The sequence below is a fragment of the Melanostigma gelatinosum genome, assembly GCF_949748355.1.
Source record: "Melanostigma gelatinosum genome assembly, chromosome: 23".
Lineage (NCBI taxonomy): Eukaryota > Metazoa > Chordata > Actinopteri > Perciformes > Zoarcidae > Melanostigma > Melanostigma gelatinosum.
The window spans coordinates 15,121,784-15,390,345 of record NC_136656.1 but is presented as its reverse complement, the minus strand read 5'-3'; the positions used below and the strand labels follow the sequence as shown (position 1 = coordinate 15,390,345).

The window sequence follows — 268,562 nt, the reverse complement described above, 5'->3', positions numbered from 1 at the left end:
GCGCTGTAACCACAGATGCACCATAAGCAGATGATGCAACGAGCCTTATAAACCCTATGAATCCTCCGGGGCAGGACGCTGGGTTTAGATGAACAGGGCGGCTCTAATCTGTTCCTGAGATATGGACGGTGATTTGTGCACGCACGACTTGGAACTTACAGCAGAGCTCCAGTGACTATTTGACTGCATCTATACAACAATAGCTAATATGACATTATTGAAGTAATAGGATGTAATCATGGTATTTGTAGTGTATCTTGTAGTATTTACAACGTACAAATAACAAACAGTGCAGACATACATAAATAGTACATATGAATAAACATAAATAATATCCATTACAATGTATGGCTCATATCAGTGTCACTAACTTACAGTATGTCTTCAAAGTCCACATCCCAATTTTTTTTACATTACTTTCATTTAAAATGAACAGATTCAAATCCCTGATGACATCACTATGACATCACCAGGGTTAGTTCCTTAGACTGGACGAAGCAGAAGACATTATGCAACCATTTTATCAGCGCTCCTCATGATCCATAAACTGATTCTTATTTATAAACTCGGAGCGCCCCATAATGCCCATAATGTGATCATCACCAGTGAGAACAAGCTGCAGCTCAGTAGGCGTCACATGGTCCCAAATGATCCTTTCACTAGCACGTTCTGTGATGTGTATAATAATGTACTTATAGCACTATATAAATATAGTTATAAGCACTCATAAATACCCGTAACGCTTTATTATAATGATTATGACACATAATGCATTACATAATAACATAGGTCATAAAGCAGAAGTGTTTATAATTGTTTGTCACTCCCTGACACTTTTTGTGCAAGGATCGTAGTGTATTATAATACCCATTGCTGTAATACATGATGATCTTTTCACAATAAATTATAATCACGTTATAATGAATTGTAATGTGATTATAAATTACAATAATTGGTCATTGCTTATGAAGTAAAGTGAAAGAAAATCGGTGTAAGAACAACACCCAAGTGAGAATGCAGCAGGTGGTGTTTACACATTACCTGTGTGTGTGTGTGCGTGTGTGTGTGTGCACTCTGGCTCGTCCGCCCTCCATTGTGTCTTTATTGCACCAGTCTGATTCTAGGTCAGTCGAAGAGACTCCTCTATTTCTGTCCACATAATCCCCTCTAAGAATGCACACGCTCCTCATTGTGCACACAACCATGTGTGTGTCTGTGTGTCGGCCGCAGTGTGTTAATACCTCCTGCACGTTACACACTAATCCACTCACAGTTGGAAAGGCCGTCCTGCACCCCCACCCACACACATCTTGCTCACACACACACACATTACGCACAGTACGCACGCTGCCATCTTGGCTCGAACGCACCGAGTCATACACACATTGGATATATTTCACCCCGGGGTGTTGCGGCCTCTTTGGGAGCACCCATGAGCACAGGCATGGTGATTGGAGCAACAGGCCAGGTAAGGTTGGACTGGTGGGTCTCAGCCTCACTATGAACAACTTCATGGATCTGTTCTGAGCTCCGTGTGCTCCGTTATGCTGTTGTCTTGTCATGGAGCTGTACATCAAGTCAACTCTTCAGAAGCAATCGTTATGTGACTTCAATGGTGCTTGATGCAGTTTTGGTGTAAAAGAGCACACATTCCTTGTACATTTTTGTACAAAGAATCGGTGAGTGAAAACCAAATGGCTTGGTTGGTGGAAATGATGCTTGTTTTTGCTTAATATGTTCAGCAGACCTTTTCACTGTCTCACAGCTGTTCATCTGTCCAGGCTTCAGGTATTTTCACTGAAGTTAACTGTCTTTTGTTTGCAGCTTTGAAGCTCAACGTTCCTCTCCATCTTCTAATGAAACCTGTCAGTTAGGAGTGTGATGACTACTTGTCGTGCCCCCCCCCTCATAGAGAAACCGCTCAGTTCAATTGGAAACCAAACTGATTCATCTAGAACACTTTACTGAGAATCATATTTTTTCATCATATGATTTATAGTTTGCTAAAAATGCTTCTTTAATGCTATCGAAAACATATAACAAACATTAGTTATATGTCTAATATGGATTTCTGTATGACTGTAAACAGTGTAGAGTTTTAAAATGACTGATTATTGAGCCCCCATCCTGCTGCCAGACATCCTGTGTGAACACTACATTCACCAAGCAGGGAGGACCAACAGGTTAGCGATTGGTGGCATCATAGGAAGTTTCCAACTAGTCAGGATGTCTTGGCCTCTGCTGCTTTAAATGTGGTCATTGTTTTGTAAATCTGTCTCTGGCAAGACCCCTAACATGATGAAAGTGCAGAACCTTGCATTGTTTCTGATTGTATTGCTTTCACTTGCTTTCTGTTGACACATGACTTCTTTGTGTCAGTTCTTTCAGTTTTGTTCGACATGATTTACTTGTAGTACATACGGATTGGTAGGCTTTAATAGGAACCAGACTTTCCCAAAGTCGCAGGAGATTATATCAGAAGAATTTCTTGCATTGTCTTCTATCTTTTTAAGATGTTTATCTGCAGTTCACCTTTGAGCCACATGAGGGAGCCTGCATGTTTATTTTCTTCTGGTAATAGTCCTTCATTGTTGTGTGTATACGGTATTTGATGTGCTCATGCAGGAGGGTTGACCAAGCCTCTGGTTTTCATGACACTCCACCTCTGAGCAGATTTGACTAGCTGCGTGTTTAGTGCTCTCCATTCAAGCTTTATTATTTGCACACAGCCCTCTAATGCCAAATCAGAGCAGAACGTGTGACATGCTAAAGATTTGTGTGTGTGTGATGAATAATGCCAGAGGCAGCGAGGGGAGCAGCGATGGATGATGTCATCAAGGCCTCTGGGGAATTCTGGGATGGCTCATTTGGTTTGGTGGGGCGGGGCTCTGATGGATCGACTCGCCCCCCATCACCACACCCGCTCTACCCCCTCTCCCTGTGTCTGTTATGCTCCCTCACCCTTTTGTGTCCACTATCAGTAGAGATGGGAACACTTGATTGTTCAATTCAATTCATTCTCCATCACACACACACACACACACACACACACACACACACACACACACACACACACACACACACACACACACACACACACACACACACACACACACACAAGTACAACCTCTCATTTCTTAGTGTGTGTGTTAGTGTTTTCTAGATTTGTACTAATGAAACCCAAGGGACCGGGTTATCCACCACTCTCTCTCTCTCTCTCTCTCTCTCTCTCTCTCTCTCTCTCTCTCTCTCTCTCTCTCTCTCTCTCTCTCTCTCTCTCTCTCTCTCTCTCTCTCACACACACACTCTCACCAGAGAGCCTTTTCTCTATATCTGCCTCTGCTTCACTGTTGCCGGTGACTACGCCCCACACCCTTGTTGCTATGGCAATGGGCAATGGAGGGCCGCTGTGTTCTGAGTGTTACTACGAGAAAGAGGCCGTGCTTTGTGTTGAACCCATTAGGATGCCAATTGTTATCAAGCTTTTCATGCTAATGCTCGTCCAACAAAGTAATTCATAATTAAATTGTTGTATTATTTATGTATTTTTCCATGATGCACTTTGTGATACTATTGTCTGTGAAAAGCGCTATGTTAATAAAATTCATTCATTCATTCATGATAGAGGCCTGATACGTAATATCAAGGATGATAATGTCTTTTTATCATTACTGGAAAGAACATTCTGTAGTTAATTGAGAAGGTTGACTTGACTGGATCTTCCTCTCAGCATCAAACATAGACGATATAGAAAGTGGACGTAGTCACTGTGACTTCTCATTGATTTGTGCACGACTGTTTTGAGCTTCGATCCTCTCCATCTTGGTTTTTGGCTGCCGCCATCTTGGTTTTTTGTAAGCAGAAGTGATACAAATTTTTAGGCAACCATCATCTTACAATTAACTTTCATGTACTGAAAGCAGAATGTGAAAGGGTTAAAGTTGTAAGACGAAAACACTAACATCTCTCAAACCAAACAACGCTGTGGAAGCAAACTGTCAATCAGCGTGTAGCCCCGCCCTAAAGCATCCCCTGCTTTATGGTCTGTGTGACTCTAAATGGACCATAATGTACTAAATGAACATCATGCTGTATTGAAGAAGACTTGAAACTAGAGATTGAGACATAAACTCATGTTTACAATGTTTACTGAGGTAATAAATCAAGAGAGAAGTAGAGTCATTTTCTATAGACTTCTATACAACCAGAGGAGTCGCCCCCTGGTGGACACTAGAGAGAATGCAAGTGTAAGGCACTTCAGAGTTAGCTAATCCTGACACCTGATTGGTTACTTATCCTTTGTGATTGTCTGAGTCGGCTCCGACGATAGAATTACAATCGTAACAAACACATTGACACAACTTTACTGTTTTGCTTCATCAGCCTCCTTCCCAGCAGCAGGCAGCTGCTTTAATTGGAAGAAAGATACTTTACATTATCTGTCCACAAAACAGCAGACAGATGCACAGAACGCTATCTGTGTCTGCTGGGCAACTTCAACCATTAGCCATACAAAAGTAAATAAAAAAATGATAGATTGTAAACATATGAAGAATAAGTTGTCAATAGAATAGATGACTATGTTTTAATTAGTAAATTAAACTACAACACAAATCTGATTTGTAGAGTATCAGTTCCACTGTCCCCATTACACCAGCTACAATACTCCCATTATGATCATCTGTGTCGTCAACAGCAACAACATACGAGGATCATTTTGTGATGTAATCACTGACACAATAAGTGACATGTCAGTCAGAGCCGAAACGTGATGCCTGGTCAGCCTGAGCTCCATTCGTCCCTTGGGTCCCATCAGACAATTGGGAGAAACTGGAACATAAAAAGATAAATTGCTCCATTGTTATGTGTTGGCGCCTACAGTTCACTGACACACATCACAGCTCAATCTGAGCAGCAGGCTGATTGTGACAGTAGTGATACATTAAAGAGGGCCTCTGAACAAGACACCCATATATGCATAAACAAATGACCACACACACACACACACACACACACACACACACACACACACACACACACACACACACACACACACACACACACTATCCCCAACCCCCAACGGTGTGAGGTCTGTCAGAGGTGAGGGATTGTGTTTCAATGAGGAGCGATACATTACACAGACTGACTCACTGGAAACAGATAACACTCCACGTGTGACAGATGTTTGTGATCACTTTAAAATGCAGATTGCGACGGAGACAGAAGCTGAGGTCTGTAATGATGAATGTGTTGATGATGATGTGTGCCGGTGCTGGAGGGGCTAAGGCGTGGCCCGGTTAGCAGGGCCTCTTTGTCTGCTCTGCAACCGAAGGACGTCCCCCAAAAGGACACAAATGTCTTGGAAAGCAAGGCCCTCTGGGAGGTTGGAGCGATGCTTGAGCTGCGTGTGGCGTCTCTCTGTCTGGTGTGTGAGTTCATCGGAGATGTAAAGAGGAGTAAACATGTTCTGTTATATCGGGCACTGGATTTACACTCTTACACACTAATGCAGAAATATAGCTGAAAAATAAATCACTGGGTTAAGAATATCTTAGTTGCAGATATTAAAAGTCTATTTCAATTCAAATTTAAGTTGAACTGCAGTTTATTGACACATAATTCATTTGGGCCGATGGTTTTGTTGGTTATGAGAACATTGAACTCCATAATATAACTGCACAGATCTGAAAGAAAAATCAGTGCAGCGTTTTGGTCACAGCCGGCTGATGGTGTCTGGTGCTCAGTGAGGAGAGGATCTCAGAGGGTCCACATGGTTGTGCTTCCTGAAAGTCGATGATTTAGTGTTTGGGCAAAATTGTGTTTTTGTGTTTCCCCACTATTAATACTGTGGAAACACATTGTTTTGATTGTCAGAGGCCAATTTTCAAGAAACGTTTGCGCTTCATTTTCAGGAACATTTTTCTGCTGCAGTTGTTAAACAGCTGTCTACTCTCTGGGTCGTACATTATTTTATAACTGAGGCTTTGGATTGAACCAAAATGTTATCATAATCAGCAATATGTACTGTACTGCAATCTTCTAATCGCAGGAAGGGAAATTTGTCCGAATAGCGTTTTAGAGCTGTGGTGCTGTAGAGATGTCCTGGCCTACACTTCATATTCTGCAGACTGAAGACAACATCTCTGTTTGGTACAGATCTTTGCAAAAATCTCACCATGATCTTTTTCTTATATTTTTCAATGAAAATTAAAATAATAAACTCAAAAATAAAGAAAGATCACTTCCGCTAATATCGCAAGGCATAACACAACTGCAGTCAAAATAGTTGCAGTTCTATATTTCTTTCAAAATCTTTCAGCTTGTGTAACATGATTGGACTGTACTTGTTCAGCACTTTATAGTGTTTCCGACCACTCAACGCACTTTCACACTACATGTCATCATTCACCCGTTCACACACTGATGGCAGGGGCTGAGTGACACCTGCCATCAGATTCTATCTCATTCATACACCGTAGGCACAGCTACTGGAGCCATTTTGGGGTTAAGTGTCTTGCTCAAGGACACATCGACATGGGACTAGCGGAGCCGGGGATCAAACCGCCGATTGAAGGATGCCCCTGCTCTCCACTTAGCCACAGTCACCCCTGTTATTGTTTGTCTTCTCTTCTAGGTAAGTCAAAATGGCGCTGAGGCCAGGGCTTTGTGTTAGGTGCTGGGGAGCTGCTCCGTCAGCATCTCTGCTGCAGGACGCAGGACGCAGGATGCACCTGCTCTGCTTGTATTGATCTTAACACTTGGATAAGTACATCTTCAGCCGAGCAGTAAATCCTGTGTTCATGTATGTGTGTGCTGCACACTTCTAGTTGAGACGACCACGTGCCCCCAAGGCTAATCCGTTACTGATGTCATCATAAACACACTCACACCTGTCACCTTCTTTATTCTCATGAGAAGTGGTCGCCAGTATGTACCAAATCTGACCCACACTCTCTAAAGAAATCCACCGATAACAAACACAAGCTCAGCACAGAACAAAAGATTGGACCGTATCTTTTTGCGCTTTGGGTCTAGATTTATCTCATGGAAGTAACATGGGTTCCTGATTGGCTATCTCTGGTTCCAGTCTTCTCTCAACCAATTACCTGAGCTAACTACCCCTGAGCCCACAAGGCCCAGAGACCACGGCTCTGTGGGTCACCCTCCACCAGACCTGGGGAGTGTTTGCAGGTTGTAAGCTCCAGTATTGATGATTTCTACAGCCAGGTGGAAGCAGCTTGAGGTCTTTTAATCTCTGAGACCCTCGGCAGATTACTGGTACAACACACAGCCTCTCTGTTAGTGAAGGTCTGGACCAGATTAGGAACCAGGCGGACTGCTTTTCTACTTCTATCACAGGTTAACCCAGGACTTGCATTAAAAACCAAAGAGGTTCAAATATACTCTGGAAGGCTTTTAACAGAAGCGTTGCTCTCTAACGACCTAGTTAAGAGAAGGGCACTAATGGTTCAATGTGGGATTCCAAGCTGCATCTCATTGTATGGACATCAAAGTAAATCAGCTGGTTTTATTTATTTAAAAAAATCCCTTGATTCCTAACTGGGTTGTTCTCGACATGAACCTGTGAACTGCTCAGGAACCATTGGTCTGTTGTTGATACACCTCATTCACATTCATGCAGCATGTTGGTCTCACTGCTTCAGCAGCGCCTGTTGTAAATCAGTGGTTTATTGCCGCTGCTTGCACATAGTGACTCTCAATGGGTGGGAAGAGAAATGGTTGTAATGTAAAACACGGTGTGCAAAGCCAGGCAAACTGCACAACGGCTTCATTGTAAACACTCTCATATTCAAACAACTGACCTTAATCCCTTTGTGCCAACAACTGCACACTAAGTGAGAGAGACTCAGGGCACGTAAACCGTCCATATGTACATGCTCTTACATAATAAACTCAGGAGGAACAACAGTGGTATTGATGGCAAGCTCACAATAAATAGACTGACCAAGTTCAAGTTCACTTCAGGGTCTTCCATCTGTGCAAAAGCAGATTATATAATATATTTTATTATTATTATATATCATCAGAAAAGTAACAAAGGATACATTTTACAAAACAACACCTTTCATAACAAAATGAGTTAGTGTGTCCTATCAAACCTATAATGTCCTAAAATGTCCTCCAGCGATACAGGATCTATGCAATACACATGTTCACCTTTTTATAATTGTGGGAAAATATGTTGAATGTTGTGATCGTGATATATTGTGATTGTACACAAGATGTTTGTCAATGTTCCTTACGCCATTGATTCCCAATTTCGGGGTCAGGAACACCCAAAAGGGTCCAAAGTATAATCTGAGGGGTCACCAAATAAGTCAAAAGTAAGAAAAAAAAACTTTCGGTGTTCTGTTAACTATTCCCTCTTCAGGAAAAGCACACCTTTAAATGAAACAGTCTGAGCGGAAAAAGTCAATCATTCATTTAACTGCTTTCATACTCACAGCCTGTAATGAGAGGCAGCGAGGCTTTACATTTTATTTTCTTGTTTGTGGACTACTGCTCCTGATACTTTGTCTGGAACTTGTACCCAGCTAGTGTTGGATCATCTCACTATCCACCTTCTTCTGAATTGTAATGTTGGGTCAGGCCATGAGGTGGCGCCATGCTATTAAAAAGCAAAAAGGGTGAGGTCTTGGAAAAGATCAGCATTTCAGTCGATGTCTTCGTAGTATTCAGCGAGGACTTTATTTGGAGCTGGATACCAATGGAAGCATGTAGTGTGGGTATTGATGTGTGATGGTTCATGGTGGGTGGCTGAGCTTTGTATTAAAGGCTGTCTGAACAGAGACATTGCAGCTAATAATGCCAGTGAATGCATTTCCACTGCATTCCTCTGCTGTGCTTCTGGACCAAGAATGTCAGTAGCTCTAGAAATACTGGTAGTAACACTGATGAGCTTCCTTTACTGTCTTCCGTGGTGCTTAATACACAGACAGCAGTGTAATTTCAGCACCACGGAGAGGGATTGTGTGGGATGATGCACTAGTTAGTTAGTGTTTGTAAATCAGCTCTGCGGATGTGAGCCGTCAGTCATTGCATTGTCCCTGCCTTGTGGTACAGGACATACTGTATTAAGTGTTGGAGATCGCGGTACATTTGATTTTGGGTCATGCTGCGGGTTGTATGCCGTCTAGACACAATATAGCTGATGTACATGCAGATATGGCTTTCCAGTTTCATGCAGTTTTACCATTTTCACGACTTTTGTGTTTTTCTGTGTGTATTTCTGTGTGTGTGCTTGCTCCCAATCACTGACGCAGACCGTACCAATTCAGACCGGCTGATAGGGAAGGCTGAAGGCACTGATTGGTGTGTGTCTCCCCCCTTTGACTCCAGTAAAAGTGGTACCTGCCTTGCTGTTTTTTCAAAGGACAGACACTGACGCTTCCGTGCCCCGTATCCCCTCCCACATACGGTTTTCTCTAACTCCTCCCTCACTATAATCCACACACACCCCTCCCCCTGTCTCCCCCTCTGGTACATTGTGAGTGGGGAAGTCATGCATTTGGAGAGTCCAAATCAGAGGCTTCCCAGGTTCCATAGCATCTGCTGCTACCTCTGCAGCCTGAGCGGTAAAGGGAGGGGCTCCCTCCTTTCCTCTCTGTCTCTTTCTTGCTTCTCTGCCTTCCTATTGGTCTCCTATAATACCTCTTGGTGGTACCGGCCCACCCCTCCTCTCTCTCTATTCCTGTCTCAGATGCAGTTACCCAGGCAGCAGGGAGGGAGGCTTTACAGACACGCTCTGCATGGGTGAGGAGAGCTGGTGGCTTAGAGGACAAGAGGATATCAGCTCTACCTCGATCCTCCTACTTTCATCTGATTGTGGTGATTTGTCCTTTGGCATAAAAAGAAAGTCTGCTGGTGGGGTGGGGGCTTGTTACCGTGGACTGGCATCTTTGCCAATGAGACAAGCGTTTTTGGAGGAATTCCGAAAGTGATTTAAAAAGCTAGTTTTCTTCGTGCGGGAGCGGTGAGAGGGCAGCCATGGCTCACGCCGCGGCTCACATTAAGAAGGCCAGGTCCGAGATGGATCAACCTCCGGACCTGAAGGCTCTGGAGAAAGCCAGAGAGAGAAGAAGGCGTTCCCGGGAACGGGCTGAACGCAAGCGCAAGGTACGCAAGGCAGACTCACTGGAATCACCCACCTATTCATCCCCTCCCGCGTCATGTGACCAATCAGTCTTTAATGGTTACTTCATCTCACTTCCAGTCATCCCTCCATCAAAGTCTCACTTCATCTTTACCAAATGAAGAGGACTTTATCAGAGTCCATTATCAAAGACAGTGGAAGAGTTTGTGGAGCAAAGACTACCCATGTCTTAATCTTTACTATTTCCACCTCGACCTGCATTATCATCTCGTGGTATTCAGTAGCATCATCACGGGACAAACAGTGAGAGGGCAAGGGACTCATTTATGAAAACTCTGTTACACAAGACTGAAGATCTAAAGCATTGAACTGTGTTCTGTGATCATCAGTCCATTGTCACCCGCAGAACCAGAAGAATCACCAATCACAGTGAGCTGTGATTCCAGCAGGACATGGTCATAATGATTGCACTTGATCCTTGCTGCTGTCAGCGCTTGTCCTCATGTCATCTTGTACACTGCTGAAGGATCCTCCTTCATTCCACTCCGAATTCTGTCATCAGCAAATGACCTCTGCACAAGTCATCAATCCCTCAACAAGTGTTGCTGCCTCCCAGCACCAACCTTCCCAGGGTGGGCACCATTCCAACACACTCCCACACTCAAACTCCTACAAATACCTCCGCTGGTCTCCCTGTAGATGCACCTACGCAGATCAGTCTCTGGTGCACTGCTGGGCTGCACAGTGTATGTTCATTCTGTTTGCTCGTGGATAGACACGTCCACTCACGCAAACAGAATCCTACTGCTGTGCTTTTATTTGTACGGTGTGCTGTATCTTTATGGTGCCATATCAGCAAAGGAGTTTATTTGTTCACACGATTCCTTTCTTTTTTTTTGGCAGCACAGCACATTCAAGCATACAGGCACTGGAAACACTCAGAGATTTAGAACAGTTAGGAAAGTTATGTGGGTTGCAAAATTTGTTTCGATGCAAGTAAAATTGGTATGGAGGGAATCAGCATCCCTGTCATATTCTAACTTGTTATGTTTAAAAGAAAAAAAGTACTGCCGCATTCATTTAGAACTGGAATCAAATATGTACTGTATGCCATCATGTAAAAGTTCCTCCTCACCTTTCAACCAATGAAAGTGTGGAATGTCCATTCGCCTTGGTAAATAATATACAGGTAAATAAAGGTTTGGAACCAGAAGTGACACAAGAGGGCAGAGCTAAGAACAACCGAATGCTGAAGACGACATTTTTAGGGAACCAAAAGTGTTACAATTAGCTTTCTGTAAACTGAGAACACATTGAAAGGGTTAAAGTTGTAAGAAGAAAACACGAGCAACTCCCAGACCGGACAACGCTGTGGTAGAGACCTGTCAATCACAAGGTAGCCCCGCCCTAAAGCACACCCTGATTTATAGTATATTTGAAACTGGAGATGGAGACCATGAACTCATGTTTACAATGTTTATTGAGGTAATAGATCAAGTGAGTCATTTTCTCATAGACTTCTATACAACCAGAGGAGTCGCCCCCTGGTGGACATTAGAGGGGATGCAATTTGAAGGCACTTCCATTGGCTTCCCTTTCACCAGACCCACAGGTTGTCCATCTGAAAGAGCTGACCTTGTTCTCCTAGTGATGGGTAATGGTCCTGATGTAGACCATCACCTGGCATCCAAATAGCATCTCTTAAAACTGAAGACCAGTCATGACCTTTGTTCATGTTGGATAAAGAGCTGTTGTGTTGTTTTGGTGTTTTCTCCGTCTCTTTCCCCTTCACTGCACTGCATGAGAGATTATAACATGGGATTATTGGTGTGCCCTCTCTCTCTGTCTGTCTCTCACTCCGTCTCAACACACACACACACACACACGCACGCACACCTACACGCACACACACACACCTACACACACACACACACGCATGCACACCTACACGCACACACACACACACACACACACACACACACACACACACACACACAGACACACACACACACACACCTACACACACACACACACACACCTACACACACCTACACACACACCTACACACACACACACACACACACCTACACACACACACACACCTAAAAGTGATTAACAGTTTCAATCTGGTGGGTGCCAGAGGGCAGACATCACGCACACTGTTGGCACTTTTATCAGCAGTGGTGCGGTCCTGCTGGGGTCGATTAACCCCACGTAAATCCCATGTAAATGCTACTTAGTGGGTATCAGAGGGCTTGGCATGGACAATGCACGGCTAAAGCATGTTGTTATGAAATGCTGAAACACATTGTGAGCTTAATACTGGATTCCTCTCTAATACGTCATCATAGATGCACAGTTGTGCTCGCATCACCAGTTATATAACAAAGCAGAGAAAATGCACCCGTAACAAGGTTTGTTAGTGTTTGAATGCAGCAAACATTCGTGCATGCTGAGCGATCATCTGTCACCCATGGGCCCAGTATTTAAGCGCTTCATCTGCAATACGAGCAGTTAGGACTTTATTTCTTATTTCATGTATATTCCATCATATTTACGTGAGAAGCCCCCCTGTGCTGTCTCCTCCTGTTCACTGTTCATGATGTTTGCTGTTGATCAAAACTCAACACTTCCTCTTTGTATACAGTACCTGTCGTCCTGATGTAACAGAAATACTGCTTTCATTCACTTATGATTTACAGTCACCTCTTTGAACGTTGTATTTATCGCTCTTGAAGTACCCTCAATAACACGTCCTGAACAGATCATCATTGTCATTAAAAGCCTTTCAGCAGCTCAAAGAGCAAAGCCCTGCTCCTGATGCTCATTTACTTTGAAACACTTGCTGGAGTGTTCATGCATTCCATTTAATAACACTAAAAAAAACACAAATGAACAAAGATGAAGCAAAGTAGAAATATTTCTGTTTAAAAAGAGGAACTCAATTATGAATGATCCGCCGTCATCATTGTTTCTTACCCAGCCTCTATCAGCGACTGGCCTTTATTGGTTTCTTCTGCCATGTAGATGCTATTTGAGACTTGGCCAAATATTTATTTGCACTGTTACAAAATTGGATGAATGCACTGAATACCTCTGTTTAACAAAGCCTGCAGTTTATTTTGAAATGCAGTAAATGTCGGTTGTGTTCAAGATGCCCAAAGTAAAATCCAAACAAATTGCAACGAATGTTCTGTTGCGTTTCAAAGCCATGGCAGTCCAAAATATGGACTCATCTGACCTGAACCCAACCTGAAGATGTGGCGTTGTGATATGGGATAACAACAGTACAACGTGGAATAACATCTCCAGGATTCATTGTGTTCCAGAAGAGGTGGTGTTCTGAAGTTACTCACATAATATCTCTTCCATATAATCCAACATTCTACGAGGCAGAAGTTTACACTGAGTGAAGAAACACCATGGGATCACACTCTAGAAAAACATTTCCGAAATACAAGTACATCAATCAATAAAAAACCTCATGTTAGATGTTAGATAGAGGAGTCACAACAACGTTGGACAGAATATGAACGGGGAAATGAGCAACATGTTCTCCTGCAGTTCACTACACCGTTCCATTCAATTCAGTTCCATTCAATATGCCTTATTGGGCATGAACAGAGAAAATATTGCCAATAGCCTCATTTAATGTGCATTTGACCACTTTACCTGTCACTACACTCTCACTCAATAAGGGACATGAGTAGGTATGTAGTAATGCCAGTGGCGGCTGGTCAATAGAGGGTCATGGGGCATGGCCCCACCATGAGCCACACAAAAAAGGGAAAAATTAAAAATAATAATAATCATAAATCATACAAATTGCCAATATTTGTGTTTTTGAACTATGGAATGTACCCAGTAATGTGTGTAAAATATGATATCTGCTCAAAATATATGCTTTTCCTGCTCGTCCTCTCTGCCTGTGTGCTCTCTGCTCGTGCTCTCTGTCTGTGTGCACTCTGCTCGTGCTCTCAGCCTGTGTGCTCTCTGCTCGTGCTCTCTGTCTGTGTGCTCTCTGCTCGTGCTCTCAGCCTGTGTGCTCTCTGCTCGTGCTCTCTGTCTGTGTGCTCTCTGCTCGTGCTCTCAGCCTGTGTGCTCTCTGCTCGTGCTCTCTGTCTGTGTGCTCTCTGCTCGTCCTCTCTGCCTGTGTGCTCTCTGCTCGTGCTCTCAGCCTGTGTGCACTCTGCTCGTGCTCTCTGTCTGTGTGCTCTCTGCTCGTGCTCTCTGCTCGTGCTCTCTGCCTGTGTGCTCTCTGCTCGTGCTCTCTGCCCGTGTGCTCTCTGCTCGTGCTCTCAGCCTGTGTGCTCTCTGCTCGTGCTCTCTGTCTGTGTGCTCTCTGCTCGTGCTCTCAGCCTGTGTGCTCTCTGCTCGTGCTCTCTGCCTGTGTGCTCGTCTGCTCGTGCTCTCTGTCTGTGTGCACGACACTCTGAGAACGCGCAGCTTGGGGAGCCTAATCGTTTTGGCCCAAAAGAGGCGGGTCTATGAAGCAGTTTAGCCAATTGCTGATTCAAGATATAAATGAGTGACATACAATTTAGCCAATCAGCGCCCTCAAATAGATTCAGCTTGGGGCCAGAACGATCAGGCCCCCCTCGCTGCGCGTTCTCGTCAGGAGAAGTCTCTACAGGCGAGCACTCCTCCTCCAAGACCCGTTTGAGAGGAGAACTTTGGCGGAGATTCTGCAGCCAAAGAGCTGATATCAGATCAGCCTGACCTCACAATCAGACAGCAGACTCGCGGGAAAGAGAAGCAGTACATGCAAAGCTTCTGTACTAGCTGTACACCAGACCGGTTTGGCTAGCTGCATGACGTCATGCTAATCATTTATTTAGCTTTTTAAAACAACGGGGACGGATCCAGCACGGACAGTTCGGGAGTGAGGGATGAGGAGGTAAGGAAACATGAAAACACCAGGGTAGGGAGTGAGGGATGAGGAGGTAAGGAAACATGAGAACACCAGGGTAGGGAGTGAGGGATGAGGAGGTAAGGAAACATGAGAACACCAGGACTCATGGAGAACTCTGTCAAGCTACATATTCGGCAAAGTGAACATCTTTTCTTCTACATAGCTGTCCTCAGTCTCATCTGCTTAACTTGGTCATGGAGGCATCAACATGTAATAGAGATGTTAAATTAACAGTGAAAACTCATCATAGCTTAATTTAACATCAGTATTCATAATTACACTTCATGTTTACTTCTCCTGATCTTTAGGTAAGGCAAGGCAAGTTTATTTGTATAGCACATTTCAACAACAAGGTAATTCAAAGTGCTTCACATAAAACCATTAAAAGCATCAAAACATAAGGCAAAAGAAAAGGAGATTTAAAAACAATTAAGAAAAAAAGCAGTGTAAGAAATAAAATGCAGTAGTAAAATGCAGAAATGCAGGAAATTGATGAATATATGAATTGAATGTGGTTCAATTAAAGGCAGCAGCAAACAGAAAAGTCTTCAATCTTGATTTAAAGGAGCTGAGGGTCTCAGCAGACCTGCAGCTTTCTGGGACTTTGTTCCAGATATGTGGAGCAGAAAAACTGAACGCTGCTTCTCCATGTTTAGTTCTGACTCTGGGAACAGAAAGTAGACCGGTCCCAGACGACCTGAGGGGTCGGGATGGTTCATAAGGTAGCAGCAGATCAGAGATGTATTTTATAACAAGGTCCATAGGGGCATCTCAATAAATAAACATGTTATATTATATTATATAAGTGTTATTTACTGATTGTTTTCATGTTGGAATACATGTTAAATATTTAACTGCCAAGTAATAATGCGTGTTTGATACTTACATTTTTTTTGCATTAAATCATACTGGGATGTTTGCTGAAATTGATAGGATGGCTCTACCTAGAACATGTTCCACCAGCCGCCACTGAGTAATGCCATTAAAGACTGTAGATTTAAGTCTGTTAGCTTCTGAAATAACAGTTCTGTGGAATCCATCTTTCTCTCGATGTAGAATCATGTCCTGAGGGACAGCGTGTATCTGGCACACACTGTCTCTCGTAGTTTAACGTGCAGCGCTGGCAGTCATCACCACGTAGCGGCTGTCGAGATGCTTTCATTCGTCTCCAGCACATTAAAGAGTCATTCAGCACTGGCCACAATACAGAACCGTGTGACTGCGATACTTTTAATGCTGTGTAATGTTTCAGCACGTTGGCCACGCCCTCATTTGTGATGTCACAGCAGGTGTAATCAATTGATGGTCCGTGAAGTGTTGGCATAGCCCATAAAGAGCCTGGAGAATGCAATGTGTGTAAATGTGTAATGTAGTCATCTTCTCAACTTTACCTCCAGGCTTTTAATGAAATTGCTGCTGTATGACAAAATATTTGATCTTTTTAGTATAAACTACGATGTAAATATCACATATCGCGATAAGATATTATATCGATTATTGGGACAGCGATACAATATTTGCTGATATCCGAAAGTCTGCCACAAAACTATTGTGATTCGATGCAATCAAGATGAAGACGTAACTGGTGGCACGTCATGCCACCAGTGTTGTGTTCTCTCTCTCTACTGCATCTCTTTGGATCAACTATATTTGATTCTGATCATCATTTGGTGTATTTGTTATCTTGTCAATTTGGTTATTTCAGCTCTAACTAACTAGTGGAATAACGTAGCTGCTGGTTTGTTAACTAGCTAGCATTTGTGTGGGTCAAATAATACCAATCATCTAACTTCTCAAGCTCCAGCTAAGTGTGTTTTGTTATGAGGAGCTAAGCTATGTCATATGTATTTCTATCTAGAAGGACTTGACATGAACAGACATTAGTTTAAATATAATTAACAGTGTTAATCGATTGACCTCTCATGCAGCAAATCCACAACCAGTGTTTATATATTTTAGTATCGTGGCTGTTTCATTAGCTAACAATGTGATGTCAGTGTATCCTCACACACTTACTGTACAGCCTTCAGTATAATATTACACGATGGAAGCATTCCTAGTGACTCATCTTCTTCCTGTGAAATATTTGTAAAGATTCCTGTCGTCATTTCTCTTCTGGCAGCATGACTCGACATTGATGACGTAATCGATGGAGAGAATGATTGGCTGAACAGCTCGCCTCTATCTATAGTATGTGTTTATGTTCGGAAGGGGCAGATCATACCACAGCATGACAGCTTGGAACAAGTCCATACTCAGTAGACTTCCAAAATGATGTCCATGCTGACATGAAGGTACAGTTAACAGGCCTGTTCAGCCTCGAGTGTATCCCTCACATGATCGAAGCATTCCACATTGAGATGACATACCCATTTTATTACATCTGTTGTCTCTCCTGTGATTATTATTCACCTCACACTTCTTCATGGTATCTAACAAATCTAATGTAAGACTCTTTGTTCATTTCAATTCCATCTTAACTCACTGTTTATTCAGTGTGTCTCTCTCACACACTGCTTTGTCTCTCATTGCACTTGCTCCAGCACTGCAGTGCATCTCCTCTGCAGGCATACTACACCCAGAAGAGCTGCAAGGAGGCAACCCCTCACCTTCACCCTGTTGTGTCTCGCATATGCACATTCATGTTTGATCCATCTTTAAGTCGACCAAAGCTAATGTATCCCAGTGTCTCTGACCCTTTCACAATGTGCATGCAAGGCAGACATACATGTAGCAGATAATGACCAGTCTTCTTTCATCGACCTAACATTGTGTCTTCATCTACAAACCTGCAAAACTGCAATGATTCCTTTTGTTTTGGTGACCAGTAGCTTATGGTGGCTAATGTTAGCTAATGTTAGGTATTGTTGTACGATGGTCTTTTCTGAGTGAGTTTGCTAGTTTAAACATGTGGTGATGTTAACAGTCCAACAGCTTCATTGTAAAAGTAAAACCAGAAGTCAGGACGCCTTCATGATGATGTCTCTAACGTAACTGACTCAGAGGAATTTTTAAATACATAACCACGATCACCATCCTTCCTATACATCCACTATGTGTTTGTTAGCTATTCTCAACGAAATGGTGACATTGACAACATGTATGTTGTGTATGCCTAAGACTGATACGATTGTTATCAGTCCTGTATCAGACAGTATCTTCAGTGCAAAATTCTGCTGATTACGTTTGTGTTTGATGAGAAATCATTTCTACGTCAGTGTGACTGCAGGGACCTCTCGGAGGCTGTTGCCTTGACTACAGTACCAGCTGTTCAACTGAAAACTTATCTTACAAACTTGTTTGGCTCTCACATTTCATACTTAATTACTTGATCGACTCACCCAGAGGAGTTGTACAGAAGCTCCTTCCAGAGCCGAATGGAAATGAATTGAACAATTACATAATTCCCCTTTAATCTGTTCTCTGGCTCTTTCCCTTCGTTTCTGTCTCTCAAATATAACAGGAGATTGATGGTGTAATACAAATCCGCAGTGGTAATCCATTCATCATGGTTGTTTATGTGGCCATTTGTGTTTGAGAGAGTGCATTTCAGCCTCAACCTCTTCAAAGTATTAGTGGTTAGGTTTTGAGTAAATGGACTTTAGCTTATTTGTTATAGGCTCGATGTACTGTTTGCAGACTTGATGCAAATCGTGAAACTGAAGAAAGATACTTAATGGATTTTACACAATATTTAGTTCAGATAGACTTCAAAGCTGTAGGAAAAACATGAAGAGAAACAGAAATGGACACATAATGTTGTTGAAAGGCTTGCCACGTGCTGCATCATGTGACTCATTAGAACGCATGTGATTAACCAAGTGGGCACTTTGTCTCTACACGCCTTTCTAGTGCTTTCTAGTATGTGGGCAACGCATGAAACGTTGACTAACTGGAGCGTTTCACTCAAAAATGGTCACTGTAGTTGATCACTTCCCATAGCCTGGATTGTGGCGACTGTGGCTAAGTGGAGAGCAGGGCCGTTCTTCAATCAGAGGATCGGCGGTTCGATACCCGGCTCTGGCTCTGCTAGTCGCATGTCCTCGAGCAAGACACTTAACATGTAGAAATGTGATATAAACTGTATTGTAAGTTGCTCTGGATAAACATGACTAATGTAAATATGTACTCACATATATCGGGATGAACAAATCGTCCAACAGTGGAAGCAATTTACAAAAAGCAGATATCAAGACCTTTCTGTTAAGGTAGCCAATCCACATCCAACTTAGATTGTATGGGTCGGTGACTGCGGGAAAAATAACTTTTCAGCATTATTTTCTGAAGTGGTAGAGTATGACGTGAGGTATGGACGTCATTTGGTTTCAAAGCTCAGATTAGTTGGACTTTGGCCACAAAGCCTTGCAGAAAATCAGGGTATGGCGCGCTGCTGAAGCTCGCATAACTCTCCATTGGATAATGGACTCGCTTGGAATCCGATTAAAAAAAGTCACCAGAGTGGGTTTTGGTTAACGGCTTCCCATGGACTCCAGTTATAGTGCGTATGGGGGCGACTGTGGCTCAGGAGGTAGTCAGGAGCTGGTCACTCATAAATAAGTAGATTGACCGCTTTGATCCCTGGCTCCTCCAGTCTCGTGTCATTGGGCAAGATACTGGATCCTCATTTGCTCCTGAAAGCTGAACTATCGGTGAGTGAGTATGTGTGAATGATTCAATTAGAATATGATGAGCAGTTTCGGAAGTATTCAAATTTTCTTTATAAATGCGAGCAATAAATATGCTTTCTTCTTCTATCATGGTTGATTTGGACACTCCTGTCAGTTTTTACATCTAATCTCAGGCCACAGCTGGGTGATCAACTGATGCAATTTAGGGGGAAATGTTAGTGGCGGAGATGTTAATCACTGGCTCACAACCCCCCACTCACCTCCTTTCCATCTATCTATGGATCTATCTACTGATCTGCTGGAGCTTTAGACAGAATGATTGAGCACTCTAAGTCTATGTTCAGTGTGTTTCTGATGTTCAATCATTCTACCACAGTAATCCTTTCTGATAAAGGTTTTACTTGCTTCAGCAGCATTTCCCTTCAAATGTTTTATGGGAAACTTCCATTGAGTTAAACCAGAAACCTAAAATCGTTTGGTTGTCCCAAAAACATCTATGTGACCAAATAAAGAAAGGTTTACTATCTGCTTGGTGCTGCAAAGAACAGATCAGGTAACATTTAGTTCTGGATTATAAAACGAATGTCACTATGGGAACAATAAAGTATATTGTCTTGATTTAGAAATGTTTTTGCAAAATTCCAAACGCACAACTGCTCGTATTCGGAAGCAGGAAATGTCCTCTTTGCTCATCATGGTTCATGATGCCCCCCACCACAAAACCCAGCCCCACGCAAACCCCCACTGATGGAACATACATGTTGAGCATGCACCATGTTTGATGCTGAACTGGGATTGGCAAAATCCTGGATTAGAGCATTTATAATCAGGTTGCTGTTGCACTATGTGAGTCTGCAGCTCAGGAGAGTTACCAATACTGTCGCCATGGCAACCAAAAGAGGGAGAATCCACTACGGAGAGTCAGCAGGGTCTACCCTGGGAGTGCAGAGACACACTGTTTAATAGCACTGTATCAGGGCAGTGGCAGGATCTGGATTTAGGGCTTTCTACAGTAAATTGGAAGCAATCCTCACTTATTCTTGGATGCCTTTAAGTTAATCAATGGTTATCAGTGGTTGCTGGACTTCCAGGTCTCCATGAGATCTTGACATATGTGGAAGCTTGAGTCTGCTCCACAGAGAGGAAGGCCGGAGCACATGGCCAGCTGCTGTGTACAGTGGACACGCTGCGATAATAACTCTACCGAAACTGGTTTACAATTAAAAGGAATTTAATCCCACTGATGCAAGTACGATTACAGTGAAGTAGATACTCCCATGAAATATTACACGATTTAACCCACATTTGCAAAAAACTCTCCTCGCTCCTCAGGAAACACATCCGTTGCCTGGGCACGTAACTAACCGAGAGAAAAAGGCTTTCTAGATCCCGCCCTCATATCCGTTCGAAACTCCTCCCCTTCCGTCTATCCCAATTCCTATTGGCTAACTCCCAGGAGTGTATTCACCTGTCTGTCTCTCTGTCCCTGGATTCTTAACACATTCAATGACTGTCAGTTATTGCTTAATCCCTTCTATGATAAACATTCCATGTAATAGATAAGACTTTGCAACTTTTGGCAAAAGCTACATGTCTCAAATTCTACTTCCAGCTACTAATCCTAAAACAATTTATGCTAATCTTAATTATGCATTTCCAAAACACTTATGATTATGACTAATTATGAATTCTCAAATATGAATCATTAAACACTTTTATTATAACTACTAAACACACAGTTCTACACTCAAATTTCTTACAATTCCCCCCTAACCCACAGTTCACTGTGGGTTAGCTACCCCAATGTCCCCGGAAACCCCTCCCCTACTCAATCCAGGGAGCGGTTCCCTATCTATCTAAACAGTGGCAAACAATTCATGCATACAGATATCATTTCAAGTATTCCTATCCGGTCTGTTTCACCCTACGCTTGCCTCGCTAACCCAAAACCAGTCGAATCCGTTGAAGTCCACTGCCTTCCATGTCTTGGGGCTGGTGGGGTCGGGAGACAGTCTGTAGGCTAGAGAAAACATACTGAGAAGCCTTGACTGTTCTTTTACACTTGACAAAATTACATTTCTTAATCCTTACACCCTAAAATCCCATTATAACCCAATTAAACAAAAAAATCTCAAAATACTCATCCAAAACAATCCGTCTATTTCCCAAATTTCCAATATCTCACGGATGTGTTTTAGAAGTCCATCTGGGCCTTTATCAGGTCCTTCAGGATCTCCGAGAGGATGGTCAGGAACTGCTTGTGAAGTTCCGCTATGGCACCGCTGGTGGCCTCATCTAGACTGTGGCCATCAGAAGCTCCAACTCTTCCTCATCCTCGACACATAACTGGCTGCCCTGGACTTGTGTCTTGCTAATCGTTGAAGCAATAAACCCCTGTAGAAGTCCACGGATGCAAGGGAACCCCCATCCACAAACGACTAGGAGGCCTACGACGACAGCACACAGAGTAATTACGATTGACAAAAATGTATGTTTCCATTTGCCAAACATACTTCCCAACCAGTCGGTGAATGGATTAGTGACACCAGAGTTCTCCGCTAGCTCTTGGCTGAGTGCTGTCAGTCCAGAGCCCTGGTCACCGATCCATCAGGAGCTGTGTTATTTGGAATGAAAGTACAGCAAGCCCTTGTATATTCTATTGGTCGGCACCGCCCCATGGTCCTGGTGACAGCATGGGCATCTGTTGATGTTGGGGTTTCATGAGAGGAAAACAATGAATGAATACTTGTCTCGTTTCTGTTAGTCACAGTTCTCCAGCAAAGCTGGAGTTGGTGAGAGCATGCTGGTCCCCTTGTTTTAACAAATACTGTCCTAACTCCTCCTCAGTCATTTAAAAAAAATCTAAAAACAGTATTATAAAATGTCAAAAGCACAACTTCTTTACATTCTAATACAATGTAACTTCTTTACATTCCATTAGAATGTAACTTCTTTGAATGTAACTTCTTTACATTCTAATAGAATGTAAAGAAGTTACATTGTATTCGAATGTAACTTCTTGTAAATAAGTTACATTCTAATACAATGTAACTTCTTTACATTCTAATAGAATTGTCTTTTGAAGATGAACAGGACATGTTTCAGTTTCAAGTAATGACTGGGTTGTTCCTTTCGGTGCTGCTTTAGTATTGATCATGTTTTGATATTTGAGTCATGCTGTGGATGATCAGATGGAGTTATGATGGTAGCAGTCGCCCAATTGCAGATTCAGCTTGAGCAAAACCTTTGTCTGTTGTGTTCAAATCAGGCCCATAGGAGTTTACAAGGCAGGTGTCCTTTCTCTAAACACTGACCTGATGCATCAAGTGAATATGTTTTGCTGAACATAATATTATGCATTTGCCCTCTACATCCTCAAGTCTAATGAGCAGACTTATAAACGCACTGTTACAACTCCTTCATAGTGTCATATTGCTTTTCTGAGAACTATGATGATAAGTTCATAGTAGATGCAAACGTATACTTATGTACAGTATATTATGTTGAACATTGTTGCTCCTGGATGAATCACAGCCAACCCAATTATGTTCAACACAGCTCCATGTCCTTGGTCATGGTGCCACAGCACTTAAAGAATAAACTTCATCATTCTCAAAATTCATTATTCTGACCCTTTGCTGTTTTATTAACAGCATTTACTTGTACTTTTACTTTCAATACTTTAGTACATTTAATATCAGAAAACTACTTTTGATACTTAAGTACAATAAATATCAGATACTTTAAGACTTTTACTCAAGTAGTATTCTAATAGGTGACTTTTTACTGGAGTAGTTTTCCAGTAAGGTATCTTTACTTTTACTCAAGTATGGCTTTTGGGTACTTTATACACCACTGTCTATACAACAGTATGTGCCTATATACACCTTTATGCATGCTGTGTGTACAGGTGGTGTTGGTCCTTTCAGTGTTTGAGTCGAGCAGCTGGTTGTTCGTCAGCAGCGAGTCTCCGCCACTCATTTGTGATTACACAAACAGACTTTACAGAGGCAGCAGGACTACAACCTACAACTTATTACATCTGGCCCATTGTACCATCTAGTACCAGGCTAGTGTAGCTAATGTCGCACCAGTCTAGTGTGCTTTAATCTCTACACCAAAACCCCAGACATGCAGCCGTACACAAAACCTACAGAGACAAACTGCTGTCAGACTGTTGGTTTCTCCTCACCAGTGAATGGACGAATATGTTGTTCAGTGTTAAAGTGGGGAAGTATGTTTTCTACTTTGTAAAGACTTATGAAGTATTTCACTCTAACACTTAACTCAACACAAACTCTTTTGGAGGTTTCTGTAACATGAGAGGTGAAGTTATGTCCATCAGTTAGCATTCAAAGTCCTTCTGGTCAGCATTGACTTGTGGAGTCAGTATCCCACATCCCTCTCCTTGACCTGGGACGTCTGCTGACAAGTCAGTCAGTTATCAGGTACCAGGTGGTGGGTCGGTAAACTGGGTTGTAAGAAGCTTTCTTACCAGCTCTGTTGCCTAAACCTCTGTGTTCAACTCAACCCGTCAGTCCTATCTATTGGACAGTAGAGACGTCCTCTCTGCTGTCACTGTCCTGTTTATAACAGACAGATATGTCTCAATACAGTTTGACACAGAATAAGACAGCAGGTCCTCTATGTTTTATCAAAAGAACAATCCATGAATATATCTTTTCAGAATCATCTGTGTTTCCATAGCAACCTGGCGTCCAACTTCTATAATTCATGTTTTCTTTTCTTTTTTCACAGCACAGCGTGTTAAACAGTAACCCGTTCCTTCTGGATAAGCTGCTAAGTGTACTCATGTGTTTAGTACTCATTAATACGTACAGTATATCGACATGTGGCAGTACCATGCATTATACTGTATGTTTAATCCCAGATAAGTGTTTGCCTGCATAACTGACTGCACTTCATCACAAGTCTGTTACAAGGCTGAGCTTCTGTCCCCTGACTGATCTGTGCTTTAGCTTTAAAGAAGGCCCATTCTCTTCAGAGAGCTATGTAGCCTACTACCTTTAACTATAGTAGGTCTACATTCACACTGAACTTTAAAGAATACAGGATAAAGAAGTTATATCTTTTGTGATTTGTAACTCATATTAAGAAAAAACTGAACACAATTGAAAACAGGAAGTGTGTTTAAGCCTTTTGCTGCTCCAGTACAACCCCCTGAATTGTCATACTAAAACCTCTCTCCTCCCTTTCCCCTGCCAGTAAACACACACACACACACACTCATCATCATCACATTTCCCCCCACAGCGGGAACATACAGCAATACAAGTGGCTTTACGCAGCGCTCCTCCCCCCCCCCCCCCCCCCCGCAGCCAGTGAGCCATATGGTCCATCACAGATTATAAGGGTTTGTTGTCTACGCCTGCCCCGCCCAGTGGATTACCGACCCACAGAGGGAATGTAGGAGTGTGTGTGTGTGTGGGGGGGCAGTCATTTTCCTGCTAAAAAAACAAATGACAGGTTTGTGTGTCATTATACCAATCAGACGGTATCTGGTTCTTTATGATGCAAATAAATAAGGATTGTAGCATTCGTTTTTTCTTCTATTGACTATTGCAATACTGGCTGACCAGTTCAAATGTTCTGAGGACGTACAGTATATCTGCTCAGTCAAAGGATGTTTGTGTTCCACCATTTTCCCATCTTGTTCTTATTTTGTGAAGTAAAAACTAATAACCATGTTACCCTGTTAATAAACAATAAGAGGGGGCCATTTAGTAAATGACAGAAAATGTTCAGTTAATGCAACACGACTGCATTCCCAACATTAAGGATAATTATAGTTAGATCAGTTTCCATAGCAATTCTCCAGCTCAGGAAGTTCAGCCTGTAAGATCTGCCATCACACAAGATTTACTCTGCATGATATTCTTTGTAAATGCTGTGATATTGTAAATGTTGGTTCAGAAGACTTTGCACCACCTAAACTAGTGAGTCCTGCTTTTTGTGATTTAAGCGATGCAGTTTGCCATGTTTTAAGATGATCCAAAAATGCTGTTTTGAGCTGACATCCATTATCGATCTAACAGGAAGACGGTTCTTCAGTATTCGTGAGCATGTTAAGGGGTTCTACACTTTTTCCAAGACACATACTTACGCTGAGGTTACCGTCATTATACCAATCAGACGGTATCTGGTTCTTTATGATGCAAATAAATAAGGATTGTAGCATTAGTTTTTTCTTCTATTGACTATTGCAATACTCCAAATGCATATATGATTTTTTATTTTAATTGGATATATTTAAATGGTTTTCTGTTCTCCTCGTGCCGACCCTGTAGTCATTCATTCATAGAAATGTCCAAAGCTGCCTTCTTGTGTGGTTTCTGTGCTTCTCAACAATGAGTAGTCTTTCTCCCGAGGTCAACATATTCAGTGAATGAGAATTGTTTGGGTGATATTTTCAACAGTATGAGTATTGTGCTCATCATGACCTCGAAGAGTGCAATGAGAATGGGGACATTTACCTCCCTGATGTCATCAGACGAGGACACACACAAACACACACACACACACACACGGGGTGAATACAGACATGCATCTGACCATGGACGAGACATTCACTGACATGTAGAGACAGCAGGGACTTGAAGCTCCTATTAAACAGCATACCATTAATGATGGGAACCAATCAATTGCCATGAAAAGGTCTGTGTGAATGTAATTGCATTCAGTCCAAGTGAATCAATACAGCCCTGCTCTGGGCCAGTCTGACACACAGCTGCATTAGCAGATCACCATGCCATGTCATCTCCCCTCCTCTTCCTCTTCCAACCCCCCCCACACACACACTCTAACATTCCCTATGTGGGTCGGTAATCCACTGGGCGGGGCAGGCGTAGACAACAAACCCTTATAATCTGTGATTGACCATACCATGCTTCCATTAAACAGGCCAGGACATGAAGTGAAGTGAACATAATGCTTAAGGGAAATATGGACCAGTGCGGAAAGCATGTATGCTGCAAGTGTTGTTCACCAGTCACCAGTCAACTCTTGTGATGAATGACCCCCAGTTGGTCAACTCATACTTGTATTTATGGATTTAATCAGTCTGTTGCCATCTGTTCCCTCCAAGACTTTAATGCCAGATAGTGACAAGTATTCAATGTTTCCTTCAGTCATTTTCCTGCTAAAAAACAAATCTGTTCCTATTATTTTTCCTTACAGTTCCTCTTGGAGATAAAGCTGCACTTTAGCAGCATTTAGGAAAAGGTTGCATGGAGGCAGGTTACACAGGTCGTATATGTAAAGGAGCCTCACACTTACATGCCAATCAGCAGCAGCAATAAAGTGCTTGGTTTTGACTGCATATCGTCACAAATCATTTTCACATATAGGCCACATGTCAGTCCATGCTCAATGTGTCTGCGATGCCCCCTCCTGTGTTGGCATGCCGACCACCCTCTCTCTGCTCTCTTTCTCTCTACTTGCATAGCTCGGCTGGTGGGTGTAAGAATAGCCGGGTTAGGGGGGTGTTGGTCAGTGGTCAGAGAGTAAGAATTAGCAATGAGTAAGCACTCTGCTGGAGGCAGCGGTGCGACAGGGACAGGAGCGCCGCTGAGGCCGAAGGGAAGTGAGATTGGGCAGGGACTGAGGGGGTCGCCCCCCCCCCCCCTGGATGGTAGCCTGTAGGTTTTTAGGGGGAGGGGAGCACGGAGTGGATTATCAGACTGATTAAATGCACTCACTTGGATTCCTTTACCTTCGCATGGGATAGACTTGTAAAGCTTGCAGCATGGGCAACGCGGCCATGTGCAAGGTGTGTGGCTCGGACAACGGCCTGAGGACTGCCGGGAGCCAGTCTTACCTGGACCAGAATGCTTTGCCACACTACTACTGTGTCGAGCACTTTCCTGAGCAGCCTCCACTGACACTGGTAAGAACCCACACTGGCAGGTGCAGCAGGCAACTAGGGCGCCCCTGAAGTGCTCTTTTTAGGAGACTTTACAGACAAGAACGTTTTGATTTACTTTTTTAAAGCAGAAACCTAGAAGTTAGTGTCAGCTATTGCTTTTAAAGCCGCAGGTATTTTTTATTTTGGGCATAATCTTGATGACAGGACTGTTTTTTGCATCTGTCACTGACAAGATGCTCAACTTGCATGCAGCATTTCTCTGTTTTCATTGAAAGCATGTGTAAACTGCTCTAGGACTTATTGTTCTGACTTATTGTTCTGAGGAAAGCTGAGCGCAGGTGGCGAAAAACTAATCTCCAGGTTCACTGTGACATCTATAAAGAGAGACTTCGCAATTATAATTTGGAACTTAGAAATGCAAGGCAGTCATTATTCTCTGACATCATAACCAAAAACAAGAACAATACACGTGCCTTATTTGCTACTGTCGACAGGCTAACAAACCCTCCAGTGTCGGTAGCTGCTGAGCTCCAATCTACCTGGGCATGCAATCAATTTGCCTCCTTTTTTACTGACAAAATTCAGAAAATTAGACAAGCAGTCAGTGCCTCCACACCAACCACCCGATCTCTGAATAACATCCATTCAAATATCATGACACAATTTCATTCAATCGACTGTAGAAGCCTAGAAGACATTAAACAACATCTGAAGTCATCCTCCTGCTGCTTGGATATTCTACCAACACACTTTTTCAAAAATATTTCAAACTGCATGACCACTGATCTCTTACATATTGTAAACACATCCCTTCTCTCAGGTGTCTTCCCACAAGCCCTAAAAACTGCAGTTATTAAATCACTCCTAAAGAAAGCTAGTTTAGACTCCGCAACGATGAAAAATTATAGGCCAATATCAAACCTCCCATTTTTAAGTAAAATAATTGAAAAAGCGGTTTTCCAACAGCTGACCAACTTCTTGGCCGTAAATAACTGCTTTGATGTTTTCCAGTCAGGCTTTCGACAGCACCACAGCACTGAAACTGCTCTTGTTAAGGTTTTCAACGACATCCACTTAAACATAGACAATGGCAGAAGTTCAGTCTTAGTGTTACTGGCTCTCAGTGCTGCATTCGACACGGTCGACCATGCCATACTCCTAGAAAGACTAAAAATCTGGGTGGGACTCTCTGGCACAGCACTTACCTGGTTTGAATCCTACTTGAAGGACCGAGAATACTTTGTGTCTGTAGCTGATTACACATCAGAGCTGACTAAAATGACATGTGGTGTTCCCCAAGGTTCAATACTGGGGCCTCTTCTGTTCAACATCTACATGCTTCCACTAGCTCAGATTATGGAAAACAACAAAGTGTGTTGTCATAATTATGCAGACGACACACAAATCTACATAACTATGTCACCAGGGGACTATAATCCCATACAAGGGCTGGGTAACTGCATTGAACAAATCAACAACTGGATGTGCCAGAAGTTTCTTCAATTAAACAAAGATAAAACAGAAGTAATTGTTTTTGGTACCATGGACGAACAATTGAAAATCACCGCTCAGCTTCAGTCACTGATGTTAAAACCCACAAACCAAGCCAGAAATCTAGGTGTAGTTATGGATTCAGACCTCAACCTGAACAGCCATATCAAGACAATTACAAAATCAGCCTACTATCACCTGAAGAATATATCAAGGATTAGAGGACTTATGTCTCAACAGGATTTGGAAAAACTTGTCCACGCATTTATCTTCAGCAGACTGGACTACTGTAACGGTGTGTTTACAGGTCTCTGTAAAAAGTCCGTCAGAACGCTGCAGCTCGAGTCCTCACTAAGACCAGGAGGGTGGATCACATCACTCCAGTTCTGAGGTCTTTGCACTGGCTTCCTGTCCAACAAAGAATTGACTTTAAAATCCTGCTGTTGGTTTACAAAGCACTGAATGGTTTAGGGCCAAAATACATCTCCGATCTGCTGCTACCTTATGAACCATCCCGACCCCTCAGGTCGTCTGGGACCGGTCTACTTTCTGTTCCCAGAGTCAGAACTAAACATGGAGAAGCAGCGTTCAGTTTTTCTGCTCCACATATCTGGAACAAAGTCCCAGAAAGCTGCAGGTCTGCTGAGACCCTCAGCTCATTTAAATCAAGATTGAAGACTTTTCTGTTTGCTGCTGCCTTTAATTGAACCACATTCAATTAATATATTAATCAATTTCCTGCATTTCTGCATTTTACTACTGTATTTTATTTCTTACACTGTTTAAAAAAAAAATGTTTTAATGCAATGAATGTTCTGAATTGTTTTTAAATCTCCTTTTCTTTTGCCTTATGTTTTGATGCTTTTAATGGTTTTATGTGAAGCACTTTGAATTACCTTGTTGTTGAAATGTGCTATACAAATAAACTTGCCATGCCTTCAAAATCAGTACAGACTGGTGTCTTGCAAAAGGTGTTAGCAGGAGATACACAAAGGTGTTTGAGGAGCTTGTGTGTACGTGGGGTGGGATGAGTTAGCATTGCTCTCCTCACCCTTTAACCTGTGGCCAGTGTGACATTTGTGCTCCTAACGTTATCCTGAACAGCAGCGTGTGGACTCTCGTGGCTAATTTGAAAAGCTATGTAATGACTTTAGCAGCATGCCGTGGCTGCTGCTGGGAATACAACATAGAAAGTACAGCTGATGTATTCTGTAAGAATATATATCAGTGGGGCGACAACATTTTGTTTGTTTCCTCTTAATGTCTAGGGTCCCCTTAATAGGAGACCCTAGACTGTGTCATTTTTGGACCATTGAACACATTAATTATGAAAATGAATAGAATGATGTCGCATACCACGTGAAACGTCAGAACCTGGGATAAAATAATATAAAAGCCATTTGAACATACTCCAAACACAACTCAGTCCTCTAACCTTAGCATAACTACAATACCATATTCATATTTCGCCAGGAGTGTACACACTTGGGACATTTCCGGACTTAGCAATCGTAGCTTGATGCTAACAAACAAAGCGAGATAGCAGAAAGCACGCCACGAACACAACGGTTACGGGCATAACTGTAACATTTCTCTCCGTCATACTATCGCTGAGATATGAGCCAACAGACACCAGCAACACAAATCACATTATCGTTTTATGATCATAAATATGACTCACTTTTGACGATTTCAAGAAGAAAAATTGAATATCCCCGGAAAAGGTTCAACGGACTTCCTGTCTAGCAACAGAGACACACCTTTCCTTTGGGAGGGGTGATTTCACCCCACAGGGGAAGGAGGAACCTGCTCTCTACCCCGGAACCTGCAGTTCACTATTTTCGGAGACTTGATGATTTTGACTGGCTAACAGTGCTGTCACTCATTTTCAAGTGATTCACTCAATTATATTGGCTCTAACGAATACAGAGAGGTATGTACCATGGAGGTCGGCCAATGGGAATGAAAGTTATTGTAAGTATAAAACCGAGGAGCACGCTGCCAGCGGCATTACGCACAGCAGATTACGCTCAGCGTCAGCTTGGTTTCGGCTGCTTTTTTTTTGTGTCGTTTGAGTTACTTTTCACCGTTCGTTCATTTTTAGGATTAAGTGATTTTTTTGTGGCAGTTTTCCTCTGACTTTAAGATGCTGGAACTTTTTTTCCGATATCCCTGAGTTGCAAAGTTGTATCTCAAAGTATTTGGCAGTAGTCTCATTTAATCACAGATAGGGGCGGTTCTTGTTGAACACAAAGCCTGGTCAGCTCATGTATGAGTTCAAAGTGTAGGTTCCAGACACATTTCAGTGCATTGTTAAAGGGCACCAGTAGTTTGGATATATTGCCAGGATGACCGTGACAAATACCTGGCTTCATAAGTATTCACATGTCATACCGGTGGCTTTACATGTTAAAGTCATCCAACTTTTGTCTCAGGCAAAAACAACTTTTGATACTGTTTTATATAACCATACATTTTATATGAACAGGAAATGATACACTACGTGTGACGTCGGCTGTGATTCAAACTGCAACTTTGAACGCTACTGAAAATTTAACTAAACGCAAATGTTTTTCTTAAGATTTAATACTTATTTGTTGGTTTTACCACCACTAGCACCTACACATTGTTTTCCCCATGTGAGCTGCTCTTTCATATCCTTTGTGCATTGCATCGTACTGTATTTAGTCTGCAATATTTTTGGTTTCTGGACTTCTCAATGTTCCTGTGTGAACACACTACACACTGAGATCTGCTTAATATCAGTGCGTAGGAGGGATTTTATGCAGCTCTTGAGTTTATTTCAACGCATTTAGCAGCTGCAGGGACAGATATTTTTCACCAAACCAGAACTAACAAGAGAGTGAAAAAAGTGTGTTAAATGACCTGTTTCTCGCCAAATTCCTCCTGGAAGATAATAAATCAATGTAAACACTTGGTATGCATTCTAAAATGATCAGCAGCAATGACGATTCTTATGATTCGTAGCCAACCAGCTAAAACATGCAAACCTACCTGTTAGTCCTTTCAAGAGATTTTAAATCTCAGTGGGAATATCCTGGTTAATATGGGTAAAATACAAATATGATGTACAATATACATACAATATACATAAGGGCAATTGTAAACTAAAGGTCTTAGGTCTTGTGCTCATATGGTCAAAACATCAGACTTCTTTTGCTTACCCTTAACATTTACTGTCAAAATGTTCTCATATCTCATGTACCAACTTGTAGTAGGCCAGCATTCGTCACGGCCCTCGCCATCTGATACCGAGGAACCCCAAAGGAACCCTAAAGGAACCCTAAAGGAACCCTTTGGCATCTGTATGAGATGCACCAGGCTTTCAAGTAACTACAATGTAAACCTCATCCGCGTCATTAGTTCATGCTCAGAGAAAATGCTCAGGGAGTGTGATAATAATAATCATACATTTTATTTATTGAGCGCTTTTCATAATTCTCAAAGACACTACATTAAAATCATCATATAAAAGAAAGCTATACACTAAAATTGTAAAACACATAATATCGGTCACACATTAAAAGCAGTTTTGAACAGGTGAGTTTTGATTTGTGATTTGAATGTGGAAAGGTCAGTGCAGTCTGGGATGTGTTTGGGGAGAGAGTTCCAGAGGGAGGGGACAGATATGGAGAAGGCTCTGTCGCCCCATGTCCGGTGCTTGGTCCTGAGCGGAAGGGACAGGAGGTTGGCATCAGAGGAGCGGAGCCGGCGGGATGGAGTGTGGTGGTAAAGCAGGTCGGTGAGGTAGGAGGGGGCCTGATTGTGGAGGGCTTTGTGAGTGAGGAGAAGGATTTTGAATTGGATCCATTGTTGAATTGAATTGAATTGAATTGAATTGAATTCATTGTTGAATTGGATCCATTGTTGAACATTGTTGAACATTGTTGAACATTGTTGAACATTGTTGCCAGTGGAGGTTCTGGAGAACAGGGGTGATGTGATCACGGGAGCGGGTGCAGGCGAGCAGCAGAGTTCTGGATGTACTGGAGTTTATTTAGGATTTTGGATGATGTGCCATAAAGAACACAGTCGTCATCGATTCTGGAGGTGATGTAGTATGATGAGTGACTAAACCCTCACAGGGCAGGTGGGTTGTGACTGGGATGGTTCAAATAAACCAGGGAACCAGTGTCGTGACCAATGTTATTTTGAAGTCACGTTAGTGATGTTTGTGCCATGTTTTCCATCCTCATGTTACGTTGTTTACATGTGACTTTGTTTCAGCACTTATTTCAAGCCCAATTATGATGTTTTTTCCTGAATCTAACAAAGTGGTTTTGTTGCCTAAAACAGTTTTAGTTTCTTCGTTAACCACATGTTTATTGGGACGTAGTGGATAGTTATAGTTTGATGCTCTGGGCTAACCAGGAGGAGATGCCAAGGGTCCTGACCAAGCTCCAGTATGTGACCAGTTGGAAAGAGAACGGGTCGAGAAAACAACCCAAAACGTTGTAGTGTCTATTTTGCCTGATGAAGCCCAGCAACTGGCACAGGAGGGTCCAGACGGCTGTAATTGGCCCGTGTGTAGCAGGAGACATTGACCTGACAGCCTGCAGCGACCTGGCTGCAGGTTCCAGCTGAGCTTCTATTATCTCAAAGGATAAAAGAGAGACGATAAGAGAAAGAGAAAAGTCAGTGAAACAGTGTGGCAACAGTGAGGCGGTCTCTCTAAGTGGATGTTTGTATTGGTTGTTGGACATGGTCTATTCTGAGCTCTACGGTTTGACCCATGATCCTTGACCATCCACACGGACAAACTAGTCGTGTGCATCTTTAAAGTCATGTCCTCCTATGTATGAGCTGTAGCAAATATGCAAATGTTTCGTGGGAAATGAATAAAGATAATGCTGCAGGACTAATATAAAGAAGTTTTATTTTAGTCAAACATTACAAAGGTAATCCTCAAGCATGTATTGGAAAAGGGAATTCATCTATTCATCCAATAGCATACATCATTTCAACTAAACATTCCTTGATAGCAAACACTCAGTTTAGATGATTCTGCTAAACAGCAGATGCCATATGACATAGTATGAAGTCATAATTGCCATTTTCACCCCAATCACGTAATACTTCCCTATTGAATATCCTTCATACTAAATGAATATTAGTATTCATTCATTCATTATTTTGGTGCAGTTGAATACTAAAAAACAGAACATGGATGCTCCCTCAGCCTTATGCATTTACATCTAAACAAACAGCCCCCGGGTCCTGCACTGATGCACTGTTTCTTCTGATTGTCTGGGCCATTTCCAAGATGTCTTCCAAAGCTCTGTGCTGCTGTTGATCATAATGGTAATGAAGGGAATGGAAACGGGGAAGATGGATGTGGTGTATCAGGACCTACTGTAGCTCCAGTTACATCAGCTTGAGGATAATTAATTAGAGCAAGTTATTTATACTCTGCATGAATGGTCTGTACTATTTGATTATATCGTTGGTTTCGCTTTGGGGTGAAAACCTCACACCTCCAAGTATATTATTTTGCTAAATGTGGGGTTTTGTGGATATACTGATTATTATTAGTTGCACTGACTGACGTGCTGTTGTCATCTCATAAACGCTGGGTGTGTTCATGGACTAATGTGTGTGTAGCAGGTTCTCTGCTACCCGGTGGGTCTGGGGAGCACAATGACGCCAGCACACGGTGGAATGACGGTTTCAATGGTTCTTTATTGTTTTAAACCCTAACGGGCCTGGCCGGGTGCTCTCCTACCTCGCCTCCGAGCACACGCCGCAGGAGCTTTCCGTCCTGTCCGTCCCTCGCCTCCGTCTCTACTGTGGGATTAAATGCAGTTGTGAGTGAGACAATCAGGATCCGTTCCAGCTGCGCCTAATTAAGTCCCTTACCGGCACCGTTCCCCGAACCACTCCCACACTCCGCCCCCTCCACAGCTGAGCCACCCACGCCCACCACCACATACCCCCACCGCCCGACTTAGGCCGGGGAGCCATCCGGCCTGACCTACTCCCCCCCCCCCCCTTGAGGGCGAGAGAGGAAGTCTGCCACGACCATCTGCGCCCCCGGCCTATGGACCACCTTGAAGTTAAACGGCTGCAAAGCCAGATACCACCGAGTGATCCGGGCGTTAGTATCCTTCATGCGGTGGAGCCACTGGAGCGGGGCGTGGTCCGAACAGAGGGTGAAAGAGCATCCCAGGAGGTAGTAGCGCAGGGAGTCGACCGCCCACCGGATGGCCAGGCACTCCTTTTCCACCGTGCTGTACCTGGTCTCCCTCTCGGATAGCTTCCGGCTGATGTAGAGCACCGGGCGGTCAACCCCCTCTACCCACTGGGACAAAACGGCCCCCAGCCCTCTGTTCGATGCGTCAGTCTGCAGAGTAAAGGGCAAAGAGAAGTTAGGTGTAAGAAGGAGTGGTTCCCCACAGAGGGCGTGTTTTACCTGCTCAAACGCCAACTGGCACTGCTCCGACCACTGGACCGGATCTGAGGCACCTTTCCGGGTCAGGTCGGTCAAGGGGCTGGTCAGATCCGCGAAGTTGGGGATGAACCGCCTGTAATAACCCGCCAGCCCCAAAAACCCCCTAACCTCTTTTTTTGGTCTTGGGCAGCAGGCTGGCTGCGATAGCCGCAGTCTTGTCCACCTGAGGGCGCACCTGCCCGCCACCCAAGTGGTACTCCAGATACCGTACCTCCCTCCGTCCAACCGCACACTTCCCCGGGTTGGCGGTGAGCCCCGCCTGCCTCAGGGACTCCAGCACCGCCCCCACACACTGCACATGCTCCGCCCAGGTGGTGCTGTGTATGATCACATCATCCAAGTAGGCGGCAGCATACGCAGCACGTGGACGCAGCACCCGGTCCATGAGGCGTTGAAAAGTGGCTGGGGCACCGAACAACCCAAAGGGAAGTGTGGTGAATTGGTATAACCCAAACGGAGTGGAGAAGGCCGTTTTTTCCCTGGACTCTGGCGACAAAGGAATCTGCCAGTAGCCCTTGGTTAAATCCAGTGTCGTAAAAACCCGTGCAGTGCCTAGTCGGTCCAGGAGGTCGTCGACCCGGGGCATTGGGTAAGCATCAAATCGTGACACATCATTCACCCTGCGATAGTCCACACAGAACCGTATAGACCCATCCTTCTTGACAACCAGAACAATGGGGCTACACCAGGCACTGTTGGACTCTTCTATTGCCCCCATCTCCAGCATAGCCGCTAATTCCCTCTGAACCACTTTTCTTTTGTGTTCAGGTAACCTGTAGGGTAGTAACCACACCGTCACGCCCGGAGGAGTCTCAATGTGGTGCATTATGAGGTTTGTGCGCCCTGGCAGGAGGGAGAACACATCGACAAACTGTTCCTGCAACTGTGCAATGTCTGTTCTCTGGGTCCCGGAGAGGTGGGCTTCACAAATGAGCGAGGTTGGATCGGAGGATTTTGGAACCTCTGGCCCCAGCTCCTCCCTCTCAGGAACCGCAGACACCAGAGACACAGACTCCGCCTCTCTCCATGCTTTTAGGAGGTTGAGGTGGTAGATCTAAGTAGCTCCGCCCCTGTCAGAACGCACCACCTCATAGTCGACATCCCCCACCCGGCGTGTGACCACAAAGGGTCCTTGCCACTTGGCGAGAAGTTTAGAGCTGGAAGAAGGAAGCAATACAAGTACCTTTTCTCCCGGTGCGAATTGTCTCAGCTTGGCCCCTCTGTTGTACAGCCGCTGTTGACGGTCCTGGGCCTGGAGAAAATGCTCACGTGACAGTCGACCCAGTGTGTGGAGTTTTGCTCGCAGGTCCAGGACGTATTGGATCTCACTTTTCCCGGTGCTCGGACCCTCCTCCCAGTTTTCTTTAATCAGATCGAGCACCCCCCGTGGTGTCCTGCCAAACAGTAGTTCAAAGGGAGAAAATCCCGTGGAGGCCTGGGGAACCTCCCGCACTGCAAACAACAGAGGATCAAGCCATTTATCCCAATTACGGACATCGTCGTGAATAAATTTACGGATCATGGATTTTAAAGTCTTATTCAGACGCTCCACCAGACCGTCGGTCTGGGGGTGGTACACACTGGTCCGAATAGATTTAATGCCCAGTAATCCGTAAAGTTCTCTCAGTGTGCGTGACATGAACGAGGTGCCCTGGTCAGTCAGAATCTCTTTCGGGATTCCGACTCGGGAGATGACCTGAAACAGAGCCTGCGCGACACTCCTTGCAGAAATGTTGCGCAACGGCAGTGCCTCGGGATATCGTGTTGCGTAATCCACTAGGACTAACACAAAGCGATATCCGCGTGCACTCCGGTGAAATGGCCCGATGAGGTCCATGACGATACGCTCAAATGGGACCTCCATTAACGGCAGAGGACGCAAAGGTGCCCTCGGAATGGCCGGCTGGTTTACCAACTGACACTCTGGGCAGGTTGCACACCAACGGCGCAGATCACCCCGAATGCCTGGCCAATAAAATCGGGCCATTATCCGGTCCAGTGTTTTCTCATATCCCATGTGGCCAGCCATCGGGTTATAGTGAGCCGCCTGGAAAATAATTTCCTGGCGGCTTCTCTGCACCAACAACTGGGTATTTTCCTGACCTGACTGAGTGTCACGACTCACTCTATACAGTCTGTCCCTAATCAATGAAAAGTGCGGGTATGACTGTGCTGCGTCAGGGCGCACCAACTGACCATCAATTCGTATCACCTGGTCAAAGGCTGAGCGTAGAGTATCATCCCGAGACTGCTCAAGTGGAAAATTTTCCATGGAGTGTAGTTCGGGACCCAGCGGAGTCTCCACGGGAGGCTCTGCTGGTTCCCCCTCCCCATCTGCAGCGTCGGACAACCTCGCGTCACCGCTGAGCACAGCACACATACCGCATGACCCTGTCTGTCGTGAACGCACCCCCGCACCCCGCCCCATTAATTTACCAAACCCTGGCCAATCCGTTCCCAAGATCAGGGGGTGCGTAAGGTGGGAGCTAACCGCAACCTTCAGACTATGTTTTCTCCCCATGTGTCTCATTTCTACTGGCACCACGGGATATTCGTGAATATCCCCATGCACACACTTAATTTTTACCCACAATGCCTCCACCAATGCCCCGGGCCGAACCAGGCTCTGGTGAATCATCGACTGCGTACAGCCAGTATCCACCATTGCCTGATGTATACCCCCCTGAATCCTTACCGGAATGCGGTACGTCGACCCTGGACCGGGGGAGGGCGTTGGAGGGCCGGCAACCCGAACCACCTGGCCCACCTCCATCAGTGGACATTCCCTCCGGAAGTGACCGGGCTGCCCGCACCTCCAACACTCCAGCCCTGGCCCTTGAGGGCCCCCATGTGGGTTGGGAAGAGTGCCGGCAGACGCGGAGGTCGGTGCCTCGGGAGAGGGGAGGAAGGGGCCCGACCGCGGAGCCAAGGGGGGCAGGAGTGTTTTAGCTTATGTGCTGGTATTGTATTCTCATGGTAATTGATGCAATCTTGAAATTCTATATGACTAATAGAGATATACAGTTAAGGTGCATCTGTTGTAAATGCAGTTGTAGTCCATGTTGTATGCTACATAAGAAAAGCAAAACAAAACGTTTTTATGATGGAGTAGGGAGGATGAGTCTCACAGCCTGAGGGAAGAAGCTTCTCAGTAATCTAGTGCACAACAGCTGAAACTTCTGTATCTTTATGGGTTTTGTCTTTTAATATCCTTTGGATACTTTTTTGTCACCAATATCCCTGATGCTCGGTAGATGGGTACCAGTGATGTACTTCTTTTTTGTGCTGGAGAGCGAGTTTCTCATATCATTTCATCAGAAAGGGGGTGAGTGCCAGGGGGCGGTAGTCATTTAGGCCGGACACGGCAAGCTATTTAGGTACAGGGATGACAGTGTCTTTCTTGAAGCAAGTGGAACATCTCTGCTATGACAGTGATATCTTAGGCATGCCAGTGATGACATCAACTATTTGTGTCAACAGTCATAGGCCTCCACAAGTGAGACACTTGAAGTGTTAGTATGGGAGCTACTCACTAAACATAATGAATGCGTTAACATCAGAGTAGTGTGTGTGTGTGTGTGTGTTTTCCTTTGTATTTGTTTTCTTGGATCACTCAAACATGAAGATCCAGTATCTCACATGTGAATGATGCCCTATCGTACGGCTGTGTTCATAGACAGTTCTAAAGGAAGCAATGTCCTTCATCTGTGCTTGTTTTGCTAGCTCTGCTGACAGACAGTGTCTTGCTGTCATGGTTACCTCCAGAGAGGGCAGTGCTGGTCACCGTGGAAACTGGGAGGGGCAATGATGCCCCCAGCCCGGGCACTGGTCTCTCACGTCATGTGTGCAGGGGTGGGGGAGGTTATTTTTTATTGTTGATAAAGCTCCTCGCGCTCCTCAGATGAAGACGGTGACTTCTTTAAATGAATGTTTGGTGTAATGTGAATGTGGGCTTTGTCATGCTTGGGAGGTTTGATGAAGTCATGAAGTAAAGGTCTATGAGCGGGAACATGTTATAGAAAGGACACATAATACTAAAAGATACACATTATTCACTTTGGTTATATTTGGTTATATATATTTGTGTATGTGTACGTAACATAATTCTAAAATGTACTAACTGTGGTGAAAGAAGCAGGAAAGCACTGACCTTCATGCCTGACTAAGGTTCCTATTCATTGCAGACTCACCCCAAACATGACCTTCATGTAACTGTAGGCCTCTTACAGTGTTTCTTTCTTCTTCTGATATGTACAGCACATTCAAAACATTTACCCATCAAGGACAGTGACTAAGCTCCTTATAACCAGGAGTTATGAAACTATTTCTGCAGGAAGCTGACTGCCACAATTCTCCCTTTCTCTGCAATGTTAAGTATCATCCATGCAAAAGCCCCACTTGTCTGAGAGTCCTGTTGGTCTCAGTGTCACTATAGCAACCCGCCAGTTGGAGAACGATGATGAGGGCAAGGTCTTACATCATGTGACTCTGCAGCTCTGGAGGGAATGTGAGGATATTATCAGACAGGCTTGATTGTGAAAATGGCTGCTTTTTGCATTGCTGCTAGGAAATAATAGTAACCCTGTAAGAGCATGTATGAGGCTGTATAAACAAGTCTTTCCAGGCTAACAGAAGTGCACTCTTGGATGCCTATGCTGAAGCTCTCTAGGGTGTCCTTCCAGTGGAGAAACTGTGATGCTAGGGGGGCTTTCCAGTGGAGAAAATGTGATGAATAAGTGATACATAGACTTGCAATGCCCCCCCACACACACACATACACTCACTCACACACTCAAACATTTGTATAAAACCGCACCATCTATCACTTGCTTCAAGTCTCTGCAAGTTGACTTTAGACGTTTTCATTGAAGCTGTCTGTAATGTTGTTGGTATTATGTGTAGATTGTGGACTGAAACATGGAGAAGCATTAGGATGGTCCTTAAGGTGATAGCGGCGCTGTTGCAGAAAGCTCCAGCAGTCGTGTGTCTGAGTGATGCAATGCAGTTCTCTGCAGCAGCCAGACAACAGCTGACTGCAGGTCAGTCGGAACCATACGACCAGGATTATTTGTGATCATTTGAAGAAGACATCAGTGCTGCGGTGTCGCTGCTCATTTTATGCATCCTCAGGGCTGCATTGTTTCCTCTGATCTTTGCATTCTACGTGTGAAACTGTGTGCAGGGTGCTGCTGTAAGGGACTGAGTGACAGACTGTGATGAAGGGAAGGACAAATGAAACTGTGAAAGAGCCTGCTAATGAAAATTAGATGCAAACGGTGACCTTTACAGCCAATGAAACACCATTCCTTAGCAAAAGAAACAAACAGGACATCCCCTGAACTGTCCATAAGCAGGACAGTGAGTACCCATACTTCCAGTGTGGTGCTACAGTATTTCTGAAACTGACCTCTGACCTCCTCCTGGAAGGAATAGCGCAGTTTGAATGCAGCAAAAATAAGCACCACACAGTGTTTTTTCACAGGAGGAACAGAGAGCTGGGAGCTTTGAGCAAGCTGTATGTGAGCCAGAATTTAGCTTTAGTGGGAAGGTACCAAGAAGAAAATGCTGAATCATTCTGCCTCCTTACAGTCCTGGTCTGTTTCCAGCTGCAGCTCACTCAGCCTCCAAAAACAAACAGACCTTCCCAGACCTTGACCATAAATATCATTGTCCACTATGGAAACCGTATATATGTCTAATTATGGATGCACAATAATTGTTGCTGACGATTTATTGTGGGATTCTGCTCAATGCCAATTTAGACTTTAGTTCTTTAAAGAAAATTAAAGCATGTTAATTGCATAAGCGTGCATACATATATAATTATGTTCAAGTTTATATTTAGAGCACAATGTCATACAAAACCAACTAAAACCACTTTATGGAGTGATGAGTACCAAACAGTCTTCAGGTTAGATAGAACTTAACTGTCAATGTTCAATTCAATGTCACACAGTAACTACCAGTACAACAAAATGCAGTTAAAGGGGCGCTGTGGTGTTCACTCACCAAAACCCATTGTGCATATCAGTCAGCGCTAACAGATGTGTTGAATGCATTTCCTTCCAGATTTTTTAAGTATCTGAAATCTAGCATTGTTTACTTCTGTGGTTACCATCTTGCTATCTTCTTCACTGCTTTTGTTGACACATTGCTGCATTTCTACATGATACTGCCACCTGTGGATCAGTGGGACAATGTGACAGGACTGTAATGCCACGTGTCACCTGCACAACCGCATCTAGCTAGTACACTAGCATGAGTTTGTGTCGTTATATACTTAAAAAATAATAACTGATACTATGTTTGCAGATGATGGTGTCAAGTGGGAGCAAAAAGATTACGCTTTTGAAAACAGACAAAGTAAGACATCAATATTACAATCAGGAAAAAAATATTAGTTTTCAATAAAGATCATGACATGAGGATTAACAAACAATCAAGCGGTACAAACATTTTCCAACTGACCGATGCTTGCAAACAAAATGTTGTCTCAAACTCTGACACTGAATTTAGTGCACTCTCTCTGATACTCAGTTGTTCCACGTCCCGTCTGCACTAACGTAACTGAAACAGAGTTTTGACCAAACCCTCTCCTGGAGGCTCCAGCTAACCATGTCCCAGTGCTAAACAGATGAAGAGTTTGTGGAGTTAGATTGTGAGTTGGGTTTTTTAGTCCATTATTTGAGAAAGAATGTGACTCATTAAGAATTATGTGATAACTATTCGTCATCGACAGCCAAAGAGGAAATTGATATGTGCTTTGGAAATGATGTAGATGATTTTATGAAAATGTATTTCTCCTGTGTCTCTTACAGTCGGACAGCAACACCAGTTTCCTGCGAGCGGCAAGAGCAGGGAACATCGACAAGGTTTTGGAATATCTGAAAGGGGGAGTGGACATCAGCACCTGCAATCAGGTAGGAGACAGATCACATAACATGACCTACAGCAGGACAAGCACAGGGGTAATATTAGTATTCATTGTGATTTCATTTAGGAGTTCTCACATGAATGCTTCTTCATAGGGATTATTTACTCAGCTACCTAAATGGATTGTTATTGACTGTTGGACTAATGTGGATGAACCACAGCTTTGTTATACTGTTCAGACACCAAGCACAGGTCAAACAGCTTCAGCTGCCAACTTCAATTACTGAAATTGAAACTTTTTCCAGCACAGTTTGGTTGAGGCGGATGTTATTTCCTTACAGTGGTAGTAAGTGATTGTAGGCCACTTATCACCTTTGATAACTGTTGCCTGTACACATTCAGCAGACACGGAGCAACATTGTAACTCATTTGGAGTTGTGTTTATGTCTACCCAAGGAAAACAGACTTTTTAGCTGCTAAATGTTCCACAATGTTCACCAGCTACTCTTTAAACATGTATTTGCTGTTTTGTGCTCATCAGATGGTGAACAGTGGGTTTATCAGAGCTTTATAACTGAAAACAGCTGCTGGAAACCAGGCCGATAAGAGTGTTTGCAGGCTGATATGCCAAAAAAGTGAGCTATAAATGCTAAAAGGCTCTGAGCAAGAGCTGAGGGGAACTGCAGAGTTGATAGTAATTTCTGGGTTTGTCAATACAAGTGATACCTTCAACATTACATCGTCATTTGATACATTTTATCCTGTTAAGTGAGTCCAATGGTGCTTATCATATAATCCACAGAATGTATTATTCAAAGAGCTAATGTGCTCATGCTGTCCACCACTAATCTTTGCATTATTATAATACAAAAATGGTTCTACATTTCAGAAGCGGAGAGGACTGTGTTTGATCTGGGAGAGTTTCTTTATTTAGGCCTAGTTATCTAGTTTCCTCGAAGCCCATTAGCATTCCAGCCATAGACGAGGGGGCAATGAAACCTGATGCAGCCATGATGACCAGCCCGGTCAACAAAAGTCACATGAAGTGGAAATTTAAAATTAGCTGGTGGCTCTGTGGTATGTGAAGACATTTCTTGATATCAACTGATGTTGGCACCGTCAAGATATCTTTGAGCTCCTTGTTTGCATCGGTTTCTTTCAGCTTCTCTCCCGCTGGAAGTGCAAAAATAGGTTCAAAAATGAATCACAGTAATTGTCACTTATCAAAGTATGTCAACAGGAAATAGACACCATCTAGTTAGTAATTGAGATAGTTGTTTTTGAATGCCTTTTTATATATAGCATGGGATTCATTCATTTCCTTTCCATATACAGTATAATAATGGTACTCATACTTCTTGTGTCACAATGTGCTTTTGCCACCAATATCTATACATTTATAAACCTTCTAGAAGCAGATGAGTCTCAAAAGATTGAAAGTTACAACTTTTCGTAGCTCAAAATTTCTACCATATGTCACGAGTTATGTTTTGAATTAGTTATTTATTCTGTTTTATTGAGATGTTCTGTGTCTTGTGCTTTATTTCCTGCCTTTGTCTGTCTCACCCCTGTGAGAGTCAGCCCTTCCCCTAATTAGGCACTGCTGCGTTCAATCACCTGCACCTCCTCAGTCTGCTTCACTTCCCTTTCTGCCCTGTCTGTTCCTCTCGTGATTGTCTAATCACCTGCACCTTCCCTGTGTATTTAAACCCTGTGTGTCCCTTGGCTCGGTGTTTGTTTGTCTTTGGTGTAACCTGCTCCATCTTTTGTCTGCCTGCCATTTCCTCCTGGTACGTTTAGTGTCTGCTCCACGTTGCCGTGTTCCCTGTTTCTTTGGATGTTTTATTTTCGTGGACTTGTGATTCATACGTTTTGTGTTGAATACTTTTTTGTTACAATTAAACCCACAATTATTCAACCCTCCGTTTCCAGAGTCTCCCTGCATTTGGGTCGAGCCCTTTCTTTTCTGCAAAAACCTTACACCATATACCAGATTTCAGAATGGACTTAAGTGATTAATGAGCATAACTGGTGTTATTGTGGGTACACAATAACAGTAAACCCATCAAGATACAAATGTAGCTGAACTTCAGACTATATCAGTATATGACAGTATATATTGTCATCATGTGACAGAAGTTCCACACAACTGCCAAAAAGTGGCAAATGGACTTCGATATAAGCCTTTTTTGTTTTATTACCACAATCAAGAAGGAACTTTCACACCAAAATATAATTCCTGAAAACAATCATTTTATTAGTTGTAACTGCAGTTTCCCACAGCTCTGCAGTGTTTAGTCTCTGCTAGCTCATCGTTTTGGTTTTCTGGCAAATTATGGTTTTGACAACTGCACCCAATGTACCCTGCTCAGCACCAAACACCAAGCAAAGTTAGCAACTAGTGAACCTAGTGGAGCATTTAGCAGCTGAAGAAACGGATTCATTTCTCAGGGGTTGGTGGAGACCAAACCAGAGCTAAAAGGAGATGATTATACTTACATATATCAGGTGGACATAAACACAACTCTTCTGCTGGTTGTGCAAGTAGGCAACTGTTTACTGTAGCTACCATGTTACCTATCACGGTTTTATTTAGGCAGATAATACATCAGATGTTGTGTTGGTTCAATGGCTTAGCCAGCTAGCCATAAGGAATACTATTACTGCATTTCCCATGGTTGAAATGAGAATGCAGTAATATTATTCCTCCTATCAGTTATGGAAGACATAGTAAAGACCACCTACCATTGCAAAAAAGCTGAGAATTATCTTTGATATGTTGTTTAAAAACAATAGAGTAGTTTTGAGCAGATTGTTGATAATCTTTTCCATTTCCCTGAAAACATCCCCTAAGTGGCTGATGGGCATCAGTGTTTTAGTGTTCTCTGAAGCTGATTATAGCTCAATAACATACTGCACTGATGAGGTGGTATTTACTGATTATAAGCACCTCCCTCCCCTGAGACAACTCCAGCACTGCTAAATTAGATTTTCACCACATCACATTTGCATTGCTTTAAAAATGCTTGTGTAATAGATCAAACAGATAATTGGGAAACATCTCCTAAGTGATTGTGTTCATGTGGGCTGACAGAATGAGGTAACAGATTGTATGGATGGAAGAGTGGGCTTACAGGGCATAGAGAATGATCAAGGGGTTAGTGGCTTCCTGGAGGGGAATGGAGGGCATGGGGGAGGGGCTGTACAGCAATGAATACGGCCCCAGAGAGTTATGGCAGAATTGGAGGTTGTTTGTTTATAATGGCTATGTTCCATATTAAAGAAAGGAAAAACAGAAAACACATCATGACTTTGCATACAGATCCATTATCCATCCATTAATTAGACATTTAGTGATAGACATGAAGTACATTAGACATGGCTTATACTTATAGATAGATATTCAATACACGGGTGATTAAATGTCCTTCCCTGACCAAATGGGAAAACTTTTTTCATTCAAATCCCTCTGACTGTTGTTGTCCTTTGGGACAAAAGACACAGGAACTTCATCTCTGCTGTAGTCACAGCTGAAAAATAGCTGTCTGGTCTTTGATGGTAGAACAGTGACAGGTGCTGCTTCCAACAGACTGTTGAATGATTGTTCTGGAATGAAGAACTGAACAGAAACCCTGGGGTGGGGGTTGGAAGCTATGGTCTCGCCTGGTGTCCCACAGGTGTCCCAAATTTTCTTTACATGCTTTTGTTATTTAGTTACTTTGATGCTTTATCTTTTGGATCCACTATTTTTCATTAATGTACCTATCCGAGGATGACGTCCCCATTTAGAGTCAACGCTGATTGGACAACCGGACATGGTTATCAAGTTCCAAGGCCAAGCAAGAAGACTGAAACATATGATGTCAGGCCCACTGTTTGCCCATCCATCACCTGCATCTTCACACCCTACTAAATACTTTTTCTGCTGTTACTGAGCAGATGCCTACAGCCAGCTGTGGGTTACATCTGGCAAAAAGAAAACTGAAGCATAGTGAGATGATTCTAGGGTGAGCCAAAACTCTCTTGGTACCCCACAGGAAGCCTCTGTTGGGACCCCAGGAGTCCGGTGGGACCATCGGCCTCAGGGGCCTGTGTGATGAGGGTTAGTTTGGCAGTCACAGATGAAATGACTTATCAACTGTTTTTATGTAGCACCCTAATGCTGAAAGGTTTATTTAATCAGTGCTGGATCTTAGAAGAGGAGAAGGGCGAACTATAGGGAACAACCCTGCATTCAGTGCCATTCTTTTGCTTAAAGACCTGAACGACAACGGGAGGCTGTTGTCTTCATTTTCATTCTACTAATAAAGCTGCACTAATCAATCAATTAACAATGGATCAAATGACTATGGAATCCTCAGAGTAAAAACCTTCCAGAAAATGAATACACACCTGCAAAGTTCCTCCCAGAGCCATTCAGCCTGGTTTAGCTCATTGTTTTGGTTCTCAATTACCTTGTTTTTAGCAGACACGGGAAGCTTGTTTAATGCAAAATTGATGTGCAATATCTGACCAGAAGCAAACGCCAGACAGACAAAGCAGTGTTAGATCCTGGGGTACTTCTGGCCCGATACGGGGCTACTTACTGACTCAGCTCTCTATTAAAAGATTGTCGAGCTGGTGTTCTTGCGAGGGAACTCGCCTGGCTCTTCTAACTGCCGTTACTCCCGACGTCTACCCTGCTTCCTCCGGTCTGAGTGCACTCGGTCGAGGGGCCACCCTGACCCCGGGTACTCCTACCAGTCGCGTCGGTTATGGCAGCTTCCCTCTTCTGGATCCGTGCTCTTGGTAAATGCCAGGTTAGGTTTTAACGGCTAGGATCACTTCTAAAACCGTAAGGGATTGTTAAGTGGATTCGGTCTCTAGGATAACCTTACAGAACTCAGTTGTGAGACATACAATGGATTTAACTTTTTACTGCCACGAGGATCTTTTACTACTTGAGCAAATGAATGCACTTGAGAAATTTACTTTAAATGCAGATTAGATATTTATTGCAGGTTATATTTAGTTAGTTAGCAAGGGTTAAGCTACAGCTCACATTAAATGTTACTACACTTGATTCGTTACTTTAATTTTCTTCTTCGATTATACTCATTAGTTTTTAGATGCCGAGACGGCTCGGGTGGAGCTGGATCTTCAATGGTTCGGTGAAAAAGTTCTTTTGGAGTTGTTAGGAGCGAGGGTCCGGCCGGACCCTCGGTCCTCCTGCTCTGCAGCGGAGTCCATTCAACAGTCCTCAAAACTCAGTACAAAGTCTTTCTAGGGCTGCTGCATCTTCTCCGTTGTTCAGTTGTTAAAGGCGAGCAGTGGGGAGAGGAAAATCTCCGTCTTTCAATTCTTTGTCCACGAACTGCGGTCTTCTTTCCGTGAACAGAGACGAAGTCCTCGAATACTTCAGTTACGATCGTCCGTATCTTCTTCTCAGAGCACTTGGACGGCTCTCGTGTAGAAATCCCAGTTTGCAAGTTACTTCTTTTATAACACTTTTGGGCTGCCTCTCGCGTCTCTCCCCCCTCTTCCTCAACACGGGGTCCCTCAGCCCGTGATTAACATGACATCATTGATCTGGTGCAGGTGCTTCGAAAAGTACCCAACTTTTGTGTGTGTGCATGAGGAAATCACCCCAACTTCCCTGTCTGGGCGCTTACTCAATCAAGCTCTGCGCGTGTCTGGGTGTTCAACATCTGTTGCACTTCCCCTTTTCCTACACTCACACATTTCTAACACAGATTAGTTATCATAATCACAGTTACAGTTGTTATAATCAGTTTACTTAGTACACATTTGCTTATAAAATGATTATTGATCTCATCCTTCATCATTATTGTGCTTTGTGTCTTTTCTTCTCAACCATCATTATTTCCCCATCCCTTGAAGCCAACACCCTGCTTACTTCCTCTTTCTCCGTACTTTCTACACTCAGACTGCACTATACTCAGATACACTTATTATTATTATTATCAGGTTTACATTTGTTAAATCACTCTATGTATTAAACATTTGTTATGTAACGATCATACACTTTATCTTTCGATTACACTTTAACTATTGATTTCTGAGTATATGCTTTATGCTTTTTATATCCTGACCTTCCCCTGATAGTGTATTCATGTTTTCGAGGCAGCTCTCGTGAGGTCAACTCTTCTCGACAACAGTTAGCTGGAAAACAGGCGGAGCATTAAACAGAGAGACAGATATTTATCTCCGTGAGTTGGTGGGGAGCAAACAAGAGCTAAAAGGACAGTGAATATTTAGCTTATATCATCAGGTGCACAGAAATGCTACTCCTAATAAAACAGTAATGTGGCTCCAGGTCTTCTGGATGTGTACATAAAACAAACCGTATTATAGCAAAAAGGATAAGCCTTATTAGCCCCTTGTAATCTGGTCTTCAGTCGGTTTATTACAAAACCATTTGAGCTCAAACATTCGGGTGGCAGTCTCTTAGTTATCAAGTTCATTTTTTTCACCTTGTCCTTTCTAGCCTAGCAAGCCCATCCCACCTCTTCCCTGCCAACCAAGCAGCACATGACACCGAAGAGCGCTATACAGATATCAATAACGTATGTGTCAAGTTAAGACACATTCATTTGTCAGTATTATCTGTAATTTGAAATATATCAGATATTCTATAAGATGTTTTGAAATGTGTTTCTAGCTAGTCTGGTTTTTAAGAACCAACCCCCATATTCATTTATTTGCTCTACCAATTGCCAATCAACACCAAAGATATTGATATTTGAGTAGAAGGGATCAACAAGGTATCATGGAAAATAAGAGGATGTTTGGTTGACCACCAAACAAACACACACACACAGACACACTCACACACACCTATTTATAGCTTCATTCCATGGACTGGCTCTGCTCCACGCAAGCATATTATGGAACAACATCTGACCCAACTTTGATTGCCAAAGCTTTGATATTTCAGTCTGTCTCTCCACATGTAAGCGTGAGGGACAGCCACACATTCAAAATTAAGAAACCGAGAAAAAGAGGCAGTCTCAGTTAGTCATGGACCTGTTGGGGGAGGTAATCCCTTCTCTTTCCATTTGGACCTGTCTTCAGTCTTTGTTGGTGTTAGGTTGTTCATATTTGGGCCTGACCTTTCCTCCCTCGTCTCTTTCCAGAATGGTCTCAATGCACTGCACCTTGCAGCCAAGGAGGGCCATGTTGATCTGGTCCAGGAGCTGTTGGAGCGAGGTGCCGCAGTGGATTCGGCCACAAAGGTAGGTCATCTCAGCTTCAAACTGAGCGGACTTCAGTTCCTCAAAAGCAGGATTTATCCACGTCTCCTCGCAAAATAGCTGCTTCTAGAACCTTGGTGATGTAGTAGAGTTGTAGAGAGCAGAATCTATGCTACGGGGTCCTGAAGCTGCTCTGGAGGCTTGTGGTGAGACAACACCTTACTACGGTACTACTGTTGTTTTTTTATATTCTTACTTTGTCACCTATCTGTGTTATTTTCATACTCAACTTTTAGCTGCACTGCATACATTGAATTCTTTAATGCTGAACATCATAACACGTGAGACTAGTGTATTGTCTCTGCAGGCGTACGGTTTTCGGTCGTGTGTGAGTGTGGATCTGTTTGTCCAAGGCTAATCTCTTGTACTACTGGTCCTATCAGCCTGATATATTGTGTGCTCATTCATGAGTGTATGCAAAAGGACCTCTCGTGATTTTTGCAACATTTTTTATGAACTGTTTTATACCATCATTGGCTGTTCTTAACCGGCCAGTAGGGGCCACAAGTGACCAACAACTGCTTCAGTAGCAAAAGGCTTTTCAGGTAATTGGATAGTCTAAAAACAAGCCTTACCCAATCTGTTGCAGGCCACACTTTGTCTAAAACAAGGACTTCCATAGAAACGTTTGGTCTCATTTTGAACCTGAGCATCTGCGGCATAATCCCATACCCAATATGTTAAACTCCACTAAAAAGATCACACTTTTGTTCTTTGTTTTTCGCTGCCATCTTGACTGTAACGAAGCGGGGAGTAACACTTTAGTGAAATCCACCTTTTTGGAAGGGGAGGAGGAGACACACCTGGCGGATATCTGCACACTACTGAGTGCAAGGAAATGCTTCTTCTCATTGTCCTTTTATATTTTCTATGAATCCAGAAAGGAAACACAGCACTTCACATATCCTCCCTAGCTGGTCAGGCTGAAGTAGTAAAGATCCTGGTCAAACGAGGAGCTGACATCAATTCACAGTCTCAGGTGAGCTTCTGTACTCTGCTGCTGAAGTCGTTTAATTCTGCTACCCTCTTGAGAGGCAATGGCAATATCATCTCCTGTATTACTCATTAATATCATGCTAGAGAGCAGTGGTTTTATTTTTGGCTGGTTGAGTAAATACTGTGTATGTTCATGTCGTTTATTGGTAACCTCTTGTATTTGCTTATGTGCTGTAGAATGGATTCACTCCTCTGTACATGGCTGCCCAGGAGAATCACATGGACGTGGTGCGATACCTGCTTGAGAATGGAGGCAACCAGAGCACTGCGACGGAGGTGAGAGGAGTGTGTGTATTTAAAATGACAACATCAGACTATGAATTCACACATAGTCTGGCGACTGTGGCTAAGTGGAGAGCAGGGTTGTCCTTCAATCAGAGGATCGGCAGTTAGATTAAAATGTTGTGGCATCCATCCTGGAGATGTTGAGACATTCCACCCTGAAAAATGTCAGCATGGAAACATTGTGGGACCACCAAGTCATTAGCACACTTCCTCTGGGAATCATGATGACGAATGACAAAATGTCGTGGCTCATGAGTGATCGGTCGAATCACCACCACCATCAGGAGATCACCAAAGTCATTAGGATTCATCCTCTGGGGATTACAAATGTCCGTACAAAATGTCATGGCAATCCATTTAGTATTGGTCAAGACATTTAAGTCCTGACCAAAGTGGTTGACTCACTGACTGCCGACCATTGACATGTGAGTCTTCCTGCACAGAGGTTTCATATTGAGAATGAAGCATGGTTCAACCAGTACAGTCCCTTCTTGTCCTAGGCTTCCAGTTTGCAGTATATGGAGCAAGTGTTGAGTTGTATTGATGGAAGCTTAGCAGTGATAAGCTTCAGCGTAAAAGTAAATGGTAATAATTAGAGAATTAAAACAGAATTTTCAGTTAAAAAGATGAAGTGAGAACAACGCAGAATGGCCATCACATGGCTGTGATTTCCTGATGGAATCAATGCTGGGGAAACGGACATTATTGTGAATTAAACACCTGTAATTACAACCTCTCTTTATTGTTTGTTACCCGGCCTTGATTCGTTTTAGAGTCCTTACTAAATGCGATGAAGCTAAACTTAACTTGTGTTCTTTCACCCAGGATGGCTTCACCCCTCTGGCCATCGCCCTCCAACAGGGCCACAACCAGGTGGTTTCTGTTCTACTGGAGAATGATACTAAAGGCAAGGTCCGCCTGCCTGCCTTGCACATTGCTGCACGCAAGGACGACACCAAGTCAGCCGCCCTGCTCCTCCAGAACGACCACAATGCTGATGTCCAGTCGAAGGTAAGCCCATAGCACCATTTGAGTTGGGGTAGGTTGGCATGTGTGGAAGTCAAGCTAATGTGGTACTATTTGTTTGTGCCGATGTGTCCATGTCATGAGGACTTTTATAAAATACATGAAATATGAGGCGATGGTGGATTTTGATAGATGAGTAGGTGGAAGGCTGACAACATACAATTACATAGAAGGTGATTACATTCCAGTACTGTGGACGTCTCATGTGTGGGCTGAGCTGTAGTTGTAGTAATGACATTACTGCTGCTGATGATGTTAGAAGCCTCAATGATGAGGTTTGTACCCACAGGGATGATCAGTTAGCTCATATCGATGACACTACCTACCCGGGGTCTTGGCATTTCAATACACAGTGATGTGTCTTTCTACGTTTATGATAGTTTTAAGTACAGGGGGATGTTTCTATATGAGGCAAAGCTGTTAACACAGGGGCTTTTTTGTGTTTGTGTCCAATTATGATAAGGCCATGAAAAGGATTTACATCTGAAATGTTAAGATATCCTCTTGGGTTATAATATTTTTGTCTCCATAGATGACTATAATTCTACCCACAGTACATTTGCTCTGTTTCACCCAGTTGGCGCTACATCTAAATGGGAATCCTATGGGTCCGATGTGTCATCATCAGGAATGAGAGTTAACAGGAAAACCAAAACTTAGAAGTCACAGGATGTATGCCAGTCTTGATAGGCCACCATCATGGTATCATTTTCCATGTCATTGTGGATAAGTTAGTTCAGTACAGCATTACTCAACATTAGGTGCCTCCTAAGTCTCTTATTTGAGATTTTCCCTGCTCCTTGGTCGCCATCTCAAAGCTCTTATTTCTGTTCTGAGGAACAAGGAGGGATCTCTGAGGAGCCATGAGGAAGGATACACGAGAGCAGAGAGGGTGACCTCTTGTGATTGATAATGACCATAAAGAGCAAAGGCAGATGTAGCATCATAAAAGCTATCGGGAGGAGTCTGAGGTGGAGGTCAACAAAGGCATGAGACTTGACTGTCGACTAAGAGTCAAGAGGTGTTCAGTACATACGAACACGTCTTTAACACAGAAACCTCACGCCGATCTGACTAAACTGAATCATGTTACTGACCGAAACAGTAGCTTTTAGCGGTGCAACAATCAGATAACAGTCACAGCAGGTGTAACTCCTATAATTTTATGAATATGATTTAGTGTATGATAGCAGACCACTAACTTTTCGTGATGTACCTTTGCCATTCCTGTGTATAGAGTGTTCCCATCTGTGTGTCTGTGCATCTCTCTTCCTCTCTCGTTCAGTGTCTCTGTGCCTGCCACTAACTGGGTCTCTCCCTCTTTTTCCTTTCTCTCTTTAAATGCCACCTCTCACACACTTCCCCCATCACCCCCCTCCTACCTCGCTGCACCGGTGTCTAAGTGTAGCACTGTCCACTGCATGGAGTGTGCCACTGTCTGCAGGTGTTAATCAAGGCTGCATGCAACCAATGCAGTACTGGTGGGAAGTCACAATTACCTGTTGATGTAGGAACAAAGTGTTCCTCCGATAGTGGCTTTAAGTGACGTGGCTCGAGTGGAGATGATTTACTGCACACCTCAGTCGTTTAGGCGTCTTCCTGAATGTTGGCATTGCTTCTACAGTTGCTACCGTATATTTCAACAAGGCAACAATTATGTTGTTATGTAACAAAACACTGTGGAGGCAACTCAGGGAACATGCATGCGTTTAGTATAATGCCATATGTGGTTCAGCTGTTGTGATGCCTCCCTGCTCAATAAGACTCATTAGGAAAAGCCCAGAGGAGAACAGCTATAAACAGCAGCATGTACAGTCACACACGCAGTATGTAAACATGGAACACACGGCACAGTTCTCTTCAAAACAGTACAGTGACCGCCATCTGAACTGTCTGCTTACATGTCAGTTCAATAAACTAATAATCATATTTAAAAATAAACCTTTCCTGTCAAAATATCCCGTTTCAATCAATTAAGGGCAATTTCACAAGCTATAGTCCAGTTGGCTGGTGCGGATCAGAGTAAGATCGATACGCTGGGGGGCATTTACGAATGAGTCTTACTTTATTTACTGTGCGCATGAATCCTTCCTCCTCCAGTTCATCAGATATGACTTTAAACAAGTCACTATTTCTGTGGACTTTATTCAGAATTGTCATAACCCAGCCCTTAGGCCATGACAAATACGGCACACACAACAGATGATAGTAATGTAAAATGTTTATTTACCCAAATCAAGAAATAGTTAACGGTATGAAGTGTGTCAGTCAATAACATCAGTAGTGTCAACGTGGATGCGTGTGGGATGAAGTGTGAGTGTTGTCAGCGAAACCAAAGGAAACCAAAACTGAAATAACCGGCCGCAACTGGCTGGGAACCCTCCACGTACACCGCAGAGTAGACCCGCCCCGAGCAACGCTAGATCAGGGTTTTATGCCCTCCCTGTTCCTGGACCAGGTGCTCCGCATCAGGCAATCCGCTCTCTAGGGACAGAGGGACAAAAGCATACTTGCAATGATTAGAGACCGGGGCCGTCACACCCCCCCCCCCTTTAAAGTCGGTGTCCTCAAGGGATCACCGGCCTACTGCCAATCAATGCAACGGTGCACATGACAACGCATCCGCCATAACATTGTCTTTCCCTTTAATATGTTTGATGTTGAGGTTCTAAACCTGAAGGAACAACGACCATCGTGTTAGCCTCTGGTTTGGGCATCTGATTGAATGCAAGAACGTCAACGGATTGTGATCCGTGTACACCAAAATCCACTCTCCCGTTCCTACATACACATTAAAATGTTGCAGTGCCCAAATGAGCGACAACGCCTCCTTCTCAATCACAGAGTAATTTCCCTGGTACTTGTTAAACTTTTTCGAGAAAAAACTGACTGGCCTCACCAATCCCAGGTCGTCCTCCTGAAGCAAGACGGCACCTGCTCCCACCTGGCTGGCATCTACCTGGAGCCTAAACGCTCTATCAAAACAAGGAGCAGCTAGCACGGGAGAAGAGCACAACAGAGATTTGACATTATCAAAAGCCTCCTGACATTCAGACGACCAAGCAAACTTCACCTTGGCCTTGAGTAGTTCAGTGAGAGGAAACACAATAGTCGAAAAGTTTTTGCAAAAACTCCTGTAGTACCCCACTAACCCCAAAAACCTTTGCAACTCCTTCTTAGTCATGGGTTGCGGATATCCGGCCATCGCCATGACCTTGGCCTGAACTGGGGCTACACGGCCCTGTCCTACCACACGACCGAAGTATGTCACTGTAGCCTTGCCAAAGTCACATTTGGCCAAATTAATGGTGAGCCGCGCTTCTGCCAAACGATCAAACAGTGCGCGAATGCGCTGAAGATGCGAATGCCACGTATCGCTGTAAATGACCAAATCATCCAGATAAACCGCACAACCTTTTAATCCGGAAACTACACGATTCATCAACCGCTGAAATGTTGCGGGGGCATTCTTCAACCCAAAAGGCATCACTTTATAGGAATAAAGACCCGACGGTGTGATAAATGCAGCAATCTCCTGTGCACGCTTTGACAAAGGAACTTGCCAATACCCTTTAAGCAAATCAAATTTGCTAACAAACTTTGCCGACCCCACCTGATCTATACAATCATCCATACGTGGCAAAGGAAAATAATCAGATTTTGTCACAGAATTCACTTTCCTCATGTCAGTACAGAATCTAGGTGGTCCATCCTGCTTGGGCACCAAAATACATGGAGACGCCCAACTAGATAACGTAGGTACAGCGATGTTATTTTGGCGCATGTACTCCACCTCAGCGTCCAAATACTCCCGTTTCACTGGCGGCATACGGTAGAAGTGCTGCTTAATTGGCTGAGCATCCCCCACATCAATATCATGCTCCGCCCACTCAGTTTGTGAAGGAATATCACCAAACAAACACGGATATTTGTGTACCAACTCCGACATTTCTTCCCGTTTTGCCTCCGGCAGATGAGTCAGCAATTTGTCTAATTTACCAAGTGATTCAGAATTTTTCAAACGCCCATACAGGAGACTATCATCAGGCTCTGGCACCCCATCTCCCTCATGCACCAATAGCTCTGAACCTACCGCAAGAGCCGGATGAACCCCACCTTTCACCTCCTGCCCCAAGTCAGTGTCCACTACACGCCTGAAGTACGGTTTCAGGAGATTTATGTGGCAGAGACGCTTGACCTTCCTACGTTCTGGTGTTGCAATGACATAATTCAACTCAGACGTTTTTTCTATGACTGTGTATGGTCCTGTGTATTTAGCCTGAAATGGCGAACCAACAATAGACATAAGTGCTAGAACCTGGTCTCCTGGACCGAACTCATGTCGCTCTGTACGTCGTCATACAACTTCTTCATTTTCCTTTGCGATACAGACAACCTTTTCCTGGGCCATACTGCCAGCTACAAATAAACGATGCCTAAAACCATTCACATAGTCCACTAGTCTCACTGGCAACTTAGTATCCACACAGCCATCTTTCAGTACTGCCAAGGGACCACGCACAGAATGCCCAAAGACCAACTCATTTGGGCTAAACCCTGTACTCTCCTGTACAGCCTCCCTCGCCACCAACATCAACCATGGAAGCCCCTCTTCCCAGTCTCTATCCAACTCTGTACAAAATCCCTGTAGAAGAGACTTAAGGGTCTGGTGGAACCTTTCCAAGGCTCCCTGGCTTTGTGCATGATACGCAGATGATTGGCTCTGTTTAATGCGCAACAACCTCAACACCTGCCCAAACATATGTGATGAGAAGTTAGACCCTTGGTCACTCTGGACCACCTTAGGAATGCCAAATATAGAAATGAATTGTGACAATGCCTTAACCACAGCCTTAGTTGTGATTGACCTCAACGGATAAGCCGCCGGGTACCTGGTAGTCTGGCACATCACTGTGAGCAAATATTTACAACCAGACTTGGAACATGGCAACGGACCCACACAGTCCACAATGAGGTGTGTAAACGGTTCACTCAGAGTCGGGATAGGCTGCAGTGGCGCCGGCTTGATCTTCTGATTTGGTTTTCCTGTTAGCTGGCATACATGACATGTTTTAATGTATGCGGCCACATCCCTTTTGACACACGGCCAAAAGAAATGTTTCAGAATGTTAAGGTATGTTTTCCGAACTCCAAAGTGTCCACTCTTGTCATGTGCTACTTCCAAGACAAGAGGACGAAACTTAGTTGGCACCACCATTTGGAAAACATCATTTCTCACACAATCCTCCCCCATGGGAACCCATTTTCTGAACAACACCCCATTCTGCAAGAAGTAGCCATTGGCTGCACTATTTATCTCAGAAACGGGCCACACTCGCTCAAATATTTCCTTCAAAGACCAATCCCCACGTTGCTCCTCTACTACCTCACTGTGCGACAATGACACAGGAAGCTCCGACAGAGATGGGACCTCCAAAACTACCTCGACCGCGTCGTCCAATAACATGTCAGGATCTGATTTGCTCATAGCTCGTGTAAAAACGCAGGATGAAAAGACCTCGGGCAACCCCCTGGAGCTCTTGTCAGACATAGAATCAATTGGACAACATGTGACCACCGGCGCGGGAAGAGTGTCCGTCCAAACTCTGCTACCAGCCAAGCCGTTGCCCAAAATAAAATGTATACCTTCAATAGGCAATGCCGGACGCACACCAACAGCTGTCTCCCCGTTAACCAGCTCACAGTCCAGCACCATCCTGTGCAACGGAACAGGGAGAATCTTCAATCCCATCCCACGACTGAGAACACAGTCACCAGTGTCAGTCTCCTCAGAAAAAGGCAAAACAGAGTCAACGATATAGGAATCATAGGCCCCTGTATCCCTCAAGATTTTTATCGGGACCTTTATCTCACTTCCCAAAAGTGACACAAATCCGTCTCGAATGAAAGGAGCATAAGCTGCCAAAACCCCCAGGTCACAAGAGTGTGATGTACGCCCCCCAGAGTCTCCTCTCTCCTGAAACCACGGACATGCTCCCAAGCAAGCTTCAACCACGTTCGCCACAGCACTACAGAAAACCAGCTCAACAAACCCAAAGGGCAACGTCGCTACAGTCTACCAGGGAAAACCCCGCACCACTTTGATGGAATTACGCACTGAGCAACTTTCCGGAGTCATCTCGCTGCAGCACAATCATCACCACGCACACCCCCTCACCAAGTCCGGATAAGGAAGACCGGAAAAAATAAATGTACGTAACTTACCCAGTAGCTATATCCCAACCCCGTTGCCTTGAATCAGTACTCACATGAGCAGCTACGTTTACCGGCGGCACAAGTAAACCAAGGAGGAAGCAAACAATCAATCCAAATCACAGCATAAACGGGAACAAAGCTGGACGAGCCCCCAATTTGTCATAACCCAGCCCTTAGGCCATGACAAATACGGCACACACAACAGATGATAGTAATGTAAAATGTTTATTTACCCAAATCAAGAAATAGTTAACGGTATGAAGTGTGTCAGTCAATAACATCAGTAGTGTCAACGTGGATGCGTGTGGGATGAAGTGTGAGTGTTGTCAGCGAAACCAAAGGAAACCAAAACTGAAATAACCGGCCGCAACTGGCTGGGAACCCTCCACGTACACCGCAGAGTAGACCCGCCCGAGCAACGCTAGATCAGGGTTTTATGCCCTCCCTGTTCCTGGACCAGGTGCTCCGCATCAGGCAATCCGCTCTCTAGGGACAGAGGGACAAAAGCATACTTGCAATGATTAGAGACCGGGCCGTCACAGAATATTCTGTCTGTTCTCTTCAGTCAAAGAAACATTGGACATCTGTCCATGTCAGGCCCATCCACTCATGGTAACCAATTGTAGTCATTTAATCACCTGCATTTTGGTTCACTTACCTCAATTGGATCAGTTTAGGTTTTCACTGCAGTTGAACCGCACTAGGATTCGCTTGGGAACGGTTGTCACGGGGCATGATGGTGGACTCAAACACAGACCAGACCAGAAGTAGAGTGAAGCGGGAATTTAATGAACACTTAAATCAGAACATGAAACTTACAGGAACACAGTGAATCCACGGACGAGACAAGAGACGAGGGGAAGGCAGGGAAACCGGGAACAGGACAAGACAAACAAAAGGGTAGACATGACAATGATCTGGCAGTGAGCGATGAGAGGCAGGGGTTCATATAGTGGCTGATCGGCAGGTGAGGGGAGTTGTGCTGATGATGAGGGAGGCAGACAGGTGCACTGAATGAGCTGATAGGTGAGTGAGAAATAAGAAGACAGGAGAGAAGGGGCGGCGCTGTGACAAAGGTGGTCGTTTTGGTCCACTCCAGAGTATGATCACCGAGTTCACAACTTCCCAAACGAACCGCACTGGAGTTTGAATCAAACAGGCTAAATATTGGTTTGTGAACGTTCCCAAAAACACTGTTCAATAAATTCTACTTATTACAACTATATTGCAAATAAGCATCTTGCATTATTCTTAAAAAATGTTGGACCAAACAATCATGACCAAATAATTGAAAATGGAAACAGTCCTTAGCTGCATCTCCACAAGACCTTAAGCTTTGACATATCACCTCCGTGTCAACAAGACATGGAGCACACTGAAGGGAAGAGAGCCACACCAGCCACGTCGCTTGCCAGCTTCATTTCAGCACAGCTGTGTTACAGATGAGTAATGTGTTCAACCATCCTAACTCAACTGATCTTTCCCTCCCTCGTTCCTGCTGCTTCAGATGATGGTCAATAGGACTACTGAGGTATACACATGCTCCTTTGATCTCCACAGCTTCACTTTACCGTTCCATTTTCTTAGTTCACTTTTCTTTCCCTTCACCATTTATTTTATTTCACTTCACTGCATGGTGTCTATAAAGAGCATTTGGTTTATTTTACAGTTTCTGTTGGTTTGGTATAGTAAGAGGTTAACATGCACGGCCGACACGAATGGCCAAGCTACTGCCGTGTGTGCTGCGCTCGCACTGTCAGCAAATCTTTCATTTTCAGCTTTAGATCGTTTATTCTCTGTGAGCGTTTTCATTGTTTTATCCCCAGTTTAAACTTTCTTTGTCACCAGTCAGGATGACCCTTTTGTTTCATATCTGACACCCACAATACATTAACGAACACCTCTAACAACATCAGATGTAAGGTTTATTGATTTGTTTTTATTGATCACATTTCTATCCTGCAAGGTTTTGATTTGATGAATACTGTGCTGATGCATCTTTGTGAACAGCTATAAATGTATGTTGTCCGCAAGTCTGTCTTGTAATTTTGTCAGTTCATGTTGTGTTGCATGATTTTAGCAATGACCTGCTTAGTTTAAAACAGTATTGGTTGAACTATAGCATACAATATACTACCTTAAGTATGGAAGTCCAGTGCTGAGAAAATAAAAATGTAATCATTTTAAAAAAGTAAAATAGAATTTCCCATTTGTGTGCCCTTAAAAATGCTAAAACTCTGATTTGTATTTTCATGTTCAAAATGTATAAATAGGCCACTGACAGAGCAAAAACTTTATTGATCAATCATTTTTAGTGTACTACAAAGCATAACATTGCCAAGATAATATTACAATTCAAAGTAAAATGTATCTCTGTTTTCATTGTCCATTGAGCTGACATTGTGCAGTCTGTATAAATCCTGAAAATGCAAACATTTTCTTAAAATCTATAATTGAAATGTCCATTTCCTCACATTGACGTAAGTATTATACAGAGAAGATATTTCCATAATAACAATATTAGCTAAAAACTGGACATAAAATTGTTAGATTGCATATTGTCTGCAATTTTAAAAATTGAAAATGATGCAGTTCACGCAGTCAATATGGCAGTTTGGCTTTTAATTTTCATGCTAATATCCATTGTGGCAGTCAATTTGCATTTTCAAACATGTTAAGTAATATGCAAATGTTATTTTTTCTAAAATCCTTAATGCACACAAATAGAAACATTTAAATTGATTACGGTAAATCATTTTATTTTAATAATATCAATCCTGGTCCTCTAAACATGAAACTTCCTGTTCAAGTCTTTTTAATGTATGCTTGTATGTAGATTTCCAAATTACTGGCATATGACTTTCTCTCTTTACCACTCCAACAATACTAATGAGTTATGACATGGGAAACTTCTTAGCCAAAGACTTGGCATTGCGTAGCATGTTGCACCCGTGCTACCTTCATTTGCACCATTCTAAGCTTCTGACTGTGTAAAGTTTTGAAACCATCACGTTAGTCACTGTATTCTTCACACTCTTGTAAACAACTTTTTCACATGAAATCGGACCACACTTACAGAATGGCAAGGTAAGGCAAGAATCTCACAACTACTCCAACCTGCTCTGCAATCTCTAACTTCTCTCATATATTTCTCATCGCTAACTCTATTACTTCTATGACGTACAGTTGACATAGTGCACTTTGGTGTTGATCAGAAATGTTGCCTCTTTATGATTTTACGATCATTTGGTGTTGTTTGGGGAGCTAATATTGTTTGTCCATCTCGATGACTGTATACTCTACATTTATTTGATCTGCTTCACTTTTTGTTGTTTTCATTTCCGATCATATTTTGAAGCCTTGAAAGGCCTTCTTTTACTTTCCTTTCTGTGTTTGATAACCTGCATGAAGTGACATTTCCGAGTGTGTTTTGGGGTTGTGTGTACGGGTGCTTCAGATTCTGACTTGAACATTTTAAGAACTGATTTTTACTTTTTCCTGTGACTTTATATTTGATTTTCTTTGCTCTCAGTTTAGTTTTTGTTCACCTGTGATGCTTGATGCGACTGCTGCATGCTGGGAAGACTAAAGATCAAGAGTCATGACTCAAAGTTCAAGGACATGAAGTAAAGGCTAATGTGGGACCTCTGCCCCCCTCCCTGTGTGTTTTACTCTTTCCTGTCTGTCTTCCAGAGCGGATTCACCCCCCTTCATATCGCTGCCCACTATGGCAACGTCAATGTGGCCACACTTCTGCTGAACCGAGGGGCAGCAGTTGACTTCACGGCGAGGGTAGGGTTCCTCACTAATAAGCCCCGTTTGTAAATAGGGCATGGAAATACAGTATATATCATTCCACTGGAACACTTCTGCACAGTATTGTTGGCTACTGAACTTCAGGGCTGTTTGCTGTTCGGTTTCATTTCTAGCAAATCTGTGATTTTGGAAGCATTTGCCTCTTTGTAGTTTGCGGGTTCCTCTCTTGGATTTAATTTCTAGCCTTTCACTGTTTTTTTTCTCCCTTTAATATCATCCAGAAAACAAATTCAGATGTGCTATTTTCAGCCATGCGAGCAGTATGGCTAAAAATAGCTTGTTTTTCTCTCACCTTGCACTCTACTAAGCCTCGTGGGATATCTTGTGTGGCTAACATGGAGGCTGCAGAGATTTTGAATCGTATGTGGTTAAACGGTTTGAGAGAATGCACTCGTCCTCTGTCTGTATGAGGCATACCAGCTTCCAGTTTGAGACACTTTCAGACTGGACTGGCTCAGGTATTGCTGAGAAAAGGTATTTTACAGTGTCAGTGTAGAGTGACAGTATTTCAACAAGCAAACAGTGAATAGCAAGATAACATTTGAATGCAAATGCATTTTATTTTAAAATAAAATATAGTTAAGAGACTCAGTTGATTAGTCAGTTAATTAATTGATGCAAGAAGTAAAAATCACATTACCTTTAAATTGGAGGCGAAATATAAATCCAGGTTCGTCAATTATTAAATTACGTTTGAACTTATTTGATTTTAATGGTGATTGTTTTATATATGATTTTATTCTCAAATATAACTACACTAATATTCAACCTCATATACAAATATATGAGCGTAGATGCAATTTCCATATTAGTAACCCTTTAACAAATATTTTGAATGTGCCTCTCTGTAGAACGGGATTACTCCTCTACATGTGGCATCCAAGCGTGGCAACACTAACATGGTTGGCCTGTTACTGGACCGTGGCTCTCAGATTGATGCTAAAACAAGGGTGAGTATCGTGCGAAGCCGAACTATAGTTTTGTCATATTAGTTATGAAGGGTTAGCCCAAGGTAAGCCATTGACCTCAACAGACCAAAACAACTTGGTAAAAAAAGGAAAACTTATATTTGTAAAGTTAAATGAGGGTTGTTCTTCAGCCTCTAGCCAAGTCAATGTCAGTATGTATTGGATGACTATTGATACGTTTGTGTGTTTGTGTGTTCTGTAGGATGGATTGACTCCCCTACACTGTGCGGCCCGGAGTGGACATGATACAGCTGTGGAGCTGCTGCTGGAAAGAGGAGCACCCTTGCTGGCCAGGACCAAGGTGTGTCACCTGTGTATTCACCTTTTATACACTTCAAGCATGTTTCTCACTTACCTTTTCAAACTGTGTCATATTTGTTGGTTAACAGATCACTAAGTAGTGAGTGTATATAGTCATCAGCTTGACATTTTGGGAGATGTAATTTACCCTTGTCAGATGAGAAGGACTCTTATTTATTAAACAGAAAAAGAGGTGTAACTATAAGACACTGTGCTTTGAAAGTAGTTTACTTTGGACCCACAACAGCATCCTGTTCATATACAGAAGTAAGGTTACTGTTGGAACTCCACTGTGAACTCCTGCATGTATTGATTATTGTTAGCATTGTGCTCGCTAGCAGGATACAACATATAAATAGGATAACTTTGGAGTTTTTGACTTATTCTTGCACCTTTGACATAGCGAACAGCTCAGTTCCTTTTTGTATCCCTGCCATCAGTCTATTGATTTAGGCTAAAAATACCCATAGTAGCTGTACTTTTATCAATGTTCTGATTCTGGGTACGACTGCATTTTAAGTGTGTAATGCTTAATTTCAGCAGTATTAGAATAAATACAAAACATCTCAAATATGAATTAATTCAATGTAAATATCACAGACACATTTGACATATTATGGCCTTATATAGATGAATCGCTAACATTTGCTTACTTACACAGCCAGCAGACACAGAGCAACATTGACTTTCATTTGAAGTTGTGATTGTGTCTAATATTGACTTTTCTATCTGCTCTGTTTTAATTTCGATCCGTCTCCTTCAAAGTAAATGAGCTCTCTTTCACATTTCAGAACGGGCTGTCTCCTCTTCACATGGCGGCACAAGGCGACCATGTTGAATGCGTCAAACACCTTCTGCAGCACAAGGCTCCCGTTGACGACGTCACGCTGGACTACCTGACAGCGTTACATGTGGCGGCTCACTGCGGTCACTACAGAGTCACCAAACTGCTGCTGGACAAGAGGGCCAACCCCAACGCAAGGGCTCTGGTATGAAAGAAAGATATGATGGAACTGTAACAATCCTCCTATGGAAAGATCAAGCTCAGGACTGAACAGGCTCTGATGACTATCATTCAGCTCTGTTGAATATTGTCTGGGTTCATCCTTTACTGTGTGTGTGTGTGTGTGTGTGTGTGTGTGTGTGTGTGTGTGTGTGTGTGTGTGTGTGTGTGTGTGTGTGTGTGTGTGTGTGTGTGTGTGTGTGTGTGTGTGTGTGTGTGTGTGTGTGTGACAGAACGGCTTCACTCCGCTGCACATAGCCTGTAAGAAGAACCGGGTGAAAGTGATGGAGCTGCTGGTCCAATATGGAGCCTCTATCCAGGCCATTACAGAGGTACGTCACTCACCTGAGTGAAAGTCAATGTTTCTTTGGACCTACTGGCACTCCCTGATGGGCCAGGGTCTGTTTGGTATCATACGTCTGGCTTTACCTCACATCATACCAAAGAGCAGTTCTAGATTGTAGGTTAACAAAAGTTTGGGTTTAATCCTGAAGTTCCCAACTTTTTATTTTGATATTAAGAATCAACTTAAACATAGAATAAATATTAATATATATAATATGGACTCACACTGTACCCTTTGAAAGGAAATTCCATATTAACCTTTTTGACAAGAAGATTTGAAGTCGTACTGCTAAACTTGCCTGAAGCTAACATTAGAAGACACACTTATTCAGTAAACTATGTACGTCTCACTGAACAGCAGCCACTGTGAGATATATTTATGGGGTAATGTTAATTGCTGAAACAAAGAGTAGCACAAATAGTCATCAAGTTGACTCAGTACCATCCTTTACGCAGCAAGATAACATCAGCTAACATTAGCCACCATAAGCTTCCGCCATACCAGAACAAAAAAGGCTGAGGCAGCAAAACCACTGAGTGTACTGACTCTAGTAAAGGTTCGTTTTACCACTAATGAGTTCAACTTTTAGCTTGTAAGAGGAAAATGTGTCACTTCTTCTTTCAAATGAGTCACAACTACCACAACTGCATTTCCTTCTGTTCTATTTCTATACAGATGAGATGGCATATTAAAGCAGATATAAAATCATGTAATTATAGTATTTTATGTATTGGACTGTTTAACTGATGGACTATATTACTAAATATATATTGTTTTTAGTAAATAATGTGGATTTAGTGAATAATATTATATCTTATTTCAATAATTTAATTTTTTAGTTTTCTCTCTTTTTTTTGGGTATATTTAGGCATACTTAGAACCTTTAATTTAAAACTTTTTGTATGTATTATTGAAGTTCTGCTTTGTTTGATGGAAACATATAACACAGTACAACACAGTACAGTATGGTTGGCAATGTGACATTGCAGAAATGAAAGAAAACATTTGTGCACCCCTGAATAAAAATCCACACCTAAAAACGGACTGGTCACCTAAAAATTGTGTTCCCATACAACAAGAGTGTAATGTCAATTACGTTTCGAGGGAAACATATTTTCTCCCAGATTTTGTTTTTGACATACCACAAATATGTTTGTAATCATAGTTTGCGGACATCCATGTACAAACAAACGCAGGACTTTCACCCAGGAGACCTCTGTTGGTGTCCAAACAAACAAACAGCCTTTTTTAAATCCAAACAATGATGTTTTACTGAAGCGAACCAGGTAGTTTTGTTGTGTTTTTGTTTTACCTTATTTCAATTTACTACGTTAACCACATCTTTAAAACGCTGATTATACGTTTCCCTCGGAATGTTATTGAGAAAGTAGTTCAGTTGTCGGGAACTGGATTTTGTAGGAGCAGAATTGCAAATGTCAGTCAGTTCCTTTATTTTGTACGTTAGTAGTGGAACACTGTTTCCTACTAAGTTTTGCCAACGCTAGCTGGTCAGAAATCACCAAACATTGCCAGATGACATCATGATGAAATCATGTACTTAGTTTGATGAGCTCTTCTTGAGTACAGATGTATGTTCAACATGACTGACTTGTCCTGTTGTTCCTCTTTTGCTTCCCTTCCTGTGTCCAGTCTGGTTTGACTCCCATCCACGTAGCAGCCTTCATGGGTCACCTGAACATCGTCCTGCTGCTGCTGCAGAATGGAGCCTCGCCCGACGTCAGCAATATTGTGAGTGAAAGTCATTTGAGATTTAGTTATTTTGAAGTGAGGATAGTGACTAGAAATATTACAGTGACCGGTCAGCTGGTTTTATTATGTTTAAATATGTGTGGATTGACCCTGCTGACCTGTATGTTGTGTGTACAGCGTGGGGAAACAGCGCTACACATGGCAGCCAGGGCAGGTCAGGTGGAGGTGGTCAGATGTCTGCTGAGGAACGGAGCAATGGTGGACGCCAGGGCACGGGTGAGACTGCTGTTATCTATAGCAGCACACCAGCAGCACACCAGCTGTACTTTAGGGTTTTGCCACCATGCAGAATCAGAATCAAGTGTTCATTTTCATGTCACTGTGCCATCTGCAGGAGGACCAGACTCCCCTCCACATTGCGTCCCGTCTGGGAAAAACAGAGATTGTGCAGCTGTTGCTGCAACACATGGCCCATCCGGACGCTGCCACAACCAACGGCTACACCCCCCTCCACATCTCTGCTAGGGAGGGCCAGGTGGAGACCGCCTCTGTCCTGCTAGAGGCCGGAGCTTCACACTCACTGGCCACCAAGGTGGGTTGAGGAGACATGTTTTGTCTTTAAATGTGGCTACTTTTCCCTCCAGCTAAGTCCGAGAAGCACTCCAAGAGTAGTCAGCAGGGCTCAATACTGACTTTTAAAAGTGGTTGACACATCAGCTTTTGGTTTGCCGGAACTAAAAATATGATGCCATTTTTTGTCACCTGATATTTTGGGTAATTAAGATACTGTACAGTTACAAACAACTTCATTTGCTTTGCCATTGTCTTTAAAACAGATGCTTTGTGCACGTGAGTAAACAAATCAGCTCACATGTATCAACGTCTGGTTCTGTTTCTGAGTGTAACAGCAATGTTTAAGTCACTGATACAACAAATATTAAATATGAATGTATTTAGGGGGGCAGGGTTTGCTTTTTGCTTTTCCTATTTCCACATGTTAGCAGTGGTTTGCACCGATGGCAACCAAAGGACAAGGATTAGTTGCCAATTTTTTAAATAGTTGCCAATAGGAACCTGGCAACCCTTACTGTCTATCCCTGATTGAGGATTTCATTATTTCATGGAATGACGTCAAAGACCAAATGCCTCCCAGCCATGTGGGGAATACACTTTTGATGAGAAAATGAATATCAATCTCGCTGTAGTCAGGACACTGTTAGCCTGGCTCCGATAGTAAAGCAGGTACAGTATTACTGTATGTGCAGGTCTGACACACTTGAATATTGACGAGGCTGAACGCAGATTTATCATCATCACTGTGGAGGTGTTCACCAGAAGAAGCTGCTGAGGCACTTTGCATCCAGACAGATTAGTCCTTTAATGTATTCATACGCCATGAAGGGTGAGACAAAGCTCTCTGTGATGCAGTGTGTTCGTTAGGGTTCAGTGGTTATCCTCTCTCCCTCCCTTGATGTCTCTCTCCTTGGTTTCCCTCTGGGGAAGAAGGGTGTGGCTGTTGCTACGGAAACAAAATCAGGAAAAGTTGTTTTCATGCAAGGATAACGCTCTCCATCCATCCAAGCATGTTCATAATCGTCCTTATCCTTGATTTGCATCGGGTTTTTTCTAAGGAAGCCCTTTCCTCTCTCTCCCATCCATCTCCTCTCCATTCTATTTGTTCTGTTTTGTCCAATCACCTATTGCATCAGATATAATCTGGGGTTTGACAAACAAAGGATTGTTGCATCCATGGGCAGGGCTTGGTCATAAAAACACTGATCATGTGGTTTCTGTCAGCTCCAGACTAGTCTTTCTATTTAGTTAAAGGGCCCCCTCTGCTGGATTCATTGTGAAAGGATTATAGTTCATATTTCTGGTTAAGGTTACCGAGAGTTGCATCAGCATGTCAGTCGGCTGGGTGTTCTTTCTATTGTTTTATGTCACTAATAAAACAGACACCCATTGTCCCTCAAGGAATCATATCTGATGAGAATTGACTTTTATTTTGTGTCTAAAAATATTTTGTCAATATGTAAACCATTCTAGTCTGGTGGACTATTTCCCATGCTGTGAACACCTTAGGGCCATGCCATATACAATGATTCAACTTATGGATATATGTAGATATAAATCTAAAAAATATAAAAGGGAGGGGAAATAGTTATATTATAATAACAAATTCAAATGAAATAAATAATTAGCTTGTGTCTTACGGTATTGAAATAATGTGAATATTGTAGAGAGAGATCATATAATAACACGAATAACAGACATGTATGTCTGGCCTGAGATGATATCCTGTATTTACTGTCTTTAAACTTTGATCTCCTTTCTCTGGCTCTTCCCTCCACAGAAAGGTTTTACTCCGCTGCATGTGGCCTCCAAGTACGGAAGCCTAGATGTAGCCAAACTTCTGCTGCAGCGTCAAGCTCCACCTGATTTTGCTGGAAAAGTAAGCATTCAAAATATAAACCATCTTAATCTTTATAGTTTTTGGAGTACAATCTATGAGATGTTGCTTATGATGTCAAATATAATAAAAAATATGCCCACTCTCTAAATGTTTAGGTGAATCCTTTTTGTGCATGTCAATTTAAAACGTTTTTTAATCTAAAACGGGTTTTGCCATTTTTCTGTATTGAGGTCAAGTTGACTACAAGAGCAATGGTAAGCCTAGTTTCAATAAAGCCATTCCCTCATTTGGATTAACTGTGCTAAATTCCAGGAAACATACAACAGATAACAGAAACCTGTTTACTTCAAAATCCCTTTGATCCTTTCAGCTTCTGCTGTCCGATATATCTTTAATTCATCTCAGCCTGCAGCTTTAACAAGTCCTCTTAACTGTGTGTGTGTGTGTGTGTGTTAATGTCTTGGTGCTGCACTAACTGCTGTCTAAACCTCGTGCGCTCACCATCCATCCCTCATAGAACGGCCTCACCCCGCTTCATGTCGCAGCACATTACGATAACCAGAAGGTGGCGCTCCTGCTTTTGGACAAAGGAGCGTCCCCCCACACCATGGCCAAGGTGAGAGTCCACAGGAAAGAGCTGACTCTCATACAAATAATTGTCAAGTGTAAGATGTGTGAAGCAGTGGACAGTTTAGCATGAAGGTACAAATGGGATGGTCCAATCGGACCATGCGTAACATCATAAACATCATAAGCATACTGTTGGAAGCAGTAGAAATCTTTCCGGCGGCAGCAGTCGAACAGATGGAATCCACGAGGAAAAGGTCTCTAAGCTTCAGGCCACTGCTGAAAACAAAAGCTTGACTGATGTTTTATCTCCTGATATTGAAGCTTGGTGTTGAAAGTAGTAGACATGACGATGTCAAGCTGTACTTAAAATAAATGCAAAACAGCCATTTTATATTTTGAGTCAACAATTGTCTCTTTTTGTTTTTAAGACGCCTCAAACCAATGGTAATGAGGCAACATGGAGTTCTTGACTGTTATCTTCTTTTAGCTCCCAGTGAAATTGACTGTTTCGAAGTCATTATTATGTTTATTTAAATTTTTTGCTTTACAAATATACCGTAGTTTAATTTTTGATGAGGCTTATTTCCTGAAACAGCTCACTGTAGTCTTTAACAAACGTTCCTCAACCAGGAGGAAATGGTGTATTTGTTGGGGACTATTTTGAGCTGACACACATTTGGTGCTGTAGTGAGTATTTTGGAGCAGCAGGTGGGTGTTTGTGGGATTGAGTCCAAATAAGCTACAGCGTGTGTGTTCATGATGATGAAGCAACATGTCACCCAGTCCAACAGTGTGGCTCACTGGTTTGTTTTAATAACCATGGAGCTCTACGGCACACAGGAAGAAGAGATATCAGGCTTTGATACACACAATGCTTGGTGGTTTGCCTGTACACATGAGATTTGTTGACAGTGAATATATTGCCAGCCTTGTCCTCTAATACTCGTCAAATCACCTGGTAAGATGTGTATGTCAGTAGTGTGCTACTACCATTCTGAAAACATATTCGTTATATTTGGCATAAAACATTTGAGATTATTTTACAACATTAAAGGATAACCTGAAGTGACACCAAGGCTGTCAAGGTTAGTTCCTAGAAAGCGTTTTGTGATGCGAGGCTTTCAGCCGATGAGTCAGCAGTCTCAGTGATCGCTCCGCAGTGACACCAGTTTCTCTCATGAACCAGAATGGCTACACTCCGCTCCACATCGCCGCAAAGAAGAACCAGATGGAGATCGCCACGGTGCTGCTGCAGTACGGAGCCGAGACCAACAACCTGACCAAGCAGGGTGTCACTCCGCTCCATCTGGCCTCCCAGGAGGGCCACGCTGACATGGCTGCCCTGCTCATGAGCAAGGAAGCCCAGGTCAACGTCCAAACTAAGGTACTGTGGAGTAAGACAGCAATAAATCCTCAACGCAAGACAACAACATCACCAGTAGAATTACCATAAACAGTATTTTTGGTTAAGTATTTATTCATTTGAGGAACAACCCATTAATTATACCTCCAGTATCATGTTGTGTGAGGCTATAAATCATTTCACTTATGCTGTTGTGCCTTGTTACAGTTACAGTAACACTATTAAATCTCTTGGGAAATCAGAAAGTCTGAGTAAATGACAGAACATTTTCATCCTGCCATCTAGGTTTGTCTTCAATCAGCCTGTCAATCGTGAAATAATGAAAACATGTGAAGACAAAGTCTATCTTCTTCACAGTGTCAACGTAGCCACATTAGCTCATGTGCCTGGACAGAATGTGGTCTGAATGTGTGTGTTGTAACACTGTAGGTGTTCTGTGTGTGTTCCTCATGCAGAGCGGCCTGACTGCCCTCCATCTGGCGGCCCAGGAGGATAAAGTGGCTGTTGGCGAGATCCTATCCAAACACGGAGCCAACCTCGACCAGCAGACCAAAGTATGAACATACTTCTTCCATTTGCTGTGTTTATCCTCACACCTCCGGTCTGGTTACAGGATGATATCATTCAGTCTCCCCTTCAGCTGAAATCTCCATCCTCAATAACAGTATCCTCACAATGTTTCCTGTTGTTTTGCAGTTGGGATACACCCCGCTAATTGTAGCATGTCACTATGGTAATGCCAAGATGGTCAACTTTCTGCTTCAGAATGGAGCAAACGTCAATGCCAAAACCAAGGTACTGAAACTAAAGTAAAGCTCTCAGATACCATTTTAACATTCATTATTTAACATTCATGCTTTTATTATATCATTTTATTATCATTTCTAACATGCTTTTTTTAAGTCAATGAGAACATTTTCTCATTAGACCAAAATCTTTTAAACATTATAACAATATATTTTCATGTTATTTATATCTACTCACAAAATATAGTTTTTTGACAAACAAAACATATTTTTATTTAAAGGATGGTCGAGTTATTACACAACACATATATAGCTTGTGGAAATGTGAAACTTCTACTTTAACGTCATTCCAACTTTTCTCGTTAAAACTTGATATTCTCTTCTAGTTAGAAGTCGGTAATTTATATCAGAGACACACACTTTGTGAGGTTCATTTTATTTCACCCACACACCATTTCTCATCAGCTGCCTGAATGTTAAAGACATTTTTGAATGAAAGCAAACTTTGAATAATCGATTTATTTAACGTTTATTTAACGATTTTCTTTCCTCTCCAGAATGGATACACTCCCCTTCACCAGGCAGCCCAGCAAGGAAACACACACATCATTAACGTACTACTGCAAAACGGTGCCAAGCCCAACGCTGTCACTGTGGTATGTGAACAGCCACTGAACACACACGCACACACACACGCACGCACACACGCACACACGCACGCACGCACACATACTTTACAGTACAAAGACACACAACTCATCCACTGTGCTTCCTCGTCCAGAATGGTAACACTGCCCTGGGTATCGCTCGGAGGCTGGGCTACATATCTGTGGTGGATACGCTGAGAGTCGTCACTGAGGAGATCATCACCACCACAACGGTACGCCACATTATAAACAGCATATCATTGTAATCTAAAGTTTGAGGTTGTGTTATAGACGGCAGGAATCTGTGCTGGTTTGGAAATGTGTATTGGTGGAAACCCTAAATTAGTATTTTTAATTCGATTTTTAATATAATGAACCATCAAATGATTATTATTGCACACATACTGCGTTTAGAGCCCAGTGATCACTGTTGCAGCATAAACACATGTCATTCTATTTCAAAGCAACTCTATATATGCTTTGAAAGAAGAAGAAGAATACATTTTTCCACTTACAAATTAAAGGTATCATTCATAAGCAATGAAACACACCCTGACTTAATACATATGTGGTTGCTATACAAAACCTTAAAGAGCTTAAGCTTGAAATCGCTTCCCTTATTACGATTGGCCGTCTCTAGTACGTTGTCCACCCGGTCTATATCAATGAGGGTAAGTATTAAAACCTCTTCTCAGTATAATGCAGTATAATATCCATAATGACAAATCAGTTGAATCAACACGTCTCTGAAACAGTTTCAGCGAACACTGAACACCTTCAACAAATTGAGGATTTATTGCAGAGCTATTGTGTTCCACTCCAGCTAGGTTTCAGCTAGGTTTACTACCAGGTGTGAAATAGAGTTAACGGGATCCCTTTCCTCCCATGCTGCCAGACCGTGACGGAAAAACACAAGCTTAACGTGCCAGAGACCATGACTGAAGTGCTGGATGTCTCGGATGAAGAGGGTGAGTCATGTTGTACATCGGAGCCTGTCAACATCAACCCACAGTGGACTCCCCTCAAGGAAAGAGACCCGTCAGTGGTATTCTGACCAAGTGTCCAACAACGCTGTGATGAGTCACTGAACTACATCTACTGTTTGTCCCACAGCAAAGAGCTGTTTGTGTTCTTGACTTTGTGGTTGAAACCAATGCGCTTACTGGTTACTTGGTGTCCCTGCTAGTAAATAAATGTTAGGTTTTCCATTACTGTAAGTAGGGAACTTTACACATCTGTAAAATGACCAATGTTCTCTTTTCATTGGTTTATTGGTCAAATTCCCCCGTCTGAACATTGGATTTGTCAGGTGGCCAATAGAACAACTCCAAATATATTCTAGTGTAGCTCCATGTCTGATAGATGTGTTAATGGGTTAGTTGTTGCTTATGCAATATTCAGAATTGAACTGCATGTTTTTTCTGAAAATGTTTGTTCTCCAGAGAAGTTCAGAGCAAACAGATTGAAAATACTTCTTGTCACTTCAAAGCTTATATCCAACACCACAATGAAACATTGTAATATTCTGACTCCCTGGAATGCTGCTAAAACAATTCCCACCTCAACACGGGCTTTTGCATCTCAAGTGGGTGTTAGCATTGGTATTACTATTCATTTGATGTAATTGCCCAAAGATGTTTTTTGTTGGCGTAGATTCAGGGCAGCTTTAGAATCAGAGTGAGTGTAGGAATAACTAGTGGCTTGTATGTTTTTTTAATCATTTCAAATACAACAGTGACCACATTAAGAAGAATATTAACGAGTAGAAGTGAAACTCACTCAATGCCTGAAATGCCTTCAACTAAACATGAACATGATAACTCACAGTATGATGTTTTTCATTTTGAAGTTTGCTTTTACTCCTTCTTACACTCTGCCCTTTCCATGCAGCCAATACACTACCAGAACATCTCTGTCTAACTACATATGTGTTTCACTCGTCATGCAGGCAGCGTATAATGCTCTCTGCTAGACCAGGGCCAAAGTGTCTTAGCTGCCATTTGGGTGAGATGTCTGACTCGGCTAAACCCTGTTTTACTAAATTTCTTGCCTGATGATTGTCAACATAAAAACCTTTGATTGTCGACAGGCCCAGATTGAAAATATGATTACTGCAAAATGTCTGAGTGAATTATTCACAACAGAATCTTACATTTTGTGCCAAGTCAGGATTTTAAAATATAATCGCTGACAAGGCTGAATTTATCCAATATAATAATGACTATAATAAAGAATAATAATGATGAATGCTGTGAGCCCCAGGCTGCAATTTAATGTCGATGTTCATGTCACTTAATGATAACCCTCACCCAAAAGCCTGGAGTGTTGCTTTAATGTTTGTTTTGTTTTCATTCACCTCCACCCTTCCCTTTTCTCTCCCAAGGTGATGACACGATGACCGGTGACGGAGGGGAGTATCTGAGGGCCGAGGACCTCAGGGAGCTGGGAGATGACTCCCTTCCAGGACAGTATCTGGATGGAATGAACTACCTCCGCTTCAGCCTGGAGGGGGGGCGCACTGACAGGTACATCGAACTCTGCCACATGTTTCACTTTACCAACAAGCAGCTCAAACTATTTGACTGGGGCGAACCAACTGACTAAAACTATGCCTGGAAGTGAGGAACTTGTTCTTGCATAGGTTGCATCTGACCCAGCAGATGTTTACGCTCGTCTGCTTCATGCACTAACAAATGCTCATCTGCTCCATGGAGCAAACAACTGTTCCTTGTGTTCCAAACACTGTTTAAAAGCAGGAAATTAAGCTGTTGTTCTCATTTGAACATCCTCTTTGTGACATGTAAAACCCACTTTTGACCCTGTTCTATTGCAATTATTGATATTTGCTGTATATGGTTGATATGGTTAACTTTATCATCACCATTCCTCTTGAGGACAAAACCTCACAAACTGCCTGTATTTGTATGTGTGTATGTGTATTTATGTGTTTTGCAACCTCCCCTGCTCATACTTCATCATTGGTCTTCCTTGTCATGCCTTCATAGTCGAATGCAAAGGTATGTGCTGACGCTGGCCTTCATCTTCATCAGTCTGTCTCCCTTTAGCTGGATATTGCACTTGTTTTAGGAGTGAATGAAATGAGATAGTTAGTTGTTTGTTAGTGTTGGTTGGTATTCTGTTCACCACTTTGGCCCATCCATTCATGGTCCCCAGAGGATGAGTACTAATGACTTTGATAATCTCCGTCTTTGTTTTTTATCTGCTCCATCATCAGGTCGAAACTTATTGACTTTGGTTTATAACCAAATACTTAATAGCATTCCCATCAGCTTCAACTGTAGTTTAGGTTAACTGATAATTTGCAAAATGGTAAAAATTATAGCTGCTTAAAATCAGCTGTTAGCATAGTCAGTGTGAGCATGTTAGCATGTTTGTATTCAGTTTTGTTTGAAGTATTACTGTACAAGCTTACAGTAGTATTCACCTGCTAGTGTGACTTTAGACTCTTAGTCTTTCAGCGTTGTTATTTTTTCATTTTAAGCGAGTAAAATGGAAAACGTGTGTCAGCCTAGATGCAGTTAATATTCTTATTTTGTTCTTGTTAAGAAAACACTAATGTGAAACCTAGTTGTTGTTTCACCATCAACATTTAAACTTAACTGTCCATTCCTTAAATTACATTCATACAAGTCATGAGCTCGAGGGTATGAAATGACCTAACTCTTGTCCACATCAACTGATTCTGACCGTTTTTCATATGAACATGGAACCCTGTTTGTGGGATTGAATGAAAGTGTACTTTTCCTTGTAGTTGTCATTCATTTTGTACCCGCTGTGATCTCTTCTATTGTCTTGACCAACGAGCTTCACTGGCTTCATGCTTTTCTTCTTCTCTGCTATAGTTCAGACAGGTCCTTCACACCCACCCACCACAGCTACTACTCCCCTAAACATGAAGGCATCATAGATGAGATGCTCACCGGTCACCAGGTAAAGTACATGGTTCATTATCGTCAGCCATTGCAGAGGAAACAGAGTTTTTTCTAGTTGCAAATAGTACAATACTTTAACTATTTTCTTTCTGGTAATGGAGTATTGGAGTAGGTGTAACTGCAACTTGACTCACTTACTCACTCACTCATTCACTCACCACTCACTCACTCACCACTCACTCATTCACCACTCACTCACTCACTCATTCACCACTCATTCACTCACTCACTCACTCATTCACTCACTCATTCACTCACCAGTCACTCATTCACTCACTCATTCACTCACTCACCACTCATTCACTCACTCATTCACTCACTCATGCACGCATTCACTCACCACTCACTCATTCACCACTCACTCACTCACTCATTCACCACTCACTCACTCACTCACTCATTCACTCACTCACTCACTCACTCACTCACGCATTCACTCACTCACTCACTCACTCATTCACTCGCTTACTCATTCACTCACTCATTCACTCATTCACTCACTCACCACTCACTCACCACTCACTCACCACTCACACGCAACCGATCTCATGATGCTACTGGCAGAGTTAACTACTCTATGTTGATTATAGTTTAAGGGGAACATTGGTGATTTAGTTTTCAACTTCCATGAATGGCAAGTAAAGAATAATAATATAGGTATGATCTTTAGTTCATAATGCTACATACAATCATTTCTGTTGTATGTGTGATAAGAGGTTCTTTGTTTGGCTCCAGGTCTCGTCACTTGCCAGGGAGTGTGAGAGGGATTCGTATCGTCTGAGTTGGGGCACCGAGAACCTGGATAATGTGGCTTTATCCTCCAGCCCCATTCACTCTGGGTAGGTCCTGTCAGATCTGGAGCAAATCATTGTATCTTAAACATTGCACATTTTACACTCATATTGAACACAAATGTGGTAAAATGTTGATGAATCATTTTTGGGAAAATACAATTGAAATAATACCAATCACACCTCAAAAAAAAAAGTGATTTCTGGGGTCTCAAAATTACACAAATATTGTTTTTCTGAAAGTTTCATGGCTTGTAAAATATATAAATGCATACATGCTTTGTTCTTCTTTCCCAATGATTTACATTTTATAAAAAGGAATACATTTAGTAACTAATGTTTTATTAACAATTGAGAAGTTCATCCCAGACCACAGGCTGCTTGGCGAAGTGTGATTCCTGTTGTGAAATGTGGCCTCGCTCAATCTTTGAGCATCAGTCTGATCCTCAATACAAATATATATTCTTGATATCCGGAGTGAAAAAAAATCCAAACTAAATAGTTAAAGACAGTTCAATATTTTGGGAAATACACTTATTAGGACGCAGAAGTCAGGATGAAATTAGCTTAGCTTAGCATAAAGACAGGGGTAAACAGCTTGCCAGGCTCTGTTTAGCAGATGATTACACTGTCATGAAATAGTTCCAGCATGTAACTCCCCTTAATTCCACAAAAGTTACATTTTTACATTTTAATTTGAAAAGAGGTTAAATAAACGACATATGACATATAAGAGCTTTAGAGGTGTTAGACAGTTCATTTTTCAACTTTAAGCAAGCTGCTTCCCCCTGCTTCCAGTCTTTATGCTAAGCTAGATTAGCGATTTCCTTGGTACAGCTTTGTACTTAACACACAGACATGAGATTTAAGTGTTAAACTATTTCTTTATGCAACTAAGGGATGCATAGAATATTGTCCATGTTTACAATGTTGACATTAGTAACATCAATGACACTTTTTGCAATTATGTTTTCGTGATTCTTGCTAAACATATTTGGTGAAAGTTCCGTAAATACTGATTTGAATCGTCACTACTCTCCTACAGTACATAGGCAGTATTGAAATGTAAGTCATCGTGTCAGCCCTTCCCTTATTCTGACTGTCTCTTGTCCGCTCTTGTTTCTGCTTGACTTTTGATTCCTTTTTGTCTGATGTGGTTGTTGTTTTTAGCCATTCCTCTCCGTGCCACGATCATGGAGACCACAGCAGGTGACCTTCTGCACCTTGGATAAATCATTGTCCTCCTCATCGTCATCATGCTCTTCCTCCCCTCACAGTGTGCTCTCCTGGTGGAGAGGTGTATGTGTCCCTGTCCTCAACAGACATTGCCTTATAGACTTGGTTGTGGGTTTGCAATGTGTCAAATCCTTTTAATCTGACTTAAATGTCCAAACTCTGAGTCCCAGAGTTGATGTCCCCACATGGACATATCATCTGATTCAGAACGTTCAGGAAAACAAATCTTTAATTGTGGATATCTGGGCAAAAAGAGGCGGTGTAAGTTGAGGACATGTTTGTGGATTTCATACAATGTCTTGTTTATTGAGCATTTCCACCAACATACCCACCAACCTCAGATTTAGTCTTATTGTATAAGATAAGTATTATTGTGTACTTTATACAGCAAAATGGGTTGAAGCAGAAAAATACTCTGATTGATTTAGTGTCTGTCAAACAGAAAAGCTTTATTTTCTGACCATATTGAATTAAAGCATCAAAGTACTTTTCAGCAGTGAAGGAAATAAATCTTCGTCTTCTAACAGTCGTGAATTCAATAATATATGGGTTTATGTCTCTATGTGCTTGTTAATGTTGTCTGTTTGGGTAATGACCTGGTGATGATCAAATTGTAATGTCACTTCATCATGCCCATACTCCCGCTCATTGCGATGTGTGATCCATGTGCATTCGGTATTTTCCACTTTGCATGAGGAGCGAGCTCAAAGAGTCTCAAGCTGTTGAAGCTATCGTTTGATGCAACTTGACCAGATTCCCAGAGATGGAGCTGTTGATCGTGGTGACCATTCAGTGTTGAGAAAAGAGACACCAAAGTCAGCGAAATGGCCCCACTGTCTGCATGGCTATTCTTACAGATAAACGATTTGAACTTTTGTTCATCAATATACAACCTGTCAATTTGCAGCCATTTTAAACAGGATATTACATATTTTACATTAAATCTTTTGAAATATAAAAATAGCCATTATTCTGTAATTGCCACCTTTGGTCACAGTGGCTGCTGTTTTCTGAGACCCTGTTTTGAAAAGAGGAGTTGACGAAACAATCTCCACTCAGTTGCTGTTTGTTTGTTAATTGACTTCTAACTTGACGACTTAAAACAGCCACATTAGCAGTATGTGTATAGTAACCACTTGAGGCAGCTACTAGTTCTTAATTCTCTACCTTTGAGGTACTGCTAGTGTTATCACATGGGCAAACAATCTACCACGTCGGTTTGGTGTCTATATTCCCGTCACTTAATGGGATTAATGAGAAATGTCGTTAATTTGTGGAAATATCTCCTGTTCCGCCTCAGCTTCCTGGTCAGCTTCATGGTGGATGCCAGGGGCGGGGCCATGCGTGGTTGCCGGCACAACGGTCTACGCATCATCATCCCGCCCAGGAAGTGCAGCGCTCCCACGCGGGTGACGTGCCGGCTGGTGAAGAGGCATCGTCTGGCCACCATGCCTCCGATGGTTGAGGGCGAAGGCCTGGCCAGCAGGATCATCGAGGTGGGGCCCTCTGGAGCCCAGTTCCTTGGGTAAGGCCGCAGGGATCGATGATGGAATGAGTGAATGAAAGTTGGTGGATGTACAGGGGTAATGGACAGGTAGCAGACAAATATAACAAATGCAGAAATCAGCAGTTTAACGAATTGATACAATTTTGTATCATTTCATTTCTAGTTAGTGGTTTTGAAGGATCAGTTCCTGTACTCTTTCAGTTTAGAATATCCAAACACAGGTTTGGATATTCTATGTCACTAATCTTTGACATTTATTCGGATAATACAATTGACAAAGTGTTTAATATCTCATGCATGCATCTCTAGTGGAAGAGGGAATATAAGTGGGAAGAGAAGAACAGTAAAACAGGAATAAGAGGTCAGACTATAGTCTCTACATTCATGCTATGGACACTGATTTGTATCCCTTTTAATGGCAATTTCACAACGTGCTGCCCTTTTTCTTTCAGATTAATTTAACCTCTGCCTCTGCATTACTAAAACTGTTTCTGTATCTGCTCTTGCTTTCTCTCAGCACCAGGGAAATGTTAATCTTTGCTCTTCAGCATGCCCTGATTTCTTTCATAACAGCTGCAGTCCAACTCGTTTTGACCTCCTTAACCCTCAATGAAAAAGCCTTTCTTATGAACCCCACCTCCAGTATATTGCGCCATGATTGGTTTGATGTGTGGCCTCAAATTCTGCCCTCTGCTGGTAATGTTTGAAAAATAATAGGATGAAAGCATTCATGCTATGATTATGACTCTCCCCCGTAATAATAGGAATGAGATAAGTTATTCATTAACTATTTATTGCTGACAAAAACTACTGAAATATGTTGTTCTTATTACTATGTTTAAATTAACGTTATAAAATGTGTGAGTATTTAACTCTGCAGTGAAAGCTGTCTGACTTTACCTTAAGATGATTGTTCCTATTATAAATGTAAATTATATATATTTTATTATTTGCCGTGAAAGTGGTAACATTTGAAACTGCAAAATGATCTTCAGTGGTCTATAAAAACTTATATTTCTACAGAAACCCAAAGCGTTCAAAGTGATTTAAATACAAGTTATATTATAATTTATATAGATGTGAAGTAATATTTTTTAATAATATGATTAATAATTAATTATTAACAATGAATACCGAAACTAATATATAACAATGCAGTTGTGACATTGTCGATCCAGGCACTGACCTGTTTGTCTTGATTGACAGACTTTGCCATTAAAAGTGTCATTATGACATGAATCTGTTGTTGGACAAAATAGCACTGTGAATTAGTTTATTTAGAATTTTGAAATTCAAACAGCTTGACTTAAATGAAATGACAGTAATAATGAAACAAAGCAGGAAGGAAAAAAAATATGTTTACAATTTTATTTTTCCAATATTTTTCAATATTTATGTTGTATATATATTATTACATTTTATATATACATTTTAAAAACTTTTGGTCTCCATAGATACTCGGCAAAAAATTACGACAGTGTTATTAATCTCATTCAAGTGTTGCAAATCAGTCCCCAAGGTTTCTATTTTGCACCCATCCAAACCATTGTGTGTGCTCTTTCTTCCTCACTGCTGCGTATGGACGCTTGGTCGATCACACAGTAAACTCCATCTCCCCACTGCCCCTCCACCTCTTAATGAGGGAGAGAGTTTGGTTAGCAGAATCCTCCAGCTCGGTCCGCCGGGGACAAAATTCCTCGGGTATGGTGGAAAAAAAACGTTTTTGTATTTGAAACAATCTATGGATGCCAGTCTCAGTGTTTTATCTTACAAACCCTTCCATTTCATGTCATTTTGTCCATAAGTTACTGTGTTGTGTTTGCGCTGGTGTCTTGTATCCCACCTCATCTGCTACTTATGACCCTCTATATCACATTGCTGCGAGATTACTTTGCTGATTCTATTTAATTGAATCCCCTTCTTTGCTTTGCCTTCTCCAGTTTTTGTGTTTATGTTTTCTTGCTTGCTGTTTTCTTAACAAATGCGTGTTAGTTTTTTTTCTATTCTGTGTGAAATTTAAACGGTTGTCTAGCCTGTGAGTAGGTAGGGAACCAGGTGAAATTTGACAATATGGTGTGATTGGCTCTGTTTTTTATGTCTTTCATGTAAATGTTAAGTTGACCAACAGGCTAATTTCACAAATTGGTAGTGTAACTAAGCCATGCATGTTTTTTGGTCATTTTCCTTGATATGATTTTAGCCTGAAAGCTTGAATTTTAGCTACTTTTTCACAATTTCAGCCAGAACTTTGAAAAAATAAGGAAGTTATGTCTAATGCTGCGTTCACACCGGTCACGTTGATTTTTTGACGCGCGTCGAGATTACATACAAAGTCTATGCACAGACGCGATGAGACTGGCCCGCCGCGATTTTGCGATGGCGCGTTGGACGCGTTTTTGCGTTGGATGCCGCAAAATTGGCAACGCGCGAGTTGAAATTTTTCAACTTCTGCGAAATAATCGCGTGACGCTGTGGCGCGATAGCCTATCAGCATTGAGTTGCTCCCACTGTCATCACTGACTTCCTGCCATTGTTGAATCAGGAAATAAATCCTGTAGCCGTCTGTGTTCACCCAGAGCTCTACGATACCTCATATCAACAGAGACCGGACCAAACTATGTGTATTCATGTGTGTGTGTAAACCATACGGTACAAACAATGAACAGACGCTGCCGTATTTACGTCTACGTGACGTTATTAAGTGCTGGTGGAGCTGCTATGATGTTAGCATAGCCTAGCACCGATCCATCAGAGCTCCATTGAGAAGACAAGTAGCCTACAAATCACCATCATTACGTAGTTATTTCGGAGTCCCTTCACAGCCAAATCAGTTTATTTTGTGTTCCTACAGCTGTAGTAAACAGGGACCGGTGGCTTGCTAGACAGTGAATACAGCTCGCTACAATCCACGGAGCTCCTCTGAACAATATTATGAACCAGACATGACGGCGTTTTGGCATTCCGACATTTGAGGGACTTCCACAACACGTACAAAGCAGCAATTGTCCTTATTCCTTTCACGGTTGAAAGCGGAAAGAAATGACGGCCAGGTGAACGGCTTCCAGTCGATAAACCACGCCCCCTCTCCGGCACTACGTGATTTTGCGGCGTTTGGTGTGAACACGACCGCCGGCGCGTTGGACGCGATTTTGCAGTGCGTCAAAAAATCAACGCGACCGGTGTGTACGCAGCATAAGGACATGAACCCAGTTGATATTGTTTCTCCTGCCACCACGTGGGACATTCAAAGTGAAAATCTGGCAAGTGCGCATTTTAAAATAGCATACAAATAGAAATACATATTATCATCTACTGTCAGGCCAAAGAACCCTCAAAATATCACATGAAAATATCATCAGTTAGGCTTTATAGCTGTGTTGGTCCTATCTTGGATTGTACTTGTAGCATGCCTGTTATAGATATGTGTTGTAGCTAGTTTGTTGTGATTATGTGTATCAGGTAAGTATTAAAGTAACAGTTCAGTACTTAAATATTGATTATAATCAATCTACAAAAACATTTTCCTCATCCCCTGTGGGTGTTTTGACAAAAGTGGTGACAATATCTACTGTAGTTTTCAAAGCACCGCCTTCTCAAACTACAGCCGCAGCACGATCCACGTAGGATATGTTCAAAACGCTGAGTAAAATATGACCAAATGCACTTCCTGTTTGTCGTACTATTTTACTTATTGTGACATGTGTTGCTCACAACTAGCTTTTTACATTGTGGTGAGCAACTAAGATAAGCAGCTCACTGTGCAGCAGTAGAAGTCTGGAAACTTTTCTCGATGCAAATGAGTAAACAGTAAAATTAGATCAATTCTTTCAGGTAAACTACAAGTTAATCCACCTGGATTGTTCACTTGCATGGCTGATGCAACCAGAGCACTTGATCAATGCTGAAGTCAGACCAAACAGTCTTGTTTGTCTTGTTCTCTTAAAGATCAACAGACCTAGATCCTATCAGGTTGCTGACACCATCCAGGTTACACCTGTGACTATGTTCATACCCGCATGATGGAAACCCAAGTCATCCAGACTTCATAGAACTGTAATTACATCCATAACTATTATGTGTAGTACTGAAGAAAATATAAACGAAGCTTACCATTATTCAATCAAGCACAATTTGAAAGACAGGACAATCGAAGAATATCTAAGGTCTTCTTGAAATGAAGGAAAGTAAAAAGTCAATTCGACTTGCCCAGATGCAGTTATACACACATTGTTATCATCCATGCCATTCTGTACTTACTCACACTACCTGGCCTCTACCTCTCCAGTCCTGTGATTGTGGAGATTCCCCACTTTGCTGCGCTTCGGGGGAAAGAGAGGGAGTTGGTGATTCTGAGGAGTGAGACCGGAGAAAGCTGGAAGGAGCATCACTGTGAACACACTCAAGAGGAACTCAACCAGATACTCAATGGCATGGACGAAGGTCAGTCTCTGATGGTGTAACAGTAGACTGCACCATAACTTTGGAAAAGCAGACTTAAAAAGAATAAATGTAGTCCTACTTTATTGTCCCTGACACAAGTTCCTTTCTTCCCCCTTCCTCCAGAGCTGGATACTCCAGAGGAGCTGGAGAGGAAGCGCATTTGCCGAATCATCACAAGAGATTTCCCACAATACTTTGCAGTGGTGTCGCGCATCAAGCAAGATAGTAATCTGATTGGTCCTGAAGGAGGCGTCCTGAGCAGCACTGTTGTGCCCCAAGTACAGGCAGTTTTTCCTGAGGGTGCCCTAACCAAGAGGATCAGGGTCGGACTGCAGGTATTTGACGAAAGCATCAGTAAAGTCAATGGGACCCTGTGATATTTACTGTACAATTGCCAGATTTTTTGCATCTGTATAATCAAAGCATAGCATACAAGCTTAGATATCAAACCATCCCAAATTAAAAAAAGTAGACAGAATACAAAAGTTGAATCAGTGGATGATGCTAGATGAATATCAGGCGATCATCGTCGTTACAACTAAACCTTTGGGGAACATGAATGCCTGTACTAAATTGTCTGTCATTAAATCTCAAAGTAGTTGTCAGGAAATGTCCCTCTAATTTAAAAACTTGCTGATGGTTCCAGACGAATAGTGAAGAGATCAACAAAGTTGTTGGACTTGGCTGTCTGGAAACAATAAATTCTGTCGATCCATCTATGCTAATCCATCTTGTAGATACTGCAGTCGATAAGTGATTCGACCTGCTGTATGAATCTTTAGGATTCATACTCTTGAAGATGATGGATATTTGTAGAAAATTTCCGTCCAGACAAAAGTGGTGGATCAACCAACTGACAACGTAGCAACTTTATTATTCCAATAGTCTCAGTGCTATCGTCTGGAATCCATTGTAAGATTTCTGTTTGTCACGGTGAGGATGGTCCATATTATTTTCTGCTTAAAGGGGCAATACTATACCATGTGGATGGAAATGCCGTTGCCTGGACCGTTAGATGAGATGGGTGTTGAATGTCATAGCTTGTAGTCAGTTACTTTGCAACCTTGGTTTAAAGTTCAGTGCAGCCAACATTTCCGTCAGGAGATCATCCTCAGTACATGGCCTTAGCTCAGGCTTCACCCATGTGTAGGGTTGCTGTATACTCTGTCTTCTCCCCTAGTCCCAGCCAGTAAGTGTGGATGTAGTGAGGAAGATCCTGGGGAACAAGGCCACATTCAGCCCCATCGTCACCCTGGAGCCTCGCAGGAGGAAGTTCCATAAACCTATCATCATGACCATCCCTGTCCCCAAGAGCAACTCAGACCTGGTCCTCAATGGCTTTGGAGGAGACACCCCCACCTTACGACTGCTTTGTAGTATCACAGGTTAGAGAACTCACGCAAATACATACACAAAGCTGTGAATAGACCGAACATACAAACGCTCACATTCTAAAATGTCAATCTTGGATTTGTGTCCATGTGCAGGTGGAACGACACCTGCTCAATGGGAGGACATAACAGGAACCACTCCGTTAACATTTATCAATGACTCTGTCTCCTTCACCACCAACGTGTCTGCAAGGTAACACAAAAACATATTTGTTGTAGCACAACTATAACTGATGTAGTATAACTGATTAAAAGAGCTGCAGACCTAACTTCGCTGGTTCTTTCCAATCCCCTTCTGCTTTCTAGATTCTGGCTGATAGACTGTCGGCAAGTCCAGGAATCTGTCAATTTCTCCACTCAGGTCTACCGAGAGATTATCTGTGTCCCTTACATGGCCAAGTTTGTCATCTTTGCCAAGACCCACGATCCCATTGAGGCCCGACTGCGGTGCTTCTGCATGACAGACGACAGGATTGACAAAACCCTGGAGCAGCAGGAGAACTTCACAGAGGTGGCCCGCAGCCGAGATGTCGAGGTAAGGAATGAGTGGGAGAGGAACATATATATGTGTGTATATATATATATATATATATATATATATATATGTGTGTGTGTGTATATATATATATATAGATATATATATAGATATATATATAATACACAATTAACTGATTTGCTTTTATTGTGAGAAGGTTTTGAAACATCACATTCTTGATTTCTGAGAAATAAGATGAAAGGTGATGAAAGTTGCCTTCTTTACTGATTTCTACTACAGATCTACATTGATCTGTGTGTGATCTGCATAATAGTTGTGCTTGTGGATAGTTGTCTTTGTTGATGCATGTACACTGTGAACTAAAGGGGGCCCAGCATGGTGCCTTGGGAAAGACCTCAGATCGGGGGCACAGTAATGGAGGCACTTCAGACTACTCAAAAAGTTCTGTTTAATACGTGTGATTTAAACCAGTATGTAGTGGTATCTGCCACTTTTTCACCAAAATTGAATGATCAGCAGTACCAAATGCTTGGCTCAGATTGTCCAGTTTTAGTGCTGTGAAATAAATAGAAACCTCATTAAAATGTATCTAAATATCATGGTTATTGATAAAATACGTTTTCGAAAACTTTTGACTTTTGAAATGAAAATGTCGATATGTTCAATGGACAAGGCTATGTTTCATGAGAAAATAAGTGTACTTGTTCTATTTCTCAGGTCCTGGAAGGTAAACCTATCTATGCAGACTGCTTTGGAAACCTTGTTCCACTCACCAAAAGTGGCCAGCACCATCTCTTCAGCTTCTTTGCCTTTAAGGAGAACAGACTAGCACTCTTCATCAAAGTGAGAGCTATTTTTTATTTAAAACAAATAAACAACCACCAAGCTTTTTAAGCAAGTGTCAACTATAATTCATCATGTCGTATTTTTCTAAATGCACATAACATTCTAATCAGAGAAGATTTCTCCTAATGACTGAGTAATGCTGAACTTCTTGGCTGTTGCAGATCAGAGACAACACTCAGGAGCCGTGCGGCCGTCTGTCCTTTATGAAAGAACCCAGGAGCTACAGGTCACTCACCCAAAATGCCATTTGCAACCTCAACATCACCCTCCCATCATACGGCAAGGTAAAGGCACTACACTGTTGTTTGACTCAAAAACAAGATTTGTGTTCTTGTTAGTTCACAAGACGCACTATATTGAAATACTATATTTGTTTGTAAACTGGACAATACTCTAATATTGAGTCCATTTAATCTCCCACTTATCAACTACTACATTATTCCGAAACATATCTCCAATTACTTTCTTATTCAATATTCCAAAATTGACTTTCTTATTTCAAATGTTTGACATCCCAAGTAGTTAACTGTGCTAATTCTGTAAGCACCCAACATTATAGTGTTGATACAAACTGCCTTCTACCCAGTGAGCCATCTTCAAGACTGTACTAGGCAACATTGCAGGCTGGTGGCCTTTAATCAGATCAAAACTAAACTAAATATCATAGACTTCAAATCCCAGATGTCATGAGATGTGAAGGCACGTCATTGATGCTTCCTGCTGAAGCGCCAAGAGACAAAAAGAGATCAAAGTAGAATTGAGGCGAACAAGATGATTCTGTTTTTACATCAAAGATGCTTTAAAGACCTCTCTAGCTTTCCCTGACATCACACTGACTGCTTGTCGTTGTTGCACTGTCTTCTTTCTACCTCTAATGTTGCTGTTGTTTCTATGTGCACATCTTTCTGCTTCACGCTGCTTCTTGCTCTAAAAAGGAGTCCGATTCAGACCAAGAGCAAGAGGAAGAGGTAAAAGCAACCACTGCTTCCCCCGCCCTCTTCTACTAACTAGCTATGCTGACCTGTCCTGTCCACTGTCTTATCATGAGGACTAAATATAGGACATGTTCACAAGTCGTCAAATATTATGTTTTAGATCTATTTTGTTGATTAAAGTATGTTAGATTGTGATTTGTCATTGGCATAGCTAATTTTTGCTGTTGTGTTATATGTGTTCATTGTGTTCTTTTGTTTTTAAAGTAGCAGCTGTAATAGTAGTCGTAGTTTTAGAATATTCGGCACATATGAGTGGACGAAACAATACTAACTGTATTTCCACATTATTTTCCAGACCGGCAGAACGCTACAGAAATGTAAGACATTTTTTTTTTTCCATTTCATTCTACTCTATAACATGTACTAAAATTGTTCTTATCTATAATAATACTACATGCCTTTATTAATCAAACTAATATGACAATAACACTGATATTGTGTGGGTAATTCGTCAGATTTAGTAAAAGAAAGTGTGCAGAGGAATAACCAGACTGATCCCCTGACACCCCCAGCTCAGCCCTTAGCTAAATCGTAGACCATATACATATTGTCAAAGCCCTTTAAGCTTCATGTATTTTTGTCCCCTCACACAAACTCCCCTCGTCAAAGTTATGTTTCTCCTGAGGTCTAACTTCACTTTTAATTTTGCTTTATTTCTCAATTTCACACCTGCCTGATTGTCTTCGATTTAACTCTTTCCCCCTCACGATCTGAGATTTGACGTTTCGAGAAAGAGTGAAACAGTGTGTACATCTATGTACATGAAAATGAAATGCATTCATAGTGTGCTGAAGTTTATTCGACAATGGCCTCTAATATTTTGCTGGCTAAATGCCATTTTTGCTGTGCCAATGTTGTTGTTTTTTTGCGCCTGTTTGGTCTTTTATTGGCTCCAAGCAAACCTGCTTGTGTTGAGGTGGGTGTAGTGACACAACTGGAGTTGTGAGGCAGCACAATCCAATTTGGCTACTTTTTTAGCATTTTTACCTGCACAGTTATGCAGATCAGAGACAACACAGTTATACATATCAACGGGATGTGTGACTTCCAATCAATTGTAGTTGGTTGAGGCAGGAAGAAGGCAATGATATCAGCTTTTAAAGGAGATGAGAGGAGGGTGATGTGATTTGTAGTTACTGAAGCACACCGGGGGCCTGTACTACGAAGCGAGTTCAACACAGACAAGATATATTTTGATTATCATGCTTAACTAACCCCAACAATCCCGCTGAACGGTCCAGCAACATTGGTTAACAACTCAGGTTTTCTAAATCGGGCCGTGAGTGTATTTCCCATAAATGAGCGACGTTTGCTGTATATGACCAATCACAAACATGGACAAATCTGCTGTCAGCAGAGGAGCATTTATACAAACAAAGAGCAAACTAAAATATTTAACAAATATGAGGAAGTTAAACACATAATCCAAGAGACTGTGTGAAAATACAAATACAAGCTTATAGACCTATTATGGTCCAATCAAGAGCACGAGTAGATTGGACTATAATTAGATTTGTGTATTCCGTTAACTAGTTAATGTGTTCCTTAGATTGATTCTTCTGGAACAGAAGATACTATTCATACACTTGAGGATATTAGGGTGTGTATGATAATATTCTGAAACAGATTTAGGGGCAAATAAACAATAAATATAAAACATACTTCAAAGTGTTAAGCATGCTTACTTTCATATCTTATAATCACCAACAGTATACATAAACTACCTGGAGCAAAGGGCAAGGCAATGCGTACAGTCTGTGGATAGGCATGGCAAGGCAAGAAGCTGACACACATAAGTCAATGATAATAATATATGACAAGAGAATATGTACTGATTCTGTTATTTTGGTTATAAAACTGTAATATATACTGCTGTTAGATTGCTGCTCGAGTGCTCCGTTAACTCAGGTGGGTGGTGCATGCAGGAGGCTAAAGTGTTTTTATGTTTTTATCAGCAGTAAAGTTGTGTTGTTTTTAAAAGGTTAAACATCAAGAAATATGGACTGAAGAATAATATTTGATGAGATACAATTCTGTTGTGAATTTTGGAAATTGTTGAAGTTTTATGAAAATCTTTTTTCATAAATGTTGACTTTTGGACTTAAAAGTCACCATAAGAATACAACTGCAACATATTAATTAAATTGAATAGACACATGCAATTATCATCAGATATTGTGCTCTAGATGGGATTTTATAAGTCTTTTATAAGCCTTTGTATGTTAAGTGTGCAGCATAAATTGCCATGGCGGTCCACCCAAGTAAGAATTGAACCACCTTTGTAGGATTGTATATCCAGGCCTGAAGTTACCTCTCCAACCCCAAAACCTGCTTCGTAGTACAGGCCCTTGAACTCCAGCTGCTGTTACAGCCTTTCTCCTCCTAATAATGTCTTCATACTGCTGCTGCCTCTTGTGCCATGCTGTGCCAGGGTTGTGCTGGTACCTCTGTGTCATCCAAATTCCAGAAATGAGTTGCTCCTGCACATGTGCGCTTGGGCTCTGAGTTCCTGAAACCGGGTGCTAGTGATAGCGAGAGCACCAAGTTCCAGGAGATTAGAGTTTTAGTCCTCTAGTGCAGCTAAGAGCAGTAAGCCTCTTCACCCATTTTGAATCCTTCCCCTTCTACCCTGCTTGCTCTGTTCATGTAGTAATGTGCAAAATACTAAAATAGAAACAGGCAAATACAATTTACTTGAGCATTTAAATGAATGTTATATTAAAACAACTACTGTTGTGAACATACATGGATGACATGCTGCTGATTAAAATTGCATATGTGTAACAAAGGCATTATGCATATTTAATGTAGCGGTTACTGATACAGCATGTCACAGCAATTGTTTTGTAAATGGACCAAAAACCCACCACATTAATGAATGAAGGCATATTAACAAGCAGCCCTTGATCATGAGCACCTATCATCTACTAATTTCAGATTCAATCATTATACTTACTCCATTTACTCTTCACCAAGACCTCTCCATGAGCACTTCCCTTTGCTTTGCATGGAAATAACTTGCCTTACATAAATGTCTACATGTGTGCTTGTATGTCTGTATGATTCTATTTACCGTATGTATTCTATGTCGTGTTTATGAGAGTTAATTTCTTCTTTTGCTGATGTAAAAACCATTTGTAAATGGTTTTGTGCACAAATTTTTGTTATTTCACTTTTCATTATATAGCATTATCGTTCCATTTAAAATGTTTCGTTAAATATAAGGCTGAATGGAGGGCAAATGGATTAAAATATTACCCCTCCCTACCAAAGATTTTACTAGTATTCCAGAGATCCTCCTTCCGCATGGCAAAGCATCATATTTTGTATCACTGGCTTTCTTTGATAGACACAATTAGAAGTCAGAGTTGTTTTCAAGCCATTTTTGCCTGTTATCACATTGACATTTGTCATACATCCGAGCAATCTTGAGATGTCTTGATGTTGTTTCCTTTGTTTCCTTTGTTGTCCATATTTCTATTGTACCAGTTCGTTTGTTGGTTACATGGTTGTTCAATCATTTTTCAAGTTTTGTTCAATAGTTTTGTCTTGTGAGTGTGGGTGTGTCTGAGTGTATATGCAAGTTATTTCCTGCTCATATCCTTTTCCATCGGTATTATTTAGCCCTTGCTTTTCCACAGTTCCCCAGAGACATATGCCAGTATATGCCCAATTCCTCTGATACCCTGATGTAGAACCCTTTGTGAATTTGTTGTCCTATGATCCCTGCAATGTGCTCCAATCTTGTCCTGACAACATTCTCCAATGTCTGTCTCCTTTCATTTGAATTTTTGATTTCTTTATTCCTTACTTGTTCTTCTTCCATATGGAAGATGAAGAGACGCCGACATCAGTCCTGAAATCAGAGCTGATTCGAGAACCAGACCTTCTATTCGACGTGTCAGAGATGAAACAAGATTTGATCAAAATGACTGCCATCTTGACTGCAGACTCCACAGAGAAATCCCCTTCCTTAGGAAGGTCTGGTCTAGAGAAAGGGACTGAGGATGTTTCTGGAGAGCCGTTAGAAATAATGGAAAAGGACTTGGAGAAAGTCAAAGAGGACCTAGAAAAAGTCAGTGAGATACTGAGGAGTGGAACATATGAGGGTGAGGCAGCAGAGGAGGCAGCAAAAGCAGCTAGAATTGTCGAGGAGTGGGTTCTCCTCTCGGCCAGTGAGATAGAAGTGGCCAAAAGAATGGCAGCCTTAGAAACTCAAGAGCCAGTCTTACGTGAAAGCAGAGCTATCAGGGCTCCCAGACCTAAAGCAATAAAGGACAGCGGTGACCTTAAAGAATACCTCCTGGATGCACCAGTAAGCTGCAAAATAAAAGTTAAAAAAGAGCCAGCTGTCCACGAAGAATTCACTGATGTTGTACTACGCAAAGGTGCAAAGCCAACTACCCCAACCAAGGTGCATGACAAAACAGCTGCTAAGCCAGTCAGAAGGAAGGGCAAAGACCAGGGGCAGGCAGAAGAATCAACAGAGGCGGGTGCTCTTCTAAGTTTGCAGACTGGCCCAGCATCACCTGTATCCCCAGTTATTGAAGAAACTCCCATTGGGTCAATAAAGGATAAAGTCAAAGCCTTACAACAGAAAGTGGAGGCAGAGCAAAAGAGCAAAAAGGTCACTGGAAGCAAGGCCTCACAATTGCCTGTTATGAGCAAACCCTCTCCAAAAGCCAAAGAAAGCCCTAAATCAAAACAGGGTCCCCCGAAATCCCCCAAAGCCAAATCTGAAAAACTTGAGGAGACTATGTCAGTTAAAGAGCTTATGCAAGCATTCCAAACAGGACAGGACCCCTCAAAAAGAAAGTCTGGGCTATTCGAGCTCAAAACATCCTCTACGTCAAGATCGGAGAAAACCACAAGATCAGATACCATCCAGTCAAAATCCATGACCAAAGCAATAACCTCACGTGTCTCTCAACAACGAGAAGTATCTTTGGATTCCAAACCTTGCAAGAAAGAGACCACTCAGCAAGACAGAGAGATAGAAACCAAGTTAGTTCCTTCCGCTCATTCTGAGCTAACTGAAACTGCAGACTTTGGAAATGGTGGTCTTGATGATAGCTCTGACAGCTTAAAACATGAGGGTGTGGCAGACTCCCTAAGTGCCAGCTCTGGAGATGGTACCCCTCATTTGAGCTCTGAGGACAGTGACAAACACGAGGGTCTTGCCACTCCAGGCACAAGCCCAGAGAGTCTGTGTCTTTCTCCCAAAACTGGACAGCAGACCTCTACAACTTTGGCAGCAACTGGCACAACAGTCAAAAACGAATTTATAGACACAGAGAAGTCTGGACACTCTGGTGTAGGGACCACTAGTGACCAATGGTCTGCAGAATTGACTCGCCCTGTTTCTTCCAGCGAGGTTGCAGATGATCACACTGCAAGTGAGTCCATATCTGTTAGGAGGAATGAGTCTACGCCATCTAAACCTCAAAAGCTTACAAAGAGAATTTCAGAGACTGTAGAAACTTTTCTTAGCGACGAGAGCCCTGATCATCAGCTAGAATTGTCTTTAATTCGTTTTCCAGCCTCTAGATCCTCTTCTCAGCGTCATGAAAGCTTAGAGCTGCCTTTAAAACAAGACTCAGATTCTCTCAGTCCATTAGCTGACGAGTCTTTGACAATAAGCCACAGAGACTCTCTAGAGGGTAGTCCTCTCATGGAAGAAAACTCCTCCCATAAGTCCCCAGATTCCATTGAACCTAGCCCAACCAAGGAATCACCCCCTCATGACTCCTTAGAGAGCAGCCCTGTAGAGCAAAAAATCCACCCATCCTTCCAATCATCTATAGGTCCATTTAGTAAATCCTATAGCCATCCAGATCCCTCCAAAGCTACAGACTTTCCTCAAGATGCATTGCGCGGTAGGCTGCTTCGAGACCATGAGGCTAGTGCTGATGATGACAGTTTTGAGCAGACATCTCAGATGACAAGTTCCGGTAAGAGTCCCCTCTCCCCTGATACTCCCAGTTCTGAAGAGGTAAGTTATGAGGTAAACCCCAAACCCCCTGACTATACATTCCTTTCTGTCCCATCCAAACCGGCTGTCATCCCTGAAGACCAAGAAGAAGAGGATACCTCAGACAGCTATGAATCTAAAAGAAAAATCACTCCAGAGGAAGAGATGTTTAAAATGGCAGCCAAAATAAAAACATTTGAAGAAATGGATCAAGACGAGAGGAGCAAAAAGAACTCTAGAAAAGATTTGTTTCCCACAGCAAATGCCAAACTAGGGGATGACAGCTATGAAACAATAGAGCACACAAGTGAGAAGCTTTCGCAAAGTGAATGTGGGCTCAATAGACCCACTGAAGATTCAGAGTTAGCTCTTTTTGTTGATCCCCATATTAAAGTACAACCTCCCTCTCCTTTTTCAGCAGGTTTGCATGATGGACCCCACAGCAAAGAGGTCAAGAGCACAACAAGAACAGCCACTGTCAGTTCAGAGGGGCCTCACTCTGTCTCAGCCCAGCTGGAAACTGCACAGGAACAAAAAGTTCCACCATCTGTAAAAGTTGATGAAGACAGTACTGCCAAAAAGGCTCTGGTAACACCATACACTGAAAACAGGACTGATGAGCAAAAGGAGGAGAGTTTAAGGAAGTCAAAAGACAACAAAGGAGATGATAAGGATGGTGTTAGGCTAAAACAAGGTAGTAATGTAACAGATGAGGTAAAAGGAGATAAAAAGGAGCCTCCAAGAGCAGCGGAGGCTGGATGCAGTGCAGCTGTTGCCACGGGTCAAACAAAGGAAATGTTTAAACCGGAGGTCTGCATATATGATGACACAGAGGAGGATGATGAGATACTGGAGCCTCCCAGAACTGAGTCAAAAGGTGTCACTGCAAGGGTAGAAACTGATTCATGGTCTGCCATGCGGGAGGATGATGCCGCTTTTGCAGCTCGTGTAAAAGAGGAGGAACAGAAGATACTGAATCTGGTGGTGGACCGTCAGTCTCTGCAAGCAACTCCGGACACAACACCTGGTAGAACACCAACAGAAGAGAGCACCCCTACCAGTGAGCCCAACCCTTTTCTATTCCAAGAAGGGAAGCTTTTTGAGATGACCCGAAGTGGTGCTATTGACATGACTAAGAGGAGCTATGAGGAAGAGGGGGGTGGATTTGCCTTTTTCCAGATAGGTGAACAGCCTTTAGATGAGCCTCTCTTGGAAGAAAGTAGGAGATCAGCAGCAGAACCTGAAGTTGGCCTTAATCTAACACTAGAGGTTAAGACTGAGGAGACTGAGACAAAAGAAGCAACTGATTATCAGCTTCAGTCCCCACCCGAAGGTGATCAGCAAACCTCTAAAGCTGATGCCTCCAAATCTAAAATTCCTAAAATGGGCATTTCCGCTTCAGCCAAATCTACAAAGAAAGATCAGACATCTCCTGAAGGTCGAGACAAAAATGTGAACGAAGATTTAGACAAAAATTCCCCTGACCAAATGATTACAACTGTACAGACAGCCGAAACTACAGTCACTAGATCAGTTTACTCTGAGCAGGGCCAAGAGTCCTCTGATTCATCTCCAGAAGAACCAGAGTCAGTGATAGAAGCGCCCAAATCAACAGTCAAGTCAAAACAAAGTGCTCCCACGAGTGTTAAAAAGACTCCAGTCAAAACACAAGCTCAGTCTGCTCAACAAGGTCGGGGCAAATCCACAATTCCCACTCAATCTCATGCAACGTCCTCTTCAACCACTCTTAAAAAAGAGGCCTCCTTCATCTCTGAATCTAAATCAAGAATTCCCATTAAGGCTCCCAAGCCTGATTCTATTGTCAAACATGCTGGATCTACCCAAGACAAAAAGCTTAAGGTACCTGTGAAAAAGGATTCAAGAAGAAAATCTGAGACAGACACAGGTCCCTCTGTAGATATCAAAACCAAGACACCATCTTCCAAAGCCAAGAGCTTCTGTGAGGGTGACTCTACCAGGTCATCTGCTAAAAAAGAAAAAGGTCGCCCATTGAGTTCTGAGTCAGCAAAATCTAAAGGCTTCCAGTCCAGATTGCCAGTCAGAGGTAAAAGTGGTCATTCATCAACACTCACGAAAGAGAAAAGTGAGCCAAACAAACAGTCTATTGAGTTCTTTGAAGAGATAAGCGATGAAGCAGCAAAACTTGTGGCAAGATTGGCACAGGCAGAGACAGAGAAAGAACAAAAGGTTGCAGCCGCCAACTCAGATGATGAGAGCAGTGTCATTGATCCATCAATCATAGAAAGAGAAACTTTCCCTGAGATGCAGTTCCTGCCCTCAGGAGACGTCTTTCCCATTAGACCACTATGGGACAACCCTGTTGAGACACAGATGCAGCGAATCCGAGATGATAAAGTCCAAAGTCAAGGTATCCCCCCAGTTTAAGGGGCTATTCTCTATCTCTTGTGCCTCATTAGTACTCTGTAGCTGTAAAGGAGCTGCCTCTCTGTCTCTTGTAGTTAAGTCCCATTGTAGTTGAAGAATACATGTGGCTGTGTCTTTTGAGCTGTGGTTGTGTGTGTTGTGATGTCTGTCTTTCCCTCTATGTGTGCTGAAAATCTCAAGATTGACTTAAAGGCTTTATGGAACTTGTGAAAACAACATAACTAACTTTTAATCTAACTTTTTTAAACATTAAAGAGTAATTAATTATTGAAACAATCATATGTAATGTCATTTATTTTCTAATGATTGAAATGTATGTTTCTTAATCATAGTCCCACTAAGATCTATCACAATCATTCTTTACAGGCATATTATGTATTTGATCAAGGTTACAATTCTTTAATTTGATATCATGAATGAACAAAACAAACTGTTAGTACTACAAGATCAAGAAAGCCAGTGAAGATTTTTTTGAATACCATTTGTGAATGTGACTTGATTTGGTATATCTTGTGGCTCTGACTGCTCATGGCTGTCTGGTGGTATTTGCAGTAGATCCACAGGATGAGGCAGAGAGAAAAGAGCAACGGTTGGCCATTATAGCCGACCACCTGGGCTTCAGCTGGACTGGTGAGTCCCACCTTAGTAGCAGTGATCAAGCTATCAAACATACATCAGATATACAGTATTAGTGAATTTTTTGCAGGCCCAAAAGAAACACAACTTAAAAATTGTAATCATTAGAATAATAATTATATCTTCTTTTTGTTGTCAGAATTAGCACGAGAACTGGACTTCAGTGAGGAGAGGATCAACCTGATAAGGATTGAAAACCCAAACTCACTGCAAGACCAAAGCCATGCCCTTTTGAAAGTCTGGGCTGAGAGGGAGGAAAAGCATTCCACAGGTTCGTGAAAAGTTTGGGTAAATATTTCGAATAACTGTTGTTTTTTTAAACAAGAACAAAATCGAAGCTCTTGTTAAAATTTAAAATGGAACTTTGAAGTCAGTTTTCTGTTTCAACAGAAGCAACACTGATCAAAAGACTGACTAAGATCAACCGAATGGACATAGTTCACCTCATTGAAACTAAGATAATCAAATCCACTCAGGAGGAGACATCATCACCTACATATGCAGAAATTGAGCGGACCATAGCATTGGATCATAGTGAAGGTACACAAGCCGATGTTAACTTGAAGCAGACTGATGATGAGGTTGTAATTTAGTCTGTGTAGAATTTCTTTTTTACCAAACAGTTATATCAACCCTTTTGCATGCCTGCACTGTATCCTTTGTCAGGTTTCTCTGCCCTTCATGAAGACATTGACAGCCCCAGGCCAGGCAGGCGTACAGAGACTGCACGTAGGACTCCAGGTTCAGGACTAGAGGTACCCATGGTGTCGGCAGAGGACCTGTCCTCCAGTTTGTCATCCCTTCACGAGACAATTGGACAACCAGAAACAGATTCCAAAGCAACTGGCCTTGTTAGAAATGCCCAGAAAGAGAAACTACAACAAGAGATGGAAACACCATAGTAAGTTACATGGACAGTTCAATTCATGTTACCATAGCTATAGTCTTTTTATGTATCTACAAGCATGGATACAGGTTGCACTTTACCTCAGATTGCTGAATGACCTAACAAACAAACATCCAGAGAGAAAAGTACAACTGCTGACTTTATTTTGCAAGCAATAGTTAATTAGTTAATCCACTGTAACACATACTACAGCTCAAAAACCTACATGCAAATGTCAACATTGGTCAGTTTAGATACTTTTTGGTGTGATTATTACTCAAAAGAAGCATTTCAGATTTTTCTTGAAAGACCTTTTTTCTTCCTTTCAATAAAAATGATTCATAATAATTTGAAAAAGAGACGACTTTTTAGATTCAATTGGACTTTATGTGATTTAAGTTGATATTTGGTGGAATATGTATTGATATATTATGACAAAGAATACTGAGAAGATGTAAGACTTATCAGCTTTTATTTATTTATCAATTCATCAGCTATCCTGTGACTGAATATGCATTTTTTTTTCACAGCTCATCACATAGAGTATATGAGGAATTGACAGACACGGTACACACAGGCAATATTAAACAAGTAAGTCCTTTCTTCACATTGTATCTCACCTCTCCCTACAACCTCCGATCCCATGTGATAGACCCTGTGTTCAAAGGGGGACATGCCATGTTAGGCACCCAGATTATCCCACCGCCTTACCCCACTATTGAACCATGTGATGATGAGGGGGGTGCTGGTGGAGCAGAGGGGGGAGAAGAGTGGAGCTTGGAGTGTCTACAAACCACCAATTCTGAATACAATGCTGATTATTTGTCACCATGGCGAGAGTCATCAAATAGTTCTCGAACAGGTGTATGCAAGAGTCGACCATTGTCTATGACCGACTTTGGGGATAGCTTGATTGAGTGTGATCAAGCTGAGCAAGACTTCAGGAAACTGTCTATGGAGCTTATGGAAACCGATGAGGTCCCTGAAAAGATTTGCTCAACAAAACAACCTACAAGTGAACTGCCTACTCAGCCTACTTCGGTGCCTCCGTCTGGTTCCACTAATGCTATGACAGAATCCATGCTGACCAAACAAATGGCCAGAAAACACATGGATGAAGTTTCAAATCGACTCTATAAAGTCTTGTATGGATATGATTTTGAGTTGATGGATTCAGATAATGAGGATTTGTCCGTGGTGCCTATGGATGCATCCTCTGAAGATGCAATTCAGGATGGAGTCCGGAAAGATGAGGTTGATGGAGCTGCTAGACACATAAATATTGATGAAAATGTTTCAAACTCTTTGATTGAGATTGATGTTTCCCATGTCTCAATTTCAAGCGACCTCAATGTCAAATCCCATAATGGCATGAATCGAATCGACACTGCCACTCAGGAATTAGCAGGTCCCTCTGATGTCAGTTGTACCACTCCAGGTTTAATGTCTCAAAAACCAGAGCTCTTCCTTCAGGTGTCACATGACTCAAATTATGAACAGCTAGATGTCCATTCAGTAGATAATGCTATGCCAGGTATACCAGGAGCAGAATACAGCTTTGAGAAAACACTGTCATTCAGACGGAATGAAAATGAGTTTGTGGTCTCTGTAGAGTCTACACCTGAGATCAAAGCATCCAGATCCTGTTTTCCAGAATCCACATGTGAGACCATTTGTGAACATTGTAGCTTAGTTTATGATAGATCATCTTCACCCGAATGTGTGACTGATGCAGAAATATTACTGACAGAGAGTAGGGCCGCATCACCTGAATCAGCATCGTCACTAAATGAGCTGAATGTTCTTGCACACGATTCTCCAATACCTCAGTTTAGGCCTTTGTCTCCCCTACCGCTGCCTATTTTTCCATGGGAAAGTGATGATGTTGGGGCTTCTGCCCCAGTGCAACCATTACTGAGTGCGCCAAATACTTATATGCACTTAACATCAGAAGCAGAGGAAAGGCCTTTGACACCAATGGTTTCAAACAAAAGACCATTTGGAAGGCAAGTATCACTTGGCAGCGATATAGCTTCATCACCTGCTGCAGCTGCAGATGCTGGAGATGAATCTGAATCTGTTTTACCTGTTGTCAGTCATAGGTCACCCTCCCCTGAATCAATTGAATTTGTAGAGATAGCTGATCATAGAAGAAAATATACTGAACCATTGGTATCTGATACACAGAAAAAATCACCAACACCAGTGGAAACAGTATCTAAGGATGATGATGATTGGGTCATCTTGTCTATGTCTGATATTGAGGGAAGACCACTTTCACCAGAGTCAGTGCCTGGCCATAGACCAATGACTCCACAGTCAGCAATTTTAGACATTAGAGCATCCTCTCTTGAATCAGAGACATTCAATGAGTGTCTCTCCCCAGATTGTCCCATGCCACAATTTACGCTGTCTGTGCATCATGCTGTTACTAAAAATGATCATTTATTATCACCAGACTCTGTTTTGTCAGATACAGAGTGTAAGGACATGCCATTGCTATCATCTTTTGAGAATAGGGCTTTATCTCCTTGTTTAAGTAGTTCTGTAAGTGATTATGGGTCTAATCTGGTAACTGGCCTGCCTCTTGAGGAAGACATGACACTTGAACTGGCACAACCTGCAATTATTGTGGAAGAGGCATGTGCTGAAAAGCAGTTTAAAACAAAAACAAGCATTACCATTGATCTAGAAAAATCCAAAACTCAAGAAAAATGTTCAATCAATATTTTGTCACAATCTGAGGACAATCCTATGAAATATAATGAAAATGAAGGTCCCACGATACAAACAGTTGTACCTAAAGGCAGTCAGTCTGACCAAATAATTGTCACGCCACCAGCGGGAGTTGAAGTCTTGTCAACTAAAATTACAGAAAAATTATCTCATGAGTTGTTTGATGAGGGAAATTTAAAGCAGGAAATTTACAATCCTTTAACTGGAAAGACAAAGTCTAAGAAATCAGTCAAAACTGATCATGAACCTGTGCAGAATGATACAAAATATCTAAAAGAATCACCTGAGTTTATGGTTACATATGTAGCCCCACAAGGATCTGTTAAAACTCTATCACCTCCAGAAACTGCATCTGATGACCTACCATTCTCATTGGCATTGAATAGAAATTCCCCTGAAGATCAGCAGTTTCAACGAGAATCAGTTTCTACACCTCAGCATCATATACATTTATCCTTAAATGAATATCCAGTGCCAGTGTACAGTTTAGCATATGGTGCAGAACTGCGGAAGCTCATCGCTCAAATGCTTGACCCACAGTATGTAGGAGTGAATAAACCAGGAGTGCTTCAGTTTGCTGAAACAAGAACAGAGTCTTATCAGACAAGGTCAGATGCAACCGCTGAATATAAAGCTGCTGGTTTGCAATCCCAAAATTACCAAAGATCACTTTCATTTGATTCTGAAGCACAATATAGACCCATGACACCGCAATCACTGGATACACTTAGACCAGATTCCTCCCACTCAGGGAGATCTGTGGATAGTCAGCAAGCTTTAATGCCAGATTCCCCTATACCTATGTACTTTTCCTCTTTCTCTGGATCATCCCAAGTTTATCACAGATCAATGTCAACAGAGTCAATATGGTCAGATCTGGATCTGGAGACTGATTTAAACATTTCATTTCATATCGAGGACAGACCAGCGTCTACTGATTCAGTAACATCTGTTAACATATACAGGGCACTATCACCTGAGTCACCCATTCCTGTGTTTGGACAGGGTTTACCAGAATTTGTTGCTGGGGCCACAATGGCAGTATCCTCGTCACCCTTTTTAGTTGGTTCAAATTTAGAGTATGGGGCTATGTATCTGTCACAACTGTGCCCTGAAATTAGACCATCCTCACCTGATTCAGTTTCTGGAGATGACTATAGAGGTGACTTGCCAATACCAGAATTCAAAACAGGTCTGACTGAATCAATTCCAGTCATTGGTCATAGATCATCCTCTCCTATGTCTGTGGTTTCTGAAGTCGAACATACACATTCAAGTATTTGCGAACAGATATCTGGCACACCGGAATCACAAGTATTGGAGACCACAGGGAGACCATTTGGTGGTAGTAGTCAAATTGTACCTCTTAAAGCAATAAGGGTACCAGTATATAGACTTGTTTATGATGCTGAACTTTGGAAGCTTAATTCTCAAATACATGATCCTCACTTTGTTGGGGAGACTTTTTGCAGTAAAACCGGTGTATTTGAGTATGCTGGAACAAGAATTGAGTATGTCCTGGACGATTCAGGTGTGAAAGAGGGAGAGTTAGAGGGTGGTGGGAAATTGGACATTGTAGATTCCTCTGATGCAGATGTTCTACAAACAATGCAAACAAAGATTGAGAAGGAAGAGAGCCCAGTGTCAGACTACAGGCCTTTATCACCTGGGGCACTGATAACTGAATCAGCTGTTTCCATGCTTGAAGAAAAGCAATCGGAAAAGACTGGTGCAACAATTAGACCAAACCAGCTGATATGTCAACTACATGACCCACATTATGTAGGAGAAGCCTTTGTAAGTAGAGTGTTTGAATATGAGGAGACAAGTAAAAACTACATTCCCCTTGATTCACATGCAAGAGAGACAGGTAGGGCAATGTCACCTGGTCTTGGGGCAGAATATAAATCTTCCTCCCCCAAGGGCCTGATGTTACTGAGTGTTCTGAGGCCTGATTTGCAGGAGACAGGAAACTCTGTAGATGAGTATAGACCTTTGTGTCCAGATTCACGAATTCCCCAACCTTCTTTCTCGCTTTTTGAATCTCCACTGGAAAATCCCAGGGCACCGTCTTCCAAACCGATGTCAGATACAGAACTTGAGCAATTTGATGCTGCTTTAATTACTGAGTCGAGGTCATCATCTCCTAAATCAGAAGAGCGACGGGCCCTGTCTCCGGATACACCTGTACCTCAATTCATGGCAAGAGTCAAATGTTTTCCGTTGTTTGGTGGGTTTAGGTCAGCATGCCCTGAATCAGATACATCAGATGTTGAGTATGGACCTTTATCTAATTCCCAACCTGGTACTGAAGATAGACCAGAGTCTCCAGAGTCATTAGAACTAGAGCTAAAGGAGAGACTTCTGACACCTGATTCTGAATCAGAGTATAGGCCTTTCTCACTGATGTTAATGTCAAATTTCAGATCATCCTCTCCTGAATCAACTGGCTCTCTGAATGATTACACAGCTCTTTCGCCAGACTCACCCATTCCTGAATTTACACAGGCACTACAAGAGTCCGCCATATCACATATGGAGTTAAGGTCTTGTTCACCTGAATCAGTGTTGTCCGACTTTGATGAGGAAATTGAGTCATCTTTCCCAATTGTCCTGGAAGATCGATCTTCTCCTGAGTCCTTGGCATCTCTGAGTAAATACAGAAGACTTTCACCTGATTCCCCTGTACCTGATTTCAGTCAGGCTTTGCTAGAGACTGATCCTGAGTTCAATGCTTACAGGTCATGGTCACCTGAATCAGAGTCTTCAGAACTCGAATATTGTCCTTTGATTTCACAGATGTTTGATTTTGAGGACAGAGCAGAATCCTGTCAATCAGGGGTGTCTGACTCTGATCTTAGATTTTTGTCTCCCGACTCTCCCCTACCACAGTACACCATGAGTGTACCCACTGTGTTGGGAGTAAGATATAGAGCCACTTCACTTGAATCAGTATATTCAGATGAGGATTTAGAAACAGATTTGAGTATCCCTTGGCTTTTTGAGGACAGAGCCAGATCTCCTGGTTCAAGGGCATCCAACGATGAATTTAGACCTCTTTCGCCAGACTCACCCATTCCTGAATTTACGCAGGCACTACAAGAGTCCGCCATATCACATATGGAGTTACGGTCTTGTTCACCTGAATCAGTGTTGTCCGACTTTGATGAGGAAATTGAGTCATCTTTCCCAATTGTCCTGGAAGATCGATCTTCCCCTGAGTCCTTGCCATCTCTGAGTAAATACAGAAGACTTTCACCTGATTCCCCTGTACCTGATTTCAGTCAGGCTTTGCTAGAGACTGATCCTGAGTTCAATGCTTACAGGTCATGGTCACCTGAATCAGAGTCTTCAGAACTCGAATATTGTCCATTGATTTCACAGATGTTTGATTTTGAGAACAGAGCAGAATCCTGTCAATCAGGGGTGTCTGACTCTGATCTTAGATGTTTGTCTCCTTACTCTCCCCTACCACAGTACACCATGAGTGTACCCACTGTGTTGGGAGTAAGATATAGAGCCACTTCACTTGAATCAGTATATTCAGATGAGGATTTAGAAACAGATTTGAGTATCCCTTGGCTTTTTGAGGACAGAGCCACATCTCCTGGTTCAAGGGCATCCAACGATGAATTTAGACCTCTTTCGCCAGACTCACCCATTCCTGAATTTACACAGGCACTACAAGAGTCCGCCATATCACATATGGAGTTACGGTCTTGTTCACCTGAATCAGTGTTGTCCGACTTTGATGAGGAAATTGAGTCATCTTTCCCAATTGTCCTGGAAGATCGATCTTCTCCTGGGTCCTTGGCATCTCTGAGTAAATACAGAAGACTTTCACCTGATTCCCCTGTACCTGATTTCAGTCAGGCTTTGCTAGAGACTGATCCTGAGTTCAATGCTTACAGGTCATGGTCACCTGAATCAGAGTCTTCAGAACTCGAATATTGTCCTTTGATTTCACAGATGTTTGATTTTGAGGACAGCGCAGAATCCTGTCAATCAGGGGTGTCTGACTCTGATCTTAGATTTTTGTCTCCCGACTCTCCCCTACCTCAGTACACCATGAGTGTACACACTGTGTTAGCAGTAAGATATCGAGCCACTTCACTTGAATCAGTATATTCAGATGAGGATTTAGAAACAGATTTGAGTATCCCTTGGCTTTTTGAGGACAGAGCCACATCTCCTGGTTCAAGGGCATCCAACGATGAATTTAGACCTCTTTCGCCAGACTCACCCATTCCTGAATTTACACAGGCACTACAAGAGTCCGCCATATCACATATGGAGTTACGGTCTTGTTCACCTGAATCAGTGTTGTCCGACTTTGATGAGGAAATTGAGTCATCTTTCCCAATTGTCCTGGAAGATCGATCTTCCCCTGAGTCCTTGGCATCTCTGAGTAAATACAGAAGACTTTCACCTGATTCCCCTGTACCTGATTTCAGTCAGGCTTTGCTAGAGACTGATCCTGAGTTCAATGCTTACAGGTCATGGTCACCTGAATCAGAGTCTTCAGAACTCGAATATTGTCCTTTGATTTCACAGATGTTTGATTTTGAGGACAGTGCAGAATCCTGTCAATCAGGGGTGTCTGACTCTGATCTTAGATTTTTGTCTCCCGACTCTCCCCTACCTCAGTACACCATGAGTGTACACACTGTGTTAGCAGTAAGATATCGAGCCACTTCACTTGAATCAGTATATTCAGATGAGGATTTAGAAACAGATTTGAGTATCCCTTGGCTTTTTGAGGACAGAGCCACATCTCCTGGTTCAAGGGCATCCAACGATGAATTTAGACCTCTTTCGCCAGACTCACCCATTCCTGAATTTACACAGGCACTACAAGAGTCCGCCATATCACATATGGAGTTACGGTCTTGTTCACCTGAATCAGTGTTGTCCGACTTTGATGAGGAAATTGAGTCATCTTTCCCAATTGTCCTGGAAGATCGATCTTCCCCTGAGTCCTTGGCATCTCTGAGTAAATACAGAAGACTTTCACCTGATTCCCCTGTACCTGATTTCAGTCAGGCTTTGCTAGAGACTGATCCTGAGTTCAATGCTTACAGGTCATGGTCACCTGAATCAGAGTCTTCAGAACTCGAATATTGTCCTTTGATTTCACAGATGTTTGATTTTGAGAACAGAGCAGAATCCTGTCAATCAGGGGTGTCTGACTCTGATCTTAGATGTTTTTCTCCTTACTCTCCCCTACCACAGTACACCATGAGTGTACCCACTGTGTTGGGAGTAAGATATAGAGCCACTTCACTTGAATCAGTATATTCAGATGAGGATTTAGAAACAGATTTGAGTATCCCTTGGCTTTTTGAGGACAGAGCCACATCTCCTGGTTCAAGGGCATCCAACGATGAATTTAGACCTCTTTCGCCAGACTCACCCATTCCTGAATTTACACAGGCACTACAAGAGTCCGCCATATCACATATGGAGTTACGGTCTTGTTCACCTGAATCAGTGTTGTCCGACTTTGATGAGGAAATTGAGTCATCTTTCCCAATTGTCCTGGAAGATCGATCTTCCCCTGAGTCCTTGGCATCTCTGAGTAAATACAGAAGACTTTCACCTGATTCCCCTGTACCTGATTTCAGTCAGGCTTTGCTAGAGACTGATCCTGAGTTCAATGCTTACAGGTCATGGTCACCTGAATCAGAGTCTTCAGAACTCGAATATTGTCCTTTGATTTCACAGATGTTTGATTTTGAGAACAGAGCAGAATCCTGTCAATCAGGGGTGTCTGACTCTGATCTTAGATGTTTTTCTCCTTACTCTCCCCTACCACAGTACACCATGAGTGTACCCACTGTGTTGGGAGTAAGATATAGAGCCACTTCACTTGAATCAGTATATTCAGATGAGGATTTAGAAACAGATTTGAGTATCCCTTGGCTTTTTGAGGACAGAGCCACATCTCCTGGTTCAAGGGCATCCAACGATGAATTTAGACCTCTTTCGCCAGACTCACCCATTCCTGAATTTACACAGGCACTACAAGAGTCCGCCATATCACATATGGAGTTACGGTCTTGTTCACCTGAATCAGTGTTGTCCGACTTTGATGAGGAAATTGAGTCATCTTTCCCAATTGTCCTGGAAGATCGATCTTCCCCTGAGTCCTTGGCATCTCTGAGTAAATACAGAAGACTTTCACCTGATTCCCCTGTACCTGATTTCAGTCAGGCTTTGCTAGAGACTGATCCTGAGTTCAATGCTTACAGGTCATGGTCACCTGAATCAGAGTCTTCAGAACTCGAATATTGTCCTTTGATTTCACAGATGTTTGATTTTGAGGACAGAGCAGAATCCTGTCAATCAGGGGTGTCTGACTCTGATCTTAGATTTTTGTCTCCCGACTCTCCCCTACCTCAGTACACCATGAGTGTACACACTGTGTTAGCAGTAAGATATCGAGCCACTTCACTTGAATCAGTATATTCAGATGAGGATTTAGAAAAAGATTTGAGTATCCCTTGGCTTTTTGAGGACAGAGCCACATCTCCTGGTTCAAGGGCATCCAATGATGAATTTAGACCTCTTTCACCAGACTCACCCATTCCTGAATTTACACAGGCACTACAAGAGTCCGCCATATCACATATGGAGTTAAGGTCTTGTTCACCTGAATCGGTGTTGTCCGACTTTGATGAGGAAATTGAGTCATCTTTCCCAATTGTCCTGGAAGATCGATCTTCTCCTGAGTCCTTGGCATCTCTGAGTAAATACAGAAGACTTTCACCTGATTCCCCTGTACCTGACTTCAGTCAGGCTTTGCTAGAGACTGATCCTGAGTTCGATGCTTACAGTTCATGGTCACCTGAATCAGAGTCTTCAGAAGTCGAATATTGTCCTTTGATTTCACAGATGTGTGATTTTGAGAACAGAGCAGAATCCTGTCAATCAGGGGTGTCTGACTCTGATCTTAGATGTTTGTCTCCTGACTCTCCCCTACCACAGTACACCATGAGTGTACCCACTGTGTTGGGAGTAAGATATAGAGCCACTTCACTTGAATCAGTATATTCAGATGAGGATTTAGAAACAGATTTGAGTATGCCTTGGCTTTTTGAGGACAGAGCCACATCTCCTGGTTCAAGGGCATCCAACGATGAATTTAGACCTCTTTCGCCAGACTCACCCATTCCTGAATTTACACAGGCACTACAAGAGTCCGCCATATCACATATTTATGGACATAAGTCAGCATCCCCTGAGTCAACCTGTTCAGATGTGGAATACATTGTTTTAAGTATTGAATCATTCGTTTATGACATCAGACCCTCTTCACCAGGCTCAGGATCATCTGGAGATGAATACCAGGCTCTACCACCAGACTCACCCATACCTGAATACAGGCCAGTTGTGCCTGACCGTGTTATTGGGATTGCTGGCTGTAGATCACCCTCCACTGAATCCTCTGAATCAGATATTGAGTATGCTTTGAGTGAGTTATTAATGTCTTTGAATTATGGTGTAGATGATAGACCAAATTCTCCCAAATCAGTAGGATCAGAAATACAAGAGAGGCCACAATCGGTTGAAGCGATACCAGAATACAAACCCTTGTCTAGTGTGGCATTGACGTTACTTGGAAACATACGATCAGTGTCTCCAGAATCTACTCAATCACTTGATGAACACAAGAGGTTTTCTCCAGACCCACCCCTTCCTTGGTTTACACAAAATGTTCTCAAGACTACAGCAGAAGTAACACACACCAGGCGTTCTTTCCGAGATTCAATATTGTCAGATGTAGACTATACTTTGACTTCATACGACACAGAAGTCACTGACATGAGACCACTATCACCTCATTCAGAGAGATCAGATGATGAACGTAAACCCCTGCCATCTGAATCGCCAATACCTGATTTTACAAAGACATTTGTAGAAAATATGACTGTGAGAGATATATCACCCACTGAATTTTCAGGTTCAGATGATTTGTCACAATCTTTAGACCTGTTTGGTGCAGATGAAAGGTCATCACAAAAGTATTTTGAATCAGATAAGGAAGAATTACTCTTGCCAACCAAATCATCAATACCTGAATTAAAAGTTCCAACTGCCAATGATGCAACCATCAATAGCACTGTTTTATCAACAACAATGGCACCTACCTTACCTGAGGAATCAGCGGTAATCTTAGCTAAATATAATCTAATTCATGATGCAGAGCTGTGGAAGCTAATTTCTCAAGCACATGATCCTCAGTACGAGGGAGAAACTTTCAGCAGTAAAACAGGATTCATGCAATTAATTGCCAACACAATAGAACATGAGAGGAGTTGTCAAGATGATGATCAAGATACTAAAGTAAAAGATAAAAATGAGCATGATGTCAAAAAAACACCTTTTGAGGAAACCTATAAATTTACTTCAACAGACACAGCCAAAGCTGATGATGGCTATCTTTGCACTTCAAGTGTACAAGTCATATCTGATGGACCTGTTTCAGAGTCATCTCTACCAGTGATTGAACACATTGTGTTGTCAGGGGCAGCTCCATACAGACAGGCTAAGTATACATTTAAAATACCTGTCCCTGAGGCACAAAATGAGTCTGATGGTGGTTGGGTGGTAGTATCAGTATCTCCCACAGAGGATGATGATCTATGCTATTCACCAGAATCTTTGATAGACTTTAAACCCATATCCCCCAGTTCAGTCATGGTGGTAGAATCAAGAGCATCACCAGAATCTGTAACATCAGTCAGTGAGTTTAGACCACTCTCCCCAGATTCCCCCTTACCTGAATTTACAACAGCAATGCCAGAATGTGTATCGTTCCTGAGATCAGCATCATGTTCGCCTGAAAATTTACCATCAGATATAGATTATGTCGCATTCGGAAATTTGGAATCTCAGTTTTCAGAATGTAGGCCATCATCTCCAGTATGTGCACCATCAGAGTATGAGAATGAGAGAGGAAGGGCTTTGTCGTCTCAGTCACTGCCTGAATACAGACCAATGTTGCTTGGATCCTGGTTGTCCATGGCTGACAAAAGAGCATCATCTCCAGAATCAATGCCTGAGTTCAATGAGAACAGGTCACTTTCTCCAGACTCTCCCATCCCTCAGTTTACAGTATCATTGGAGTACAAGCCTACACATAGGTCATCATCACCTGAATCAATTGGTTCAGATTCAGAGCGCGAGCTTATGGTCACGTCATCAAGAGACAATGATAGACCATCTTCACGTGAATCCATTTCATCTGTCAATGAGTTCAGTCACCTATTGCCTGACTCACCAGTACCAGATTTTATGAGAATATTGTCTTCTTATTTTATGGATGCTACCCATGTTGATAGATCATCTTCACCTGTGTCTCTGTCATCAGACTCTGAGTTTGTTGCTCTACCTATTGATTGCTGGATTGATGATAGCCCAAGGCCACTGAGCCCTCAAACTGTGGAGTCAGAGGAGGAATTAGGTTTTTGTTGTGAAGGTACTGAACTTTTGAGTCATGTGACGTCTTATTTATTACCTGGTCAGTCTTCATTATTACCAAACAAAGGGCCATTGGCGGAGTCATCATTATTAATTCAAAGTAGTGAGACAAATGTCAATCCTAACTGTCAAAAAATGACAGGACTGCAATCAGAAGTTTTGTCATACGAAAGGATGCAGCGTGGATATGAAGCTGAAAGTATCTCAACTTTACAAACCACGGTTTGTGAGGAAGACTTCCAGAAAGACTTTCTTGTGAAACCATCACCAGTTCAAGATGCAAAAAGAAAGGAGGCAAAGATCCTACACATCGGTTCTGGAGAATTAAAGATGAAGACAGTCTCACAAAGGGTAAGACTGAGAGCATGACAAGCAAGCAAATACTCCCTTTTGTTTTGGACAAATTCATTAACATGTCACTTGGATAAAGCAAATAACTGCTTTGATGAACTAATAACAGGATGGTGTGCAGTTGCATCAAATGCGTCTGGAATTAGTACGAAATGTCCTTCAGTTCTTATCTATTTGTCTGATCTCCTTTTAAAGTGGCATGCCATGGCTTCACAATAGTGTCCTAAACGTAAATGAGATATTGGCTGTATGGAAAATAATCATTGCACAGTGATGCTAACCTGGTGAAATGTTGAGGTCATTTTAATGGTGCATACTAACATGTACACAGATTTTCAATTTTTTTAAACTTATTTAGATCATATTCCCTTGCAGGCTCCTGCTCAGACACCAGAGGAAACACAGTTTCAAACAGATGTTGTGGTGTATGACCCAAACTCATTCACAACCCACAGAACTGTTACTCCAATTCTACCTGCATCTGAGAATACATCATGTTTAAAGTTGGGCTTATCACATGGGCACCCAGAGTGGAAGTTCTCCCGTAACAAAGCACAGCCCAGTGAGCTTCTTTCACCCATGTCAACTCGGTTTTTGGTACCACCAGATTATGAAGCCGTATTTTCAGGACACCAAACACTGAGAGTTTCTCAATACAGCCAAGCCTCTTTGAATGATTTGAGTCCAGTGTACCCAGTGTTCAGTGACTCAATTTCAGCTCAGATTGTGACTGATGCCACCACCAAAGGAGAGTCTGAAAGTTCTAAAGACTTGGAATTTTTACCAGACTTTAACAGAGTCCTCTCTGAATTTCAATCAGAGGATCCAAAGGTCGTACCAAGGGAACTCAGTAAAAGATTGGAATCTCCACAGCACTCTGACTCAGATGTGGAGTTCTTCGAGTGCAGACAAGCCTTCTCTGACTTCTCTGAACCAGAAGAAGTGAAACTGGAACATGAGATTACCTATCATATTTCTGAACCCCTGTCCCCAATGCCTGGGAGTAGCTCTGATGGCTTCCTGAAAGGAAGCCCTCAGTACACTGCTCACCCTTTCCTCCAAGTGGAAGATTACAAGCGCTTCTCTTCTAGCAGTGAAAGTCTCAGTGAATTTGCTTGTGATTCGGATGGTTCACGGGAGTGTCAAACAGATGACAACCTCCCGTTGTGTGAGGAGCTGCCTTCCAGAGACCAGGCAGGGTATTACGATGATGATGACTTCCTGGGAAGGGTAAGGGGTTGGTGTTGAGCATGAGCAGAGTGCTGCACTTGCTTTTTTCTAGCCAGGCCAGACTTGTTGCTGTGGTGCTGCAGTCAAGACTCAGAAGATAAACTACGCAAATTGGCACTTAACCTTAATGAGGCTGATGAGTGCTTTTGTGTGCATGAGTGCCTACACTTTCAAGGAAATAACAAAAAATTAACAATGTGATGATTCTGTGTCATCAGTAGGTGAAAAAGCTGTTGCCATTGGTGGTGTGATGTATTTGCAATTCCTAATTTTTAAGTCGGCATTGGTGACATTTACAAGCTGATAAACAGAACTTCATTTATAATATATAATTCTGCATTCACACTTGCACCTGTTTGCATCCTTTGATTTCTGCTTGCTGTTGTTACCATCAGGGTACGAAAATACACATTTGACAATCAGAGGGTCTATTGCTGTGCCATTTGAAAATTAGAGTAATGTTCTTCAGCCACACATACTTCAAAGTTTAAAGGAATGGAAAATAACAGTATATTGTTCCCTGGCATATTTCCCATAAATGTTATTGTTGTGACTCTATGGGTCATGCTAACGTTGCACTTGCCAAGTCCATTGTAGAGATTTGGGGTAACAAGGATTAAAAAACAAACAATGGATGCACAAGCCTCCTAAAGCTTTTCAAATAATTTTTACATGTGGAATTTCAAGCGCTTGTCTGACTCTAAGTAAACACAAAAAGCAGCACACTGGGATAGTCATGTTGGCTAACTGCATAGGGGTCTACCTCCGGGGAGGTTTTTTGCCTCCCGTCCAGAGTTGTGCAAACCCAGCCTGCACCCGCAAAGCTGAGAGCTGGAACCAATCCATTACCCTCAATTATCTCTAAGTAAATTCCAACTTGTGACCTGACCCACAATCAGATATACTATAAGCTTGGCAGTACAGGCAAAAGCTATAGGGTTGGACAACAGCCTGTGGATTGGAGAGGAAAAAATCACTCTTCAGGTTTTCAATGGATAATGTTGTGTCGCCACCTGCTCAGACCATGATGTGAAGTTTATACTCAGATAACTTTTAATCAGATAATAGTTGACTCTAAACATGGAAGGGAGTAGCAGGACTGCGAAGTTTAAATAGCCCAGAATCTAACAACGGCCTATAGTGTATAGGTTTCTGAAGTATATCTGGTACCAGTATTACTCTCTGTGGCACTGTTCTGCTTATCATCTATTATTGTTTTTAAATGCAAAAAACCTTCACAATATAGATCAAGATGAAATAATTATCACCCAATTTAAATGAGACATTTTCCCCAAATTGGATATTTTTTGGGGGGATAGATCTCAAGGGGTCTGAGACATCCTGTATTTCGCGCACTGGTTCCCATCCTTGCACGTTTAATTCATTTGAATGTTTTTTGTAGAACTGTGCCTTCTCTTCATCTCACATCTCACACAACACATCACTACAGCCATACATTTTTTCATTCCATTTGTCTGTACATGAACCTTTTTGGCAAGCGAATCATAAAAAGTGAGGTTCAGAGAAAAGAAGGAACAGCTGCTGTCTGCAGCAGTGTGCTGTAGTAACACTGTGTAGACCTGATACATTGACCCATGCTGGTTGTGTGCGCTCTCCCAGGCGATAGCAGAGGAACTAGGGTTGCTGTCTTCTGATAGCTCAGAGGAGGAGGTGCTGACCACCAGGGTGGTCCGACGCAGAGTTATCATTCAGGTAAACGAGCATCAGCTGCTGCAGCTGTGCAGCCCCAGTGGTGCAGGGTTTGTGGGAAGCAGCGCTTTAGTGCTTGTTGGTGTTTTTTTATACTTGACTCACGTTAATTATATCATACTGAATGTCGCTTACTTGCTTGGCACAAAAGTTGCATTCTGCAATGCAAAAAGTACAATTTGTAGAAAGGGGCCTTTAAACGACATTTAGGGTGTTTTTGTTCATTTGTGTCTGCACACTCAGCTGCTTTCGTTTATGTTTTACATTTTTTCATGTCTATGTCATTTTCTTTTTTTCTGTTGTAGAAATGAAAGCCCCAATGTGTACAATGTTTTGTGACTTTGGTAGTGCCCTAGTGGTCAATACAGTGTCAATACAGAGACTGGAAGGCAGCAATGTGAGAAACCACTTTTGACAAATTTAAACATATATATCTTTTTTTTTTACAAAAAACAAAACAAATCTATGCTAGAATGATCAGAATGATTGAATGATTCTACAGTTGCATCAAAGTTACACCCATAGGGGCTTTAAAATAGATGGGGTGGTGTTAGTCATGTACTTTATATCAGTTGGTTCCTCCCCTCTGCGCACTAACATATGAACTGATGGTATGTGTTTTGTCTTTTTACAGGCGGATAACCTACCAGATATCCCCCCACACACTGTCACAGAGGAGAAGTACACAGATGAGCATGGCAACATGGTCGTTAAGAAAGTAAGCTTTCATTCAAACATGTCCCGCATATCCAGCATCACACTTATAATCACAGTGCTATTCCTTGGCCTGCATGATGAAAGATGTTTACCAGTTTACAGTTGTTACAGCAAAGTGATTCCCTCCCTGTTTCGTCCACCAGATCACTCGGAAGGTGATTCATAAATATGTGTCAGCAGACGGCATGGAGACACAGGAAGTGACCATTGAGGGCTCACACCAGGAGACAGTGCAGATTGAGGACGGAGACACAGTCTCCAGGGTGGTGAAGAGAACCGTGATTCACAGTGAGGGAGAGCAGAAAGAGGTCAGGGTCATCACCAGCACACTTTAATGATGGCTGCATCACTGGGTTTCCATTATGTGCCCTAAACATAATCTGTGTAGTTTATGAAAATCATTTTTTGCTAATAATCCTTGTCAGTGTGTCAGTAAGACTGCATCTAGTATTTTTTATATTTTGATCATGAAGAGATTTCTTTTTTCAAAAGTCGTATTAAGTTTGAAAATACTTCTGACTAAAAACACTCGATAAACGTCAAAGTACTCGGCACATTCTGTAGTACTAACCGTCCTTTGACATCTTCTCGTCTTCTCTCCAGTTGACCTTTTCGGAGCCCCTGGCCCTGGGAGCCGCCACAGCATCAGAGTTTGAGGTGGAGCCAGTGCAAGGTCGAAAGGTCAGCAAGGTTGTCAAGAAAACGGTAGTGAGAGGCGAGAGGATGGAGAAGCAGACGGGAGACCCCTCACTGGCTGCAGACCTGCCCTCAGCCAGACAGGACTTTGAGAAGGTCAGTGTTTCCAAAAATGAATTCAAATGAATTCGATGAAAAGAGGATTGAACACATGTGCTGCTGTATGTGTTTGGAGATGATCTACTGGTCATGAGAGGAAATACATAAATGTGGAGGTGTTGATGGTCATGATACCAAAATCACAGTCTCGTGCTTTCACTAGATGCTACTATGTTTTGTGATATCTTGTCAGTAATTACAGATCTTTATGTCAGATAGTGTCTCTTCTCTATCCTCCTTCTGATCCGTCTCTCCTCCCTCGGTCTTTCCTCCAGGCATTGAGTTATGCGGGAGGCTTTGGGAAAGTGCTCCTGCCTCATGTAGTAGAGAAAGAGATTGTGCAGGACGACGGTTCTGTGGTTAAAAGGTCGGACAGCAGCATGGGAATGTGTAGAAATGACCACAGTGTGCAGTTAGCAGAGCTTAACCTTGGACGCATGGTGTGATTGCACTCTTCCTTCTCCTCTAATGTTACAGTCCAAACTTTGATTTAGATTTGTACATGGCATGGCAGAGTAAGTGGCAATTAGAAGACAATGTTTTACAACCAGGGTGTTATTGCAATCTGGGTGTTGCTGCTTCATCATGTCTCAATCAAAAAGTTTGCAAATGAAACCTTTTCATAACTGATAACGAGCAAAATTTTTAGCAAAAACGGTAAAAGTATTGAATTTAGACAAGGTTGTGTGATTTGTGTTGAAGTTGTGACGTACCTGTTTGCACACATTGGAAACGTAAACTGGTCACATGTAAAAAGTCTCCTTTCATCTTCTGAATATGACAAACTCAGTTCAAATGCTCTTCAGCTTACTGTAGCATGGAAACAGGCCAGTGGGGGAGCATGTCATTATATCTAATCTGTCTTTTTTTTGTACGTGAAAGGAAAATGTAATGCTTATTTGATTTAATGATGTCGTTTAACATTGGCAGTGGATGTAGCGTGACTCTTCTGTCTTGTTCTTGCAGAAGCCAGATGCGTAAGTCGCGAACCCAGAAGAGGACTGTGGTGAGGGATGGCCAGGGGAAGCACGTGCACCTGGAGCGTCTGGACGACAACCCGGACGCCCTGCAGCCCGACGCACTGCAGCAGCACCTGCACCAACTGCTCCAACGCTACTGCGAGGACGACCAGGAGGAGGAGGAGGAGGAGGAGGAGGAGGAGAGCTTTGACTGAGCTGCTGCTTCCGCTGACCTTCCTTCTACATCTTCCCCTGAAGCCTTTGGTGACGTACGCTTCCTCTGATCAAGATGTCCCAGGTCCCCCTCTTGTTGTCCTCGCCAATCACTGGATTCAGTTTTTTCTTTCTTCTTCTTTCTGTTGAAAAACAGTCTTTTTGTGCTGTGACACTCTTCCTTCCTTCCTTCACATTGTGTTTCATTTGCTCTTTTTGTGACCAAAGATGGAACCCTTCATTGTTGTTGGGTGATGATTTTTGGCTGCTGTGGTGTGATGATGGTACGAAGCACCAATGGTGGATCAGTCAAAAGGGGGCATCTTGGACATTTGGCCTCATGCACAGCTCTCTTCTTGAAGAAACATTTGTACATAGAGGAGATAAGAACGTCATGCTTGGACTGGGGAATTCAAAGCATTTAATAGATTCGCCCACCTAAACCTGCTGTACATGCACCGATTCAGCTGGAGAATGGCACGGTACAGATGAGATTAATGGTCCAGAGAGAATCAATGTGTGCATCACCATGGACTCTTTATACAGCCAAACAACACCCTGCTGATCTGTTTACAAAGGCTGTGTGATCACACAGCTGCGTCTGTTTTTGTTTTTGTCTTTCCAACGTGTGTTGTGCATTCACATTTATCTGTCACAGAGCTGCCACTGTGTGTGTGTGTGTATATAGAGTGTGTCTACTGAGAAAGAAAGTAGAGACGAGGGATGTTTTGATGCAGATCGAGCACTTACCCTCGCTGTCGTCCGTGTGTCATCCTCCACCTTCACATGCTGCTTCTCCTCACCTCGTACTGCAGCGGTGCTCATGTACCATCATGTCCTCCATCAAGCCTTCTAAAGGAAACGGCTGGCTAGGTTTTTTTTCTTATCAACAAATCCCAAATGCAGAGCCAGACCAACAATGAATGGGCCTACGAACAGCTATTGTGTGTGCATCAAAGCCTGACATATCTTCCTTCTCTGTGCCATAGTGTTTTGGGGGAAAACTCAAAGTCAGGATATCTCTGCGTCTGCTTTATGGAACTCTATGGACGGGCAATTTAGTTTCTAAAATTCTCATTTTCACCCTTTAATGTCATAAAACATCTTGTGTCTCATCATCAGTTTTCATAATTTACAGTTTCCCTTTGTATCCTGCATCATGGCCCATTTAAGAGAGGATGAGAGTCTTTATTTAGAAGATTCTAGCTTGTCTTTCTGCCTGTTGTCTTTCACCAATTACCACATTTAACATTTTCGGGGAGCTAAAGTTCTCTGTGAACATGCTGCAAATCAATCGCTGTGTCAGGCAGAAACTATGCTTTGATGTGAGCTTAAATGACCACATTTACAGTTTCCCCTTAATACATTTAGGCTCCTTAATTATTACAGCACATTATGAGGCTTTCTCATCATAATCTTAACATTCAATAATTACCAAACAGCCACTTTACCAAAAAGTGACATTGCTTTATCTGATGCTAGAGGGGGGGGGGGGGGGGGGGCATCCTATTTCACAGAACTGTGTTTCTTGGGTTCCAGACATTCACAGTAATCAATGCAGCTAAAGGAGCTAGCATGAGTGATGTCATTCATTATAAGTCAATCCATATCCACCGTCTGAGTCCAGAGTTCTCACCAGAGCACTACCTGTGATCTGAAACAGTCCCTAAGAAACGCCCTCTTTCCTCCTGTTTGAGTGACTACAGTGACCAGCAGGAAACGACTGAGTCTCTAAAATAATAAAAGTATATATTTGTGAGCCATTCTGAAAGATTTACGTCTCCAGTAGGAACCGTTGGGTTTGGGGCTGAGGGGCACTGATAGGTCAGATAGTGCTGAGAGACGGACGAACACATTGTTGGTTTTGGTCTTTTCATGGAGTTTGTTGACAATAATAAAATATGGACTCACATCAGACTTATCCTTTAAGTTTTTAGAAACCACACATAACATGGAGATGTTCTCACTGCTATCAAAGGATTGACACATCAACTTAAACTCAAAGTAAAGTCGGACTTCCACTGACATCTGTCATCACATAGACTACTTCCTTATTTATTTATTGCCGTCCATTTGAGATCCCTGTATCGTCCAGCAGCTGAAGCTGAGAGTGGTGTGTATGTTTGGGTGTGTTTGAATGTGTTCTGCAGCTAAAAGTCAAGACAAATGAATATCTGTTTTCTCTTTGCCATCAAAGACAAACAGCTGGTTGAATTGTGTACAGGATGATCTTCATCTACAGTTGTAACAATACGATCCTCACGTTGCCGTTTACTTTGTGTCTGATCCGATGGAAGAATAAAAGAAATGTCAAAAAGAGACCACCGATTTGATAAATGAGCATCTTGTTTCCATGGTAATAAGAATATATACATATTAGCAGTGCATCTATGCGGGCATGTATGACTTTATTAAATTACTACTAAAAAACAAACCAGAAATGCTAACAAGGCCTAGCAGCTGCCATGTGTCCATGGCAGAAGAATAAAAATGTACATGAGTCAAACATGGAGTGATGTCATTCTTTCTGACGGCAGCTGGAGGGAGTAATGCTGATTGGTGGCGTCCATACTTTTGGACAGTCCAATAATAATAATGATGGCTAATAAGGGAGAAACTTGGACAGATTTGTCCATGAAGCTTAGTCCAAGTGACAAAGAAAGAGTTTGAGCAGAACTAGATAAAACAACGCAGACATCTCAGAGTAAAAACACCAGTGACTCATTTAGTAAATATATTAGTACGCATTATATTAAGAGGTAATATTCATATGAATGACTTCTCTGGGGCATTTTTTTTATTTATTCATAACCTAGACTGCAGTGGATGTAGTCACCTTTAGTCCCCCGTTGGTTTGTGGACTACCGTTTCAAAGTCTAGTGTTCTGGAGGCAGAAATGATTATGTGGACGAGAGCGTGGCGCTGGGAAGAGCGAGGCCCCTCGGGGGCCAGGTACCATTAGCAAGCTTGGTTAGCAAGGTGCACCCGTAATACACATAAACTGGGATCACATTTGGGATGCTCAAAACAAGCTGGTTTGTACTGACTAGAAAAAGTTTACATCAGACTCCTTTTAGTACAACGAGCAAAGCTAATGTCACGTATGGTGATGTATATATACACACACATATATATGTACACACACACACACATATACAAACACACAGTACGGGGAAAAGAAGACAAAATGAAACAAGTCCAAACAAAGTCTTTTGGCATATATCACACTTTTTATTTGATATTTCTGAACCATACATCAGGCTTGTCCCTTCATGGTAACATTACTGTGTGTACCAGTGTCCCATCACCCATTTCAACGCATCTTAGACAGATAAAAACAAAGTGTGCTGTGTGAGGGACAAATGTCATTAACAAAACAATGCAAACTGTTTTCAAAGCAAACTATTTGAAATTTCCTTGACACAAATAATCTTCAGTGAACACCCTGTGAGAGAGATGAACATGCTTTTCTGGAATTTAATTTCCCATTTGTTTTTTATTCACAGCACCCGAACCTGAAGTGTTTTAAATATGGACCTTAAGATATGAATCTGCAGCGTTGCAAACAAATCCCCTTTCCCTTTCAGTTAACAGTGAGGATTAAATAGCACAATAGAGTAACAGAACAAACTCTAATGTGATTTCCTGCCTAGAAATTTGGGCTAAAAATGGAATTCCCTCATTATAAAAAAAGAATGGCTAACTTGGTGCGGTAAACATTGGCATACACCAGTCGGACATAGAATAAAGGACTCAATCAAGGAGGAAAGCATTAATAATGAGAAGAGGAAGGACAGGCATCAACAGCACAATATCAAAAGTAAACAAGAAATTAGCTGATACAAATCACATCATTAGTTCCTTACTGTATGAAAAGATGATGAGACTGGACAGAATTGTATGCATGTCGTCTATACATTCTATCAGAAGAGACTCTTCCCTGTGGTGATGGAGGTCCAAAGTAAAACACATGTTTTAATTGATTATAAAACAAGTTAAAAGTCCTCGTAAACAAAAAAATTGCCAGTGGCAAACCAGAAAACAGATGTGTAAAATGAGCTGACTCAGCTCATATGGATACTGCTAAACAAAGAGAGAGCAATTCACATCAATTACCAAACGTACACATCACCAAAACAAAAGCAAGCTTGTGGCCGACCTTTAATACAATTCTAAAAAGAGTAAAAAGCAGATGTGTGATATATTGGTCATTGTGCCAAAAGGCGAAAACATCACAACAGCTCAATATGTGCACTATTTAAATGAAAACTGTCAATACATGATGACTGGAAGTTACACACATTTCAGCAGGCAGTTCAAAATGAATGAACTGGAACAACTGGCTCCTCTGAAAACCTCTTCAGTTTCAAACATACTGATCCAAACACGCCACACTCGCTCACTACCAACCTTTTGTTTTTAACATGTACAATAATCTTCAGTCCAGCAGCGACAATATGTAAACAACACACAGAGAGGGCGGAGCTCTAGCTAGTGTGGACAGGGATTGGCTGAGGGATTTGATGGACAGTAGGTAGGCGGGGCCTGTCTGAATGTTGCAGGCTGTCGAGTGTGTGTCGTCAGAGACGGTCCTCTCAACTGAAACACACATCACACGTGGATTAATTACAAGATACAAAAGCAACTCAAGAAAATAAACAGGACATTTGAATTACTACATGTTTGTTTGCAAAGTCAAATATTTTGTACTTTCCTTCTGCTTGTAAATTCTTTTTAGAAATTGGAATGTCTCATTTTCCACAGCGGGGGTCATTAAACTGGACTTAATATAATGAAGAACTGAAGTTAAATTGAAGGTTAATAAGATGAAAAGTTTGACTTTAAGGATGGCAGGAGAAGCCAAGGCTGCAATCAATTTTATGACCATAATTTTTAATTCATGCAATCAATGAGGCATGTGCAATATGGTTGAAAGCGTCACAATAGGGAAGTGGACCTTGAGTTTTGTAAACTGTTTGTTCCAAAGTAAGGAATGAACTGTCAACATTTAGTATAAATGCTGATTAGTTCTTATAGTTCGAAGCTGAGTGCGATCAGGTAGATCTGGCAGGAGGCTGCGGTCCATCAGGACCAAGACCTCACGCCACATAAACAGCTTCTTTCCATCCGCAGTCGGGCTCATTAACAGAGCCCGGGACCCCCACTGACTCTGTCATCGCAGGACAAACTCCCACCGGTCACTCCCCTGCACATCCCTTCTATTACACGACAGTTACATCTCACTGCTTTATAGACCTGTTGACCTGTTGATTGATTGATCTGTTGCTTGTTTATAGACCTGTCATCTGTTCGTTTGTGCACTTCATTATATATTTCACTTTATTTTATATTTCATTTATTTAATATCTCTCTGTAAATTTGAATATGTTTCTACTTGCACTGATTGTTGATTGTTAAATGTTTGCACCTCCCGTCACGCCAAATTCCTCGTATGTTCAACATACCATGGCAATAAACGGTTCTGATTCTGATTCTAATCACTACTATCACGAAAACTACTCCTTCATATTTTGCGCCAATTGATATGTTTGAAATCCATATTCTTGGTGCCTTAAAAATGAAATTCACGACATATTTCCGGTGCCCCGTGTGTTTAAGTCGCCTTTAACGCATTCATGTGAAAGCTTAAATAGCAAATTAAAACAAGTAGATCAGGCAAAATATAGATAAAATAACAAAAGCATTAAATATGTGTGTAAAAAGAAATCTGCAGCCAACAGAATCCTATTGACCAAAGAAACACTTTGACTGGAAAGTACTGGAGGTGAAGAACAGAGAGGCTGACAGGGCCGGAGGCGGTGAGCTTACTTGGCGGGCACGGTGGGAGAGCCGGAGCGGTGGAAGTGGATGTTCTGCCACTTGCTGTCGCGGCGGTGCCAGATACGGGTCTCCTCTGACTGCATGGTGCGAGGCATGCCGTTGCCGTCGATGTACTGGGTGAGGCGGATGTAGGCGATGCAGGCCGCCTCGTCCCCGATCAGGTGGACGTGGGGGTTGAGCAGGATGGTGTGGATGGGCTGCTTCCCCTTGGACAGAGCTGCAGAGGATGAAGAGGGGGGGTGGATCACAGTCAAACTCGATTCAGACTTAATGTGACAGCTCATCAGACCAGGGCTCAACAATAAGGATGGAAATAGCTAAGAAGTGAGCCATCTGGTTTCTTTCTCATCCCTGGGTTGCATGTACACAGCACTGATTGGGCTCCTGGGAGGAGAAGGTGTTGGTATCGACAAAGTTCACGAGGTGAAGCGCAAGCGAGCATTTCAATTATCCTGGTTAAAGAAGGTTAGCTGGGTGGAGTTGGAGGATGTGAGCAAAAACCCTTATTTATTAACTTAAATAAAGATTAAACATGAAAATTAACTTTGGTCTTCGTTGTTCTTTGATAACTGGTAATGAATAAAGTTATAACGTTTTTATAAAATCAAAATAGGGAACGTTTTTCAGCCCAGAACGTCTTGACTCTTTTCAAATGTGCTCACATTCACTTAAAAACACAGTCAAATGAAAAATACTTTTTGCTTGGAGTGTTTCTGATCGCTCTGCTGCATCACTCGACCATCTGAATCACTGACTATTTACCATTCTCAAAGTAGAAGCGGTGGAAGTCGGTGCCCTCCACCAAGTTGCCCAAGGCCTCAGGCTCAAAGGACGTGAGGCCGGGATCACAAATCTTCCTGGAATAGAACAACAGACGCAAATCTATCAGCGTCACAGAGAGATTTGTTCCGACATGCAGAAGTCAGATATTTGAAGTGAAAGTCAATTGAAATAGCTGAACTAACGTGTAGGCTTCAAAGTCTCCATTGTTGATGGCCTCAATCAGCTGCTCAGTGACTTTAATGATCTCCTGCTTACGAGCTGAGAAAGACAAAAAGAAGAGGTTCGATGAGATGGAAACACAACCCTTGGTCAATATGAAAAGAAGCACAAAGTAAAGTTAAAAATGAATCCAATGTGGCGAGCTAGGAAACAATGAATGGAAAGAATAAGTGCTGTTGTTACGGCTTGCTAAAAAGTACACCCACGACATTTACACTATGAAGATGTCATAATGGAGTGACACGTTCTTTTGCGCGCACACACGCACACGCACGCACGCACACACACACACACACACACACACACACACACACACACACACACCACTTTTACCTTCGACAGCTTGAAGTCCACTGTAGTTCCCGGCTAACTGAACGCTAACAGTCGGCTGTGCACTGATTCCCTCAAGCAACAATAAGAGCAACAAACTAAGAACAGAAAGGTGGAACATGCTGCCCGATAAACTTTGTGTTTTGGTTCGAGACAAAAATGAGCAGCTGCAGCATCAGACGGGCTGGATACAACCAGAATAGCCTCCTCTGATTGGCTGTTTTCATTAACAGCTTGACACAGCTGAAATAACGTGGTGGACTTTACTCTGTAAACAGAGACTTGGTACTGATTAGGTTTACTGAGACTATCAGTTTGTTCATGGGGCCCCATGAGGCCAACATGTAGTGTAGATGCCATGTAGAGGGGACTTTGGACTGCTTGAACTGGATACAAGGAGCCTTTAATCCGGGCTGTTTGCTTAGTGTCCAAAACCAAAAATGGCAGAGGAAACTATAGCAACTACATTCTTCCAATTTAGCTTGAACAAAGAGTACCATACTTTTGTACATTTTGTGAGGTTATATATTTCTGCTCTCGGCCTAAGTAAGGGAGTCAGTTGAACATGTTTGATACAAGAACTGAGTTTCTTTCCCAAGTGCACTCATCCTCATCCTTACTGTTCCTCCTTTTCAAAAAAGAGGCCAAACTTGTCACGTTACATTTTGGGTCAAAACAAACTGACGTACTGGATCGACTGAGTTGCCATGTTGTTTCACTTCATTCATTCTGCCTGACATGTGCAAGATAGCAGGATTCTGTTGGGAGTTATTTGGTTTGGTGTAGTCCTCATCAGTGACTGATGTATTTGTCTCTCTGACGTCATTTTCTGTCGATACAAAAGCTGCTCTAGCTGTTGATGCGAGCTGTTAATAAGTTCAATCAAAACTGCTGATGTGACGGTTGTTATTTCTGTAAGAGAGCTGTGTCCACCTCATGCACAATCAATAGATTTGCCAATGTGACGTTGATATACAGTGCAGTCTGAAATGAGCAAAAAACGTTATGATCAATGAATGGGTGAACAAGGTTGTAAAGGGGACCAGACTTGGACCATTCTAGATCCAACCTTATTAAAAATCGACATCAACAATGTTGCTCACGCTGCAAGTGGCTGTCATATCCATTTGTATGCAGATGACACCATATTGTACACATCTAGCTCCTCCCTGAATACCACCCTGCTGCACAGCTTCAACAGTATCCAACATGCTTTCTCCAACCTTCACCTTCTCTTAATAAACACGACCAAAACTAAATGTTTGATTTTTAACAGACACTTACCATAACCTGCCTGCACTCTCGAAATCTCCTCCCAGGATGGATCAGAAATCCAATTTGTGGATTCCTATAAGTACTCGGCTATCTGGCTCGACACCTCACAGCTCACCTATAACATGCACATGAACTCACTGCTTCCCAAAATCAGATCAAGAAGTGGTTTCTTGTACCGTAACAAAGCCTCCTTTACCCGCTCTGCAAAGCACAGTCCTCCATCTTAGACGATGGGGATGTTATCTACAGGTCCGCCTCCAACAATCTTCTCAATGACGTCGTCTACCAAAGACGTCGTCTACCAAACCGCCATCCGCTTCGTCACCAGTGCTCCTTTCAGCACTCATCACTGCAGCCTGTACTCTCTAGTCCAGTGGTTCTCAACTGGTCTGGCTGCGGGACCCACCATCACCCCTTAATGACAAGCCGGGACCCACGACCCAAATTATATATATATATATATATATATATATATATATATATATATATATATATATATATATATATATATATATATATATATATATATATATATAATTTGGGTATATCTATATTCAAGAAGTCTAGTAGTAGTAACGTCTCTGTGTAGTAAACAACTGTCAAATCAAATAAAGAAAGTACACATCAATTGTATTTTAACAAATATTATTCTCATTTTTCAAATTGAACTGGATGGATTATAAATAATACATAGAAATACATTATATTTTTCTCATCTTCTAAAAAGAGAAATTAGTGTTTTAAGAATTCACCTCTATGAGTCTGTCCAGTCTAATGACTCTGGTCTCTCTGGACATTTCTCTCTTTTGGAGATCGTCCTTTGACTTTCATGACTCACAACTCAATAAATAGTCCTGCTCTGCTCATATGTCCTTGTCTCTCCCCGTGTGTCACGGTGTGTGTACATCTTACTGAGTCAGGAAACCTGTCAGAATACCCATATTTGATTGGCTGAGCTTCATCACGTGATGCGATTCACAACGCATTGGTCGGTGTTTTTCCTGCACTGGTGAACAAGTGCCGTAAATGCTGGAAAATTCCGCTGCATAAAAAATGCTCTTCACAATAAAATCACTTTTTACATAAATAATAATTTTAAAAACCTTTATTTAACCAGGTAGTCCCATTGAGATTAAAAATCTCTTTTGCAAGATGTAAGTAACAATACAAGATGTAAGCAAGATGTAAGTGACAATACAAGATGTAAGCAAGATGTAAGTAACAATACTACATAACATTAAGGAGCAGCTTTTGTTTTTTATGCTTATGTGTTGCTAAGAAGACACCCCAGAAGATGGGTCACTCAGGTATAGTTCCATCATTGTTCAAAGTCAAAGAATAACTTCATGATGTTAGTTGTAATGAATAAATATATTTTAAAATCAAGTACATTTCTCTGGCATTTATAGTTTTCTACTGTACCGAACCGTGGCTCCACTGTATCGTACCGAACCGTGAATTTTGTGAACCGTTACACCCCTAGTATATATATACCTACATATATACATATATATACACATACATACATATATATATACTGTTAGATCCTGGGTACTTCTGGCCCGATACGGGGCTACTTACTGACTCAGCTCTCTATTAAAAGATTGTCGAGCTGGTGTTCTTGCGAGGGAACTCGCCTGGCTCTTCTAACTGCCGTTACTCCCGACGTCTACCCTGCTTCCTCCGGTCTGAGTGCACTCGGTCGAGGGGCCACCCTGACCCCGGGCGCTCCTACCAGTCGCGTCGGTTATGGCAGCTTCCCTCTTATGGATCCGCGCTCTTGGTAAATGCCAGGTTAGGTTTTAACGGCTAGGATTAATTCTTGCTAAAACCGTAAGGGATTGTTAAGTGGATTCTGTCACTAGGATAACCTTTCAGAACTCAGTTGTTAGACATACAATAGCTTTAACTTTTTACTGTCACGAGGAACTTTTTACTACTTGAGCAAATGAATGCACTTGAGAAATTTACTTTAAATGCAGATTAGATATTTATTGCAGGTTATATTTGGTTAGTTTGCAAGGGTTAAAGCTACAGCTCACATAAAATGTCACTACACTTGATTCGTTAATTTATTTTTCTTCTCTGATTATACTCATTAGTTTTAGTTGCCGAGACGGCTCGGTTGGAGCTGGATTTTCAATGGTGCGATGAAAAAGTTATTTTGGAGTTGTTAGGAGCGAAGGTCCGGCCGGACCCTCGGTCCTCCTGCTCTGCAACGGAGTTCGTCCAACAGTCCACAAAACTCAGTACAAAGTCTTTCTCGGGCTGCTGCATCTTCTCTGTTGTCCAGATGTTTAAGAGTCGAGCAGTGGGGAGAGGAAAACCTCCGTCTTTAAATCTTCTTGTCCACGAACAGAGGTCTCTTTTCCGTGAACAGAGACGAAGCCCTCAATACATCAGCTGCAGGCTTCGGTATCTTCTCATCTGGTGCATTTGGACAGCACGCGTGTTGAAATCCCAGCTTGCAGCAAGCAAACCACTTCTTTTATTCATCATTTGGGCTGTTAGCCCCCCTCCTGCTCAATACATGCTCTCATCCCCCCCACCCTCTGGAAAGGATGTTGGGTTCGAACATGTCCATATAAGTCCAGGCTTCCTGCCTCTGACTCATCTCTTGCAACAGTCTTCTCCTAATTTCTGCAAGTCATCCTGACAAGCACTTTTCTTACATCGCAGCTCCGGTCACACAGAACATTTGTTAATCAGTTTTTACATTTGTTAAATCGGTTTGGTTAGTACACATTTGCTTATAAAATGATTATTGATCTCATCCTTCATCATTATTGTGCCTTGTGTCTTTTCTTCTCAACCATCATTATTTCCCCATCCCTTGAAGCCAACACCCTGCTTACTTCCTCTTTCTCCGTACTTTCTACACTCAGACTGCACTATACTCAGATACACATATTATTATCAGGTTTACATTTGTTAAATCACTCTATGTATTAAACATTTGTTATGTAACGATCATACACTTTATCTTTAGATTACACTTTAACTATTGATTTCTGATTATATGCTTTTTATATCCTGACCTTCCCCTGATCGTGTATGCATGTTTTCGAGGCAGCTCTGTGGGCTCAACTCTTCTTGACAATACACATATATATATATATACATATATATATACATATATATATACATACATATATATACATATATATATACATACATACATACATATATATATATATATATATATATATCTATATATATATATATATATAATTTGGGTCGTGGGTCCCGGCTTGTCATTAAGGGGTGATGGTGGGTCCCGCAGCCAGACCAGTTGAGAACCAGTCGTAGAGCATGGACAGAAAGACGGAACACTGACGGATAGAAACATACACACATGTAGCAGATGGCGATAAATACAAAGATACAATGCCGATAAAGGGATCCATGGCAGTGGAAGGACTGCAGAAGAGACGATGGGCCACAAACCCACAATATTGACTTCAAATTCTAGGGGCGATATATTGTGACTTTTTACAATTCACGTTGAGAAAAAATAAAATCACACCACCATATGCATAACATCTGTATACTTTTTTATGCAATCACAACATCTGTGAATATACATTTTTTGAGAATCAATACAGTATCACGAACCTCTTACAGCCCTTATTCATACCATTGCCACGAACCAAAACCACTAAAGAATATTGTTTTGGAACCATATTTAAATTTACGACAAATCCTTTCTTTCACCCAACAAAAGAAGCCTTTGTTTTTAAATGTGCAATGTTGTCTTAACAAAAGCAGCCAAACGAGAGCTTTGCCTGAATTTAAGTCGAAAGACTTTTTGATTTAAATCAGAAACTGCCTGATATTAAACTCACAAGATTTAAAATAGGGCCACACATTCAATGCAAGCTTTTCATACTTAATGTTCAATTCTTTGTATTTTCGACACATTTCAGTTGTTAAAGTGCCTTTGAGAAGCTATCTTGATCTTACTGGTGAATGAAACTTACTCAAAGGCAGACAGAGGATTAGCCAGATGGGGCTACCAGGAGATTAAATTCTATAGTATTGTGAAATAGCCTGTTCAGGATTCCCTGAGTTCTATTCATCTTTTGTTGTTACTCAGACCACAGCCTGTAGTTGTAGTCCGCCCTTGTTGTACTGGTGCTAAAGCCTGAGGTATCAGGACTGCTGTGAACTTTCTCTCCACTGAGCAATGAAGCAAATCTCATCATAACTGTCTGCTTCTTCTCAAGCTCAAGTCATCTTTTCCTCACTTTGGAACCTGAGCTATTTCTGCTTCAACAAGATTTATTTTACATCAGCTTTTCCAAAATGGTAACTTTTAACAGACAAGGGCCATGTTTGACCTGTATGTCATATAACATGAAGCAAAGTGTTAGAGTTCAAAATGTCTTCAATTCATCTTTAAATACTTCAGAGTAAACTGAGGCCGTAACCTGTGAGGAGGGTCAGACGATGGCTCATTTTACTGATCACTAACCACAAAGGGTTGGGAAGCACAGAATAAACACGGCGGAGTTGTGACAGCTTCTCACCAGTGAGGGGTGCTGAGACAGAAGACAGTGGCTGAGGTGTGGCCGTGTTGGAATATTAGTCCAACAGAAGTCTTTTTAATGCAATATCTCTTTTTTCTCAAAGTGTCACCTTACCTGTTCTTCAGAGCAGAGGATCTTTTAAATATGGAATATGTAGCCACTTAAATTAGGAGCAGCATTAAGGTGACCGTGTCTATGAGCCTGCAGCTAAACCCAGGATGTTTAGGGACATGTACAATTCTACTTCTTCTTTCACTTGTGAATACCATCAGTGATGAGAAAAGGAGGGAAAGCTTGCAGTTTCTTCCCAAGCACTGGGAAATGGACTTACAGTGGGAGTCGGTGGGGCTCAGACTGGGCAGGGGCCCCTGCGTGGGGGTGTGATGGGGGCCACAGTGGCATTTGGTGGGATGATCAGAGAAAAAGACCAGAAAGGAAGATGTGAAGAAGAGGAGCAGGTACGCAGCCACCAGTCCCCACAGGATGTACTGGCAGCACTCTTCACCACTGGGCCAAACGCTGGGAGAGGAGGAGGAGGAGGAGGAGGAGGAGGAGGAGGAGGAGGAAGGCCTGTGAAAGGTGGAGTGGTCTAAGTGCTTAAGGGGGGATTGGAGGAGGGAGAGTGTGCTGAGATAAAACAGGGTACAGAGGATGATGATGGATGGATGGAAGGAAATTTAGATGGACAAAGAGGACGAAGTAGGAATGACAGGAAAACATGAAATGGAGAATATATGAAAAGCATGCAGGAAATGAGTTTGTTCAAAGCACTTCATTCTCCCGCTCTAAACAAATGAGTTTGGACAGATTATGTGAACATGATCAGGGATGTGGATATGTAGTAAGATGTAACGATCAGCATCAGCTCCGTCTCTGTGTCCCTGTGGTACACTAGTGAGTAAGGAGCTCAGACTGTAGCAGTATTCATTCATCCGTTTGTAACAACCTGTAATCACAATATTGAAATCTTATCAACTTTATTGAAAAAGTTGATAAGGTCAACGCGTTAACACAGATCAACATTAGCATTGATTTGGACTCATGTGTCCATCAGGCTCAGGGCAGTATACTTCTTGAAGACGTGAGTTTTCAGGTTTTTCGAGTGTACATAAGAAATAACCATGGAAAAGCCTGCTTTACATATTCCTGTGCAAATAAAATACTTGACAAACAAAAAGTACTATTTTCATTAAATTAATAGTACATTTAATATGATTAATAATTATAGTGTTAAAATAAGTATTTCCATATAAACACCCTTTGTTAATCGCATTGAACTAAGTGGTATATGTAAAGTAAATATCATATTTTCAGAAATATTTGATCCAGTATGTGCTTATGATATCAATTTAGATGTAATGTAATTATGTATCACGATATCTCAATATATGATCAAGATATGATTCCATTGAAAGACGATAAATGACCATGTTAGATTATCACCAAGCCGTAATAAAATCACCTGCTTAGTACGTTACTGCCTCCAACTGTCAGCCAACAAATACTGACCACTGGAGAGGACATTAGACCAACAGGAAGCCATCAAACAAATACTGACCACTGGAGAGGACATTAGACCAACAGGAAGCCATCAACCATCCATCACTTAGATCAGTGCAAATGAGCCACAATGAAGAAATAACAATATGGAAGCGACAGTTCCTCCACAAAGAGCTTACTGCAGCAATCACAATGGATGTCAAGATTAAAATCCTCCGCTAATTTCAGGAAGATTTCTCAGACTCTTTTGTGGGCTGAGGCTCTGATTGGGGTCACGAACGCAAGAGAAGAATAGCAGAAAGACACGATGAGGGAATAATGTCTCCCTCTGAGAAAACTGAAGAGATGCTACTGAACATTATCATAAGTACAGACAGCAGCGTGGAGCTATTTGAATCCAATCAATAACAATGGAGGCCGCTATACAGGACAGTGCCATGTGTGTGTACTGCAAGTATGAGAGCACACACACACACACACTCTACTCAGGGAAATATGTGAATGTGAGGAGCCTCAGGAAGTCAGAAAACAATTTTAAAAATGTGAAGAGATTCAAATCTCATATGTCTGTGTCAAAGGTCAGTTCTGTAATGAGCAATCCAAAAACACAGCCGGAATGACACACAATCACAAATCAATTCCACTCTTTGGACAACTAGAACAAATATCTGCAATGACCACTTCACTGACCTGAAGCACAAAGGTCCTCCTCCTCCTCTCTTTGAGCGGCCAGCTATCAGGTGTCGTCTGCTCACACGTAACACAATACTCGTCCCATAGTTGGTTGATAATACAGCAGCCGTACCCCAAGACTACTCTGAGTCCAGGTTTTGTTTTATTGCCATCAAACTATGACTTAAATAGTGATGAGTGGGACTTGCACAGCACTTTAATATGAGTATTTCATATAACCTTAATATTTGCCTGATTATCTAGTTGTTAACAATATAGGCTTACATATAGACATGTGTTGTATCTGGCAATACAACCATTATTATTTGTAAATGCTAAATGGACTGGACTTCAGCTTTTCTAGTCATCCGACCACTCAAAGCGCTTGTCATCATTCACCCATTCACACACATTCATACACTGGTGACAGGGGCCCATCGGGACTAACATTCATACAACATTCCCACACCGTAAACCACAGCTATGGGAGAAATGTGGGGTTAAGTGTCTTGCCCAAGGACATCAACATGAACTAGCAGAGCCAGGGAGGAACGCCACACAGAAGCATCAGGCAGGCACAGAGGGACGGGGAAGCAAGGCCAAGGCACGAGCAGCCACAGCAATCTGCTGAACATGTAGGTAACGACCAGCGGATACATGTTCCGGGGTGGAAATCGCACTTCTGGTAATTTGGTTCAGCATTACGTGCACTGATCTCCAGATCGTGTTTTCTGATTGTGGCTCTTTTACCCGACGGTGACATCCCGAGACCCCCGGACCGGGTTGGTTTAGCAGGAGTACACAAACCGTTACAGCCCTAATTCACATCGTAACCCATTTCATGTGTTCAACCAGAGGACCACAGACTGGGGTTGAATAGGGCCCTCAGCCAACAGAAGCTTGTATTGGTTAGTCTGATCGCCCCTACCTCTCACATCCTCGTCCTCAATGGTAGTGTTGGCGCTCTCACTGGACTCCTGTGAAGAAACACATAAGAGACACATGAGTATCAGCAGCCAGACTTACAAGCATCAAACATACTGTATCACTGCTGTATACACTACATACATATCTGCCAACACCAATTTACTGTATCTGCTATAAGCTCATGTCAGACAATATTGTTGGCCAATTAGATTAGTCGATACAGTAAGACTAACAGGTTCATGTTGAAGCAGGAAGTCAGTCTGCAGACTGTGCTGGAGGTTGAGAATGGATCCTTTGGGTGGTACTTGATACTTTATGCTGTAGTTTTCCTTCTTAATAAGTTTGGCTAACCTGCAGGTTTGTTAAACTGTCTGATAACTTGACTGCTGGAGTTTTCTGAACCCTCTTGACTTCTTTTTACAGATGTCAACATTTTCACAGATCTCAGCAACAAACAAGTGAGTACTTATTATTGCCAGTAGGAATGATGGGGATAGGGAGCACGTTGCATGTACTTTGCAGAATATTGCATTGGTACAAGTGATGCATTCAACAACAAGCTTATGTATGATAATAAGCAACACTTACGATGCACAATAACACATATGGTATGCTATACTATGAGCTACAACACCATCATGTCACTACACAACGCAGAAGATACGAGCGTGCACGTGTTCCCACACTGTGGTCTGACGGACTCCACATGAGAAGGTAGATCCGTGGTTGTGCATGGTCTTCAACAACATGCACAACCCTTGTCACACAACCATGGAACATTTTACAATGACAATGATAGTACGTGCTTTTTCAGAAGATTAAACACAGGCATGTATGATGATGACACAAACTCATTTATATGTTCAGATCTTACATGCTAACAATCACAGACATATCCCGAATAGTAAAAACATAAAAATCTAAGAATTACATGCAAGTTGATAACAGCATGCAATATGTCACAGAAATACCATAGTCCCTTGTTTTATCACATGACGTGTTAAGTGTCCAATGGCACACAAACATCATCAGAAGCAACACTGAGGCTCTCCTCGAAGTGGCAAACATCAGCTGCAAACTACAGATCCAGACTGATGAGCTGTATACCTTGTTTCCATCAGCTGGGTTGTGGATAACAGTGGTTTGAGGCTCCTGATTTGAGAGGACCAACAGTAGGGAGAGAGGTTGGTGCAGAAAGGAAGTGAGTTAGGAGGAACGTTGGACAGAAAAGTATTCAGCAAGAACAGAAAAGAAAAACCAATCATCATCAAACAGAATCACGACAGCACTACTACACACACGCGGGATGTTATGTTCCCTGAACATCAAGTCTTTCACCACAGATGATCAAGTCTGACCCGACACTGACGCTCACTGACATTAAACAGACACCATGGCAATGATCCGTTAACAGACGTATACGCTCCTTTCCTGGCAAACAGTCGTAGAATACCAACTTATTTTTCTACAACTAAAATATCCATGAAATTGTTGAACGTTGAATATAAAAGGCAGGCATTTGACCAACTACACACAACTTAATAGATGAATCAAACATATACCTGTATTACTGTAAAGAGACGAAACATCATCAACACTGGATGGAATAGAGAGGTAACATGTACATATTCAGGATGGATTTCCTGCTCACTTATAGCGCATGCTTTTGCAGAACTGTTTGCTGTATTACTGCTGACATGTGTAACATAATACACTTTGACTAAACTCCCCGCAGGGGAACTCTGTCACAGTCCGGATCCCGAGTCCTCCTCACGATCATACTGCGGTTGCTATTGCTGTATTTGTGCTGTAGGTGGGCATGTTTTCTACTATAAAGAAGTGAAGGGTAAGGATTTTTGGCCTTGTTTGCATAGACAGTGTTTGGATGGCCGTGGAACTCTCCCGGTTGAATTACCAATATTATCGATAGTTTGCAAATGTGTCAGATTCTTGTAAGTCAAAACATGTAAAAGATAGTAACCTTAAAACTCAAAAGAATAGTTCAACATTTTGGAAAAAACATGGATTTGTCTTCTCTTTCTATCAGTCTCATGTCTGCGCTTTGAAACTGGAATCTGAACGTGGTTAGCCTAGCTTAGCATAGAGACTGAAAGCAGAGGGGAACTGCTACCCTGGTTCTGTTCAAAGTTGAAGAATACATCAATACTTGTAAAGTTGACTGATCAACATGTATTGATGTTTGATTGATCTGTAAACAAACTGAAATGTAAAAATGACAACTTGTGGATTTAAGGGGAGTGTTGTTAGCAAAGAAAGAGTTCCGACATGCAACTCCCTCTGAAACCACAAACTCCCATTTTGACATTTCTGTTTACATGCAGCTTTAACAAAACATGACACGTCATCATTATTGATATCAATCTCTTCACCAGCAGCAAATATGAAAATGGGTATTTACAGTGGTAAGAAATACTGTATGTAGTTTGAGGAGCCACTTTAGCTCCTCTAACGACATGAATATACAAATCTACCCAGTAGCAAACCAGTGTTATCTCCAGTTTGGTTGAACGTAGCTTGAAAGCCGTGGCAACATTAACATTAGCCACAGTGGACGTGCAATAGCACCAGTGTTGCCATTAGAGCCACCATCAACAACAAAGGAAAATATAGCCCACGTACAGCAATGTGGGAATGCAGTAAAGCAATCCAGAAGAGCATGTGAACTCATGTTACACAACCACTGAAGACATCTGTGGTTCTTAAGCTTCATGGGGGGAAAACACAATCACCACCGACAATAAAGTGAGAAAGTAGTGGGGGTCAACAGGGCCGTGTGATCGGGACACATGCCACTGAAAGTATGGATAGAGACAGATTACACAGAAACATCATGCAAACATGCGGGCAGCAAGGCAGGGACACAGAGTACCAGAGAAGGAGTGGGGACAGGCTCTTTGGGACTGGTGACCACATTGGCCTTGTTGTTGATCTGGAGTGACAGAGTGGACAGACAGGTAGACAGACGGGACAGGGCAGAAGTGACAAGACTTAGTGTTAAAACAGTCACTCTTCAAGCAGCTGCTGTGGAGGGAAAAGTGGAACCTTGTTGCTGAAGCATTGTTATCAGAAACAAGCCTGCTCACAGAGCTAGATGAAGAGAGACAGCTAGTATGGAGTGAAACAAATGACCCAATCACTCTGTAGACGGATGATGAATTAGGTAAAACTCTGAACTGACTTTTCTACTCGTTGCATGAGTACTGTCTTCTGCATGTACCACAGTACAATCTGATGATGGTGTTCTGTTTCCTGCTCATGTTGCTGTGTTATGGCAGCTGTGGCTCAGCAGGTAGAGCGGGTCGTCTTCTAATTGGAAGACCGGCGGTTCATCTCGGCTCCTTCAGTCCACATGGCAAGAACAGCACGTACCCCTCATACATTGACTACATTCATAGAGCGGTGGCACAGACATGTCTAATAAATGCATCACCGTTATTCTAGAGGAGTTGATTGTGAATATTTTTGAGATTGTTTTGCCACCCAGCCCTATTTTATTGATGTTATACATTATATCACTGTATTGTTCACATGGTGAAATGGTCAAATATGGTAAACTAGACTACCGTGTTTCGGAAATGTAATAGGTGTACAAAGTGCAGTGACCTGTAATGAGAGTCATTAATATTCAGAGCAGAACAGCACATTGTAACATCCTTATGTCACATTTGATTCTTAAGTTATGGTACTATTTTACAAGGAATACAGTGAGGTTTGGAAGTCATCAGCTTAATACTACAGACCACATTTCTCCAGGATGTCTTCTCACACAACATCAATCTGGCTTTTTAATGACAGGTGATTTTCCAGTTTGTACAAGGTTGGTGTTTTTACACAGATGCTCTTCCAAAGTGTGACGTCTGGGCTTCAGACTCCAATTCAATCAGGAACAGCAACTGGTTTGTGAGTCTATGCCTGACCTGGCCTCCTGCACCAATCACATGGGGCCAAAAACCTACGGTATAGGGACAGGCACTGCCATTGGTTCGTCTCAAGCAAGCGTAAATACACAAACATTTCCTAAAATGAAAACCATTAAGGGACTATGATGATGCTACAGATGCTGAATTGCAACTGGTTGTAAAATCTGAATTAAGTTGTGCATTTAATTCCGTTATCAAAGTAAGAACTGGATTTGGTGAAAGTTTCATATATTTAAAGTGAAAAACAAACATTTTAAAAAATGAGTTTATCGCTGTCCTATGTCCTCTCTTCGCACTGATGGACGATGAAATTAAAGACTTTCCGGTGACTCAACATCAACGTGTGCACGGTGACGTATGTTTTCTGGTTGGAATGAGTAGACGCTGTGAGATGTGGATCAATGGCTTCTGGCTGAGTTCATCAGCAGGATAACAAGCTGGTCAGCGAACATGACTGTTGCTCATTTACAATATCACGTGCAGGGCTGTGGCCAGGATTTAAGAAAACACTTTGGTCAAGAGTCCAAGTCCACCTCGTGACCCGCCCACCTCTCCCCCCCCCCCTTCTCAAACTCTGGATGCAACATGAGAAAGGTTTTATTAGTCAGTGTTCAGTTACGTTGTTGTGTCCAAAAGTAGATCTAAATGAAATGAAATAAGTCTTTGAAATCAATCCTAAATCGATGAAGTCATGGTTGAATAGCAGTATTCTCTCTGTGCTGTTGATTCAGTCATGCAGTGCCTCCCCAGCCTTAAGCAGCATCGTGGTGGGATTTAAACACAAGGGGTTCTCTACCGCTAACTCACTACCCACTGCAGATTCCAGTCTGGCTAACGAGCAGCAGCTACCCTCAAATGTTCGACCGCGTCCGTCTTCCTCTTCTGCATTGAGCAGCCACAACACTGTGCACAAACGTAGAGGCTCATTCTCCGATCAATATTAACCCACAAAACGTCTCTCAAGTTTATCAGGTGAAACCAAACAACAATGAGTAGAAACCATATTCAGGACAAGATATTTGCTCATTAAAATGGACGTCCAGTTAGTTCTGGTGGTAAATGTCGTAAAGATGGAATACATTTCTCAGATCCTCAATCAACTTTAGCTTCAACACTGATTGGACGTCCACATAGGAAGTGTTGAATGTTCCCTTTCAGAGCTGGTGTGATACTTCTCAGCCTGTTTGAATTAAAAAGGTGAGGTGGGTACTTAGCATGAGAACAAGTAATTATAGTCATTGAAAAAGACAAATAAATGACTGCCACCAACAGGAGCTCATCACCACAAAAAGAAAGGCATGAATCATTCAGGCAGCTTGATTAAAAGGGAAATGAGCCTTTGAAAGAGAAGCACTTCAACATGAGGTAGTGGGATTCAGAGGATCGCAAATGTCAAATCGTGAGATAAGAAATGACCTCAAACTAAGATTCCTAACCTTTTTTAATCAATGTTGTGATTTACTAAAGAGACATGTTAAACTCAGGAGTTGGTGGAGACCAAAGACAACAGCGCTAAAAAAGAGAATATTAAACTGATATTCATCAGATGCAGGGAAACAGGACTTAATGCATATCAATGTTGCTTCATTGGTGCTGAATGTGTAAATAGACGGTTGGCCAGTTTCGTTTCCTGCCCTCCGAACAGAAACCTTTGCATGCAGCTGTCAATAACATGTAACAATAACATGTATTCACTGTTACATCATGCGTTTCTCTAGTCGCCTCCCTTTCTTGCCCTCATTGTTACTTTCTGTTTTGTGATACTAAAGAGCCTGCTATTTACATGTTGTTAACAATGTCTGTGCAGAGAATGTGTCCTGAAGTCACATTAAGTCAAATCTACATGACCTACATACATAAGTGGAAATTGTCCACATTTAGTAGACTCTCTAGAACCAAGTAATTGGAAACAGTTTTTTTACTTCAAGCAGCACAAATACAATTATTTTCACCTCCCTTGTATTGGGACGGTGGTACGAGGGAGACGACCCAAACTTTTGCCATAAAATTGAAACTCTTGGCATCGCCAGATACCACAAGGGTAAACTGGGAACATGCCTTGTCTGATATTTGGGTGATGTGACAGAGAGTCTGGCTCATCAACATCCTCAACAAGACAGAAACTCAAAGACAGATTTAGAAGTCGTGAGTGGTGATAGGACACACACACACACACACACACACACACACACACACACACACACACACACACACACACACACACACACTTTCCTTGGTGGTGTCAATGGAGGATTTTCATCATATGACAGCTGAGTGGAGAATGGCAGAGAGATGAAGTCAATCTCCCACCCTTTACTCATCATCTAATCATCGGTTATTCGTTTCCAACAGCTTCCTCTGCTCAGGCAGCAGATGTCATTGCTTCTCTCACACAGATCGACAGTGCAGAGGGACAATTATTGGGAAAAGTGTGTCACACCCATGTGGCCAAGATCAATGTACTCCTATTTTTACCAGAGCAGTTCACTGACTACAATGCTACAGTATTCAAAGAACAACCTGCTGTGTGTGATGTTCCTGTTAAAGGAATGGAAACAGAGCAGTGTGGAGAGTGAGACGGGAGCGGAGCTTACTTTGATGCCATCCGCTTTTTTGTTCAGCAGGCTCTTGGCTGCTGTTGAGAAAAAGATAACAATGCAAGGAAATCAGTGTCCAGCTAGAATTAACATGCACACACACACACTTTATATTAAAAGCTGGCCAATTACTAGCAACCTGAAAGTGGGCCCTGCTAAGATTGAAACCAGAAGAGAAAAATCATGCCTTTCTTTGGGTTTTGTTTAAAACCACCAGCTTTTCAGTGAACAAGCAATATCCGTGTGAGACACAAGCAGATGATTAGTGTCGGCAGGGAGAGCTGCACGGTGGTTCCATGCATCCTCTTACAGTCAGAGAGGTTTATTAACACGAGGGAATGGCATTGACATAGAATACCTTTTAGCAGCCATATTTTAGGAACATTAGAACCATAGTTATGACTCAAAAAAGTGTTCAATTCATAATACAAGGTACTAAAAATCACCCACTGTCCCAGACGTTATAGCCACTGTACCAGAGGTTAGACAGAAGGATCCCTGGTACTGTACATAACTAATAATTAAATACATTTAACAAACTAGTCTTAGTATATATATATATATACACCTTTAAATAATGTGTACAAATAGATAAACACATTATTATACAGGTGTTACATGTATACATCTGTAATACTGTATCATTATTGTAGCATTAGTATTTACATATTCAATGATTATTCATATCACAAATTATAATTATTGTGTATAATATTCTATACAGCTTCACTACATGAATATACACAAATAAATGATTAAATACATATGACTAGTAATAAGATAGAAATTATAAGTGATATTTACTGTTATTAATTATAAGTGGTAAGTCAACTTTTCTCTTATAAAATATACAAATCGTGGGTCTATATCAATAAAATATATAGATTTGGGTCTATATTCATAAAAGGGTATTGTGTCAATAGAAGCTAATTGCACAACCTACCAAAATCCATACTGAGTAGTATGCTTTTATTGTCCACCACCTTCTGATCATTTGCTTTTTCCATAAGCAATTTAAACATTTTGTAATTTTGACACATAAAAGGTTTACTTTCATGGCCACCAATGGATGCCTCATGTCAGCTGAGAGCCCAATACTAATACTGGTGCTTTAGTGAACATGCCTCAGTACCAAACCTCACTGTGAGAAAGAGGTCTTACCTTACATGAGTTACCACACAGGGGAAGGAAGAAAAAGACAAAAGTTAACACTATGGTCACTGTCATAACACGGCCAACTGAACATACACAAAACATGGACTTGAGTAAAACAAATGTAATCTTGGCTCTCATTTGTCATTCAGAGAAACATCAATAATGTTCCACTCGGTTTGAACGTCTTGCCCTCTAAAGGGACCTGAAGATGGGACTGCATCGATCTGTCTGGTCTGTCGGTCTCTGTTGATAGCAACTGAAAGAGCTGATTTGTTGCCCTCAGAATAGCAGCATTTAAACAATACATAAAAAACATAAAGACAGAGTTCAGGAGGTGTCAGTTGGGCCGAGCAGGACAGCATGTAGCACGCTATTGTAAGAGACCGATATTTTAGAAAGGCCTAGCAGGACATCAGTCTTCATTGGTTCAGTCCTACCTGAGAAGTTGCGAGTGGCCAGCATAGTAGTCAGGATAGCACCCTAGGGAGAGAGACATGGACACTAAGAGGGACAAACTCCTTTGTTTACATTGCCTAAAACGTTAGTGATTGTTGATTATTGTGATTCTACCAGCGTTTTTAAAGAGAAGACCAAATCTATTAACTTTCACATCAGAGTTGAATGCAGCATGTGACCAGTAGGTCGTCTGATGGATTTGCCCCATCTTGAATAGTTGTCACTCACCTTGAGTTTCCTTCTCGCGTTGAATTTCTTCAGGCACTCCACAGTTTCCTGTCTGTGCATCATGGAGGCCACCGTGGAGCGTTGCTGTAAACACAGAGAGTGTTCGGTGTTATAAGGTTTGTCCACAGGCATTTCTTTTGTTTGGAGAAGAGCTGTTTGATTGCATGTAGTGATGACTGAAAGAGCGGAGGTGAAAGTGTGTGTGTGTGTGTGCGACACCTACGCAGATCCAGGGGTGTTTGAGTGCATCAGTGGCGGTCACTCTCTTGGCTGGATTAATGGTGAGCATCTTGTTGATCAGGTCTTTGGCTTCTGGTGTCACTGTGTCCCACTCCGGAGAAGGGAACTGTTCGAGGAATGACGTTACAAAAAACAATAGTAACGTCTCAACAACCATTTAAAGTGTTTATATTTATTAGTGCTGGGCAAGTTAACCCATTATTATCGCGTTAACGCATTCATTAATTAACCCCGACAATTATTTTATCGCGTGTTAACGCATTTTGTTTCTTTTTTTTTCTTAAAAGACAAGAGACAATACAGACATAACAACAAGACAAAAACAACGCGTTAACTTGCCCAGCACTAAATAAATATATATATATGTATATATATATATATATATGTATATATATATATATATATATATACACATATATATATATTTATATACATATATATATATATTTATATGTATATATATATATGTATATATATTTATATATTAATATGTATATATATATATATATATATTTATATATTTATATGTATATATATATATATATATATTTATATATATATTTATATATATATATATATATATATATATTTATATATTTATATGTATATATATATATTTATATATATATTTATATGTATATATATATATATATATATATATATATATATATTTATACACACACACATATGCACCAGAGTCCCTTGTTTTACTGCAACAGGTCTGACAGTCTGGCCCGCTCAGTGATCCGGCGGATCTGTCTGCAGTGGGCTGGTGTCTGCTGGAGGCCCTGCTGGAGTCTGAGGCTCAGTCCACACTCCTACGCTACCATTGTTAAACACATATCTTTTGCTACGTTGACACTGAGCGTCCACACTAGGCCGGAGCTTTAGAGCACTGAAAACGCTCCCGAAAACGGATGCGAAAACTCCGGAGTTACCTCCTAGTGTGGAAGAGCGAAAAGTTTGGAAACGATGACGTAGACACTCTTAGCAGTCACAACGTGTCCTTCACTGATTGGTCACGCCCCTATCATGTGATCATTCCCGGGAAGAAAGTTCAAAGTTCAAAGTTCAAGTTCAAAGTTCACTTTATTGTCAAAGTTTCCACATGTGTTATGCATACAGAAAATTCGAAATGCCGTTTCTCGCAGTCCCACAGTGTAATATAGACATGAACATATAACATATAATAGAATAAAATAGAATAAAGTTAAGAACATAAGGGCCTAGATAAAGGATTAAACAAGTAGCAGCAGAGAATAAAAAGTGACTGGTGCTGATAAAAAGTGACTGGTGCTGATAAAAAGTGACTGGTGCTGGATGAGGGAAGGGGTGTGAGGGGGAGTAGATGTCCTGGTATGTTCCATTTGAGGCAGTGGGGAAAGGTGGGTGAGGGGGAGGGTAGAGAGGTCAGGGGAGAGATGGCAGGGGGGGAGAGAGGGGGAGCGAGAGGAGAGAGGGAGGGAGAGAGTTCAGCATCCTGACCGCCTGGTGGAAGAAGCTGTTCCTCAGCCGGGTAGAGCTCGAACGGAGACTGCGGAACCTTCTCCCTGAAGGCAGGAGGCTGAAGAGGCTGTTGGAGGGGTGGGTGGGGTCACCCGCAATGCCGAGTGCTTTGCGGGTGAGGCGGGTGTTGTAAATGTCCTGTAGTGTAGGGAGTGAGACTCCGATGATCCTCTGGGCAGAGTTCACAATGCGCTGCAGGCTCTTGCGGTTGGAGGCGGTGCAGCTTCCGAACCACAGCGTGATGCAGCTGCTGAGGATGCTCTCAGTGGCGCCTCGGTAGAATGAGAGCATGATGGGGGGGGGGGCTCCTGCTCGCTTGAGCTTCCTGATGAAGTACAGGCGTTGCTGGGCCTTCTTTGCCAGTGCAGTGGTGTTGCTGTTCCAGGTGAGGTCATCTGTGATTGTCACACCCAGGAATTTGGTGCTGCTCACCTGTTCCACAGCAGCACCATTGATGGTCAGAGGGAGGGGGGGTTGGGAGTGGGTTCTCCTGAAGTCAACAACAATCTCCTTTGTTTTCCCCACATTGAGGAAGAGATTGTTATTTTGGCACCAACGGACCAGCTGGTTCACTTCCTTCCTGTAGTTAGTCTCATCGTTGTGGCTGATGAGACCTACCACGGTAGTGTCGTCAGCGAACTTCACGATGTGGTTGGAGCTGTAGTTGGGTTTACAGTCATGGGTCAGCAGGGTGAAGAGAAGGGGGCTGAGCACACAACCTTGGGGGGCCCCCGTACTCAGTGTTAGTGTGTTCGAAGTGTTGTTGTTGACCCGAACAGCTTGTGGTCTCTCTGTGAGGAAGTCCAACAACCAGTTGCAGAGAGAGGGGCTGAGGCCCAGGTCTGTAAGTTTACACACAAGCTGCTGGGGGATGATTGTATTGAATGCTGAGCTGAAATCTATGAACAGCATTCTGACGTAGGAGTTCTTAGTGTCCAGGTGTGTGAGGGCTGGGTGTAGAGCGGAGGAGATTGCATCCTCTGTGGACCGTTTAGTTCGGTAAGCAAACTGAAACGGGTCCAGGGAGGGAGGAAGGGTGGATTTGATCTGCTTCATGACCAGCCTTTCGAAACACTTCATGATGGTAGAAGTCAATGCGACGGGGCGGTAGTCGTTGAAGCAGGCTGGAGATGACTTCTTCGGCACAGGAATGATGGTGGTTTCCTTGAAGCACGTGGGAACAACAGCCTGGCTCAGGGAGGTGTTAAAGATGTCGGTGAGGACATCCGTGAGCTCCTCTGCGCAGTCCCTCAGCACACGACCAGGAATGTTGTCAGGTCCCGCAGCCTTGCGGGTATTAATCCTCAGCAGTGTGCTCCTCACACTGGCTGGGGACAGGCACAGAGCCTGGTCGTCGGTGGGGGGGGTGGTTTTCTGCGCAGGTGTGTTGTTCTGTGCTTCGAAGCGTGCAAAGAAGCCATTGAGGTTGTTAAGCAGGGAGGTGTGACTGTCACAGGTCTGTGGCGGTAGTTTGTAGTCCGTTATGGTCCTAATGCCCTGCCACAGGCTCCGTGAGTCCCTGCTGTCTTTGAAATGTCCTGTGATTTTCCTGGTGTACAGTCGTTTAGCTTTCCTGATGCCACGGCACAGGTCAGCCCTGGCTGCTCCCAGCCCAGCTGGGTCTCCAGCTCTGAAGGCGGTGTCGCGAGCCTTGAGCAGTGTGCGGACCTCCCCTGTCAGCCATGGCTTCTGGTTGGCTCGGATGGTGATGGCTCTGGTGGTAGTTACATCATCAATGCACTTGGTGATGTAACCTGTGACTGTCTCTGTGTATTCTTGAATGTTAATGTGATGGTTGTAGGTGGCTGCCTGCTTGAACATGTCCCAGTCTGTGGTACCAAAGCAGTCCTGAAGTGCAGCTGTACTGTCCTCTGGCCACACCCGTACCTGTTTTGAAACCGGTTTGGTAACCTTTACCCTAAAGCTCTGTAGGCCGGTTTCAGCAAGACCGTGAGGTGGTCGGAGAGGCCAATGTGGGGGAGGGGGGACGCCTTGTACGCTCCCTTGATCGATGTGTAGACTAGGTCTAATTTGTTGTTTTCCCTGGTTGGAAAATCAACATGCTGGTATATTTTAGGCAGAACAGTTTTTAGGTTAGCATGGTTGAAGTCTCCAGCAACGATGAGAATGCCGTCTGGGTGTGCTGTCTGTTGCTCACTGATGGCTCTGTAAAGTTCACTGAGTGCCTCCTCTCTGTCCTTGTTGTTGGGGCTCGGAGGTATATAAACAGCCACCAGTAGAATGGCTGAAAACTCCCTCGGCAGGTAAAAAGGGCGGCACTTTAAAACCATAAACTCCACCAGCGGGGAACAGTGTTGGTTAACAACAATAGCGTCTCGACACCAAGCATCACTGATGTAAACACACACACCGCCGCCGCGGGACTTTCCCACGCTAACTATGTCTCTGTCTGCTCGGTAGCATGTTAGCTTGTCCAGTTGAATAGCGGAGTCCGGGATGTTGTGGTGGAGCCATGTTTCCGTGAACACGTAAACACAGCAGTCCCTCACCTCACGCTTGGTTCTGAGTAGCCGTATATTGTCCATCTTGTTGTCCAGTGAACGGACATTTGCCATGAGTAATGTTGGAATTGCCGGCTTGTGTGGGCTAGCCGCTAGCCTAGCCCGGATACCTCCACGCTTTCCCCGCTTTTGCTTCCTTTCGCACCGCTTGCGCGGTCTCCTTACCGGGTGGGGGTTGACACAATGGGGGGAGCAGAGAAGTCCCAGGCTGCTAAGATCCACGGAGAGTTTGGCTTCCAAGTTGAAGAAAGTTGTACTTTTTCCAAGAAGAAACTCACCGCTGTATTGTTGTGTTTTGCGATATAAGTCCGTCGGGCATGACGAACACAGCGGCAGACTAGACAAACTAGACGAAAAAGACGAAAAAGACGAAAACACTGTTTTTCCGGGACCGCGAGTGGCCGCTGCGACTGCTCGCGCCGCCAACATGAGTCCAACCAAAAATGTATCTCTGCATTTGACCCATCCCTGTATATAGGGAGCAGTGGGCTGCCAGTGATCAGCGCCCGGGGAGCCGGGGGTTCAGTGTATTGCTCAGGTACACTTCGACACGTGACACGTCCCAGTCGGGGATCGAACCGTTGACCTTCCGGTTCCCAGACGACCCTCTTAACCCAGTGAGCCACGGTCGCCCCTTACAAACAAACGACAACAGCATTGATTACCGATCGACTACCAGGTTCATTTAACATGGACAACTGATTACAGGTGTTGCTGACCATGTTGTCTTTAGCAGCTGTTGTTCAGCTGTTCAGTCTGCATTTTATAATTCTGCTACTGCCGACATGTGGAGGAAGCAGCTGTTGGAGCGATGAGCGGCGTTATCAGCCCTACGGAGCGGACGTCTGAAGTCACTGTTAGCGGCATTGAGGAGGACGGCCACAAAACAGAGGACTTTCCTTTTCTTATTCATGCTTATTTTGTTCTGCACAACTATTGTGAAGTCCACAGATAAAATGTAAAGGAACAAAACATGTATTGCTCTCCAGTAGGACAGAGACTTCAGCCACCAGCAGAGCTACGATTGAGAACAGACAACAACGGAACCGAGAGGAAACAAGTGAGATGTGTGTTGACCTCATTTATGACCCATAATCTAGTAAACCTTTATGTGTCAGTGTTAATATTAAAGTCAATTTGATTTGTGTGTGTGTGTGTGTGTGTGTGTGTGCGTGTGAGAGTGAGAGTGAGTGAGTGAGTGAGAGAGATGCAGCAAGTTTGAAAACTAAAACTTCGAAAACTTTTTTGAGTTTACAGAGGAAGAGTTTAGAGGAACATTTTAAGTCATTATTAAAGACTACTTTATTACTCTGTTGTTTTTTTAACCAAGCAACCAATCTACTTCCTGTTTACACAAGCACCTGCATGCCCAGTGTACGTGAATAGTCACGTGATATTGGTTTTCAGGCTCGTTAGTCTGGATGGAAATAATTTCTAAAACGATGCAGAAACGCCGTGTAGATGGAGATTCATTTTGTTTTAAAACTTTGGTTTTAAACGAAAACGTATTCGTGTGGATGTAGCCTGAGCTGAAGAAGTTTCTGGTGAACCTGCAAGATTTCATCTAATTTTGCTGGAATCTGACCCGGTGGCACAGATGACAAGCATTAAGAACAACTATTTAGAAAAAGACAATCTTCTCTCTGATGGTCCCTCTTCGTATGTAGGACATGGACATGCCTTGAATGTATGGTGGAGGCCTGACTAAAGTGTTCAATGCATTTCCTTCCTCCAATTTGTAAAGTTGTTATTTTAATCAAACACCTACATTGTTTACATCCATGTTTGCTGGCTTGCAGTCATCTTCCCTTTTTGTTGGAACATTGCTACTTTTCCTGAAGTGTAAACAGCCACCAAATGTAGAGTTGTGGAACAATGTGAAAATATTGGCAAAACAGTGCATCATGTCATCTGTGTGCTCAGGTGTGTGCATGTACAAAACGGGGACCCACTCATCACAACATTGACCAGCACATAGTGGTGCAAAACATGGTAGGGTACTTCTCTCATCAGAATACCAAAGTGAGGTGATGTATTGGCTCTGTTATTGAAATGTTTAAAACAAAGCCCAGCGCTATTGGAGTGTTTGCGATGATGTAGCACATCCCGACTCCGCCCCGGTTGCTATTACACATTGATTTAAAGAGAGTGTGTGTGTCAGTATAAAACTCACATCATAAGCCCCAGCTTTGATCTGCTGGTAGAGTCTGTGCTGGTCCTCATCCCAGAATGGAGGGTATCCCACCAGGAGAATGTAGAGGATCACGCCTACACACACAAAATCAGTGTGATCATTCAATACATTTCAGAGCCGACTCTCTGAGAACCTACAAATGGTGGTAATGCACCAATTAGCTGAATGCCATCCGCCGTAAAACAAGAACATACAACAATGTTAAGGACTCAATTATCACATCCAACAGTCTGTAAAGTTGTGGTGAAACATGGAAAATCAAGAAAACTTATTTTAGTTTTCTCTATTTGAAACATCTGTGTTTGGTTGTGTTTTCTCTATTTGAAACACATCTGTATTTGGTTGTGTTTTCTCTATTTGAAACACATCTGTGTTTGGTTGTGTTTTGTCTATTTGAAACACATCTGTATTTGGTTGTGTTTTCTCTATTTGAAACACATCTGTATTTGGTTGTGTTTTCTCGATTTGAAACACATCTGTGTTTGGTTGTGTTTTCTCTATTTGAAACACATCTGTGTTTGGTTGTGTTTTCTCTATTTGAAACACATCTGTATTTGGTTGTGTTTTCTCTATTTGAAACACATCTGTGTTTGGTTGTGTTTTCTCTATTTGAAACACATCTGTTTGGTTGTGTTTTCTCTATTTGAAACACATCTGTATTTGGTTGTGTTTTCTCTATTTGAAACACATCTGTGTTTGGTTGTGTTTTCTCTATTTGAAACACATCTGTATTTGGTTGTGTTTTCTCTATTTGAAACACATCTGTGTTTGGTTGTGTTTTCTCTATTTGAAACACATCTGTTTGGTTGTGTTTTCTCTATTTGAAACACATCTGTATTTGGTTGTGTTTTCTCTATTTGAAACACATCTGTGTTTGGTTGTGTTTTCTCTATTTGAAACACATCTGTGTTTGGTTGTGTTTTCTCTATTTGAAACACATCTGTGTTTGGTTGTGTTTTCTCTATTTGAAACACATCTGTGTTTGGTTGTGTTTTCTCTATTTGAAACACATCTGTATTTGGTTGTGTTTTCTCTATTTGAAACACATCTGTGTTTGGTTGTGTTTTCTCTATTTGAAACACATCTGTGTTTGGTTGTGTTTTCTCTATTTGAAACACATCTGTGTTTGGTTGTGTTTTCTCTATTTGAAACACATCTGTTTGGTTGTGTTTTCTCAATTTGAAACACATCTGTGTTTGGTTGTGTTTTCTCTATTTGAAACACATCTGTGTTTGGTTGTGTTATCTCTATTTGAAACACATCTGTATTTGGTTGTGTTTTCTCTATTTGAAACACATCTGTGTTTGGTTGTGTTTTCTCTGTTTGAAACACATCTGTATTTGGTTCTGTTTTCTCTATTTGAAACACATCTGTGTTTGGTTGTGTTTTCTCTATTTGAAACACATCTGTTTGGTTGTGTTTTCTCTATTTGAAACACATCTGTATTTGGTTGTGTTTTCTCTATTTGAAACACATCTGTGTTTGGTTGTGTTATCTCTATTTGAAACACATCTGTATTTGGTTGTGTTTTCTCTATTTGAAACACATCTGTATTTGGTTGTGTTTTCTCTGTTTGAAACACATCTGTATTTGGTTCTGTTTTCTCTATTTGAAACACATCTGTGTTTGGTTGTGTTTTCTCTATTTGAAACACATATGTGTTTGGTTGTGTTATCTCTATTTGAAACACATCTGTGTTTGGTTGTGTTTTCTCTATCTGCAACACATCTGTATTTGGTTGTGTTATCTCTATTTGAAACACATCTGTGTTTGGTTGTGTTTTCTCTATCTGAAACACATCTGTATTTGGTTGTGTTTTCTCGATTTGAAACACATCTGTATTTGGTTGTGTTTTCTCTATTTGAAACACATCTGTGTTTGGTTGTGTTTTCTCTATTTGAAGCATTTTTCCTAAATGCTGTGCATGTGTTGGTGAAGATGTCTCTGGACCACAATAAGATGAGAATTCAAGAACACAATTATTTAGGATTTCTAAATAAAGACCAGTGTGGTAACAGACACACACTAAGTGCTTGTGTTTGCTGGTGGTTTTTGATTGGCTAGACCAGCGGTTCCCAAACTTTTTAGGCCGTGCACCCCCTTCTACATCCCGACCGGGTTCACGCACCCCCAATCTCCCACACCTTAAAAAAAAAGAAGCAACAGAGCCTATTCATAGCCTCATAGAAATCGGACCAATGAGAGAACAGTTTGCTCACGCGTGGCGTTTGTTTACAATATTTAGTCCGCTGTTAAATGTTGCAGTGTGAACACAAACCGAACAAAGGGGCAACTGCAACATTGTATCATATTAATCCCTGAATCGGAACAAAGCAAACGAACTGAAGGTGTGAAAACGCCCTGAAACACGGCAACAAAGTATCAATAACTTTCAGTGACACAAGGCGTCACTTTTAAAGAGCAATACGGATGCGAGCACACACGCACAGGCTCAGAGGCAGATTATCACATTTAATTTACAATTAACCACACATGAATGAGACTGCAGTTGTTTTTGGCTGTTTTGTAACTCCTCCAATTTGGATATAAACAATGTAAGGGGCTTTTGACTTGCACTGGCATGCTGGTGTTCAGGTGGCGACGTAAATAAGAGCTTCAGACTGTTAGCCAGAACCTCACTGCACACCACGCACTGTGGCTTTGGGCAATCTGCGTTGCCAATCCAAGTGAAGCCCAGACACAGATACTTTTCATCATATTTCCTCTTTTTTTTCCCAGTCTGATGCTCACTCGTTTCCTCTTTTTTACCTTGACTCCGCGATGGGCCTATGTGCTCCCCATTTGTCTGTGCTATCCCTTCCTCCTTCCTCCGTCTCATCTTCCTCTGACTCCCATTCGATTTCTTCTGCCGGTCTCTCCCCAACGCACCTCTCCGATTCCTCTCTCTCTCTCTCATGACTGATCGCTTCAGATGTCCCACCTGACAGTTTCCCAGATTTTCAGCCAGTTTATCATATTTGCATGAATGTTGCTGAATGAATGAAGTTAGCTGAGGTTAGCTGCACAAGCTAGGCTAGCTCGTGTACGTAAAAGACAGGAGCTGAAGTGCATTTATTTATTAAATTGTAGGTTTTTAATTTTAAATTGAAATCGTACAAGGGGGATTTTTATAATTCATGTAACCGAGCGTCTTGGGTTTGTGTATAAGGGCACTTATTATACAGTAGTAACTGGAGTCGGGAGATTAGACATCTTGTATCAGCCCACAGCTACTCTCTTTATTATTGATTTCTCCTTTGGCCAGAGGCGGGGGTTGCGCCTTCGCTACGGTAACCCTCAAGGGACATATCATCGTCAACACCAGAACGACAAACATGAGACAGTCACAATCATGTTTTTATTTTGTGAAAATGATATTTAATATTAATTATTACACCATTAGACCACCATTACATTTTTCCTCTCGCGCACCCCCTAGAGGCAGCTCACTTTGGGAATCCCTGGGCTAGACGGTTTCCAGGAAAAGATGAAAGTGCCTCTATCTGAGGACGAGACAGGCTGACCACAAACACAACACCGGCTATTGTGTCTGTGGACTCAGTGAGTCAGCACAGGTGTGTTGAAAGGAGCATGTGTGTTTGATATCTCAGGTCCAGTGTTTTAGCACTGTGTATACTTTGGAATTGACTGTTTCATGCCATGATGTCTGTGTACAAATAAAAATAAGCAGTTGCTTCCCTCGGCCTCCCCCAAATCAACAAACCAGCAGTTAGCTCAGGGTCTTACCACATGCCCACATGTCTACTGGCTTGCCGTATGGATCTTTCCTCAGCACCTCTGGAGACAGGTACCCCGGTGTACCAGCAAAACCTGGAATACACACACACACACACACACACTTTTCATAAAATACCCCTCTATTTTAAGAAAAGCTTTGACAATATCACTCATTAATTGTTTAGCCCGATAAGGAATTCTCCACCTGCTCTATTTCGAAGTCTATCAAAAGCTTTTAAGGACCCTCTTCTTAAAACAAAACATTTCACAGTAGCTAAGGATCAGTGGTCCAATACAGTGAAGTTCATGAGCGAGGTTTGTGACCAGCAACATGCAGCCTACTTGAAACAAAAAAGCCTTAAAGTAGCAGCAGACCCTTTGAGACGTAGTAGGACTAGTACTAAAGTCAGAAGATGAAGTGAACTGGTTCCAGATGGAGGCTGCAGCTGAGGGGAATAGACCAATTATTTCTCTGTTCTACAGGGAACATGGAGAAGAAATAGGTCTGAAATATGTCCAATCCAAAGTTGATATAAGAGCCGAGAGCAGTGGCGCACCTAGTCCCTTTAGACAGGTACACAGGGCGGCATTGGTAAAATAGCATAATTGAAGAGGTTCATTGAATTTTGCCATTTAAGGAAATACAAAACTAGGACAAAAATCTCAATAGTTCAGTTTTCTTCAATTAGCTCAGTAAGACCTTTCATGAGAAAAAGTGCATGAATGTTAGATTGTAATCTGAGAGAAAATCAAACATTTAGAGAGGTGTGAAATAGGATGTGTGCATCTGAGAGGATACAGATTGTTTTACTTTTTAAAAGGGGGATGGATTTTTGACGTAAAATTATTCTTCAGTGTGTACATATGTAATTCTAAATAGATCTGTTTACAGACTGCATTTTCTATTTGTGTAAGGACCTGGAACAAATACTGTGATGACTATGAAGCATGATAACAGCAAAAAAACCTGCTTCCCATCTATCTATATGATAGAAAACCCGTTGGGAAAATATTTAAATAATAATAATCACACCTGAAGAAAAAGAAGAAAAAAAACAATAGTATTCATGAAAATGGGCCTTTTGGTTTTGGGCATTTTTTGACAGAACTAAAGATCAGAAGATCCCATCAACATGGTCCCTACACCCCTAGAACACAGACACTTTTAATTCTAATTAAACTATCCAAGAGCTATGTATATCAGCTCAAACATTCCCATTGATCAATAGTATTGAAATAAAAGGAGTGAAAACTCATAAAAAATCAACCAAGAGTTCATTCCTTCATGACAAACTCATTTAGAAAGTTGCATATACTCACCGAACCATGCCTGCTGTTCTCCCTGCACCTCAATAGCCAGGCCAAAATCTGCCAGTTTGACCGCTGCCCCTTTCAACTTGCTGGCTAAGAGTAAATTCTCTGGCTTGAAGTGAAGAGACACAGAAAAAAAACTTTCAGTACCTTGCACAAATACAGTGATATCATTGTAAAATGAAAATAATCATGACTGAGGTAAAGCCTTTCAGATTTTGTTGTGTTTTTGTTGCGGGCAGCTCAAAGGCTTTTAAGCAGCAGGAAGGGCTGTCAGAGTTCACAGAGTGACAACATTACGGACGGATGTCTCACAGTGAGTTTGAGCAGTCAGGACTAATAGCTGAGCTACAGGCCAACTGAAGCAGCTGTCCAGTCTGAAGGACACATGTCTACTGGAGTCAGAGTCCAGCCTCCACACACACACACACACAACGTCACGACTGAACCTCAACGTAATCAGGCTCAACATGAGTCAGTCAGGAGCCACGGCAGACTTCGGACTTGTGGCATTGGGTGGATGCCATTCAACAAGATGCTGGCGGGTCGTCGAAGTGTGTGTGTGTGCCTGGCTGGTGGAGACGGACTGGTTGAGAGAGACGGACACTGACTCATGCCAAACCCCAGCAGGAGCTTCACAAATGTTCGGAGAGGATGAATAATGTATTTGCTGACATTTTCAAAAGCGGTTTCCTTGATGCAGCCAAATGGGAGATGATTCAGAATGACTGAGCTGTAACGTAATAACAATAAAAGTGAAGCTGCTTTTACAATTACACCAAGTTATCTTAAAAACAGTGTTCACTCTGGTTGTATGTCATTAAGGGCCACGGAAGCCGTAATTCATTCTGAGCCTCTCACATATATTAATTATTTTATTTCACTCTAACATACTGTTTAACAGATATTGCTACGTGTAAAGAAAAGTTGGAGCCCATTGCCCTCATCGGCGAGTTTTGTATTTCCTCACTTGACAATCCCTGTAGTTAGGATTTAACTGATGCTATTGCAGCATCTACGCTCACCTCTTGAGAAGCTACAGTTGTTTTGAACAGTCGCCTCTCAGTGTCTTTGAAGACATCTAAATCCTGCTTGTGGCTACCAGTAGCTCCTCACAGGGTGCTGATTGGTCCACAACACTGGGGTTCAAACGCATTGCTTGAAGATGGGTTTTTGTGGGATATCGTGAGAAACCAGCTGTTGTGCAAGCTAATGGAGAAGCCCTTTTAATCCCAACAGATAGAAGTGTCATCGTGACTCCCTCAAATGTAGTGTGGATATGCAAACCTGTCTCCTAAGAAAATTACGCTTGCATTCTAATGTGCAACAGCAAATCAATTTTGAGGCAATTTTCTTTTCATCAACATAAAAATGTTGTCATGAAAGTTTCTGCAAATACACAAAACGTTCTGATCTGCAAATTATGTTAAAGTTGTTTCAACAAAAACATTGTCTTGTAGCCACTACAGCATGATTGACATTTGATGTTTAGGCAACTGCCAGCTGTCAGTTCAGGTTTGGCAAAGTAAATAGCAAAGCACAACACGGGTGGGTTTGCTTCATTAATATGTAGATATAAATATTTAAAACCAGCATCTTTCTAACCTAAACAAAGTGTTTTTGTTGCCACCATATAACTCAGAGGATCTTTGCCAGTGAAGCTGCCATTTGGCTGAACAGATAAGTAGTAGATAAATGAATTTGTTTTGCTTTGTCCCTCCCTTTTAAACGTGATTTGTTTGTAACGAAACATGTTTCTGGTTCTGGATCATTGATGATACAGAAAGAGGCTTCCTGTCTATATTCTCAGAAGGTACACCTGAGAAGCCACATTAGGCTCTATGGAGAATTTGGTGATCACATTCAAATGTTATTCCTGTCAATCTCAAGATTTGCTAAAGAGTGAAGATGATCTGTCGATACATCGGAGGCCTTGTATTAATGAGCAGACAAAGACCCAGACCAGGACACCTGTTGCCTCCAACTGTCCTGACACACCTGCTTGCTTTTGTGTCCTTCTTTCACACACACATATATATATATATTAGTGCTGGGCAAGTTAACGCGTTCATTTCGCGTTAATGCATTCATTAATTAACACCAACAATTATTTTATCGCGCGTTAACGCATTTTTTAAAATTTATTATAATTTTAATTCTTTTTTTTTTTTTTTTTTAACTGAAAGACAAGAGACAATATATATACATAACAACAAGAGGATGACAAGAACAGTGGGATAAAAGCCAGCAAACATCCTATCTCATCCTATCTCATCCTACTGTCTCATGTTTATGGTTTTCTATTGGAGATATGATGTCCCTTCAGGGTTGCCGTAGAGAAAAGGCGACTTCCGCTGCTCTCCCTGGAGACTACTGGACATCGCTGGTAAAGTCAGCAGACACTCAGATCTCCGTGGTCAACTCAGCAGACACTCACATGTTAGTGCACCTACATGCTGACATTCACCGTAAACGCATTTAAACGGCACAGATCGGGAGCGAGCGAAGGACTTTGAAAGTTAGCAGAAACATTAACGTGAGACAACATCCGGTTTCTTCAGACGAACATCCGGTTTTCAGAATAAGATGCCAACAAAGTATGAATTATATTCACATTAAGTATGAAACATGCTGCCTGCATCTCGTGAACCAAATGTTATTGCCCTTTTGTTCATATAGCAGTACTTTTAAAATAAAAGTGCGCAATACACTACTTTTGAATTCATGGTTGAACTTTGCCATAACAATGCAATTAATCGCAAAAATCCATGCGATTAATCGCGATTAAATATTTTAATCGTTTAATCGTCAATATATATATATATATATATATATATATATATATATATATATATATATATATATATATATATATATATATATATATATATATTAGTAGGGGTGTAACGGTTCAGAAAACTCACGGTTGGGTTGGGTACGATACAGTGGAGCCACGGTTCGGTACGTTTCGGTACAGTAGAAAACTATAAATGCCAGAGAAATGTACTTGATTTTAAAATATATTTATTCATTACAACTAACATCATGAAGTTATTCTTTGACTTTGAACAATGATGGAACTATACCTGAGTGACCCATCTTCTGGGGTGTCTTCTTAGCAACACATAAGCATAAAAAACAAAAGCTGCTCCTTAATGTTATGTAGTATTGTTACTTACATCTTGCTTACATCTTGTATTGTTACTTACATCTTGCTTACATCTTGTATTGTTACTTACATCTTGCAAACGAGATTTTTAATCTCAATGGGACTACCTGGTTAAATAAAGGTTTTTAAAAAAACCTGCTAGGGGGAATAAAATCAATCAAAAGGGAAAAGAGAGAGGGAGGATTCTGGGTAAATGCATTCATCAGCATCATGCAGTCATTGCAAACGCTCCTCACCATCGGTTTACCTCCGCCCCTTCTCACCATTCTCTTACCCTCAACTTGGGTCTCATTTTGGTCCTTAGGGCCATCATTTCTGTTAGTTAACAATTGATTCCCAAATGAAATGTCAAGAGCTAGAAACACAGACATTGCTAAAAAGAAGTCCGAGAAGGGGGTCAGATGATCAGCCAACTTTTAAACAAACCCTGAAGTTCGCTAGACTTGTTTGGAGGGCAAACCGTACCATTATTACCCGTTTGTTGTTAACATCCATTACAGTTTACAGTCGGACTTCCTGGTTTAACTGTGACCTTGTAAGAAATTTGAGCATAGAACTGTGTGTTTAGTAGATATAATGAAAGTGTTTAATAATTCATAATTAAGAATTCATAAATAGTCATAATCATAAGTGTATTGGGAATGCATAATTAAGATAAACATAAAGTGTTTTAGGATTAGTAGCTGAAAGACATGAAGCTTCTGCCAAGTTGCAGAAGTTTAACATTTATACTGAAGGATTATCATAGAAGGGATTAAGCCATAACTGACAGTCTATGAATGTGTTAGAAACTCAGGGAAAGAGAGTCATGAAGACAGGCGTTTACAGAAGTGCACAGGGAAGTTAGCTAATAGGAATTGGGATAAACGGAAGGGGAGGAGTTGCGAACGGATATGAGGGCGGGAGATAGAAAGTGTTTTTCTGCCTCTTTTTAGCGTGTGGTTGCCTGGGACGGCTGTGTCATGGGACCAGAGGTAGTTTTTTCCAAAGTGGGTTAATATTGTAATATTTCTTAGGAGTAATTTACTCCATTGTGTAACTGTAATCGTACTTGCATCAGTGGGATTAAATTCCTGTTAATTGTAAACCAGTTTTGGTAGATTTATTGTTGCAGCGTATCGACTGTACAAAGCAGCGGACACGTGCTCTGGCCTCCTCGCTGTGGAACAGACTCAAACTTCCACAACCTACTTATGGTTTACCGCCTGAACATATTTGCTGGGTATACATACTCAAAGACATGACTGTTTCTGCATTTGTTTCTGCAATGTGCAGTTGATATCAGATTGATCAGGAGTTATGCTCCTTCCTTGCTACTGGTGTGCAATGGCTGTAATTGGATTCTGTAATACAGCAAGTCATCATGCTAATAGAATTACTGGCCGGCTAAACCAGGCTGGGGTTCTGCTTCGGTCTGGAGGACGACTACTATTACTGACAAAGGCACAAACTCAACCTGCTGGCAAACACAAACAACTTCTCCCCAGGTTTTAAAATCTTTATCTCAAAGGAGAATATCAGAGATTATCCGACAATTTACTCTCACTAGTAATTGCACATAACTGGGATTTTCTTTCAGACCAAAATTAGAGAGATAAGGAAATAGCAATGGTGATTAAAAATAAGAAATACAATTATTTTGTGTGTTCTATTTTATCTAAATATTCTACTGATGATGCTCTAAATGCAGCTTTCTCCTAATATTCTGTTACAAATATAACCAACTGTCTCCGGTGTGGGAGAACTACTTAACATCCAGTTGTAAATGTCGTTGTGGAGGATAGCAAAAAGTAAAAATACTTTAACTTTGGACAGCAATGTAGTCCACCATTACCACTGCCGTTATCGAATTTTACAGTCCTGCCCTTGTTCACCAAAATTATATTGTCTGCCTGATTCCATGTGAATGCAGCATAAAACAAGTCAGTGAACTACGGATGGGTGGCTGAGTAAGGTGTTGGTCCACCATGAAACTCCAGAACAGCTTCATAACTCTGTCATAGCTTCTGAGTCTCTAAACTCTACTACCAAACACCCGTTGATGCTGATGGAGAAACACTTTGAAATCTCCCGTAAGTGTCATCACAGACCGTGACGGCATGACATATAATTCCTAATACTTTCCTACTCATCAAACCATTCAGTGAGCCCTTGTGTGTAGAAGCATGGGCATTTATTCAGGTTCTTTCTTTAATTTGTCATTTGTCTGTGTGTGGATTTTTCAGATTCTTAACATTACAGAACATGCATTTGTTTGCCAGGTTTTTGTCCAAAGGGACATACAAATGAGGAACAATCCAAGCCAAAGCAGATCAAAGAGAAGCCTTTAACAGCAAGTGCTGAGCATATTGGGTGAGTAATTGGGTCCTCAGCACTGATCTGTTGTGTTTTAGTGGTGGTCAGAATTCAAACTGAGATATTGGTACTTTATGAGTGAGTTTCCTCTGGTTTAAAGCTCTGAAAAAGCTAGGAAGTGGATCTTAAGGGGAACTACACAGATTGTACACATCAAAGTTTGTTGAAAACGTCTTATGGAGCACTTCTGCATATGTCATTTAAAAGTTATACAAATCCTTTGTCTCCAGAGGGAGTTGTGAGAAGTCTGATAAAGGCTCTCAAGGGATGTCTCTTGAGTCTGCGTCAGTTGAGACTCAACACTGCAAGTTTGAGAAATAAATACACCTAGAGGTAAAGGGTTAGAAAGAAGCGATCAAACCAGATCTCTGTAGCTCAAGGAGGGCAGCTCAAGGCTACATTGGTCACAACTACCATCATGTAATATGTTCTGTAGCAGGCCTGAATGGGCCATTACTGCTCCACAAAAACAAACACGTGTCGAAACTCTTCACATAAACTTTAGAGCTTTACAAGAACTTTATTAAGACAGCTATGTGTTACTTTCCTGTTTGCTCGTATTTCCTCAAAACCCTTATCTTGAGAAATGAAATCACATGAATACACACACAATGTGGCAAACAGTGTTTTGGAGCCCCTGCTCTGCAGCTTGCTTATTTGTTAAGGTTGTATTTGTATTGCTTTGTGTTTCTGCAGTGAGCCATAGCAGATGCTTGGCAACAGCCAATCAGAGTGCAACGAGGTCAGTCGGCAAATGCAAAATCTGAGCTTATTATTGCTGTGTATAAACCAAACCTCAGACACACCTGGTTCATTTGATTAGCAAATCAGAGCTTTAGGAGCAAACACAGGGAGAAAAAGCAGCATGAAAGATGGAGACCACTGTGGAAGTAATGTTCACTAATGTCGAATCAACGTTTCACCATGATGAGACTTTTGACCTCAGTTAAATGCATTCAAATAGTCCATATCAGAAGTGACCCGAACCCCATATTGCATCTGTATCCTTCAATTAGAAATAGTTCTATGACCCAGTTAGAAGATGGTGTTTGAGTACATTAACCAACTTTACTACTATAAGTGGGCATCCTCCATGGATGTACATTATTCTCCAAATGCAGCCAAAACCACACTGGGAAACAGGGGAAGTTGTATTTCAGGAGAAAATAACTTGAGCAAGATAACTTGTTCAAAGAACTAAAGTCTCAATGCCAGCAATCCTGCAGTCATTTAACGATGGGCATAATCATTTTAACTACAACTACAAAGGTGCAATCAGTGTACGCAGACCTCCGTTAGGCGTCTGCAACGACCACTGCTGTGGGATTGAATGAATACGACTCACAATGGGCTGTGAGGCATCATAAAACACACTTCAATCAAACTCAATAACAAGCAGTGATGTATGCGATGTCATGACTAAATAATTGCTTTTTATATTATTAAACATCTTTCAGTCAGTATCAGTCCTCCCTCTGCTGATTCACTGCATGCAGGTACCGCTGGTAGAGGGAGGAGCAGCTGCTTTGACGTTTCTATGAGCCAAGCTAGCGCGCTGTGCTTGTGTAAAACAGCAGCGGTGGATGAGAGACTGCAGACAGATCACACTGAATAATCACTTTTCTACATGTTTATGCTTGTTCAACAGATGGATAAAGAATTGGCTTTTTGATTGTGAAGGTTTTATTGCAACAGTAAAGAGCGTAGTTGTCATCACCTAGAGCAGTGATTCTCAACTGGTGGGTCGCCTGACAAAAAAAAGAAGGAAAAAAAAAAAGTTGTGATTTTATTTTGAAGGGTATTTTTTATGCAGCGGAATTATTCCTGCATTTACGGCACTTGTTCAGCAGTGCAGGAAAAATACAGACCAGTGCTTTGTGAATCGCATCACGTGATGAAGCTCATCCAATCAAATATGGGTATTCTGACAAGTTTCCTGACTTGAGTGAGATGTACACACACCGTGACACAAGGGGGAGATACGAGGATACAGAAGGCAGAGCAGGTCTGTTGAAGTGTGAGTTGTGAAAGTCAAATCATAGGATGATTTCTAAAAGAGAGAAATGTCCAGAGAGACCAGAGTTATTACACTCTGACTGGACAGACTCATAGAGGTGAATTCTTCAAACACTAATTTCTCCTTTTGGAAGATGAGAAAAATATAATATTGTGGCTTTTTCACTTCACACTGAATGAACTGAATTTAAAGCTGCAGGGCAATTCAGTGAAAATAATTTTTCTAAATTGAATTTCGTTGCGTAATTTATTTTTTAATCCAGCTGTTATTTTACTTGAAATGAGAAGAACATTTATTTATGTATTTCTATGTGTTATTTATAGTCCATCCAGTTAAATTTGAAAAATGATAATAATATTTGTTGAAATATAATTGATGTGTACTTTCTTTATTTGATTTGACAGTTGTTTACTACACAGAGACGTTACTACTACTAGAGTTCTTGAACATAGATATACCCAAATTATATATATATATATATATATATATATATATATATATATATATATATATATATATATATATATATAATTTGGGTCGTGGGTCCCGGCCTGTCATTATGGGGTGATGGTGGGTCCCACAGCCAGACCAGTTGAGAACCACTGACCTAGAGCAGCGGTTCCCAAACATCCCGACCGGGGTCACGCACCCCCCCCCCAATCCCCCACACCTTAAAAAAAAAAGCAACAGAGCCTTTATAGCCGCATAAAAATCGGACTAATGAGAGAACAGTTTGCTCGTGCGTGGCGTTTGTTTACAAGATAAAAAAGACAAAAACTCTTCCTGCACCGTGCCTTCGAAAAGGTAACGGACGTTCACCAGAAGATTGGCCAGATTGGCCACATCTGTAGACTCGTCTCCTTGCAGAGAGTAAAACTCACTCTTCTTCACGCGACCGACTAATGTCGCCAGGATGTCTTCGGACAAAGCATCGATGCGGCGACAGTGTTGTTGGACGCGGGATCACGTCCAACTTGTTTGCGTCTCTCTCTCTCCAATCATACGTTCCACCATCTCTTTCACATTGTTCCCTCTCCACCACCGCCTCTCCTTCTCCCTATTACGCGGTCAGAATACTACCACAACACGCCGCCTGTCTCCGGCAGAAATGCGCTCATCCACGCACGGGAACAACACCGAGTTGTAATATAAACGTCCATAACACCCCGCCACTCTCGGCTCATACCTCCCCAGCAACAAGGCACATCACCCGGTCACAATACCTCCAGAATGTCCCCCGGGTGAAATCCGGGACTTGGTTTTATGGTTCCGAGTGGCGGGGCGCTCACCCGTTAGAGCCGGGACGCGAGGTCTCCAGCCGCCCCCGCCGCGAGGCACCCGATCGTCAGGTCTTCAGCCCTCGGAACAGGCCGCGGGGCAACAACTCGTGGGTGGCGGGGTAGAGGCGAGGCAGATCACAGAAAAATAAAGACTAGAGTACAGCAAAGATATGTTGATGAGAAACGTATTTGTAATACGTCAAACACAAACGTAATCAGGGAGAAAATACGTTTATGGTCAAACGTAATTGAGAATGCATTTTAGTTTTGGGGGAACGTAATTTTTAGGAGACAGGACTGCACCATTAGACCACCATTACATTTTTCCTCTCGCGCACCCCCTAGAGGCAGCTAGAGGATTTGGGAATCCCTGACCTAGAGTAATCTTCACTTCACTGTCTCCACCCAACCTCTCTGATCTGCTGTTCATCGACTTTGCTGTGTGTGTGTGTGTGTGTCGTTAGAGGAGCTCTGCCCCAACAGAGAACAGAGGAGATAATAAAACAAACCAAACCTTTAAAAGTAAAAGAACCAATAACGTCAAAGTGTTTTCAATACTCCAGTCTTTAATAATTTGGCACCTGTGCCTATTTAACACCAGGTTTCAGTACCTATCCCTTCCTCAGCACTGTGTGTAGTGCTAGTTCCGTTAGGTGATACCTAAATACACCGTCTTCAACGCTAAAAGTGAGCAAATAGCCAGAATCAAAAAGCAACGCTCTGTGGTCCGACAGGTCAACATGATAGAACACGTCAGAGGCTGAAAAACGCTGTCAGTCTCTTTGTCAGGATGTTGTTCCCAGATGCTGTATTGGCTGTTTTCCACGATGACACACTAAATAGATACAAAGAGCAATTGTTGCACCCATGCCACTGTGAATATGATTTAACAGACATTTAAAACACTGACCATCAAAAAGTGTGAGGTTGATATTATCGAAACACGACTGGAAGATAGGAGATCCAATGGAATTGGGGAAGTAATGGTGTACTGACAGGAGTAGAGCTGGATCAGCGTAGATGTGTAAAAGAAGAGGACCAACGCGCGGGGGAGGGGGGGGGGGGGTAGGGGTTAGCATGTTGGAGTGTGGGGCCACAGGACACAACGGAAAAGATCTTCACGGTGAGTGTACTTACCTTGAGGTCGCGGTGGACCACACCCATCTGGTGGCAGTGGAGCACGGCCTCTAGGATCTGCTGAATGCAATGACTGCATGCAAACACCAGGGGGCCATGTGTTAGTGACAAGCTATCACTCACTGTCTGTGGCTGTGAGCTGGCTTTGACACTCGGGGAGCCGCTGGCCGTGTTAGCAGAGAGACTGTGCAGCAATGTGGCAACGGACCCTTCCAGCAGCCATAATGAGGCCCGCTAAGTGAACCACTGACGCAATGTTCAAAATGTTTATCCGTGTTTCCACGGTTACCAACTGATGTTTGCTGTGACAGGCCCAGGAAAGAAAAACATAGGTGTAATTTTTGTAATCATCTACAACTGTGACAACACGGCCAGCTCTGTCCCAGAGTCTCCAAACAGAGGTGGTGTTAGCCCCTGGCCAGCTGGAGGCCGGACCCTGAGAGGCTGAGGAGGGAGACGAAGGTGTGCTGTGGTGCTCGGTAATAATAACAGTGGTGATGAATGCAGGTTTTGTTCCTCCATTATTCTGTCAACACAACAAACTAGAAATTACTGAAACTGAAACGTTGACACTATTTATAAATATTAAAACAAGAGTGTTTGAAACATAGACTCAGGACGTATCGTCTCTGCATTCGATCAGAGAGATACTTTTGTGGCCATCTTTTAATGGGACAGTCGAATAATTATAATAATATCCTCAGGCTCAATGATTAATTTTTTTGTATCAAAACCATGATTGAATGACTTATTATTTGTTCCAAAATCAGCAATAAGTAACGATCTCTAAACAAGCAAGAAAAGTTTAGCAAATGTGCTTCTGGCTACAGCCTACAGGCAGACAAGGGTAGCCAGAATATGTAGTCGGCAGTAGCTACTCAATGCTAAATATGCGATTTGGCCAAACTTGCAGACGTTGCCAGGTTAGGATGATCTCTGCACACTTGTGTCTGTATTATTTGCGCTCAAACAAAAAATATTTCCTCAAGAAAGAAGAACTATTCTATCCTTTTGCGTGGTAAGTCTTTCTCTAAATAGACAATCTAGTTGGTTGCCTCACATTCACTGTTCAGGACTGGTCCTGAGTCAGGGCTATCATTTCAGATCAGTAGTTAGCAGCTAGCGAGCTAGCTAGAAGCTATAGAAACAGATTTGTACACAGCTGACGGGTGTCATGGTGTACTCTTGAATGAATAGTTTGTGGACTTTAACATACAGTATGTGGGTTGTGATTTGGCTTGACATAAACATCTCGTTTTAAAGTAGGCCTATGTAGACCATCACTACTACAAAAATAAAATAAACTAATTCAAATTAAAATGGCAGTATTGGTTGAGGAATATGAAATATTTCTCTCTAACGGGCCTGATGTAGACGGAGCCACATCCTCTCTGAAGTGTCCGATTGATCTTACAATAATTGATGTAATGGTGACGGTGGAGGTGCTTGAAGTTTAGTATCATAATTTGGAACCCAAGTTGTCATCCATTTATACTGGTGTCAAAAGCCACAAATCGCTCTTCTTCCTCTTCCTCCTCCCTCAGGTGACAGCCTCTCAGTGGCTGTGTCCGAGCATGGCGTTGGACAGATGCTACATGCACTTTGTGCCCTGGCATTCAGGAGGGGCAGGCCATGATGAGATCTACCCCCCCCCAATACTACACCACCTACCGCCTCCTCTCCAGCCAACCTGCCCACAATGCCCTGCAGCAGGGGGATTTACCGACACTCCTGTCAAGTGGCGGTGTGTGGGTGGCTGGTGGAGGAGGGGGTGTGGTTTGGGAGGAGGCGGCACTCAGTGAAAGGTTAATTGGTCGATTGGTCAGGCAGTGGAGGAGCGAGGCAAGGTGCCGCAGGTGGGCAGGCCTTTGTCTTTTAGCTGTTACTGTCATCACTTACTAACCTTAAGGTCCCTGTGCACTATGCCATTTACGTGGCAATGATTTACACTTTCTAGAATCTGCTGTATGCAGTGACTGTGGAGGAGAGAGAGACCAGGCCAGAAGCAAAAAGGAGGGGAAGAGGGAGAACAGGTAAATGTCAGGAAACAGAGGAACAAGAACAGGCTGACAGAACACACCCAACACATGAAACAACAACACCTACTCGACAAAGGGGAGGATCGAAAGGAATAGAAATACGATGATTCACTTTCTCTTCAGGAGTACGACGAGAATATCTGTATCAATCTCATGTATGTGTCTTAAGTACAGAACTGGAGTCAAGATGATGTTAGCCTAGCTTAGCATAAAGACTGGGAGCAGGGAGGGAAACAGCTGGCCTGGAGATTTAAGTGCTGAATCTATTTCTTAACAGTTTATCCATCCGCCCAGCACAATGCAGCATATTACTATGATAACTATCATGCAGGCTGCCAGATACAGTGGAAACAACTTTTGCTATCGGCCTTTGTGCACGTACAGTCGGACAATCACTGCACCCAGCTGTTAGCAGAAGAGACTTCAAACTCATAACGCGCCCTAAACCACTAATTATATTCCCTTTATTTTCTGTACATGAACAAAAAGGTAAACATGACAATAGTTAATCAGGGATCTTTTTGGTGTATTTTTGAACTGTTTCACCTGCTCCAGTCTTTGTGCTAAGCTAGTTTAGCCACATCAGTAGTTACCACAAAGACGATTGTTATTTATCTTCACGTCACTCTTGAAAGGAAAACACATGGTTGAACAGTTTGTTTAAGCAATTTCAATAGACAAGTAGAGAACAACACACGTTGCATTTGCTTTTCCATCTATAAAGCTCTTTCAGATGTCCTCTTTAAAATATTTTCAATATTTTCTTACAAATCAATAAAATCCACTACGGAACAGAATCCAGATCCTTCACACATAAAGCTGTCTGACATGAGAAGAGTTACGACGATGACCATGACAAATTCTGCCGCTGCTCCAGCAAGTGAAAGTTAAACTTGGATCTAGCTAACTGAAAATCTTAGATGAACCTTGAATGGAAATGCTCTGACATAAAGAATCAAGCTTTACGGTACATCAGAGAGGGTTCTTTTTTAAGTGGATTTTAACAGCTGGTCAGAAGGTACTTTTGGGGAAAGTAGATTCACAATCAAAGGACAAAGGTAGAACAAGAAGTAAGAGAGGTTTTGGCAATAAAAGGCATATCAAAGGTAGCACAACAGGAAACACTTGTGCACTGCATCATGAAGAGGGCCTGTATTATTGTGTGTAATTCACATAAAAGCAGCTTATAGGTAATCTCATGCTCTGCATGGATATCATTTTGTTCTGTAGTGCGTATCTGCTTGAATATGCCTTTGATGCCAAAGTAGACTAAATGGGTTTCCCATCACATTTATACAGTCAACTCAGAAATACAACAGAGCTTTACACTAACCTGGCATCGGCTTCGCTGTAGTACTCCCGGGCAACAATGTCCTCAAACAACTCACCACCGGTCACTCTGGAGGAGAGAAAGTAAGTGACACAATGAGAGCGAGAGAAAATACATGCATGGCAAAGTGGTGAAGTGTAAAATCACAGATGTTCAGGGGAAAAAAGGCTCAATAATGTTGCACACTAACAAATCCAGATGAGATATTTCTTTCTGACCAACTGGGTCAAAAGAATGATGTTGTGCTTTCTGGCCTGGAGGGTGAAATAATATGCAATAATATCTTTCAGCAGATATGCTCATACGGTATGTGGACATTGTTTATTCAGCTGGAAGACGTTTCCATGTCTTTCCACGAGGTTATGGCTAAGAGCCAAGTCAAAGAAAACATTCCTGATGATGCCATCTGTGTCGCATTGACAGACCTATCTCCACAGTGTTGAGTTGAAGAAAGGTCTGGCTCCACACATTATCATTCTGGTATCGGGGGAAACCGCTCTGCCTTCTTTGTGTCTCTTGAAACCAATCTCAATGGTCTCGGGTGCCGCTAAGCACAGGATGAACCCACGATGCTCTTGTAAAATAGATGGCACAGAAAGTGGAAGGTGTTTTGTAAAAAAATTGAAAAAACACTGCAAAGATTGGTGGCAGACAGCGGCTCAGATTGCACAAAAAGTAGTGCTATGATGTTGGGTGTTACGGCGACTGTGATGAATGCAAATGCAGTTCCCGCTGTTCTGATTGCTTAAAAAAAGTCAACTTTATAGAGCGCCTTTCTACTCAAAGCACTGTAACCTACATGTCATCATTCACCCTTTCACACATCATTCTTACACTGATGGCAGAGGCTGCCATGCAAAGTGCCACCTGCCCATCAGGATCATAACTAATGCACATTCATGCACCTGCAGACTGGAGGAGCTGGGGACCACCATATGTGGTGTGTTCTTTACTATGACAGTTTCTTTAAAATTTGATTTAAAAAATGCAATACATAACCTTGCTTACAGTATTGTAATACCAGAAAGCAATACCAGATTCTTTCCAAAAGCCTCTGCCTTGTTTGATACGTGGCGGCTTATATCCCGAGTCTACATCCTGTGAGGTTAGGTTATCTTAACTTGGACTTTCTATGATAAAAGTCTACTAAAGAAATGGACACTCACCAGGAGGGGAGGGTCTAATGAACCTCATAAACCCTAGCCCTATTCTTAGGCCTCTGCTCGAAAATTGCTTTCCCACACTAAAAAGACTGTAAATCTGTAACTAGAAGGTCTACTTTGATAATTGTGATGGTATAATACAGGTAACACTTGTGAGATGTGTTCAGATGTGTTCTATTGTGTATATGTTACTGGTTAATAGTGAATGAAGATGGCACACAGCTCAAATTGAAAAGTTTCAGGTTTGCCTGAAAAAAAAGCACTGAAAGCATGAATATCTTTTTTTAATGATGCAGGTGAAAGCTAATCATAGCACAACATGTCAGAAGTCTCTCTGCAAATAGTTGCTTTGATAAAGTGAAGCAAAAAAAAGTTAGAGGGTTTAGTACAGAGAGGTCACGGGAGGTCGAGCTGATTTGTCATTTTGGAAGCAGCTGTTCCATAGTACTTTTATATACTATATAACTCTATATTTCACTTGTTTTATCACTAATAGTGTTCAATCTATCCAAATACAGCAGTTTGGCATCATTTTGAGAGCCTGAGGCCTCTCTAAGGCCTCTCTGTGTCTGTGAACCATGCATCCATTCTTGTCTGCCTGTGTGTATGTGGAGGCTATAACAGCCTATGATTGGTCAATTCGAGACAATGACACCTTGTTCGACGAGTCAGAGTCTCAGGAATGCAGGGGTGGTAACGTGGCCTTGATTGACAGAATCGTTAGCCGGAAAAAAACAGAAACGCGCCGTGCGTTGCCCTGCGTAAAAACTGCTTCGCAAGTAGAGTGAAATCCCTTCCCCCCACGGTTCCCCAGGCTTGTCTGACCCCCCTTTCACCAGGAAACAGTTGTAGGATTGTAATGGTTTCACGGAGAGACATTCTGAAGATACCTGTGGACTCTGTGTCGGATGCTTGCGCTTTTTGCTATCTCGGTTGTCCGTGTTAGCGGTTAGCTTTTTGTTCGCAGCTTTGTACGGAGTGCATGGCTCGCCGAGTCATGGTGAAAAATACGTGATATCGTGGTACGTCTTCTAGATATTATATTAGTTTGTGTATAATTGTGTTTGCAGTGTGTAAAATGGCTTACATGATATTAAGTCGGTATATAATACGTGTGTAGCATTCATTATATTTGCTTCTGAAAAGTGCATTCTACGGCACACTCTTCGCTAAATGGTCCTCGCTTGGGCTTACTATTAGCTAATGAAAGCGGTTATTGAGTTTCATATTTTTTGAAGGGATCCAGTGTTTCCTGAACTCTAACCATACAAAGGATTTAAAGTCAGGATATGTCTGAATTAGTGCTGGGCAAGTTAACGCGTTAATTTCGCGTTAACGCATTCATTAATTAACGCCGACAATTATTTTATCGCACATTAACGCATTTTTTTAATTAGAAAAAGAAAACAATTTTCTTTTTTTTAAACTGAAAGAGAAGAGACAATACATATACATAACAACAAGAGGATGACAAGAACAGTGGGATAAAAGCCAGCAAACATCCTATCTCATCCTATCTCATCCTACTGTCTCATGTTTATGGTTTTCTATTGGAGATATGATGTCCCTTCAGGGTTGCCGTAGAGAAAAGGCGACTTCCGCTGCTCTCCCTGGAGACTACTGGACATCACTGGTAAAGTCAGCAGACACTCAGATCTCCGTGGTCAACTCAGCAGACACTCACATGTTAGTGCACCTACATGCTGACATTCACCGTAAACGCATTTAAACGGCACAGATCGGGAGCGAGCGAAGGACTTTGAAAGTTAGCGGAAACATTAACATGAGACAACATCCGGTTTCTTCAGACGAACATCCGGTTTTCAGAATAAGATGCCAACAAAGTATGAATTATATTCACATTAAGTATGAAACATGCTACCTGCATCTCGTGAACCAAATGTTATTGCCCTTTTGTTCATATAGCAGTACTTTTAAAATAGAAGTGCGCAATACACTACTTTATAATTCATTATTGAACTTTGCCATAACAATGCGATTAATTGCAAAAAATCCATGCGATTAATCGCAATTAAATATTTTAATCGTTGCCCAGCACTAGTCTGAATATTTCTTGTCTTTTAAGTTGCTACTGACCATAATAACCATGTAAATAAACTGATCTACATGTGTAACATTGATGGAGTAAACTTTTACATGTTTTGAACACTTTACAAAAGTAGGCCAGTGGGTCAATTTACTCAAAACACAGAGAATGACTTGAAATATATTCTCTTTTCCATGACCTGTAGAAAACATGAGCACTCTGATGAGTCTTCAGGGACTTCCATATTAAACTTGAAATGACTTTGGTGTTTTCGTTGGCCTTCACTCAGCTGAGAGACTCAAACAGAGTGTTAACGTCATTCTCTCTGAGCAAGCATGTTTCTCCCAGTCTTTCACTTTCTCAACAAATAAAAAGTTAAAACCGATGGAGATACAACTTATTAGCTTCCTCCTCCGTTCATGGCTAATTTTCATACTGACATTACCTCACAGCAGTGTTGTTATTCCTCGTCATCCAGGTCATTCCATGCAAGTTTTTTCTTTAGGAAGGATTTCTATCTGTGTGTTGTTTTTAGCAAAGAACACCCGCTTCTCTTTCTTATTGTCAGATTAACAGCGTTCAATATACGTTGGAAGCCATTTCCTTTCTGGCTGCCAGGTTAGACTGCAAACATCCTCTGACAATACATCATTGACATGAGAGCAGAGGAAGGGAGGAGATGGTAAGTTATGGAGGGAGAACGGGAGGAGTGAGAGATTTAAAGGAAGGAAGGAAGTGACAGAGCAAAGCCCTGCATACCAGGGTTACCATGAGGAAACCATACTGACTGCTTCATTAACACAATGGGAAATGTGGATGTAATAGAGGTTGATGATTTGAATAAAAAGCACATTTACAGGCAGGCAGGCATACATAAACAGATAGGGACCTGAAGACAATTAAATACCAACATACCAATAGTATGTTTCCTATTTAATTTATTTACTCTGTAGTGCTTCATGCTGGAGGAAATGAGGCGGAGAGCTCACATTTTCCACTTCATAAGAACACATTGGGGGAGGAAACCAGGCGGCAAGGTCATGTTGACTAACTAGCTCGACTTGGTCACTGAAATGTTGGCTTGGGCAATAATACATAACAAATGCTATCATTCAAAATTCCATCCAATTAAAGTAAACTGAGCATGAGGACTTAAACTGTGAAATGATTTCGTTCCACAAGCCATCTGGCCCACATGAATGATGGTTTGGGTACAGTGTTTTACTCAGAAGAGAGCTTACAGAGCACATCTGTACAACATGGCAGGGGAAAAACATGCAATTTAACTAAAGTTTAATGTCTTTTCATTTGGTATTTGAAGCTCTTTCAACAGCGGACATTTTGATGTGTCACATAATACAATGCTGAAGAAAAAAGATACGAGTCAACGGTTTGATCTAACTTCTTAATACTTATCTTTAAAGCTGAAGTATATGATCCTTGTTCACTTGCATCGTCTCAGTGTGTGTGTGCGCACATGAAGCTGTCATATACTATGTGCTGGAGCGTCTCTGTGCTGTCTGTGTGCAGCGTGTGAACACGGCGACAGTGTGTGATGATGGAGCGCACGGCGTTGCTGAAACAGACGGAGCAAAGAGTAGGCGGGAAACGAACGCAGGAGGTGAGCGCGCTACGTCTAATCTTCCATGGCGCCTTGATGCCAAGACATGTGATTGGCAGCTGTCAGCTTGTACCTCTCCTCTCTCCTGAGCAGGATGTGAATGTGTGCTCGGCTCGTGTTTAACCATGTGGTGTCTGAAATGTGCATGAAGGTGATGTGCAAAATAAAAATGCTGCACTTACAAGTCAAAGACCAGATAGTGGAATCCTTCCTCTGATATGCTGTCATGGAGCCGCACTGTGAGGGAGGGAGGAGAGAGTTATTCAGTTATGTGAACTACTACAACCTGCCACATTGGCAGCAGTAGTAACTGTGAACTGCTGTCTTCTCTCAGTGTGGTTCAGAGTGTCAGACAGCATGTATCTTTCTCTGGATTAAACTGCTTGTTGAAGTTTTGGGCACATTTTTTGGGGGCCTTTTTGGATGCAAAGCAAATCACAGTGAATCTAAATAAAACAACCTATTTCACATGGTCAGTACATTTTTTTCAATGGTCATATACATACAGGTACATTCCTGAAAATTGACCTCTGCATTTAACCCATCATAGATATTAAGGCGCAGTGGGCTGCTGTGAAACAATCGGGGAGCAACTTTGGGTTCAGTGTCTCGCTCAAGGACACTTTGACATGTGGACAGAAGCAGCCGGCCTTGTGGTTAAAGGACTAAAGTGCACGACGCAGGGCTCGTCCTTTTGTTTATATCGCCACCTAGCGTCTGTGTCGGGAGTGATATCCAGCGAGGATTGTAACCAATTCAATTTAGAGATACAATGGTGACTGGGTCCGCCCACTTACTGTCAGAAAGAAAAACACTTGAGAGTGAGCAGGTGGAAGCTTCGCGAGCAGAAGAGCAGTGATAGAAGTCGCGCTCTAGGAGACGCCCTTCGCCCTGAAAGCATGGCCCTCTACACCAGCCTTCATAGACCAGCAAAGTGCCTGACCACACCTGTGTTTAAGACCATCCATGGGCGCACAGATGGGTGCAAGTACATTTGCTTTTTACACAATGTGGGTGCTGAGCATTAGATCTGTGCTGTTAACAATGAAACCGCTTTGCGCCAGGTGTCATGATTTCACCTCTAATCATAAATGGTGACTTCATTTAGCAGTCTAAGAAAGGAAACATTCCAGGAATGTACAGAATGCACTTTGTAAGTTAAAATCATCGTTTGGGGTAATATTTGGATAATATGTTTATTTGTTTTCTTTCCGAGTGCGATGAACATTCTTGTTCTCATATCGGTTTGTTTCAGGATGTGGTTGCAGGACGCAGGAGGAAACAGCTAGCATGGCTCTCTCCAAAGTGGCCCATGAGTGCTGGGCAATTCAACGGAAATGTACCGTCATTATGTGTAGCGGACATCCAACCAGAGATTTTGACACTGAAACGTCTACGACATAATCTAAACAAATAAACTTCTTTCAGGAACTGCTCTCACAACCTTTAAGATGCTAAGTGGTCAGACTCACAATGTGTCTCGGCATAGGTAGGGATAAAGTGTCTGCCTGCAGTGATACAGTGCCTTGCATAATTATTCACCCCCCTTGGATGTTTCATCCTTTTGCTGCTTTTATACATGAAATCATGGTCAGTATAATTTGGCTTTTTTGACAAGAATTTGCAAAAAAACCCCTCTTTAATATCAAAGTGAAAACAGATTTTTACAAAATAATGTCAATTAATTAAAAATATATAAGATAAAGTAAAGATTGCATAAGTATTCACCCCCTTCAGGTCAGTATTTAGTAAATGCACCTTTGGCTACAATCACAGCACTGAGTGTGTGTGTGTGTGTGTGTGTGTGTCTCACTCAGGCTGGAACATCTGGACACTAAGATGTTTCTCTATTCTTCTTCAAATCAGCTCAAGCTCTGTCAGGTTGCTCAGTGATTGGACGTGAACAGCTCTTTTCATGTCCAGCCACAGATTCTGGATTGGATTGAGGTCTGGGCTTTGACTTCCACTCCAGAACCTTCACCTTGTGGTCTTTGAACCAGTCTGTGGAGCTTTTGCTGTATGCTTGGGCTCGTTGTCTTGCTGGAGAATAAATCTTCTCACAAGTCGTAGTTCTCTTGCAGACTGAGTCAGATTATCCTCCAGGATTTGGGGATATCTTTCTGCATTCATGTTCCCCTCTACCTTTACAAGCCTTCCAGGGCCTGCTGCTGAGAAGCATCCCCAGAGCATGATGCTGCCACCACCATGCTGCACGCTGGAGATGGTGTGTTTGTGCTGATGTGCAGTGTTTGGTGTTCATCAAACATAGCATCTGGTCTGATGGACAAAAAGCTCAATTCTTGTCTCATCAGACCAAAGAACCTTCTTCCAGTTGACCGTGGAGTCTCCCATATGCCTTTGGGTGGATTCTTTCTACAGTGTCTTTCTCTTTGCCACTCTCCCATACAGCTTGGACTGGTGAAGAACCCGGGCACCAGTTGTTGTATGTACAGTCTCTCCCATCTGAGCCACTGAAGCTTTGAACTCCTTCAGAGTGGTCCTCGGTGTCTTGGTGTTCTCCCTCATCAGTCCTCTTCTTGCCCGGTCACTCAGTTTGTGAGGACGGCCGGCTCGAGGAGATTTAAACAAGTGCCATACTCCTTCCATGTCTGAATGACGGACTGAACTGAACTCTGTGGGATGTCCAGTGAGTTGGAAATATTTTTGTGGCCATCTCCTGACTTGTACTTTTCAATGATCTTTTCTCCGAGTTGCTTGGAATGTTATTTTGTCTTCATGTTGTAATTGTAGCAGGAATACTGATGCACCAGAGACTGGACCTCCCAGACACACGTGTGTTTATACTAAATTCACTTGACACACATCAGGCCATCTCCATCTCACTACTTGTGACACTGCTGGCATCAACTAGCTGGACTTCTGTTGAATTAGGTCAGTCACTTTAAAGGGGGTGAATACTTTTGCAAACACTTATGTTACACTATATATTTTAATAAATTGACATTAGTTTGCAAAAATCTGTTTTCACTTTGACATGAAAGAAGCTTTTTTTTGCAAATTCTTGACAAAAAAGCCAAATTATACTGACCATGATTTCATGTATAAAAGCAACAAAAGGGGAAAACATCCAAGGGGGGTGAATACTTAAGCAAGGCACTGTATGGTCTACATCTCTCAGACCAACAGAACCACACCAGTCCACGCTGTCCTTTGTGTCTCTGAGCAAAGACTCTAATGTGTGCTGTAATGTTGAGTATAATGTTATCCAGTAATGTATTCTGCATATAGGTGCACATGTATATCTGCATAGGTCTTTCTGTGTCATGATAACAATGTCTATCTATGTTGTGTAAGGTGCTTCTCAAACTCTCAGCTTCTGAATGGTGAGCTAAATGTTTAGAGAATTGAAATTAAATTGAATAAATCAGTCAATGATACGAGTCACTGATTCTTCCTGGTCACATGTAATCATTTTCATTTTGTTCCAGTTCATCATTCTTCATTGTACTCTTCATCATATTCTTGATTCATTCCTTTCATTTTATCGTTTATTTTCTGTTGAGTAGTTTAGTTATGTAGTTAGTCAAATACATATTTTATTTATAAATTTGATCATTTGACTCGTGTGTATATGAAATCATAGGTCCCTGTACACCACATGTGTCAAACTCAAGGCCCGCGGGCCGAATCCGGCCCGCCACGTCATTTGATGTGGCCCGCGAATCCGCCAGCAAAAAAGAAATTTCAATTTAAAAAATGATTTTATTTTTCTTTCTTTTTGGAAAAAATAATTAAAAGTTAGACTTGAAAATAAAAGTATCCCATGGTCGAAATTATGAGATAGAAAGTTGAAATGATGAGATAGCATGTTGTCTGTGTACCGACATTAAAACTATCACAACAGGTGGACAGGAGAGGCAACAGCCCGAAAAGCGGTTTTCCAACGATTGAAAAAGATCGACAAATAATCCCAAAATGTCCACGAAGAGAAAAATTTATGCAGAGGGAAGAAAATGTAATGAAAGATGGGAAAGTGAATACATGTTTGTGCTTCAAGGAGAACAACGTGTCTGTCTTCTGTGTTATGAGGCGTGTCGGTGATGAAGGATACAATTCACGTCGGCATTTTGACACCAAACACGGAGCTAAATTTAGCCTCCAAGGAAAACATCAAACTGTCCAAGAATTAAAAGGCAGACTGCAATCACAGCAGAATATATTTACACAGCTACAGCCCAGTGCATGCTGAAGGTATGTGAGCAGAGCTCCGACCAGATACAGACTTTTACAAATGTCAGTTTGTGAAGAAACACCATCGCAGACCGAGTTGATGAACTAGCAGCAATCTAACAACACAGCAGCTAAGAGACGAGCAGGTACTTGTGTTTGTAATGAACTGTTGATGAAAGCACAGACAACACGGATACATCATCTATCATGTTCATCAGACCTGACTCTCAGTGAGCAGCTCTTGGATGTAGCTGCATGCACAGGACGACGACAGGGAGGACCATTAGTGATGCAGAGAGGTGAACAAACAGCTTTGAACAAAGTTAATGTCAGAACTTGTGTTTGATATTTGTCTGTTATTTTCTTTAATAGTTTGATCTTTGATAGAGTCATGTGGGTTTCTGAACCCTCAATTAAAATGATTTATGTTATAACAGAAATGTGTTTAAATATCATTTTTCATTTATATAACTGCATGTACAATATTTGTACACTTGAATAAACAATAATCAAATGCAGAGAGTTATTTAACAATATGTTAGGAGAAGTTAGTTATACAGTCTTACAGTTACAACCGGCCCTTTGAGGACGACCGTGATGCTGATGTGGCCCAGAGTGGAGATGAGTTTGACACCCCTGCTGTACACCTTCAGAAGAACCTTGAGATTAAGATGTAATTGATTAATTGTGGAGTCCAAAATCAAATATTCTGCTAAATGCCGTTCGTTAAAGTAATGGTGGCTTATGGCGTAAGCAGAGTGCCATCATTCTTTTAAAATAATTTGGGTTTATAAGGCAAGGCAAGTTTATTTGTATAGCACATTTCAACAACAAGGTAATTCAAAGTGCTTCACATAAAACCATTAAAAGCATCAAAACATAAGGCAAAAGAAAAGGAGATTTAAAAACAATTAAGAACATTCATTGAAACATTAAAAAAACAGTGCAAGAAATAAAATGCAGTAGTAAAATGCAGAAATGTAGGAAATTGATTAATATATTAATTGAATGTGGTTCAATTAAAGGCAGCAGCAAACAGAAAAGTCTTCAATCTTGATTTAAATGAGCTGAGGGTCTCAGCAGACCTGCAGCTTTCTGGGACTTTGTTCCAGATATGTGGAGCAGAAAACCTGAACGCTGCTTCTCCATGTTTAGTTCTGACTCTGGGAACAGATAGTAGACCGGTCCCAGACGACCTGAGGGGTCGGGATGGTTCATAAGGTAGCAGCAGATCAGAGATGTATTTTGGCCCTAAACCATTCAGTGCTTTGTAAACCAACAGCAGGATTTTAAAGTCAATTCTTTGTTGGACAGGAAGCCAGTGCAAAGACACTAGAACTGGGGTGATGTGATCCACCCTCCTGGTCTTAGTGAGGACTCGAGCTGCAGCGTTCTGAATCAGCTGCAGCTTTCTGACGGACTTTTTACAGAGACCTGTAAACACACCGTTACAGTAGTCCAGTCTGCTGAAGATAAATGCGTGGACAAGTTTTTCCAAATCCTGTTGAGACATAAGTCCTCTAATCCTTGATATATTCTTCAGGTGATAGTAGGCTGATTTTGTAATTGTCTTGATATGGCTGTTCAGGTTGAGATCTGAATCCATAACTACACCTAGATTTATAAGTCAAGAATCATTACATATCTTGGAATCAATTCATTATTAAATCTGCTCCCAGCAACAACAGTACATGTGCCACACAGGGATGCACAAAGAAATGCAGTCACAGACCATTTGCATTGCAACACAAGAAAAACAAGACAAAGAAAACAAAGACAGAAGTGAATTCATGCAGTTCATTCTGGAATTTGCATCAGGAGGAATGACAACAGCAGCAACAAAAACAATTCTCTAGGCAAACAACATGGCTGGTATCTTAAACATTCAACATCAGGAACACATTGTCCATCAAGATTGACAACATTGACCATGTTTGAGCACCAAGCATCATGGAGTTAACAGAGAGACCATCTCCTCTCGTCCCACCAGAGTCCTGTACTTTGTCCTTCAGTCCGCCTGTCAAGTGCAGCTGGATCCTGGACCACAATCGAGCCAGGTCTCTGTGAGGATGCGGGCACAATTGTTACCGACCTGCCATTAGAGGGTTCGCCTGAAGTCTTATTTCATCCATCTTATTTCACAAAGACATCGGACAGTGAGCAGTAGGCAGGATAGCAGAGTAACCTCAGGTCCGAGCTGGGTTAGCTTAGCTTCCATCTTGGCTCTCCTCCCTCTCTTACTGGGGCAGCACACACCGCTTTCAGTGGCTTTTGGTCCGACAGGTCGGGCTGGTGATCATCTCAAGGTCCGCTCTACTTAACCCAATCCCCACACTTTCTTTTCCGATGTTGCGGAATGTATTCTGTCATATGCCACAAGTGCTCCGGCAATAAATAATAAATTAATAAAAAACACCAAATTCAGACAGAAAATTCATGGATAAAAATCATCTACCTCATGAAATACCTCCTCATGGCTCTAGCTGGTTCCTGCATCATTATAGTGTATTATCACAACTCTTCAAAATGTGAACAGCAACTTAACAACACCAGCTGACTAACTGTCTCCGGTTATTCCACCAATTTCTTTTGGCCCAGAGGTGTTTTGTATCTCTGCCAGGAGGAGTGCATGCCACAGCACATCTCACATACTGCTTAATCAAACTGCAGAATATTGTAGCCTCTCTAAGAAGCTGCAGATCCAGCTGTGGTCATAAACATGCTGCATAGAGGTCCATGAGTGGACAGTCATACACCTCTGAAATAATAATGGGGCCCTTTATTCAGCTACATAGTTCTAATGTCCACACATCACTGAGATCCCAACTCAGTGCAAGCCAGGCCACCTCGGCATGTGGTCCGGCTGATCAGATCCCAATGAGAGCCAGATCCGGCCTTGGAGCCTACAGACTTGACAGTTAATGCGTCCTGGCATGATCAGATGACAAAGGTCGTATTCAAAAGACAAGTGTAACCACGGCCATCATGATACCTCCGACCAGAATGGAGTACTGGAGCATTAGCTCAGGGGTCACAGAGGCTTTGTTACAGCAACACTGCCTGATCCAAGCTTTGAAACATGTATTGTATTCTGAGAGAGGCAGCTTTGATTGTTGTCCCAAGGCATATTTTTATGAAAATGCATACCCAATGTATTAGTGACCTAGATGTGTCATGTATAAACTAAAATCTACAAGCAAGAAATTGCTTCTGTCCCTAAATAAAATGTAGATCTTTATCATCATTTCTATACAGAGCGTCACTGACCATCACAGGGTTGGGTTTCAATAGGCAGGTTCAGTTTCAAATGCGTTCCCACGATCATAGAATACCTAAATGACCAAATATCTTATCCATCCCCACTCACAAAGAACAATGAACACCAACTAACATTGTTAAACAGTGTGTGTTGGCTGGTCAAACCTGGATGCCAACGTTGGCCAATTTCCTTATCATTTACAGGACCAGTGTATGGGATGTAGTGGCATCTAGCGCTGAAACAACTGAATATCCTGAATCCGGAGTGCCGAGTTAGCGCATACTTCTCAGAAGTCGGTCAACTTTCTGCAAATCATATGAATAACTTGAGTTTATCAAATTAAGAATTCTGGTCCAAGATCTCCAGTATATGAAGCAAGAAGCTTTTGAAACAAGATCAATTACCATTTAGAGCGACAATAATGCAGGTTTAAACAGGCACAATGGAAAGCTCAGCTACAGTTGGTTTTGGCTCGATGTTTCAATAAGATATGACTGATTTGTGTTTGGCCTCTTATCATGTCAGTATCTACAGACTCCATTGGTAATTCAACCAGCAGTAAGAGACCGATTGTACTGTGAATGTGTGTGACTGTGAAGTAGGGAGCTTTTCAAAAGAGCTACTTCCAATTTCAGCAGTGGCGGGCCGTCAGGGCCTGCAAGGCCTTCTCTGCTGGCCTAAACAGAATCACAAAGCTATATATATTTATAATTTAATAATTTTTCTTAAATACACTACATGTATTATAATTTATAAAAATATTTTTCCCATTATCTTATTTTCTCATTGCACAGCTACGGTCTTCCTCAGTTGCTCTGCTTCCAGTGCAGCTTGTTTTAAGTAGAGCTTTTATCCAATCAGATCTCACCTCTGTGTCTCTAGGTAAGAACAGAGCCAGAGGTCTGCAGACTCTCACCTGCAGCCAGTGCAGATTAAAGTAAATGGGGACGATATTGTTGATTGTCATAGTGTTCAACCAATCAGATCTTTAGTTTGACATGTTGGGCGCATTCTTTGACTATCAGAGCCTGCACGCCGGCCTATAATGACGTCAGCATTACATGCCGCTCAGTGTCCACGTGTAGCTTTGCTATGAGGTGCAGAGTGTGCTGTGATTAGCCCGCCACTGAATTTCAGTGATATAAAAGGTTCAAGACCAACAGGCCAGAGCATGAGATGATGGGTGAAAAGATTCCCCTGTAGCCAATCTCTGATTTCTCCGTCAGCTCGTCAGATTGACATCTCAGAGATCTATCACCACGACGACCTTAAGGGAATGAGGGCTTTCCCACACCCTCCAGCTGTGGGAAAGGAATAGCAATGAGAACAGCGCTACCTGATACAAGACAATCACTATGGAACAAGAGCCAGGTCGACCTCCAATAGTGTGGCCATGTGTGAGCAGGCCAGTAATGACAATCTCCAGTGACCCATTCAATTCTGGAATCAATCAGTATTCACTCTTCTGATAACGTACATTGTTAACACAATAGAAACAGAATGAGGGTAGAATGGACATTCTCATGCAATCTCTGACATGTAAGTTCATAAACAACTATTAAATATCTTAACTTAAACAGACTTTATCACAGACTTTTATCAATCTCAAATATCAGCATTGACCTTCAAATCCAATGTCTGGTGGGCTCTACATGGTTTTCTCCTCATCTGTTAGAGTTAATATCTATTTAAAGAGCTCTTTTAGTGGCTGTTAACAAACCAACCATTAAAGCCTCTGCTGTCAAAATGTAATTACCATGTTTCACCTCGGTTTGGTTCCGTTAATGGACCTGGCAACCCAAACCTCTGTAAAATAACCCTCTAAACGCTCCTCTGTGATCCGTCGGTGAGTCAATATCTGACACCAGGACAATGGACCAGCAAACCAAAAACCTGGCTATCTTCCATTTGTCTCTGACCCCCCCCCCCCCCCCAATCCTTCATTTACACAAAAGGGACAAAACAACAAATAAATGTCAGTTTTCAATGTGTGGCAAAGTCATTACTGAGGTGGCAATTACAAATGATTGGTTTTTGTGGCTCCTGCATCAACAGTTCAGAATCTCTACGTCTCTTGGAAGTGCTTATTATTATTATTATTATTAAGAGTACTTGTATCAGCGTACACGCCACGTCATTTTACCACCTGAAGCCACACACGCGTTGATGCTTTAAATGTAAGCCTCTGAAGGTAATGTGAGTGAATACCGATAGACTGTGTAGCAAAACCAACTGTCTGTGTGCGTGTGTGTGCGCGTGTGTGCATGGGAAGAGTCAAGGAGAAATGGCAGAGCGTATAGTTCCAGGTGGAAAAATAAAAGAATCTTTGTATTTTTCCAAAAGAGAACAATGGGTGGACTAAGAAGTGAGCCTGTGAATATAATATATAACGTAAAGTGGGTCACATGTATCTTCATCATGATGGTTGATGACCTTTGATTGTATTTTACAAAGCTCATAGTGTATAATGTTACGCCGAGGCTCAAAACAGGAACTAAAACGGTTAATTTGACTATTTGTGAAAACTCTGTGTGTGAACACACTTCCTTGAAGTCAGAGAGAGAGAGACAGCAGCAGATGAAGGAGAGGTACATCGTGCACACACTACCTCTGAAGATTGTGTATGAGAGTGACAGAAAACCATTTCAACATTTCAATAAACTAATGGTATCATTCAGCAGGGGAAGAAGTAGGCCTACTCAGATATCTACTGAAGGAAAAAGCAGTAATAGCGTAAAATACTACAAATTAAATTCCAGCATTCAAAATATTTTTTTTGAAAGTAGGCTACCATCTTCAAAATATGCTTTAAGAGAACCAAAAATGTAAGTACTCATTATGCAGAATAATATAAGACATTTTTTGTTCACCACTTACCCTTCTTAACCCGAGCCCTATTTTTAGGCCTCTGCTCAAAAATTGCATACCCATACCAAAAAGAGTGTATTTCTGCAACTACAAGGTCTTTTTGAATAATTTTGATGTTATAATAAAGGTAACACTTGTGATATTTGTTCAGATGTGTAAATATCTGTGTATAGATTACTGGTTAAGCGTAAATGAAGATGGCACACAGCTCAAATTGAAAAGTTTCAGGTTTGCCTGGAAAACAAAAGCACTGAGAGCATGATTATCTCTTTTGAATGATGCAGCTGAAAGTTTAAACCTCTCCCAAATCACAGCACAATATGTGGAGTCTCTCTGCAAATTCTGACTTTGACAAAGTGAAGCATAACAAAATGAGAGGTTTTAGTACAGAGAGGTCAGGCGAGGTCACCAAAATGGTGATTTTGGAACCAGCTGTTCCATTGCACTTTTATAGACTATATAACTATATATACAGAGCTATACAGAGCGGTGCCGGCTAAACTCTGAATGTCCTCAAATCCTAGACACACCCCTGATGTGTATAACTTCATTGGTTAGGGCTGAAGGTTCGGGTGGTCAGACCGTCTCATATCTTTAGATCCAAGAGTTTGAAGGCTTTCCAGATGCCAAAACACTGCACAGAATTTGATGATACTCTGAGACAAGATTTTACATCTCTAGGTAAACCGTAGAAATATGGGATTCAGGTTACCAAATGTATTTATTTGATTGGTCCTGATGATGGACAGATGATGTCACATTGCTGGCTGCCTCTGTGTTGGCCAGCCTCGCTGCATCACCAGGCTGGCCCAGTTTGTTTTCCACACAGATCTAAATTAGTTTGGAAAATGTCCTTCGGGTCAAGGATCCATTTCTTCAGGTTATTTTCCCCCTTGTTAAATGTTCTTCCCTATCTGAAGGGAGCTCTATCTCGAAGGCCTAGAAGGTGTCACATCTTGTACAGATTGTAAATCATTAAGGCAAATTTTTGATTTGGGAATGTATTAACAAAATTAACTTGAAGAGACATTGCAATGTCCCCGACCATGACAAAATGTGTGTGTGTGTGTATGAGCAGAATGTGTACTTCTAAATATGGTTGATGATTAAAGGGTCAATATATACAAGAAGACGTGGATTGAGGAGCACAACCTCTAGCTTCCTACTGGATGGTATGTTATCAAAAGCACAAATGATGAATATGTCATTCCAGCGCACAGCATACATTTTTAATAGATGTTCTATACATCTACGAAACCATCTTCAGGGCTAACCTTTGTATGTTTTGAAACACTTGGATATATACTAACCATGACTCCTTATCGCAGCATAGGGAGGACAGAAAGAGATACAGTAAATATAATGGGAGTACCGATGTTGGCATGCTTGAGCAGGCGACAGATCCTGGCCTCGCGCTCCAACTTCTGGTGATCTGTGGAGACAAAAAGACAACATATCTGTTATTATCCGTCTGCTGAGGCCTCCTCACACTCTTCAAACCTCTCTACAGAGATTCCACATATGAAATACCACCCACCTTTACCTCCACAACAAATGTGCAGTAAAAGTCATTACTGTGTACTGTCACCAAGAGATGGACGCGAGGAAAACCCTGGCACATCCAGAGTACTCCTGCTAAGACAGCATGTGTTATCGAGTCAAACCATAAAGTCAGAAACATATATACTATGCAGCGTATATTCAGCTAAACAAAGACTAAGTGCTGACAAAGAGGAACAGCAAGTCCTAGCTCATCACCAAGAATACAGTCGTTTGTAAACACCAAGTCCCTAACTCCAAAAAAGTGGGTTTTAGAAGGGGTCATTGTCAATTCACCAATAGGGTAGAGGCCAATGCATCTGTGAGTTAACATGAGGGAGAACCAGATGTAGAAGAGACGTCATGTGACAATGAAAGCAGCAAAAATACTTTTGCTTTATTAAGGAGGACACCTCATTTATTTCAACAACAAAAGAAAACATTTGAATTGCACAGCATACACTAATGTTATCCCTCAAAACTCTACCCATGTAGTGCATTTAATTGCCATATTGCATTCTGGGTTTTAAGGCTCCAGCCAAACTTGTTCCCCCCCGTCCCAAAACCTTCCGGAAAAAGAATTTGAATTGCCCTGAAGTCAGTGTAAACCATCAAAAAGGAAAGCCATCATTTGCATTTGTTTCAGTCCTAAACTCAAGCACTCAATGCAACTAAATAAATTAAAATGAATAAATGAATGACTGCAACAGTCTCGATATCAAGCTCACTCTTTACTTTGAAAATAAGAGTTCCAACTTTAGGTCCAATTTCTTGCTTTCCATCAACTACCAAATGTTTGGCAATTTGCTTAAAAAAATTACGAACACTATTTTTCTATTATCAAAAAAACGACAGATTAATGTCGATCAAGTAACAGATTAATCAACTAATTGTTACAACTCCAGACTAAGCCATTGTCAGTGTCTACTTTCTGTGAAAGCAGCCAGTGAATGCAAAGAGTAAATGAACTTCTTGATGTTCATGTACAGTCCATTGAGCTCTTCATGCTGTGGAATCCTCTTACTGTGTGCAGGCCTTGGTATTACCAGACTGAGAGGATGTCAAGTATAGAAATGTTAACATCCACTTACTGGAACTTGCTCTTGAGAGAAGAACTCTCATGAACTGGAGGGTTTATTCTTCTGCCAACACCACCTCACAGTTGTCCTGATTCCATCCAGGCCATTGCTGTTATCAAACAGCAACTGTGCTTGAGTTCTTCTCAGACTGTAGTTCAGAATTAAGTAAATCAATACTAACTAAATAAGGACTTCAATGTGTCCCTATTCATGCTTGAGACTAAACCAATCAAATGGTTTTCACTGCACATTTGATAAAACCCTTCAAAATGTCAAGTTTACAGATGCATCGCTCAGTGAAAGTGTTGATAGAAATAACTCATTTCTTTACAAATTAATTTGATTTATTAAAGATCACCTAGACACTATGGCAATACCAGCAGAAACAGGATGGAGTGGAGTACTCCATCCTGTACTGTGAGCAGCTCAGACATTAAAGAGTGTTGGGAATGTAAAGGAGCGTGTTTGGGTTATCAGCATCGAAGAAACTAAATTCTTGACATCAATAGAATTATTGATGTAAGTAACAATTATTAATGATTATTAATAATGACGGGGCACCACCCTGCGAACAGGGACCAATAACTAAACGATAAAACTAAGTCTCATGAGTGTTCACTCATAATGTCAATAGTCTGTGTACTATTACACATTCAGAGTGAAAGTGAAGGTTTAAGTTCGAGCACAGACCACATATACAGTTATTATCACAATACGCATGCACAAAGTAATCACAGACAGCTGCTCTTTAAAATATAACAGTTTATTAAGTTCTAATACTAATGATCTAGTCAACTAATATCGAAACTAACAACACCTATACATTCATGAGCACGCTATCTAAAATCAACAGACTATTGAAAAGAGGGGGGTGTGTGTGTGTGGGTATGTGTGAGCAAAGGGGGGGAGCGAGGGAACAGCTCAGTGACGTGTGACGTAGTTAGGACGTGGTGACGTCTCTCATGTGTGAGACCCAAAATGGCGGTTAGCCAACGGGAGACCCGGCGTCTACATGTGGTAGCAGCTGTTCAGCACGTAGCTAGATTAGCTCAAAGCTATATGTGTATGTGAGTTAGTAAAAGGGAAAGGAACAAAACAAAATGAAATAAAACAAGCGATTACGATCCTCTGCGCCGTGCAGGAGTCCTGAAGATTGCTCTCTCAGCCAGGGGAAAGAACAGCGACTCTTTGTCTACAAAACTTGTTCTACAAAACATTTATTTCTCTCACTCAAAAACACGCACACAAAAAAACTCTTGAACAAGTTTTGTAAAACAAGTTTTGTAGAACTGGGAAAAATAACTGGAAAAAACAAGTCTGCATTTGGGTCCTTGAACACACCACATCATGAACCGGGGCAAATCCGCCCTTGAGCTTGTGTTGACCTCCTGATTGCGCTGTCCCCTTAATCTCATAGTATCCCAGCCTTTCAGAACCCCCGTTGGTGAAGGTGGATTCTTTCACACTGTTCCGGGCTGTTAGGATCCACTGGCAGACTTGAGAAAAAGCTGATCTTCTCTGCTCATAGCTCTGAATAGCATTTACGGCTAACTGGCTTGGCCAGTTGCTGCTAGCACAACAGCTATTCAGAGCTATGAGCAACAACAGTTATTGCCTCATTGTTTTTCGTTTGGTAGCCTTGAGAGACCTTAGTAGGGAGTACAGATCGGACCTGCGTTTGCTCCAGAGCCACGCCAACGGACCGAAGCCGCACCAGCAAAAGCCGTGCGACACACAGCGCCCGCTACAAGGCCGCGCTGCAAGCTCCCCCTGCTCCCCCTTCCTGACGGGGAAAATGGAACACTTTGCCACGAACACACTCCAACGTTGCAACGAAGCATCGACAAGTAAGATTCTTGGTATCTGGGCATAGCTTAGCTTAAATTAACTTAAGTTTAATTCAGGCCATTCATTTATATGTTGATATTCCCGTGTTTTGTGTGTTTAAGTTACTGTCACGTGATATCGAGGGATTGCGCAATCCCTCGCAGATCAGAAAATCTGCTCTATGGTGCATTCCCGTATTCTGTTTGTGTTAAGACACTGTCGCATTATACAGAGGTAATTGCGCAATCATTACGGAGCAGAGAAGCTCCGTTGCATTGTGTATTAACTGCTATGACTGTTTGCTTGGGATTTATTTTGAGTTATTTCATTTCGTTCTGTTTATTTCTCTCTTCATTAAATCGACTCTGAGTGAACTGAGAGTCGTGCTTATCATTGCATAAAGCTGCCGGTAGTTCAACCCGACAACGGCATACTTATGCATGGTAAGGCAAGCGATACTCATTCTCGCTACGACAACACCGCACGCAGAAGTTTGATTCATGACCCCCACCTTTGCTCTCTTTCTTGTCTCTGCCCCTGGGGAAACCCCGTTCAAACGATCGCCTCACATCACGTGCTGCCCAGGCATACGTGATTACATACCGCAGTCTCACTGCCATTTTGGCCCGCGTCACCCGAGTCCGCCATCTTTGTAGTCTTTAGCTGTAGTATGTTAAGGCCCCTCCCCTTTTGTCCGCGTCACTCAACGCCGCCATCTTTGTAGTCTTTAGCAATAGCTGTAAGACTCCCCTTCCTTTTCACCCACAGACCCACACACACCCATACACACACACACACAGACATACACCCTCATCCATTTTATTCATTCTTTAGTTTAGGCATATAAAATTGTATGATATGATGATGATTGTTGGTTGCAATATTAATTGATTTGATCATTTATTATTTTGATTTAATAAACTCTGTTACAGAGTCTTTGAGTGGCACAGAGGACCGGACCGTACCAGACTACTTTCCCCCGATTTAGAGGCTCACAGAAGAAGTGAGCAATGCTTCATGCACAAACTTTCTGTCTTGAGCTTTGGATCGGAAACAATTTGAACCATTAAAAAAGAACCAACACTCTAACACTGACTTCTAATCAACCCTGTCCAGTGTATCTAACGTACACTAGGGGTGGGGGAAAAATCGATGCAGCATAGTATCGCGATATTTTGCGTGGCGATATTATATCGCTACACGGACGCCATGTATCGATATTTTATTATATAAACTATTTTAAAAAATTAAAAAATACAAATAAAATAAATCAAATCAATTGCTTTTTCAGTCCACTAGATGGTTTTCTGGTGCGGTCAGCAGAGGTGCCGGGTCTGCGTGCGTGATTGGTAGGAAGTTGGTCGAAACAAAGATGGAGACATCAGAGAAAGAACTGAGATAAAACATGTTGTTGACACAGTTTTCCTTTGGGGACATAATTTGAAGTTGAAAAGTAATAAATCACAATATATGTTATCACAATACTCAGAATATCGCAGTATCGCAAAAGTATCGTGATAATATCGCAGTATCGCGATAATATCGAAGTATCGTGATAATATCGTATCGCGAGATCTCTGGCGATTCCCACCCCTAGCGCACACCCCTGAAAAGCATGTTCCAGACTTGGGAAGCGTGCAGGGAAAAATATATATTACTTTCTTGCAGAACGATAATAAGAAATAAAGACTTGAGAATATAATAAGGATTCTTGGAGGTGGAGAATCCAAAGAAACTATAAACTCCCTCTAACTGTCCTTGAATATCAACAAGAGATATGGCATCACAAAAGTCTTTCCAGCATCACTCTACTGATCCTCGTTTCCTCTGAGGGTGGCAGGGAGCCCAAACACACATCCTTAGACAGACCTGAGCACACCGGCTCATGAATACGATAATAACTTGAGGGATGTAAACAAGATTTGTACTGACGATGTGCCAATCCTCATTGTGCAGCCCCACAGAGGGTTAGTCAGTCCGTGTCACAGTTCTATTCTGATGCATGAGCTGACAACGCTCATTATTAGCCTCAAGGCGTCATTCACTGCTGGGGTTGTAGTTGCACTGGAGACTCTGCTGTGGGTGCAATTACAATCATTGTAACAATAAGAGGGCCATGTCAAAATGCAATTAGCTGTAGCTATGTAGGATGTGTGCATGCACCTGCATGTGTGTGTTGTCTGTGCATACACTGATGAAGAGAGGGAGAGGAGTCAAGCGGAGGTCAAAAGGAGAGAACACACTTACCAGATGCCTCAACTGTTCACAGCATGGAGAGTGGCTGTGCCATGCATTTAGCTGGAAGCACATTGAGTCACTGGAGACTTTGAGTTAGCGGTGAGGTTTGTGTAATGACCACTCGTTCATTCACTTCATCGGTTTCTGCTCATTTATCCTGGTGCCACTTTTTTAGTATCCGACTGCTGGCGTTTAGGAGACTGGTGAATGGACTGCATTGATATACAGGTCTCTTGTCTTAGCGACGCTTCACAACACAAGCCAGCATTCACACACATTCATTCATTGGTGACAGAGGCTTCCATACAAGGTGCCACCTGGTCACACACACTCTCACCGATGGCTCAGCCATCAGGACCGATTTGGGGTTCAGTATCTTCTTCAAGGACTATGGTGGGACAAAATATTATGACGTTATCATGATGCCTTCAAATGTAATCTGTATTTGTGGTCCAACTTAAAAAAACTTGAATAAACAGCTGTTTTGAAGGAGATGTATCGGCATAGTTGCATCCTTCCTTTAAAGATTTAAACAACAGAACTGTTCTGCTTTCTGGAAGTTTGGCCTGTTGCCAGTTTATGGCTTTTTACAAAAGAATGACTGCACATAAGAACATGGACAAGTCGCAGTCTGTGTGTGTGTGTGTGTGTGTGTATGCATGCATTAAATCGGCACTAAGCTAAGACTATGCACTTTGTTGTACATTGTCTTTTTAAAGTCTCAGTTATCTAATTCTGTGAACCTGAACTTTGTTCTTCTAATATTGCTGAGATTGCGATGTATCATAGAATAATTTCTTGCAATGTTTTAAGTATTGTAAAATCACTGTATCGTGATAGTATCATATTGTGAGTTACTCCGTGATCCCCAAACCTACCAAGGACACTTTGACAGGTAGATCAAAACACGGCCTTCCGATGAGTGGACGGCCGCTCTACCTCCTGAGCCCTAGCCGCCCACAACCGGAAAACCGTAGCATAGAAAGCTTGCATATCAGATCTTAATATTCAAGTTCAACAAGGACATGAATCTGACTCAGAACACCAGGTGGCTAACACTGAAGATGAGCAAGCGTTTTAACTGAAATATATCAGTGAAGCCTTTTGGTGATTAATTTTCAAAAACATTCATAGATAATAGTATTGTTACAGAAGAAAACAAGAGTGACACAAACATGCTGAAGGTGACTTTGGATACCTTTAGACTTTCATTCAAGATATTTTAGGTCAGATTGCACTGGAAGAACGGCACTCTTGTCATGTTTTGCGCTTTAAGTCTCTACACGCGGTCCGTGGAATTATAGCTTTGTGTTGGAATGAGTTTATGGGGAAAACAAAGAAACTATGCAGAAGTGCTAGATACGTATACTTCAAATGACGGGCTTGTCAGATGTCAAATGTTGGAACCTTCAATCTGACAACCACACCCACTTCACGCAGACATTGGAAATATATGGGGTTTTTCCATTCTTCAAAAGTGAAGAGCCGAGAATGCCTTTGGGGCTGATTGTGCGTAGTGATAGTGTTGAGACTACAAACGTAACACAAAAGACTGAATTCTTTAAGAAAGTTTGCAGAAGCTCCTGAACCACCTGGAAGACCAGCATGACCTCAGAGACCACACAATGAGGTCCAACACACTCACTAAACTCCATCACAGTTTATGTCGCCAAAAAAGTAGCATGGGGCACCAGGGGTGAAAAGTTCTGCAATAAAACCCCTAAAATGTGACTAAATATTTAAATTTGAATTACCACCTCACAGTTATATGCTTCTGCCAACCAGTTACAGTTTACATTCATTTCTGTCCAAGATGTCATCACTTCATCATACTATTACACATTTGTGGGAAATTGTCATAATTAGGATAGGAATTCTTGTGTTTTTGCCAAAAACACGACATGTGAGGTCACAGTGACCTTTAACCACCAAAATCTCTTCAGTTCATCCTTAAGTCCAAGTGGGCGCTTGTGCCACATTTGAAGAAATTGATTTCAGGTGTTCCTGAGATATCGCGTTCAAGAGAAAAGACATACAGACGTACAGACATTATGTCATATACATACATACATACAACATACATGAACTTTGACCTCTGCATGTAACACATCCGAAGCATTTAGTAGCAGTTGCTGCTGTGAGGGTCAGGGTTACCCACGAAAACATTTTGCAATGCCTCTCCTGGACACCGCTGCTGCTGGAGTGGAGGCTTTCTCTGAATGGGAACTCTGTACTGTAGGTTTGTGTAGGAGACAGAAACTATTTGAGCCTCATCTTTCACATCTGTCTGTTTGCCCGTTAATACTTACGTTATCTGAAAGATATCAGTGTAGACATCATAAGTGAAGCCAAACAACAAAAAAACAGATGTGTGTGGCTGATGTGATATGTAAGAGGTTAAAAATAACACACCCACCCACCCACACCAACACACACACAGTGGGGATACTAAAGCAATATTGTATTCCACACATTAATAATTCAAAACACAATTTTGTGTGATAAACAACCGACTGGCCAACCAAGTTCACCATGCCATCGCTAAAACCGGGGTTGGAAATAATGAAAAAATATAATCTAAGATTGTAACTTTCAGTCTGTCAATGAAAGTCTGCAAGTAAAGAAGTCCAGAGCGAGACCAAAAGTGATCATGATCATCCATCAGTGGCTACACTCATTTTGATAGACACAGTTGTTGATTACAGCGCTGTGAAGCAGAAAGGGAACCTGTCAGTGGACATGAAGCCCTGTCAGCTAAAACACCCCGTCAGACTACAGCATGCTAACCTCCATGTTCTCTGACCGAGTGGCTTTCACTGTACCCACCCCAGGCACACTTTCCACCCACAGTATGGAAGCTGTGGAGGGAGGTGATAGGACATGTTAGCGTGTGGGCCGGCAGGTGGCACCGCCAAGGGAGACTGATGTCAGCGTGCTGCCTGCTGTCACCACCAGCCAGACATTCAGACGCCGTCATGAGCAGTCAGTGTGACATCCGTCATAATCATAAATGTGACAGTCAAGCCTCCTGACGTGCATTACACACTCAGTCACTCATTGCATTCATCGCTCAGCTGTGATGAACTGTTTTGATGAAGAGCAGCAGATGTGCTTTGGATGAAAAGACGCGTAGATTAAGTAAAGACTGAGTGGCAACTGTCATTATCAAGTTCATTCTAGCAGACCGACGGACAACATTATTATATTCAGAGGACTGGTGGATAAATAGAATTGTTCCAATACCAGTAAAATGCTGGATTCTGGAACTCAGTATTGCAAATGTGCAAACTAGTACTTCACATCATGCTCCCATTGCTTTGAAGTGGAGGGTAGTGGCCGTTAAATGTGCATGCAGAGCAAATCACAACTTGTTAATCAATCACTGGTTTGTTCCCTCATCTGTTCTCACTTCCCTTGTTAGTTTATCCCACCTCTTCCGTGTTCTTTGTCGATTGGTCATCATTGCTGTTTGGACTTTATTTATCTGCTACCTGTTCTTCTGTTATCTACCTGCCTGCTGTTACCCGACTGCCTTTGGACTCACTGACTCCTTTTTTGTAATAAATGATTGAACTGCACCAGTCTGCCTGTCCTCATCTACATTTGTGTCCTTCCCCTGCTGCCTGCTCTCCTAAACTGTTACATTTTCATGCCGAATGATTTATTTCTAAAAAACTTATGAACACATCTCTGGTAAACAAAATACTTAAAGTGGTCATTTTTGACAGGATCCAGGATCCCTGTCTGACCCGTTGTGTGTTACCTCTGTTTCCCCTGATCTCCTCTCCTCTTGTGTCCTGTCATTCCCCCGTTTGTTATTGTGTGCCATGTGCTCTGTGTTTGTCCTCTGCCTCCAGACACCTCCCATGGCCACACCCTTGATTGTGCACAGCTGAGGACACTCCAGCCGATCACCTCCTGGTTACCAGTCTGGTCACGTAAGTCTGAACACCGATTCAGTGAAGATCGTTACCTGTTTGTTTTCTGTTCCTTCAGTTTTGAGTGCAGTCGAGTTTCCCTCCCGACTCCGGAGGCTACCTGTCCCGGCCTCGGTTGAGCTTCCCTCCCGACTCCGGTGGAGATTATAGGGGTGACTTTAATTTGCTGGACAGTTAGTCTTTGTTTTTGTTTGTTCATTCTGTGAATCCTCCTGCACAAGTTAAATAAAGTCTTGGCTGGAGTAAACCTGCTGTGTGCTTGCGTTTGGGTCCATCTACGACACTACCACATAACAGAACGACCTGACCATAATGGACCCAGCAACCACAGGAGCAGCTACACTGTACAGACCTAACAGTCTGCTGGAGGAGATGAGAAGTGTTGCTGCTGAAATTTCTCAGATTGGCTGTTTCGTGCAGGAACTAGCCCGGACAGTCAGGTCTCCACCAGTTCCAGCACCCGCACTATTCCTTCCAGTCCTCGCTCCGCCGGTCTGGGAATCCCCCGTGCCGGCTCCAGTTCCCTATGACGGAACACTGGGGAAGTGACAGGGCTTCCTGTTGCTTTGCCAACGAGTATTTGACCGTCAGCCTCAGACTTTTGCCTCGGACGGGTCCAAGGTCGCCTACGTGGTTGGATTACTGCGGGGAAGGGCTTTGGACTGGGCCGCGAGAACATTAAGTTTTGATCGGCGAACTACTGTGTTTTTTGTGGAGTTTGTGGAGGATCTGAGGAGGATTTTTGACCCTCCGGTGGCCTTCGATTATGCGGCTAAGCGCCTTCTCAGCCGGAAACGGGGCCAAGCAAGTATAGCGGAACACTCGGTGGTTCAGACGGCATTCCAACCAGCTCCTGTTCCTGCTGCCTCTGCGCCGCAGCCCGTTCCTGCCGCCTCTGCGCCGCAGCCCGCTCCAGTTCCTGCCGCCTCTGCGCCAGCTCCAGTTCCTGCCGCCTCAGCACCAGCTCCAGTTCCTGCCGCCTCAGCGCCGCAGCCAGCTCCAGTTCCTGCCGCCTCAGCACTGCAGCCAGCTCCGGACCCGGCCGCCGCCGCCTCAGCGCCGCAGCTATCCCCGGACCCGGTCGCCGCCGCCTCAGCGACGCAGCTATCCCCGGACCTGGCCGCCGCCACCTCCGAGCCGCAGCCTCTCCCAGACCCGCCCGCCGTTCCAGAGGCGCAACGACCTCCAGTTGCCGTCTCGGAGCAGCAGCGACCTCCAGTGCCCGCTGCCGTCTCGGAGCTGCAGCGACCTCTAGTGCCCGCCGCTGCCGTCCCGGAGCGGCAGAGACCTCCAGTACTTGCCGCTGCTGCACCAGCATCCTATTCTCCGGAGCCCTTCCTGCCCGGCCGCCCGCTGGAGCACCCGTGTCCGGAGCCCTTCCGCCCGCCCGGCCGTCCGCCGGAGCACCTGTGGCCGAAGCTCTTCTGCGGCCCCGTGGCCGGTCAGATCCAGTCACCCCTCCTCCGGACCCCCTCCGCCCACCCTAGTTGGCATTGTAGCTGTGGGGACATCCCTCCTCCGGACCCCCTCCGCCCACCCTTTTTTGTGTCTGCTTGTACGTCTGGAATCCGTTCCTTAAGGGGGGGGGGGGGGGGTACTGTCAGGATCCAGGATCCCTGTCTGACCCGTTGTGTGTTTCCCCTGATCTCCTCTCATGTGTCCTGTCATTCCCCCGTTTGTTATTGTGTGCCATGTGCTCTGTGTTTGTCCTCTGCCTCCAGACACCTCCCATGGCCACACCCTTGATTGTGCACAGCTGAGGACACTCCAGCCGATCACCTCCTGCAGCCTGACACACCAGACTCAGGTCCCACTAATGATTCCCCTGGCACTAAACTCTGGTCCTGCAGTCTGGGGTTGTCAGGTCGTACCGTCTTTCACCCGCTTCAACCCCTTATTGTCTTCTGCCTCGTCAGTCAGGCCGGTTACCAGTCTGGTCACGTAAGTCTGAACATCAATTCAGTGAAGATCGTTACCCATTTGTTTTCTGGGTCTTCAGTTTGAGTGCGGTCGAGTTTCCCTCCTGACTCCGGAGGCTACCTGTCCCGGCCTCGGTTGAGCTTCCCTCCCGACTCCGGTGGCGATTATAGGAGTGACTTTAATTTGCTGGACAGTTAGTCTTTGTTTTTTGTTTGTTCATTCTGTGAATCCTCCTGCACAAGTTAAGTAAAGTCTTGGCTGGAGTAAACCTGCTGTGTGCTTGCGTTTGGGTCCACTCACTACACTACCACATCACAATTTTGTGTAGAGAAACTCAGTTTTACAGATCTCTCTCAAATCAACTTATAAATTAATCTAGAAAACTGTATGAATGTTAGTCGACTAAGAATTTCTTTGGTGGAGGAAAGCCGTACAGTGAAAGGAGCACTGAGTGTGTTGTAACAAGTAAGCCTTTTGCTCATTTTTAGTTGTTGTAAGTGCATAATGAAAGAACATTTTGAAAAGCGTTACAAAAATAGGTTACATTAACCATTGAAATGCTACAGCCCAAAGATTGAACCAATCTCTAAACTCAAACGTCCAGCTAGTTAAAGTAAAGAAGCATATTGGCATTTTGGTTAGGCCACTTTAACCATTCCCAAGACTTCAAAGATCAGGGGATTGATGTAAAGGAGAAACCCTGGTGTCATCAGCATATGGATGTGACTGACAGAAGGTGAACAATGCTTCAGTTTTACCGATACATCTTCCATACTGAGCAGTCACTGCATCGATTTCCCGTTTGTCCCACGATCGAGGCTTGAGTAGGTTAATGATTCTATGTGATCAACAATAACACACTTCAATTGTTGATGAATGTAACGTTTGAGAGTAACGATGTTATTTACCTAGTGGAAAGGGTTACTCACTATTTCTCAATGAGCCAATTAAATATTGGCTGAGGAATTGGTGTTTTACTAATTGAAAGGTTACAGGACAAATCCTGCGGTACAAGCTAAATTTGGGACAAAGCAGAGACACAACAAAATCTATATGAATACATAACAAATACTGTTATCAAGTAACAAACAACAAAGTGACTTTTTGTCAATGCACTCTCTGCCAGGGTCATACCTTGGGTGTTTGAATTTAGCTAGATGAACATGGGAGAAGAGGACCCGGTACGCTCAGTTGGCAATTAACAAAAACACATTCTTGCTGACATTATCAGCTCAGTCAGGCTAAAGTGTGACACACAATCTCAACTAGAAATGAACAACTGGCTCTGCCCTCTACTAGACTCTATGGGCTATGAGCTATATATATTAAATTGTCATTGTCATTTCCCAGATCACATTTGGACCTATGAGCCCCCATGTGTCACAAACCTGGGCCTCCAGGAACCTGCCCACTAAGGTATTACAGCCCAAGGCAATGCAGAGATAGCCACCACTTGGAATACCCTGAGCCTTGCATTGGGTTATTGGAAGTAGAGAGACCTTGTATACTCCAAATACATTATTGCAGGACCCAAAGTATGACAAGTGCATAGGGTCATATCTCCACAATGCCTTGGGCTAAGAGGCTGAGAGTGGACACTACTATCCTATCACCATATGGATTCACTTGCGTGAAAATGATGATTGGACAAACATACATTTTGGGCTTTTTCAGTCCATGTGGTAAATTCGTCTGAAAATCACAGTTCCTCTTATTTGCTTCAAACTTGGCACATGGGGAGAGGTTTTCCCAAACGTTCAGCCTCCTGGCCCAATGCATTGTGGAGGCATGAAACTGTCCACCTCAAATACCTTGGGCCCTACATACGGGTCCAGAAGAAGAAAGAGAGTGGCTCTTGATGGCAGATGAAGAAAGGGGTGAAAGGCGAATTGAAAAAACAATCTGTTTATGTGCGAGCCAAAAAGAAATAGACAGAATGGGATGAAAATCAGGGGGTGACAGCTAGAAGGGTAAAAGAGGACAGGTGCAGAAACAAAGAGAATTTAAAGTGAATATATTGAGTTGTTATAGAAGGGCATCTTGTGAGGAAGAGGACAGAAGGGAGTGTGAGCTGCATCAAAATAAAAAGACAGAACAAGTGATGGACAATTTGCAGAGACACAAGGCAGCATGAGAAGTCGGGAGTCAGTAGAAGAGAAGAGCAGAGAAGCTTTCAGATTGCTGGTGTTTTCTCTCAGGTTTAAAGTTAATGCCACCAGGGTGAATAAAAAGAGGGGGAAGGATTCATGCTTACTGGTGCCTCAGAGACCAAACACAGTCTTTCCATCTCTTTATAACACTTTCCTTCCAAGCAAAGTGTTCATAGAAAATGTTCCTGCTTTGTTGCAACTCAACAACCCCCAATTCAGGTCCGTTCTCGCTTTACAGTTCTTTGGTTCTGCTCTCCAGGGAGTGAATATGGAGGCAGCTGAAAACCAGCGAAGCGCTACCAGCCTGTCTTTACTGTCGGTGTACAGATGGACATCTATACATCTGTTCTGCTCAGCTGCCAACCACTTCTGTCTGTATGTTAATCCACCAGTCGAGTGTGCAATGGTTACAGGCCTTTTCTGCAGGCTTTAACCAAAGGCACAACACTTTTCCTAGAATTGTGCTGAGGGGTGATCGGCTATTGGTTTTACTTGTGCCAATATACAAGGCTTACTAACTGAACGGAGAGGTTTTTAAAATAATATCTAGAATCTGCGCCCTACTGTGCATTTAGACATGTTTCTGGTGGTGTGGCATGTCTGCCCGCTGGGCCCTGTTAAACAGCACGAGGGACAAGTGAATTTCGAATCCTTAATTACAAACCGGTTTGCCATCTCTCTTGACTCTATGGCTGTGACACCCCGCATCTTCGTTCTCTATATGCCTGCTCGCCAAACCTTTGCTCCGAGCTCCATCAAGTGGTTAACGTTATTGATATGATTTAGATTGCAATATTAAAGACAAGCTACAACACAAATAAAATAAAGCCACCTTCTACATGAATGAACTTCTTTGAACCACGTTGTTAAATTCATGTGCAGTCAGCGCAGTTTATTTTTTTTATCTGGACAAACTACACTTGTGGTATCACCTTCATCAGCTGTAAAAAGTCTTATGAGAAAGGATTTAACGTGATTGGGTTTCATTACCTTATTAATGGAGACAAAATCATCTGGAGATGACAGAATTTGTAGCGGGAGGTCATCTGCATAGCTATAGATGTTCACGTTGTGTCAAATGATAACGTACAAACTGAAATGAAGGACATCAATATTACCTCACTAGTTAAACGAGAGGGATTCAAAAGTCATTCTGGATAAGATCATAAGCCATACGTCTTCACCACAAATAAGAATTACCGTACGTACTTTGCATTTCTGTGTTTGGCTGCTTCTTTATGCCTCTGGCAAATGTGTCAAAGACCTTGGGGATTTGGTTTGTAGTAACATCTATTTTTGGCCGACTCCCTCCCCCCTCATCTGCTCATTCAAATTAGTCTAGATAGCGCCAGGCAAATTCAAACTGCAGCCAGGGTTCAGGTTTCACATTATTTATACCATCAAGAACATGCTCAACGAGACTCGGACATGCAAACAGTATGTGGATGCACAAGAGGTAGCAGTAGGGCTGGGCGATAAATCGATTTAATCGATTAATTCGAATGTGTGCTTTAAGGCGATGTGTTTTATTGAAAATCGAGAAAATCGCCCCCACCCCTCCCCCCCGTTGGGTTCCCGTAGTTGAGTGCGCGCGCATTGTTTACAAACGAAAACAATGGCGGCCAGCAGTGAAGCTCTCGTTCTTAAGAGAGGGAAGAATGTGTCTTCGGTGGTCTGGAAATGGTTCGGGTTCGTGTCATCTGACACAGAACAAACAGCCTCAAACAGAGGCATGCCGCTGAGTGGGAGAAGCGTTGCGCCCTGAGAAGGGAGCAGGACCGCGGGAGCACAAGCGACGCTGTCTTCCTGGCAAAATATATTTAGAAAAAACATGCACTACTGTTTAATACTGTTGGTTATGTTGTGAATGCACTTGATTTTGTTTACATGCACTTATTTACTGTGCAAAATATGTTATGTTGATGTTAGATCAGATGTTGCACTTTTGAAAATGTGAATGTTAAAGGGTCACATACATTTTATTTCATGCTGTGTTTGTATCAGTGTATTCAGTTAGAAAAGCTTACTGTAAAAAGTTACATTTGCACAGTTGTTTACAATGGAAGGCTACTATTTAATGCCATTTAATGTTATGTTTAATTTAATTTTATATTTAAATGATTCAGGGAAACAAAAGAGTGACCAAATACTTTTTGTATACTACAGGCACCTTTCTACAATGTTCAGGTTTTGTTTGCACTTTATTTTTATCAACCTACGAGGGAAAATCATCACAAAATAAAATAAAAAAGTGTTTTCAACAGCTTCTGTCATCTGCAAAAATTTGTGGGGGAAAAAATCGATTTAAATCGTGAATCGGATTTTTTGTAAAAAAATCGGAGATTTTTTTTTTAGGCCATATCGCCCAGCCCTAGGTAGCAGTGTTGATATTGTTGATTGTCATAGTGTTCAACCAATCAGATCTTTAGTTTGACATGTTGGGCAAATTCTTTGACGTGCCAGAGCTACCGAGGTAGTCTACAAGTACGTCAGCATTAACGTGTAGACGGCTCAGCAATAACGTGCGGCGTGATTGGTCAGTGGGCTAGCATGACTGTTGTGACACTGAAGCTAGCTAGCAGAACTTAGTAGTTAGTAATAACAGTTCAAGTTGAAACATATGTAAGAGGTTATGACATTTTTATCGTTTTGCTTGGTGTAGATTCTTTTTTTTTACCTAGCTTTGTTTTTTAACACTCACTGGCTGAAGGAGGAGAAACGGATTTGGTGGCAGAGTTACTGACAACGCCTTTCTGTTGGTCATTTCAGGAAAAGCTGGACATCGTAAGAAAAGGTCGGCCAACCCCACAGCTTGCTAGCTGTGGGGTTGGCCGATCCTGATGTCCAGCTAGCTTCCCTCCATGTACAGCTTCTTACCACCCTCTATGTACCAACGTACATTTATAACAAGTACCACACATATTACGGTAATCAGCGTTGCATATATGTCTGACCAACATACCAAAAAAAGCAAAAAAGAAATTAAAGTGTTTTTGTTTGGAATATGTATAATAAGCATATCATTTAGTTATCGCTACTGAGAATTTAACAAATGTAAAAAAATAAGAAAAAAACATGACGTAGATAGGTTTGCAGTTTTCAAGGTGTATATTTCAAATTGCATCTATTACCGGTACACACATGAAGATAAAGTTGTGAAGTGTTTGCAAACCAGATGTTATTGCACGTTTGTTCATATAGCAGTACTTTTAAAATAAAAGTGCGCAATACACTACTTTTGAATTCATTATTGAATTTTGCGCATGATTACTAAAATTGTAATCGTTGCCCAGCATTAAAATATATGTGACTGGTTGTTGTAAGTTTGTTCTCGTCATTGTGTTAACTGCATTGATTTGGACGATATGCATTGTCCGTTGATGACGAAGCATCCCGTCATGCGCTGGGTTAGGGTCGGATATTTGATTCTCTGTTTGGGCTTTTGTTTTCTTTTACAAAGCAAGAATGATGGTCTGGAGAAATGGGGATTGGGTGGCGATTACTTTAGGCCTGTTTGAATCAGTAGAGAACAGCTAAACGCTGCGGGGAGAGTGTAGCTTGTGTGCTGCTGTTGTCTTCCTGCTAGTTCAGCGTCGCGTATAGAATGTTTTTCTTCCAGAGTCAGAGTGTCAGACAGCTGTCTGTTACGTTATGTGGGTTGCCAGTTTGAGCAAAGTCCACTGAAAGCATTATTTCCCACAATTTTAGCTCCTGTATTTTCCAAATGCATGTTTCTTATTATTATTATTGTTATTATTATTATTCAAACATATTGTTCGGTTGGTAAGCCTCGTAGCGAACGGTTTAATATGAATACGTGTATTGTTACACCCCTAGAAACACATAATAAGCGTAGCTGTGGCGTAATAATGAGGTTATTAGGAGGTGGTTCAACTGTAGTAGGACAGCACTGAAGGCCCAGGTATAAAATCCACGGCCAGGCCGGTGATGCCATATTTAAATGTTTTTCTAAAGGAACTGTCACCAAACAGAAAAAAAACATTTGTGCATATTTGTGCACACAAACATAAATAAGACTTATTCATGCACTCATCCAGGCTTTAAGACACTACAGGTACCACCAAAAGGAAAGTAGAAGAATTCCCTTCATTTTTGCATTTGCATATCATAAATGCACTCTATTCAACCTCATGGTGGCAGACCCCACCTGTATTGCTCTATCACAGCTATTCAGTTAGTTAAGCTTTGCACCAATTCTGCCTGATCTCTATGTTGAGTGTTCTGTGCATTCAGGGGGAACACATGACCTGTCTGTCAAACCCCGGGCACATGTGGCTCTGAGAACATCCGGTGACCTTTATTTACCGCCACCCAGCGTCGGAAATACACGAGGGCAAAGGGCAAAACTGCCCCTCAGAAATATCACTTTGCCCCTAATATCACTAGGAGAGGGGCAAAAAATGCCCCCGAAAAAAAATGGAGCGCTTAATCAGACCTGTGACTGCGGTCAACTCAGCAGACACTTACATGTTAGTGCACCTCTATGCTGAAATTCACGGTCAACGCATTTAAACGGCACAGATCGGGAGCGAGCGAAGGACTTTGAAAGTTAACGGAAAGATGAACGTGAGACAACATCCGGTTTCTTCAGACGAACATCCGGTTTTCAGAATAAGATGCCAACAAAGTATACATATTGCATAATGGAAATTAGATTAAATGAATGATATTCACATTAAGTGTAAAACATGCTACCTGCATCTCGTGAGTTAAAGGGAAACTACACCTAAATTGTGTGTAAAGTGTCTTTATTCTTTGATTTGAGGGTTGCTGGAAATGAATAATACCTGACTGACAGTCAATTAAGATATTTTACCAAGTAAAAACTCTGAACTGAATTTGTACCTTCAAATGGCACATTTTTAAAAATTTGAAGGTGCTATAAAAATGTTTTTCTCAAAAATTCCACACAATGACTAATGCATAAGTTCAGGACAGAAATGTGTAATGTCACAATAGTTGAGGTGCTACAAAAATATTCTTTCTCAATAATTCCATACAATGACTGATGTCTATGTAATCAAGGCATCGTTGACTTAATTGTTAATAGTTGTTTACAACATTTAATAACAATAAATAACCACAAAGAAATAAGAATAAAATTGAATGTGATTGTCTGATTTGTTTGTTTTTTGTTAAATAAATCTAAGAAAACACTTTGAATCTGTAGGCTACTGCCGAATAGTCTTATTATTGCCATTTGATGACAATTGCTCATATATTGTAAGCATAAATAAGTATATGTATTATTTTGAACAAAGGTTAAATGTTATTTCACAAGTTTCAAAAAATGCCCCCAATTTTTTGAAAATGCCCCTGGATTTCAGTCAGTGGGGGCAAAAATTGCCCCCAAAAAATATGTGAATTTCCTACCCTGCCGCCACCCACACATCTCTCACTTTCATTTTTTCGCTCCATCTTTATCATTTTATTTTCCTGGCTCTTAGTCACCACCAGTAATTATGTCTTTTACAGATGTTTCACTGCTAATTGCTGCTATTCCGTCACATCATGTCTCGGCTCCCTTCACTTATCCCTGAATGTCACCTGCTTCTAGCTTCATCTTTTTTTTCCCTCTTGGACAAACTGTTAGATTGCCAAATAAAACATTTTGGTTTAGCAGAACCTCAGCCTCACTGTGAATGACGCAAATGATTCCCATATGTTCTTTTTCTCCACAACATTTAGCCCTAAACATGCTACTCAACCGTTAAAAGGAACGTTTACTGTACCTTACATAGCAATTTGTGGGTGTTTCTTTACATGGATGAGCCTGTGAATGCATTGGCAGATGGAGGCATCGCAGGCTGCTCAATACATATGCAGATCTAGAACATTTTATACGCAAACTTAAATAAATGAGGCTTAAGGGCAGCAGGTTCAGTGGTTCAGATTGAATTTCTGACCCTTAATTGAGCATCCTCAACTGGGTTTGACCTGTCCCATATTTCCCCCAACTCTCTCATCAGTCGTGCATGAGTCACAGACGGCGAGAAAAAGGTTTGTTTAATGAGTCAACCTGTTGGCTTTCACTCTCTGCTGCTCAGAATGACCACTGTTAACTGTGAAACTCTGGTTCCATTACTTTTAACCCCTGTAAATGGTCTTGTACTTGTACAGACCTTTTCTAGTCTTCTGACCACTCAAAGCGTTTTAACACTCATTCACCCATTCATACACCGCTGGCACAGCCTGCGAGAGCAATTTGGGGTTAAGAGGAGCCGGGATCAAACCGCCGATCCTCTGATTGAAGGACGACCCTGCTCTCCACTGAGCCCCAGTCACCCCAGAGCCCTGTCTAACCTGCCCTAATTGTCCAAGGCCTACAAGTCCTTAGAGTATTTAAAGACACAAGGTGTGTGTTTTACACAATTGCCTTGCATGATGCAAAGAAATGTCTTGTCTGGATTTTGAGGTTTTTAAATGAACCCTTGAAATGTTTGCACTCCTTAACAAATGCATTAAAGTTAGGTTTTCAGAGAGAAATAAGGAATCGAAAGATTAACTTAAGTGTGTGTGTGTTCATGTTTGACGCTGGCTGCAGAGAGCGCATGCGCACACACACACACACACACACACAGCAGGAAACATGGTCTGATGCCAAATTTACATGAGAGCACTCTAATCTGATTCAGTCTATGGGATTAAATTGAAAGCCTGAGGGGAAGTGTGCATGTGTCACAGACATATGTTTGAAAGGAAATCCTGGAAACATCTTTGATTTTGAAAAAAAAGATTAATGGGGAACATGTGGTGCTAGCTGAAGTAGGACCATGCTGTTGTGTTTTCTCAGAGCACTCTGAGCTCAGCAGACTGAATTTGGCACTCTGAATATTAACATGTATTCTTGCATTAAAATACAGATGAAATTCCATCCCTCATGTGGATAATATACCTGGGACCTGATGCCCATCCTTAATGACTGGATGAATGTGAATCCCTGTAGATCAGGGGTCTCAAACTCATTTTCACTCCGGGCCACATCAGCATCACGGTCGCCTCAAAGGGCCGGTTGTAAATGTAAGACTGTGTAAATGTAACTACTCCTAACAGATTGGTAAATAACTGTCTCTGCATTTGATTATTGTTTATTCAAGTGTAAAAATATTGTACATGCAGTTATATAAATGTAAAAATATATTGAAGCACATTTCTGTTATTATAACTTAAATCCTTTTAATTGAGTGTTAAGAAACCCACATTACTCTATCAAAGATAAAACTATTAAAGAAAATATCAAAGACAAATATCAAACAAGTTATTACAATAACTTTGTTCAAAGCTTAAAATCCTTTCAAGGGTGCGTTTGCACAATCCCACATGAAGTATTTCATGTGTTTTAAAGACACGTTTAAAGTAGTCTTCAATGTAATCACAATACATTTCCATTTCAAATGTACAGTAACCAGCCAAAGAGCTGCTTCTAGGACTGTGTATTTAAGTATCTCATCATTTCGACTTTCTATCTCATCATTTCGACTATGGGGATATTTTTATGATCAAGTCTAACTTTTTTTTTTTGCTGGCGGATTCGCGGGCCACATAAAATGACGTGGCGGGCCGGATTTGGCCCACGGGCCTTGAGTTTGACACCCCTGCTGTAGAGGAACATTAATGATGGCACGGAGGTTGACTTGTGATGTAAACAGTCACTGAGAGAGACTACTTCCTCCTCCCGACTGCCAGCTGTCATTTGTCCAAAGCCACTCTCGGCCTGGAGAGCTTTTTGACGGATGCATGACTGTGAGAGGAAACAAAGGCAGGACAGCACATAATCCAGAGTGGTTGAGAGCGCGGAGGAAGTGTGTGAGTCTCTGGCTGCGGCGCTGTGACGGCAGCACGAGACTGGGATTATAAACCCTGAATTACATATGCAAGCACAGAAAAACACAAATCCACTGTTGGATTTGGCCCAGAGTCCTGCTGAAACATCCTGCGTGCAGAGGCTCAACACATCATCATCAACTCATATCATTGCTATGTCACACATGGTGACAGCGAAGGCTGGGCAATAAAATAAACTATACACTAACTATACAGCTATCTGGTAAAACTATTGCCAGTGGCGTGGGACCATTTTGAATGGCCTAGCAAACATGACACACTTCACCTCGTACTGATTGAAGAGTTAACAGTGGCCAATAAAAACGATTCTATTTAAGGGCTGGTTTATTAAAAGTCGGGTTTTATGTTTGTAGCTTAGATTATGGATTTAATGAGTTAACTAAAGGTGTGCCACGACCAATTCATCACAGTATGACTATTGTGGCCAAAAAAAACAAAACTGTATTATCACAATAGCCATCCAAAGTTTCTAGAGACACTGCTATTAGTGGTCAAATATAGCAAAGTGTCTTGCTCAAGGACACTTCAGTGTCTTGCTCAAGGACACACCGGGGATCGAACCGCCGATCCTCTGATTGAAGGATGACCCTGCTCTCCACTGAGCCACAGTCACCCCACATTTCATTGAAAGTGTTGATTGTAAAAACATAAATGACATTTCTATCCTATTTGTCTGTATTGCTAGCAGCTCGGCTGATTCATGCAGTGTAAAATGGCACACAGAAACATGTCGCACATGTTTTTTTGTCCTCGAGTCAATTTATAGAAGTGAGTCACCCTCTAGTGTAGGCGTTTAATGTCGACAGCGGTGTGCCACAACCTCAATTACCTTTCGCAGCAGCTGCCGCGATCATCTGCAGGCTGGAAATCGAATGGAAAGAAAAGAAATGCTCATCATTTTTAAATGAGCATTTTTTGTGGACTTTTCCGGGAGTCACATGACAAAGGTAGTTAGTGGAATAAAAGGTACAGTAAGTGAAACGATAGTCCAGCAGTGTTTGCTGTGGTTCTATAAAAGCTCAGTTAAAAACCAACAGCTATGTATTGAAGCATACCATGTCCTGACTGTGTTTAGTCTACAGCAGGGATGTTATTTCACAACTCGGTTAAACGTCGGCTTTTGTACTAATTACTTCCAACCTAAAGTACTAAAGTAAGCCATTGGCCGATTGGGATCACAGGTGGGAGGTGGCACTGATTTGGAAAACCAAGCAGATGTAAGACAACTCCAAGTCTAAAGACTAAGAGACAGACCAGCTTGTTGAGTCATGTTCATGTGAGCTCATTTCAGTTTGCCCTCACCATTCAGTGGTAATGGTTTGTAGAAGAAAACGGAACTAATGAATTTGAGAGTTTAAAGGAGCAGTGCATAGGATTTAGTGGCATCTAGAAGTTGCCAACTCAATACTCGTCCCTTTCTGCGTGTATGAGAGAACTACAGGGGCCTTCAGGCAGCGTGAGACGTGAATAGGACTCACTCCCTAAGTAGATACAAAGGATCCATCTAATCCAACGAGAACACGATTCTTAGTTTCAGGTGATTTTGCATTAATTAACAAGAAAATTAATATTATATGGGTGGCCAATATGGCAAAAATATGTCACATTGTTTTCAGGCAGGATAACGATCTATATTCTAATTGCTATTTATTTAAATTTTTGATTTTTTTTTTCATAAACACAGCATGGGGAGATGATGAAAGTTATCGATAGGCAAACAGCTTTTCAACCATTTGGTTTAAAGTTCTTAAATACATCAGAGTACAAAGGGACCACAAACTTCCATCGGAAAAAAAAAGTACATATGTATATATATATATATATATCTATATATACATACACACACACACACACACACATTCACGATATTAAACTTTCGCCTTCAAGGAAAAATAATTATTTAACATATCAAAATATAAATATGAAATGAGTTTGTCTCATTCAGGCTGCTGTCTATGACCAGAACTGATTACGAGACTAGATGCACTTAAATTCATGTTCTGTTATCAGTAAATCCCTGAATCTTACTGGAGCGACAGCGTGAGCCTGCTGTTTCTGTGCCCAGTTCAGCACCACCGAGCAAAGCCACCATCTGTTTGGGGAGATTTCTCTGGTCTCTAGTCGCAACATGTATAAGACGGAAATAACAAGAAAGCCAGGAATGTTCTGGATCCAGAACTCTTCAGACACTGGAAGCAAACGGCAGATGTGCAGCAGAGGAATGAGGTGCGATGAAGGCGGGATTAGGCTGTTTAAAGCATGCTGCTGTACAGGAAGTGGAATCTGTGTGAATGAGAGGTCACAACATATGTGGTTCGGTCATCTCTGTTGTGCTGTCAGATATAGATCTAGATCAATAGAGATGTAAAATAAAAGCAGTATGTATGACTGGTATAAGAAAAGAAAAAAACCTGAATATATATATATATATATATACATATACATATATATATATATATATATATATACATATACATACATATACATATATATATATATAAAAATAAAGCTTTTTGTTTTGGTGTCTGGGCTGAAACGTGTCTCTATTAGGACCATGTGTGGACCAGACATCCCTCTCACACGGAGTCTTTCCTGTGCAGCACAATCAGCAGGACTTGACTTCCATTAACTGTCACCCACACATCCATCATGTTTCCTTGGCTGACATCACTGCTCCTCTCTACAAGGCTGCATTTTCACACTCTGGCCTCTCTTTCACTCACTCCATGTTTCCTCACCCTCTTTCAATCGTTTTAACCCTTCACCCCTATATTACTCTCCAGAAAACCTTGCACTCAAAAAAAAACATTTGCCTCCGTCGATGTGAATTAGTTTTGCTCTCCACATTGTGCTTCTATCTCTACTTTAAATTCACTCCTTTCAAAGAGACGATGGAAGCGTATCAGCTGAGTGCCGAGGACGTCCCGGACACAGACAGCCATTAGAGACACATTTTGACCCCTCTCTAATTGGATCACAGACTTTGAAAATCTACCTGGATTTATATTTTATGAGTCTGTTTATCCAGAGAGTTCACCATTCATCAAACTTGCTATCAGCCTGTTCCATTTTCTTCCTCTCTCTCTCTTTTGGAGATGAACAGTCTCAAAAAGTAGAATATGCAGGAATTTCCTTAAAAACAATGTATCGACTGAACCCAAAATAATCCCTCTGAATCATCACTTATGACCCCCATGGTGGTGTGTATCATCAGAGACCCTGCTACTTTGCTGTGTTCATGTTTCTGGGCGTCGGCACAGAGTGCGTGTAATGCCTTTTGTCCAACAGAGGGAGACGACCGCCCCAGGAGGAGAGGAAGGAGAGCCAAGATGGAAGCTAAGCTAACCCAGTTAGGACCCAAGTCTACTCCACTACCCAGCCCTGGCTAATGTCCGGTTGCATGAAAATTCAGGCTAACCCAGCAACAGGAGGTCGCTGACTGTTGAGCCCACATCTTTCACAGAGACCTGGATCCATCGTGGTCCAGGATCAAGCTGCACTTGACGGGTGGACATCAGGACAGAGCGCAGGACTCCAGTGGGATGAGGAGGTGGACTCTGTGTTCACATCATGATGCTTGGTGCTCAAACACAGTCAAAGATGATTGACAATGTTTTCCTCATGATGAATTTTGAATGTAAAGATGTCGGCCATATTGTCTGCCCTGAGAATTGCTTTGTTGCTGCAGTTTACGTTCAAATGCAAATTTAAAAAACGCATGACAGGAATGCACTTTTGTTTTTCTTGTGTAGCTAATTGTGCTACAACTGCATTTTGTAGTGCAACCCTGTGTAGTTTACAGTTGGACTGTTGATTGTACTCCTTGTCCACTTTGCTGCTGTAATCCTGCAAAGGTCCCCGCTGTGGGACTAATACAGGATTATCTCATTTTAGCATAACGACAACACATTATCCTTGAATCCTTTCAATGATATGACGAAATCATTTTGAGAAATACTAATTATATGGAAAACTTAACCAGTTATTGAACTGAATGTTAACCTCAAATGGAAACAAAGTAAAAATTAAATAATCAAATTTTGACAGTGATGTTAGATTCAAGGTTGATGAGAAAGCAGAGCTCTGCGTTAACACCGTCATGGCAGATCTTCTCCCGGGTAGAAACAGCTGAGGAATGACGACAGGGTTCAGGTTCCACTTTTTCTGGGATGATAAATCCACACGGTCTGCCCCGATGCACCACCTAAAACGCTGGCTGCCCTTAAAACATGACTCAAATCAGCTCCAGTGAATGATGCAATCCCTGATTTCCTCCCCCAAGCATGAGAGAGAGCACACATGCTGAGGGGAGGGGACAAGGAAGCAGAGAGACAAAACAAGATGTTTGCCAAGAGTGTCCCTGGAGGAGTCAACGCCTCTGGCAGCTTTTCCCCTCTGCTGTTGGTGCATATGTGTGAGCTGCCGTACTACTCACAGTCCAGACAGTGTCCTTCTGAGACATGGAGCTACTTCAGCAGACTGCATCAGTGATATGGTTAACATGAATTAGTGCAGGAGAAAGCCCAGGGAACAAAGCTCTGTGGCATTAACTACTATTCTGTTTAGTGTCAGTAACACAGCGGGTTTTTATGGTCACACAAATCATGTTAGTGTTGCACAGTGCAATTAACACATTTATTACATTGGTGGGAACCCGTTGTTTCAGACACACCAGTGAGAAGACGCAATACAATCCAGGAATTTATATCCTGTATTGTTAACCAATCCCATGAAAAGATCCAGTGTTTAGTTATGAACCCCAAATATTTTGACACTTGTCTTGGAGCTCGCTGTGCGCAGCGATAACCTGCTCTAGGCCCCTCCCCTCTCTCCCCTCTCTCCCCTCTCTCCCCCTCCAGGCTGTGAACCAGGCCAGACTGTCCTCAGTGCTCCAAGGCTGCTGGGATGTCATCGTAACCATGCTTTATGAGAGGGACTTTGTCGAGTCATCTCCATTCATATACAACCATTGTGTTTATGATTAAATAGTTTAGAGCACAGTGGTGGAAGAATCTTCTGATCTTTTACGTAAAAGTAATACTCGTAATGGTGTACAAGATACTCTCCCGTCCTGCATTTAAAATGTTTCTTCAATAAAAGTAGTATTAGCATTAAAATATACTCAAGGTACCAAACATAAAAGTACTCTTTATGCAGAATGGCCCATTTCTAACTAGTAATATATATTTGATCATTGGATTAGTTATTGATGCACTGATGTGTTCATCACTTTAATGTTGCAGCTGGTAGTGGTGGTGCTTATTTGAACTACTTTATATACAACTTCATAATACATCTTAGTTAATCAGCTGATTCATATTTTGCATGAAGAATCTGAATCTGAAAAGTAGCCTAACAAGTAACTAATGCTGTCAAATAAGTGAAGTTAAAAGTACAATTGTGCCATCTGAGAGAGTAGACTAGAAGTATAGAGTTACATAAAATAGAAATACTCAAGGAAAGTACAAGTACCACAAAATACAGTACAGTGCTGAGTAAATGGACTTACTCACATTCCACCAATGTTAAAACAAGAGCACAAAGTTCTTGATAGAGCCAGCCTCTTAATCTTGCTCTCAAAGTTGAACAGAGTGATGCATTTCATTTTGAAAGGTTAGCCTCCTCTTCTGCAGTTTTGCATCCAAAGCCTGCTCTAGCTCATCCCTCTGTACCATACAGCTCCATTATATTCAGACAGGAAGTATAAAAACACGGGCTTGACATGCAACAAAGAACCCCGGCAGGAATGACACCAGGGACTTGCATCTATTTTACCACCATTCATGAAACCTTTCAGCACAAACAAACGCATCAGTGTGCAGCAGCAGAGCTACGCCTCCGTCATTTTGGACTGAAAGGGACTTTGGGCGAATGTGGCTCAGTGGAGAGCAGGGTCGTCCTTCAATCACAGGATCGGTGGTTTGATCCCCAGCTCCGCTGGTACATGTGTCCACTTAACCCCAAGTTGCTCCTGTAGCTGTACCTACGGTGTGTGAATGTTGCGTGAATGATGACATGTTAAAGAGCTTTGAGAGGTCGGAAGACTAGAAAAGTCGATACTAGTACAGTCCATTCAGCATTTACTATCAAAAGCAGTAAAACATCCAGCTCCAACAAACCGTAAAATAGTTTCTATTCTATTGACATACAGTTAATGGCTCTGCTGAAATGGCCTGTGTTAAACAATGCAAAACATTTTAAATATGGACACTATTAGAACTATTTACTTACTTCATATACTTTTTGTCCCGCTTCCCAGAGGAGCATACAGTGAGCAATTGAAAAAAATCCAGCACTCTTGTGGTTTTGAGAGCAATCTCAAAGAACGGTCAAAAACCTCCAGATATATGTACAATAGCCCACAGACCCATTAGTAAATGACACCCACGTAAATGATGTGTTGATACTACATTCTGTTAATATCGTGCTACTATACTAGCCGATAGTTTGGGAACAGAGACGTCAATACATCCATCACAGCAGAGAGCCCATGTATGCATTACAATATAGGGCTTTCAGTACATTTTACAACATAAAACATGAAAAGAACGCTGCGTTTGTTTTTTATTATTATTTTTAAATCATCTACAGTGGAGGTGCATCACATTGACACAGTCCTTTCTACAGAGAAAAGACAAAGTTCAGAAGCCAATGCCATGAAGAATCATGTCCTCGTCCCATTCACAGGAGCGGGCGGAGGTAAGAGAGGGACAGAGAATGGAGGTGAGCCACAAAGCTTCGGCGGGAAAGACCTTGTGCTCTCAGAGTCAGCACAGGGTTTATTAAGGCAGAGGAGAGCTAGCCGTCAGGAGACAGACGGACAAAGGAGGCCTAATTAAAGCAGGCAGCCTGTCCCTCGAGTGGCTGTCCTACTTGTCTAAATGAGGATTTAGAATAAAGCCCAGAGGGAGTACTCCAGTTTATCCCTGTGTATTAAAGAGATAGTCACTCGGGTGCAGCCTCTCCCTGATGGCACAAGATGGGAGGAGCCTATATACATACATACATACAAGCCCTAACCCCCAACTGGAAAAATGTACCAAATGCTACAGAAAAACAATATTGAAGATTGACGTTATATGAAAGATAAATAGGAGACAAACTGAACTATATCCGATAATGAGTGGAAACAGAGCTTCAGAGAGATTTTCCTCAACATAAGGTCACTTCCTTGGCAGGAAGATGTTGGACGATGAATACATTAGAATACCATCGACCATATCCAAGTACACAAAACAATTCCAGTTACTGGAGGGATTGTGGGCAAAGTACACGAGCATACACACATTTATTCTTCACATGTAATAAAATACAAACCTACAGGTCACACGAACAGAACAGCTATTTGGGAAAGAGGGGTATGCAGAAAAACACAACACTCTACAGCACTCAAACAGTAAATGACATACAAGTATAGAGTAAAATCAAGAAGAAATCAAAGCAGAAGAAAATACTTAAATTAAGTCAAGGTCAATGACAACATCATAGCAGCAGTTTGGGCCTACTTATACAATAACACACCCACTGCCATCAGTCAACATTAGTACCGATAGCATTGCTGCTTTCATTGTTGGAATGCTGTTAATTGCTAGTTGGAATGCTAGTTATACTTATTACTCATTATATGAATCATTTCTGTCATATGCATTGAATGTGTTGTACTGTGTTGTGCTGTTCATTCTATCACACTTCATCCTGGTAGAGGATCCTCCTCTGTTGCTCTCAGGTCTCTTCCTCTTTTCTCCCGTTAAAGGGTTTGGGGAGTTCTTCCTGCTCTGATGTGAGGGTCCTGGGACAGAGGATGTCACATGTGTACAGATTGTAAAGCCCTCTGAGGCCAATTTGTGATTTTGGGCTATACATAATAAATTGAATTAATTTCAAACCTTTTTGCTTTTGTTTTATTTAGTAGTTGTGTCTGCTTTTGTTTGTTGATGTACACACACTGCTATTTGTAGGTAAAAGACAAAATATACAAAGTTGTGTAAAGACATTTAAAAGACAGAAAGGAAAGAAATGTATCAACTAGAAAATGCATTTCCTGCTGAAAATGCATTGGAATGCTGAAAGCTGAAATGAATCTCAAAAACATTGCTGAACAAGCTGAAAAAGCTTAACAATTCAAAAAGTTGAAAGATTACAAATATGAAGTTATATCACCCCTCTCCTGAAAGAGCTGAACATTTTGATATTCGAACGGTTTCTGTGGCTTAAAAGAATTCCAGCGGTAGTGATATTTGTTGTAGTAGTAGAAGTATTATTAGCAGTATAAGTATTAGTAGCATTTGTACTAGCTGTACTAGCTGTAGCAGGAGTGATATTTGTAGTAGCAGAAGTTGTAGTCGAAGTATTAGTAATTAAAAGTAGTAGAAGTAGTAGTAGTAATAGCTGTAGTAGTGGTCGTAGTATTTTATATAACAGTAGTAGTAGTAATAGTAAAGTCAGTTTTTGAAGTAGCAGTAGTAGTAGTAGTAGTACTAGTAGCAGTCATACTAATAGCTGTAGTAGTATTAGTACTGGTTATTAGTACTGGTAGTAGCAGGAATAGCAGTATTAGCAGTTGTGGTATCAGTAATAATAGTAGTGGTAGTGGTAGTAATATCAGTAGTGGTAGTAATAATATTTATGGTAGCAGTAATAGCAGTAGCAGTAGTAGTAATAGTAGCAACAGCAAAAGTTGTAGTAGTAATACTAGAAATATTAGCAGTAGTAGTAGTTGTCGCAGTATTAGTAAGAGCATTCATTATTTCAACAAAAAAGCCTAATTTTGAGCTAAACGTTTAAATACAGTTAATTCATGAGGCTTTTATTTTGAAAGGGTGGGACTGGGAGGGGAGAGGAGACATTATCATCATGTTTGACACACATAAACAGAGGTTATTAAATGACAGGCTTCATCACAAGCATTTCAGTTAGAATTCACTCTCTGGGGCTTTTATTTTGAAATGGGGTGTGGGGTGTGGGGGAGAAGAGACAGAATCATAATGTCAGATAAACACAAACCGGTTATTAAAGGACAGGCTCATCACAAGCATTTCAGTTAGGATTCATTCTGTGGGGCTTTTATTTTAAAATGGCGTGTGTGTGTATGTGTGGGGGGGGGGGGGGGTGGAGGAGGGGGAAAAGATATAGAAATGGGGTACCGTGTTCTGTGGAAGATGTTTTTGAAGCAAAATTTAACATTGGTCTCTATGGAGCAGAAAGTTGATTTTCCTCTCAATTAACGGCTTCCATGTCAAATGTGTAAATCTGTGAGATTCCACAGTAATTTTTCTACGACAAGGACAATATTAGCTACTTCTACATCCAGAAATTATGCATGAAGAGTGAAGATTGTGGACACAGTGGCAAAATACAAATGTTTTTTTCACAAGAATCTCAAGCTGCTCTTCACTCACTCTAAGCTGCCCAATACACACCCATTATAAAGTCAGAAAAGGGCTGAAAAATCATAAAAGTTAAATTGCTGCAGTTCAAAACGTTTAAAAGATATCAAAAAGCTGAATCATGTTGGCAATAGTTAAGGGTTTTCTCAACATTGTAAAGTTGAAATGGTGTCTGTAGCTGAAAGTATGAGGAAGTTGAAGGATTTGAAAGTTGAAGAAGTTTAAGAGGATTTGAAAATATTCTCCATAGAGATCCCATTGAAAATAAAAAGCTTAATAATTCAAAAAGTTTAAAGGTTAGAAATATGAAAAGTCATAGCACCCCTCTGGTGAAAGAGCTGAACATTTTGACAGTTGAATGGTTTCTGTAGCTTAAAAAAAATGGAGAAGAAGCGGTGGGACGGAAGAAATAGACGTTGAATAAAGATTCGAAGAACAATAGTTGGAATGCTGTTAAGCATTCCAACTATGATATATATTGAGATATACTATTAAAAAAAAAGCAGCGAAGAGCATAAAATCTTTAGAGGATGGAACTTAAATATTTTACTTTAAGAAAATAGCATTTTTCAATTGTACAATATCAGTATCAGCCTTCAAACATCTACCTGCTCTCAAAAGAGAGCAAACAAAAGAAAAGAGAACTTTTCTTCTACAGGTTGATTCACCAAACGAAGGCTTGACTTCAGAGAGACGGACGCTCTAATCCTCAGAAATCCATCCAGTCTTAATATTGCAGCAGAGCACAGACAGTGCAGCGGATCAGTATTGATGAGATGCCCTCTGTGGGCTCTGACTGAGGCCGATAGCTCACAAATCAGCTTGAAACCCATCATCCAACAGTCCTGCTGCTGCCAACTGAGCATTACAGGACAACTTTGAGGAGCTTCCAATACATTTGAATCAATACAGCGAGTATACTGTATAGTTAAAATAGTAAGATCCCATTTCCTTGAGTCCCTGCTTATGATGAAGGATGTGTTTATCATATCATACATATGTCATGCTGTTGATTGTGTCCCTCATTCTTTCACTTATTCATCTCCCCTCAGCTGAACACTGGAGCTGGAGCGAAAGAACATGAATTACTATTCTACAAACCGAGAAGCTGGAATGAGAAGTCCTTCTTGTGCCAGTTGATTGACGGGAAAATTAGGCAGGCAGAGATGAAAATACATTTTTACCGGAGAGTCCTCCACTCCCGCTGTCAGCTGCTCTATAACACAGCAGCTGGATTTTGTTTTTTGTTCATGCTTCCTCGCGTCGCTCTGATGAGGTATTTTTAGCCTGTCGTGAGCAGCTGTGCATCAGTTAACAAATATACACACTTCTGTCATTGCACTAATGTTAAAATTCACCGTTTCATTTCAACTCCAAATCTCCCCCCCCCCCCCAAAAAACATTGTTGTCCTGTAGTACGGGGCGCCTTTACTAGTAGAGTGAGTAGTAGAGTTCAGAGTGAGTCATCACTTATGCTTGTGTCGACAGGGCTGCATGAGCATCTCACAGGACATATGGGTCAGCCAGAACCTGAGGGATGAGCTGTGACACGCTCAAATACCATTTAGCCGGCACACACGGCACCGCTTTGTGTGCCGGGTGTGTGTCTTAGGAACAACTTGCAGGGCTCATCGCTGTTAAATGAAGCGAGGCAAAAAATGGCCCATTTCAAAGTCAGTAAATCATACTATTGTTCATTGTTTATCTGAATGTGATTCATAGAACACTGACAGCATCACACACTTGCATAATTACCAGCACACAGACTGTAATATACTTCAACGCCTAGATTACCCCACAGACTATATTTAGCCCTCCATCTCTTTTGTTTCCATGGGAATGAAGAGTTCCTGGAAGCGGCCGGGGCCTCGGGTGTTTTCCAGAAGCAAAAACGACAGAATGGAAAGTGATCATTTCCACTCGGCCGAGTCCAAGCATCACTAGGTCCGTGCTTAACCACTGGCCTAGTTTCCCCCTCATACAAGCCTGTGCTGTCAGTAAAGATGGGCTTTCAGCTCAGGACATCTGGATCATGTTTTAGTTACCGTACATGTTCTGTGCCCGCTCAGTGTCGGGGGTTTTGCTTTGAGGGGTTGAGAATAAGAAATACAAACTAACTAATTTGTGTTACTGTTTAACTTCAAACATAATAATAATAATAATATAAAAAATGTAGACGGTAAAGAAATGGTCCTATTAGAACATTCGGAGCAGTAAGAAACAGAAGAAATGCTTTCAGATATTTTGTCAATGGCCGGTGGTGGAAAAAGCAAGCAGCTAATAGGAAAGATAAATCATTGTCAACATGTTCATACTCTTCAAAAATAGCCAGGAATAAAACTGAGGAAAAGAAATAATGGATTTATGGCAAAAGCTGTTTTTGTCTTGAGACACTACAGAAGTCTTAAAGTCAGTGGGGATGGATTGTGGCTCACCACCTCATCCAGTAGTTTACAGCACAGGCACCAGGTAGGTAGAGGGCATTGGACAGTGAACAACATATTGAACCTCTCACTGCATCAGTGTTTATATTAGTCTAGAAACAAGCAACAGCACTTTGCTGTAATAAATGACAATCTGAATTATGATTTAGATGACAAAATATTGAAGTGAACTTGATTTGCTAACTAGGGCTGGGCGAAGGAGAAAATCAAATACCTTGATATTCATACTGCATGGAGATTGTACGGTTGTCCATTGGTGCATTTGCAGAGAAAAAGCTAAAACAGAATCATCAGTAATGTGCATATAATGATCAAGTGGGTAAAGTCAAATAACAGAACAAACAAATGCAAACACTAGATTTAAACTACCAACTTTCCACATTAACTCACAACAAGATTCAACAAAAGTGTCAGTGTGCAAACAAGGCCGGTAAAAGCAGCAGCAATGACACTTCAGTTGATAGAATCGAATACTCCGTTATGAGACCATCTGATCAAAGTGGAGGCTGCACCCTAAGGAGTTCCACCAACGCTGCTCTCGATCCGAGCCGTGTCCCATCTTCAACGGCCCACTTCCTGATTCCCCTGAGGGGGGGGGGGGGGGGGGGGGGGGGGGAGGGGGCTGACTGACCTTGCTATGTGCTTTTCCTGTTAAATATTCTGACAGTGTACAAGTGATAGCATGAAGGCAGTCTCACAGGATACAACAACTCAATGCTAAAGGTCCAATATAAATAATGAAAGCACAGATGTGAAGATGACACTACGATGTACAACAAATACGTCAAAGCAGATGAACTTGCACTGTAGATGCCGATAAGGATGTGATTAGAACTGTGTGTACTTTCAGAAAACAGAGACTGGCAAGATACACTTCCTCAAAAAATCTTCCTGATGTTGTACTTTCAAACTTCAGCTGTAGAAGAGTCGGGTGGATATTCTTTGGAAGTGCACAGCACCGGAAAGCATTGCCTTTGGTGCGAAGCGAAGGTTTACAGCCACATCAAGCCTCTCCAATTAAACAGAGCTTCCTGTTTAGGATTTGACGACGACGACGACGACGACGACGAAGACGAAGAAGAAGAAGAAGAAGACTGGGTTTCCCCTCACTGAACGTGAGCTTCAGTAAAGGTCAGCCGGTCTAATAGAACCCTGCTGGATCAGTCTTTGTATGTTGAACTAGGGCTGGGCGATAAATCGATTTAATCGATTAATTCGAATGTGTGCTTTAAGGCGATGTGTTTTATTGAAAATCGAGAAAATCGCCCCCACCCCTCCCCCCCGTTGGGTTCCCGTAGTAGAGTGCGCGCGCATTGTTTACAAACTAAAACAATGGCGGCCAGCAGCTTCACTGCTGGCCGCCGCCGCCGCCACCTCACAACAACAACCCAGCATTTTGGAGACATTCACCAACTGTACTCCGCATGAGAAGAAGAGTGCCCGGTGGAAAGCCATCACGGATGCAGTCGCGATGTATATCGCAAAAGATATGGTGCCCATATACACCGTGGAAAAGCCGGGGTTTATTCACCGTCTCAAAGCTTTGGACCCCAGGTACGTGCTACCAAGCCGTAAACATTTTTCTGACGTTGCCTTGCCTCGGCTGTACAATAGTACACGCCAAAGGATCTCTGCGGAGCTGGAGGGGATGTCATTCTACTCCGCAACAACTGACCTGTGGTCCAGCAGGTTGACCCAGACACCGATCCACTTGACTGGTGGAAGCGTCACCAACTTAACTTTCCAAGGCTAAGTACTTTAGCAAAGAAATACCTCTCTGTGCCAGCTACAAGTGCCCCCTCTGAGAGGCTTTTCAGTGTGTGGGGGGGGCATTGTTACATGCCACCGTGCATGCCTGAAGCCAGAGGTAGTAGACAGGCTTGTCTTCCTGGCAAAAAATATTTAGAAAAAACATGCACTACTGTTTAATACTGTTGGTTATGTTGTGAATGCACTTGATTTTGTTTACATGCACTTATTTACTGTGCAAAATATGTTATGTTGATGTTAGATCAGATGTTGCACTTTTGAAAATGTGAATGTTAAAGGGTCATATACATTTTATTTCATGCTGTGTTTGTATCAGTGTATTCAGTTAGAAAAGCTTACTGTAAAAAGTTACATTTGCACAGTTGTTTACAATGGAAGGCTACTATTTAATGCCATTTAATGTTATGTTTAATTAAATTTTATATTTAAATGATTCAGGCAAACAAAAGAGTGACCAAATACTTTTTGTATACTACAGGCACCTTTCTACAATGTTCAGGTTTTGTTTGCACTTTATTTTTATCAACCTACTTGGGAAAATCATCACAAAATAAAAGAAAAAATTGTTTTCAACAGCTTCTGTCATCTGCAAAAAATTGTGGGGGAAAAAAATCGATTTAAATCGTGAATCGAATTTTTTGTAAAAAAATCGGAGATTTTTTTTTTAGGCCATATCGCCCAGCCCTATGTTGAACCGTATCGTGGTTTGTCCTCATAACCGGTGGTGAGCTGTGTTGTGGCCGTGTGGTTATCAAATATCTTGTTTTGTCCACAACACAAAGACATTCCTTTTACTATGTCCAAAGCAAACTTGGACTCAACCTGGGTTTGTACTCGTCTCAGACTTAAATGGTTTCCAGCATAGCCTCAGTCCCCATGGTTACTGCTGAGATGTGAGAACACAGCATCGGTTTCACAAAGTCACACAGTGAAACAAACACGGTCAGACAAGTTAACAACAACTGAGATGATCTAAACCTCTGTTTCCCAAAAAAACACAAACCATCGCGACCCAATTCACAACAGTCCTCAGCCATCAGAATCAGCTTTATTTGGTAGAAGTATGCATTCACATGAATATGACTCAGTTATTCAGCATCTCTCAAACAAATAACAGCGAGGGAAAAGGTAAACAAAGTCAGGACTGATATGTATACTGTAGGGCTGGGCGATAAATCTATTTAATCGATTAATTCGAATGTGTGCTTTATGGCGATGTGTTTTATTGAAAATCTAGAAAATCGCCCCCACCCTTCCCCCCCGTTGGGTTCCCGTAGTTGAGTGCGCGCGCATTGTTTACAAACGAAAACAATGGCGGCCAGCAGTGAAGCTCTCGTTCTTAAGAGAGGGAAGAATGTGTCTTCGGTGGTCTGGAAATGGTTCGGGTTCGTGTCATCTGACACAGAACAAACAGCCTCAAACAGAGGCATGCCGCCGAGTGGGAGAAGCGTTGCACCCTGAGGAGGGAGCAGGACCGCGGGAGCACAAGCGACGCTGTCTTCCTGGCAAAGAATATTTAGAAAAAACATGCACTACTGTTTAATACTGTTGGTTATGTTGTGAATGCACTTGATTTTGTTTACATGCACTTATTTACTGTGCAAAATATGTTATGTTGATGTTAGATCAGATGTTGCACTTTTGAAAATGTGAATGTTAAAGGGTCACATACATTTTATTTCATGCTGTGTTTGTATCAGTGTATTCAGTTAGAAAAGCTTACTGTAAAAGTTACATTTGCACAGTTGTTTACAATGGAAGGCTACTATTTAATGCCATTTAATGTTATGTTTAATTTAATTTTATATTTAAATGATTCAGGGAAACAAAAGAGTGACCAAATACTTTTTGTATACTACAGGCACCTTTCTACAATGTTCAGGTTTTGTTTGCACTTTATTTTTATCAACCTACGAGGGAAAATCATCACAAAATAAAATAAAAAATTGTTTTCAACAGCTTCTGTCATCTGCAAAAATTTGTGGGGGAAAAAATCGATTTAAATCGTGAATCGGATTTTTTGTAAAAAAATCGGAGATTTTTTTTTTAGGCCATATCGCCCAGCCCTAGTATACTGTAAGAAATTTGAGCAAAAACGGTGTTTAGTAGATATAATAAAAGTGTTTAATAATTCATAATTAAGAATTCATAACTAGTCATAATCATAAGTGTATTGGGAATGCATAATTAAGATAAACATAAAGTGTTGTAGGATTAGGAGCTAATAAGACATGAAGCTTCTGCCAAGTTGCAGAAGTTTAGCTTTTATACTGAAGGATTATTATAGAAGGAATTAAGCCATAACTGAGAATTTGAATGTGTTAGCTGCTCAGGGAGAGAGAGATGTGGAGATAGGCGTTTACAGAAGTGTGTAGAGAAGTTAGCCAATAGAAATTTAGATAGACGGGAGGGGAGGAGTCGCGAACGAATATGTGGGTGGTTTAATTTCAAGTCTTTTTCTCTCTCGTGTGATGGCTCTCGGACGACGGACGTGTTTTTTATACCTGAGAAGCTGAGTTGAGTTTTTTGCAAACGGGGTTTTATTGATTTAGTATTTCATGAAATAGTGTACTTCACTGTAAATAATGTGCTTGCATCAGTGGGATTAAATTCCTTATAATTGTAAACCAGTCTTGGTCAATTTCTTATTGCAGCGTGTCGACTGTACAAAGCAGCGGACACACGTGTGCTCTGGCCTCCTCCCTGTGGGGTGAGTTTTAGCCCTCACAACACAAGTAGGAGTAAATATAATATTATACAAATATATATAACAAACGCCAAGAAAACTACAATAAAATAAGAAATAAAACATCCTGGGGAGAGTGAGTTTGTGCGTAAATAAACATCTCAGAGCATTTTTACTGGCATGTCCACATCGCCTTATATTCTCTTGAAAAGGTAAACCAGAGATAAAAAAAAAAGACATACGTAAGATGAATCATAACTTTGTTTGGTGCTTGCGTTATTGAAAACACATACTCAGTACTTTGTGTAATCAGATCATCATTCCTTTGTATTTCCTCTCATCAGTAAAACAAACAGAACGGATGCTAGCCTTTCAGATAAGATATTAGAGAGATTATAGCTAGAATACAATTATGAAAACAATATCAACATTCAGCCCCTCATGTCGGTTTATCCGGTGACCCAGATGAAATCTCCTGCGACCCACCTGTGGGTCCCGACCCACTCTTTGGGAATGTCTGACCTACATCTCTGTATTTAGAGGGAAAACACAGTGAGCGCACCAGACATGCTGCTCGTAATCCCTCCGTTATGAGCAAAACTGTGAATGTGCATAACTAGATTAATAGAAAAGGTCAAAACTATGATGTTGGTTAAACTGGTATGAATGTGGCTCTGCCTTTGTTTTTTCATCCACATAGGTTTATCCAACCCGAGGCTTTTGTTTGGACACTGTTAATCTCATCAATAGGAGTGATGGCCAAAATGATGAAAAGAAAAGCCGAATTATAATAAACCAGGAATGTACCTCTGTGCATTGAGAGATTAGTTCCAATGGATGAACACCAAAGGAACAAAGTCCTAATTTCTTTCTCTTGCTTGTTGCCCTCATCTTAACCAAACAGCAGAGCAACGATGCTGATGACCACACACACACACACACCTCCTCTTTCCACATCACTCTCATTTTCCCCTACAGGTGAGAGCCCCCCCCCCCTTGTTATTGTTGTGTCCCATCTTTTGTATAGTCTCCCCATTTTGCTTTTCTTCACACAGCTCTTGACCCCCCCCCCCCCCCCCCCCCCACAGAGTGAACAGCATGACTCTACAAAGCCACACCACAGGGCAGCATGTAGTACTCACCTCTGGCTGACAGCTTCTTGGTATTGATGATTTTAGCAGCGTATTCCTGCCCCGTGGAAATCTTCATGCAGCGCTTCACCACGGAGAAAGCGCCCCTACAGAAGAGTGGGAGTCAGTCAGTACGGCCAGACAGTTACACTCTTAACAGAGACAACATTGAACTGTGATCTCTTGCATTAGAAGACATTGTCAAAGACTCTTGGTCGTTGTTTTGATGTACAGATCACCAGCTCTTTCTCTAGACTGAGCTGTGTAATGGTCTGCCTCCTGACGAGGGGTACATCCCAAGTCTCTTAATTGTTATTTCCTCGCTCGAACCGGAAGTTGTTCTGCACCGCCATATTGACGGCCGTCCCAAAGCTCTTATTTCTGCTCTGAGGATCGAGGAGAGATCTCTGAGGAGCCGTGAGCGAGGACCCACAAGAACAGACTTCCAGGAAGTGTTTTAACAGCCGACACATTGTTCATCAGTCATGTGATTGGACGCTGCAGCCGATCGGACTGATGAGATTGTTTTCAACATGTAAACAGTGAAGACGGATCACAGATTAAACTCTAGTTTACGTTTGATATGTTTTCTGATTCAACATCTGGTTGAAATAAATGTTCATTGTAGTCTATACAACAAAAGGACCACAAACAACTTTTCATTCATTAGAAAGATTTGTGTTTTCATGATCTTGTCTGAAGAATGGATTTAACGCCCTAGCCCTGCGCAACTTCCCTCCTCTGACTACGGACTCCCAGCTTCCTACATCATCCCAGCTGCCGCCTCGGAGGACCCACAGCCCCGGGTCCACCGACATCCCTACGCCAGTCATTCCTGAGCCCTCCTCTCGCCCCAGGACACGCCGCTCCATACCGTGCTTTACACCAGCACCGCGGCGAGCTTCGGTCCCCCGTTCTCTCAGTCCTTGCTCGTCTTCTCCGCCACCACTGGTTGAATCCTCGCCTCCATCCACGCGTATTGCACGTGCAGTGTTGCCGCCTCGTCCCCTCTTCGCCCCGACGACGCTGATAGTCGGGGACTCAATAATCAGGAACACCCGTTTCTTCAACGCGGAGACACACTGTTTCCCTGGAGCAACGGCTCCAGACATCCTGCTGACACTGCCTGGCCTGATGCGCGCCCTCCCGTCTTCCATTCGGCGAATTATCGTTCATGTGGGAATCAACGATACAGCCCTCCACCAGTCCGAGTTGACCAAGATGGATTTTACAAATCTTTTAAGCTTTTTAAACAGCTGTGGACTGTCTGTTTTTATCAGTGGTCCAAGTCCAACACTCGGCCGTGGATCACAGCGGTTCAGCAGAGTCCTCAGCCTCCACACCTGGCTCCAGGCCGCCTGCAGGACCAACAACGTGAGCTTCATTGACAATTTTAATCTGTTTTGGGGCCAGTCTTCCGCTTTTAAGAAGGATGGTATTCATTTTAACAAGCTGGGTAGCCGCCTGCTAGCGGATCATTTACAGCATGCTGTTCACTCCCATTCACATGATTGACTGTTTACACCTGGATCCCCTGTCCGCTGTCACTCTTCCTCTACGATCAGCCGCATTCATCCCCTACAAGCAACACTAGCTCCCCCTGGCGGCATGGAGGGTCTCCTACTACTTTTTCCACAGCCTCTACCGAAACTTCCACTCCACATGAACATTCCCGCGAGAATCACAGACTCGCGCTCACGCCCTAGTTATGGTCGGTTTCGAGGTGCTGCACGAGTGATCCGTCCTATTGCACATACCCCCAAAGCTTCCTGTGCTGATGACGACAGTGTCTTCCCCCATCAAAATGTGCCTGATTAATGCACGCTCTGTAACAAACAAGGCTCACATTTAAAATGACTTGTTCACAAGTCATAATTTGGCTTTTTTATTTCTGACCGAGACCTGGCAACGGAATATGGAATGCATCCATTTCAATGAACTCTGCCCTGTGGACTGCTCTTATGTTGGGACACCGCGTTTGACAGGCCGCGGTGGAGGTCTCGCCGTGGTCTGGAAGCATCAGCTTTCCTGCCAATTGGGGAGCACAGAATCCTATGCTACTTTTGAGCTGCAGCTCACTCACGCCGTTTTTCTGTTTTTTTATTTACCGACCTCCAGGTCCTGCAGGTCAGTTTTTAATGAGAGTTCACAGACTTTCTGACCTCTATTATCAAGCTAGACAAAGTGCTTCTGGTTGGTGATTTTAATCTGCATATCAATGATACCACAGACTGTATAGCTACTGTGTTTCTCAATATTACTGAATCTTTTAATTTCACGCAACATGTTTCTGGCACCACTCACAGGGGTGGTCACACCTTGGACCTTGTGTTCTCTCTGGGTCTTGATATTGATAATACCCGTTGTGAGGACCTATTGATCAGTGACCATGAATGTATTTTCTTTGATCTTTCTGTCAATGCTGACCCCTTGTGTCTGAAACAAACATTCCACTCACGCATTATTACTCAGAGTACAGCTGATCAGTTCTCTATGCACTTCTGCTGTGATATCAACACAAATCTCAATGATGTTGAACTCTTGATACAGTCATTTAATGAACATTGCACCACTTTGCTGGATAAAGTGGCACCTCTTAAGGAAAGGACCAGGGCAGCCTATAACACTTCTCCGTGGATGACAGATGCTGTGTGCAGCCTGAGACAGAAGTGTCGCAGGGCAGAGCGGCTCTGGAAAGCCACTGGGCTAGAAGTGCATCGTTCATATCTCAAAGACTTCAGAGTTTCTTTTAATACTGGAGTAAAGGAAGCTAGAACTGCTTATTTTGCCAACCTAATCTCTTCCTCAAAGAGAAATCCCAAGATCCTGTTTGACACAATTAAGATAATTGTTTCACCATCTGTCTCTACATTACCATGCTGTTCTGTTGACGATTGCAACAAATTCCTTATCTATTTTATTGATAAGGTAACAGGTATTAGATCTGGCATTCAGCCTGGGATCTGTTCATCTACATGTAGCTCCTTGCATTCTCCTGCTGTTCTGGACTCTTGCCAGCCTATCAGCCTTCAAGACCTGATGGATTTAATTAACAAAACAAAGCCATCATCTTGCCCTCTGGATATAATACCATCCTCTCTATTTAAGAAAGTTCTGCTAACTATTGGCCCTGCAGTAACATCTATTGTCAATTCCTCATTGTCTACAGGAAGTGTCCCTTCCTATTTCAAACATGCCACTATCCAGCCCATATTAAAGAAACCTAACTTAGATCCAGCCTTGCCCATGAACTACAAGCCCATATCAAAACTGCCTTTCTTGTCCAAAATTTTAGAGAAAGTGGTGGCCAAACAACTTACTGCTGCACTGGAGAGGCACAACATGTACGACAAGTTCCAGTCTGGGTTTCGTAAGCAACACTCTACTGAAACCGCTCTCCTGAGGGTTTCAAATGACATTCTCATGTGTGCTGATGCAGGTGACTGCTCTGTGTTAGTTCTTCTGGACCTCAGTTCTGCATTTGACACTGTAGACCATAACATCCTGATTAAGAGGCTACGTGATTGGGTGGGCATAACTGGCATAGCGTTAGACTGGTTTACATCTTACCTCAATGACAGAAGTTTCAATGTCTCTGTGGGTGATTTTGTGTCTGTTACCTCTCCACTGTCTTGTGGTGTACCGCAGGGCTCGGTTCTGGGGCCTTTGTTATTTTCCCTTTATCTGTTACCTTTGGGACCGATCATAAAAAGCTATAATGTGTCCTATCACTTATATGCAGATGATATCCAACTCCATCTGTCATTCAAACCCAGCGAGGCATTCACATTAACTAGGCTCCTGGACTGTGTCAATGCCATCAGAGACTGGATGGCAGAAAACTGCTTACAACTCAACGACTCTAAGACGGAGGTCCTAGTTATTGCTCCAGAGGAGTTTGTCCCCATGATCAGGCAGATTATTAGTCCTCTCTCCTCTGCTGCCCATTGAAACCTGCGCAATCTTGGGATTTTCTCTGATCGATCCATGTCGTTTGACCCTCATGTTAAGCAGCTGTCCAGGTCATGTTTCTTCCATCAAAGAAATATCAGTAAACTGAGATCTGTAGTATCAACACCTGAATTAGAGATGATCATACACACATTTATCTCTTCACGCATTGACTACTGCAACTCACTTTTTACATCACTCAGTGTATCTGCTCTTAACCGTCTGCAGGTCATCCAAAACGCTGCCGCCAGATTACTCACCAGGACAAATCGACGGTCTCACATCACCCCCGTACTCCGATCTCTCCACTGGCTTCCTGTAGCATCTCGGATACCCTTCAAAATTCTCACCATCACTTACAGAGCACTTCACGGTCAGGCTCCGGCTTATGTAGCTGATCTACTTCGCCCCTATTCACCCGCTCGCACTCTCAGGCCAAACGCTCTAGGTCTTCTGTCAGTCCCACGCACACGATTTAAGAGCCGTGGTGACCGAGCCTTTGAGGCAGTGGCCCCGAGGCTCTGGAATGCTCTGCCTGCAACTCTGCGCCTCGCAGATACTGTGGATACTTTTAAAAGCCAGCTCAAAACCCACCTGTTTAGGCTGGCGTTTGTGTAAAAGTAAACCCATGTCCTAGACCTGCTCTTAAAATATGTTTTACATTTTATTTAATTTTTTACTTTTCTCTGTGTATATAATTTATTGACCCTAGGGTCACACTGTTTTTTATGCTTTTAAATGTCTGCTCTGTTAAGCACTTTGTGATATTATTGTCTGTGAAAAGTGCTATATAAATAAAATTCATTCATTCATTCATCTGATGTTTCCCTCAATAACTTTTATTATGAATACAATTAAAGTCAGAGGGAGCTGGAGAGACTAAACCCTTTTTACATCATTTAATTCAGTCATGCGAGGCTGTTCATTCCTGATTGTCGGGTTTGATGAGTTTTATCATTTAAGAGAAACAATCATATTCTGGGTTATTTAATATCGACGTCACAATTTGAATTTCAAAAACGTACAGACGCAAATAATTGATAAATAAGAAGATCGCATTCCGCCGGTAAAAATGGATCTTGTGCTTATAAACAGAACACAGTTTGTTAACAGACTACAGAGAGAAACACCTCTACAGTGGTGATTACTGTGTGTCTTTATTAGTTATTACTAGTATTATTAGTTTCTGTTATTAAGTACAGTGATCATGTGAACAGACACAAACTTATCAAAAGTCTCTCCAGCTGTTGAAGCCGACTGACAGCTGATCCAGCTGTCATCAGAAACAGACGTTGCTTCACGTGACGCAACTGAGGAAAGAACATCTCATGTCTGTTAAAACATATTTCCTAGTTCCTCTCTCCTTGTATGGTTACCTCCATGCATCCCTGGTGGGAGGGACTAAGACGCAAGGAAAGGACCCAAGTGAGGGAAACGGGGATGCAATTAAGAGACTTGGGATGTACCCACTGTATTACAGATGTGTGTGTGTTGCACTTAACTGGGGCTGCTACAACCTGCAGCAACCTCACTGTCCAATGACCTGACCTACACCATTAACCTGAAGACAGGTGAAAAAGCAGAGCCCCGCCTTCCTAAATCTACCTGAACACCTGTTTACCTGTGTAAACACGGCTAGTGCGGACGTGCACCTTTCAGCTGTGTTGACATGAGAAACATGTGTGGTAGTTTGGACCGTGCAGATGTGCGAATGGTGCCGCATGAACGCTGAATCCACTGAGGAATGACACGCGTGCAAACACAGCGCAGATTCCTGAGAAACAGCGCGCTCATGTTAGGGCGCGCTGAGTGCGACACAGCTGATTCCTTCTGATGACACCACACCAGACTCCCGCCTCAGCTCTGCGTGTCTGGACTGGCCTGGCTCGTCGCCAGAGATACATGCCTGTTACAGCATGGTTCAACATTATTGATACATCAGGATACATTCTGCATGAGTTCTGAACCACTCGGGGCTTTGTTTCAATTCAATAATTTTCCAATTAGAAGTCTACACAAGACAAGCTTCCTCCACAATACACACCGATGGGCGTTAACGAGCAGCGACAACCGATTCAGAAAGTTCAGCTACACACGAGAACAGAGGAAGAACTACCTGGAAACACTTCAGTTTACGCTCTCGCTGTTCGTTGATAAACAGGTGTCGCGACCAGGTAACGTTAGAGGTTAGGCTGAATCCAAACACGGACAGTGAAAGCAAAGGGTAACGACGCTCCACCTCGACGAATGACTAAAAAGTGAAATAAAGAGGACTTACTTGCCCAGCTCCTCGTACAGCTGGTACTCGTCGGTAAACCTGGTGCAGGTCGTTGTAGCCATGATAAAGTGAGTGGAGACCAACTTGGGAAACTTAATGCCTGAGTCGCTTTAATTCACTCCACAAATCCTTTTCCCCTCCCGCGTCCAAAGTAAAAGCAAACGTCGGATTATTTCGGTAATGCTCGGCTCCTCCCGACTCCTGTTCGCAGAGCCCGGTTCCTCTGGATCTGACAGGGACGTTGCGACCTGCTGTTGTGTTTCAACACTGATTAGTTGACCGCAGTCAAGTTAGACTTCATATACAACATCTGTTATCCGGTGGTGTCTTTTCAAAATAAAACCCCAATTATCACTTTTCAATTGTCTAGCTCTAAATGTTTGTCTTTGGGAAAAATGTAACGGAAAACCTGACGGGAAATAGACAATGATTGTTAGATTTGATGAGCTTTTAATATGCTAGTTCCTCCCATTAAAGCATAATTAGTTTGTATAGTCTTTTTCTGTTTTTGTAAAGCACAATGTAAAGCCTGCCATAAAGTACACCAATTGTGTCTGTTAAAAATTAATTTTGGATCATCCCGAGTTGCTGATCATGCAGGCACTATTGTTAACAACAATACACAAAGTCAAAAACATTCAAGAAAATGCATGCGCTCTATGTTTCTAACTTCTTTTTTTTTTTTTTAAACCAGTCGAGGTACAAAATATTGAAAAGCATTTCAATAAGAATACTTTATAAAGAATAAGATGACGAAATTATAGTAAAAATGTTGAAACCCATTTATTAATTAATTGAACTTGCACAGCACAGTTTATTTATATTTCATTCAATTAGATGTAGCCTAGTGGGAAAAATGATGTTGCCACTACAGCCACTAGAGGGCGCTATACTCCAGAGAAAGCTGGGACGTAAAGAGCGAAACAGGAAGTGAAGTCTTTCTTTTCGAGTGGCTAACCTGTGGAGCGTTAGTTGTTTGCCGTGTAAGTAAATATGTTCTCAATGTTATTTCTGTACAAAATGATCACAAGATGTACATTAATATGTGTGTATAGAAGTCAGGAAATGTATTGTTTGATGTGCTGAGCGTTCAGGAGAGAGTGGCACCAAATGTGCACCAAATGTGCATTTGAGCTAGCACAAAGATAAGAGGTTGTGAGTATATTGATATATATTCAAATATATTCTCTTTGTTAATGGACCAAATGTTTCATGTTCTTAATTTCAGAGTTAACTGTGTGGCATTGTTTGTTTCTTTTCTTTTTGTACGAACAGAAGAGTTACCGCTACAGTTATTTATGCATTGACAGTGTGCACTAGATTGATGCACTGAGCGATAGTCTCAAGGCACCAACACTATTTTTAGGCCTCTGCTCGACAATTGCATACCCATACTAAAGAGAGTGTATTTCTGCAGCTACAAGGTCTATTTTAATAATTTTTGATTGTTATAGTAAATATTACTTGAAATAATGCCAAAACATTTCAATGGCATAGCCACAGTCATAGCACAACCGGTTTTACAGTCTCTAAAACTGATTTGATTTGATAGCAAAGGCATGCTAAATTATTTTTGGAAGCATTTGGTTGCATTGCTGTATTCAAATTTTATATAGCATATAACTAAATATTAACTATATATTCACTTTTCTTATCACTAAGAGTGTTCAATAATCCTAATAAAGCAGTTTGACACCATTTGGAATCATTTTGACCAGTTATGAAGGTCATATCTGTCAATCATAAAAATATATGAATCATAATTTGTGTCTGTGTGACTGTAAAATGGGCTGTGCCTGCTCGATTTTCACAAAAAACACGTTTTTCGATGTGGAATGCGGGGGTGTTTGACAATCTCCTTGTCTGTTTACTGACTAAAAATCGGAAAATGCTGGATGAATGCTGGGCCTGCCATTTCCTCATTCAGTCAGCCAGCGCATTGATATCACTCACAGACACATCACAACATGGGGCACACAGCTGCGCCAAAATCCGCTGGAATAGAGCCGTTTTTCGTCCATAAAATCATAAAAACGTAAGTTTTTTTTTCCCCAATATTTTTTGTCGTGACCTGTGGCTGATATTGGCATGTATCCCCATAACGTTTGAACGGTTTGAAAGAGAGTCATTTCGAAAACGATACGCGAAGCCAAAATCCGCCAAAATCACTCCGTGCTTTCTCATCAGAGACCAAAACAAAGAGTATAGTACTGCAGTTTTTTGCCCAGAAAAACGTGGTTTTGTGGTAAAACTTGGAGCATTCTTCTAGATATGATCTTAAATTAGTGTCTACAGTGTAACTTTAAATGTACAGGGAAATCTTTGTTAAATCTATCACCAGTTTAACATCCCCAATTTCTATAATACTACTCTCTCTTTTAAGAGTAGTCGATAAATATCCCTAAAAATAGTTTTGTGTCCGGTGTCGTATAATATTTCACCTGCCTACATTGATTTTTCATCTTGTTATTTATCTCGTAGTTGGTCGCTGAATGGCAAACTTTAAACCATGACTTTATTTTGGCGGTAAGATAACATAACATCCGTTTTTCTCTTGGTATGCTGTGTCGAGCTTGATGAGGACTTTCGTCTCGGTGCTTCCTTGTTGAAAATGCTGCACAGGAGCTCCATCTCGAGGCAGCAGGCTGACCTGGAATCTGTGCGGAATCAGATCCGTCAATGAAAAGCACGTGACGCCTCTAGAACCCGACAGACACACACGCACTGCTATTTGTGTTTGTATTGATGTGATCCACGTGATACAGTTAAGATTATCTAATTCAATAGGTAACTCTAGTTCTGTTTGTTTTCCTGCAGAAATTATCGTGAAATAATCTTCAGACGGTAAATTCAAACTATAGAGTGGTCTCGTGTGATGTCACAGTTTAGCTGTCGGCCATGTTGGAGTACACACAAAGCCACTGGCATGCACTGAGTCGCATAACCTATCGGTGGTGAACTTTTGTGCTGTCTTTGGTTGTGGCAGCAGAGCTGATAGAGACAAGAAATCATTCTTTGGTTTGCCAGCGGTCATTACACATCAAGGAAATGACACGAAGGAGCTATCCAAGCGACGTCGCGAGAAATGGCTGTCACGCATCTCTCGAGATATAAAGGAATGGAATTTGGCGTACACTAGAGTATGTGCGGATCACTTTATAAGTGGTCAGTGATTTTATTTACTAATTCGTTTGTGAACAGTATTTAATAAAGGAAATATAAATTAAACTTGGACATGAGAAGGTTACCGAAGCTTCATCGGCCCGTGACAGCAGTCGGTACCAGAGACGTGTCGAGCGTGTACAACAGGCGAAACACAGAGATGCAGCCTCAGCATTGCTTGATATGAGTTTAACGTCAGATCATATATATATATATGTGTGCGTGGGGGGGGGGGATGAAGTTAGGGGTTAGTTTAAAGTTAATTCCTACACACACGCACACAATGACGTGCACGTACAATGTAAACAAACACACGTGTCTGTTTGCACTGAGTAAACATTGAATATTGCTAAATATCGGACCAGATCTGTATATATTTACTCTTCCAATGACGAGATGAGAATTGTCGACGACCGTTGCTTTGACGTCTCGGACCCATCCACTGACAAACTGATTATAAGCGTCGAGCCCTTTGTAGCACTCCAGCTCGTCTTTTGTGTAAGGACTGGGGGTGTTCACGAGATACGTGTAGATGTTGGCGTAGTTTACCGATGGAAGATAAGGAGGCTCGGCACTGAAACGATCTGCACTCATCGTATAGGGATCCAAGTTACCAATAACCTTCAATTTGGCCAGGTAGCGAACCTTTGATGCACTATCCAGTGATTCAAAGTATGGTATTTTCGCCGCACTTCCTTGTTTACTCGCCGCCATGTAGGATCTGTATGTGCTCCAACATGGCCGACCGACCTCGTAACTAAGGAGATCGTGACGTCGGTGAGACCACTCCATAATGTTTGTACCCAGAAAGCATTGCAATATCAAACATCAAAGCGCTCTCTCTGATCCTCTGGTCTCTCCTTTTCTGCAGCAGCTTCATTGATTGTGAGTTTCTTTTTAGCTTTAGCTTTGTTTGAGATTTAATATTCATTTACTGGAGGTCCACATCGTCTCGACAAATTGGACTTAAGAAGCACTATAAGACAAACTGTCTGGAGTTAACTCCAGACAGTGACAGTTGACAGTTAACTCCAGATCAGAATGACATGGACAATGAAGTAGATGGTGGAGAGAAGTCCATACTACACTCTCATTGGAACACAGCTTTGAGTCTGTTTTAGAGTGGCTCACGGGTAACCAATAAATGAATTGTAGGACAGCTACAGAAAGATCTTGAAAACAAAACAAATAGTGTAGGGGACGACCGAATTCACGGGGCCCCTTTAAGGAAAGGGGCGTAACCCTGGTGACAGAGGGGGTTAAAGGGTGGCAGGAAGTGAATGTTTTATGTTTTGTATGGATGGAAATAAACGGCCACAAGGTGCAGCCAAAGGGAATACTCGCCTCCTTGTTTGTGTCCACGCACCTACATTGGTGACCCTGACGCTCCTGGACGTTTCCAGAAGAAAGAATGACGACGTATGCAGTTTTGCTGAAACTGCTGGAGTTTTGGGAGACACAAGCGGCGGTGTGGTTCGCTCAAACTCAGGCACAGTTTGCCCTCAGAGACATTACAGCGGATGCGACAAGATATTATTATGTCGTGGCGGCTCTCGGAAGTTCGACAGCAGGCAGAGTGGTGAGCATTCTGGAAAATCCTCCAGAGAGGGATAAGTACAATACCCTGAAAGACCGGCTGTTGAACATTTTCGGGCTTTCGGACTCTGAGCGGGCTCGCCGGTTGCTTGCTCTGAATGGCCTCGGCGACAGCAAGCCGTCGGAGCTAATGGACAAAATGTTAGCGCTGCTAGGTAAACACGAGCCAGAGTTCCTGTTTACATAACTTTTTCTGCAGCAGCTCCCGCTGCAGGTGCGGGCCGCTTGGGCCAACACCAAGATTACCGATTGTCGGGAGTTGGCCGAGGAGTCCGATAAGTTCTTTCTGGCGGGCCAACAAAGCTACACGGCCGCGTTGAGGCCGGCTCAAGCCACGGCGTGGCCGGGGGAAACAACGATCGTCGCCGCAGCAGCAGCAGCAGCGAGACAACGGCGGGGAGCTACCGGTCTGTGCTATTACCACGCAAGGTTTGGGCCACGGGCTACAAAGTGCCGTTCACCATGCAGTTTCGGCAGAACATTGAACCTCTTTGGGCCTTCAACACTTTAAATGAAACCATGTGAGACGTTTAAAGGGGAAATGTTGAGCTGGTAGAACAAAAAACTCAAACACATGTGAAACCTGTGACGTGGCCCCAGGGGACACCGATTCCTTATTGTATGCGGTACGCTTATCATGTGTTTTTCATGTAAAATCTAAATTTGAAAATATACTGGACTATATGATCTATAAGGTCTTAGTGGTCGATTCTGTGAGAGCTTCTAGATATTTTTTAGACATTGGCTAAATCTTCAAACTGACCAGCCACACGTGAACTAACTTCTCCATCCTCTTGTTGTTTACAAGGCGAAGAAGGAACGTCCATGCTCAGCTCATGACACCTTCACTTTAACCTGAGTTTTGGAATGTACACATTCGGATGGAGACCTCGAAGGCAACACACTTATATATTGGGTCAGACAGTACCAGGAAGCTAATGGATAGTCAACAGTTGAGGATGTCGTGTGTAATGTCCTTTGGCAAACACACTGAAGCAGTTTCATTGAGGGAAACTTTTAAAAGTACAATTTCAAAAAGAAAGCCTCGAGAATTCCAAAATGTTCCCATTCCAGAAGTGGTTAGAACATGTCAGAAGAGCCTAATCAGGTTCACCTTGCACACCTACTGTTCAGTGGATCCCCACGAATCCCCATTCACCCTATAATCTGATCGAATCCAGCAGTGAGGAAGTGGTGCTGTGAAACAGACCAGCGGCTACTTCCTGTCCACCGAGAGTCCTGAATTGTGTTCTGACCATCATCATTAGTGGTCCGTTAGAGACCGCTCATTGTAGCATTTCAACGAGGAACTGTCTACACATATATCTGCCTCAGCACCATCACCATGACGATGAGATACGTATAGAAGAGTAGACGTCAGTCACAGCATGGACTCTCCTTCATCTGCTGCCCTCTAGAGACAGGACACTGGCAGACATCCACAGATACTCAGGTCCATGTTTCCTAATCTGAAAAGCTGAGCCCACTTCCTCCCATATGAAAACATGTTGAGTTAGAACTGTCTACGCTGTGAGGAGAGACAGACACTTCTACAGATGCAGAGAATTCTACACACATCATGCAAAGCAAGCAACTGCTCCAGGGCCCCACGGCATCATGGGTCCTGAAGGCTTTTATTAATCAATTGCCAATTAGCTTAGTAATCTGCATACATATGCATTATAAACCATATTATCTATATGTCAAATTCTAGATCAGGGGTCTTCAACGTTTTTCAGGCCAAGGACCCCCAAACTGACAGAGAGCTGGAGCAGAGACCCACGACTATATATATTGTATACCATTGTGTTTTATATTAAATGGGCCTAGTGCCATGTATAAACATACCTCTTTATTGTGCATTCAGTACTAAGCTATTCAAATAATACACAGGTTCATATATTCATGTTTTCATTTTAAACAGGTACAGTGAGTAGGGAGGCCGTGCCACTGCCATTCATAAACACACCATGTCAACTGATACCAATGCCAATATCAACATTGTCTGTCAATTGCATGATAATCATGCACACAAGCTATTCAAATTGATGTTTTCATTTTAAATGTGGAAACGAAAAATGAGTGATGGCCTATTAGTACCACTGCCATGCATAAAGATACCTGTTATCTTTCATACAATACTGAACTATTAAAATAATGGACACATTCATGTTTAGAGAATTATTATTATTATTTTATTTTTTATTTTTTTCTAATCAACCAAAAATTCCGCGGGCCCCCTGTTGAAGACCTCTGTTCTAGATGATGCATATTCCTAAATTCATTGATGTTTAGCTTAATTAGCACAAACTGAGCCAATATGGGGCCCACAGCTCCTTTTTGTCCCAGGGCCCTTGTAGTGGGTCCATTCCTGTGGCGCTAACCTTTTCTTATTTCTGTATCTCTATACTGAGCAGGAGAATACTGTCTACGTTTATTTGCATTTCAGTTACATTTAAAGTATTCTCAGAATTTATTTTACAAAAGGGGTTAAAGATGGAAATCTTTTGGGTTTACTTTATTTGTGTGTAGAATAAGCTAAATGGCACTGATATGAGGTGGTGAAGTGATCTGTGGTTCATTGTAAAGAAAAGCAACTGTTGAGGATCACGAGTCTAAAGCATCATTTCAATGATCAGTTCCATTTAAATATCACCAGGCCAAGTAGAGACAAACGTGTTCTGCACACTGACACAATATGCCAAAATATGACCCTGAATAGATTAAATATGGATCCATAATGTCAGGCAGTGATGGCTGAGGGGAGGCAGAATATTTATTTTGGTCATTACAGCTGACATGGGCAGAACACCTATCTACACTCTTTTTGCCATCTTTAATGATTTTTCTTTGTCATTAATTTGGGAAGGTGGTGAAGGATTTATCAAGAAATCAGCTGGACTGCTTTTTGGTACACAACAGCAGGAGGGCGCTGTTGGTCCAGTTCAGGTGAACTCAACTCCAGCTCTGGAGTTCAGACCATGGCAGATGAATAAAGGAGAGAGCTGCTGGTGGAAGAAAATAAAAACACAATATGTCTACCATCTTGAGTAAAAACAGAAATCATGGTTTCAGTCCTACCACTGATGTGAGGTCATCAAGAGTCAGACAATGTGTGTAGGCTGCATCCTTCAGAAGAAGAAGTGCTACACGGAGCATGTGTAGGAGGCTTTGGAATAGACCACGCCTTAGTGACTTAAAGGACCAAACATTCTCAACCTTATTGTTGGAAATTGTAGTTCAGCAAACAAGGCATTGCTAAATGCTTTCTATACTTTATTTATATGTTATAATTATAAGCAGCAATGCAAAATCTACATGTAGTTAATGGGCTAAAACATGCATAACCACTGCAGGAAAATATATCAATAAGATGAATGAAACATGAATTTAGAAAATCTAATTTTAGAATAAAAATGGGTTCACTACAAAAAGTAATCTCATTCATCACTTAGATTTGAACAAAGTCCCATTTGTCTGTTTTGAGACACTCACTTGGTTTTCACTGCAAACTGTTTGAAACATTCGTACTGCAGTGACTTTGTCATTTTCTTACTGTGAGACTCGGTTCAGATAAAAAACTTGATAAAATCATGATTTTTAGCATTGTAGAAGAACTTTAAATGTGTGTCACTTTAAAATGCAACAGTCAGCAACATAATGTTGTGGGTTGTACATAGATAGCCCAACCCCTTCAGTCCTGGTGGACCGAGCTTGGAAACATAATCATTCTTTAAAGTTTTTTGTAAGAAATGACACAGGTAAAGTACATAAAAGAACAACATCATATGCAGGACGAGGATAAACTTTCCTCTTTCAGCCCTCCCTCAGTTCGCAGGTGCTCTCATATTCCTCTGTGTCATTAAATACACTGTGGAGTCAGATCTGTACTGTAACATACAGTACAGCAGTACATTTTTCCTCACTTAGTCTTGGCGTGAGCTGCAGACAGCATCTGGTGGAGGGAAGGTGGATGTGAAGACCCAGAGGGAGCTTTTACTGCTGCAGTGAAACTCCTCTCACACATTATATAACACGCAGCTCCAGTTCGACACATATGGGTATTTGAAAGTCAATAACGACAGCAATATTGGGGCATACAATACAATGCTATGCTATATATGCTATATATATATATATAGCATATAAGGCAGAGGAATCAATCAAGACAGTTAACATTAACAGCAGCAAAACAAATGTTAGTAAACACGTTTATTAACTTGCATTAACACATACTTTTTTTTTGAATTTACAGCAGAATATACACAAATTTACACAGCAATCCTTTAAATGGATGTCTTATTTCAATTTAAATTAATAAAAGAAAAAGGTGACAGTCACAACTGTCATCTCTGTGACAGCAACATGAACACATGAGAAGGATCTACTGGTTGTCTTATTAGTAAAGGCTTTATACAGGATGAGAGCTCATGTAACTGTAACCTGAAGTACAAGATGATCAAATGGAGATATGGCAAATGGACTAATGTCTTCATTCCAAGCCATGGTTGTTGAATGTTTGTCCATCGTTCTCCCCTCAGCTCCTGGCTTCCTGTAACAAAACAAGAAGAGAATTAGCAAAATAATCAAATTCAGTGTATTCGTGTAATTAATCCGTGAATGACGCAGCGTCCCGTCATGCATGGATTCATGTATCTGCACCGTAGCTGACAGCACAGACCCAGGTATAAAATGAACGGCCCACCACTGGGTTCTGTGAACTGAGGCGAAGAGGTTTTGGTGAATTTGTGGTGAATAAACAAAGGAATAAAAGGTTTAACACATGAATAAAGCAATAAAGCAAGCCCAGTAAACCAACAGCATTGATGATGGTCTCTCACATGCTCATATTTACTCACTTGTGTGGTGTCTGATAATAATGTTGAGCTAATATAATCAAACAGTAGAAGAGTAAATACTGTAGAATCAATCAAATTGCATCACACACACTTTCCACATTCCTCCAGGAGGAAATAAATGGAAAGGTGATCCTGAGGCTGGAGTCAGAGTCCAGTATTGTCCAACCTTCCGTTGCTTCTGATTCTCCTCACACACCCTGGCATGTGACAGGTGGAGAGGTTTAAAGTCCTGCAGCCGAAATACATCCAGTTGTTTTTCTCCATTACTGGCAGTGAAGAATAAGGAGGAGGTTTGGAGGACCTGCCAGCACAGCGAACAGCTGAGAGGTCTGCGTGATGCCATATAGGAAGAATCAGGAAGAGGACCTCCCTGCACTCACAGTGAGGATCTTTGGAGGGCTGCCATGTCATTCCCCTCCTTCTTTTCCTCTTACTTAATTTTCACTGTTTTCCTTCTATTTTCTTCTTCTGCCTTTTTTGAGATTCCCCAAATCATCCTTTTCTCAGTCTGATCTGAAATTACGATTATTTTGTTGTTGAAACTTGTTCATTACAACTTGGCCATCCTTTCTATCAGTGATAATACATTCTACTCCTTAGTGAGTGCTGTAGTTATGCTAATAAGTAGTATTTCAGGCTACATACCTCTCAGTATCTGCTGAGACGTGGGAACATGGTGACGTCGCTGAGCAGTCAGACTATCACACAGGTGATGAGTTAGGGGTGGGAATCTTTGGGAATCAGTTATCGATACAAAATCAATTCTCAATCCAATAAATTCTGTAGAAATAGAAGTTTCAGGCTCTCACTCCGGTTCACTGGGAGTCAACCCATTCACTCCTGTGCTTAGTCCACTGAAATGCAAAATTAAACACAACTCAGTGAAGCTAAACGATCTTGATCCACTTCACTGTGGTGTTTGAAAGATTATATATTTTTAAACTGCATTAACTTTATGTTAGTCTTCTGCCTGTATGACAAATGCAATGTGTGATAGCACACAAATGAAATGTATTAAACTTTCACCACTGGCTAACCACAACACAGTTAGAAGTAACATCAATCCGATGGCGGATGCTGGCAAAACTCTTGGCTGCCGCTCCGTACTGGATTGTTAAGTTTTGCTGTTTAAATGGATCTCAACGCTAAAAACCTGGCCGATAAAGTTGAGCTGCTTGCTTGCGACTAGCTACTGCCGTCTACCATCCAATCTACCCAAACATCTTCACTGGATTAACCACACCAGATCAACCTACCGTATCCTTCCGCCAAAGCTACCTCCGTGCTAGCCCCGGGACTCCCGGGTCTGGTCCACAGCGCTACATGGTTGTCCTGCTACTGGAGCTGTCGGTCTTCCCTGCCTGCTACATCGCTTGCCAACACGAGCGGCCAGCATGAGCACATCTGTTCATCCTGTCCGGATCTTTCCGTCCCGGCGCGGTTAGCAGGCTCGGGTTGGTTTTCTCCGCTAGCCACAGCCGCAACCGACCACCATTTTCCGGGCAGGATCGTCCGGCAAATAGGCTGGTAGCCCCTCCAGCCCACCACTCCTTCCTCACCGGACTGTTGGCGTCTTGCTGCTGTTATGCTTTGGATCATCCCGTTGATACTCCTGGGTCGCACATCGCTTCTCCCCTCACGGACAGCCGGCTCTTGGTCACCAGCTAATGCTAGCTTACCGCTAGCGCTCTCCAACCAGACCATGCCGCCGCTGTACTCCACGTCAGATCTTCACAACTTCAACAACCACCTGCGTCCGGACTGCATGGACATTCTCAAAGAACATGGAATACTTCGCCGAGGCCATCCTTCACACAGAGGTTCTGGTCGCATGTTCACTTACAACTTCACATCCTCAAACTCCATCCCATCCCTATGGTCCTGTCGCACCCGAACTTCCTCGTTACGTCACCACAACAAACATGTGAATCTGTCCAATCTCCGTTCCCTTCCTCAGTCCTCACAGCCTATCACAAAGCAACGTCACCTGAAACTGGCTTTGCTCAACACTCGCTCACTCAACAATAAAAGCCTCATTCTGAATGAGTTCATAACGGACAGTAACCTTGATTTCCTCTGCCTCACTGAAACATGGCATAAACCCCTGGATTACTTCTCACTAAACCAGACCACTCCCACAGGATTCACATACATTGACAAACCTCGTCCTGAGGGGCGGGGAGGTGGTGTTGCTGCTGTTTACAGGAAGGACATTAAAACAACCACCATTCCCATTCCTGCCGTTCATTCTTTTGAACACCTTGCCTTCAAGCTCTCTGGTCCCACTCCTTTGGTTACTGCTGTAATCTACCGTCCACCCAAGCCAAATCCCTCCTTTCTCTCTGACTTTTCAGATGTTCTGACTCAGCTATGTGCCATCTCACCTTCCGTTCTCCTCCTAGGAGATTTTAACATCCACATTGATAACGCTGACTGTAAATCTACGACAGAATTCCTGGAACTACTACAATGCTTCAACTTCACACAACATATCAACTTCCCCACCAACAGCCGAGGTCATATCCTGGATCTGGTCTGCTCCACCGGTCTCACAATACCGCAACTCTCCAGCCCCAACCTCAACATCTCTGACCACCTGGCTATCACCATGGACATTGACATCCCTATCCCCATCCCAAAAGCAAAGCGCAACATATCCTTCAGAAATCTCAAATCTATCTCCCCCACAACTCTTTCAGCCTCTCTTGCCAGTACCATGTCTGCCTCCCCTGCCCCGCTGTCTGATAATAATCTCCTCCTGTCTGGATCAGCTGGCTCCCATCAAAACCAAAACTGTCTCATTCACACACTCAGCCCCCTGCGTACACTCCCGAACTCCACCAGATGAAATCTCGAAAGCGCCAGCTTGAAAGACTCTGCAAGAAAAGCGGTTTAACAGTCCATCTCCAAGCCCTCTCCGACTACCTTCAACAGTACAAAGATGCTCTCATCTCAGCCCGGTCCACCTATTACTCACACCTCATACACGCTGGCTCTTCTAACCCAAATGCTCTGTTCTCTACAATAAACAAGCTTCTCAAACCCAAGGACAACACCTCCACATCCTTCACAGTGAACAAATGCAGCTCTTTTCTTTCATTTTTCCAAACAAAAATTGACACCATCTACAGCAACCTGAACACCTCCCCCACCTTTTCCATCTCTCCACCTGCCCCCCCCCCCTCAGCCCCTTTCACAGTTCTCCCTTGTGTCCCCGTTGGAGCTGCCTAAATTCACAACTGGAATGAGAAGCTCCACCTGCATCCTGGATCCCATCTAATCTGGTCAAGGACTGTCTCCCAGCCATCTCACCACTCATCACAGTCATCATCAACTCCTCCCTCAGCTCCGGTTCAGTCCCCGACACACTTAAACTGGCTGCTGTCACCCCCATCCTCAAAAAAGCTGGACTTGACCCTGACACCATGAGCAATTTCCGTCCCATTTCCAATCTTCCCTTTCTGTCAAAAATACTGGAACGCATTGTCGCCACACAACTCAAAGCCCACCTCATCTCCAACGATCTGTTCGAGCCATTTCAATCTGGTTTCCGCTCACAGCACAGCACTGAAACAGCCCTCCTTAAAGTCACCAACGACCTCCTCCTCTCCTCAGACGCTGGTCATCTCAATATTCTCATCCTCCTCGACCTCACCGCAGCTTTTGACACCATCAACCACAACATCCTTCTCTCCCGCCTCGAATCCTCCCTCAACATCACCGGAACTGCGCTCTCCTGGATTAAATCATATCTCACAAACAGACAACAGTTCATCAGTATCAACAACTGCACCTCCTCCACTGCTCCTCTGTCTCAAGGTGTCCCCCAGGGTTCGGTGCTTGGTCCTCTTCTGTTTATCCTCTACTTGCTCCCTCTTGGTAACATCATACGTCAACATGGACTTCACTTTCACTGTTACGCCGATGATGTCCAACTCTACATCTCCACAAAAGCCATCACCACTGCTACTCACTCCACTCTCACCAACTGCCTCACTGACATTAAATCATGGATGCAAACCAACTTCCTCAAACTGAACTGTGATAAATCTGACATGATCATCATCGGTCCCAAATCCCTCACTAAAACCTGTCACAACTTCTGCCTCACCATCGACAACTCCACTCTGTCTCCCTCCCCACACATCCGCAACCTCGGAGTCATGTTTGACAGCAACCTCTCCTTTGAACACCACATCAACCAAATCACCAGAACTGCCTTTTTCCACTTAAAAAACATCGCCCGTCTCCGTCCATCACTCTCATCTGCTGCTGAAACTCTGATCCACGCCTTCATCACCTCCAGAATTGACTATTGCAACAGCATTCTTTACGGCACATCATCCAAAATCCTAAATAAACTCCAGTACATCCAGAACTCTGCTGCTCGCCTGCTCACCCACACCCGCTCCCGTGACCACATCACCCCTGTTCTCCAGAACCTCCACTGGTCCCGTCCCACAACGGATCCAATACAAAATCCTTCTTCTCACTCACAAAGCCCTCCACAATCAGGCCCCCTCCTACCTCACCGACCTGCTTCACCACCACACTCCATCCCGCCGGCTCCGCTCCTCTGATGCCAACCTCCTGTCCCTTCCGCTCAGGACCAAGCACCGGACATGGGGCGACAGAGCCTTCTCCATATCTGCCCCCTCCCTCTGGAACTCTCTCCCCAAAAACATCCGAGATTGCACTGACCTTTCCACATTCAAATCACAAATCAAAACTCACCTGTTCAAAACTGCTTTTAATGTGTTACTATTATTGTGTACTTTGTTTTTAGTGTATTGTTTTTATATATGATGATTTTAATGTAAAGTGTCTTTGAGTGTCATGAAAAGCGCTATATAAATAAAATGTATTATTCTTATTATTAGCATATTCATAGATTCTAGAACTTTCAATGAGAACAAGAGTTCATTGCACTTTTCTGTAGAAAAAGGAAACTTAGACACAAGTCTTTTTGTGTTTTAAAAGTTGTCTAGAGGGATCTGTAATGCTTCTTTCTGTGTTATATTTCCCCCACGTTTTCCACTGCTTTGTTCTAAAACCTGTTTTGCCCTGTGAAGCTCTTCATAAGAGATTGCAGATAACCACTGTATAAATAAACCTGATTGGAACAGCTACAGAAGTGCATGTCTGAGTGTACTGTATATTATTCTTTTCCCTGCACATGTCTGCCTTGAGCTATGTGTGAGCTCTCCTGTGTGTTTCTTTAATTGAATAGTGTATTGAAAAAGCACTTTAAAAAAAGCGTTTACGCATCAATCAATCATGCTCCGGTGACATGACCTGCGGTTTAAAACAGGGCTGAAGAGGAGGTGAAGGTCCAGCTGTGCTACATCAACTCCAACTGGATCTGACATGTGGGCCTCCACGTCCCCCCGAGGCAGAGACACTGAGGATGGGGAGTGGTTTACTTCCCCTTTGCTCTGCTGACCGGGCAGCTGATGCTATGAGGCTAAATTCAATCCAATATGACTGCTGTGGGTTTTTTGTCAAAAATAATTTCTGTACAAGATAAGTCTTGTGTCTTATCTATATCCTTCTGACCATCATTTCTATGGTGACATCACTAAAACGATGTCAGACGGGGGAGGCATAAAGACTGGAAGCAGATGGAAAGAGAAGAAAAGCCAGAACATTTTATTCTTTTCAAATAACAAACAAACAAATAACAAGTTTGTTCATCCGCTCAGTACCTCGGCCACACTGTGGGTTGCCAGATAAGGTACAGGCACCACATTGTAGTGACGATTGCAAGTGACAAATAATTTACTTGTGATTTTAGAGAGAATAAAAGATAAATACAGGCAACTACAGGACCAGATTAATGAAAGGAATAAGAAATATTAAGACATTAAGGGAGTGGTCCCGGGGAAGCACTAAATGGGGCCATATGCCATAACGTCGATGAAGTGGGAGTGCTGGACCTCAGTTAGAGGCCAAGAGAAGTTACAGTTGTGCATGGGGGAAATTGCTTATTACAGGAAATCCCCATGTCTGGAGAGAGACTGCCAGCCAACAGAGTGTCCATCAAGCTAATGCTCTGTTCTGTCTTCTCTCACACACTTAGAATCTTCTCATGGGCTTCAATAAATGTCAGAGTGGCTCTAACTCATGTGGGTTGATCTGTAATTACAATAGTACAGTATGTATTCTCATTTGAACTCCTAGATAGTTCCTACAGGAAAAAGGAAGTGCCATCTTTATCATTTGGCACATTATTTGGAGATGTCTATCGGCCACTTCCCTGGCAGGACTTCCTATGATGTCACTGTCAAACATGAGAGCAACTTATTTTGCTTGTACATCCACTTGAAAAAAAAAAACTGAACTCGCTCTTACGATTGGAATGTCACACGTTTGCCAAGTAGCTGGAAAGCACAGCCTCGCAGTGTGTAACACTCTGAGAGCATGCACGCAAGCAATAAATGTGCTTTGGCGTTTTTGGCGGTGTTCACAAGATAATTTCATGGATTCTGTATAACTCAGATTCTCTCGGGCAACAGCTGCTCGATATGTGTCTCGTTTTTCATCCCTTGGGAGAGATGCTTTAGAGCCCAAGCCTAGCTGAGTCACGGTGTTACGCATGTAGCTCTTGGCAGCGAGGTGGTCGGGTCTTTCCAGTTGGCTACACATAATTTGGCTTATTTGCACCTTGATCATGCGAGAACTTAAACTACATGTTTCACATAGTGCCACAACTGAAGGAAAACCAACACAATCCGGCAAAATCATACTGCCGCACTTCACTTTGATCAAAGCTTTCTAACTCCGCCATCCATTAGGTTTATTTTCTCATCATTCTCAATGAGCATTCTTAATGAGAGGCGGCAGGATGAGGGAGGTATTGCCTTTGTGCTCAGTTACAGGAAAAAAATATCCTTATATCCTTGCCCTTTTCCCACAAGAAGGATGCTCATGCCCATAACTGACAGCAAATGTGAATTCCCAGAGAATCCAGGGTTTAACTATTCCTATGGTTTATGGGGGAGGAAACTCAGCACCATGCAACAAAATAAGATTCTAATATTCTTTAATGCTCAGCTGTAGCTCATGATATGGAGGACATCCCTTGTGTTTTCCTGTCAAGAGTGGAGACGAGCTTAGCCTGGTAAATGCTGGTTCCCATGGGTACAATCTGGCCTGTGGACACAAATCAATGTAAAGCAGCTGAGGAAAATTGGTATGATTAACCCAAATGTAGCTCACCTGCTTTGGATTTACAGAGGTTGAGGATCGAAGGTCCCATCTTCACATCAGCATAAACTGTGAACACCAATGGCTTTGTGAAGGTTGCGTCAGTGCCTGAATGGGCTGAGGTCATAACTTGGCTCTCAGTGCAGTGGAGAGGCAGGGGGATCAAAGTTAACGTGAATAGGAGGGATGTGCAGTGCAGCTACGGGAAAGCCCCTCTCTCTGGTGCTCCAGTTGTTTCATGTGTTCAAAATAATTTCAGGCTCTCAGATTGTACCAGAGACACAGACTTGTATTGTTCTCCAAAGCTGATTGGTTGGCTAATTAAAAAGACATATACACAAGCTAGGGAAGCTAATAAAAACAGAGCAGAACATATTACATGTTAGGCAACTATAAATCTTACAGGAAACAGAACATTTTGAAGTCATTTAGTGTCATTAAAATAGCGAATTGGCCTGTAAAGTACACCAAAGCATCCACTTGCAAAACTCATGAAGTCGTGCAGCAACGTTTTGAGCTTGTGAGTTTGGGGACTTTACATTGGTGCTAAGCAACAGACGCTGCATCGAGAAATATAGTTTTACAGATTGTAAATTATGTTCAAGCCATGTAAATAGTTATTTTTCTCCTTTTTCCTTGATCACAACTTCTTGTAGAGTGCACCATGACACTAGTCATATGCCACTTTCCTGTATTTTCCACGAATAAATGTACTTCGTGGCCACGTGTCAGCTTTTAAATATGAAAGAGATGTTCAACTTTCCAGTTACAGGAGTACTTATTGTCATCAGAATACATGAAATCTGGCTCTGATAAAATGTAAACCAGACTGGGCTTGAAAGATTGCTGGAAACAGAGATCTTTGTGTCTGGGGCTTTTATTTTGTTAGCTTGTCTTACATTCGGGTTGACCTGGTGCCAGACCAGACATCATCTAAAAGAAGGAACAAAATCTATTATTCTAAAGTTTAGACAGACTGTGCTTATAAAACCAGCGTACATCAACTCACATCACATAAATCCTACATCCGTTTCCACGATACTGCTTCATTGTAATCAACGACATAGAAGAACTATGCCTCATTTTATTTCTCTGTCACCAAAATGTATGGAAACTGTCAAGGGAGATTTATTTTCTACTCCAAGTGAAACATGAATCTACAGAACAATCCAAAGGTGACAACAGTTCAAGCATGCAACACAATCTAGAAAAAGTATCATTCGTCAAATACCCCTAACATTAACATGAGGTCTTAGTTGTGTCTGGGCATGACAACAGTGTTTGAATGAGAGGATCTTTTTCTTTTTCTCTCTTGAGGCATTTCAAAAGGTCCATTGTTTTTCATACAGTATATAGTGGAGTCAAGTTAAAACTAACTGGAGTTAGAACGTCTTAGAGGACAATCCTGAAACAGGAAGTGTCAATCCCTGAGAAAAGTCTTTCACAAATTGGGTAGGCTACTATTCAACCTTCCTTTTCAGCTTGCTGTTCTTTGATTTCTTTTTCCACCTTCTTTTTCCAAGATGGTTGGTGAACAAGTTATTGTAAATCTCATCCTCCTCTTGCTCCTCCCTGGTGTCTTTGTACCAGGGTCCCCACACGCCCCCATTGTACTGAGGGTTGGAGCGCAGGTCTTTAGCCGGGTAACGCACCGGCACTGCAGTCTTGTTGTACTGCGCTAGCCGTATGAGCATCTTCTTCACTATGTGAGGGTAGCGCTGGGACAAGTCCACTCTCTCATAAGGGTCGGCTGTGATATTGAACAGCCAGATGGACTTACCCCGGTCCCAATGGACACGCTCATTATGCCAGCGGTTGGTTAGCCGCTGCTTGGAGAAGGTCTGCGGGGGCACCCAGTCGCTGTAGCCGGGAACACCCGTCAGGAGCTTCCAGTGGCCGACCCGGAGCGCAGCCCGGATGGCAGTGTTCCATAAGCCATACCCAGCCTTCCACGAACCATTCTTGGCTTTGATGTAGATTGGGTCAATGTTGTGAAGAATATCCTGGCGAGGAGATGGGCGGCCTTCACTGATAGCCTCCCAGACATCGTACCCATCCAGATTTAGGTCTTCGTCTAAAGTCCCTTCCCCCAGGGTCACCAGGGTAGGGAACCAATCAGTGATGTGGATCAACGATCGACATTTCGTCCCTTTGTTTACCAACAGGGGACTGTGAACAAAGCCCACCGCCCGAATCCCCCCTTCCCAGTAGGTGGCTTTACTCCCCCTCAAGGGCCAGTTGCTTCCACCTGCTAATGGCTGGCCTCCATTATCTGAGGAGTACACTATAACTGTGTTGTCATAATAACCGTAGCGTTTTAGCGCTAACGTGAGGTTGTGGATAGCTTCGTCCAGACAGGACACCATGGCAGCATATTTCCGACGATGCAAGTTTGGAATGCCCTTGTAGCGCTCGAGGTAGCGGGCAGGAACCTGCAGCGGTGAATGAACCGCCTGATAGGCTAAGTAGAGAAACAAGGGTTGTCTGCGAGGGTTGTGATTGGAAAGGATGCTGATAGCCTTTCGAGTAAACATCATGGTCGAGTACAAGCCGCGGTCTTGTTCCCAAGCTGCCTCTTCCCCTTCATATAAGTCATAGCCACACATACCGGGTCCTTCACATTTATAGTGACTGTAGTAGTCCCCGCTTCCTAGCAGGGAGCCGAAGAAAGTGTCGAAGCCGCGCTGGGTGGGCAGGCAGCCACGCTTGTAGAAGCCCAGGTGCCACTTGCCCACCATGTGGGTGGAGTATCCCGCTTGCTTGAGCTTCTGGGGCAGGGTGACATTTTCCAGGGGCAGGCAGTTGGGCTGAGTAGCTCGAATGATGGAGTGCTGAAGGCCTGTGTGGATCTGATACCTACAAAATATAAACACATATCAGCCGGTCAGAGACATTAACAGTTGTAGAAATATACAATTTCTGGGCTGATGAAAACTGGCCATCTATAGGTTAAGTCTGAAATTATTTTCTAATTATATTTAGAAAATTCTTTGTTTGAAACAATTATGCACTTAAAACTGAAAAAGGACTGTATTTACTAGCTATTCAACAATCAATTGATTTGCATTAACAGAATGAAGCACCAAGCCACGAGGATTTAGTCAGCCATGACGTTACATCTGATTACACCCCAAAAGCCTTCCTCAATCTTCCTTCCTTCCTCAACCAAAAGCCGCCCAATCATGGGCCGCGGCCCTATCATGGGCCGCGGCCCTATCATGGGCCGCGGCCCTATCATGGGCCGCGGCCCTATCATGGGCCGCGGCCCCATGGTTAAGAATCACTGCCTAGCAAACCTTCATGCCCCTTGAGAATTCAAAAGTCCCTCAATGGTTACACCACTGTATGGTATGTGCAACGTTCCAAACATAGCAATAAACACATGATTTACAGCTCAAATCCTATTCAACAAAACAATGCACTCTACACATATCCACACAATAGCACAGACTGCAACTGCAAACACATACACACTACCCTGCATGGAGCACAGCCGGCTAGGCCAACAGCTTGTATTTCTTCAAGCTTACAGTTTGAGCCTCTGTTTTAGTTTGATGAAGCTTGCTTAACTTTGGCATGATGGAGGGAGATCTGTAATAACATAATACCATGTAAACGTACATCATCAGCAATACAAATGCAGCTATTCACACTTTTTTCACTGCAGACTTGGTGTCACCATCTAAACGATGAAATCGGCATGTTTTTCAATGAATGTCTGGAACACGGACGGCCTTAATTGGTTTTTCTCCAGAGTAGTTCACCTTAAGCAGTTGACAACACTAATTTGTCAGGAGGATGGTGAAATTTCTGTTCAACGTCATTAGGATAATTGAGCACACTAATGTGTGTGTATGTGAATATCTACACACTTACTACAGCAGTAGGACGGTGGTATTGGTTAAGGTTGTTCCAATAGAGAATTGTGGGGCCGATCACCGATAGCTGGGTCTGGCCTACCACTCCGTGTTCGTACCATTTATATGAACAGCGAGACAGATCAACGGCGCAACAGTCTCGCTGTAAATTGACTGTGGAAAAGGGTCTTTAGAGACACAACTCACAACTCCGGTCAAACCAATTTAGCAATGCATAGAGAAATTGTCTTCTCGTTTTTGCCTCATCTGATCGGCCTATATAAAGACCATCAATCAAACTATTTAGACAGAATATTGGCCGCATTGGATTGATCTGAGCACCCTTAGTGTTGGTCTGCATGTGTACTCATACAAACCGTGACTATCAAAACAAATCAACATCTGGGGCCAGACGTGTATATGTTTAATTCCCCCACACAAAAAAGGTATTATGGAAATGTGAGAATCTCACACATACTAAAGTTAAGCATCTACACAGTTTTCTACAGCAAGCCAAGTGTAGGTTGGTGAAGGAAAAATCAGAAATGAAATGAGAGATAGAATCTAGTATTAAATTAATTTAAGTTGATACTAAGTGTATGATTTGTTTTCAGCCAGTTTAGATGGTGACAGTAAAGCCAGGATATTGTCATGAATTATGTCCTTAGTTCTATGGCTGGCAATGTATCTCCTACTATTGGATGGATTGACATTCATGGTGCCCAGAGGATGAATCCTAATTACTAATGAGTCTTTGACTTTCCCCCTAGAGCCACCACAACATTTGAGGCCGTCATGCTTACATTGAGAACAATGGAAGAGGCAGTCTGTCTAATACACTAGTGAAAGGTGCATTTCTTGTGTCAATTTTTCCATCTGCTTTTCATGACTTGAGATTGTCCTTTTGTCTCCGTTCTTGTCATGTATATCATGTCATCGTTGAGCACTCAGCAAACTACACTCCATATGATGTAGGTACCAACCTTTCAGACATTTGATGACGATGATGACTGAGCTATCACTGCCAATGGTTGTGCACATGTGATCAATTGATAGACTGTGGGAGTTTTGAAAAGCCACAATCATACTTAATTCACTTTTGCTAAAAAAAATAAATAAAAAAAGAATAAAAACAAATACCTGTCTAACAAAGATATTCTGGGCGAAACAACCACGGGAGCCATTTTACACACTGCAAAACACAATTATACATGAACTAAGATCATATCTCGAAGAATACTACAAGTTTTACCACAAAACCACGCTTTTCTGGGGAAATAACTGTAGTACTATACTCTTTGTTTTGGTCTCTGATGAGAAAGCGCGGAGCGATTTTGGCGGATGATCAGATCCAGAGGGCCGTCGTTCGACCCCACTTCGCGTAGCGTTTTCGAAATCACTCTTTCAAACCATTTAAAAGTTATGGGTATTTATGCCAACATCAGCCACTAGTCACGAGAAAATAAATTGGGTAAAAAAACTCACATTTCGATGATTTTGGAGATGAAAAACGGATTGAATCCAGACGATTTTGGCGCAGCTACTTCCTCAATGGTGTGTCTCATGGCTGTGACTGATATCAATCCGCTGGTAGAATGAATGACAAAATGGCAGGCGAATCTGTGAGGTGGACCAATCCATGTAGGGAGGGGGGTTCGCCCAGCATTTTCCGATTTTAGTCAGTAAACAGACCTGGATACGATCAAACACCCCCGCATGGCTCCCGTTGGACTTTCCCACATCGAAAAAGGTGTTTCGTGAGTAAATCGACCAATCACAGGCCATTATAGAGTCACACACACACATTATTATTCATATATTTTTATGATTGACAGATATGACACTCATAACTGCTCAAAATTATTCCAAATGGTGTCAAACTGCATTATTAGGATTATTGAACACTCTTGGCGATAATAAAAGTGAATATATAGTTAATATTTAGTTATATAGTCTATAAAATTATAATACAGCAATGCAACTGCTAGTTCCGAAAATCTAAATTTAGCTTGAATCAGACCATTTATGCTGGCCTGCTTCACTCAATCGATGTAAAACATGTTGTTCTATGTCTGTGGCATAATTTTAGGCCAAGGCAGGCATTATTTTTTTTTTTAAAGTTCAATACAAGTGCTTTTTTCAGGCGAACCTGGAACTTTTTCAATTTGAGCTGTGCCATAAGTGTATCAGTTATTAACCAGTAACATATACACAATATTTACACAATTCAACACATCTCAAAAGTGTTACCTGTATCAGACCATCACAATTATTCAAATAGACCTTGTAGTTAGAGCTGTGGACTCTTGAGTATGGGTGTGCAATTTTCGAGCAGAGGCCTAAAAATAGGGCTAGACATATAAAGGTTTATATAAAGGAAACAAATGTTTACAACTTGGCAACAATAATTCCCACAGATTTCAAAACTGGTTCCCAGGACCTCTAAAATAATCAACTACTCAGGATAATAATAATACGGCCCAATTCCGAATTTTATACCTCTATTCATTGCCTTGTCATTGAGGTCAGGTTGGTGAATTCAACATAAGACCACAATGGCCCTGGTGGGAGCCAAGAGAGAGTCTTCGTTTCATATGGCGATGATTTCTTGTCACTGTCTTCTCAATGGAGGGGGAGCAGGGGGAGCTTTGAAACCCAACTACAGACACACAAAATGGGGGATAGAGTAGGCATTGTTGGTCTTTCATTAGGCAACGAGATTTCAATGCAATGAACAAAGAAAGGCTTGGGAATGAAGGGAGGAAGTGAAGGCAACATGCGTTTGTGGGTAAGACAACGAGCACCACAACAAGAAATCAACCAAGTCTGGTATGGAAATGTGTTTCTTAGAAAAAAAGACTTTAAAAAAGCTTATCTTGTTGACTATTCACTCGCTTTATACAAAGATTATTTTTCCACTTCTGCCCTTCCATCATTGTATTTCCAATTGTCAAGCAATGGTACAAAGAAAATAGGCCTTGCAGAAAAGAACGGATGACACAACCCAGAAAGTGAAAATAACCACATCAGAATCAGAATCAAAATCAGCTTTATTGGCAATATTTGCACATACATGTGCAAATACATTAAGACATGAATGTGTGTGTGTGCATGTTTAAGATTTGACCCCTTACGAGCCCCAACCCCTGCTTTTGCAGCTCCTGCAGGTTTGCTGGTGTTCACATACCAAAAGGTTACAGCCATGTAATGAGAATGTCATGCTAGGACCAGCCTGGGATTTCTCCACAAATCAGTCAAACCAGCTTGAGATCTTGACCAAGAATGGTATAAGGTGGAGCGCAAAGACTTTCAAAGTATCCCTGTGTTGTTTCTCTTTGACATACGATGGGGTTCACAGGGGAACTAGGTCTTGACTTTGCAGGTTTTGGGGCACCTGAAGGACAGTTCTAGGTCTTTAGTATTTAAAATAATGACTGCAGTAACTACTGCCCTCTGCGGATCCTCTGTCCTGCCCAATAGTCCTTGCACTTGTCGATTGTGACTGATTTATGGGTTCTTTTAAAACAAAGCAGGGCATGAATAGGAAGCCACGTCATCTCTGCATCCTTTATCCAGCATGGATTCAAGCCACGTACAGGTAGGCAAATATTTGTTGTAGTTCAGCGACTCCATTCCCCATCACACTAAAGAGTGTAGTCAAAAGCTTGATGCTGCGTTCACACCAAACGCGTCACGAATTATTCGCAGGAGTAGATTACATACAAAGTCTCACAGATGCTATGACTCTGGCTCGGCGCGAATTTGCGATGGCACGGCGCGATGGACGCGAATTTGCGATGGCACGGCGCGATGGACGCAAATTTGCAGTGCGATGGACGCGAATCCGCGTCAAACGGCAAATCGCCCCAGCGCAATAGCCTATCAGCGTTGAGTTGCTCCCCCTGTTATCAGTGACGTCCTGCCGTTGTTGAATCAGGAAATAAATACTGTAGCCGTCTGTGTTCACCCAGAGCTCTACGATACCTCATATCAACAGAGACCGGACCAAACTATGTGCATAAATATGTGTGTGTAAACCATATGGTACAAACAATGAATAGATGCTGCCGTATTTACGTCTACATGACGTTATTCTGACTGTTGGTGGAGCTGCTACAATGTTAGCATAGCCTAGCACCGATCCGTCCGAGCTCCATTGAGAAGACAAGTACAAATCAGCATCATTACGTAGTTATTTCGGAGTCCCTTTTTGTCGGTTTATTGCCGTTAAATCACAGCCAAATCAGTTTATTTTGTGTTCATACAGCTGTAGTAAACAGCGACTTGTGTGGCTTGCTAGACACAGTGAATACAGCTCGATAAAATCCATGGAGCTCCTCTGGACAATATGAACACAGACATGACGGCGTTTAGTTTCCCGGGATATCTGTGACTTCCACAACATGTACGAAGCAGAAATAGAGGTTCTTTTTTCCATGGTTAATGGCGGACAGTTGAACGGCTTTCAGGGCGATATGCCCCGCCCCCTCTCCGGCGCGTCCAGTGCGATTCGCGCAAATGAACACTTGGTCCCCGGTGTTTTGACCGGCGGCGCGATGGACGCGAATATGCGGCGCGATGAATTCGCGACACATTTGGTGTGAACGCAGCATAAGAGTTAAATGCTGCTGTACTCACAATGTCTCTGTGGTTTATTTACACATGCACTGAGCCACATGGCCCACAAATCACACATGCCATTAAATTCAAATCACCGAATGCCAGCAATCGCTCAAGGCCCACAAGACAAGTGCATTGGCCACCACTCAGGCCTCTGAGGTTGTGGAGGTTCCCAAGCAGACCTGCTGCCCAGGCTGGGGCCTTCTCTTGCATTCCTGCTCCACGCCCTCCTCACATATGGTTCAAATAAGCAGCCTCAACTCGGTGCTCTGCATTTAATCAAAGTCAGCCCCAGAGCAGTTTGTCTTACTTAGCTCTTCCTTTCAGCAAACTCGTTTACCTTTTTGCCATCTCTAAATATTTCCCTTCAGTTTTGCTTCTGCCTTGGCCTTATCGTCTCTATATTAAAGACTCTTGCAGGTAATGAGGGTTCTTTCTTTTCAGGACTTCCTTTATCACAGATACAAAGCCAAACTTCTTCAGAAATATTGCTAATTTGTCACCCCAAACATTCATTTGCTTGGGTCATATTTGAGCAACACGACCAAGGAGTTCTAGGACAAACTGGTGTGGGGTAAGGAAGGGAAGTGAAAGAGTGACAGATCACTTAAACTAGAAAAGGGTGAGCGAGAGGCTAAGACGAGGTTGAGATAAGTGTGGACAAATGGGAAGTGTGATAAAGTAGGAGACAGAGTTGAGCAGAGTGAAAAAGAGCTGTTTTGAGCAAATAAACGACCCCATTCTCCCTGTGGTTTAGGTCAGATTCAAATCCAACGGGCTATAATATAAGAACACAGGATGACAAAAGAGATTTTTGGAATCAAGCCACCATCCTTGCTTGAGGTCTACTCTTTATTGGCCCGGGACCCCAGAGCGCATTCTTCATCTTTGTTGATGTTGATGGACGGTAGCCCATTGATGGAGCTGACTGACAATGAAATTGAATTTAGTTTCATGCATATATATATATATATGCAGCCTCGTTTTTTTTTTTTTTTTTTACAATTCTACAAAACTTGTTCTACAAAACATTTATTTCTCTCACTCAAAAACACGCACACAAAAAAACTCTTGAACAAGTTTTGTAGAACAAGTTTTCATTTGGGTCCTTGAACACACCACATCATGAACCGGGGCAAATCCGCCCTTGAGCTTGTGTTGTCCTCCTCATTGCGCTGTCCCCTTATGCCGTGTTCACACCGGTCGCGTTGATTTTTTGACGCGTGTCGAGATTACATACAAAGTCTATGCACAGACGCGATGAGACTGGCGCGCCGCGATTTTGCGATGGCGCGGCGCGTTGGACGCGTTATTGCAGTGCGGTGGACGCGGTGGACGCGTTGGACGCCGCAAAATCGCCAACGCGCGAGTTGAAATTTTTCAACTTCAGCGACATAATCGCGTGACGCTGTGGCGCGATAGCCTATCAGCGTTGAGTTGCTCCCCCTGTCATCACTGGCTTTCTGCCGTTGTTGAATCAGGAAATAAATCCTGTAGCCGTCTGTGTTCACCCAGAGCTCTACGATACCTCATATCAACAGAGACCGGACCAAACTATGTGTATACATGTGTGTGTGTGTAAACCATACGGTACAAACAATGAATAGACGCTGCCGTATTTACGTCTACGTGACGTTATTGAGTGCTGGTGGAGCTGCTACGATGTTAGCATAGCCTAGCACCGATCCATCAGAGCTCCATTGAGAAGACCAGTAACCTACAAATCGGCGGCATCATTACGTAGTTATTTCGGAGTCCCTTTTTGTCGGAGAAGACAAGTACAAATTGGCATCATTACGTAGTTATTTCGGAGTCCCTTTTTGTCGGTTTATTGCCGTTGAATCACAGCCAAATCAGTTTATTTAGTGTTCCTACAGCTGTAGTAAACAGCGACCGGTGGCTTGCTAGACAGTGAATACAGCTCGATACAATCCACGGAGCTCCTCTGAACAATATTATGAACCAGACATGACGGCGTTTGGCATTCCGATGTTTGAGGGACTTCCACAACACGTACAAAGCAGCAATTGTCCTTATTCCTTTCACGGTTGACAGATGAAATAAATGGCGGCCAGATGGAGGCTTCCAGGACGCGTTGGACGCGATTGTGCAGTGCGTTGGACGCTTTTTTGCAGTGCGTCAAAAAATCAACACGACCGGTGTGAACGCAGCATTAATCTCATAGTATCCCAGCCTTTCAGAACCCGTTGGTGAAGGTGGATTCTTTCACACTGTTCCGGGCTGTTAGGATCCACTGGCAGACTTGAGAAAAAGCTGATCTTCTCTGCTCATAGCTCTGAATAGCATTTACGGCTAACTGGCTTGGCCAGTTGCTGCTAGCACAACAGCTATTCAGAGCTATGAGCAACAACAGTTATTGCCTCATTGTTTTTCGTTTGGTAGCCGTGAGAGACCGTAGTTTGTAATGCAAGTATGTCTGCATGAAAAGATGTACAAAGATATATTATATATTCGCTAATGCTAATCGCGGTTAGCATTTCCCCATTGGCCGTAATGTTACAATTAGCTTAGAAGCTAGCGAGTCGGACATGTACTGTTAAAAGCATCTTGCCGTTCAACCTTTTTTGTTAACAGTCCTAGTGAGAGGTAGGTCAAAGGTACTTCATCCATATTGTAGCGACCCTGTCAGTAACAGCTGGTAGCAGAGGGGTTGCTGGTAGCAACTGTTCTGTGTCGGGAGCTAGTAAATGTTGTGTTAGACCGGAACCGGAAGTTGCGGTTGTTGTGGCGGAGAAAAGCTACGGAAAAATCCGTATATAAATCGCACCGGACTATAAACCGACGCCTCAAAGCGTGGGGTAAAAAGTAGCGGCTTATAGTCCGAAAAGTACGGTACATTCCCCAAAAATACTTCACATTTTTCAATTTTAGAGGCTGCCCGTAGGAGAAACCTCTACCCTTGACTCCGGCAATCCATTCTCTTGATCAGTAAAGATCAGTGGGCGCATGATGGGGTTGAAGAGCACAACTCTGGATTAGAAAGAGAGCTCTGATTTTAAGCCTCTAATCTCATCAGTGCAGCTTAAAGTAAACCAGACAGGTTGATTTTTTCTGTCCCAGGGGCAGACTACGTTGAAATCAAGCTCCTGTTATTGTAAGGTTAAAGTGCTTTGCTACGCTTCCAACAGCAGCTGTATACAACTGCTTCTATTAATCTGCCAGTTCCCAAAGAAACTCTAGCCCCTTGTAACATAGACCCTATTGTTTGTATGGTTTAAGGTTATACTTAACTGGGGGTTCAACAGCATTTAAATGACTTTGTTCCAAAGCGAAACAGGTCCTAACACAACGTAAAATAAACATGGTTAGACACCAAACCAGCAGTTCTAATCTAGCGTGATAAATCTAAGGGGATCACAAGATAATTAAGAAGATGGGAAATAAGAAAATAAACATATTCTGCTCCCGAAATGTTTTACCTTTTTTTGGGGGACTTTTCTTTAAATGTAGCTTCTTGTCTCTTCACAAACTCATATTTTAGCCTGGTTAATATGATGAGTTTGGGGTGGTTTGAAAGCTGTCAATCGAACCCTGGTGCAGACCAAAGAACTGAACAGAGACTGCCTGAAAATATGGGTCTCCATCCGCCTCCAAACGGACTCAGGTGTGGTTCGTTTGTAGTGTATGATAGCAGATATGTGACTTTAGCATGATTTCAAATGCTAAACTGCTACTAAATTCATCTGCTGATTGTGAGATCCATTCAGGTAGCGATCTCATTGATCTGTATCTAAAGCTATGTCTATAAGCATGACAGCGCGGGTATATTCCCTGATTAAAAGATCAAAAGCTGTTCTCTATTTGAAAGTGTGTGACAGTAAACCCACAAAAATACACCTGTCTGTATAACTTCATGTTCACTTCATATATCACACTCAGTCAGCGTGACAAGGAACTGGCCCAGAACTAAAATACAACAATGTATAATTGTTTCCCGATCTCGACCAAATTAACCCAACTACAGGTGTGAAAGCACCCTTACCATCAACCAACACCAAGGCCCGCTGCATCAGCGTCGGCCCTGAATAAAACATGTTGGTCGATCCCTAGTGGTGACTGTTGGTTTATAAATATAAACCAACAGTCACCACTAGGGATCGACCAACACGATATAGCCACGATCCTGTGGTTTTCCCAGGTCTCCCCATGTTGGAACAGTAGTTTTCATGTAATACAGCACAAGTCATAATGTGTGGGTTGTATTATTTGGTCACACAATGTTTATTCTGACTGTGCAGACCCTTGAGCGTTTTCACTCATTTATAATGGCATCTGTCCATTTATCTGACAGTTGGGAAGAACACAGAGGGAACGGTCCAGAGCAAATACCTTAGAACAGAAGAAGAATAAAAAAAGAGAGAAAGTCATAATAAAATCTGGTAACCTGTTCAAGCAGCCTGTGAAAGCTTAATCATGAAGCGCTCATGTTTTGGATCCAATCCTGTACTCAGTCTCATATTTGCCTAGACAAGTCTACGCAAGTGTGCCAGAGAGACTTTGAGTAACTCTCTTCTCAGAGCTTTAGTAAGTGTGCAGCTAACAGACAGCTGATGTTTCAGTGTTTTCAATCAAACTCAACCACACACTGCTCTGCCATCATCCGTTCAGAAATACAAGCCTGGAGCATAATAGCATCCACAGCCGGACTGTCTTTTGCTCCACTCAGAAAGTGCAGCTGCTTACAGAAGAGAGCAGGGGAGAGGAGGTGGCTGCACTTTGCTCATTCGTTTCTCGGACACCTGCCAGAAAGACGCGGTGCCCAGCAAGCAGCCATCTTTTTTGGAACAGCTGGTGGAGGCAGAGGAGGAGAAGCCCTGCGGAGCTGCATGTACAAAGAGGGAAACTGCTGATGTGAAACAGACTGTAAGCAAGCTACAAAGCTGTATACGTTAATCAGGTCACCCTCTAATATCTCTTTACAGCTTCCTGCTGCCCCGCTAAAATCACCTAGTGGTTGCCAAGGCGACGCTTCTGCTCCTCCATTTGGAAACACTTAAATCCGTTTAAGTTTGAAAAAAATATTAACTCAAGGTCGACTTACTAACTTCATGTGGAGGAGAGGTTTTCAAAGTGTGAGACCTCACATGCGGCCCGTGTCAGCAGTAAATACATTGATCAGCTCAGCATGCGAGTGATTAACCGATCACATGTATGTTCCATAGTTTGTGCAAAGCAATCATGAGCAGCACATTGCAATGTCACTTCTGACTTTACAATTTGGGAGAAGTTAAGACAAGTGGAGACAGCAGTGCTGACTGCTAACCCTGCTGTGATGGTACAACGTCATCACAGCCAATAGAAGTGGTCGTCTGAGCCATAAATCCAGGTTGTAATGAACCATGACTTTCCCTTTCACTGCAGACAGACTGGATTAAAAACACTGGATGCAATGAGACAAAACACTCAGGAAACATCCATCCATTTTCCATCCATTCATTCTTTATGAGATTGTGTGAGGCATTATTTCATTATTGCAATGTATTTTATCTAAAAAACTAAAATACTGAAACGCACCCAGCTGATGACCTGACACTGAGGTCGACTTATGTTCATTTCGTTATAAAGGTGAAAGTTTTAAAAAATGAGTATGAAGATTTAATGGTTACCCTGAACCATGCGGTTGCATGCACCAGTCACATTTTAGTGACATCAGCAGAGATCTGATCAAACCAGGTCACAACTGTCTCAGCTACTGTAACTTAAAGTGAGATATTTGAATATATAATTCAATTCTGATTATCACACAAAACTTCATGGAAATGGCCCTCACATGGGTGATGTACTCTTTCAGCTGACCCGCTGACAGATCCATGGCAGACTGCCTGGACTCCATTTATCAGTTATTTTATTCAGTAAACTCCATAAAGACGGGCCGTTACAGGACCAGTAATGTGAACTAGTGCGCTATACCTGCCGGTCATGAGCTGGCTCCTGGACGGGCTGCAGAGCGGCTGCACATAATAATTCTCCAGTTTGACTCCCTCTGCTGCCAGCCGGTCCAGGGTCGGGGTTTTGATCTCGGATCCGTGGTACCCGACATCCCGGAAGCCTTGATCATCCACCAGGATGAACACGATGTGCGGCTGAGAGCTCGGTTTATCAAACTCGTTCCCTCGGTTGCGCACCTCAGCGTCCCAGTTGTCCCACGACATCTGAACGCTCCACGTCTGAGAAACGATGAAGCTGAGGAATAAACTAACCGGGACCCACAAGATGAACATGATTCAGCCAGATCCAGACCTCCAGGCGCGGTTACTGTCGCTCAGTGGGACGGTGTGTGCGGGCGGTAACGTGTTGCACACGTTCAGGGGGGACAAACCGGGTTCGCATCGTGTTCAGTCCTCCTCTCCAACCACACAGTCCACTGACAGCTCCGCGGTTTGTGGGGAAAAACCAGAGGCGACAACTCTATGAATCCAAGTGGAAACCAGATACACGTCCTGAACAGCTGCTGTTAGAGTCTCACAGCCCCCTGCATGTTGCAAACATTCAGAGCTGTAGCATAAAACCTCCATCCCGTCCCACGGCGCTCCTTCACGCTGAGGAGGGAAGACACACACTGGCTGTCTCTCTGAGGAGGAGGCAGGTCCATGTGGACGTCCTCAGCTGTCTGCAGCGCCCAGCAGCCACCATGGGAGCGACACGAGTCACGGTGCGTTCACGAGCAGCTTGGAAAGCTCTTCCTCCAGGGTTTAGTTGGAGGTGAGGCTGGACAGCCGTTCTCTAATGTGTGGTTGATGTAGTTCAGCAGCTTTTTATTCTTTTTTATTTTACAGTAAAAGTCACGTTCCTATGCAAAAAACAACAATTCTACATTAAAGTCGCTAAATGCGAAATTCTGAGCATATCTAGTGCCACGAGTGGCTCTCAACATGGCTAGGGCATTTGTATATCGTTTGTGTGTTACTTATTATCATACGGCCACACTATGCAAACCTAAACAGATAAATCATCACCTTATCTTGAACTTGTAATATGTTTTCATATAGAATAGGGATCCACAGGGAACATGAGTAACCCCATCAAAACGTTTACTATGGGCGGAGGTCCCTAATGGTGCTCATTGGTCGATATGGAGCTCACGTGGAACAGTGTGCCCATGGGTACATCCCAAGTCTCTTAATTGTCGTTTCCTCGCTCCTCCCATGGTTTCCTCCATGCATCCCTGGTGGAAGGGACTGCGACGCAAGGAAAGGACCCAAGTGAGGGAAACGGGGATGCAATTAAGAGACTTGAGAAGTACCCTCTTAATTGGCCCAATCCCAATGTCCCCCCTACAGCCTCAAACCCTGAACCCTCAGGGACTTACTGACGTCACCTGGTGAGTTGAGTGTGAGAGACTGTGAGGGCTTGGATGGTGTAAATAGGAATGGGACAGCACTTTGCTGCAACATATCACGATACCATGAAAATGACAACAAATATGATGTATAATTGTGTGTATTTATTTTATACTTTGTACTCCCTGATTTGAACGTCTTCAGGCTCTTTGCGACATCGCGGGAGTGCGCCTTAAAGTCTGTGGGTACATCCCAAGTCTCTTAATTGTCATTTCCTCGATCCTCGCTCGAACCGGAAGTTGTTCTGCGCCGGCATATTGACGGCCGTCCCAAAGCTCTTATTTCTGCTCTGAGGATCCAGGAGATATCTCTGAGGAGCCATGAGCGAGGACGCACGAGAACAGCCTTCCAGGAAGTGTTTTAACGGCTGACACGCCCCCTCATTGTTCATCAGTCATGTGATTGGACGCTGCAGCTGATCGGACTGATACGATTTTTTTTCAACATGTAAACAGTGAAGACGGATCACAGGTTAAACTCAAGTTTTATATTTGATTCGTTTTCTGATTCAACATCTGGTTTAAATAAATGTTCATAGTCTGAACAACAAAAGGACCACAAACAACTTTCTTCATTTATTAGAAAGATTTGTCTCTTCATGATCTGATATTTCCCTCAATAACTTTTATTATGGAACCAATTCAAGTCAGAGAGAGCTTTTTACATCATTTATCATTTCATTCAGTCAGGTGAGGCTGATCATTCCTGAGTGTTTGATGAGTTTTATCATTTAAGAGAAACAATAATCATATTCTGGGTTATTTAATAATGACGTCACAGTCACAATTTAAAAACGTACAGACGCAAATAATTCATAAATAAGTCAAACTCATTCTGCCGAAGAAATCGATCCTGCGCTTATAAACAGAACACAGGACACAGTTTGTTAAAGAGGTAACAGGCTACAGAGAGAACACCTCTACAGTGATGATAACTGTCTTTATTTGTTATTAGTAGTGTTCGTTACTATTATTAAGTACAGTGATCATGTGAACAAACACAAACTTCTCAAAAGTCTCTACAGCTGTTAAAGCCGACTGACAGCTGATCAGCTGATCCTCCGTCATCAGAAACAGACGTTGCTTCACGTGACACAACTGAGGAAAGGATGTCTCATGTATCTTTACACATATTTCCTTGTTTCCTCTCTCCTTGCATGCTTTCCTTGCGTCTCTCCATGCATCCCTGGTGGGAAGGACTAAGATGCAAGGAAAGGACGCAAGTGAGGGAAACGAGGATGCAATTAAGAGACTTGGGATGTATCCCAGGATGAGTCCTTTGTGGTGGCCTGGGTTCAATTCTTACCCATGGGCCTTTGCTGCATATCATCCATTGTCTTTCCCCATTTTCCTGGCTTTCTCCAGCTGCTCTAATAAAGGCATTAAAACCCCAAAAAATGAAATAAAAAAATCGTCTAAAAATATTGTTTGAAAGTTTTGTTTATTGAGCTACTAGCTGCCAAAGTCTGTGAAAAACTATATATGGCATGACCTCAAGGGCATCTGTGGCCCTTCATCGGGACAATTACATGACCTGAAGGCAACAACAGATCAAGTGTGCAGGACCAGATTACTCGAACCTCATGACTGTCTTTCCACAGATTTGAACTGTTTTCATTGTAGCTCCTTGGTGAGGACAGCAGTTTGTTTTTCTTCTCTGGATTTACACTTGTGGTACCAGGCTTCTGATTAATGTGTTGGCCCTGGAGAAAAGGCACATCAATTACAAAAACAGACAGGAGAGATATATATTTCACATCCTCCTAGTTGAAATAAAGGTACACTGGGGATCAGTGACATGTAGAGGTAAGGTTGCAAGGACAACCATTCTGCAAACATGGCATTGAGATATTAATTCTTAGGTTTTTAAAATATAAGCGAGTGAATGAATTGAAAACACAGCACAAGGAAGCATTAATGAATGGCTTTTAAAATCATTACATCCCATCAGCTGGAATACCTTGGTTGCAACTCTTTGCCGACTTTATGAACACGGATGATTCTTAAATGGCATGAATACATCTGAGAGGGCAATGCATCTTTTTCAAAGATTTAGTTTGGTTCATGGTCTGATGAAACAACTAGCTTGCTAGTGCAAGCTTATGTAGCATTTGTGCTTAACAAGTGCTACACAAGCCAAAGTTTGATTAACAAAGGGGAGAAGCCATTCAAATTTTACACTAAGCCACCATCACACCAGGCTGGAAGTTTAACAATAGTGAGCAAGCCTGTTGCTCACGAACAAAAACATCTGCACCAATCTGACAACATGTGCAAATAAAGAAAAGAAAACCAAGTACAAAAACATGCTGACAATAGAAAAAACATTCAACAGAAACAAGCTGAACTATAGAAACATATTGTAAAAATGTAGAAAGCCCAACTTAAAGCAGAAACATGCTACAATCACAGAAAACACAACCAAATACAGAAATGTGCCTCAGGGAGCACACAGCCCAATGGAAACCAAAAAGTGATGCACATGGCTGGGACACGCTTGTTGTTGCTGTAGTTTTCAGTAAAGTTATGGAAGTCAGCTATCCATCAGTTGATGTTGGAAAACAAGCTGAAATGTTGTTATGTTTTTTTTGTCTGGTGTATAAAACAGGCTCCAAAAGGCTTTATCTCATTCAGTTCGTTTGTTGCTTCACAGGTACTCAGTAGCAGCCTCTACCTGGTGCTGTTCTATGACTGCCCATATCAGTATGATCCTGGGCCGCTATGAAGAGGCCTGCTTTGAGCCACTGAATTGGGCAGGAGGTGTCCGGGGGCCCGTACAGTGTTTCTCTGAAAGACCTTCACATACTATATCGCTGGAGGTTCTGGAAATACATGCATGCATAACACACATGCACAAACACGCACAGTAACCCAGTGGTATTGGGAAATTAATATATTTTCGGGTTGAAAAACAAAGTTAACAGATTGGAGCGTCCAGAGCAAATAGCAAGCAGGAGAGTGTCTCCAGCATGTCTACACATGTAACAGAATGAGCATACATTCATGAATCATTGCAGTGCATGTTGGAATTAAATGAATTTAGTTCCTCCTACTTTTTTTGGACAGTAATTGACTCAAATCCAATTCACAAAATGAGTCCTCAGCATTGTAGAAGCGATACAATTACTTAGTCATGCTATTACAGGGGGAGGATAGCACTCAGAATGAATTCAGCCCACTCCAGGAAGTGACCTCAAGCTCTCTGACATCCTTAAGAAGCAGCATGATCTCATTGCCACAGCCCACTATTACAGTGCAGTGGCACAGGATATGAAGAGCTGGGCCGGGATTTTATGTGACTGTGTGTCATCAAGCATTTGGATCCCTTAGGCGCTCAGACCCAACGGATACCAGGCCCCCTGTTTCCAAGAAATCCTTTGTTTTTTGGATGGTTGCATAAAAGCAAAGTGCCCACACAGACTGCTGCCAAACCCCCACCCTCCACTACTCCACCCACACTCCACACACATTGGCAAGACACTGTAGAGAGGTAATGCTCTGGCCTCTTGGTACATACCTGATAGCTATCCTGCCCAGTATGTGCTTTATTGTTGGAAAGAAGTAGGGTGGGCGGTGGGGGTAACCCAAATTGCTTATCCATCCATCCATTTTCCTCCGCTTATCCGGGGTCGGGTCGTGGTGGCAGCAGGCCAAGCAGGCTGACCCAGACCTCCCTCTCACCGGCAACATGTTCCAGCTCATTCTGGGGGATCCAGTGGGAGGCGTCCAGGAGGCATCCTAATTAGATGCCCGAACCACCTCACCTGACTCCTTTCGACGCGAAGGAGTAGCGTCTCGACTCCAAGCTCCCTCCTGATGACCGAGCTCCTTACCCTATCTCTAAGGAGTCCGGCCACCCTACGGAGGAAGCTCATTTCGGCCGCTTGTAGCCGCGACCTTGTCCTTTCGGTCACGACCCAGAGTTGGTGACCACAGGTGAGGGTAGGAACGTAGACAGAGTGGTGAATTGAGAGCTTTGCCTTCCGGCTCAGCTCCCTCTTCACCAAGACGGTCCGGTGAAGCGCCTGCTTTACTGCTGCAGCCGCACCGATCCGCCTGTCGATCTCCCACTCCATCTTACCCTCACTCGTGAACAAGACCCCGAGATACTTGAACTCCTTCGCTTGAGGTAGGCACTCCGTCCCCACCTGGAGCGAGCAATCCACCGGTTTCCGGCAGAGAACCATGGCCTCAGATTTGGAGGTGCTAACTCTCATCCCTGCCGCTTCACACTCGGCTGCAAACCGCCCCAGTGAATGCTGGAGGTCACGATCCGAGGAGGCTAACAGGACCACATCATCTGCAAACAGCAGAGAGGCGATCCCGAGACCCCCGAACCTGACGTTCTCCGCCACCCGGCTGCGCCTAGATATCCTGTCCATGAAAGTCACGAACAGGACCGGTGACAAAGGGCAGCCCTGGTGGAGGCCAATACCCACCGGGAACGTACGCAATACGGATTCCGTCTGGGCCAGGACGGAATCCGTATTGCTCCTCTTGGATCCGAGGTTGGACAAACGGTCAGATCCTCCTTTCCAGCACCCTGGCATAAGCCTTCCCCGGGAGGCTGAGTAGTGTGATACCCCGGTAATTCGAGCACACTCTCCGGTCCCCCTTTTTGAAGATGGGAACCACCACAAATTGCTTATGGATAGTCTAATTAAATTCCAGACATAATTGTTTCGAAGGAATGTCTTTAATGCTATGTTACACTGTCTTAGGTTACTGCAGCGAGGACAAAGACTACAAAGAGTTTTTTTCAGTTCTACAGGGCTTCTAGGTGATTTTTGAAAAGGTTTAAAGCGTACTATGATGCACTAAAAAAGATTGCTAACAGTAGGGCTGACATTGAGCACGACCTGTGTTACTTCCTGCTTTTACTCTAAGATATACATATATATAGTAGTGCTGAGGTAACACACGACTACACATAGCTGTGAGTGGAAAAGGGGGAAACAATGTATCAACGTTTTTTAAGTGTGCAAACAATAATGTAAAATGAATACTGCAAAACAGCTGCAGTATCATGATGTCCTTACTTTCAAATTTGTGGAGCCTAAATCCACCTGCATCATTTGAAAAATGTAAAGAATATTGGGCAGATCCACTTCCACATAATCAGTCATTAACACTGATTCACCAGATGTTGAAATGTGCTGAGAGCTAAATAGTCCACAGGAGAGAAGAGGAATGGGCTGTGCTGTCATTGTAATGCTACACAGTTATAGACCAAGTACAAGTGATCAATGCTCTGGTCTGATTAGAGGACGTTAACATTCTTTGATGATGTTAATTAGTCGCAAATGGTTGACTCTATCTCAGAATTGACCTTGTAAGATTAGGGCATATTTAAAACAGTATGTCACGATCAGGCTTTGCCCTGTGTGTTCTGTGTCTGTTTCTTTCTGTAAGCTCCTCACTCGCCTAATCAGTTCATTCAGTGCACCTGCCAGTCACACTCAGCTCATCAGCTCATTACTCTCACCTGCTCACTCTGCCTCCTTCACTATTTAAACCCCTGCCGCACACACACACCCGCTGCCAGATCATTGTTTGTTCCTACCGACTCGCCCGTGTTGCTGGTCCTGTTCCCGGTTTTCCAGTCTGCCTGTTCTGTCTTTTCCTGCTGGATTTCCGCCTCATCTTTTGTCTTGTCCCTGCATTCCCCGTTTGTTTTTGGTTGTCATTCAAACCTTTTTCACTACACCTGACTGTCTGGGTTGGAGTCCTCATCATGCCCCGTGACACAGTAGATTGTATTTTGATCCATTTTTAACCCAATGTTTTATAATTCTGGATGGAAATGTGAATATTAACACCAGCATTGATGTCTTTCATCAAAGTACTGCGATATTGTTTACTTTATAGGATAAAAACATAGTTTAGTGTGCAGTTACTCTTTAAAGTTATCCATTGTTCATCAACAGTAGCAGTCTTACTTCTGTTTTACAACTTTCTGTGCCAAGTATGAACAGCAGCAATATTTCCACTCATACAAAAAGCTTCCTGCCAGTGTAAAAGCTGTAACTTTTTTGCCAGCATTTGCTTGACTATGTCAACATTTCCTTGCACTTCTAAAGTTTATGAAACCAATAGAGTTGAATAACCCCGGAGTCAACGTGGAGATTATAGATTGCCTTCAGGATCTGTGGCACTCAGCCGGGCTCTATTATTGTGTCAGACATTCCAGAGAGAGGTAGAGCCTCCATAGCTGCACACTTCCGTGTCAGTCAGTGTAGATCAACTTTGATCTGCAGATAGAAAGGGAATGTAAGCTATGTTGAGATTTGATTGTGGAGATATTTTAGTATATATAGATATAGACCACTACAAATATCACTACTACTACTACTAGTAGTAGTTATTCTAATGCTACTAATAATACTTCTACTACAATTATACTCCTACAAATATCACCACTGATGAATTTTTTTAAGCCACAGAAACTGAGAAATAGATAGATAGTAGATATTTTAACAAAAAATCCAAAGACGTTGGTCAGACAATACCCACCTGCTCTTTATCAGTCTCTCCAGGAATTTGCAATTTTGAGACCACAAGAAACCTGCTGTATTTGACATCTTAGACATTTCCTAGCCAATATTCGTGTCCTAAGTCGGCAATCTCCCTGCTGTTTATCGCTCTGGTCAAGCTCCTCGATGAGATGATTTTTAGATTTAGATGACGAAACCATCTCTAATCTCATACTTAAAACTAACTGCTGTCAGATGATTAAAAAATAACTTGGTTTTAAGCATACTAAGGACTTACGTAAACCTGCTCTAACAATTTATTTTGCCTCTCGAGGACAGCAGAACAAGCTGCAAAGGCAACGATGACATATCACGATAGAAAGTTCATAGAGTGAACATGTTAGCACAGTCGCCTATTTACACATCCAACAAACATGTAGTTACATTCATTTGCGATGGTGTCAGACGAATGCAAGTCCTTTTTATTCACTCTCCTTTTAGCTCTGTTTTGGTCTCCACTAACTCCTTAGAACAATATCTAGGTCTGTAGCCGTAGAGTTCAGTGGGTTTATTGGAGCATCTCACAGAAAACAGTTACGTGTTGCTGCAAACAGGTTTGATGGCAGCAAAACTATGAACCTAACCCTCAGTCAGGTTTTCTGTGGGTTTGACACAAAGAGAAATTCAGACATTGGAATAGTTTTTCATTGATGATATAGATATATTAACTATACCTATTGACAAAAATGTTACAGAGCTGGTTTCAACGTCCTGGTTAGTTAATTGTAGTTACATTTATCCAGCAAGTCACCTAACCTGCTGCAAATTGGTTGATTTTGGACTGCAATAATCACATAAAAACTCATGTACCAGGAGGTACTCTACCACAGGAGTTAGACAAACACATGCTAAGCTTGGAGTCTCTGCACTGAGCACCTCACTGGTATTTAGGAAACATTGTGGGATTTTTGTGGACAGAAAAGACTTCCTATTACAGTGAAACCTGAATCTTATCTTGAGGAATATACATGTATCTCAGTTAGGAAAGACGGACTCAGCCCTAATGCTGTTTAGCCTAACTTCTGTGCTTCTTTTCTCCAGAACACAATCTGATCCAGAAACACATCCAGTGTTAAAAGTAATAGTGAGCAGCAGGCACTCCCAATGAAGATAGGAAACACAACAGCAGAGCGCTTCACAATAAATTAGCAGCAGGCTCCTGGGTTTTATTGGCCTGACTGGGCAAAAACAAGCTGTTTTGCTGACATTTCATGTCTATCAGTCATTTTAGTTCAACAATAACTTGCACGCTTTAAGACATTTAAGGCATTGTTTAGAAAGTGAACTCCTCTGAGCATGTCTTGGATATGATACTTTTATCAACTTGATATAGTAACATCAGCAATTGAGAAGTTGACGCCTGGTGCGGAAGTTTGTAACAGGATCTTAAAATGATATAGGCGTTATCATCTCCATCACTGGCCTGCAATCCAACTGCTTTGTCTGCATGTCAGACGTGTCCTGGCACAGAGACTTCACCACTGAGAGAATAGACCCTGTTTGTTCCTGCTGGGCTGAGTTCACACATGCTGTTCGCCAGATAGAATCACTGTCTGTTTGGCTTCGATTACGCTGCTGAGGTGAACAAGAACAAGCATTCTTCACCTGTCACCACAGAGTTGATGCTTAACAAAAAGCAGGGTTTTGGACAGCTTAAATATGTGCAGACACAGTCTAACAGCTGTATAAGGGACTGTATATAAATTATTAGGGGTGACTGAAAACAAAGTGTGACTGGAATGTAGAATGCTCCATTTTTTTTAATTTTGCCATAATTACACATACAATTTGGTGTATATGTGAAAACTATTGTACCATAATGAATTCTCCTAAATTCTTTATGTGCTTTTAGTCCAATCAGTGCCATCAAAAGTAGGATGAAGATCCATGGCATTGACTACCTGCACCAGTATCCTTATAAAAAGCTTAGAATAAAGAGAAATTCTAAGACACAAAAGCAGCCACAGAGAAGAACATGATGATAGGTGTGATGGCAGCCTTGACACCATGTGTGAGTGCAGATGAGGGTAAGACAAGGAATGAGTGTTATCCAGATAAACGGGTTGCCCCCTCATGGTATGACCTGCAAAATCAATGTTGACACATATACACCTGCATTAAAATTAAAGATTTAATGAAGGGACACAGAAACACTGAAAATCAACAAAAAATTAAAGTTCCTTGTATGAGCTTTAAGCAAATATTCTCATTTTTTTACTTTCCATCAACTTCCCTAGAAGTCAGTGATTCTTGTTTTAAGTAAATAGCATAGTCGTATGTTCCCAGTCCCCCACCATAAGCTACATTAGGTTGTCGTTTAGGTTTGCTTGAGCTTGGTGGAAATTCTATAAAATCACAAACACCAATCTTGCACCATCAAGTGTAAGCCACTTGAAGAGCATAAGAGATAACAAATTAATTATCTTGTTATCTTGACATAACAAAGCTTGTTTTTTTGAGGTGATGGCACAATTAACCATTTTCTTTCAATCATGTCAGTTTAGGGCTTCCATAGTTCTATCCAGCGACTCCTGGTCTTTCTACCAGGCAGGAAGCGAAAGAACGTGCGAGTACATCGCAATACGAAACACACAGGCATCGTAGCTTCAGCAACAGAGACAGTTATGACATCACTTATGTGACTTTTGGGTGAGTAGTCTTTCTAATTATGTATTTCCAGTCATCTTATACTTCAACCGTTTCATGACAAACCTCACACAATCTTGACTTGGAAAATAATTGTTTAAATTCAAACGTGTACAATTCACACGGTATAAAATAATCATTTGACTTTTGCCGTTGCATACTGTACATATTCTTTCCAGATAAGGTCCCGTTGTCCACAGGGGAGGGACTTTGCCTCTCTATTTACACAGCAAGCGCGCACAGAATAATATTGGCATTCAGTTGTAGTTTTGTCCACCTGATGAATGTAATGACGCATTTTTA

General features: G+C 42.3%; 3 protein-coding genes across 10 annotated transcripts; 1 reads left to right on the top strand and 2 right to left on the bottom strand.

The window, feature by feature from the left end:
• The first annotated feature begins 27,236 nt into the window (after window positions 1-27,236).
• ank2b (ankyrin 2b, neuronal) lies at window positions 27,237-117,259 on the top strand. The gene is given in 53 exon segments (XM_079295340.1): window positions 27,237-27,560; window positions 42,318-42,419; window positions 49,509-49,607; window positions 50,506-50,604; window positions 50,799-50,897; window positions 51,732-51,917; window positions 59,656-59,679; window positions 61,227-61,235; window positions 61,842-61,940; window positions 62,816-62,914; window positions 63,135-63,233; window positions 64,024-64,221; window positions 64,469-64,567; window positions 66,232-66,330; window positions 66,469-66,567; window positions 66,686-66,883; window positions 68,645-68,743; window positions 69,222-69,320; window positions 70,461-70,658; window positions 71,093-71,191; window positions 71,334-71,432; window positions 71,941-72,039; window positions 72,165-72,263; window positions 72,926-72,996; window positions 72,998-73,041; window positions 74,414-74,555; window positions 75,036-75,047; window positions 75,894-75,981; window positions 76,719-76,822; window positions 77,945-77,983; window positions 79,311-79,535; window positions 81,120-81,218; window positions 83,803-83,957; window positions 84,081-84,292; window positions 85,138-85,342; window positions 85,445-85,541; window positions 85,655-85,883; window positions 86,562-86,687; window positions 86,852-86,974; window positions 87,626-87,658; window positions 87,981-88,002; window positions 91,519-96,045; window positions 96,615-96,692; window positions 96,838-96,969; window positions 97,089-97,238; window positions 97,365-97,599; window positions 98,115-98,175; window positions 113,005-113,097; window positions 113,729-113,812; window positions 113,955-114,119; window positions 114,415-114,603; window positions 114,882-114,973; window positions 115,573-117,259. Coding segments are annotated over 53 exon segments (10,581 nt in total). The 5' UTR covers window positions 27,237-27,419; the 3' UTR covers window positions 115,781-117,259.
• Window positions 117,260-118,985: 1,726 nt separating this feature from the next.
• camk2d1 (calcium/calmodulin-dependent protein kinase (CaM kinase) II delta 1) lies at window positions 118,986-226,673 on the bottom strand (the record flags this gene model as incomplete). 8 transcript variants are annotated; one of them, XM_079295335.1, is made up of 19 exons in its annotated part: window positions 226,421-226,673; window positions 220,204-220,298; window positions 181,591-181,650; window positions 170,083-170,137; window positions 165,073-165,138; window positions 163,604-163,676; window positions 151,752-151,854; window positions 150,441-150,524; window positions 146,673-146,767; window positions 140,455-140,577; window positions 140,232-140,315; window positions 139,985-140,027; window positions 138,390-138,427; window positions 132,962-133,006; window positions 131,856-131,904; window positions 122,585-122,660; window positions 122,382-122,476; window positions 121,608-121,836; window positions 118,986-120,377 (listed from the first exon to the last, which is right to left on the bottom strand). In XM_079295335.1, the coding sequence occupies exons 1-19, from the start codon at window positions 226,480-226,482 to the stop codon at window positions 120,374-120,376; spliced, it is 1,479 nt and encodes a 492-aa protein (XP_079151461.1). In that variant the 5' UTR covers window positions 226,483-226,673. The 8 variants fall into 8 exon arrangements, with proteins under 8 accessions (XP_079151461.1, XP_079151456.1, XP_079151458.1 ...); XM_079295330.1 differs by lacking the exon at window positions 163,604-163,676 and adding an exon at window positions 161,701-161,773 and having other exon boundaries at window positions 138,390-138,430; XM_079295332.1 differs by lacking the exon at window positions 163,604-163,676 and adding an exon at window positions 161,701-161,773.
• Window positions 226,674-244,104: 17,431 nt separating this feature from the next.
• On the bottom strand, window positions 244,105-258,268 carry arsj (arylsulfatase family, member J). The gene is made up of 2 exons (XM_079295747.1): window positions 257,652-258,268; window positions 244,105-246,099 (listed from the first exon to the last, which is right to left on the bottom strand). Exons 1-2 carry the CDS (start codon window positions 257,960-257,962, stop codon window positions 244,704-244,706), a joined length of 1,707 nt encoding a protein of 568 aa, XP_079151873.1. The 5' UTR covers window positions 257,963-258,268; the 3' UTR covers window positions 244,105-244,703.
• Between the last annotated feature and the right edge of the window lie 10,294 nt (window positions 258,269-268,562).

Bases quoted from the DNA above. Each gene is read 5' to 3' on its own strand.
- arsj (XM_079295747.1), bottom strand. From the start codon at position 257,962: ATGTTCATCTTGTGGGTCCCGGTTAGTTTATTCCTCAGCTTCATCGTT. The intron at 246,100-257,651 runs GTATAGCGCACT...TATATTTTGTAG, and splicing joins AGCCAGCTCATGACCGGCAG to GTATCAGATCCACACAGGCC.